This window comes from Telmatherina bonti (assembly GCF_933228915.1).
Source record: "Telmatherina bonti genome assembly, chromosome: 17".
NCBI classification, from domain to species: domain Eukaryota; kingdom Metazoa; phylum Chordata; class Actinopteri; order Atheriniformes; family Telmatherinidae; genus Telmatherina; species Telmatherina bonti.
In genome coordinates, this window is record NC_136615.1 from 35210127 (window position 1) to 35496241 (window position 286115).

The 286115-nt window shown below is 50.2% G+C and overlaps 8 protein-coding genes across 14 annotated transcripts; 4 read left to right on the plus strand and 4 right to left on the minus strand.

The window, feature by feature from the left end:
- Nucleotides 1-2605: 2605 nt before the first annotated feature.
- scai (suppressor of cancer cell invasion) lies at nt 2606-39678 on the plus strand (the record flags this gene model as incomplete). Its single annotated transcript, XM_079257195.1, has 16 exons — nt 2606-2712; nt 17704-17799; nt 17936-18022; nt 18175-18273; nt 19619-19715; nt 20471-20569; nt 20654-20806; nt 21129-21230; nt 32790-32891; nt 33022-33100; nt 35536-35638; nt 35801-35882; nt 35973-36045; nt 38302-38475; nt 38567-38667; nt 39478-39678. The coding sequence occupies 16 exons, from the start codon at nt 2606-2608 to the stop codon at nt 39622-39624; spliced, it is 1701 nt and encodes a 566-aa protein (XP_079113321.1). The 3' UTR covers nt 39625-39678.
- A 1970-nt stretch (nt 39679-41648) lies between these two features.
- Nucleotides 41649-145194, plus strand: odf2a (outer dense fiber of sperm tails 2a; the record flags this gene model as incomplete). The annotated part of the gene is made up of 19 exons (XM_079256408.1): nt 41649-41693; nt 45784-45900; nt 46062-46175; nt 46255-46431; nt 46628-46797; nt 46877-47003; nt 47089-47211; nt 48077-48151; nt 49600-49671; nt 49811-49927; nt 50015-50200; nt 50278-50387; nt 55261-55396; nt 55569-55679; nt 55775-56038; nt 129789-129889; nt 143430-143592; nt 144581-144706; nt 145021-145194. 19 exons carry the CDS (start codon nt 41649-41651, stop codon nt 145192-145194), a joined length of 2508 nt encoding a protein of 835 aa, XP_079112534.1.
- A 3155-nt stretch (nt 145195-148349) lies between these two features.
- On the plus strand, nt 148350-191269 carry sptan1 (spectrin alpha, non-erythrocytic 1). Of its 5 annotated transcripts, XM_079256436.1 has the most exons (57): nt 148371-148444; nt 150733-150780; nt 162552-162791; nt 162871-162996; nt 164718-164858; nt 166190-166470; nt 166782-166926; nt 166995-167149; nt 167228-167363; nt 168367-168468; nt 168547-168684; nt 168771-168881; nt 168959-169036; nt 169118-169273; nt 169367-169571; nt 169670-169851; nt 169962-170205; nt 170318-170440; nt 170518-170735; nt 170836-170928; nt 172173-172307; nt 172756-172904; nt 176001-176199; nt 176418-176522; nt 176607-176639; nt 176728-176763; nt 178135-178182; nt 178549-178640; nt 178791-178935; nt 179007-179188; nt 180203-180302; nt 180373-180570; nt 180640-180786; nt 180855-180958; nt 182143-182305; nt 182440-182454; nt 182918-183049; nt 183845-183982; nt 184066-184170; nt 184381-184589; nt 184656-184776; nt 184850-184971; nt 185082-185214; nt 185290-185388; nt 185459-185618; nt 186631-186707; nt 186801-187010; nt 187098-187394; nt 188328-188440; nt 188579-188596; nt 188735-188797; nt 189202-189256; nt 190046-190242; nt 190341-190394; nt 190484-190630; nt 190704-190851; nt 190923-191269. In XM_079256436.1, the coding sequence occupies exons 2-57, from the start codon at nt 150751-150753 to the stop codon at nt 191046-191048; spliced, it is 7479 nt and encodes a 2492-aa protein (XP_079112562.1). In that variant the 5' UTR covers nt 148371-148444; nt 150733-150750; the 3' UTR covers nt 191049-191269. The 5 variants fall into 5 exon arrangements, with proteins under 5 accessions (XP_079112564.1, XP_079112562.1, XP_079112565.1 ...); XM_079256438.1 differs by lacking the exon at nt 150733-150780 and having other exon boundaries at nt 148350-148444; XM_079256439.1 differs by lacking the exon at nt 188735-188797.
- A 63-nt stretch (nt 191270-191332) lies between these two features.
- Nucleotides 191333-196362, minus strand: dync2i2 (dynein 2 intermediate chain 2; the record flags this gene model as incomplete). 3 transcript variants are annotated; one of them, XM_079257165.1, is made up of 10 exons in its annotated part: nt 196317-196362; nt 196144-196206; nt 195122-195379; nt 194935-195044; nt 194676-194833; nt 194207-194316; nt 193964-194134; nt 191865-192097; nt 191642-191799; nt 191333-191568 (listed from the first exon to the last, which is right to left on the minus strand). In XM_079257165.1, the coding sequence occupies exons 1-10, from the start codon at nt 196317-196319 to the stop codon at nt 191333-191335; spliced, it is 1500 nt and encodes a 499-aa protein (XP_079113291.1). In that variant the 5' UTR covers nt 196320-196362. The 3 variants fall into 3 exon arrangements, with proteins under 3 accessions (XP_079113291.1, XP_079113290.1, XP_079113292.1); XM_079257164.1 differs by having other exon boundaries at nt 196144-196358; XM_079257166.1 differs by lacking the exon at nt 193964-194134 and having other exon boundaries at nt 196144-196358.
- A 2578-nt stretch (nt 196363-198940) lies between these two features.
- Nucleotides 198941-203838, minus strand: LOC306768025 (protein SET-like). The gene is made up of 8 exons (XM_079256228.1): nt 203624-203838; nt 201601-201658; nt 201386-201528; nt 201192-201295; nt 201002-201115; nt 200454-200624; nt 199613-199750; nt 198941-199537 (listed from the first exon to the last, which is right to left on the minus strand). Exons 1-8 carry the CDS (start codon nt 203691-203693, stop codon nt 199523-199525), a joined length of 813 nt encoding a protein of 270 aa, XP_079112354.1. The 5' UTR covers nt 203694-203838; the 3' UTR covers nt 198941-199522.
- Nucleotides 203839-214918: 11080 nt separating this feature from the next.
- pkn3 (protein kinase N3) lies at nt 214919-230756 on the plus strand (the record flags this gene model as incomplete). The annotated part of the gene is made up of 19 exons (XM_079256409.1): nt 214919-215186; nt 217353-217522; nt 217679-217802; nt 220068-220219; nt 220524-220743; nt 220815-220988; nt 221733-221842; nt 222820-222963; nt 223607-223682; nt 224663-224822; nt 225269-225338; nt 225439-225530; nt 225880-226056; nt 226139-226201; nt 226270-226346; nt 226456-226598; nt 226731-226838; nt 226921-227001; nt 230556-230756. The coding sequence occupies exons 1-19, from the start codon at nt 215168-215170 to the stop codon at nt 230754-230756; spliced, it is 2361 nt and encodes a 786-aa protein (XP_079112535.1). The 5' UTR covers nt 214919-215167.
- Nucleotides 230757-232900: 2144 nt separating this feature from the next.
- Nucleotides 232901-237501, minus strand: zdhhc12b (zDHHC palmitoyltransferase 12b; the record flags this gene model as incomplete). Its single annotated transcript, XM_079256134.1, has 5 exons — nt 232901-233351; nt 234620-234786; nt 236623-236715; nt 237192-237331; nt 237405-237501. 5 exons carry the CDS (start codon nt 237499-237501, stop codon nt 233036-233038), a joined length of 813 nt encoding a protein of 270 aa, XP_079112260.1. The 3' UTR covers nt 232901-233035.
- Nucleotides 237502-254468: 16967 nt separating this feature from the next.
- Nucleotides 254469-265216, minus strand: uap1l1 (UDP-N-acetylglucosamine pyrophosphorylase 1 like 1). The gene is made up of 9 exons (XM_079257156.1): nt 264775-265216; nt 262439-262643; nt 261333-261508; nt 261078-261250; nt 258055-258248; nt 256785-256925; nt 256504-256689; nt 255132-255189; nt 254469-254657 (listed from the first exon to the last, which is right to left on the minus strand). Exons 1-9 carry the CDS (start codon nt 265052-265054, stop codon nt 254568-254570), a joined length of 1503 nt encoding a protein of 500 aa, XP_079113282.1. The 5' UTR covers nt 265055-265216; the 3' UTR covers nt 254469-254567.
- Between the last annotated feature and the right edge of the window lie 20899 nt (nt 265217-286115).

Consider the following 286115-nt stretch of genomic DNA (forward strand, 5'->3'; position numbering starts at 1 on the left):
CTGCAGCCATGTAGTGTTCAGATACGTTGGCATCTCATCGTTTCCAGGCTGCTGCAGGTCGTACTTTGGTCTGGTTTCTACTGGGATCCAGTATGGTGACCTGTGCCCTGGTTTCTACTGGGATCCAGTATGGTGACCTGTGCTCTGGTTTCTACTGGGATCCAGTATGGTGACCTGTGCCCTGGTTTCTACTGGGATCCAGTATGGTGACCTGTGCCCTGGTTTCTACTGGGATCCAGTATGGTGACCTGTGCCCTGGTTTCTACTGGGATCCAGTATGGTGACCTGTGCCCTGGTTTCTACTGGGATCCAGTATGGTGACCTGTGCCCTGGTTTCTACTGGGATCCAGTACGGTGACCTGTGCTCTGTCTGGTTTCTACTGGGATCCAGTATGGTGACCTGTGCTCTGGTTTCTACTGGGATCCAGTATGGTGACCTGTGCCCTGGTTTCTACTGGGATCCAGTATGGTGACCTGTGCCCTGGTTTCTACTGGGATCCAGTATGGTGACCTGTGCCCTGGTTTCTACTGGGATCCAGTATGGTGACCTGTGCTCTGGTTTCTACTGGGATCCAGTATGGTGACCTGTGCCCTGGTTTCTACTGGGATCCAGTATGGTGACCTGTGCTCTGTCTGGTTTCTACTGGGATCCAGTATGGTGACCTGTGCTCTGTCTGGTTTCTACTGGGATCCAGTATGGTGACCTGTGCCCTGGTTTCTACTGGGATCCAGTATGGTGACCTGTGCTCTGGTTTCTACTGGGATCCAGTATGGTGACCTGTGCCCTGGTTTCTACTGGGATCCAGTATGGTGACCTGTGCTCTGTCTGGTTTCTACTGGGATCCAGTATGGTGACCTGTGCTCTGTCTGGTTTCTACTGGGATCCAGTATGGTGACCTGTGCCCTGGTTTCTACTGGGATCCAGTATGGTGACCTGTGCTCTGGTTTCTACTGGGATCCAGTATGGTGACCTGTGCTCTGGTTTCTACTGGGATCCAGTACGGTGACCTGTGCTCTGGTTTCTAGTGGGATCCAGTATGGTGACCTGTGCCCTGGTTTCTACTGGGATCCAGTATGGTGACCTGTGCTCTGGTTTCTACTGGGATCCAGTACGGTGACCTGTGCTCTGGTTTCTAGTGGGATCCAGTATGGTGACCTATGCCCTGGTTTCTACTGGGATCCAGTATGGTGACCTGTGCTCTGTCTGGTTTCTACTGGGATCCAGTATGGTGACCTGTGCCCTGGTTTCTACTGGGATCCAGTATGGTGACCTGTGCTCTGTCTGGTTTCTACTGGGATCCAGTATGGTGACCTGTGCCCTGGTTTCTACTGGGATCCAGTATGGTGACCTGTGCCCTGGTTTCTACTGGGATCCAGTATGGTGACCTGTGCTCTGTCTGGTTTCTACTGGGATCCAGTATGGTGACCTGTGCTCTGTCTGGTTTCTACTGGGATCCAGTATGGTGACCTGTGCCCTGGTTTCTACTGGGATCCAGTATGGTGACCTGTGCCCTGGTTTCTACTGGGATCCAGTATGGTGACCTGTGCTCTGTCTGGTTTCTACTGGGATCCAGTATGGTGACCTGTGCTCTGTCTGGTTTCTAGTGGGATCCAGTACGGTGACCTGTGCTCTGTCTGGTTTCTACTGGGATCCAGTATGGTGACCTGTGCTCTGTCTGGTTTCTACTGGGATCCAGTACGGTGACCTGTGCTCTGTCTGGTTTCTACTGGGATCCAGTATGGTGACCTGTGCTCTGTCTGGTTTCTACTGGGATCCAGTACGGTGACCTGTGCTCTGTCTGGTTTCTACTGGGATCCAGTATGGTGACCTGTGCTCTGTCTGGTTTCTAGTGGGATCCAGTACGGTGACCTGTGCTCTGTCTGGTTTCTACTGGGATCCAGTACGGTGACCTGTGCTCTGTCTGGTTTCTACTGGGATCCAGTACGGTGACCTGTGCTCTGTCTGGTTTCTACTGGGATCCAGTATGGTGACCTGTGCTCTGTCTGGTTTCTACTGGGATCCAGTATGGTGACCTGTGCTCTGTCTGGTTTCTACTGGGATCCAGTACGGTGACCTGTGCTCTGTCTGGTTTCTACTGGGATCCAGTACGGTGACCTGTGCTCTGTCTGGTTTCTACTGGGATCCAGTATGGTGACCTGTGCTCTGTCTGGTTTCTACTGGGATCCAGTACGGTGACCTGTGCTCTGTCTGGTTTCTACTGGGATCCAGTACGGTGACCTGTGCTCTGTCTGGTTTCTACTGGGATCCAGTACGGTGACCTGTGCTCTGTCTGGTTTCTACTGGGATCCAGTACGGTGACCTGTGCTCTGTCTGGTTTCTACTGGGATCCAGTACGGTGACCTGTGCTCTGTCTGGTTTCTACTGGGATCCAGTACGGTGACCTGTGCTCTGTCTGGTTTCTACTGGGATCCAGTACGGTGACCTGTGCTCTGTCTGGTTTCTACTGGGATCCAGTACGGTGACCTGTGCTCTGTCTGGTTTCTACTGGGATCCAGTACGGTGACCTGTGCTCTGTCTGGTTTCTACTGGGATCCAGTACGGTGACCTGTGCTCTGTCTGTGAACAGGTGTTAAAGTCAGTGTCATGACTGGCGCTGAGACTGAGGATGACATTCCACTAAGCGAGAGGAAGACGGTCACTGACTTCTGCTACCTGCTGGACAAGTCCAAACAGCTCTTCAATGGGTTGAGGTGAGTCGGAGCGGGCTGACTTGTTCGTGTCGGACAGCTCAGCAACGTGCTGGGAGGAGGCGCGTTGGAATCGCAAACATGATTTTTATTTATCTTACAAAAGCAAACAAACAAACAGGACGTCTTTAGATTATGTTTTTATACGTTGGTATGAAAACCAGGAGCACGTCCACCGTTTAGACTCGCATCACGTCCCGGCTACGTCCCAGCCTCGTCCCAGCCTCGTCCCGGCTACGTCCCAGCCTCGTCCCGGCTACGTCCCAGCTACGTCCCGGCTACGTCCCGGCTACGTCCCAGCTACGTCCCGGCTACGTCCCAGCCTCGTCCCGGCTACGTCCCGGCTACGTCCCAGCCTCGTCCCAGCTACGTCCCGGCTACGTCCCAGCCTCGTCCCGGCTACGTCCCAGCCTCGTCCCAGCCTCGTCCCAGCTACGTCCCGGCTACGTCCCAGCCTCGTCCCGGCTACGTCCCGGCTACGTCCCAGCCTCGTCCCGGCTACGTCCCGGCTACGTCCCAGCTACGTCCCGGCTACGTCCCAGCCTCGTCCCAGCCTCGTCCCGGCTACGTCCCAGCCTCGTCCCGGCTACGTCCCAGCCTCGTCCCGGCTACGTCCCGGCTACGTCCCAGCCTCGTCCCGGCTACGTCCCGGCTACGTCCCAGCCTCGTCCCAGCTACGTCCCGGCTACGTCCCAGCCTCGTCCCGGCTACGTCCCGGCTACGTCCCAGCTACGTCCCAGCTACGTCCCAGCCTCGTCCCAGCTACGTCCCGGCTACGTCCCAGCTACGTCCCGGCTACGTCCCGGCTACGTCCCAGCCTCGTCCCGGCTACGTCCCAGCCTCGTCCCAGCTACGTCCCAGCCTCGTCCCGGCTACGTCCCAGCTACGTCCCGGCTACGTCCCAGCCTCGTCCCAGCCTCGTCCCGGCTACGTCCCAGCCTCGTCCCGGCCTCGTCCTGGTTACGTCCCAGCCTCGTCCTGGCTACGTCCCGGCTACGTCCCAGTCTTCCTCTGTGGTGTCTGTGCTGGTGGAGGAGAACCAGCTTGACGATATGTGCAGACCTCCTCCTCCTACTCCTCCTCTTCCTCCTTCTCCTCCTACTCCTCCCCCTCCTCCTCCTCCCCCTCCTCCTCCTCCTCTTCCCCCTCCTCCTCCTCCTCTTCCTCCTCCTCCTCCTACTCCTCCCCCTCTTCCTCCTCCTCCTCCTCTTCCTCTTCCTCCTACTCCTCCTCCCCCTCCTACTCCTCCTCCTCCTCCTCTTCCTCCTCCTCCTCTTCCTCTTCCTCCTACTCCTCCTCCCCCTCCTCCTCATGCTGCTGATGTTCTGCAGAGATGGCGATGAACAAAAACCCAAATCTGGGTCTGAGGACACAGTTTGCTGCAGGGAGATAAAACGGGAACAGTTGAAGAAGTTGTGGGAAGACTTGGAAAAGTTTGGATGAACTTCCGGAGAGATCTTTAATGTGACACATTTTCACTGAAAACAGGCTGAAACTTGACCGATGAGGAGTGAATTTAGTCATGGAATATTATTCTGTAAGATATTTAACACCTGGAGGGGCTGGAGTGACTAAATGAGACGCTGACGGGACATTGTTTACCTTTCCAACCAGAAAAGCTCTTTACTGGAACATTTATGGGAAGCACGGGGTCCGCTCCTTTTCAGCCAGGCAGACGGCAGCTCAGGGAGAAGTGACGAAGGGGGGGTTGGGAGAAAGGTCTTTGGCCAGTGGAAAGAGACGTTCCCAAAACAAGCATCTTTCAGAGCAAAGTTGATAATAAAACATGTTTAGAAGTTAATAACAAAGTGATCATTTTGACTTCAGGCTGAGCTGATTCACTATTTGATCCATTCATCCCGATGCAACACGCACCGACAGGGAGCTAAATCTGATGCCACACGTTAGGGGGGATGGACCCGTCCACCCTAAAGTAGCGTGCACAAATGTCGCAGAAATGATGTAACAGCGCAGATTGATGCCGTAACCCCACTGTCCCAATTCTGCTGGTTTCCACCACTCGTAACCTGCACACTCAAATGCTTCTGTGCACTTCTACCCGACACTTGAGAAGACAGTAGAATGTCATGTCGGGTGTCGTGTAGGGTGTCGTGTCGGATGTCGAATCGGATGTCGTGTCGGATGTCGTGTCGGATGTCGAGTCGGATGTCGTGTAGGGTGTCGTGTCGGGTGTCGGATGTCGAATCGGATGTCGTGTTGGATGTCGAATCGGATGTCGAGTCGGATGTCGTGTCGGATGTCGAGTCGGATGTCGTGTAGGATGTCGTCTAAGATGTCGAGTCGGGTGTCGTGTCAGATGTCGTGTAGGTTGTCGAGTCGGATGTCGAGTCGGGTGTTGTGTCGGATGTCGGGTGTCGGATGTCGGGTGTCGTGTGTCGTGTCGGATGTCGTGTCGGATGTCGTGTCGGATGTCGTGTAGGTTGTCGACACGGATGTCGAGTCGGGTGTTGTGTCGGATGTCGTGTCGGGTGTCGTGTCGGATGTCGTGTCGGATGTCGTGTCGGGTGTCGTGTCGGATGTCGTGTGGTGTGTCGTGTCGGATGTTGTGTCGGATGTCGGTTAGGTTGTCGAGTCGGATGTCGAGTCGGATGTCGAGTCGGGTGTTATGTCGGGTGTTGTGTCGGATGTCGTGTCGGATGTCGTGTCGGATGTCGAGTCGGATGTCGTGTCGGATGTCGAGTCGGATGTTGTGTCGGATGTCGTGTGGTGTGTCGTGTCGGGTGTCGTGTCGGATGTCGAATGGGATGTCGTGTTGGATGTCGTGTCGGATGTCGAGTCGGATGTCGTGTCGGATGTCGTGTCGGATGTCGTGTCGGATGTCGAGTCGGATGTCGTGTCGGATGTCGTGTTGGATGTCGAATCGGATGTTGTGTTGGATGTCGAATCGGATGTCGAGTCGGATGTCGTGTCAGATGTCGAGTTGGATGTCGTGTCGGATGTCGTGTAGGATGTCGTGTAAGATGTCAAGTCGGGTGTCGTGTCAGATGTCGTGTAGGTTGTCGAGTCGGATGTCGAGTCGGGTGTTGTGTCGGATGTCGGGTGTCGTGTCGGATGTCGTGTTGGATGTCGTGTTGGATGTCGAGTCGGATGTCGTGTCGGATGTCGAGTCGGATGTTGTGTTGGATGTCGAATCGGATGTCGAGTCGATGTCGTGTCAGATGTCGAGTTGGATGTCGTGTCAGATGTCGAGTCGGATGTTGTGTCGGATGTCGTGTGGTGTGTCGTGTCGGGTGTCGAGTCGGGTGTCGTGTCGGATGTCGAATGGGATGTCGTGTTGGATGTCGTGTCGGATGTCGAGTCGGATGTCGTGTCGGATGTCGTGTAGGGTGTCGTGTCGGGTGTCGTGTTGGATGTCGAATCGGATGTTGTGTTGGATGTCGAATCGGATGTCGAGTCGGATGTCGTGTCAGATGTCGAGTTGGATGTCGTGTCGGATGTCGTGTAGGATGTCGTGTAAGATGTCAAGTCGGGTGTCGTGTCGGATGTCGTGTAGGTTGTCGAGTCGGATGTCGTGTAGGTTGTCGAGTCGGATGTCGAGTCGGGTGTCGTGTCGGATGTCGTGTCGGATGTCGTGTTGGATGTCGTGTTGGATGTCGTGTTGGATGTCGAGTCGGATGTCGTGTCGGATGTCGAGTCGGATGTTGTGTTGGATGTCGAATCGGATGTCGAGTCGATGTCGAGTCGATGTCGTGTCAGATGTCGAGTTGGATGTCGTGTCGGATGTCGAGTCGGATGTTGTCGGATGTCGTGTGGTGTGTCGTGTCGGGTGTCGAGTCGGGTGTCGTGTCGGGTGTCGAATGGGATGTCGTGTTGGATGTCGAGTCGGATGTCGTGTCGGATGTCGAGTCGGATGTCGTGTAGGATGTCGAGTCGGGTGTCGAGTCGGGTGTCATGTCGGATGTCGTGTAGGTTGTCGAGTCGGATGTCGAGTCGGATGTCGAGTCGGGTGTCGTGTCGGGTGTTGTGTCGGATGTCGTGTCGGATGTCGTGTCGGATGTCGTGTGGGATGTCGTGTTGGATGTCGAATCGGATGTTGTGTTGGATGTCGAATCGGATGTCGAGTCGGATGTCGTGTTAGATGTCGAGTTGGATGTCGTGTCGGATGTCGTGTAGGATGTCGTGTAAGATGTCAAGTCGGGTGTCGTGTCAGATGTCGTGTAGGTTGTCGAGTCGGGTGTCATGTCGGGTGTCGTGTCGGATGTCGTGTAGTGTGTCGTGTCGGGTGTCGTGTCGGGTGTCGTGTCGGATGTCGTGTCGGGTGTTGTGTCGGATGTCGTGTTGGGTGTCGTGTCGGATGTCGTGTGGTGTGTTGTGTCGGATGTCGTGTTGGGTGTCGTGTCGGATGTTGTGTGGTGTGTTGTGTCGGATGTCGTGTTGGATGTCGTGTTGGATGTCGAGTCGGATGTCGTGTCGGATGTCGAGTCGGATGTTGTGTCGGATGTCGTGTGGTGTGTCGAGTCGGGTGTCGTGTCGGATGTCAAATGGGATGTCGTGTTGGATGTCGGATGTCGAGTCGGATGTCGTGTCGGATGTCGTGTAGGGTGTCGTGTAGGGTGTCGTGTCGGGTGTCGTGTCGGGTGTCGAGTTGGGTGTCGTGTAGGGTGTCGTGTCGGATGTCGTGTTGGATGTCGTGTTGGATGTCGAGTCGGATGTCGTGTTGGATGTCGAGTCGGATGTCGTGTCGGATGTCGTGTCGGATGTCGAGTCGGATGTCGTGTCGGATGTCGTGTAGGGTGTCGTGTAGGGCGTCGTGTAGGGTGTCGTGTAGGGTGTCGTGTCGGATGTCGTGTAGGATGTCGAGTCGGGTGTCGTGTCGGGTGTCGTGTCGGGTGTCGTGTCGGATGTCGTGTCGGATGTCGTGTCTGGTGTCGTGTCGGATGTCGGTTAGGTTGTCGAGTCGGATGTCGAGTCGGGTGTTGTGTCGGATGTCGTGTCGGGTGTCGTGTCGGATGTCGTGTGGTGTGTCGTGTCGGATGTCGTGTGGTGTGTTGTGTCGGATGTCGTGTGGTGTGTCGGATGTCGTGTGGTGTGTCGTGTCGGATGTCGTGTGGTGTGTCGTGTCGGATGTCGTGTGGTGTGTCGTGTCGGATGTCGTGTAGTGTGTCGTGTCGGGTGTCATGTCGGGTGTCGTGTCGGATGTCGTGTAGTGTGTCGTGTCGGGTGTCGAATCGGATGTCGTGTCGGATGTCGTGTCGGATGTCGAATCGGATGTTGTGTTGGATGTCGAATCGGATGTCGAGTCGGATGTCGTGTTAGATGTCGAGTTGGATGTCGTGTCGGATGTCGTGTAGGATGTCGTGTAAGATGTCAAGTCGGGTGTCGTGTCAGATGTCGTGTAGGTTGTCGAGTCGGGTGTCATGTCGGGTGTCGTGTCGGATGTCGTGTAGTGTGTCGTGTCGGGTGTCGTGTCGGGTGTCGTGTCAGATGTCGTGTCGGGTGTTGTGTCGGATGTCGTGTTGGGTGTCGTGTCGGATGTCGTGTGGTGTGTTGTGTCGGATGTCGTGTTGGGTGTCGTGTCGGATGTTGTGTGGTGTGTTGTGTCGGATGTCGTGTTGGATGTCGAGTCGGATGTCGTGTCGGATGTCGAGTCGGATGTTGTGTCGGATGTCGTGTGGTGTGTCGTGTCGGGTGTCGAGTCGGGTGTCGTGTCGGATGTCAAATGGGATGTCGTGTTGGATGTCGGATGTCGAGTCGGATGTCGAGTCGGATGTCGTGTCGGATGTCGTGTCGGATGTCGTGTAGGGTGTCGTGTAGGGTGTCGTGTCGGGTGTCGAGTTGGGTGTCGTGTAGGGTGTCGTGTCGGATGTCGAATCGGATGTCGAGTCGGATGTCGTGTTGGATGTCGTGTTGGATGTCGAGTCGGATGTCGTGTTGGATGTCGAGTCGGATGTCGTGTCGGATGTCGAGTCGGATGTCGTGTAGGATGTCGTGTAGGATGTCGAGTCGGGTGTCATGTCGGATGTCGTGTAGGTTGTCGACACGGATGTCGAGTCGGGTGTTGTGTCGGATGTCGTGTCGGGTGTCGTGTCGGATGTCGTGTCGGGTGTCGTGTCGGATGTCGTGTGGTGTGTCGTGTCGGATGTCGTGTCGGATGTCGGTTAGGTTGTCGAGTCGGATGTCGAGTCGGGTGTTGTGTCGGATGTCGTGTCGGGTGTCGTGTCGGATGTCGTGTGGTGTGTCGTGTCGGATGTCGTGTGGTGTGTTGTGTCGGATGTCGTGTGGTGTGTCGGATGTCGTGTGGTGTGTCGTGTCGGATGTCGTGTGGTGTGTCGTGTCGGATGTCGTGTGGTGTGTCGTGTCGGATGTCGTGTAGTGTGTCGTGTCGGGTGTCATGTCGGGTGTCGTGTCGGATGTCGTGTAGTGTGTCGTGTCGGGTGTCGTGTCGGATGTCGTGTCGGGTGTCGTGTCGGATGTCGTGTGGTGTGTTGTGTCGGATGTCGTGTTGGGTGTCGTGTCGGATGTTGTGTGGTGTGTTGTGTCGGATGTCGTGTGGTGTGTCGTGTCGGATGTCGTGTAGTGTGTCGTGTCGGATGTTGTGTAGTGTGTCGTGTCGGATGTTGTGTAAGGTGTCGTGTAGGATGTCATGTCAGTTGTCATGTAGTGTGTCGTGTAGGATGTCGAGTCGGGTGTCGTATCGATTGTCGTGTAGGATGTCGAGTCGGGTGTTGTGTCGGACTTCGTGTAGTGTGTCGTGTCGGATGTTGTGTAAGGTGTCGTGTAGGATGTCGTGTCAGTTGTCGTGTAGTGTGTCGTGTAGGGTGTCGTGTCGGATGTCGTGTAGGATGTCGAGTCGGGTGTCGTGTCGGATGTCGTGTCAGATGTCGTGTCTGGTGTCATGTTGGATGTCGTGTAGGATGTCGTGTCGATTGTCGTGTTGGGTGTCGTGTCGGGTGTTGTGTAAGGTGTCGTGTAGGATGTCGTGTCAGTTGTCGTGTAGTGTGTCGTGTAGGGTGTCGTGTAGGATGTCGTGTCGGATGTCGTGTAGGATGTCGAGTCGGGTGTCGTGTCGGATGTCGAGTCGGGTGTCGTGTCGGATGTCGTGTAGGGTGTCGTGTAGGATGTCGAGTCTGGTGTCGAGTCGGGTGTCGTGTCGGGTGTCGAGTCGGGTGTCGTGTTGGATGTCGTGTCAGATGTCGTGTCTGGTGTCATGTTGGATGTCGTGTAGGATGTCGTGTCGATTGTCGTGTTGGGTGTCGTGTCGGGTGTTGTGTAAGGTGTCGTGTAGGATGTCGTGTCAGTTGTCGTGTAGTGTGTCGTGTAGGGTGTCGTGTAGGATGTCGTGTCAGATGTCGTGTAGGATGTCGAGTCGGGTGTCGTGTCGGATGTCGAGTCGGGTGTCGTGTCGGATGTCGTGTAGGGTGTCGGTTAGGTTGTCGAGTCGGATGTCGAGTCGGGTGTTGTGTCGGATGTCGTGTCGGGTGTCGTGTCGGATGTCGTGTGGTGTGTCGTGTCGGATGTCGTGTGGTGTGTTGTGTCGGATGTCGTGTGGTGTGTCGGATGTCGTGTGGTGTGTCGTATCGGATGTCGTGTGGTGTGTCGTGTGGTGTGTCGTGTCGGATGTCGTGTAGTGTGTCGTGTCGGGTGTCATGTCGGGTGTCGTGTCGGATGTCGTGTAGTGTGTCGTGTCGGGTGTCGAATCGGATGTCGTGTCGGATGTCGTGTCGGATGTCGTGTTGGATGTCGAATCGGATGTTGTGTTGGATGTCGAATCGGATGTCGAGTCGGATGTCGTGTTGTCGAGTTGGATGTCGTGTCGGATGTCGTGTAGGATGTCGTGTAAGATGTCAAGTCGGGTGTCGTGTCAGATGTCGTGTAGGTTGTCGAGTCGGGTGTCGTGTCGGGTGTCGTGTCGGATGTCGTGTAGTGTGTCGTGTCGGGTGTCGTGTCGGGTGTCGTGTCGGGTGTTGTGTCGGATGTCGTGTTGGGTGTCGTGTCGGATGTCGTGTGGTGTGTTGTGTCGGATGTCGTGTTGGGTGTCGTGTCGGATGTTGTGTGGTGTGTTGTGTCGGATGTCGTGTCGGATGTCGTGTTGGATGTCGAGTCGGATGTCGTGTCGGATGTCGAGTCGGATGTTGTGTCGGATGTCGTGTGGTGTGTCGTGTCGGGTGTCGTGTCGGATGTCAAATGGGATGTCGTGTTGGATGTCGGATGTCGAGTCGGATGTCGTGTCGGATGTCGTGTAGGGTGTCGTGTCGGATGTCGTGTAGGGTGTCGTGTCGGGTGTCGAGTTGGGTGTCGTGTAGGGTGTCGTGTCGGATGTCGTGTTGGATGTCGTGTTGGATGTCGAGTCGGATGTCGTGTCGGATGTCGAGTCGGATGTCGTGTCGGATGTCGAGTCGGATGTCGTGTAGGATGTCGTGTAGGATGTCGAGTCGGGTGTCATGTCGGATGTCGTGTAGGTTGTCGACACGGATGTCGAGTCGGGTGTTGTGTCGGATGTCGTGTCGGGTGTCGTGTCGGATGTCGTGTCGGGTGTCGTGTCGGATGTCGTGTGGTGTGTCGTGTCGGATGTCGTGTCGGATGTCGGTTAGGTTGTCGAGTCGGATGTCGAGTCGGGTGTTGTGTCGGATGTCGTGTCGGGTGTCGTGTCGGATGTCGTGTGGTGTGTCGTGTCGGATGTCGTGTGGTGTGTTGTGTCGGATGTCGTGTGGTGTGTCGGATGTCGTGTGGTGTGTCGTGTCGGATGTCGTGTGGTGTGTCGTGTCGGATGTCGTGTAGTGTGTCGTGTCGGGTGTCATGTCGGGTGTCGTGTCGGATGTCGTGTAGTGTGTCGTGTCGGGTGTCGTGTCGGATGTCGTGTCGGGTGTCGTGTCGGATGTCGTGTGGTGTGTTGTGTCGGATGTCGTGTTGGGTGTCGTGTCGGATGTTGTGTGGTGTGTTGTGTCGGATGTCGTGTGGTGTGTCGTGTCGGATGTCGTGTGGTGTGGTGTGTCGGATGTCGTGTGGTGTGTCGTGTAGGATGTTGTGTAGTGTGTCGTGTCGGATGTTGTGTAGTGTGTCGTGTCGGATGTTGTGTAGTGTGTCGTGTCGGGTGTCGTGTCGGATGTCGTGTCGGGTGTCGTGTCGGATGTCGTGTGGTGTGTTGTGTCGGATGTCGTGTTGGGTGTCGTGTCGGATGTTGTGTGGTGTGTTGTGTCGGATGTCGTGTGGTGTGTCGTGTCGGATGTCGTGTAGTGTGTCGTGTCGGATGTTGTGTAGTGTGTCGTGTCGGATGTTGTGTAAGGTGTCGTGTAGGATGTCATGTCAGTTGTCATGTAGTGTGTCGTGTAGGATGTCGAGTCGGGTGTCGTATCGATTGTCGTGTAGGATGTCGAGTCGGGTGTTGTGTCGGATGTCGTGTAGTGTGTCGTGTCGGATGTTGTGTAAGGTGTCGTGTAGGATGTCGTGTCAGTTGTCGTGTAGTGTGTCGTGTAGGGTGTCGTGTCGGATGTCGTGTAGGATGTCGAGTCGGGTGTCGTGTCGGATGTCGTGTCAGATGTCGTGTCTGGTGTCATGTTGGATGTCGTGTAGGATGTCGTGTCGATTGTCGTGTCGGGTGTTGTGTCGGGTGTTGTGTAAGGTGTCGTGTAGGATGTCGTGTCAGTTGTCGTGTAGTGTGTCGTGTAGGATGTCGTGTCAGTTGTCGTGTAGTGTGTCGTGTAGGGTGTCGTGTCGGATGTCGTGTAGGATGTCGAGTCGGGTGTCGTGTCGGATGTCGTGTCAGATGTCGTGTCTGGTGTCATGTTGGATGTCGTGTAGGATGTCGTGTCGATTGTCGTGTTGGGTGTCGTGTCGGGTGTTGTGTAAGGTGTCGTGTAGGATGTCGTGTCAGTTGTCGTGTAGTGTGTCGTGTAGGGTGTCGTGTAGGATGTCGTGTCGGATGTCGTGTAGGATGTCGAGTCGGGTGTCGTGTCGGATGTCGTGTCGGATGTCGTGTCTGGTGTCGTGTTGGATGTCGTGTAGGATGTCGTGTCGATTGTCGTGTCGGGTGTCGTGTCGGGTGTCGTGTCGATTGTCGTGTCGGGTGTCGTGTCGGATGTCGTGTCGGGTGTCGTGTCGATTGTCGTGTAGGGTGTCGTGTCGGATGTCGTGTAGGATGTCGTGTCGGATGTCGTGTAGTGTGTCGTGTAGGGTGTCGTGTAGGATGTCGTGTCGGATGTCGTGTAGGATGTCGAGTCGGATGTCGAGTCGGGTGTCGTGTCGGATGTCGTGTCTGGTGTCGTGTTGGATGTCGTGTAGGATGTCGTGTCGATTGTCGTGTCGTGTCGGGTGTCGTGTCGATTGTCGTGTCGGGTGTCGTGTCGGATGTCGTGTAGGATGTCGAATCGGATGTCATGTCGGATGTCGTGTCTGGTGTCGTGTCTGGTGTCGTGTCGGGTGTCGTGTAGGGTGTCGTTTCGGATGTCGAGACGGATGTCGAGTCGGATGTCGAGTCGGATGTCGTGTTGGATGTCGATTCGGATGTCGAGTCGGATGTCGAGTCGGATGTCGTGTCGGATGTCGTGTCGGATGTCGTGTAGGATGTCGTGTAAGATGTCGAGTCGGGTGTCGTGTTGGATGTTGAGTCGGATGTCGAGTCGGGTGTTGTGTCGGATGTCGGGTTGGATGTCGTGTTGGATGTCGAGTCGGATGTCGTGTCGGATGTCGAGTCGGATGTCGTGTCGGATGTCGTGTAGGGTGTCGTGTCGGGTGTCGTGTCGGGTGTCGTGTCGGATGTCGGTTAGGTTGTCGAGTCGGATGTCGAGTCGGGTGTTGTGTCGGATGTCGTGTCGGATGTCGTGTGGTGTGTCGTGTCGGATGTCGTGTCGGGTGTCGTGTCGGATGTCGTGTAGTGTGTCGTGTCGGGTGTCGTGTAGGGTGTCGTGTCAGATGTCGTGTAGGGTGTCGTGTCAGATGTTGTGTAAGGTGTCGTTTAGGATGCCGTGTCAGTTGTCGTGTAGGGTGTCGTGTCAGATGTCGTGTAGGGTGTCGTGTCAGATGTCACTTCAGGAATCCTTGTCATGCAGTTTTCTGCTGAACTAGAGTCAAAGCCACACATCTACATCATCTATCAAGGTGGAAAATGTCTGAGTTTGTCTGCAAACTGGCTGTCATCTGTTTGCTCCACCACTGGGTGTACAAGTCTTCCCTGATGGGTCTGAACGTGGCTGAACCCCCCCCCCCACCCGCTGATCATGCACTTTAAATGGAGGGGAAGCTCCACCCACCCGGCCAGCCTCTTAGTCACTCGGGGGGTAAATGGTCAGAAAACCAACCAAACAAGTCGTTCCTCTGACTTCCAAGTCTGGGATCTGCAGCTGCAGATTACAGGCTGTCTGCTTCCTGAGTCCTGATTGGACAGGAGGAGCGTGTTGGCAGGACTCAGAGTGGACATGAAGTCCAGGATGGAGACGGGACGCAGAGCGAGGAACCTGATTGGACAGGAGGAGCGTGTTGGCAGGACTCAGAGTGGACATGAAGTCCAGGATGGAGATGGGACGCAGAGCGAGGAACCTGATTGGACAGGAGGAGCGTGTTGGCAGGACTCAGAGTGGACATGAAGTCCAGGATGGAGACGGGACGCAGAGCGAGGAACCTGATTGGACAGGAGGAGCGTGTTGGCAGGACTCAGAGTGGACATGAAGTCCAGGATGGAGACGGGACGCAGAGCGAGGAACCTGATTGGACAGGAGGAGCGTGTTGGCAGGACTCAGAGTGGACATGAAGTCCAGGATGGAGACGGGACGCAGAGCGAGGAACCTGATTGGACAGGAGGAGCGTGTTGGCAGGACTCAGAGTGGACATGAAGTCCAGGATGGACAAACAGAACCCTGACAAGACGTTGAGCAGCCTCTCACTCGTCACCAAGCTTCAGCTTCTGTGTCTGTTTAGAGACAAGCTGCTGATCAGGAGTTGCTCTGCTGTGATCTGAAGTGTTTCCATCGTCACCATCACAGCGGACATCGGAGAAAACAGACGGAGAAGCAGCAGAGCGAGCAGATGGAGGAGCGGCAGCGTCCCACCGAGCCGCTGACGCTGCCATCTGATGGTCAGCCAACAAGACTGTCCTGTCCTCGCTGAGCCCGGACACACAGTTTCTCCGTTTCTACGCGCCGCTTACCCTGCTTTACATGAATGAGTTTTGCATGTGGGAGGGGTGGACCGCCCCCACGTCCAGATGAACGGATAAGATTTTCATCCTGAGCAGGAAAACCTTAAAGTGGTAAAAATGAAAGGAAATTTCTCATCTGGTCTGAAATGATGGAACATCTCTGAGCCAAAGAAGCTTCAGTTTCATCCACGGGACATCCTGTTGCCACGGCTTTCCTTCCCGCCAGACCTTCCCTGGTCGCCACGGTGATGCTGAACTTCATAAACTCACTGGGAAATGATCCGTTTTTAACCTCTTTTCTGCTGTTTTCCCCCTTAATGCTGGTTTTTCTGTTACATGACATGAATCCATAACAGACACAGAGACTAATAAGGCATTAAAATAAAAAAGACAAAGACTGGAATACTAATAAATATTAAATAAAACGATAACTATAAATGAATAAAAAATCTAACAGAAATTAATTCATAATAAATATATAAAAATAAATGCATAAATAAATTGAATCAAAATAAATAAATAAACAAAAGGCTTTAAAAGTGACTTTTACCAGGAAGTTTCTGAGCCAGCTGGACTGTTTTGGACCTTTGATTCCTGATCGTGTCAGTAAATAAAAACAGAATTAAAACATCATAAATACGTCTAGAAAAGTCCTTAAAGCTCCAGTAGGTCTTCCTCAGAGACATGTTCCTCTGGGTGAAGTGGTTCCTCGTCCTGATAGTAGTCTATACATTCTGTCATCATGAACAATAAGAAATATAGTTAGACCCCTCAGTTTACTGTAAATCTGTAAAAACTCTGACCAATCCAAACGTTCCGACCCAAATGGAGTGGTTCATTTCTTATATTTCGTAAGCTTCTTCTCCCGGCTCCCCTCATCCTCCTCCAGCAGCGCATACCTGATAGCCACACCCTGCATATAAACAGCGTGTTAGGATGAAAATACAAAGTAGTGAAGAAGAAACTTGGAAGGCAAACATGGCTGAGAAAATGCAGGAAGGATTTCCCGACCCGGCTCAGTTTATTTGCCTCCTCCTGCTAAACAGCAAAATTGTTGGAGGAAAAAGCTGCGAATAAAAAAGCCTTGGATCACGCAAGAAGGTTGATTGGCTGGAGAGGAGAGTCCAGATCTCATTGGTGGTGAGCAAGATGGCAGGGTGAGCAGGCAGGTGGATCAGCTGGTGATTGCTCTTGAACTGGTGGAGTGGATCCAGGTGAGGCGAGGCAGTGCTATGTCGCAAGAAGGAGTAAAAAACAGAGGTTCACATTAGTGATGGCAAGATCGAAACAGTGTTCCAGTCTGTACTGAAGCTCCTGTGAAACGTGCGATGCGAAACAGCGTTCCACGATCTGAATCAAGACGTGGAAGTCACGTGACCACATGGCGTTCCATTACGTCACCAATCGTTCTGAAATGCCTCGGTTGTTCCGCGCCGCGTTAGTCAGAGCCACAGGTCAGAACTTAGTAAAACACAAAACTCAGCGATCTTTTCAATCTTGTGTCCACAATAAAACAACTAAATAAATAAAAGAAAGTGAAAATGTTTACTACACTCACAAATACACTACATTTTCATAAAATTAAAATACTGATATTCAAAATGAATTTGTGTCTTTTCTGATTAGCGGCAAATCTCTCCTGAACAGCTGTTTATTTGGAAAGCATTCTTTGAGAATTGTATGAGGATGGAAGGAGGTACAAAGCGTCCCAGGTCAGCTGTCTAGGATCTCAGCTCCTTGAAGAAAAAGGTTAAATGCATTTCATGCAACATTTGTTGTAATACTACAACAATATGGAGACACCTGCGGACCAAACATCCTGATGTCTCCATCAGTCTTAGGAAACCCAGTCCAGTGCTGGTTCTGTTTATGGTACAGGAACTATATTCAGCATCAGAAACTTAATTTAAGAAGTAATTATTAATTAATTTTATTCATCACAAATTAGAGTTTACTCTTTAGTTAAGCCTGCGATTTAGAATGAATGAATTTCACACCTGAGCTAAAAAAGGCACATTTATATATCTACATTCACACATAAAGATTATTTTAATGTTAGCTATAAAATGTTTTTAGCAGTATTCCTCCTCCTCACTTCGTTTTGTTGTTTCCTGACAGGAACACTAAAGGAATTGGACGAGACACTGGTCAACCTGACCTAATAGGACTCAAAACCCTTTTTAATTGTAGACGTTGATGGTTTCAGGAATTTTGTAAAGAAACTTGACTTCAGTTGCATTCTCCCATCCAGAAATACACTGAAATTATGCTGAGGTCCAGACTTCCATACTGACATCTCTAGAAACTAACTAAAGAAGTTGGAACAGACCAAACACATCAGCAAAACCTTCCATTTTATTCAGTTCAGTCATTTGAAATAATACTTTGGCCACTAGGTGCCGCTGTGGCGATGTGTTCTGAACGTTCCAAAAGATCAATTCTTTTATTGGAACAATCGATCCAAACGATTCGATCTCGCTAATGTTCCATTTCTGCCATCACTAGTTAACGTAAATGCTTAGAGAACAGGGAATTCTCAAGGAGCCGGATTTACCACAGGTAATCTGGCGGAGACTGGAGCTCCTGCAGGTGCTTCACTAGCCAGTGCCAGATGAGCTGCAGGTGTGTTCCATCAGCTCTCCAGACTCCACCCTGAGCCTCCAGGAAGCCTGCTCAGCCCCACCTAAAACCCAGGAGAAAAAACGCCACTGCCGGGAGCAAATCCTGACGCATTCGGACACTTTCTGATCGGCTGTCTCAGCTTCTCTGAGACCGCTGCAGCCCCTGTGGTTGTGTTTATTTCCAGTGTGTCGACTTGTTTCGGACAGGAGGCAGAACAACCGGACCCAACAGGAAAATGTGAAGCTGTGTGATGATTCTTCTCTCCCTCTGTGTTTCTGCAGAGACCTTCCTCAGTACGGACACAAGCAGTGGCAGTCCTACTTCGGGAGGACGTTTGACGTCTACACCAAGCTGTGGAAGTTCCAGCAACAACACAGGTTATTTCCCATCATCCTCTGAGAGCCCGGCTGCCGGAGGACCTGTGATTCCTGTCAAAATACGTTTACTGACGCAAAGTCAGGTGGATTCTGCAACTCGGTGATGGAGTGTCTGATTTCCTGTTTCCATTGACAGGCAGGTTCTGGACACCCGGTACGGCCTGAAGAGATGGCAGATCGGAGAAGTAGCATCCAAAATTGGCCAGCTTTATTACCACTACTAGTAAGTCAAACACCTGCAGACCACCTGCAGTAACACACTCCCACACCTCCCAGGTCTCACCCCAGGGATGGGGTGAGACCCACCGAAGTGTTTTTATTAGTTCCTTCCAGGTTTGGTCCGAGGTGATAATGTTTCCTCCTCTTCCTCCTCAGCCTTCGTACCTCAGAAACCAGCTATCTGAACGAGGCCTTCTCCTTCTACTCAGCTATCCGTCAGCGCTCCTACTACTTTCAGGTCAACAAAGAGGACAGGTGAGGCGCTTCAGTTGGGTTTTATCTTCTGCTTTTCTTTTCAGTCCGTTAAAGCTTTACATTTAAACAAACTCCTTCAGATTTTATTGTAGTTCGGAAGCGTCCTCAATAAAACCATCCAACCCATGCTGCACGTTGGGCCCGCTGCACGTCGTTGGACCCGCTGCACGTTAGGCCCGCTGCACGTCGTTGGACCCGCTGCACGTCGTTGGGCCCGCTGCACGTCGTTGGGCCCGCTGCACGTCGTTGGGCCCGCTGCACGTCGTTGGACCCGCTGCACGTTAGGCCCGCTGCACGTCGTTGGGCCCGCTGCACGTCGTTGGGCCCGCTGCACGTTGGGCCCGCTGCACGTTGGGCCCGCTGCACGTCGTTGGGCCCGCTGCACGTCGTTGGGCCCGCTGCACGTTGGGCCCGCTGCACGTTGGGCCCGCTGCACGTCGTTGGGCCCGCTGCACGTCGTTGGGCCCGCTGCACGTCGTTGGGCCCGCTGCACGTCGTTGGGCCCGCTGCACGTCGTTGGGCCCGCTGCACGTCGTTGGACCCGCTGCACGTCGTTGGGCCCGCTGCACGTCGTTGGGCCCGCTGCACGTCGTTGGGCCCGCTGCACGTCGTTGGGCCCGCTGCACGTTGGGCCCGCTGCACGTCGTTGGACCCGCTGCACGTCGTTGGGCCCGCTGCACGTCGTTGGACCCGCTGCACGTCGTTGGGCCCGCTGCACGTCGTTGGGCCCGCTGCACGTCGTTGGGCCCGCTGCACGTCGTTGGGCCCGCTGCACGTCGTTGGGCCCGCTGCACGTCGTTGGGCCCGCTGCACGTTGACGTTTAACTTTAACTTTACATGTGAGCCAGACGGCATCAGGTATCTGTAGTCCTTGTAGCCCCGCCCACAGGGAACAGGAAGTTGTATGTTTTATACTGTAAACTAAAAAAGCACTCGGAGAGCACAAACCTCTTCCAAGCACAGTATTAAAGAATCCTTTTAAAACTTCCTGGATCCAAACGTTGATCCGGATCACCTCTAAAATTAAACCAGTTCTTCCTTTTCACATTTCCAACAAGTCCTGAAAATTTCATGAAAATCCGTCCATAACTTTTATCTTTAACACAAACAGATAAATGGCGGTAAAAACATAATAACGTAATGACAGAAGACAACTCTGACTATAAAACCAGCTCATCTAACTGGTCTTAAGATGGTTGTGACTTCCTGTGGGAGGTGAAACAGGACGTTGCTGTTACTCCGTCCTGCATCAGGCTGCAGGTGTGATGTTTCTCCTCCAGCTGTTCCTGTCGTAGTCGCCAGGTGTGAGACGTGACAGTGATTTATGTCCTGATGTTTTCACCAGGCCTGAGTTGGTGGTGAAGAAGCTTCGATATTACGCTCGCTACATAGTCGTCTGTTTACTGCTTAACAAGATGGACCTGGTCAAAGTGTTGGTGAAGGTATGCTCATGTTGTTATGTGATTTATGAAGAATCATGAAATTAATTAAATCAATTTTTTTCTTGAGTCCAGTCTAAGTAAATACAAAAACCACCTAAGATATTGATGTATTTTGATGGAAACAGTTGTTTATGACTTATTGTTTATAAGTTTATACAGAAGCTTAGAAGTCAGCAATTCTTAAACATGTTTTCTCTTTTTTTTTTTTTTCTTGGATTTTATGTTTTGTGTCATTTGCGGTCCAGTGTTTTAATGCAGGACATCAGAATGAAAAGAAATCTGTAAAAAATCACATGACTTTTGTTTTGAAAAGACTGAAACCACACAAGGAAGGTAAAGTGTTATAAAGGTAAATTATGTAGCTAACAAAATTAGTGAAAGATGGCAAATTGTAGACTAGACCAGGGTCATCTCGGTCCCACCAAGCAGCAGCCTTGCAGGTTTGCAATGTATCCCTGCTCCAACGCACCTGGCCGAAATTCCAACTGCTGATGAATTTTTGCGCCATGATGAACGTGAGTTGGCCTGTTGGTGCAGGGAGGGCTGCCGCCGTCATGAGACCGAGGCCGAGACCCTGGTCTAGACCAGAGGGTCAACACCATGTAGAGCTGCATTGCTGTGTCACACATATGTTTACAAATGTGCAGTGAGACAATTCCTAATGCATAGGTTCATAGAGATGTGCTGGATCTGCCTGGAGGTCCAGCTTCATCGGGGTGGTTTTGGTTTCACTGCCTGTTTTTCTGTCTCACCAGGAGTTATCAGAGGAAATTGAAGACTACACGCAGAGATTCAACACAGAGGACCAGCTGGAGTGGAACCTGGTTCTGCAAGAAGTGGCAGCCTTTGTGGAGGTAGGAAACCGTGGAGCTGTTTGCTTATCGTAACCGGATCGGCTCTTAGAGATTCACCGCTCTCCCTCTGTCGTTCCAAAACAGGCTGATCCGGTGGTCGTCATGAACGACAACAACTCTGTGGTTGTCACTAGCAACAGGCTGCAGGAGGGAAGCGTACCTCCGCTGGAACAAGGCATGGTGGTCGGGCAGCTCGTCCTCGCCGACGCACTAATCATCGGCAACTGTAACAACCAGGTTCTAACCCACTAATGTGCTGCTTGTAATGCATTGTAAAATACTGGCTTGCAGTGTCTAATCTGTTAGTGATCCGTCCACATCTGACTAATAGTGTATGTGTTCAGTCAGAGGCTTCTTCAGCTGCAGCACAGGCGCAGCACATCTTCCACAATGACCAGGAAGAAATGTCTGATTTGTATTTCTAATATTCTAACTAAAGATGTTCCACCATCATGGCAGCTCTCTGGTGATCTACTGTGTCTGAAAAACGCCAGTGATCTCTCCAGACTGGACAGAAATCCCACTTAAGTGACATCACAAATCTTTCCTCTGTTTTTAGGTCAAGTTCAGCGAGTTAACCATCGATATGTTCCGCATGCTTCAAGCTCTGGAGAGGGAACCCGTCAACCTGGCCACGCAGACTTCCAAACAGGGAACGCCGGTGAGTGTCGTGTGAAGCACGCTGATGTGAGGCACCCTATCCTGTCCAGCATCGTAGCAGGCAGAACACTTACATATTAGTTCTGCCAAGGACGGTATGTCTGCATATAGCTGCCCTCGATGCCTACCATGGATAAAGGTGAAGCCGCACGGTAAAGTCGAGTGTAAAGCCGGACGGTATAGTCAGACTGTAACGTGGGTCGGTAACGTAGGACTGTAAAACTGGACGGTACATCCGAGCGGTAAAGTCCGAAGGTAAAGTAGGACGGTAATGTCGGGACGGTAACGTAGGACGGTAACATGGGAATGTAAAACCGGACGGTAATGTCGGGACGGTAACGTAGGACGATAAAGTCGCATGTAACGTAGGACGGTAATGTCGGGACGGTAACGTAGGACGGTAACATGGGACTGTAAAACCGGACGGTAATGTCGGGACGGTAGGACGATAAAGTCGCATGTAGCGTAGGACGGTAATGTCGGGACGGTAACGTTGGACGGTAACATGGGACTGTAAAACCGGACGGTAATGTCGGGACGGTAACGTAGGACGATAAAGTCGCATGTAACGTAGGACGGTAATGTCGGGACGGTAACGTTGGACGGTAACATGGGACTGTAAAACCGGACGGTAATGTCGGGACGGTAACGTAGGACGATAAAGTCGCATGTAACGTAGGACGGTAATGTCGGGACGGTAACGTAGGACGGTAACATGGGAATGTAAAACCGGACGGTAATGTCGGGACGGTAACGTAGGACGATAAAGTCGCATGTAACGTAGGACGGTAATGTCGGGACGGTAACGTTGGACGGTAACATGGGACTGTAAAACCGGACGGTAATGTCGGGACGGTAGGACGATAAAGTCGCATGTAGCGTAGGACGGTAATGTCGGGACGGTAACGTAGGACGGTAACATGGGACTGTAAAACCGGACGGTAATGTCGGGACGGTAGGACGATAAAGTCGCATGTAGCGTAGGACGGTAATGTCGGGACGGTAACGTTGGACGGTAACATGGGACTGTAAAACCGGACGGTAATGTCGGGACGGTAGGACGATAAAGTCGCATGTAACGTAGGACGGTAATGTTGGGACGGTAACGTAGGACGGTAACATGGGACTGTAAAACCGGATGGTAATGTCGGGACGGTAACTTAGGACGGTAATGTCGGGACGGTAATGTAGGATGATAAAGTCGCCTGTAACGTAGGACGGTAATGTCGGGACGGTAACGTAGGATGATAAAGTCGCCTGTAACGTAGGACGGTAATGTCGGGACGGTAACGTAGGACGATAAAGTCGCATGTAACGTAGGACAGTAATGTCAGGACGATAACGTAGGACGGTAACATGGGACTGTAAAACCGGACGGTAATGTTGGATGGCAACGTAGGATGGTAACATAGGACGATAAAGCCGGACTAAAAGCCTAAAAAGCTTCACTGTGCCAAACAACTGCCGTTTTTTGTGACTTTGAAATCCACTGAAATCACACAAACATAATTTCTGTAGCGATGTACTGCTGTGTTTCAGCAGAGCCTGCTATTGTGCTGCCATGGCAGCGAGCAGCAGTGTCTGGCAAAGCCCAGTGAAAACGGTTACCTTTAGGCTCATTAAAGCAAGATAGTTGACTCCTGCTCCTCCTGGTGGAGGAGAAAATTTTAGAATCTTCTTCCATCTGGAGCTGCTTCCAACTGAGGATAGCTCCATGTTGATCCTCTTGGATCCTCCGGTGTGCTGCCTTTTAGGTTCCTTTTGTCTTGGTGATAGTGACACAAACCAAACCTCCAGTCTTATGTCATCTCATAGAGTTTGATGATGTCTGATGGCATGAAGCTGTGTGAAGGTGTTTGATAGAACTGATGGTGTGTAATGTCTTGTAATGATGGTGCCCAATGGTGTGATGTGTGTCATGGTGTGTAATGTGTGTGATGTGTGTGATGTGTGTAATGTGTGTGATGTGTGTGATGTGTGTCATGGTGTGTAATGTGTGTGATGTGTGTCATGGTGTGTAATGTGTGTGATGTGTGTGATGTGTGTCATGGTGTGTAATGTGTGTGATGTGTGTCATGTGTGTCATGGTGTGTAATGTGTGTGATGTGTGTCATGGTGTGTAATGTGTGTGATGTGTGTGATGTGTGTCATGGTGTGTAATGTGTGTGATGTGTGTCATGGTGTGTAATGTGTGTGATGTGTGTCATGGTGTGTAATGTGTGTGATGTGTGTCATGGTGTGTAATGTGTGTGAGGGGGTGTGATGGTGTGTGATGTGTGTGATGTGTGTCATGGTGTGTGATGGTGTGTGATGTGTGTGATGTGTGTCATGGTGTGTAATGTGTGTGATGTGTGTCATGGTGTGTAATGTGTGTGAGGGGGTGTGATGGTGTGTGATGTGTGTGATGTGTGTCATGGTGTGTGATGTGTGTGATGTGTGTGATGTGTGTCATGGTGTGTAATGTGTGTGATGTGTGTCATGGTGTGTAATGTGTGTGAGGGGGTGTGATGGTGTGTGATGTGTGTGATGTGTGTCATGGTGTGTAATGTGTGTGATGTGTGTCATGGTGTGTAATGTGTGTGAGGGGGTGTGATGGTGTGTGATGTGTGTGATGTGTGTCATGGTGTGTAATGTGTGTGATGTGTGTGATGTGTGTCATGGTGTGTAATGTGTGTGATGTGTGTCATGGTGTGTAATGTGTGTGATGTGTGTCATGGTGTGATGTGTGTCATGTGTGTGATGTGTGTCATGGTGTGTAATGTGTGTGATGGTGTGTCATGTGTGTGATGTGTGTGATGGTGTGTGATGGTGTGTGATGTGTGTCATGGTGTGTGATGGTGTGTAATGTGTGTGATGTGTGTGATGTGTGTGATGGTGTGTGATGGTGTGTAATGTGTGTGATGTGTGTGATGGTGTGTGATGTGTGTCATGGTGTGTGATGGTGTGTAATGTGTGTGATGTGTGTGATGGTGTGTGATGTGTGTCATGGTGTGTGATGGTGTGTGATGTGTGTGATGGTGTGTGATGGTGTGTAATGTGTGTGATGTGTGTGATGGTGTGTGATGGTGTGTGATGTGTGTGATGGTGTGTGATGGTGTGTAATGTGTGTGATGTGTGTGATGGTGTGTGATGGTGTGTGATGTGTGTGATGGTGTGTGATGGTGTGTAATGTGTGTGATGTGTGTGATGGTGTGTGATGGTGTGTGATGGTGTGTGATGTGTGTGATGGTGTGTGATGGTGTGTGATGGTGTGTGATGGTGTGTGATGTGTGTGATGGTGTGTGATGGTGTGTGATGTGTGTAATGTGTGTGATGGTGTGTGATGTGTGTGATGGTGTGTGATGTGTGTGATGGTGTGTGATGTGTGTCATGGTGTGTAATGTGTGTGATGTGTGTGATGGTGTGTAATGTGTGTAATGTGTGTGATGGTGTGTGATGTGTGTGATGGTGTGTGATGTGTGTGATGGTGTGTAATGTGTGTGATGTGTGTGATGTGTGTGATGGTGTGTGATGGTGTGTAATGTGTGTAATGTGTGTGATGGTGTGTGATGTGTGTGATGGTGTGTGATGTGTGTGATGGTGTGTGATGGTGTGTGATGTGTGTGATGGTGTGTGATGTGTGTGATGTGTGTGATGTGTGTGATGGTGTGTGATGGTGTGTGATGTGTGTCATGGTGTGTGATGGTGTGTGATGTGTGTGATGTGTGTCATGGTGTGTGATGGTGTGTGATGGTGTGTGATGTGTGTGATGGTGTGTGATGTGTGTGATGGTGTGTGATGTGTGTGATGGTGTGTGATGTGTGTGATGGTGTGTGATGGTGTGTGATGTGTGTGATGGTGTGTGATGTGTGTGATGTGTGTGATGTGTGTCATGGTGTGTGATGGTGTGTGATGTGTGTGATGGTGTGTAATGTGTGTGATGTGTGTGATGTGTGTCATGGTGTGTGATGGTGTGTGATGTGTGTGATGTGTGTCATGGTGTGTGATGGTGTGTGATGGTGTGTGATGTGTGTGATGTGTGTCATGGTGTGTGATGGTGTGTAATGTGTGTGATGTGTGTGATGTGTGTGATGTGTGTGATGGTGTGTGATGTGTGTGATGGTGTGTGATGTGTGTCATGGTGTGTGATGGTGTGTAATGTGTGTCATGGTGTGTGATGTGTGTCATGGTGTGTGATGTGTGTGATGTGTGTCATGGTGTGTGATGTGTGTGATGTGTGTGATGTGTGTGATGGTGTGTGATGGTGTGTGATGGTGTGTGATGTGTGTGATGTGTGTGATGTGTGTCATGGTGTGTGATGGTGTGTAATGTGTGTGATGTGTGTGATGTGTGTCATGGTGTGTGATGTGTGTGATGTGTGTGATGTGTGTGATGGTGTGTGATGTGTGTGATGGTGTGTGATGGTGTGTAATGTGTGTGATGTGTGTCATGGTGTGTGATGGTGTGTAATGTGTGTGATGGTGTGTGATGTGTGTGATGTGTGTCATGGTGTGTGATGTGTGTGATGGTGTGTGATGTGTGTGATGGTGTGTGATGTGTGTGATGTGTGTCATGGTGTGTGATGTGTGTGATGTGTGTGATGGTGTGTGATGTGTGTCATGGTGTGTGATGTGTGTGATGTGTGTCATGGTGTGTGATGTGTGTGATGTGTTTGATGGTGTGTGATGTGTGTCATGGTGTGTGATGTGTGTGATGTGTGTGATGTGTGTGATGTGTGTGATGTGTGTGATGGTGTGTGATGTGTGTAATGTGTGTGATGGTGTGTGATGTGTGTGATGTGTGTGATGGTGTGTGATGTGTGTGATGGTGTGTGATGTGTGTGATGTGTGTGATGGTGTGTGATGGTGTGTGATGTGTGTGATGTGTGTCATGGTGTGTGATGTGTGTGATGTGTGTGATGTGTGTCATGGTGTGTGATGTGTGTGATGTGTGTCATGGTGTGTGATGTGTGTGATGGTGTGTGATGGTGTGTAATGTGTGTAATGTGTGTGATGGTGTGTGATGTGTGTGATGGTGTGTGATGTGTGTGATGGTGTGTGATGTGTGTGATGTGTGTGATGGTGTGTGATGTGTGTGATGGTGTGTGATGTGTGTGATGGTGTGTGATGGTGTGTGATGGTGTGTGATGGTGTGTGATGTGTGTGATGTGTGTCATGGTGTGTGATGTGTGTGATGGTGTGTAATGTGTGTAATGTGTGTGATGGTGTGTGATGTGTGTGATGGTGTGTGATGTGTGTGATGGTGTGTGATGTGTGTGATGTGTGTGATGGTGTGTGATGTGTGTGATGGTGTGTGATGTGTGTGATGGTGTGTGATGGTGTGTGATGTGTGTGATGGTGTGTGATGTGTGTGATGTGTGTGATGGTGTGTGATGTGTGTGATGGTGTGTGATGGTGTGTGATGTGTGTGATGTGTGTGATGTGTGTGATGGTGTGTGATGTGTGTCATGGTGTGTAATGTGTGTGATGGTGTGTGATGTGTGTGATGGTGTGTGATGGTGTGTGATGGTGTGTAATGTGTGTAATGTGTGTGATGGTGTGTGATGTGTGTGATGGTGTGTGATGTGTGTGATGGTGTGTGATGTGTGTGATGGTGTGTGATGTGTGTGATGTGTGTGATGGTGTGTGATGTGTGTGATGGTGTGTGATGGTGTGTGATGTGTGTCATGGTGTGTGATGGTGTGTAATGTGTGTGATGTGTGTCATGGTGTGTGATGGTGTGTAATGTGTGTGATGGTGTGTGATGTGTGTGATGGTGTGTGATGTGTGTGATGGTGTGTAATGTGTGTGATGGTGTGTGATGGTGTGTGATGGTGTGTGATGTGTGTCATGGTGTGTGATGGTGTGTGATGTGTGTCATGGTGTGTGATGGTGTGTGATGTGTGTGATGGTGTGTGATGTGTGTCATGGTGTGTGATGGTGTGTGATGTGTGTGATGGTGTGTGATGGTGTGTAATGTGTGTGATGTGTGTCATGGTGTGTGATGGTGTGTGATGTGTGTGATGGTGTGTGATGGTGTGTGATGGTGTGTGATGTGTGTCATGGTTTGTGATGGTGTGTGATGTGTGTCATGGTGTGTGATGGTGTGTAATGTGTGTGATGTGTGTCATGGTGTGTGATGGTGTGTAATGTGTGTGATGGTGTGTGATGTGTGTGATGTGTGTGATGGTGTGTGATGGTGTGTGATGTGTGTGATGGTGTGTGATGGTGTGTGATGTGTGTCATGGTGTGTGATGGTGTGTGATGTGTGTGATGTGTGTGATGTGTGTCATGGTGTGTGATGGTGTGTGATGTGTGTCATGGTGTGTGATGGTGTGTGATGTGTGTGATGTGTGTGATGGTGTGTGATGGTGTGTGATGTGTGTGATGTGTGTCATGGTGTGTGATGTGTGTGATGGTGTGTGATGTGTGTGATGGTGTGTGATGTGTGTGATGTGTGTCATGGTGTGTGATGTGTGTCATGGTGTGTCATGGTGTGTGATGTGTGTGATGTGTGTGATGGTGTGTCATGTGTGTCATGGTGTGTGATGGTGTGTGATGGTGTGTGATGTGTGTGATGGTGTGTGATGTGTGTGATGTGTGTCATGGTGTGTGATGTGTGTGATGTGTGTGATGTGTGTGATGGTGTGTGATGTGTGTGATGGTGTGTGATGTGTGTGATGGTGTGTGATGTGTGTGATGGTGTGTGATGTGTGTCATGGTGTGTGATGTGTGTGATGTGTGTGATGGTGTGTGATGTGTGTGATGGTGTGTGATGTGTGTGATGTGTGTGATGGTGTGTGATGTGTGTCATGGTGTGTGATGTGTGTGATGTGTGTGATGTGTGTCATGGTGTGTGATGGTGTGTGATGTGTGTGATGTGTGTCATGGTGTGTGATGTGTGTCATGGTGTGTGATGGTGTGTGATGTGTGTGATGGTGTGTGATGGTGTGTGATGTGTGTGATGTGTGTCATGGTGTGTGATGTGTGTCATGGTGTGTGATGTGTGTCATGGTGTGTGATGGTGTGTGATGGTGTGTGATGTGTGTCATGGTGTGTGATGGTGTGTGATGTGTGTCATGGTGTGTGATGTGTGTCATGGTGTGTGATGGTGTGTGATGTGTGTGATGGTGTGTGATGTGTGTGATGGTGTGTGATGGTGTGTGATGGTGTGTGTGATGGTGTGTGATGTGTGTGATGGTGTGTGATGTGTGTGATGTGTGTCATGGTGTGTGATGGTGTGTGATGTGTGTCATGGTGTGTGTGATGTGTGTGATGGTGTGTGATGGTGTGTGATGTGTGTCATGGTGTGTGATGGTGTGTGATGTGTGTCATGGTGTGTGATGTGTGTCATGGTGTGTGATGGTGTGTGATGTGTGTGATGGTGTGTGATGTGTGTGATGTGTGTGATGGTGTGTGATGGTGTGTGTGATGGTGTGTGATGTGTGTGATGGTGTGTGATGTGTGTGATGTGTGTCATGGTGTGTGATGGTGTGTGATGTGTGTGATGGTGTGTGATGTGTGTGATGGTGTGTGATGGTGTGTGATGTGTGTGATGGTGTGTGATGGTGTGTGATGGTGTGTGTGATGGTGTGTGATGTGTGTGATGGTGTGTGATGTGTGTGATGTGTGTCATGGTGTGTGATGGTGTGTGATGTGTGTCATGGTGTGTGTGATGGTGTGTGATGTGTGTGATGGTGTGTGATGGTGTGTGATGTGTGTGATGGTGTGTGATGGTGTGTGATGGTGTGTGATGGTGTGTGTGATGGTGTGTGATGTGTGTGATGTGTGTCATGGTGTGTGATGTGTGTGATGTGTGTCATGGTGTGTGATGGTGTGTGATGTGTGTGATGGTGTGTGATGTGTGTGATGGTGTGTGATGGTGTGTGATGTGTGTGATGGTGTGTGATGGTGTGTGATGGTGTGTGATGGTGTGTGATGGTGTGTGTGATGGTGTGTGATGTGTGTGATGTGTGTCATGGTGTGTGATGTGTGTCATGGTGTGTGATGTGTGTGATGGTGTGTGATGTGTGTCATGGTGTGTGATGTGTGTGATGTGTGTCATGGTGTGTGATGTGTGTGATGGTGTGTGATGTGTGTCATGGTGTGTGATGTGTGTGATGTGTGTCATGGTGTGTGATGTGTGTGATGGTGTGTGATGTGTGTGATGGTGTGTGATGTGTGTGATGTGTGTCATGGTGTGTGATGTGTGTGATGGTGTGTGATGTGTGTGATGGTGTGTGATGTGTGTGATGGTGTGTGATGGTGTGTGATGTGTGTGATGGTGTGTGATGGTGTGTGATGTGTGTCATGGTGTGTGTGATGGTGTGTGATGTGTGTGATGGTGTGTGATGTGTGTCATGGTGTGTGTGATGGTGTGTGATGGTGTGTGATGTGTGTGATGGTGTGTGTGATGGTGTGTGATGTGTGTGATGTGTGTCATGGTGTGTGATGTGTGTGATGTGTGTCATGGTGTGTGATGGTGTGTGATGTGTGTGATGTGTGTCATGGTGTGTGATGGTGTGTGATGTGTGTCATGGTGTGTGTGATGGTGTGTGATGTGTGTGATGGTGTGTGATGGTGTGTGATGTGTGTGATGGTGTGTGATGGTGTGTGATGGTGTGTGATGGTGTGTGTGATGGTGTGTGATGTGTGTGATGTGTGTCATGGTGTGTGATGTGTGTGATGTGTGTCATGGTGTGTGATGGTGTGTGATGTGTGTCATGGTGTGTGTGATGGTGTGTGATGTGTGTGATGGTGTGTGATGTGTGTGATGGTGTGTGATGGTGTGTGATGGTGTGTGTGATGTGTGTCATGGTGTGTGTGATGTGTGTCATGGTGTGTGTGATGGTGTGTGATGTGTGTGATGTGTGTGATGGTGTGTGATGTGTGTGATGGTGTGTGATGTGTGTGATGGTGTGTGATGTGTGTGATGGTGTGTGATGTGTGTGATGGTGTGTGATGTGTGTGATGGTGTGTGATGGTGTGTGATGGTGTGTGATGGTGTGTAATGTGTGTGATGTGTGTGATGGTGTGTGATGTGTGTGATGGTGTGTGATGTGTGTGATGGTGTGTGATGTGTGTGATGGTGTGTGATGGTGTGTGATGTGTGTGATGGTGTGTAATGTGTGTGATGTGTGTGATGGTGTGTCATGGTGTGTCATGGTGTGTGATGTGTGTGATGGTGTGTGATGTGTGTGATGTGTGTGATGGTGTGTGATGTGTGTCATGGTGTGTGATGTGTGTGATGGTGTGTGTGATGTGTGTGATGTGTGTGATGGTGTGTGATGTGTGTGATGGTGTGTGATGGTGTGTAATGTGTGTGATGTGTGTGATGGTGTGTCATGGTGTGTCATGGTGTGTGATGTGTGTGATGGTGTGTGATGTGTGTGATGTGTGTGATGGTGTGTGATGTGTGTCATGGTGTGTGATGTGTGTGATGGTGTGTGTGATGTGTGTGATGTGTGTGATGGTGTGTGATGGTGTGTGATGGTGTGTAATGTGTGTGATGTGTGTGATGGTGTGTCATGGTGTGTCATGGTGTGTGATGTGTGTGATGGTGTGTGATGTGTGTGATGTGTGTGATGGTGTGTGATGTGTGTCATGGTGTGTGATGTGTGTGATGGTGTGTGTGATGTGTGTGATGTGTGTGATGGTGTGTGATGTGTGTGATGGTGTGTGATGTGTGTGATGGTGTGTGTGATGGTGTGTGATGTGTGTGATGTGTGTGAGGGGGTGTGATGGTGTGTAATGTGTGTGATGTGTGTCATGGTGTGTGATGTGTGTGATGTGTGTGATGTGTGTGATGTGTGTGATGGTGTGTGATGGTGTGTGATGTGTGTGATGGTGTGTGTGATGTGTGTGATGGTGTGTGTGATGGTGTGTGATGTGTGTGATGTGTGTGAGGGGGTGTGATGGTGTGTAATGTGTGAAATGTGTGTGATGTGTGTGATGGTGTGTGATGTGTGTGATGGTGTGTGATGTGTGTGTGATGGTGTGTGATGTGTGTGATGGTGTGTGTGATGGTTTGTGATGTGTGTGATGGTGTGTGATGTGTGTGATGGTGTGTGATGTGTGTGATGGTGTGTGATGGTGTGTGATGTGTGTGATGGTGTGTGATGTGTGTGATGGTGTGTGATGTGTGTGATGTGTGTGATGGTGTGTGATGGTGTGTGATGTGTGTGATGTGTGTGATGGTGTGTGATGTGTGTGATGGTGTGTGATGTGTGTGATGGTGTGTGATGTGTGTGATGGTGTGTGATGTGTGTGATGTGTGTGATGGTGTGTGATGTGTGTGATGGTGTGTGATGTGTGTGATGGTGTGTGATGGTGTGTGTGATGTGTGTGATGTGTGTGATGGTGTGTGATGTGTGTGATGGTGTGTGATGGTGTGTGATGTGTGTGATGTGTGTGATGTGTGTGATGGTGTGTGATGTGTGTGATGTGTGTGATGGTGTGTGATGTGTGTGATGGTGTGTGATGTGTGTGATGGTGTGTGATGTGTGTGATGGTGTGTGATGGTGTGTGATGTGTGTGATGTGTGTGATGGTGTGTGATGTGTGTGATGGTGTGTGATGTGTGTGATGGTGTGTGATGGTGTGTGTGATGTGTGTGATGGTGTGTGATGGTGTGTGATGTGTGTGATGGTGTGTGATGGTGTGTGATGTGTGTGATGGTGTGTGATGTGTGTGATGTGTGTGATGGTGTGTGATGGTGTGTGATGTGTGTGATGTGTGTGATGGTGTGTGATGTGTGTGATGGTGTGTGATGTGTGTGATGGTGTGTGATGGTGTGTGATGTGTGTGATGGTGTGTGATGTGTGTGATGGTGTGTGATGGTGTGTGTGATGGTGTGTGATGTGTGTGATGGTGTGTGATGGTGTGTGTGATGGTGTGTGATGGTGTGTGATGGTGTGTGATGTGTGTGATGGTGTGTGATGTGTGTGATGTGTGTGATGGTGTGTGATGGTGTGTGATGGTGTGTGTGATGGTGTGTGATGTGTGTGATGGTGTGTGATGGTGTGTGTGATGGTGTGTGATGTGTGTGATGGTGTGTGATGGTGTGTGATGTGTGTGATGGTGTGTGATGTGTGTGATGTGTGTGATGGTGTGTGATGTGTGTGATGTGTGTGATGGTGTGTGATGGTGTGTGATGTGTGTGTGATGGTGTGTGATGTGTGTGATGTGTGTGATGGTGTGTGTGATGGTGTGTGATGGTGTGTGATGTGTGTGATGGTGTGTGATGGTGTGTGTGATGGTGTGTGATGTGTGTGATGGTGTGTGATGTGTGTGATGTGTGTGATGGTGTGTGATGTGTGTGATGTGTGTGATGGTGTGTGATGTGTGTGATGTGTGTGATGGTGTGTGATGGTGTGTGATGTGTGTGATGTGTGTGATGGTGTGTGATGTGTGTGATGTGTGTCATGGTGTGTGATGTGTGTGATGGTGTGTGATGTGTGTGATGGTGTGTGATGTGTGTGATGGTGTGTGATGTGTGTGATGGTGTGTGATGTGTGTGATGGTGTGTGATGGTGTGTGACCCCTGGTATCGCAGCTGTTCTCATCTCCAGCGTTTCTCTGCAGGAACCGAGTGAGAAACCAGCAAAGAGAGAAAATCCTCACAAATATTTACTGTACAAGCCAACGTTCAGCCAGCTTTTCACTTTCCTCTCCGCCTCTTTTAAGGTCAGTATGATTTAACGAAACAAATGTTTCTGTCAGAGCGAGCGGCTCTCCAGCCGTCACTTTAATCATTATCAGTGATTGATGATTATTTAAGGTTTATACGTGAAGCTCAGAGGGTTCTTTTCTCCAGGAATTACCTGCCAACAGTGTCCTGCTGGTCTACTTATCAGCTACCGGAGTCTTCCCCACCGCACACTCGGATTATGAAGGTAAGATCCAGCAGATCCTCTGTACAAACTTCCCTCTGAATAAACCAAGGAAAGATAATGGTCCTATCCTCAATACATTAAAATCGTATGTTCAGAACGATCAAACTTTATTTAAAGGGGTGCTATGATGGTATGTGGAGTTTTCTGAGCTTTCTACAGTGTTACAGTGTTGAATCCTCATCAGACATGTGAACGGCACTGTTTTTTATCACCTAAACGCATGTTTGAGTTTGTGTTTGAGTTCCACCACTCTATCCGTTCGGTTTCCATGGCAACAAAAAACGTGTGGTTTTAGAGAGTTTTTTTCTACTTGGAAATCCTTGTGACGTCCCGGGGGATAAGGTTGGGTGATTGGTTACCTTCTACTGGTTAACAAGGACATGTACAAATACATCAGGCGGGTGGAAAACGTGGGATAAAGTTATTTCCAACGATGGCTGGTGAGTTTACCAAAGAGAGACATCCTGCTGCATTCGTTGCTGTGGGTTGCTGTTTTCCACTTCGTTTTCAGGCTCTGATTCAGGTTCCAACATGTAGGGCTGGATGCTATGTGTTGACATTGTAGTTTGTTTTTTTATTGAGTTCATATGAGCCTAATCCTTCTGTTTATGAGATGTTACAATGATGGTGAAAGCAGGTGCGGTGCGCGCTCCCGATGTAGTGCAGTGGCGGGAGGCAGGGCTTAATGCGGAAGAGTCTCAATCCACTCGTTTTGCCCGCAGGCTGATCTGACAGCCTACGGAGAGGGTCGGTCTGAAGTAAATAAAGCCATTTGTGACAATAACTCCATCAATCCCAGCCCTTCTGGGCTCAGAAATAAAAATGAATTAGCCTGAAATGAACATAATAGTTCCACTTTAAACATGTTGTAAATCATTTTTACTATAGCAAACAATATTCACCTTCTGGTGTTTTTCCCTTTTAATCTGGTTGATTCATAAAACCTGATCGGTCTTCATAAGAGTTAAAAACCAACAGAAATAATCCAGCAGAAGCATAATTCTCCCATTGGTACATGTACTACATGAACTTCATGTACTACTAGTGATACTCTTACTCCCTCTAGTGGCAGCATGAATAATTTTCTGACATCCAACAATTCAGTTTTCCATGGTGTTGCGTTCGCTGCTGCTGCTGCTGCTGCATGTTCGTGGGAAGGCAGACATGCATGATCTGCAGCTGACCTGGAGCTTCCTGACCTTCAGCTTCACTGAACACTGAATCTCTCCCAGCTTGGTGCTGAAAACCAGCAAAACCAGAGATATGATGGGGAATTTCAGCCGACTGACTGGGACGAAAGCACAGCTTGCTTTGTACACATTTAGATTTACATAAAATAAGTACAAGTGCTGTTTGACGGTTTTATTATAATAATACATTTTTATCCATTCAGATTTTATGATTTGCGACTCAACATGTTAAAAGCAAGTTAAAGTGAAAAAATAATGATCAGGTCATGGAGGTGACGCTGTGTTATTTCAAAACATGGATAATAAAGTTTTCCATTTTTACGTATTCAACCGGCAAAAATATTCTCAGGGTTAGAATGACTTTACTGAGTTTAGTGATAGCTGCTCCCATTCTGCATTAAATGATAAAGGTAAAACTTGGAGAACCTGATCTCTTCTGAGGTGGGACTGATGTAAAACCTGGAGAAACTCTGCGTTTCTAGAAGCTGCTAAATCAGGTTAATAATGTTTATTTTCAAGTTATGCACCAAGTTTTGATCCTAATGTTCCTAAATCCAGATTAAAGTGTGTTTATGTGAATGTTCAGAAGTAATTCAGCTCCTGAATGTGATCAGGGACATCTGTTCACGTATCGTCAGCATGGCGCTAACATCATGCTAACATGGCGTTAACATGGTGCTAACATGATGCTAGCATGGTGCTAACATGGCGCTAGCATGATGCTAGCATGGTGCTAATATGGTGTTAACATGGTGCTAGCATGGTGTTAACATGGTGCTAGCATGGTGCTAACATGGAGCTAACATGATGCTAACATGGTGCTAACATGATGTTAGCATGGTGCTAACATTATGCTAGCATGGTGCTAACATGATGTTAGCATGGTGCTAACATGATGTTAGCATGGTGCTAATATGGTGTTAGCATGGTGCTAACATGATGTTAGCATGGTGCTAACATTATGCTAGCATGGTGCTAACATGATGTTAGCATGGTGCTAGCATGGTGCTAACATGATGTTAGCATGGTGCTAACATGGCGCTATCACCAGGCATGTCTTCCTCTTGTCTGTTGTCATTTACTCAGGCAGAGTAGCAGACAGTGAGGAACCAGGTCCGTAGATTGTCCTGGGTGTTCCTACATGGACGTGATGATTGTGGGACATCCTGTCCTCGCTGTGAGACGGTTGTGTGTAAGGGCTTTCTGAGGAAGCAGGGTGTAATGGGTTTAATGTGTGATTTCCAGCGGGACCGTATGATTTCGGAGGCGTTCTCACAAACACAAACCGTGATGTGGTGAATGGAGAGACGGTGCAGAAGAAGAATCAGGCGCTGAAAGAAATGCATTGGTGAGTTTTCCTCCGTAAGCGATGAAGACATGATGGAAAGGAATGAGTGTGTTGTTCTGGGACCATCATCCCTGGATGTCTGTGACTCCGTCTGACTCTAAACGATGATTTAAAGTTGTTGTTACGGGAACGGATTTCTGATGTTTGTTTGTAATGCTGCAGCCTTCATCCAGGAGACTTGTCCCCCTTCACCAGGAAGCCGCTTTTTATCATTGTAGATTCTTCAAACAGTGCAGCCTACAAGGTGGGTCCTTTCCTCTGGTCAGACGACGTCTCCCTACTTCTGTTGGTGTTTCCTCATCAGATGCTTTCTGTCTTTTGTTTGTCTGGACAGAATTTCACGAATCTGTTTGGCCAGCCTCTGGTGTGCCTGCTGTCTCCTGCAGTTTATCCTAAAAGTGTTCCAGGTTTGTTCCAGCTTCTGTTTCCTCTCTGCTGTCAGAACTCGCTGCTTCTCCACAACACTAACACATAGAGACGCTGCCATCTGCCACATTCACAGAAATCTATTTACACCTTTTCCACCACAATTCCAGGTCCAGTAGTCTGCTCTCTGTGCAAAGCGTGAATTAAACCAGAATTCAATGGTTTACCAGTTTCTTTACCATATTTTCTTCCCAGTAGAAGATAAACAACATGTCAGATGATGAAACTGAGACGTTGAACTGAAAGTGAATCTGATGCAGCAACACGTCTGTAAAAAGTAGTTCCAGGATGATGTTTAGCATCGTTAGCATCTCCTCTTCTTCTAACATCTGTCTGGAAACATCTGTGAGGTGAGGAGAGGAAAGATGTGTGTTTTACATAGACCGTATATGAAATATGGACGGAGCCTCCGGCGGTTAAAAGTGAAGTCTATGCAGAAGTGCATAAACCTGCAGTTCCCCCTTCATCCTCTAGGGGCTCCAAAACAGAGCAAATCCCTGTAGACTCCCATGTTAAAAAGACCAACTTCACAGCAGGAATAAACATGTTTACCGCAGAAATAAACATGTTTACAGCAGGAATAAACATGTTTACAGCAGAAATAAACATGTTTACAGCAGGAATAAACATGTATACAGCAGGAATAAACATGTTTATAGCATGAATAAACATGTTTACAGCAGGAATAAACATGTTTACCGCAGAAATAAACATGTTTACAGCAGGAATAAACATGTTTACAGCAGAAATAAACATGTTTACAGCAGGAATAAACATGTATACAGCAGGAATAAACATGTTTATAGCATGAATAAACATGTTTACAGCCTGGTACAAAAATTTATTTTAGGTTTAACAGGTCAGGTTTACCTTCATGACAACTGTGGGGGGAGTGAATTTTTCTCCAACTCGACCGTTTAAAAGAAATTTAATCTCAAAGTTCGGCACATTTAGGGACGTGTCCTTTTGATTGACAGGTACCTGATCTCCCGCTTCAAGTCAGAAGAACGTAAAACAACTGCGGTTTTTAGCCAGTTAACAACGTGACTTAGCTTTAGTCCGCTTACCTCCGTTAGCTGGTTAGCTCCCGTTATCTTGGTTAGCTTTTAGCTACAGAAAGCTCGGAGTTCGCTCAATGTCAATCATCCACCATGACACTCACAGCCCCCCTCTCAGCTCCACCTCTTTGCCCATATCTGTATTTTCGGGGTGAGACGACACGCATGCCCCTGCCAAGATGGTGATGGTAGGAACCGCCCACCGAGCTTCAATTCAGATCTTCAGAAACCTACGGGTGACGTCACGGAGGCTCCGCCCATCTTTTATATACAGTCTATGGTGTTATATCAAGACACAGAGCTGAGTATAAGTGGAGAAGTTTTGTTGTAATCCACCCACAGGGAAACTGGCCAGAGATCACCAGCATCCTGTTAGATCTTCCGCTCTTTCCCCTGCATACAGAGATTCCTCCTGATTCTCACTATTTCATGCTGAAGAACTTAAAAAAAAATATATTCCACAATGTTCAGACCCAGTTTGTCTCAGACTGGTGAAGCTCTGTCCATCTTTCCATCTAGGAGACTCTGCCTCTCTGAATTGCTCATTTCATACCCAGTCATGTTACTGGTCTGCTGCCAGTTAAACCAGTGGTGTTTTTACCTGCAGCTTTTCTGGCTGCTGTTCCAGCTGTTTGCAGACCTGTTGCTGCATCACATTGACCTGTTTGTCCTCATGTCCTGGTCTGTCCCCTGTGTCCTCATGTCCTGGTCTGTCCCCTGTGTCCTCATGTCCTGGTCTGTCCCCTGTGTCCTCATGTCCTGGTCTGTCCCCTGTGTCTTCATGTCCTGGTCTGTCCCCTGTGTCCTCATGTCCTGGTCTGTCCCCTGTGTCTTCATGTCCTGGTCTGTCCCCTGTGTCTTCATGTCCTGGTCTGTCTTCATGTCCTGGTCTGTCCCCTCTGTCTTCATGTCCTGGTCTGTCTTCATGTCCTGGTCTGTCCCCTGTGTCTTCATGTCCTGGTCTGTCTTCATGTCCTGGTCTGTCCCCTGTGTCTTCATGTCCTGGTCTGTCTTCATGTCCTGGTCTGTCCCCTGTGTCCTCATGTCCTGGTCTGTCCCCTGTGTCTTCATGTCCTGGTCTGTCCCCTGTGTCTTCATGTCCTGGTCTGTCCCCTGTGTCTTCATGTCCTGGTCTGTCCCCTGTGTCTTCATGTCCTGATCTGTCCTCTCCGTCCTCAGACCAGTCCCAGCGTGGGAGTCTCTTCACGCTCTTCCTCTACAGTCCTCTGCTGGCCTTCTCCTCCATCTGTGGCCTGAGCAGCGTGCGGCGAGGACTCTGGGAAAGGGCTCAAGAGTTTCTTCACAAAGTCTTCCGAGACATCGGCCAGATGATAACGCGATCGCGGACAATAGGTAGTCCATCAGAGAGGACTGTGTGTCTCTGTCCTCAGGTGTGAGAATGATGTCTCCATGTGGACACGTCTCCTGTCCTTCCTGTCTGCAGATCAGGCCTTTTTGCAGTTCTTTGGAGACGAGTTTCTGCGCCTGCTGCTGATCCACTTTGTCTTCTGTTCAGCGGCGCTGAGGCTGCACAAACTTTTCCGGGTGAGTTTGTCCCGCTGCTGGACTCCTGTTGTCCAGTTAACGGACCGGTAAGTCGTCCCGGTAGAAGTTGTAAACGTGACCCGGAGCTCGGAGGAAGAGACGGGAAAAACCTGCCCCACTGCTGGAAGGAAAATTCAGTTTTCTTTGTTCGGCTCGTGTGAGAAGTTCTACATGAAGTTCAGGAACTCTAAGAGACTCTGAACAAACTGCTTTTTCTTCTCTACATGATTAAAATGTAAAGAAATAAAGAAGTAATAAAGTCGTAGAAGAAGGCTGAAAATGTCCGGAGGGTTAGGAGCAAAGAGGAAAGCAGTCAGCAGGAACAGATATGAACCCTAAGCCCCCCCGATCCACCACCTTTCTCCAGACCCAGGGAGAAACACGGCAGATAGGATCCGTTCATAATGATGTGTTAACGTGGAAAACATGAGGAAAGAGGTTTTCCAGGTCAGCGTGGAAAAGCTGGGGGGTTGTAAACTGGGACAGAACCTGGGAGACTGACACTGATCTGGTTCCAACTCTGGAAACAAATGTGGAGCCTGTAACCAGGGCCGGATTAAAAGTGAAGCAGCCCCTGGGCCCAGAGTGTTCCAGGGGGCCACACACACGTAGCGCTGCTGTCACTCCGCTGAGTTTAAAATGGAAAAGCTTCATGTTGTCAGGTTTTCACACACACTGAGGAGAGGCAGCTGCTCTCCTGGAGTCAGGAGAACGCGAGGAGAACCTTTGCTCCTCCAGAACCGATCCGGTGGTTTGTTTTTCTTCCGTCCTCACAGGGACTCTGTAGCTGAGCATCTGTTGTCCTTGCAGGAATCCCGGAGCTTCCCGGAGTCGTATCCCGACCTCCCAAAGCAGGACACGGTGGAGAGCAGCCTCCTACAGAAGCACATACTGGAGCTGGCGGCGCTGCTGGACGTGCAGAGCTTATTCTGGGATGACTCTCTGGAAGCCTACTAAGACGCCCGAGCAGGCAAAATGTCCCGTTCCAGACTGTCCTCCATGATGTTTTACATCGTTGCTTCAGCACAAGTTCACGTCCTCTGTTCAACTCATGGAAGTAAGCGTAGATCAGCTGATGTACAGGAGCAGGACAGAACCCACTTTCCCCGTTTTCATGTGTGACGTAGTGAAGAAAGTTTTCAGCTCTTCATTTAAAACTCTTGTTTCATTCAGAGAAGACGTCTTCATGGTTATTTATTTACTTTATTATTGCTTATTGAGGACAGAAAGCTTTCAGGTGGGTCTGTCGCCCCCCCATGGAGGTAAACCTGGGTGGGGGGGGGGGGGGGGGGGGGGGGGGGCGAGCTACAACCTGGAGACGGCAGCACTTTTCATGCAGGAGAGGCTGGAATTAAAAGGAGGTAGTGGTCTTCTCTTCAATACGTCTTGAGTGGATTTTAGTCTCACAGAAATAAAAGTCTGCTGGGGTCCCCCATCCCCCCCCATCCTGTAAAGATAAACCAGCCTTCATGTCATTAACCAGTAGCCCCCGTCTGGTTGCTTTAGAACCAGTACTTCTTTCTGTTCTGGTCACTGTGCTGTGTCTGCATGCAAAGAGGGAAACGTAGGCGTCCATGTTGTGTTTTTCTCCACCAAGAGGCTCGTCGCCGTGTGTCGAAGTCGTCCAGACGACTTCAGGACGTCGGTGTAACAGTGCATGTGTCGCATGGTTCGTACGTTTTAGTTGTCACGACAATCTAGTCAGAGAGAGCAGGGCACACTCATTCCTCACGTTACAGAGGCGTTACCATAGCGTTACAGAGGCGTTACCATGGCGTTACTGAGGCGTTACAGAGGCGTTACCATAGCGTTACAGAGGCGTTACCATGGCGTTACTGAGGCGTTACCATAGCGTTACAGAGGCGTTACCATGGCGTTACTGAGGCGTTACCATAGCGTTACAGAGGCGTTACCATAGCGTTACAGAGGCGTTACCATGGCGTTACTGAGGCGTTACCATAGCGTTACAGAGGCGTTACCATGGCGTTACAGAGGCGTTACCATGGCGTTACCATAGCGTTACAGAGGCGTTACCATGGCGTTACTGAGGCGTTACCATAGCGTTACAGAGGCGTTACCATAGCGTTACAGAGGCGTTACCATGGCGTTACTGAGGCGTTACCATAGCGTTACTGAGGCGTTACCATAGCGTTACAGAGGCGTTACCATAGCGTTACAGAGGCGTTACCATGGCGTTACTGAGGCGTTACCATAGCGTTACTGAGGCGTTACCATAGCGTTACTGAGGCGTTACCATAGCGTTACAGAGGCGTTACCATGGCGTTACTGAGGTGTTACCATGGCGTTACCATAGCACTACCATGACATTACTGTCGCGTAATTAGGATGTTACTGTGGCGTCACATTGACATAACTGGTGTTACCATAAAGTAACCATGGTGTTACAGTGGCGTTACATGGCGTTAATGTGGCGTTACCATGGTGTTAATGTGGCGTAACCATTATGTTACCGCGGCGTCACCATGACATAACTGGCGTAACCATGGTGCTCCATCAGTTTAATGATCCATAACTAAGCAGAACCGGTGAAACCCAGTGAAGCCACATGAGGTGTTTTACAGGATAGATGTTTGACGTGGAAGAGGAGTGGATCTTTGTGGAACCACATAAAACTATTGGAACATCAGCACACCTCACCGTTGGTTCATTTAGTGACGCCAGTGTTACAGATCAGGCTGCCGTTGCCCGAATTACTGTAACGAAAATACCAGTAAGAGAGGCGGGTTAGTTACCCATCCTGGTTAGTTTCCATCATGTCCTGCCAGGCTGAGCCAAATCCAGCTAACTGGCACCATCCCATTCCTCCACATCGCCACTGAACCTCCTGAACTGAGTCCACTCTGACTAAATGAAATGATGGACTATCTGACTGGAATAAACCCAGTATCCCAGTCCGATGGCACCACTACTCCCCCCCCCCCCCCCCCCCCCCCCCCAGTAGAATCAAGGTTGAGCGCTGAATGGAGGACAGGTGCTTCAGCTCCTCCAGCTCCTCAGAGCCCTCAGTGGGTGGAGGTGTGGAACTGTTGCTGCATCTGAAGGTCTGGCTCCTGACCGTTTCTATGGCAACGGCCGATTGGCCAAAGTGGAAGGGATGAAATGTGATTGCACTTGGTACAAACGTTATTATTATTATAATTATTATTATTATTATTATTATTATTATATTGGTCTTCTCCTTGGTTATGGTTGGGTTGTCATGGCAACGCATCACCAGCCTCTTCCTTCAGCAGAAAGCTGAGCTGTAAATGTTTTATGAATAAGTTGCGGTGCTGAACTGATCCTGGACTCGGAAGGCGACTGGAGGCAGGAAAAGTGAGTTGTTCCGGGTCGGGCCGATCCCTCACAACCAAACCAGCTCCATCAAAGCAGCAGTTTGAACTTAATTCAGATTTTCAGTGTTTTCTGTGTTTCTTTCTGGCAGTGTTGAAGTGTAAACATGGTGTTTGGTGACGTTTTGCTGTTGTATGTCGTAGAGGATGAAATGAGAGAGCAGGAGGAAGGAAAGAGGCCAGTTTGTTGGTTTCATGGCGACGCTGCTGCCACTGGAAGAGAAGCCTCCTCTCTCTAACACCGCCCCCCGCCTTTCCTCCAGCCATGATTTGGAACCGTTAGAAATGGTGGTGTTGCACTTTATTTAGTGTTTTCCGACAGTTTACTTGTAGAGGTTTTTAACTGAGAAGGTTCATTCCCACACAGAGAAGACAAAGAACAGATGAAGGGAATGAACTTCTTTATTCTTTTATTACATATCACTGAATGGATCATTCTGTCTGGTGTGGTGATGTTTTCTGTGCTTTATGTTAAAAAAAAAAGAAAAAAGACTGTGAACACAACCATTCATTTCCTATGAAGCAGCAGTGGGACCAAGAGTGTGAGCAGGACGCCTCAGTGCGATAATAACCTCACTTCTTTTTCCACGTTTTAACACTTAAAACATCACAATCACTGTGTGAGTGTGACGTCTGCAGACTTACAGAGTCACTATATTTTCTATGATTCCGAGTTGTGATGAATCCTGTTTGCACATAATCAGCTTTTACAAACATAAACAGGTTGGAATCAGGAGGATGCTAACTTTTAGCACGTTGTTGGAACAAGGAATGAATGACGATATGGTAGGATTACCATGAAACCATAGCAACAAGACTGTCCGCTCGTGTGAACAGGAGTTTTAAAGGTTTCATCTCTTCTCTGAAGAAATTTGCATGTAAATTTTTACACTTCTAGGAGACGAGGAAGCGAGTTAACAGGTAAGCTGGATCAACAGCTGCTTCGCCTGCAGGCTGTCCAGCTTCATTTATGTGTTCTTGACTCAGACGTGGCGGTTCAGGATCGCTTGTGGAGACGTCAGGAAGCCTCTCGGTGTCAGCTTTCCTTCCTGACTGAGCAGGTTTAAGGTCGTCCCAAATGACTTCGATTAGGATTCATTAAGGATTAAATGAGTTGCTGAACAAGCAGTCGTTCCACCCAGCAGGAAATGTTTTCCGTTAAAAAACAGCTCATCGTGTTACAGAGTCATTCTTCTCCTCCTTAAAGCTGCCATTTTGCACTTCTCCACATTCATAATGTGAATCGTATTTAAGAAACAAAGAAGCCAACATTAATTTATAAAAAACTAAATGTATGTGTATGATCTGGTGGTATTAAGTCAGTGTTCGCCCTACATAGCCGAAGATCCACCAGAAGATCCACCAGAGCACAAAGAGCAAGTGGAAAGTCTCCACATGAGGAACGGGAACATATCAGAAACAACTGCCAGGTGAACAGTTCTACACGTTTCCCCAACAAATGCCCCAGTCGGCCCTTTCTAACCATTTTCTACTTTTAAACGTGAAGAAAGGGAGAAAGCCTCCTTTCTAGAAACATGACTATTATTCCGTTACAAACCAATAATGTGTGGAACAATTACTGTAAAACGTAAAAAGAGAAAAAAGCAGCATGTTTAGAATAGAAAGTGCCAAAGACTGATGTGTCCTCGCTTTCCAGACCCAACAATGATTAATGTGTCCCATGTTTTTCTGTGTCTCACCAAATGGAACAAATAAAATGTCTGGCTTCATAAAACCACCATGTCGTGTGTGTTTGTCTGCATGGAGGGAAGCTCCTGAGGAAACAACCGGAAAGCTTCCTCTCCAGTCGGAACCAGTCGCCTCCACCTGCACACACACATCCAGCCGCAGCACAGCGGAGAGGGACGACGCTAATTTCTGACAATATGTGCTGATGTAGGTGTATGGATATAGAGGCATATGTGATGTGTGTGTATGTACAGGTACATGTGTGTGTAGGAGTGTGTATATATATATATGTATGTGAATTGATAATATGCTCAAATTTGTGTATACGTGTATCTATATATCTATATGTATTACATATGTATATGGGTACAGATGTATGTATAGGTACAGTTGTGCTCATATGTCTTCATCCCCTTTCATTAAAGAAAAAGCTGAATTTACAACAGTCACTCAAATAACTGGAGACTTAAAAAAGGAACAATAACTAAAAATTTGCAAAAATATAATTTAGTAATAAAAGACACTGTTTTTTCATTTAATTGAGTTGAAGAAAGAAAACAAACAAATGGGTCCTGGACAAATGAGACTTTTCTGTTGAACAGTGGGACAAAATACCTGTCAACAGGTGCAGAAATCTGACTGAGAGGAACAGAAAACACCTGACTGGAGCGGAAACATTAAAGGATTGTTCAACTAAATATTACTTTATGACTCATGTAATATGTAATAAATTATCTTATTTGTTTGCTTTTTTTTAAAAAATATTTCTATTCAACCAGAATTACAAAATAATTAAATGAGTTTCATAAAATATTTATTTATTATTCCTTGAGTCAATTTCAGCTTATTTTACAGGCAGCTGTTTTTTTCCTTCTTTAATGAAAGGGGATGAATAAATATGAGCACAGCTGTGTATGTTTATGTGTCTGCATGTATGTATGGGCATATATGAGCATGTATATTTATTTGTATGCAGATGTATGTAATATAAGATATACATATATACATATATATATATATATATATATATATATATATATATATATATATATATATATATATATATATATATATATATATATATATATATATATATATATATATATGTATGTATGTATGTATATGTGTGTGTGTGTGTGTGAGATATCGTATAAGATGTCTATGGGTCCATTCTGCACGGAGAGGCTTCCCATTAAGGGACTTCCCTGGACACCTCCAGTCCGGCTGAACACAAACTCCACCATAAGCAACTGAATCTTCTTCTCCTAACGGGATTATTATATTTATTATATTATTTCAAACTGAATTTTCTCCAGTTTGTTTAATGATTGAGTTTTAGTTTAAGCGCTCCGGGCGTCTCAGAAAGTGTTGCTAAGGAACGTGTCTCAGGTCCAATCACCATTAGAGCATCATGTCACGTGCTTTAAACTGGCCAATCACAGCGGAGTTAGCTACAGTTGGAGGAAGTTGTGTTCCAACCGACTAGTCTCTGTTAATCCATCTGTTGGACTCGGAAAAAAACAAGAAGTCTTTATCGCCTTCATTTTATTTTGATGTGCACCTCTCAGTTTATTCCATGGTAAGATCAGGTCTTTTTTCTTCCACTCTTTCTTCCGCTGCTGTTTTGGTTTGGCGCTACCTAAAGTCTGGAAGTCTAATGAATAAATATTAAATCCTCCTGATCATTTTAAATGTCCTCAAGTTTGTTTTAGCTTCATTTCAACAAATTCATTTTCTCTTAGTTAGTACATATATATATATATATATATATATATATATATATATATATATATATATATATATATATATATATATATATATATATATATATATATATATATACATACATTATATATATATATAATGTATGTATATATATATATATATATATATATATATAATGTATGTATGTATGTGTGTGTATGTAAATATATATCATGTATGCAAAGTTGTTAACTTTATTTATATATGTGTGTATATACATATACATATATATATATATATATATATATATACATATATATATATATATATATATATATATATACACAAGATTTTTTTTCCTGTATGACAGAAGAAGGCAGTGAGAACCCGATCAAGTTCACCTCCCATTCACGTACACATCAGTGAAGCCACACCGGTCCACGTCCATGTCGGGGGCCAAAGGATGAGTCCCTTCAGGACCCCTCAGGTCAGATACTTTACTGTCAGGAAGGTTTTTAGTCTCCAGATCTAATCTGTACATATGTACCTATGTCTTGGTCAGTTTCCTTATTTTTTAATGAACATTTTCTTTCACATGCTGCAGGTTTCATGTTACTCAGATGTGTCTTTATATTAACTGTTTTAAAGGGGAAATCAAAGACCACCAGGGTAAGCCTTTGTCCCACAGCAAAGGTGAAAACACGGGTACCTTGGATCCCACCAGGAAAGGCCTCCATGAGGGAAGCTTCGTACATTTGGGAGGTGAGATGCTGCACTCAGACCTGATCCACATCAGACAGCCAGGATGCTGAAACATCAGTTCTGTTACTGTTCCACCAAGGGACCGACTCACTGCCTTGAGATCACTCCACCGCTCACTGAACCACATCCTGAACAACCTGAGCTGCGATTGGCTGATCTCACATCAGAGGAAGAGGAATTCCTACAAGGAAGAATCGACAAGTATGAGAGGAAGATTGACAACCTGCTGACTGAAGTAAAGAACCTAAAGGATGAGGTACTGAACCGAGCTGCTCTCCGTTAGACATGCCTCAGAAACAGCTGGTTTTCAGCTTCTCTGTGTCCCTGCTCAAGATGTTCAACATCAGTGTTGGAAAAAAAAAACATTTTCTGTCAGTGACACCACTGGGATGGATGAATCTGTGCAAAATGAACCCAGAAGTCTGTTGTTCACCCATGTGACCTGTGCTCAGGTGGAGCAGCAAAAAGAGCATCTGTTAGAGGGCCAGTCCGAGCAGCAGGGGACGTCTGAGCAGAGGGAGCAACTGGCTTTGGTCACGAGGGAGCTGGAGGAGACGGAGAAGGACCATTCCCAGTTCCTCCGATCCATGGAGAAGATGCTGGAGGAGACGGATGCAGACAAGTCCATATCATGTTCAGCATATCTAACATAGGAAGTCAGCGTGAGGAAAGTCTTGCAACCATCTGTCTCATGTTTGCAGACCTCGGCAGGATCAGGATGCTCTGCTCAGGAAGCTGATGGAAGCCGAGGCTGACGGAGCTTCAGCGGCTCAGCACGTCTCACGCCTCAGAGAACGTGTCTCCAAGCTGTGCAGCTCTGCTAGAAGTGTGAGTATCACCTGAAAACTGTGTTATCTGTCGTAATCCTCCAGAAGACATGCAACTCTTGCTGCTTTTTCTCCTCACGGCGAAGAAGCTGCCCGACTCTGCATCCACCTTAGCCGATCAGAAGGAGCTTCTGCTGCAGAAACTGGAGACGTTTGAGGCCACAAACCGAACACTGCGGAAACTTCTGAGAGAGCAGCAAAGATCACAGGTACTGTTTCATGGTTGGTGGAGGTGCCAGCCTCTCCTTCACACTTCAAACATCCTTCAGGCTCCAGGAACAGGTCCACCAATCAGACGAGCGCTTGTTTCAAAAAGGAGGAAAACTCGCTGTTTGCTTCACAGCTTCAAATCAAAAATAATCCCCAACCAGGGACATGGACCATGGCTTTGGCACGCTGCTACTAGGTTATTACTGTTTTCTGTTTCTTTTTTCAGTTTTCTTTGGTCAGATGGTCTTTTTTTTCTGTCTTCAGCGGTCTGCAGGGACTTAAACACAACTTTTCCTTTATCAGAGTTAACCTGCTGGATTGGAGCTCGACAAAGGACACAGAAAGTGTTCATAAAACTAACCTTCAAATGAAGAAAATAGATCAAAATAAAAGACAGTAAAGAAATGATCATCCATCCTGCAGCAGAGCTTCCAGTCCTGTAACGAGGTCTGCAGCCCAGGTGTCCAACACGCCGTCCTTGAAGGCTCCCATCGTGCAGGTTTCTGGAGTTTCCCTGCCAACACACCAGACTGAAGTAAATGTGAGGAGGTTTACAGCTGGAAAACAACAAAAACCCGCATGAAAGCTCCCTTCCAGGACTGGTCCTAACGTCTATGGTCCGACACTAAAACAGTTCAGAAAGAAGTGCAGACGACAGCGAAGGACAAACTACAGCAGAAAGAGAACTTTAGCGTTAGCAGCGTGCTCGCTTGACATGGAGAAAGAACAGAAAAGCAGGGCATGATGTGGACAGTGTCCCGTCCCACACTGACCTGCAGAAGGTTTCTGCTTATTTACATCTTAGTTAAAATGGTCCAGAGAAATGCAGATGGAAAGGTAACTAAGTGTCATGTGTGTGTGCAGAAGGACTGCATGCAGCTGTCGGAGCAGAAGACCACTTTACTGAGGCGGCTTGCAGACACAGAGGCAGAAAACGCTGTGAGTTGGACACAAGCTGACCAGATGCTGTTTGCAAACTCATTTACTCACATCACTGATTCCATGTTGTCTTTTACCTGATAAAATATATGAAGTAGCTTCATTAATTCAAGAAAAAAGGCCCCAAAGAAGAAAATATTCCTTTGATACCACATGCATCGTGTTTGACAGTTTCTGAGACATTTTCATGACTTTATGCTAAAAACCTTGTTGAACACAATCTGACATTTGTCTTCTGGCCCCGATGGATGCAGGAATAACACTACAGTCATTTTAACATACCGTACAGCAATAAATATAAATATACAGTTCTTGGTGATTATATTTATTCATTACACAAAGTGTTTTAATCTAAATTCCCAAATGGAGAAACCTGGAGCCATCTTCATGTTGGTTCAGGTTTCTGAGACAGATTCAAACCTTTGTGCTCCTCTTCATCTGACTGAACCTGCCAGGATCTTTGCAAGGATCTTCTTCATGAAGGAAGATGCTCCACCTTTCTAAAGACTCCTGGTGGGTCGTCGTTAACCCTTTCCTGTAGTGGAGACCCGTTTATAAGCCTTTTTCCTGCATATTCACGAATGAGGAGGTATTTTTTGTAAATAAACCACTTCAGTGGATCTCATCCAATATGTTTCCACTCCCTGGAGAATAAATAATTATATCATTGAACATAATGTTACACAGGTTTGCCTTGGTGATAAATAGGAAGAGAAAATGATACAGATATATTTTATAGAAAACTTACAAAATATAGTCATGATTATGTATTATTTTATAAATATTTTATAGAATACATTAAAATAAATCATAAATCATGATAAATTCTAAATATCACAAATAAACAAAAAGGTATGATTGTGTCAGGAGTGGCTGTGGAGGTTGGACCCAAATGCAGGAGAAGGGAGTCAGAGATGCAGAACTTAGAGGTTCTAATCACAGAATAACCTGAAGGCAGAACTAACAAGGGAAACGTGGTCTAACACACACAACGATCCAGCAGCAGAAACCCAGCCGTGTGGAAATACACACACACAGAACGAGACACCTAACTAATGAGACCAGGTGAGCTGATGAACGGGAAACCAGACAGGAAACTAAACGTCAGGGAAGTAAACCAGGAAAACTACAAACTAAAACAGGAAACCAGGAAGTAAAGAGAACAGGAAACATCACATCCTGACACGTTTCATACATCTGTAGACGTAAAACACTCTGTTTAAAAATTCTGCATTGGTTTATATTCATTCATGCATGAAAGGGTTAAAAGACTGGGTAGGGTGGAAATGTGACATCCAGCTGTTCGGGACCACCCTCTGACACTGGGTCCGACCCCTTTTAAAGGTTTTCTGACAGATGGTGGAGGTGTTGCTCCATGTCGACGTGATTCCTCTGATTCTCTGACATCATTTCTCTGGTGTCTTATTTATTCTTGTTTTCTTTGACAGCGTCTCGTGTTGAAACTTGAGGAGAAAGACAAAGAAGTCGATCAGCTCTGCAGACTTCTGGACTCTGAGAAGGTACGAGAAGCTCCTTTCCAGGTTTGGATCGGTCCAAATGAAGCTCTTCTCTCTTAGCAGCTCCTCTCTGAAGGAACTTTTACATCTCTTACACACACATAACATTTACACAATAATGACTGTTTGATCAACGAAACAGGAAGATGCCAAGAGCTCAGCTGATCTGTCCAAGAGTCTGGAATCAACCAGAGCTCATTTACAAGGACAGTTACGGCGGAAAGAAGCAGAGAACAACCGACTCTCCGTGCAGATCAAGGTTGGTTCTGGTTTTATTCCTGCATCTGATGGTCCCAGGTCCTCCTGATGGCTCTGGTCTCTAACCTGGAGCCTGGGTTTCCACCAGAACCTGGAGCGAGCTGCCAGTCAGCAGAAGGTGGAAATGGAGCACCTGACGGAGCAGATGATGAGGCTGAAGCAGGAAGCCGGTGCCAACCAGGAGGCTCTAAAACGAGCCACGCGAGCCCAGAAGCAGCGAGCTGAGCGCAGCGAGGACACCGCTGGTCAGCTGAGCCTCCAGCTGCTCGACATGGTAGCAGGAACTCCTCTTCACACTCACTCTTTACATCCACACTGCAGAAAGACTCAACTTCAGATGTTCTCCACCAGGAGAAGCAGCTGGCAGATGCCCTGTCGGCGGCCGAGGCCTGGCAAGGTCGCCATGCAGAGGAAGAGAAGGAGAGGAGCAGGCTGGAGGTTGAGCGCTCGCTGCTGAACAGGTAAACCCAGCTGCTGACGTCTGATCAGACTTTCCATCCTCATGAGAACAACAGCAGAGGAGGCATCACATCCAGTCTGGCCATTTTCCACAGTTACTGTTAACACCAGTGCTCTGCCGCCAGGCCGACTTCCAGTTTTAATGTTTCCTTTAGAGCATGTAGAGAAAAGAACCGCATGCTTCTGGACCCCCGCATCCCCTGCAGTCTGAGAGGAACAGTCTGCAGATCTGACATCTCTAACATCCAGTGGAGCTTAAAGCTTCACAGTGAGGGGAAGAGTTTCATTTTTTGTTCTGGATGGTTTTCTATGTTTATTCTGCAGCATCGATGCAGAAGAAGAAAAAGACAAGAGAAGAAGAACAAAACAGAAATGTGACGTTGGAAAGGTGTCCGACTCAGTAACACTGATAATACTAGTGAATACATATCAGTAAAAAAAATTCAATAATAACAATGGAAAAAGCAAATAATGGCAATATGAATAATAGTCAAAGTGATATATTAGTGTTTATAATAATATAAAACTTTATAGATCCGTATGGCTATAATATATATATCTATACTAATGACATTATTATTAGCTGTTTCTAACAGCTGGGATGGTCAATAATAATGATAGTAATAATAGTAGAAATGGCTACATTGTTATAAATGTGTGCAAACAGGCAGCGATCCAAACACCTGCATGTTAGGTTAGCATGTCTCTGGTGTGGAAGACAATGCATGTTAGCTTAGCATGTCTGGTATGGAAGACGCTGCATGTTAGCTTAGCATGTCTGGTATGGAAGACGCTCCATGTTAGCTTAGCAGGTCTCTGGTGTGGAAGACGCTGTTTGTTAGGTTAGCAGGTCTCTGGTGTGGAAGACGCTGTATGTTAGGTTAGCATGTCTCTGGTGTGGAAGACGCTGTATGTTAGGTTAGCATGTCTCTGGTGTGGAAGACGCTGTATGTTAGGTTAGCATGGCTCTGGTGTGGAAGACGCTGTATGTTAGGTTAGCAGGTCTCTGGTGTGGAAGACGCTGTATGTTAGGTTAGCATGTCTCTGGTGTGGAAGACGCTGTATGTTAGGTTAGCATGTCTCTGGTGTGGAAGACGCTGTATGTTAGGTTAGCATGTCTCTGGTGTGGAAGACGCTGTATGTTAGGTTAGCATGTCTCTGGTGTGGAAGACGCTGTATGTTAGGTTAGCATGTCTCTGGTGTGGAAGACGCTGTATGTTAGGTTAGCATGGCTCTGGTGTGGAAGACGCTGTATGTTAGGTTAGCATGTCTCTGGTGTGGAAGACGCTGTATGTTAGGTTAGCATGTCTCTGGTGTGGAAGACGCTGTATGTTAGGTTAGCATGTCTCTGGTGTGGAAGACGCTGTATGTTAGGTTAGCATGTCTCTGGTGTGGAAGACGCTGTATGTTAGGTTAGCATGTCTGTGGTGTGGAAGACGCTGTATGTTAGGTTAGCATGTCTCTGGTGTGGAAGACGCTGTATGTTAGGTTAGCAGGTCTCTGGTGTGGAAGACGCTGTATGTTAGGTTAGCATGTCTCTGGTGTGGAAGACGCTGTATGTTAGGTTAGCATGTCTCTGGTGTGGAAGACGCTGTATGTTAGGTTAGCAGGTCTCTGGTATGGAAGACGCTGTATGTTAGGTTAGCAGGTCTCTGGTGTGGAAGACGCTGTATGTTAGGTTAGCATGTCTCTGGTGTGGAAGACGCTGTATGTTAGGTTAGCATGTCTCTGGTGTGGAAGACGCTGGATGTTAGGTTAGCATGTCTGTGGTGTGGAAGACGCTGTATGTTAGGTTAGCATGTCTCTGGTGTGGAAGACGCTGTATGTTAGGTTAGCATGTCTCTGGTGTGGAAGACGCTGTATGTTAGGTTAGCATGTCTCTGGTGTGGAAGACGCTGTATGTTAGGTTAGCATGTCTGTGGTGTGGAAGACGCTGTATGTTAGGTCAGCATGTCTGGTATGGAAGACGCTGTATGTTAGGTTAGCAGGTCTCTGGTGTGGAAGACGCTGTATGTTAGGTTAGCATGTCTGGTATGGAAGACGCTGTATGTTAGGTTAGCATGTCTGGTGTGGAAGATGCTGCATGTTAGGTTAGCAGGTCTCTGGTGTGGAAGACGCTGTATGTTAGGTTAGCATGTCTGGTATGGAAGACGCTGTATGTTAGGTTAGCATGTCTGGTGTGGAAGACGCTGTATGTTAGGTTAGCAGGTCTCTGGTGTGGAAGACGCTGTATGTTAGGTTAGCATGTCTGGTATGGAAGACGCTGTATGTTAGGTTAGCAGGTCTCTGGTGTGGAAGACGCTGTATGTTAGCTTAGCATGTCTGGTATGGAAGACGCTGTATGTTAGGTTAGCATGTCTGTGGTGTGGAAGACGCTGTATGTTAGGTTAGCATGTCTCTGGTGTGGAAGACGCTGTATGTTAGGTTAGCATGTCTCTGGTGTGGAAGACGCTGTATGTTAGGTTAGCATGGCTGTGGTGTGGAAGACGCTGTATGTTAGGTTAGCATGGCTCTGGTGTGGAAGACGCTGTATGTTAGGTTAGCATGTCTCTGGTGTGGAAGACGCTGTATGTTAGGTTAGCATGTCTGGTGTGGAAGATGCTGCATGTTAGGTTTGCATGTCTGGTGTGGAAGATGCTGCATGTTAGGTTAGCATGTCTGGTGTGGAAAATGCTCCATGTTAGGTTAGCATGTCTGGTATGGAAGACGCTCCGTGTTAGGTTAGCATGTCTGGTATGGAAGACGCTGCATGTTAGGTTAGCATGCAGAGTGGAAAACACTGTATGCTGCAGTGGGAACACCTGCATGAGAAAGGGTTTACCAAAAAAAAAGAAGTTACCTAACTGCAAATAGATATCAGCTCTTCCTCATCCTCCATCCCTTTACTTTCTTTTGATAAATAAATAAATAAATATGTATTGACCTCCACCATGGAGGTTTTGTTTTTACCGCCGTTTATCTTTTTGTGTTCAAGATGACTTAAAAAGTTCTGGATGGATTTCCATGAAATTTTCAGGACTTGTTGGAAATGTGAAAAGGAAGAACTGATTTAATTTTGGTGGAGATCTGGAAAACCGTTTGGATCCAGGAACTTTTTTAAGGCCTTGGCGGAGGTTTGTGCTCTCCAAGTGTTTTTCTGGTTATTTATTTAACTGTTCTGGATTTAACAAAGAGCCGATGAAGATAACACTGGAGAAATATGATCTCTGCTGATAATGCTCCTCACAACCCTCGCTGCAGTGTTTCAGGTCAGATGGAGACTTTTCAGAGCATTTCAGGCCTGTCACGGTAACATATTTAGCCATGCGATTAATTGTCTCAGAAATTATCGCAATAAACTATAATATCGCGCTGAGCGATTATTGTTATTTTGAGCCATTTTCAACTAAAATAACAATAAATCCATAATAAAGCAAGTATAACCTTTGATAGATCATCATCCTTTACTTTCTCCAGAACATTTATCTGGATGTGTAGACTAAACTCATCCAGTCTGCTGAAACAGATCAGGGTTTCTCCTGCGGGTTTTGGCAACGTGGTTATCTGGAACATCTGGTCTCTAAACACCATGTAACACCGTTACATAGTCTATGGTCAGCTCATATAAGGGGACACGTGTGGACTGGACCAGAAGTAAAATCTCATTTTTCACTGTAAAGTTGTGGAAATGCCGTTTGTAGCATGAAGGTTCATCCCAGTGATTCATACTGGCTGTGAAATGTTTGCTACATCTTTCAAAATGTCGTCTTTTTAACAACATTAAAGGACAGCATGGCTTCACCAACCAGGCCGTCTGAGTCCACACCATGTCCTGTTGGTGTTTATCTGGTGGTTAAACACTGCAGTGATGGTGGACTGTCGGGAAGCTAACCTGGTTGTTCAGGTCTTTTGTTTTCCAGCTGGGAAAACTACAGTTGATGGTTGTGTTTTTAATGCAGATGGAAACTTGTTGTTTGGCCGTGTTCAGTTAATATTGTCTTAAAACAAACATGGCTCAAGAAATAAAAAGATTATTGAGTCCGCCAAACTTATTGCGAGTATTTTTTCTTATCCTGTGATTAACTGACTTACTGTTTATTGCGACAGGCCTGCTTCAGGGACACAACAACAATCAGGAATCCCAGCGTAATCTGGATATAACAAATCTGTGGACCAGCTGTTCTGCATCTGTCTGACGCAGGGTTCTTCTCAGTTTGGGAGCATTATGTAGGTAGAAAAAGGAGGTCCTAAAAACCTGAAAACCTAACCTAAAAACCGAGTTCCAGAGTGTTGTTGAGGTTTTCAAGTCAAAGACAACAAGCTCAGTCGGATTCAGAAGGAGACACTTCAGTTGCCAAGATCTGTGTGTCTCCAGGACATTTTGTAGTCTGGTTGGCTACACCAGGAGTCATGGAGGAGTAGATCTGAGTGGAAAGAACTGAACATTTCTGTGTTCACATGAGGACGCATGGCCGATGTGGAAAGTATCCAGTATCATACAAAACCAGGAGAACTTGATGAATCACTTCATGTTTCCAGATAGTCCTGTTATGTGACTCTTCCCTGCATCTTTTCTGATCAATCAACATTTTAAATGATGATCGCTGGTCCCTGCTGGTCATTTCTCCTTTGCACCCCCTCGGACTGAGGATGCATTCAGATCTTCACGATACGACATAGCTCTTCCCTCCTTGGCTCAACACTGAGATGGAAATATGAGAAACTGCTTTCATGGCTCAGGGTTCCACATTCCACTGACTGTTTAATTATTTTAGTGAAAATTACTGTTTTATTTTTTATCTTCAGCTGGTAGGTGAAGCCTGGGACCCCAGCAACACCAGATCAGAACATGCAGAACGTTTAGGTGACCTGATGGCTTGTGTTTTGTTCCGGCAGCAGGATAACTGAGCTGACTGAGCAGCTGCAGAGCATGCAGGATAAAGGCAGGACGGAGAGAGAAGCGCTGCTGGACCACCTGCATGGACTGACCTCAGAGAGCACCGCCACCAAGCTGGAGAACCAGTCCCTGAAGGTGGAGCAGATGTCATTAATGTGCATCTTCTGATCAGTTTTTACACCCTTACACACCTGCCGTCTTTCAGCTTCCGGTTTCTTCTAATCTTCTGCCATAGAATGAACTAAATGTCTGGACCTTTATGGTAGTTTCATACGTGACACATGAGCTGATGCTGTATGGATTCCAGGTTACGGCCTCTGCAGTGGAGGAGAAACTGGCCTTGTGTCAGTCTGAGCTTCGGCAGGTCAAAGCTTCCATCAAGCAGTATGAAAGCCTGCTGGAGGGCTATAAGATGCAGGTAGCAACTTTCTCCTTCAGTTCCAACACAAATACAGCATCACGTTGTATCATCGTTAAATCTAATGCTGCTCATGACCTTTTCCCCTAAACCAGCTTGGAAAAACCCGGGCAGAGGCGGATGAATACTGCGCTCGTCTGGCTCGTGCAGAACAAGAAGCCCAGTCGGTTCGAGGACAGCTGGAGCAGGAGATAGGAGAGGCGCGCAGGGAGCTTCTCGGCCGGCTGGCTGAACTGGAGCCCATACCAGAGGCATTACGCTGCACCCAGATCCAGCTGCAGGAGGCTCAGGACAGGGTGGAGAACCAGGAGAGGCACAACAAAGAGCTCAGCACGACCCTGGCAGATCTCCATTTGAAGGTCACAGCCGTCTCTTACGTTACCAAAGTTAGCAGAGACAAGATGTTAGATTAGACCTCATCAGTTTAAAACACTTACCCTGTTGGTAGACCCTGTTGGGGGTACCTGATGGTAGTCCCTGTTGGGGTCCCTGTTGGGGGTACCTGTTGATAGACCCTGTTGGGGGTTCCTGTTGGTGGTCCCTGTTGGTGGTCCCTGTTGGGAGTTCCTGTTGGGGATTCCTGTTGGGGGTACCTGTTGGGGGTACCTTTGGTAGTCCCTGTTGGGGTCCCTGTTGGGGGTACCTGTTGGTAGACCCTGTTGGGGGTTCCTGTTGGGGGTCCCTGTTGTTGGTCCCTGTTGGGAGTTCCTGTTGGGGATTCCTGTTGGGGGTACCTGTTGGGGGGTACCTGTTGGTGGTCCCTGTTGGGGTCCCTGTTGGGGGTACCTATTGGTAGACCCTGTTGGGGGTTCCTGTTGGGGGTACCTGTTGGTAGTCCCTGTTGAGGTCCCTGTTGGGAGTCCCTGTTGGGGGTTCCTGTTGGTAGTCCCTGTTGGGGGTACCTGTTGGTAGTCCCTGTTGAGGTCCCTGTTGGGAGTCCCTATTGGGGGTACCTGTTGGGGGTCCCTGTTGTTAGTCCCTGTTGGGAGTTCCTGTTGGGGATTCCTGTTGGGGGTACCTGTTGGGGGGTACCTGTTGGTAGTCCCTGTTGGGGTACCTGTTGGGGGTACCTGTTGGTAGACCCTGTTGGGGGTTCCTGTTGGGGGTACCTGTTGGTAGTCCCTGTTGAGGTCCCTGTTGGGAGTCCCTGTTGGGGGTTCCTGTTGGGGGTACCTGTTGGTAGTCCCTGTTGGGGGTTCCTGTTGGGGGTACCTGTTGGTAGTCCCTGTTGAGGTCCCTGTTGGGAGTCCCTGTTGAGGGTCCCTGTTGGGAGTCCCTGTTGAGGGTCCCTGTTGGTAGTCCCTGTTGAGGTCCCTGTTGGGAGTCCCTGTTGGGGGTCCCTGTTGGGAGTCCCTGTTGGTGGTCCCTGTTGGGAGTTCCTGTTGGGGATTCCTGTTGGGGGTACCTTTGGTAGTCCCTGTTGGGGTCCCTGTTGGGGGTACCTGTTGGTAGACCCTGTTGGGGGTTCCTGTTGGTAGACCCTGTTGGGGGTTCCTGTTGGGGGTACCTGTTGGTAGACCCTGTTGGGGGTTCCTGTTGGGGGTCCCTGTTGGGGGTTCCTGTTGGTAGTCCACGTTGGGAGTCCATGTTGGGAGTCCATGTTGGCGGTCCCTGTTGGTAGTCCCTGTTGGGAGTCCATGTTGGCGGTCCCTGTTGTGACACTGCATATAATGTATATAAAAATCCTATCAAGCCATGTTTCATGCCCAGTCAACGATAAACAACTTGTCAGATGTTAATCGAACCTCATTTAGAATCTGATGGCAGCTAATCTAAACGACAGGCTGGAGAAGTCATTTGTACAAACTTTATTCATATATCGCCATTTCACGTCGGGACACTTTACAGACACCTCCGTTCCAGCCGTCCTTCCATTTTCATAACCTCTCAGTTCAATGCAAGGTCACAAAGACTGGAGTCTATCCCAGCAATCACTGGGAGAGAGGCAGGTACACCTTGTCACCAGTCCATCACTGGGCCACACAGAGAGACAACCATTCACACACACACACACACACACTCACTTCTAGGGACAGTTAAAAGTAACTAGTTAACCTAATATGCATGTCTTCGGACGGTGGGAGGAAGCTGGAGAACCCGGAGAGAACCTGCAAACTCTACACGGAAAGACCACCGTTTAAACCTCCCAGCTGAGGGGGGAGTGACCAGTGACCTTCTTGCTGTGAGGCCACGATGCTGACCAGTACACCGCTGTCCAGCCCAGTTCCAGCAAGTTCATAGTAAACAACCTTGTTTAGATTAAATCTAAACTTGGATACAGTCCACCATCCTGAGCTGCATGAGGCGACAGAGGAAAGGAAGAACCTCCAGTAGAACCCAGCTCTGGGAGGACAGGTCTGCTTCTCCCAGTCGGGGTGGAGAGGACTGACAGACCAGCATGCACTACAGCTTTTATCCAGGAAGAAAGAGGAGAAACACGTTAACAATGCCGATACTGTCCCATGTTTCTACGTGGAAGATGAGCAGCAGAGAGATGAAGAGGAAGAGCTCCGTGCATCGTGGGACGTCCCTCAGCAGTCTGAGCCTACAGCAGCATATCAGGGATGGCCACACCCCCTAACTACAGGATTTACCACTACCCTGATCTTAAAGGTCAGACTGGGAGATCTGGTTCCATAAGAGGTTCTTCCTCCCATCAGACTCTTCCTCCCATCGTGCTCTTCCTCCCATCGTACTCTTCCTCCCATCAAACTCTTCCTCCCATCGTACTCTTCCTCCCATCGTACTCTTCCTCCCATCAAACTCTTCCTCCCATCGTGCTCTTCCTCCCATCGTACTCTTCCTCCCATCAAACTCTTCCTCCCATCGTGCTCTTCCTCCCATCGTACTCTTCCTCCCATCAAACTCTTCCTCCCATCGTACTCTTCCTCCCATCGTACTCTTCCTCCCATCAAACTCTTCCTCCCATCGTGCTCTTCCTCCCATCGTACTCTTCCTCCCATCAAACTCTTCCTCCCATCGTACTCTTCCTCCCATCGTACTCTTCCTCCCATCAAACTCTTCCTCCCATCAGACTCTTCCTCCCATCGTACTCTTCCTCCCATCAGGCTCTTCCTCCCATCGCACTCTTCCTCCCATCGCACTCTTCCTCCCATCGTACTCTTCCTCCCATCGTGCTCTTCCTCCCATCAGGCTCTTCCTCCCATCGCACTCTTCCTCCCATCGTACTCTTCCTCCCATCGTACTCTTCCTCCCATCAGGCTCTTCCTCCCATCGTAATCTTCCTCCCATCGTACTCTTCCTCCCATCGTACTCTTCCTCCCATCAGGCTCTTCCTCACATCGCACTCTTCCTCCCATCAGGCTCTTCCTCCCATCGCACTCTTCCTCCCATCGTACTCTTCCTCCCATCGTACTCTTCCTCCATCGTACTCTTCCTCCCATCAGGCTCTTCCTCCCATCGCACTCTTCCTCCCATCGTACTCTTCCTCCCATCGTACTCTTCCTCCATCGTAATCTTCCTCCCATCAGGCTCTTCCTCCATCGTACTCTTCCTCCCATCAGGCTCTTCCTCCCATCGCACTCTTCCTCCCATCGTACTCTTCCTCCCATCGTACTCTTCCTCCATCGTAATCTTCCTCCCATCAGGCTCTTCCTCCCATCGTACTCTTCCTCCCATCAGGCTATTCCTCCCATCGCACTCTTCCTCCCATCGTACTCTTCCTCCCATCGTACTCTTCCTCCCATCGCACTCTTCCTCCCATCAGGCTCTTCCTCCCATCGCACTCTTCCTCCCATCAGGCTCTTCCTCCCATCGTAATCTTCCTCCCATCAGACTCTTCCTCCCATCGTACTCTTCCTCCCATCGCACTCTTCCTCCCATCGCACTCTTCCTCCCATCGCACTCTTCCTCCCATCAGGCTCTTCCTCCCATCGTACTCTTCCTCCCATCAGGCTTTTCCTCCCATCGTACTCTTCCTCCCATCAGGCTCTTCCTCCCATCAGGCTCTTCCTCCCATCGCACTCTTCCTCCCATCGCACTCTTCCTCCCATCAGGCTCTTCCTCCCATCGCACTCTTCCTCCCATCGTACTCTTCCTCCCATTGTACTCTTCCTCCCATCGTAATCTTCCTCCCATCAGGCTCTTCCTCCCATCGTACTCTTCCTCCCATCAGGCTCTTCCTCCCATCAGGCTCTTCCTCCCATCGTACTCTTCCTCCCATTGTACTCTTCCTCCCATCGTACTCTTCCTCCCATCAGGCTCTTCCTCCCATCGCACTCTTCCTCCCATCGCACTCTTCCTCCCATCAGGCTCTTCCTCCCATCGCACTCTTCCTCCCATCAGGCTCTTCCTCCCATCGCACTCTTCCTCCCATCAGGCTCTTCCTCCCATCGCACTCTTCCTCCCATCAGGCTCTTCCTCCCATCGCACTCTTCCTAACCCATCGTACTCTTCCTCCCATCGTACTCTTCCTCCATCGTACTCTTCCTCCCATCAGGCTCTTCCTCCCATCGTAATCTTCCTCCCATCGTACTCTTCCTCCCATCGTACTCTTCCTCCCATCAGGCTCTTCCTCCCATCGTACTCTTCCTCCCATCGTACTCTTCCTCCCATTGTACTCTTCCTCCCATCAGGCTCTTCCTCCCATCGTACTCTTCCTCCCATCGCACTCTTCCTCCCATCAGGCTCTTCCTCCCATCGTACTCTTCCTCCCATTGTACTCTTCCTCCCATTGTACTCTTCCTCCCATTGTACTCTTCCTCCCATCGCACTCTTCCTCCCACCGTACTCTTCCTCCCATCAGGCTCTTCCTCCCATCGTACTCTTCCTCCCATCAGGCTCTTCCTCCCATCGCACTCTTCCTCCCATCGCACTCTTCCTCCCATCGCACTCTTCCTCCCATCAGGCTCTACCTCCCATCGCACTCTTCCTAACCCATCGTACTCTTCCTCCCATCAGGCTCTTCCTCCCATCAGGCTCTTCCTCCCATCGCACTCTTCCTAACCCATCGTACTCTTCCTCCCATCGTACTCTTCCTCCATCGTACTCTTCCTCCCATCAGGCTCTTCCTCCCATCAGGCTCTTCCTCCCATCGCACTCTTCCTAACCCATCGTACTCTTCCTCCCATCGTAATCTTCCTCCCATCGTACTCTTCCTCCCATCGTACTCTTCCTCCCATCAGGCTCTTCCTCCCATCGCACTCTTCCTCCCATCAGGCTCTTCCTCCCATCGCACTCTTCCTCCCATCGTACTCTTCCTCCCATCGTACTCTTCCTCCATCGTACTCTTCCTCCCATCAGGCTCTTCCTCCCATCGCACTCTTCCTCCCATCGTACTCTTCCTCCCATCGTACTCTTCCTCCATCGTAATCTTCCTCCCATCAGGCTCTTCCTCCCATCGTACTCTTCCTCCCATCAGGCTATTCCTCCCATCGCACTCTTCCTCCCATCGTACTCTTCCTCCCATCGTACTCTTCCTCCCATCAGGCTCTTCCTCCCATCGCACTCTTCCTCCCATCGCACTCTTCCTCCCATCAGGCTCTTCCTCCCATCGCACTCTTCCTCCCATCGTACTCTTCCTCCCATCGTACTCTTCCTCCCACCGTACTCTTCCTCCCATCGTACTCTTCCTCCCATCGTACTCTTCCTCCCACCGTACTCTTCCTCCCATCAGGCTCTTCCTCCCATTGTACTCTTCCTCCCACCGTACTCTTCCTCCCATCGTATTCTTCCTCCCATCGTACTCTTCCTCCCACCGTACTCTTCCTCCCACCGTACTCTTCCTCCCATCGTACTCTTCCTCCCACCGTACTCTTCCTCCCATCAGGCTCTTCCTCCCATTGTACTCTTCCTCCCATCGTACTCTTCCTCCCATCGTACTCTTCCTCCCATCGTACTCTTCCTCCCATCGTACTCTTCCTCCCATCAGGCTCTTCCTCCCATCGTACTCTTCCTCCCATCGTACTCTTCCTCCCACCGTACTCTTCCTCCCATCGTACTCTTCCTCCCATCGTACTCTTCCTCCCACCGTACTCTTCCTCCCACCGTACTCTTCCTCCCATCGTACTCTTCCTCCCACCGTACTCTTCCTCCCATCAGGCTCTTCCTCCCATTGTACTCTTCCTCCCATCGTACTCTTCCTCCCATCGTACTCTTCCTCCCATCGTACTCTTCCTCCCATCAGGCTCTTCCTCCCATCGCGCTCTTCCTCCCATCAGGCTCTTCCTCCCATCAGGCTCTTCCTCCCATCGCACTCTTCCTCCCATCAGGCTCTTCCTCCCATTGTACTCTTCCTCCCATCAGGCTCTTCCTCCCGTCGTACTCTTCCTCCCATCAGGCTCTTCCTCCCATCGCACTCTTCCTCCCATCAGGCTCTTCCTCCCATCGTACTCTTCCTCCCATCAGGCTCTTCCTCCCATCGTACTCTTCCTCCCATCAGGCTCTTCCTCCCATCGCACTCTTCCTCCCATCAGGCTCTTCCTCCCATCGCACTCTTCCTCCCATCAGGCTCTTCCTCCCATCGTACTCTTCCTCCCATCAGGCTCTTCCTCCCATCGCACTCTTCCTCCCATCAGGCTCTTCCTCCCATCGTACTCTTCCTCCCATTGTACTCTTCCTCCCATCAGGCTCTTCCTCCCATCGTACTCTTCCTCCCATCGCACTCTTCCTCCCATCAGGCTCTTCCTCCCATCGTACTCTTCCTCCCATTGTACTCTTCCTCCCATTGTACTCTTCCTCCCATCGCACTCTTCCTCCCACCGTACTCTTCCTCCCATCAGGCTCTTCCTCCCATCGTACTCTTCCTCCCATCGTACTCTTCCTCCCATCGCACTCTTCCTCCCATCAGGCTCTTCCTCCCATCGCACTCTTCCTCCCATCGTACTCTTCCTCCCATTGTACTCTTCCTCCCATCAGGCTCTTCCTCCCATCGTACTCTTCCTCCCATCGCACTCTTCCTCCCATCAGGCTCTTCCTCCCATCAGGCTCTTCCTCCCATCGTACTCTTCCTCCCATTGTACTCTTCCTCCCATCGTACTCTTCCTCCCATTGTACTCTTCCTCCCATCGCACTCTTCCTCCCACCGTACTCTTCCTCCCATCAGGCTCTTCCTCCCATCGTACTCTTCCTCCCATCAGGCTCTTCCTCCCATCGCACTCTTCCTCCCATCAGGCTCTTCCTCCCATCGCACTCTTCCTCCCATCAGGCTCTTCCTCCCATCGCACTCTTCCTCCCATCAGGCTCTTCCTCCCATCGCACTCTTCCTAACCCATCGTACTCTTCCTCCCATCGTACTCTTCCTCCATCGTACTCTTCCTCCCATCAGGCTCTTCCTCCCATCGTAATCTTCCTCCCATCGTACTCTTCCTCCCATCGTACTCTTCCTCCCATCAGGCTCTTCCTCCCATCGTACTCTTCCTCCCATCGTACTCTTCCTCCCATTGTACTCTTCCTCCCATCAGGCTCTTCCTCCCATCGTACTCTTCCTCCCATCGCACTCTTCCTCCCATCAGGCTCTTCCTCCCATCGTACTCTTCCTCCCATTGTACTCTTCCTCCCATTGTACTCTTCCTCCCATTGTACTCTTCCTCCCATCGCACTCTTCCTCCCACCGTACTCTTCCTCCCATCAGGCTCTTCCTCCCATCGTACTCTTCCTCCCATCAGGCTCTTCCTCCCATCGCACTCTTCCTCCCATCGCACTCTTCCTCCCATCGCACTCTTCCTCCCATCAGGCTCTACCTCCCATCGCACTCTTCCTAACCCATCGTACTCTTCCTCCCATCAGGCTCTTCCTCCCATCAGGCTCTTCCTCCCATCGCACTCTTCCTAACCCATCGTACTCTTCCTCCCATCGTACTCTTCCTCCATCGTACTCTTCCTCCCATCAGGCTCTTCCTCCCATCAGGCTCTTCCTCCCATCGCACTCTTCCTAACCCATCGTACTCTTCCTCCCATCGTAATCTTCCTCCCATCGTACTCTTCCTCCCATCGTACTCTTCCTCCCATCAGGCTCTTCCTCCCATCGCACTCTTCCTCCCATCAGGCTCTTCCTCCCATCGCACTCTTCCTCCCATCGTACTCTTCCTCCCATCGTACTCTTCCTCCATCGTACTCTTCCTCCCATCAGGCTCTTCCTCCCATCGCACTCTTCCTCCCATCGTACTCTTCCTCCCATCGTACTCTTCCTCCATCGTAATCTTCCTCCCATCAGGCTCTTCCTCCCATCGTACTCTTCCTCCCATCAGGCTATTCCTCCCATCGCACTCTTCCTCCCATCGTACTCTTCCTCCCATCGTACTCTTCCTCCCATCAGGCTCTTCCTCCCATCGCACTCTTCCTCCCATCGCACTCTTCCTCCCATCAGGCTCTTCCTCCCATCGCACTCTTCCTCCCATCGTACTCTTCCTCCCATCGTACTCTTCCTCCCACCGTACTCTTCCTCCCATCGTACTCTTCCTCCCATCGTACTCTTCCTCCCACCGTACTCTTCCTCCCATCAGGCTCTTCCTCCCATTGTACTCTTCCTCCCACCGTACTCTTCCTCCCATCGTATTCTTCCTCCCATCGTACTCTTCCTCCCACCGTACTCTTCCTCCCACCGTACTCTTCCTCCCATCGTACTCTTCCTCCCACCGTACTCTTCCTCCCATCAGGCTCTTCCTCCCATTGTACTCTTCCTCCCATCGTACTCTTCCTCCCATCGTACTCTTCCTCCCATCGTACTCTTCCTCCCATCGTACTCTTCCTCCCATCAGGCTCTTCCTCCCATCGTACTCTTCCTCCCATCGTACTCTTCCTCCCACCGTACTCTTCCTCCCATCGTACTCTTCCTCCCATCGTACTCTTCCTCCCACCGTACTCTTCCTCCCACCGTACTCTTCCTCCCATCGTACTCTTCCTCCCACCGTACTCTTCCTCCCATCAGGCTCTTCCTCCCATTGTACTCTTCCTCCCATCGTACTCTTCCTCCCATCGTACTCTTCCTCCCATCGTACTCTTCCTCCCATCAGGCTCTTCCTCCCATCGCGCTCTTCCTCCCATCAGGCTCTTCCTCCCATCAGGCTCTTCCTCCCATCGCACTCTTCCTCCCATCAGGCTCTTCCTCCCATTGTACTCTTCCTCCCATCAGGCTCTTCCTCCCATCGTACTCTTCCTCCCATCAGGCTCTTCCTCCCATCGCACTCTTCCTCCCATCAGGCTCTTCCTCCCATCGTACTCTTCCTCCCATCAGGCTCTTCCTCCCATCGTACTCTTCCTCCCATCAGGCTCTTCCTCCCATCGCACTCTTCCTCCCATCAGGCTCTTCCTCCCATCGCACTCTTCCTCCCATCAGGCTCTTCCTCCCATCGTACTCTTCCTCCCATCAGGCTCTTCCTCCCATCGCACTCTTCCTCCCATCAGGCTCTTCCTCCCATCGTACTCTTCCTCCCATTGTACTCTTCCTCCCATCAGGCTCTTCCTCCCATCGTACTCTTCCTCCCATCGCACTCTTCCTCCCATCAGGCTCTTCCTCCCATCGTACTCTTCCTCCCATTGTACTCTTCCTCCCATTGTACTCTTCCTCCCATCGCACTCTTCCTCCCACCGTACTCTTCCTCCCATCAGGCTCTTCCTCCCATCGTACTCTTCCTCCCATCGTACTCTTCCTCCCATCGCACTCTTCCTCCCATCAGGCTCTTCCTCCCATCGCACTCTTCCTCCCATCGTACTCTTCCTCCCATTGTACTCTTCCTCCCATCAGGCTCTTCCTCCCATCGTACTCTTCCTCCCATCGCACTCTTCCTCCCATCAGGCTCTTCCTCCCATCAGGCTCTTCCTCCCATCGTACTCTTCCTCCCATTGTACTCTTCCTCCCATCGTACTCTTCCTCCCATTGTACTCTTCCTCCCATCGCACTCTTCCTCCCACCGTACTCTTCCTCCCATCAGGCTCTTCCTCCCATCGTACTCTTCCTCCCATCAGGCTCTTCCTCCCATCGCACTCTTCCTCCCATCAGGCTCTTCCTCCCATCGCACTCTTCCTCCCATCAGGCTCTTCCTCCCATCGCACTCTTCCTCCCATCGTACTCTTCCTCCCATCGTACTCTTCCTCCCATCAGGCTCTTCCTCCCATCGTAATCTTCCTCCCATCGTACTCTTCCTCCCATCGTACTCTTCCTCCCATCAGGCTCTTCCTCCCATCGCACTCTTCCTCCCATCAGGCTCTTCCTCCCATCGCACTCTTCCTCCCATCAGGCTCTTCCTCCCATCGCACTCTTCCTCCCATCGCACTCTTCCTCCCATCAGGCTCTTCCTCCCATCGCACTCTTCCTCCCATCAGGCTCTTCCTCCCATCGCACTCTTCCTCCCATCGTACTCTTCCTCCATCGTACTCTTCCTCCCATCAGGCTCTTCCTCCCATCGCACTCTTCCTCCCATCGTACTCTTCCTCCCATCGTACTCTTCCTCCATCGTAATCTTCCTCCCATCAGGCTCTTCCTCCATCGTACTCTTCCTCCCATCAGGCTCTTCCTCCCATCGCACTCTTCCTCCCATCGTACTCTTCCTCCCATCCTACTCTACCTCCATCGTAATCTTCCTCCCATCAGGCTCTTCCTCCCATCGTACTCTTCCTCCCATCAGGCTATTCCTCCCATCGCACTCTTCCTCCCATCGTACTCTTCCTCCCATCGCACTCTTCCTCCCATCAGGCTCTTCCTCCCATCGCACTCTTCCTCCCATCAGGCTCTTCCTCCCATCGTAATCTTCCTCCCATCAGACTCTTCCTCCCATCGTACTCTTCCTCCCATCGTAATCTTCCTCCCATCAGACTCTTCCTCCCATCGTACTCTTCCTCCCATCGCACTCTTCCTCCCATCGTACTCTTCCTCCCATCGCACTCTTCCTCCCATCGCACTCTTCCTCCCATCGCACTCTTCCTCCCATCAGGCTTTTCCTCCCATCGCACTCTTCCTCCCATCAGGCTCTTCCTCCCATCGTAATCTTCCTCCCATCAGGCTCTTCCTCCCATCGTACTCTTCCTCCCATCAGGCTTTTCCTCCCATCGTACTCTTCCTCCCATCAGGCTCTTCCTCCCATCGTACTCTTCCTCCCATCAGGCTCTTCCTCCCATCGCACTCTTCCTCCCATCAGGCTCTTCCTCCCATCGCACTCTTCCTCCCATCGTACTCTTCCTCCCATTGTACTCTTCCTCCCATCAGGCTCTTCCTCCCATCGTACTCTTCCTCCCATCAGGCTCTTCCTCCCATCAGGCTCTTCCTCCCATCGTACTCTTCCTCCCATTGTACTCTTCCTCCCATCGTACTCTTCCTCCCATCAGGCTCTTCCTCCCATCGTACTCTTCCTCCCATCAGGCTCTTCCTCCCATCGTACTCTTCCTCCCATCAGGCTCTTCCTCCCATCGCACTCTTCCTCCCATCGCACTCTTCCTCCCATCGCACTCTTCCTCCCATCAGGCTCTTCCTCCCATCGCACTCTTCCTCCCATCAGGCTCTTCCTCCCATCGCACTCTTCCTCCCATCGTACTCTTCCTCCCATCGTACTCTTCCTCACATCAGGCTCTTCCTCCCATCGTAATCTTCCTCCCATCGTACTCTTCCTCCCATCGTACTCTTCCTCCCATCAGGCTCTTCCTCACATCGCACTCTTCCTCCCATCAGGCTCTTCCTCCCATCGCACTCTTCCTCCCATCGTACTCTTCCTCCGATCGTACTCTTCCTCCATCGCACTCTTCCTCCCATCAGGCTCTTCCTCCCATCGCACTCTTCCTCCCATCGTACTCTTCCTCCCATCGTACTCTTCCTCCATCGTACTCTTCCTCCCATCAGGCTCTTCCTCCCATCGTAATCTTCCTCCCATCGTACTCTTCCTCCCATCGTACTCTTCCTCCCATCAGGCTCTTCCTCCCATCGTACTCTTCCTCCCATCGTACTCTTCCTCCCATTGTACTCTTCCTCCCATCAGGCTCTTCCTCCCATCGTACTCTTCCTCCCATCGCACTCTTCCTCCCATCAGGCTCTTCCTCCCATCGTACTCTTCCTCCCATTGTACTCTTCCTCCCATTGTACTCTTCCTCCCATTGTACTCTTCCTCCCATCGCACTCTTCCTCCCACCGTACTCTTCCTCCCATCAGGCTCTTCCTCCCATCGTACTCTTCCTCCCATCAGGCTCTTCCTCCCATCGCACTCTTCCTCCCATCGCACTCTTCCTCCCATCGCACTCTTCCTCCCATCAGGCTCTACCTCCCATCGCACTCTTCCTAACCCATCGTACTCTTCCTCCCATCAGGCTCTTCCTCCCATCAGGCTCTTCCTCCCATCGCACTCTTCCTAACCCATCGTACTCTTCCTCCCATCGTACTCTTCCTCCATCGTACTCTTCCTCCCATCAGGCTCTTCCTCCCATCAGGCTCTTCCTCCCATCGCACTCTTCCTAACCCATCGTACTCTTCCTCCCATCGTAATCTTCCTCCCATCGTACTCTTCCTCCCATCGTACTCTTCCTCCCATCAGGCTCTTCCTCCCATCGCACTCTTCCTCCCATCAGGCTCTTCCTCCCATCGCACTCTTCCTCCCATCGTACTCTTCCTCCCATCGTACTCTTCCTCCATCGTACTCTTCCTCCCATCAGGCTCTTCCTCCCATCGCACTCTTCCTCCCATCGTACTCTTCCTCCCATCGTACTCTTCCTCCATCGTAATCTTCCTCCCATCAGGCTCTTCCTCCCATCGTACTCTTCCTCCCATCAGGCTATTCCTCCCATCGCACTCTTCCTCCCATCGTACTCTTCCTCCCATCGTACTCTTCCTCCCATCAGGCTCTTCCTCCCATCGCACTCTTCCTCCCATCGCACTCTTCCTCCCATCAGGCTCTTCCTCCCATCGCACTCTTCCTCCCATCGTACTCTTCCTCCCATCGTACTCTTCCTCCCACCGTACTCTTCCTCCCATCGTACTCTTCCTCCCATCGTACTCTTCCTCCCACCGTACTCTTCCTCCCATCAGGCTCTTCCTCCCATTGTACTCTTCCTCCCACCGTACTCTTCCTCCCATCGTATTCTTCCTCCCATCGTACTCTTCCTCCCACCGTACTCTTCCTCCCATCGTACTCTTCCTCCCACCGTACTCTTCCTCCCATCAGGCTCTTCCTCCCATTGTACTCTTCCTCCCATCGTACTCTTCCTCCCATCGTACTCTTCCTCCCATCGTACTCTTCCTCCCATCGTACTCTTCCTCCCATCAGGCTCTTCCTCCCATCGTACTCTTCCTCCCATCGTACTCTTCCTCCCACCGTACTCTTCCTCCCATCGTACTCTTCCTCCCATCGTACTCTTCCTCCCACCGTACTCTTCCTCCCACCGTACTCTTCCTCCCATCGTACTCTTCCTCCCACCGTACTCTTCCTCCCATCAGGCTCTTCCTCCCATTGTACTCTTCCTCCCATCGTACTCTTCCTCCCATCGTACTCTTCCTCCCATCGTACTCTTCCTCCCATCAGGCTCTTCCTCCCATCGCGCTCTTCCTCCCATCAGGCTCTTCCTCCCATCAGGCTCTTCCTCCCATCGCACTCTTCCTCCCATCAGGCTCTTCCTCCCATTGTACTCTTCCTCCCATCAGGCTCTTCCTCCCATCGTACTCTTCCTCCCATCAGGCTCTTCCTCCCATCGCACTCTTCCTCCCATCAGGCTCTTCCTCCCATCGTACTCTTCCTCCCATCAGGCTCTTCCTCCCATCGTACTCTTCCTCCCATCAGGCTCTTCCTCCCATCGTACTCTTCCTCCCATCAGGCTCTTCCTCCCATCGCACTCTTCCTCCCATCAGGCTCTTCCTCCCATCGTACTCTTCCTCCCATCAGGCTCTTCCTCCCATCGCACTCTTCCTCCCATCAGGCTCTTCCTCCCATCGTACTCTTCCTCCCATTGTACTCTTCCTCCCATCAGGCTCTTCCTCCCATCGTACTCTTCCTCCCATCGCACTCTTCCTCCCATCAGGCTCTTCCTCCCATCAGGCTCTTCCTCCCATCGTACTCTTCCTCCCATTGTACTCTTCCTCCCATTGTACTCTTCCTCCCATTGTACTCTTCCTCCCATCGCACTCTTCCTCCCACCGTACTCTTCCTCCCATCAGGCTCTTCCTCCCATCGTACTCTTCCTCCCATCGTACTCTTCCTCCCATCGCACTCTTCCTCCCATCAGGCTCTTCCTCCCATCGCACTCTTCCTCCCATCGTACTCTTCCTCCCATTGTACTCTTCCTCCCATCAGGCTCTTCCTCCCATCGTACTCTTCCTCCCATCGCACTCTTCCTCCCATCAGGCTCTTCCTCCCATCAGGCTCTTCCTCCCATCGTACTCTTCCTCCCATTGTACTCTTCCTCCCATCGTACTCTTCCTCCCATTGTACTCTTCCTCCCATCGCACTCTTCCTCCCACCGTACTCTTCCTCCCATCAGGCTCTTCCTCCCATCGTACTCTTCCTCCCATCAGGCTCTTCCTCCCATCGCACTCTTCCTCCCATCGCACTCTTCCTCCCATCAGGCTCTTCCTCCCATCGCACTCTTCCTCCCATCAGGCTCTTCCTCCCATCGCACTCTTCCTCCCATCGTACTCTTCCTCCCATCGTACTCTTCCTCCCATCAGGCTCTTCCTCCCATCGTAATCTTCCTCCCATCGTACTCTTCCTCCCATCGTACTCTTCCTCCCATCAGGCTCTTCCTCCCATCGCACTCTTCCTCCCATCAGGCTCTTCCTCCCATCGCACTCTTCCTCCCATCAGGCTCTTCCTCCCATCGCACTCTTCCTCCCATCGCACTCTTCCTCCCATCAGGCTCTTCCTCCCATCGCACTCTTCCTCCCATCAGGCTCTTCCTCCCATCGCACTCTTCCTCCCATCGTACTCTTCCTCCATCGTACTCTTCCTCCCATCAGGCTCTTCCTCCCATCGCACTCTTCCTCCCATCGTACTCTTCCTCCCATCGTACTCTTCCTCCATCGTAATCTTCCTCCCATCAGGCTCTTCCTCCATCGTACTCTTCCTCCCATCAGGCTCTTCCTCCCATCGCACTCTTCCTCCCATCGTACTCTTCCTCCCATCCTACTCTACCTCCATCGTAATCTTCCTCCCATCAGGCTCTTCCTCCCATCGTACTCTTCCTCCCATCAGGCTATTCCTCCCATCGCACTCTTCCTCCCATCGTACTCTTCCTCCCATCGCACTCTTCCTCCCATCAGGCTCTTCCTCCCATCGCACTCTTCCTCCCATCAGGCTCTTCCTCCCATCGTAATCTTCCTCCCATCAGACTCTTCCTCCCATCGTACTCTTCCTCCCATCGCACTCTTCCTCCCATCGCACTCTTCCTCCCATCGCACTCTTCCTCCCATCAGGCTCTTCCTCCCATCGTACTCTTCCTCCCATCAGGCTTTTCCTCCCATCGTACTCTTCCTCCCATCAGGCTCTTCCTCCCATCGTACTCTTCCTCCCATCAGGCTCTTCCTCCCATCGCACTCTTCCTCCCATCAGGCTCTTCCTCCCATCGCACTCTTCCTCCCATCGTACTCTTCCTCCCATTGTACTCTTCCTCCCATCAGGCTCTTCCTCCCATCGTACTCTTCCTCCCATCAGGCTCTTCCTCCCATCAGGCTCTTCCTCCCATCGTACTCTTCCTCCCATTGTACTCTTCCTCCCATCGTACTCTTCCTCCCATCAGGCTCTTCCTCCCATCGTACTCTTCCTCCCATCAGGCTCTTCCTCCCATCGTACTCTTCCTCCCATCAGGCTCTTCCTCCCATCGCACTCTTCCTCCCATCGCACTCTTCCTCCCATCGCACTCTTCCTCCCATCAGGCTCTTCCTCCCATCGCACTCTTCCTCCCATCAGGCTCTTCCTCCCATCGCACTCTTCCTCCCATCGTACTCTTCCTCCCATCGTACTCTTCCTCACATCAGGCTCTTCCTCCCATCGTAATCTTCCTCCCATCGTACTCTTCCTCCCATCGTACTCTTCCTCCCATCGTACTCTTCCTCCCATCAGGCTCTTCCTCCCATCAGGCTCTTCCTCCCATCAGGCTCTTCCTCCCACCGCACTCTTCCTCCCATCGTACTCTTCCTCCGATCGTACTCTTCCTCCATCGTACTCTTCCTCCCATCAGGCTCTTCCTCCCATCGCACTCTTCCTCCCATCGTACTCTTCCTCCCATCGTACTCTTCCTCCATCGTACTCTTCCTCCCATCAGGCTTTTCCTCCCATCGTACTCTTCCTCCCATCAGGCTCTTCCTCCCATCGTACTCTTCCTCCCATCAGGCTCTTCCTCCCATCGCACTCTTCCTCCCATCAGGCTCTTCCTCCCATCGCACTCTTCCTCCCATCGTACTCTTCCTCCCATTGTACTCTTCCTCCCATCAGGCTCTTCCTCCCATCGTACTCTTCCTCCCATCAGGCTCTTCCTCCCATCAGGCTCTTCCTCCCATCAGGCTCTTCCTCCCATCGTACTCTTCCTCCCATTGTACTCTTCCTCCCATCGTACTCTTCCTCCCATCAGGCTCTTCCTCCCATCGCACTCTTCCTCCCATCGCACTCTTCCTCCCATCAGGCTCTTCCTCCCATCGCACTCTTCCTCCCATCAGGCTCTTCCTCCCATCGCACTCTTCCTCCCATCAGGCTCTTCCTCCCATCGCACTCTTCCTCCCATCAGGCTCTTCCTCCCATCGCACTCTTCCTCCCATCGTACTCTTCCTCCCATTGTACTCTTCCTCCCATTGTACTCTTCCTCCCATCAGGCTCTTCCTCCCATCGTACTCTTCCTCCCATCGCACTCTTCCTCCCATCAGGCTCTTCCTCCCATCGTACTCTTCCTCCCATCGTACTCTTCCTCCCATCAGGCTCTTCCTCCCATCGTACTCTTCCTCCCATCAGGCTCTTCCTCCCATCGCACTCTTCCTCCCATCGTACTCTTCCTCCCATCGCACTCTTCCTCCCATCAGGCTCTTCCTCCCATCGCACTCTTCCTCCCATCAGGCTCTTCCTCCCATCGTACTCTTCCTCCCGTCAGGCTCTTCCTCCCATCGCACTCTTCCTCCCATCAGGCTCTTCCTCCCATCGTACTCTTCCTCCCATTGTACTCTTCCTCCCATCAGGCTCTTCCTCCCATCGTACTCTTCCTCCCATCGCACTCTTCCTCCCATCGTAATCTTCCTCCCATCAGGCTCTTCCTCCCATCGTACTCTTCCTCCCATTGTACTCTTCCTCCCATTGTACTCTTCCTCCCATTGTACTCTTCCTCCCATCGCACTCTTCCTCCCACCGTACTCTTCCTCCCATCAGGCTCTTCCTCCCATCGTACTCTTCCTCCCATCGTACTCTTCCTCCCATCGCACTCTTCCTCCCATCAGGCTCTTCCTCCCATCGTACTCTTCCTCCCATCGTACTCTTCCTCCCATTGTACTCTTCCTCCCATCAGGCTCTTCCTCCCATCGTACTCTTCCTCCCATCGCACTCTTCCTCCCATCAGGCGCTTCCTCCCATCGTACTCTTCCTCCCATTGTACTCTTCCTCCCATCGTACTCTTCCTCCCATTGTACTCTTCCTCCCATCGCACTCTTCCTCCCACCGTACTCTTCCTCCCATCAGGCTCTTCCTCCCATCGTACTCTTCCTCCCATCAGGCTCTTCCTCCCATCGCACTCTTCCTCCCATCGCACTCTTCCTCCCATCAGGCTCTTCCTCCCATCGCACTCTTCCTCCCATCAGGCTCTTCCTCCCATCGCACTCTTCCTCCCATCGTACTCTTCCTCCCATCGTACTCTTCCTCCCATCAGGCTCTTCCTCCCATCGTAATCTTCCTCCCATCGTACTCTTCCTCCCATCGTACTCTTCCTCCCATCAGGCTCTTCCTCCCATCGCACTCTTCCTCCCATCAGGCTCTTCCTCCCATCGCACTCTTCCTCCCATCAGGCTCTTCCTCCCATCGCACTCTTCCTCCCATCGTACTCTTCCTCCATCGTACTCTTCCTCCCATCAGGCTCTTCCTCCCATCGCACTCTTCCTCCCATCGTACTCTTCCTCCCATCGTACTCTTCCTCCATCGTAATCTTCCTCCCATCAGGCTCTTCCTCCATCGTACTCTTCCTCCCATCAGGCTCTTCCTCCCATCGCACTCTTCCTCCCATCGTACTCTTCCTCCCATCGTACTCTTCCTCCATCGTAATCTTCCTCCCATCAGGCTCTTCCTCCCATCGTACTCTTCCTCCCATCAGGCTATTCCTCCCATCGCACTCTTCCTCCCATCGTACTCTTCCTCCCATCGTAATCTTCCTCCCATCGTACTCTTCCTCCCATCGCACTCTTCCTCCCATCAGGCTCTTCCTCCCATCGCACTCTTCCTCCCATCAGGCTCTTCCTCCCATCGTAATCTTCCTCCCATCAGACTCTTCCTCCCATCGTACTCTTCCTCCCATCGCACTCTTCCTCCCATCGCACTCTTCCTCCCATCGCACTCTTCCTCCCATCAGGCTCTTCCTCCCATCGTACTCTTCCTCCCATCAGGCTTTTCCTCCCATCGTACTCTTCCTCCCATCAGGCTCTTCCTCCCATCGTACTCTTCCTCCCATCAGGCTCTTCCTCCCATCGCACTCTTCCTCCCATCAGGCTCTTCCTCCCATCGCACTCTTCCTCCCATCGTACTCTTCCTCCCATTGTACTCTTCCTCCCATCAGGCTCTTCCTCCCATCGTACTCTTCCTCCCATCAGGCTCTTCCTCCCATCAGGCTCTTCCTCCCATCGTACTCTTCCTCCCATTGTACTCTTCCTCCCATCGTACTCTTCCTCCCATCAGGCTCTTCCTCCCATCGTACTCTTCCTCCCATCAGGCTCTTCCTCCCATCGTACTCTTCCTCCCATCAGGCTCTTCCTCCCATCGCACTCTTCCTCCCATCGCACTCTTCCTCCCATCGCACTCTTCCTCCCATCAGGCTCTTCCTCCCATCGCACTCTTCCTCCCATCAGGCTCTTCCTCCCATCGCACTCTTCCTCCCATCGTACTCTTCCTCCATCGTACTCTTCCTCCCATCAGGCTCTTCCTCCCATCGCACTCTTCCTCCCATCGTACTCTTCCTCCCATCGTACTCTTCCTCCATCGTACTCTTCCTCCCATCAGGCTTTTCCTCCCATCGTACTCTTCCTCCCATCAGGCTCTTCCTCCCATCGTACTCTTCCTCCCATCAGGCTCTTCCTCCCATCGCACTCTTCCTCCCATCAGGCTCTTCCTCCCATCGCACTCTTCCTCCCATCGTACTCTTCCTCCCATTGTACTCTTCCTCCCATCAGGCTCTTCCTCCCATCGTACTCTTCCTCCCATCAGGCTCTTCCTCCCATCGTACTCTTCCTCCCATTGTACTCTTCCTCCCATCGCACTCTTCCTCCCATCAGGCTCTTCCTCCCATCGCACTCTTCCTAACCCATCGTACTCTTCCTCCCATCGTACTCTTCCTCCATCGTACTCTTCCTCCCATCAGGCTCTTCCTCCCATCGTAATCTTCCTCCCATCGTACTCTTCCTCCCATCGTACTCTTCCTCCCATCGTACTCTTCCTCCCATCAGGCTCTTCCTCCCATCGTAATCTTCCTCCCATCGTACTCTTCCTCCCATTGTACTCTTCCTCCCATTGTACTCTTCCTCCCATCAGGCTCTTCCTCCCATCGTACTCTTCCTCCCATCGCACTCTTCCTCCCATCAGGCTCTTCCTCCCATCGTACTCTTCCTCCCATTGTACTCTTCCTCCCATTGTACTCTTCCTCCCATTGTACTCTTCCTCCCATCGCACTCTTCCTCCCACCGTACTCTTCCTCCCATCAGGCTCTTCCTCCCATCGTACTCTTCCTCCCATCAGGCTCTTCCTCCCATCGCACTCTTCCTCCCATCGCACTCTTCCTCCCATCGCACTCTTCCTCCCATCAGGCTCTACCTCCCATCGCACTCTTCCTAACCCATCGTACTCTTCCTCCCATCGTACTCTTCCTCCATCGTACTCTTCCTCCCATCAGGCTCTTCCTCCCATCAGGCTCTTCCTCCCATCAGGCTCTTCCTCCCATCGCACTCTTCCTAACCCATCGTAATCTTCCTCCCATCAGGCTCTTCCTCCCACCGTACTCTTCCTCCCATCAAACTCTTCCTCCCATCAGGCTCTTCCTCCCATTGTACTCTTCCTCCCATCGTACTCTTCCTCCCATCGCACTCTTCCTCCCACCGTACTCTTCCTCCCATCGCACTCTTCCTCCCATCGCACTCTTCCTCCCATCGCACTCTTCCTCCCATCGCACTCTTCCTCCCATCGTAATCTTCCTCCCATCGCACTCTTCCTCCCATCGCACTCTTCCTCCCATCGTAATCTTCCTCCCATCAGGCTCTTCCTCCCATCGCACTCTTCCTCCCACCGTACTCTTCCTCCCATCGTACTCTTCCTCCCATCGTACTCTTCCTCCCATCGCACTCTTCCTCCCATCAGGCTCTTCCTCCCATCGCACTCTTCCTCCCATCAGACTCTTCCTCCCATCGTACTCTTCCTCCCATCGCACTCTTCCTCCCATCGCACTCTTCCTCCCATCGCACTCTTCCTCCCATCAGGCTTTTCCTCCCATCGTAATCTTTCTCCCATCAGGCTCTTCCTCCCATCGCACTCTTCCTCCCATCAGGCTCTTCCTCCCATCGTACTCTTCCTCCCATCGTACTCTTCCTCCCACCGTACTCTTCCTCCCATCAGGCTATTCCTCCCATCGCACTCTTCCTCCCATCGTACTCTTCCTCCCATCAGGCTCTTCCTCCCATCGTACTCTTCCTCCCATCAGGCTCTTCCTCCCATCGTACTCTTCCTCCATCGTAATCTTCCTCCCATCAGGCTCTTCCTCCCATCGCACTCTTCCTCCCATCAGGCTCTTCCTCCCATCGTACTCTTCCTCCCATCAGGCTCTTCCTCCCATCGCACTCTTCCTCCCATCAGGCTCTTCCTCCCACCGTACTCTTCCTCCCATCAGGCTATTCCTCCCATCGCACTCTTCCTCCCATCGTACTCTTCCTCCCATCGTACTCTTCCTCCCATCGCACTCTTCCTCCCATCAGGCTCTTCCTCCCATCAGGCTCTTCCTCCCATCGTACTCTTCCTCCCATCGCACTCTTCCTCCCATCGCACTCTTCCTCCCATCGTAATCTTCCTCCCATCAGGCTCTTCCTCCCATCGTAATCTTCCTCCCATCAGACTCTTCCTCCCATCGTACTCTTCCTCCCATCGCACTCTTCCTCCCATCGCACTCTTCCTCCCATCGTAATCTTCCTCCCATCAGGCTCTTCCTCCCATCGTACTCTTCCTCCCATCGTAATCTTCCTCCCATCGCACTCTTCCTCCCATCGTAATCTTCCTCCCATCGTACTCTTCCTCCCATCAGGCTCTTCCTCCCATCAGGCTCTTCCTCCCATCGCACTCTTCCTCCCATCGTAATCTTCCTCCCATCAGGCTCTTCCTCCCATCGTACTCTTCCTCCCATCGTAATCTTCCTCCCATCGCACTCTTCCTCCCATCGTAATCTTCCTCCCATCGTACTCTTCCTCCCATCAGGCTCTTCCTCCCATCGTAATCTTCCTCCCATCGTACTCTTCCTCCCATCAGGCTCTTCCTCCCATCGTACTCTTCCTCCCATCGTAATCTTCCTCCCATCGCACTCTTCCTCCCATCGTAATCTTCCTCCCACCGTACTCTTCCTCCCATCAGGCTCTTCCTCCCACCGTACTCTTCCTCCCATCAGGCTCTTCCTCCCATCAAACTCTTCCTCCCATCAGGCTCTTCCTCCCATTGTACTCTTCCTCCCATCGTACTCTTCCTCCCATCGCACTCTTCCTCCCACCGTACTCTTCCTCCCATCGCACTCTTCCTCCCATCGCACTCTTCCTCCCATCGCACTCTTCCTCCCATCGTAATCTTCCTCCCATCGCACTCTTCCTCCCATCGCACTCTTCCTCCCATCGTAATCTTCCTCCCATCGCACTCTTCCTCCCATCGCACTCTTCCTCCCATCGTAATCTTCCTCCCATCAGGCTCTTCCTCCCATCGTAATCTTCCTCCCATCAGGCTCTTCCTCCCATCAGGCTCTTCCTCCCATCGTACTCTTCCTCCCATCGCACTCTTCCTCCCATCGTACTCTTCCTCCCATCGCACTCTTCCTCCCATCAGGCTCTTCCTCCCATCGCACTCTTCCTCCCATCAGACTCTTCCTCCCATCGTACTCTTCCTCCCATCGCACTCTTCCTCCCATCGCACTCTTCCTCCCATCGCACTCTTCCTCCCATCAGGCTTTTCCTCCCATCGTACTCTTCCTCCCATCAGGCTTTTCCTCCCATCGCACTCTTCCTCCCATCAGGCTTTTCCTCCCATCGCACTCTTCCTCCCATCCCACTCTTCCTCCCATCGTACTCTTCCTCCCATCCCACTCTTCCTCCCATCGCACTCTTCCTCCCATCAGGCTCTTCCTCCCATTGTACTCTTCCTCCCATCAGGCTCTTCCTCCCATCGTACTCTTCCTCCCATCAGGCTCTTCCTCCCATCGCACTCTTCCTCCCATCAGGCTCTTCCTCCCATCGCACTCTTCCTCCCATCAGGCTCTTCCTCCCATCGTACTCTTCCTCCATCGTACTCTTCCTCCCATCAGGCTCTTCCTCCCATCGTACTCTTCCTCCATCGTAATCTTCCTCCCATCAGGCTCTTCCTCCCATCGCACTCTTCCTCCCATCGTACTCTTCCTCCCATCGTACTCTTCCTCCATCGTAATCTTCCTCCCATCAGGCTCTTCCTCCCATCGCACTCTTCCTCCCATCAGGCTCTTCCTCCCATCGTACTCTTCCTCCCATCAGGCTCTTCCTCCCACCGTACTCTTCCTCCCATCAGGCTATTCCTCCCATCGCACTCTTCCTCCCATCAGGCTCTTCCTCCCATCGTACTCTTCCTCCCATCAGGCTCTTCCTCCCATCGTACTCTTCCTCCCATCAGGCTCTTCCTCCCACCGTACTCTTCCTCCCATCAGGCTATTCCTCCCATCGCACTCTTCCTCCCATCGTACTCTTCCTCCCATCGTACTCTTCCTCCATCGTAATCTTCCTCCCATCGCACTCTTCCTCCCATCAGGCTCTTCCTCCCATCGTACTCTTCCTCCCATCAGGCTCTTCCTCCCATCGTACTCTTCCTCCCATCAGGCTCTTCCTCCCACCGTACTCTTCCTCCCATCAGGCTATTCCTCCCATCGCACTCTTCCTCCCATCGTACTCTTCCTCCCATCGTACTCTTCCTCCCATCAGGCTCTTCATCCCACCGTACTCTTCCTCCCATCAGGCTATTCCTCCCATCGCACTCTTCCTCCCATCGTACTCTTCCTCCCATCGTACTCTTCCTCCATCGTAATCTTCCTCCCATCAGGCTCTTCCTCCCATCGCACTCTTCCTCCCATCAGGCTCTTCCTCCCATCGTACTCTTCCTCCCATCAGGCTCTTCCTCCCATCGTACTCTTCCTCCCATCAGGCTCTTCCTCCCACCGTACTCTTCCTCCCATCAGGCTATTCCTCCCATCGCACTCTTCCTCCCATCGTACTCTTCCTCCCATCGTACTCTTCCTCCATCGTAATCTTCCTCCCATCAGGCTCTTCCTCCCATCGCACTCTTCCTCCCATCAGGCTCTTCCTCCCATCGTACTCTTCCTCCCATCAGGCTATTCCTCCCATCGCACTCTTCCTCCCATCGTACTCTTCCTCCCATCGTACTCTTCCTCCCATCGCACTCTTCCTCCCATCAGGCTCTTCCTCCCATCGCACTCTTCCTCCCATCAGGCTCTTCCTCCCATCGTACTCTTCCTCCCATCGTACTCTTCCTCCCATCGTAATCTTCCTCCCATCAGGCTCTTCCTCCCATCGTACTCTTCCTCCCATCAGGCTATTCCTCCCATCGCACTCTTCCTCCCATCGTACTCTTCCTCCCATCGTAATCTTCCTCCCATCAGGCTCTTCCTCCCATCGTAATCTTCCTCCCATCAGACTCTTCCTCCCATCGTACTCTTCCTCCCATCGCACTCTTCCTCCCATCGCACTCTTCCTCCCATCGTAATCTTCCTCCCATCAGGCTCTTCCTCCCATCGTACTCTTCCTCCCATCAGGCTCTTCCTCCCATCGTACTCTTCCTCCCATCGTAATCTTCCTCCCATCGCACTCTTCCTCCCATCGTAATCTTCCTCCCATCGTACTCTTCCTCCCATCAGGCTCTTCCTCCCATCAGGCTCTTCCTCCCATCGCACTCTTCCTCCCATCGTAATCTTCCTCCCATCAGGCTCTTCCTCCCATCGTACTCTTCCTCCCATCGCACTCTTCCTCCCATCGTACTCTTCCTCCCATCGTACTCTTCCTCCCATCGCACTCTTCCTCCCATCAGGCTCTTCCTCCCATCAGGCTCTTCCTCCCATCGTACTCTTCCTCCCATCGCACTCTTCCTCCCATCGCACTCTTCCTCCCATCGTAATCTTCCTCCCATCAGGCTCTTCCTCCCATCGTAATCTTCCTCCCATCAGACTCTTCCTCCCATCGTACTCTTCCTCCCATCGCACTCTTCCTCCCATCGCACTCTTCCTCCCATCGTAATCTTCCTCCCATCAGGCTCTTCCTCCCATCGTACTCTTCCTCCCATCGTAATCTTCCTCCCATCGCACTCTTCCTCCCATCGTAATCTTCCTCCCATCGTACTCTTCCTCCCATCAGGCTCTTCCTCCCATCGTAATCTTCCTCCCATCGTACTCTTCCTCCCATCAGGCTCTTCCTCCCATCGTACTCTTCCTCCCATCGTAATCTTCCTCCCATCGCACTCTTCCTCCCATCGTAATCTTCCTCCCACCGTACTCTTCCTCCCATCAGGCTCTTCCTCCCACCGTACTCTTCCTCCCATCAGGCTCTTCCTCCCATCAAACTCTTCCTCCCATCAGGCTCTTCCTCCCATTGTACTCTTCCTCCCATCGTACTCTTCCTCCCATCGCACTCTTCCTCCCACCGTACTCTTCCTCCCATCGCACTCTTCCTCCCATCGCACTCTTCCTCCCATCGCACTCTTCCTCCCATCGTAATCTTCCTCCCATCGCACTCTTCCTCCCATCGCACTCTTCCTCCCATCGTAATCTTCCTCCCATCGCACTCTTCCTCCCATCGCACTCTTCCTCCCATCGTAATCTTCCTCCCATCAGGCTCTTCCTCCCATCGTAATCTTCCTCCCATCGCACTCTTCCTCCCATCGCACTCTTCCTCCCACCGTACTCTTCCTCCCATCGTACTCTTCCTCCCATCGTACTCTTCCTCCCATCGCACTCTTCCTCCCATCAGGCTCTTCCTCCCATCGCACTCTTCCTCCCATCAGACTCTTCCTCCCATCAGGCTCTTCCTCCCATCGCACTCTTCCTCCCATCGCACTCTTCCTCCCATCGCACTCTTCCTCCCATCAGGCTTTTCCTCCCATCGCACTCTTCCTCCCATCCCACTCTTCCTCCCATCGTACTCTTCCTCCCATCCCACTCTTCCTCCCATCGCACTCTTCCTCCCATCAGGCTCTTCCTCCCATTGTACTCTTCCTCCCATCAGGCTCTTCCTCCCATCGTACTCTTCCTCCCATCAGGCTCTTCCTCCCATCGCACTCTTCCTCCCATCAGGCTCTTCCTCCCATCGCACTCTTCCTCCCATCAGGCTCTTCCTCCCATCGTACTCTTCCTCCATCGTACTCTTCCTCCCATCAGGCTCTTCCTCCCATCGTACTCTTCCTCCATCGTAATCTTCCTCCCATCAGGCTCTTCCTCCCATCGTACTCTTCCTCCCATCGTACTCTTCCTCCATCGTAATCTTCCTCCCATCAGGCTCTTCCTCCCATCGCACTCTTCCTCCCATCAGGCTCTTCCTCCCATCGTACTCTTCCTCCCATCAGGCTCTTCCTCCCACCGTACTCTTCCTCCCATCAGGCTATTCCTCCCATCGCACTCTTCCTCCCATCAGGCTCTTCCTCCCATCGTACTCTTCCTCCCATCAGGCTCTTCCTCCCATCGTACTCTTCCTCCCATCAGGCTCTTCCTCCCACCGTACTCTTCCTCCCATCAGGCTATTCCTCCCATCGCACTCTTCCTCCCATCGTACTCTTCCTCCCATCGTACTCTTCCTCCATCGTAATCTTCCTCCCATCGTAATCTTCCTCCCATCGCACTCTTCCTCCCATCAGGCTCTTCCTCCCATCGTACTCTTCCTCCCATCAGGCTCTTCCTCCCATCGTACTCTTCCTCCCATCAGGCTCTTCCTCCCACCGTACTCTTCCTCCCATCAGGCTATTCCTCCCATCGCACTCTTCCTCCCATCGTACTCTTCCTCCCATCGCACTCTTCCTCCCATCAGGCTCTTCCTCCCATCGTACTCTTCCTCCCATCAGGCTCTTCCTCCCACCGTACTCTTCCTCCCATCAGGCTATTCCTCCCATCGCACTCTTCCTCCCATCGTACTCTTCCTCCCATCGTACTCTTCCTCCCATCAGGCTCTTCATCCCACCGTACTCTTCCTCCCATCAGGCTATTCCTCCCATCGCACTCTTCCTCCCATCGTACTCTTCCTCCCATCGTACTCTTCCTCCATCGTAATCTTCCTCCCATCAGGCTCTTCCTCCCATCGCACTCTTCCTCCCATCAGGCTCTTCATCCCACCGTACTCTTCCTCCCATCAGGCTATTCCTCCCATCGCACTCTTCCTCCCATCGTACTCTTCCTCCCATCGTACTCTTCCTCCATCGTAATCTTCCTCCCATCAGGCTCTTCCTCCCATCGCACTCTTCCTCCCATCAGGCTCTTCCTCCCATCGTACTCTTCCTCCCATCAGGCTCTTCCTCCCATCGTACTCTTCCTCCCATCAGGCTCTTCCTCCCACCGTACTCTTCCTCCCATCAGGCTATTCCTCCCATCGCACTCTTCCTCCCATCGTACTCTTCCTCCCATCGTACTCTTCCTCCATCGTAATCTTCCTCCCATCAGGCTCTTCCTCCCATCGCACTCTTCCTCCCATCAGGCTCTTCCTCCCATCGTACTCTTCCTCCCATCAGGCTATTCCTCCCATCGCACTCTTCCTCCCATCGTACTCTTCCTCCCATCGTACTCTTCCTCCCATCGCACTCTTCCTCCCATCAGGCTCTTCCTCCCATCGCACTCTTCCTCCCATCAGGCTCTTCCTCCCATCGTACTCTTCCTCCCATCGTACTCTTCCTCCCATCGTAATCTTCCTCCCATCAGGCTCTTCCTCCCATCGTACTCTTCCTCCCATCAGGCTATTCCTCCCATCGCACTCTTCCTCCCATCGTACTCTTCCTCCCATCGTAATCTTCCTCCCATCAGGCTCTTCCTCCCATCGTAATCTTCCTCCCATCAGACTCTTCCTCCCATCGTACTCTTCCTCCCATCGCACTCTTCCTCCCATCGCACTCTTCCTCCCATCGTAATCTTCCTCCCATCAGGCTCTTCCTCCCATCGTACTCTTCCTCCCATCAGGCTCTTCCTCCCATCGTACTCTTCCTCCCATCGTAATCTTCCTCCCATCGCACTCTTCCTCCCATCGTAATCTTCCTCCCATCGTACTCTTCCTCCCATCAGGCTCTTCCTCCCATCAGGCTCTTCCTCCCATCGCACTCTTCCTCCCATCGTAATCTTCCTCCCATCAGGCTCTTCCTCCCATCGTACTCTTCCTCCCATCGCACTCTTCCTCCCATCGTACTCTTCCTCCCATCGTACTCTTCCTCCCATCGCACTCTTCCTCCCATCAGGCTCTTCCTCCCATCAGGCTCTTCCTCCCATCGTACTCTTCCTCCCATCGCACTCTTCCTCCCATCGCACTCTTCCTCCCATCGTAATCTTCCTCCCATCAGGCTCTTCCTCCCATCGTAATCTTCCTCCCATCAGACTCTTCCTCCCATCGTACTCTTCCTCCCATCGCACTCTTCCTCCCATCGCACTCTTCCTCCCATCGTAATCTTCCTCCCATCAGGCTCTTCCTCCCATCGTACTCTTCCTCCCATCGTAATCTTCCTCCCATCGCACTCTTCCTCCCATCGTAATCTTCCTCCCATCGTACTCTTCCTCCCATCAGGCTCTTCCTCCCATCGTAATCTTCCTCCCATCGTACTCTTCCTCCCATCAGGCTCTTCCTCCCATCGTACTCTTCCTCCCATCGTAATCTTCCTCCCATCGCACTCTTCCTCCCATCGTAATCTTCCTCCCACCGTACTCTTCCTCCCATCAGGCTCTTCCTCCCACCGTACTCTTCCTCCCATCAGGCTCTTCCTCCCATCAAACTCTTCCTCCCATCAGGCTCTTCCTCCCATTGTACTCTTCCTCCCATCGTACTCTTCCTCCCATCGCACTCTTCCTCCCACCGTACTCTTCCTCCCATCGCACTCTTCCTCCCATCGCACTCTTCCTCCCATCGCACTCTTCCTCCCATCGTAATCTTCCTCCCATCGCACTCTTCCTCCCATCGCACTCTTCCTCCCATCGTAATCTTCCTCCCATCGCACTCTTCCTCCCATCGCACTCTTCCTCCCATCGTAATCTTCCTCCCATCAGGCTCTTCCTCCCATCGTAATCTTCCTCCCATCGCACTCTTCCTCCCATCGCACTCTTCCTCCCACCGTACTCTTCCTCCCATCGTACTCTTCCTCCCATCGTACTCTTCCTCCCATCGCACTCTTCCTCCCATCAGGCTCTTCCTCCCATCGCACTCTTCCTCCCATCAGACTCTTCCTCCCATCAGGCTCTTCCTCCCATCGCACTCTTCCTCCCATCGCACTCTTCCTCCCATCGCACTCTTCCTCCCATCAGGCTTTTCCTCCCATCGCACTCTTCCTCCCATCAGGCTTTTCCTCCCATCGTACTCTTCCTCCCATCAGGCTTTTCCTCCCATCGCACTCTTCCTCCCATCCCACTCTTCCTCCCATCGTACTCTTCCTCCCATCCCACTCTTCCTCCCATCGCACTCTTCCTCCCATCAGGCTCTTCCTCCCATTGTACTCTTCCTCCCATCAGGCTCTTCCTCCCATCGTACTCTTCCTCCCATCAGGCTCTTCCTCCCATCGCACTCTTCCTCCCATCAGGCTCTTCCTCCCATCGCACTCTTCCTCCCATCAGGCTCTTCCTCCCATCGTACTCTTCCTCCATCGTACTCTTCCTCCCATCAGGCTCTTCCTCCCATCGTACTCTTCCTCCATCGTAATCTTCCTCCCATCAGGCTCTTCCTCCCATCGTACTCTTCCTCCCATCGTACTCTTCCTCCATCGTAATCTTCCTCCCATCAGGCTCTTCCTCCCATCGCACTCTTCCTCCCATCAGGCTCTTCCTCCCATCGTACTCTTCCTCCCATCAGGCTCTTCCTCCCACCGTACTCTTCCTCCCATCAGGCTATTCCTCCCATCGCACTCTTCCTCCCATCAGGCTCTTCCTCCCATCGTACTCTTCCTCCCATCAGGCTCTTCCTCCCATCGTACTCTTCCTCCCATCAGGCTCTTCCTCCCACCGTACTCTTCCTCCCATCAGGCTATTCCTCCCATCGCACTCTTCCTCCCATCGTACTCTTCCTCCCATCGTACTCTTCCTCCATCGTAATCTTCCTCCCATCGTAATCTTCCTCCCATCGCACTCTTCCTCCCATCAGGCTCTTCCTCCCATCGTACTCTTCCTCCCATCAGGCTCTTCCTCCCATCGTACTCTTCCTCCCATCAGGCTCTTCCTCCCACCGTACTCTTCCTCCCATCAGGCTATTCCTCCCATCGCACTCTTCCTCCCATCGTACTCTTCCTCCCATCGTACTCTTCCTCCCATCAGGCTCTTCATCCCACCGTACTCTTCCTCCCATCAGGCTATTCCTCCCATCGCACTCTTCCTCCCATCGTACTCTTCCTCCCATCGTACTCTTCCTCCATCGTAATCTTCCTCCCATCAGGCTCTTCCTCCCATCGCACTCTTCCTCCCATCAGGCTCTTCATCCCACCGTACTCTTCCTCCCATCAGGCTATTCCTCCCATCGCACTCTTCCTCCCATCGTACTCTTCCTCCCATCGTACTCTTCCTCCATCGTAATCTTCCTCCCATCAGGCTCTTCCTCCCATCGCACTCTTCCTCCCATCAGGCTCTTCCTCCCATCGTACTCTTCCTCCCATCAGGCTCTTCCTCCCATCGTACTCTTCCTCCCATCAGGCTCTTCCTCCCACCGTACTCTTCCTCCCATCAGGCTATTCCTCCCATCGCACTCTTCCTCCCATCGTACTCTTCCTCCCATCGTACTCTTCCTCCATCGTAATCTTCCTCCCATCAGGCTCTTCCTCCCATCGCACTCTTCCTCCCATCAGGCTCTTCCTCCCATCGTACTCTTCCTCCCATCAGGCTATTCCTCCCATCGCACTCTTCCTCCCATCGTACTCTTCCTCCCATCGTACTCTTCCTCCCATCGCACTCTTCCTCCCATCAGGCTCTTCCTCCCATCGCACTCTTCCTCCCATCAGGCTCTTCCTCCCATCGTACTCTTCCTCCCATCGTACTCTTCCTCCCATCGTAATCTTCCTCCCATCAGGCTCTTCCTCCCATCGTACTCTTCCTCCCATCAGGCTATTCCTCCCATCGCACTCTTCCTCCCATCGTACTCTTCCTCCCATCGTAATCTTCCTCCCATCAGGCTCTTCCTCCCATCGTAATCTTCCTCCCATCGTACTCTTCCTCCCATCGCACTCTTCCTCCCATCGCACTCTTCCTCCCATCGTAATCTTCCTCCCATCAGGCTCTTCCTCCCATCGTACTCTTCCTCCCATCAGGCTCTTCCTCCCATCGTACTCTTCCTCCCATCGTAATCTTCCTCCCATCGCACTCTTCCTCCCATCGTAATCTTCCTCCCATCGTACTCTTCCTCCCATCAGGCTCTTCCTCCCATCAGGCTCTTCCTCCCATCGCACTCTTCCTCCCATCGTAATCTTCCTCCCATCAGGCTCTTCCTCCCATCGTACTCTTCCTCCCATCGTAATCTTCCTCCCATCGCACTCTTCCTCCCATCGTAATCTTCCTCCCATCGTACTCTTCCTCCCATCAGGCTCTTCCTCCCATCGTAATCTTCCTCCCATCGTACTCTTCCTCCCATCAGGCTCTTCCTCCCATCGTACTCTTCCTCCCATCGTAATCTTCCTCCCATCGCACTCTTCCTCCCATCGTAATCTTCCTCCCATCGTACTCTTCCTCCCATCAGGCTCTTCCTCCCATCGTAATCTTCCTCCCATCGTACTCTTCCTCCCATCAGGCTCTTCCTCCCATCGTACTCTTCCTCCCATCGTAATCTTCCTCCCATCGCACTCTTCCTCCCATCGTAATCTTCCTCCCATCGTACTCTTCCTCCCATCAGGCTCTTCCTCCCATCGTACTCTTCCTCCCATCGTAATCTTCCTCCCATCGCACTCTTCCTCCCATCGTACTCTTCCTCCCATCAGGCTCTTCCTCCCATCGTACTCTTCCTCCCATCGCACTCTTCCTCCCACCGTACTCTTCCTCCCATCGCACTCTTCCTCCCATCGCACTCTTCCTCCCATCGCACTCTTCCTCCCATCGTAATCTTCCTCCCATCAGGCTCTTCCTCCCATCGCACTCTTCCTCCCATCGCACTCTTCCTCCCACCGTACTCTTCCTCCCATCGTACTCTTCCTCCCATCGTACTCTTCCTCCCATCGCACTCTTCCTCCCATCAGGCTCTTCCTCCCATCGCACTCTTCCTCCCATCAGGCTCTTCCTCCCATCGTAATCTTCCTCCCATCAGACTCTTCCTCCCATCGCACTCTTCCTCCCATCAGGCTCTTCCTCCCATCGTACTCTTCCTCCCATCGTACTCTTCCTCCCATCGCACTCTTCCTCCCATCAGGCTCTTCCTCCCATCGCACTCTTCCTCCCATCAGGCTCTTCCTCCCATCGCACTCTTCCTCCCATCGCACTCTTCCTCCCATCGCACTCTTCCTCCCATCGCACTCTTCCTCCCATCAGGCTTTTCCTCCCATCGCACTCTTCCTCCCATCAGGCTTTTCCTCCCATCGCACTCTTCCTCCCATCAGGCTTTTCCTCCCATCGCACTCTTCCTCCCATCCCACTCTTCCTCCCATCGTACTCTTCCTCCCATCAGGCTCTTCTTCCCATCGCACTCTTCCTCCCATCGTACTCTTCCTCCCATTGTACTCTTCCTCCCATCAGGCTCTTCCTCCCATCGTACTCTTCCTCCCATCAGGCTCTTCCTCCCATCGCACTCTTCCTCCCATCAGGCTCTTCCTCCCATCGCACTCTTCCTCCCATCAGGCTCTTCCTCCCATCGTACTCTTCCTCCCATCGTACTCTTCCTCCCATTGTACTCTTCCTCCCATCAGGCTCTTCCTCCCATCGTACTCTTCCTCCCATCAGGCTCTTCCTCCCATCAGGCTCTTCCTCCCATCGTACTCTTCCTCCCATCGCACTCTTCCTCCCATCGCACTCTTCCTCCCATCGTAATCTTCCTCCCATCAGGCTCTTCCTCCCATCGTACTCTTCCTCCCATCGTAATCTTCCTCCCATCGCACTCTTCCTCCCATCGTAATCTTCCTCCCATCGTACTCTTCCTCCCATCAGGCTCTTCCTCCCATCAGGCTCTTCCTCCCATCGTACTCTTCCTCCCATCGTACTCTTCCTCCCATCAGGCTCTTCCTCCCATCGTACTCTTCCTCCCATCGCACTCTTCCTCCCACCGTACTCTTCCTCCCATCGCACTCTTCCTCCCATCGCACTCTTCCTCCCATCGCACTCTTCCTCCCATCGTAATCTTCCTCCCATCAGGCTCTTCCTCCCATCGCACTCTTCCTCCCATCGCACTCTTCCTCCCATCGTACTCTTCCTCCCATCGTACTCTTCCTCCCATCGTACTCTTCCTCCCATCGCACTCTTCCTCCCATCAGGCTCTTCCTCCCATCGCACTCTTCCTCCCATCAGGCTCTTCCTCCCATCGTAATCTTCCTCCCATCAGACTCTTCCTCCCATCGCACTCTTCCTCCCATCAGGCTCTTCCTCCCATCGTACTCTTCCTCCCATCGTACTCTTCCTCCCATCGCACTCTTCCTCCCATCAGGCTCTTCCTCCCATCGCACTCTTCCTCCCATTAGGCTCTTCCTCCCATCGCACTCTTCCTCCCATCGCACTCTTCCTCCCATCGCACTCTTCCTCCCATCGCACTCTTCCTCCCATCAGGCTTTTCCTCCCATCGCACTCTTCCTCCCATCAGGCTTTTCCTCCCATCGCACTCTTCCTCCCATCCCACTCTTCCTCCCATCGTACTCTTCCTCCCATCAGGCTCTTCCTCCCATCGCACTCTTCCTCCCATCGTACTCTTCCTCCCATTGTACTCTTCCTCCCATCAGGCTCTTCCTCCCATCGTACTCTTCCTCCCATCAGGCTCTTCCTCCCATCGCACTCTTCCTCCCATCAGGCTCTTCCTCCCATCGCACTCTTCCTCCCATCGTACTCTTCCTCCCATCGTACTCTTCCTCCCATCGCACTCTTCCTCCCATCAGGCTCTTCCTCCCATCGCACTCTTCCTCCCATCAGGCTCTTCCTCCCATCGTACTCTTCCTCCCATCGTACTCTTCCTCCCATCGTAATCTTCCTCCCATCAGGCTCTTCCTCCCATCGTACTCTTCCTCCCATCAGGCTATTCCTCCCATCGCACTCTTCCTCCCATCGTACTCTTCCTCCCATCGTAATCTTCCTCCCATCAGGCTCTTCCTCCCATCGTAATCTTCCTCCCATCAGACTCTTCCTCCCATCGTACTCTTCCTCCCATCGCACTCTTCCTCCCATCGCACTCTTCCTCCCATCGCACTCTTCCTCCCATCGCACTCTTCCTCCCATCAGGCTTTTCCTCCCATCGCACTCTTCCTCCCATCGCACTCTTCCTCCCATCGCACTCTTCCTCCCATCAGGCTCTTCCTCCCATCGTAATCTTCCTCCCATCAGACTCTTCCTCCCATCGTACTCTTCCTCCCATCGCACTCTTCCTCCCATCGCACTCTTCCTCCCATCGTAATCTTCCTCCCATCAGGCTCTTCCTCCCATCGTACTCTTCCTCCCATCAGGCTCTTCCTCCCATCGTACTCTTCCTCCCATCGTAATCTTCCTCCCATCGCACTCTTCCTCCCATCGTAATCTTCCTCCCATCGTACTCTTCCTCCCATCAGGCTCTTCCTCCCATCAGGCTCTTCCTCCCATCGCACTCTTCCTCCCATCGTAATCTTCCTCCCATCAGGCTCTTCCTCCCATCGTACTCTTCCTCCCATCGTAATCTTCCTCCCATCGCACTCTTCCTCCCATCGTAATCTTCCTCCCATCGTACTCTTCCTCCCATCAGGCTCTTCCTCCCATCGTAATCTTCCTCCCATCGTACTCTTCCTCCCATCAGGCTCTTCCTCCCATCGTACTCTTCCTCCCATCGTAATCTTCCTCCCATCGCACTCTTCCTCCCATCGTAATCTTCCTCCCATCGTACTCTTCCTCCCATCAGGCTCTTCCTCCCATCGTAATCTTCCTCCCATCGTACTCTTCCTCCCATCAGGCTCTTCCTCCCATCGTACTCTTCCTCCCATCGTAATCTTCCTCCCATCGCACTCTTCCTCCCATCGTAATCTTCCTCCCATCGTACTCTTCCTCCCATCAGGCTCTTCCTCCCATCGTACTCTTCCTCCCATCGTAATCTTCCTCCCATCGCACTCTTCCTCCCATCGTACTCTTCCTCCCATCAGGCTCTTCCTCCCATCGTACTCTTCCTCCCATCGCACTCTTCCTCCCACCGTACTCTTCCTCCCATCGCACTCTTCCTCCCATCGCACTCTTCCTCCCATCGCACTCTTCCTCCCATCGTAATCTTCCTCCCATCAGGCTCTTCCTCCCATCGCACTCTTCCTCCCATCGCACTCTTCCTCCCACCGTACTCTTCCTCCCATCGTACTCTTCCTCCCATCGTACTCTTCCTCCCATCGCACTCTTCCTCCCATCAGGCTCTTCCTCCCATCGCACTCTTCCTCCCATCAGGCTCTTCCTCCCATCGTAATCTTCCTCCCATCAGACTCTTCCTCCCATCGCACTCTTCCTCCCATCAGGCTCTTCCTCCCATCGTACTCTTCCTCCCATCGTACTCTTCCTCCCATCGCACTCTTCCTCCCATCAGGCTCTTCCTCCCATCGCACTCTTCCTCCCATCAGGCTCTTCCTCCCATCGCACTCTTCCTCCCATCGCACTCTTCCTCCCATCGCACTCTTCCTCCCATCGCACTCTTCCTCCCATCAGGCTTTTCCTCCCATCGCACTCTTCCTCCCATCAGGCTTTTCCTCCCATCGCACTCTTCCTCCCATCAGGCTTTTCCTCCCATCGCACTCTTCCTCCCATCCCACTCTTCCTCCCATCGTACTCTTCCTCCCATCAGGCTCTTCTTCCCATCGCACTCTTCCTCCCATCGTACTCTTCCTCCCATTGTACTCTTCCTCCCATCAGGCTCTTCCTCCCATCGTACTCTTCCTCCCATCAGGCTCTTCCTCCCATCGCACTCTTCCTCCCATCAGGCTCTTCCTCCCATCGCACTCTTCCTCCCATCAGGCTCTTCCTCCCATCGTACTCTTCCTCCCATCGTACTCTTCCTCCCATTGTACTCTTCCTCCCATCGTACTCTTCCTCCCATTGTACTCTTCCTCCCATCAGGCTCTTCCTCCCATCGCACTCTTCCTCCCATCAGGCTCTTCCTCCCATCGCACTCTTCCTCCCATCAGGCTCTTCCTCCCATCGTAATCTTCCTCCCATCAGACTCTTCCTCCCATCGCACTCTTCCTCCCATCAGGCTCTTCCTCCCATCGTACTCTTCCTCCCATCGCACTCTTCCTCCCATCAGGCTCTTCCTCCCATCGCACTCTTCCTCCCATCAGGCTCTTCCTCCCATCGCACTCTTCCTCCCATCGCACTCTTCCTCCCATCGCACTCTTCCTCCCATCGCACTCTTCCTCCCATCAGGCTTTTCCTCCCATCGCACTCTTCCTCCCATCAGGCTTTTCCTCCCATCGCACTCTTCCTCCCATCAGGCTTTTCCTCCCATCGCACTCTTCCTCCCATCCCACTCTTCCTCCCATCGTACTCTTCCTCCCATCAGGCTCTTCCTCCCATCGCACTCTTCCTCCCATCAGGCTCTTCCTCCCATCGTACTCTTCCTCCCATCAGGCTCTTCCTCCCATCGCACTCTTCCTCCCATCAGGCTCTTCCTCCCATCGCACTCTTCCTCCCATCGTACTCTTCCTCCCATCGTACTCTTCCTCCCATCGCACTCTTCCTCCCATCAGGCTCTTCCTCCCATCGCACTCTTCCTCCCATCAGGCTCTTCCTCCCATCGTACTCTTCCTCCCATCGTACTCTTCCTCCCATCGTAATCTTCCTCCCATCAGGCTCTTCCTCCCATCGTACTCTTCCTCCCATCAGGCTATTCCTCCCATCGCACTCTTCCTCCCATCGTACTCTTCCTCCCATCGTAATCTTCCTCCCATCAGGCTCTTCCTCCCATCGTAATCTTCCTCCCATCAGACTCTTCCTCCCATCGTACTCTTCCTCCCATCGCACTCTTCCTCCCATCGCACTCTTCCTCCCATCGCACTCTTCCTCCCATCGCACTCTTCCTCCCATCAGGCTTTTCCTCCCATCGCACTCTTCCTCCCATCGCACTCTTCCTCCCATCAGGCTCTTCCTCCCATCGTAATCTTCCTCCCATCAGACTCTTCCTCCCATCGTACTCTTCCTCCCATCGCACTCTTCCTCCCATCGCACTCTTCCTCCCATCGTAATCTTCCTCCCATCAGGCTCTTCCTCCCATCGTACTCTTCCTCCCATCAGGCTCTTCCTCCCATCGTACTCTTCCTCCCATCGTAATCTTCCTCCCATCGCACTCTTCCTCCCATCGTAATCTTCCTCCCATCGTACTCTTCCTCCCATCAGGCTCTTCCTCCCATCAGGCTCTTCCTCCCATCGCACTCTTCCTCCCATCGTAATCTTCCTCCCATCAGGCTCTTCCTCCCATCGTACTCTTCCTCCCATCGTAATCTTCCTCCCATCGCACTCTTCCTCCCATCGTAATCTTCCTCCCATCGTACTCTTCCTCCCATCAGGCTCTTCCTCCCATCGTAATCTTCCTCCCATCGTACTCTTCCTCCCATCAGGCTCTTCCTCCCATCGTACTCTTCCTCCCATCGTAATCTTCCTCCCATCGCACTCTTCCTCCCATCGTAATCTTCCTCCCATCGTACTCTTCCTCCCATCAGGCTCTTCCTCCCATCGTAATCTTCCTCCCATCGTACTCTTCCTCCCATCAGGCTCTTCCTCCCATCGTACTCTTCCTCCCATCGTAATCTTCCTCCCATCGCACTCTTCCTCCCATCGTAATCTTCCTCCCATCGTACTCTTCCTCCCATCAGGCTCTTCCTCCCATCGTACTCTTCCTCCCATCGCACTCTTCCTCCCATCAGGCTCTTCCTCCCATCGCACTCTTCCTCCCATCAGGCTCTTCCTCCCATCGTACTCTTCCTCCCATCGTACTCTTCCTCCCATCGTAATCTTCCTCCCATCAGGCTCTTCCTCCCATCGTACTCTTCCTCCCATCAGGCTATTCCTCCCATCGCACTCTTCCTCCCATCGTACTCTTCCTCCCATCGTAATCTTCCTCCCATCAGGCTCTTCCTCCCATCGTAATCTTCCTCCCATCAGACTCTTCCTCCCATCGTACTCTTCCTCCCATCGCACTCTTCCTCCCATCGCACTCTTCCTCCCATCGCACTCTTCCTCCCATCAGGCTTTTCCTCCCATCGCACTCTTCCTCCCATCGCACTCTTCCTCCCATCGCACTCTTCCTCCCATCAGGCTCTTCCTCCCATCGTAATCTTCCTCCCATCAGACTCTTCCTCCCATCGTACTCTTCCTCCCATCGCACTCTTCCTCCCATCGCACTCTTCCTCCCATCGTAATCTTCCTCCCATCAGGCTCTTCCTCCCATCGTACTCTTCCTCCCATCAGGCTCTTCCTCCCATCGTACTCTTCCTCCCATCGTAATCTTCCTCCCATCGCACTCTTCCTCCCATCGTAATCTTCCTCCCATCGTACTCTTCCTCCCATCAGGCTCTTCCTCCCATCGCACTCTTCCTCCCATCGTAATCTTCCTCCCATCAGGCTCTTCCTCCCATCGTACTCTTCCTCCCATCGTAATCTTCCTCCCATCGCACTCTTCCTCCCATCGTAATCTTCCTCCCATCGTACTCTTCCTCCCATCAGGCTCTTCCTCCCATCGTAATCTTCCTCCCATCGTACTCTTCCTCCCATCAGGCTCTTCCTCCCATCGTACTCTTCCTCCCATCGTAATCTTCCTCCCATCGCACTCTTCCTCCCATCGTAATCTTCCTCCCATCGTACTCTTCCTCCCATCAGGCTCTTCCTCCCATCGTAATCTTCCTCCCATCGTACTCTTCCTCCCATCAGGCTCTTCCTCCCATCGTACTCTTCCTCCCATCGTAATCTTCCTCCCATCGCACTCTTCCTCCCATCGTAATCTTCCTCCCATCGTACTCTTCCTCCCATCAGGCTCTTCCTCCCATCGTACTCTTCCTCCCATCGTAATCTTCCTCCCATCGCACTCTTCCTCCCATCGTACTCTTCCTCCCATCAGGCTCTTCCTCCCATCGTACTCTTCCTCCCATCGCACTCTTCCTCCCACCGTACTCTTCCTCCCATCGCACTCTTCCTCCCATCGCACTCTTCCTCCCATCGCACTCTTCCTCCCATCGTAATCTTCCTCCCATCAGGCTCTTCCTCCCATCGCACTCTTCCTCCCATCGCACTCTTCCTCCCACCGTACTCTTCCTCCCATCGTACTCTTCCTCCCATCGTACTCTTCCTCCCATCGCACTCTTCCTCCCATCAGGCTCTTCCTCCCATCGCACTCTTCCTCCCATCAGGCTCTTCCTCCCATCGTAATCTTCCTCCCATCAGACTCTTCCTCCCATCGCACTCTTCCTCCCATCAGGCTCTTCCTCCCATCGTACTCTTCCTCCCATCGTACTCTTCCTCCCATCGCACTCTTCCTCCCATCAGGCTCTTCCTCCCATCGCACTCTTCCTCCCATCAGGCTCTTCCTCCCATCGCACTCTTCCTCCCATCGCACTCTTCCTCCCATCGCACTCTTCCTCCCATCGCACTCTTCCTCCCATCAGGCTTTTCCTCCCATCGCACTCTTCCTCCCATCAGGCTTTTCCTCCCATCGCACTCTTCCTCCCATCAGGCTTTTCCTCCCATCGCACTCTTCCTCCCATCCCACTCTTCCTCCCATCGTACTCTTCCTCCCATCAGGCTCTTCTTCCCATCGCACTCTTCCTCCCATCGTACTCTTCCTCCCATTGTACTCTTCCTCCCATCAGGCTCTTCCTCCCATCGTACTCTTCCTCCCATCAGGCTCTTCCTCCCATCGCACTCTTCCTCCCATCAGGCTCTTCCTCCCATCGCACTCTTCCTCCCATCAGGCTCTTCCTCCCATCGTACTCTTCCTCCCATCGTACTCTTCCTCCCATTGTACTCTTCCTCCCATCGTACTCTTCCTCCCATTGTACTCTTCCTCCCATCAGGCTCTTCCTCCCATCGCACTCTTCCTCCCATCAGGCTCTTCCTCCCATCGCACTCTTCCTCCCATCAGGCTCTTCCTCCCATCGTACTCTTCCTCCCATCGTACTCTTCCTCCCATTGTACTCTTCCTCCCATCAGGCTCTTCCTCCCATCGTACTCTTCCTCCCATCGCACTCTTCCTCCCATCGCACTCTTCCTCCCATCGTAATCTTCCTCCCATCAGGCTCTTCCTCCCATCGTACTCTTCCTCCCATCGTAATCTTCCTCCCATCGCACTCTTCCTCCCATCGTAATCTTCCTCCCATCGTACTCTTCCTCCCATCAGGCTCTTCCTCCCATCAGGCTCTTCCTCCCATCGTACTCTTCCTCCCATCGCACTCTTCCTCCCACCGTACTCTTCCTCCCATCGCACTCTTCCTCCCATCGCACTCTTCCTCCCATCGCACTCTTCCTCCCATCGTAATCTTCCTCCCATCAGGCTCTTCCTCCCATCGCACTCTTCCTCCCATCGCACTCTTCCTCCCACCGTACTCTTCCTCCCATCGTACTCTTCCTCCCATCGTACTCTTCCTCCCATCGCACTCTTCCTCCCATCAGGCTCTTCCTCCCATCGCACTCTTCCTCCCATCAGGCTCTTCCTCCCATCGTAATCTTCCTCCCATCAGACTCTTCCTCCCATCGCACTCTTCCTCCCATCAGGCTCTTCCTCCCATCGTACTCTTCCTCCCATCGTACTCTTCCTCCCATCGCACTCTTCCTCCCATCAGGCTCTTCCTCCCATCGCACTCTTCCTCCCATCAGGCTCTTCCTCCCATCGCACTCTTCCTCCCATCGCACTCTTCCTCCCATCGCACTCTTCCTCCCATCGCACTCTTCCTCCCATCAGGCTTTTCCTCCCATCGCACTCTTCCTCCCATCAGGCTTTTCCTCCCATCGCACTCTTCCTCCCATCCCACTCTTCCTCCCATCGTACTCTTCCTCCCATCAGGCTCTTCCTCCCATCGCACTCTTCCTCCCATCGTACTCTTCCTCCCATTGTACTCTTCCTCCCATCAGGCTCTTCCTCCCATCGTACTCTTCCTCCCATCAGGCTCTTCCTCCCATCGCACTCTTCCTCCCATCAGGCTCTTCCTCCCATCGCACTCTTCCTCCCATCAGGCTCTTCCTCCCATCGTACTCTTCCTCCCATCGTACTCTTCCTCCCATTGTACTCTTCCTCCCATCAGGCTCTTCCTCCCATCGTACTCTTCCTCCCATCAGGCTCTTCCTCCCATCAGGCTCTTCCTCCCATCGTACTCTTCCTCCCATCGCACTCTTCCTCCCATCGCACTCTTCCTCCCATCGTAATCTTCCTCCCATCAGGCTCTTCCTCCCATCGTACTCTTCCTCCCATCGTAATCTTCCTCCCATCGCACTCTTCCTCCCATCGTAATCTTCCTCCCATCGTACTCTTCCTCCCATCAGGCTCTTCCTCCCATCAGGCTCTTCCTCCCATCGTACTCTTCCTCCCATCGCACTCTTCCTCCCATCGCACTCTTCCTCCCATCGTAATCTTCCTCCCATCAGGCTCTTCCTCCCATCGTACTCTTCCTCCCATCGTAATCTTCCTCCCATCGCACTCTTCCTCCCATCGTAATCTTCCTCCCATCGTACTCTTCCTCCCATCAGGCTCTTCCTCCCATCGTACTCTTCCTCCCATCGTAATCTTCTTCCCACCGTACTCTTCCTCCCATCAGGCTCTTCCTCCCACCGTACTCTTCCTCCCATCAGGCTCTTCCTCCCATCAAACTCTTCCTCCCATCAGGCTCTTCCTCCCATTGTACTCTTCCTCCCATCGTACTCTTCCTCCCATCGCACTCTTCCTCCCATTGTACTCTTCCTCCCATCGTACTCTTCCTCCCATCGCACTCTTCCTCCCACCGTACTCTTCCTCCCATCGCACTCTTCCTCCCATCGCACTCTTCCTCCCATCGTACTCTTCCTCCCATCGTAATCTTCCTCCCATCGCACTCTTCCTCCCATCGTAATCTTCCTCCCATCGTACTCTTCCTCCCATCAGGCTCTTCCTCCCATCGTAATCTTCCTCCCATCGTACTCTTCCTCCCATCAGGCTCTTCCTCCCATCGTACTCTTCCTCCCATCGTAATCTTCCTCCCATCGCACTCTTCCTCCCATCGCACTCTTCCTCCCATCAGGCTCTTCCTCCCATCGTAATCTTCCTCCCATCAGACTCTTCCTCCCATCGCACTCTTCCTCCCATCAGGCTCTTCCTCCCATCGTACTCTTCCTCCCATCGTACTCTTCCTCCCATCGCACTCTTCCTCCCATCAGGCTCTTCCTCCCATCGCACTCTTCCTCCCATCAGGCTCTTCCTCCCATCGCACTCTTCCTCCCATCGCACTCTTCCTCCCATCGCACTCTTCCTCCCATCGCACTCTTCCTCCCATCAGGCTTTTCCTCCCATCGCACTCTTCCTCCCATCAGGCTTTTCCTCCCATCGCACTCTTCCTCCCATCCCACTCTTCCTCCCATCGTACTCTTCCTCCCATCAGGCTCTTCCTCCCATCGCACTCTTCCTCCCATCGTACTCTTCCTCCCATTGTACTCTTCCTCCCATCAGGCTCTTCCTCCCATCGTACTCTTCCTCCCATCAGGCTCTTCCTCCCATCGCACTCTTCCTCCCATCAGGCTCTTCCTCCCATCGCACTCTTCCTCCCATCAGGCTCTTCCTCCCATCGTACTCTTCCTCCCATCGTACTCTTCCTCCCATTGTACTCTTCCTCCCATCAGGCTCTTCCTCCCATCGTACTCTTCCTCCCATCAGGCTCTTCCTCCCATCAGGCTCTTCCTCCCATCGTACTCTTCCTCCCATCGCACTCTTCCTCCCATCGCACTCTTCCTCCCATCGTAATCTTCCTCCCATCAGGCTCTTCCTCCCATCGTACTCTTCCTCCCATCGTAATCTTCCTCCCATCGCACTCTTCCTCCCATCGTAATCTTCCTCCCATCGTACTCTTCCTCCCATCAGGCTCTTCCTCCCATCAGGCTCTTCCTCCCATCGTACTCTTCCTCCCATCGCACTCTTCCTCCCATCGCACTCTTCCTCCCATCGTAATCTTCCTCCCATCAGGCTCTTCCTCCCATCGTACTCTTCCTCCCATCGTAATCTTCCTCCCATCGCACTCTTCCTCCCATCGTAATCTTCCTCCCATCGTACTCTTCCTCCCATCAGGCTCTTCCTCCCATCGTACTCTTCCTCCCATCGTAATCTTCTTCCCACCGTACTCTTCCTCCCATCAGGCTCTTCCTCCCACCGTACTCTTCCTCCCATCAGGCTCTTCCTCCCATCAAACTCTTCCTCCCATCAGGCTCTTCCTCCCATTGTACTCTTCCTCCCATCGTACTCTTCCTCCCATCGCACTCTTCCTCCCATTGTACTCTTCCTCCCATCGTACTCTTCCTCCCATCGCACTCTTCCTCCCACCGTACTCTTCCTCCCATCGCACTCTTCCTCCCATCGCACTCTTCCTCCCATCGTACTCTTCCTCCCATCGTAATCTTCCTCCCATCGCACTCTTCCTCCCATCGTAATCTTCCTCCCATCGTACTCTTCCTCCCATCAGGCTCTTCCTCCCATCGTAATCTTCCTCCCATCGTACTCTTCCTCCCATCAGGCTCTTCCTCCCATCGTACTCTTCCTCCCATCGTAATCTTCCTCCCATCGCACTCTTCCTCCCATCGTAATCTTCCTCCCATCGTACTCTTCCTCCCATCAGGCTCTTCCTCCCATCGTAATCTTCCTCCCATCGTACTCTTCCTCCCATCAGGCTCTTCCTCCCATCGTACTCTTCCTCCCATCGTAATCTTCCTCCCATCGCACTCTTCCTCCCATCGTACTCTTCCTCCCATCAGGCTCTTCCTCCCATCGTACTCTTCCTCCCATCGCACTCTTCCTCCCACCGTACTCTTCCTCCCATCGCACTCTTCCTCCCATCGCACTCTTCCTCCCATCGCACTCTTCCTCCCATCGTAATCTTCCTCCCATCAGGCTCTTCCTCCCATCGCACTCTTCCTCCCATCGCACTCTTCCTCCCACCGTACTCTTCCTCCCATCGTACTCTTCCTCCCATCGTACTCTTCCTCCCATCGCACTCTTCCTCCCATCAGGCTCTTCCTCCCATCGCACTCTTCCTCCCATCAGGCTCTTCCTCCCATCGTAATCTTCCTCCCATCAGACTCTTCCTCCCATCGCACTCTTCCTCCCATCAGGCTCTTCCTCCCATCGTACTCTTCCTCCCATCGTACTCTTCCTCCCATCGCACTCTTCCTCCCATCAGGCTCTTCCTCCCATCGCACTCTTCCTCCCATCAGGCTCTTCCTCCCATCGCACTCTTCCTCCCATCGCACTCTTCCTCCCATCGCACTCTTCCTCCCATCGCACTCTTCCTCCCATCAGGCTTTTCCTCCCATCGCACTCTTCCTCCCATCAGGCTTTTCCTCCCATCGCACTCTTCCTCCCATCCCACTCTTCCTCCCATCGTACTCTTCCTCCCATCAGGCTCTTCCTCCCATCGCACTCTTCCTCCCATCGTACTCTTCCTCCCATTGTACTCTTCCTCCCATCAGGCTCTTCCTCCCATCGTACTCTTCCTCCCATCAGGCTCTTCCTCCCATCGCACTCTTCCTCCCATCAGGCTCTTCCTCCCATCGCACTCTTCCTCCCATCAGGCTCTTCCTCCCATCGTACTCTTCCTCCCATCGTACTCTTCCTCCCATTGTACTCTTCCTCCCATCAGGCTCTTCCTCCCATCGTACTCTTCCTCCCATCAGGCTCTTCCTCCCATCGTACTCTTCCTCCCATCGTACTCTTCCTCCCATCAGGCTCTTCCTCCCATCGTACTCTTCCTCCCATCGTACTCTTCCTCCCATTGTACTCTTCCTCCCATCAGGCTCTTCCTCCCATCAGGCTCTTCCTCCCATCGCACTCTTCCTCCCATCGCACTCTTCCTCCCATCGTAATCTTCCTCCCATCAGGCTCTTCCTCCCATCGTACTCTTCCTCCCATCGTAATCTTCCTCCCATCGCACTCTTCCTCCCATCGTAATCTTCCTCCCATCGTACTCTTCCTCCCATCAGGCTCTTCCTCCCATCGTAATCTTCCTCCCATCGTACTCTTCCTCCCATCAGGCTCTTCCTCCCATCGTACTCTTCCTCCCATCGTAATCTTCCTCCCACCGTACTCTTCCTCCCATCAGGCTCTTCCTCCCACCGTACTCTTCCTCCCATCAGGCTCTTCCTCCCATTGTACTCTTCCTCCCATCAGGCTCTTCCTCCCACCGTACTCTTCCTCCCATCAAACTCTTCCTCCCATCAGGCTCTTCCTCCCATTGTACTCTTCCTCCCATCGTACTCTTCCTCCCATCGCACTCTTCCTCCCACCGTACTCTTCCTCCCATCGCACTCTTCCTCCCATCGCACTCTTCCTCCCATCGCACTCTTCCTCCCATCGTAATCTTCCTCCCATCGCACTCTTCCTCCCATCGCACTCTTCCTCCCATCGTAATCTTCCTCCCATCAGGCTCTTCCTCCCATCGCACTCTTCCCCCCATCGCACTCTTCCTCCCACCGTACTCTTCCTCCCATCGTACTCTTCCTCCCATCGCACTCTTCCTCCCATCAGGCTCTTCCTCCCATCGCACTCTTCCTCCCATCAGGCTCTTCCTCCCATCGTAATCTTCCTCCCATCAGACTCTTCCTCCCATCGTACTCTTCCTCCCATCGCACTCTTCCTCCCATCGCACTCTTCCTCCCATCGCACTCTTCCTCCCATCGCACTCTTCCTCCCATCAGGCTTTTCCTCCCATCGCACTCTTCCTCCCATCAGGCTTTTCCTCCCATCGCACTCTTCCTCCCATCAGGCTCTTCCTCCCATCGTAATCTTCCTCCCATCAGACTCTTCCTCCCATCGTAATCTTCCTCCCATCGTAATCTTCCTCCCATCAGACTCTTCCTCCCATCGTACTCTTCCTCCCATCGCACTCTTCCTCCCATCGCACTCTTCCTCCCATCGTAATCTTCCTCCCATCAGGCTCTTCCTCCCATCGTACTCTTCCTCCCATCAGGCTCTTCCTCCCATCGCACTCTTCCTCCCATCGCACTCTTCCTCCCATCAGGCTCTTCCTCCCATCAGGCTCTTCCTCCCATCGCACTCTTCCTCCCATCAGGCTCTTCCTCCCATCGCACTCTTCCTCCCATCAGGCTTTTCCTCCCATCGCACTCTTCCTCCCATCGCACTCTTCCTCCCATCGCACTCTTCCTCCCATCGCACTCTTCCTCCCATCGCACTCTTCCTCCCATCAGGCTTTTCCTCCCATCGTAATCTTCCTCCCATCAGACTCTTCCTCCCATCGTAATCTTCCTCCCATCGTAATCTTCCTCCCATCGTAATCTTCCTCCCATCAGACTCTTCCTCCCATCGTACTCTTCCTCCCATCGCACTCTTCCTCCCATCGCACTCTTCCTCCCATCGTAATCTTCCTCCCATCAGGCTCTTCCTCCCATCGCACTCTTCCTCCCATCGTAATCTTCCTCCCATCGTAATCTTCCTCCCATCGTACTCTTCCTCCCATCGTAATCTTCCTCCCATCGTACTCTTCCTCCCATCAGGCTTTTCCTCCCATCGCACTCTTCCTCCCATCAGGCTCTTCCTCCCATCGTAATCTTCCTCCCATCAGACTCTTCCTCCCATCGTAATCTTCCTCCCATCGTAATCTTTCTCCCATCAGACTCTTCCTCCCATCGTACTCTTCCTCCCATTGTACTCTTCCTCCCATCGTACTCTTCCTCCCATCAGGCTCTTCCTCCCATCAGGCTCTTCCTCCCATCGTACTCTTCCTCCCATTGTACTCTTCCTCCCATTGTACTCTTCCTCCCATCGTACTCTTCCTCCCATCGCACTCTTCCCCCCACCGTACTCTTCCTCCCATCGTACTCTTCCTCCCATCGCACTCTTCCTCCCACCGTACTCTTCCTCCCATCGCACTCTTCCTCCCATCAGGCTCTTCCTCCCATCGCACTCTTCCTCCCATCAGGCTCTTCCTCCCATCGTAATCTTCCTCCCATCAGACTCTTCCTCCCATCGTACTCTTCCTCCCATCGCACTCTTCCTCCCATCGCACTCTTCCTCCCATCGCACTCTTCCTCCCATCGCACTCTTCCTCCCATCAGGCTTTTCCTCCCATCGCACTCTTCCTCCCATCAGGCTTTTCCTCCCATCGTAATCTTCCTCCCATCAGACTCTTCCTCCCATCGCACTCTTCCTCCCATCAGGCTCTTCCTCCCATCGTAATCTTCCTCCCATCAGACTCTTCCTCCCATCGTAATCTTCCTCCCATCGTAATCTTCCTCCCATCAGACTCTTCCTCCCATCGTACTCTTCCTCCCATCGCACTCTTCCTCCCATCGCACTCTTCCTCCCATCGTAATCTTCCTCCCATCAGGCTCTTCCTCCCATCGTACTCTTCCTCCCATCAGGCTCTTCCTCCCATCGCACTCTTCCTCCCATCGCACTCTTCCTCCCATCAGGCTCTTCCTCCCATCAGGCTCTTCCTCCCATCGCACTCTTCCTCCCATCAGGCTCTTCCTCCCATCGCACTCTTCCTCCCATCAGGCTTTTCCTCCCATCGCACTCTTCCTCCCATCGCACTCTTCCTCCCATCGTACTCTTCCTCCCATCAGGCTTTTCCTCCCATCGCACTCTTCCTCCCATCAGGCTTTTCCTCCCATCGTAATCTTCCTCCCATCAGACTCTTCCTCCCATCGTAATCTTCCTCCCATCGTAATCTTCCTCCCATCGTAATCTTCCTCCCATCAGACTCTTCCTCCCATCGTACTCTTCCTCCCATCGCACTCTTCCTCCCATCGCACTCTTCCTCCCATCGTAATCTTCCTCCCATCAGGCTCTTCCTCCCATCGCACTCTTCCTCCCATCGTAATCTTCCTCCCATCGTAATCTCCCTCCCATCGTACTCTTCCTCCCATCGTAATCTTCCTCCCATCGTACTCTTCCTCCCATCAGGCTTTTCCTCCCATCGCACTCTTCCTCCCATCAGGCTCTTCCTCCCATCGTAATCTTCCTCCCATCAGACTCTTCCCCCCATCGTAATCTTCCTCCCATCGTAATCTTTCTCCCATCAGACTCTTCCTCCCATCGTACTCTTCCTCCCATCGCACTCTTCCTCCCATCGCACTCTTCCTCCCATCGCACTCTTCCTCCCATCAGGCTCTTCCTCCCATCGTAATCTTCCTCCCATCAGGCTCTTCCTCCCATCGCACTCTTCCTCCCATCGTAATCTTCCTCCCATCGTACTCTTCCTCCCATCGTAATCTTCCTCCCATCGTAATCTTCCTCCCATCGTACTCTTCCTCCCATCGTAATCTTCCTCCCATCGCACTCTTCCTCCCATCGTAATCTTCCTCCCATCGTACTCTTCCTCCCATCAGGCTCTTCCTCCCATCGTAATCTTCCTCCCATCGTACTCTTCCTCCCATCAGGCTCTTCCTCCCATCGCTCTCTTCCTCCCATCGTACTCTTCCTCCCATCGTACTCTTCCTCCATCGTACTCTTCCTCCCATCAGGCTCTTCCTCCCATCGTAATCTTCCTCCCATCGTACTCTTCCTCCCATCAGGCTCTTCCTCCCATCGTACTCTTCCTCCCATCAGGCTCTTCCTCCCATCAGGCTCTTCCTCCCATCGCACTCTTCCTCCCATCGTACTCTTCCTCCCATCGTACTCTTCCTCCATCGTACTCTTCCTCCCATCAGGCTCTTCCTCCCATCGTACTCTTCCTCCATCGTAATCTTCCTCCCATCAGGCTCTTCCTCCCATCGCACTCTTCCTCCCATCAGGCTCTTCCTCCCATCGTACTCTTCCTCCCATCGTACTCTTCCTCCATCGTAATCTTCCTCCCATCAGGCTCTTCCTCCCATCGTACTCTTCCTCCCATCGTACTCTTCCTCCATCATACTCTTCCTCCCATCGCACTCTTCCTCCCATCAGGCTCTTCCTCCCATCGTACTCTTCCTCCCATCAGGCTATTCCTCCCATCGCACTCTTCCTCCCATCGTACTCTTCCTCCCATCGTACTCTTCCTCCATCGTAATCTTCCTCCCATCAGGCTCTTCCTCCCATCGCACTCTTCCTCCCATCGCACTCTTCCTCCCATCGTACTCTTCCTCCATCGTAATCTTCCTCCCATCAGGCTATTCCTCCCATCGCACTCTTCCTCCCATCGTACTCTTCCTCCCATCGTACTCTTCCTCCCATCAGGCTATTCCTCCCATCGCACTCTTCCTCCCATCGTACTCTTCCTCCCATCGCACTCTTCCTCCCATCAGGCTCTTCCTCCCATCGCACTCTTCCTCCCATCAGGCTCTTCCTCCCATCGTACTCTTCCTCCCATCGTACTCTTCCTCCCATCAGGCTCTTCCTCCCATCGTACTCTTCCTCCCATCAGGCTATTCCTCCCATCGCACTCTTCCTCCCATCGTACTCTTCCTCCCATCGTAATCTTCCTCCCATCAGACTCTTCCTCCCATCGTAATCTTCCTCCCATCAGACTCTTCCTCCCATCGTACTCTTCCTCCCATCGCACTCTTCCTCCCATCGCACTCTTCCTCCCATCGCACTCTTCCTCCCATCGCACTCTTCCTCCCATCAGGCTCTTCCTCCCGTCGCACTCTTCCTCCCATCGTACTCTTCCTCCCATCGTACTCTTCCTCCCATTGTACTCTTCCTCCCATCGTACTCTTCCTCCCATCAGGCTCTTCCTCCCATCAGGCTCTTCCTCCCATCGCACTCTTCCTCCCATCAGGCTCTTCCTCCCATCGCACTCTTCCTCCCATCAGGCTCTTCCTCCCATCGTAATCTTCCTCCCATCAGGCTCTTCCTCCCATCGCACTCTTCCTCCCATCGTAATCTTCCTCCCATCGTAATCTTCCTCCCATCGTACTCTTCCTCCCATCGTAATCTTCCTCCCATCGCACTCTTCCTCCCATCGTAATCTTCCTCCCATCGTACTCTTCCTCCCATCAGGCTCTTCCTCCCATCGTAATCTTCCTCCCATCGTACTCTTCCTCCCATCAGGCTCTTCCTCCCATCGCTCTCTTCCTCCCATCGTACTCTTCCTCCCATCGTACTCTTCCTCCATCGTACTCTTCCTCCCATCAGGCTCTTCCTCCCATCGTAATCTTCCTCCCATCGTACTCTTCCTCCCATCAGGCTCTTCCTCCCATCGTACTCTTCCTCCCATCAGGCTCTTCCTCCCATCAGGCTCTTCCTCCCATCGCACTCTTCCTCCCATCGTACTCTTCCTCCCATCGTACTCTTCCTCCATCGTACTCTTCCTCCCATCAGGCTCTTCCTCCCATCGTACTCTTCCTCCATCGTAATCTTCCTCCCATCAGGCTCTTCCTCCCATCGCACTCTTCCTCCCATCAGGCTCTTCCTCCCATCGTACTCTTCCTCCCATCGTACTCTTCCTCCATCGTAATCTTCCTCCCATCAGGCTCTTCCTCCCATCGTACTCTTCCTCCCATCGTACTCTTCCTCCATCATACTCTTCCTCCCATCGCACTCTTCCTCCCATCAGGCTCTTCCTCCCATCGTACTCTTCCTCCCATCAGGCTATTCCTCCCATCGCACTCTTCCTCCCATCGTACTCTTCCTCCCATCGTACTCTTCCTCCATCGTAATCTTCCTCCCATCAGGCTCTTCCTCCCATCGCACTCTTCCTCCCATCGCACTCTTCCTCCCATCGTACTCTTCCTCCATCGTAATCTTCCTCCCATCAGGCTATTCCTCCCATCGCACTCTTCCTCCCATCGTACTCTTCCTCCCATCGTACTCTTCCTCCCATCAGGCTATTCCTCCCATCGCACTCTTCCTCCCATCGTACTCTTCCTCCCATCGCACTCTTCCTCCCATCAGGCTCTTCCTCCCATCGCACTCTTCCTCCCATCAGGCTCTTCCTCCCATCGTACTCTTCCTCCCATCGTACTCTTCCTCCCATCAGGCTCTTCCTCCCATCGTACTCTTCCTCCCATCAGGCTATTCCTCCCATCGCACTCTTCCTCCCATCGTACTCTTCCTCCCTTCGTAATCTTCCTCCCATCAGACTCTTCCTCCCATCGTAATCTTCCTCCCATCAGACTCTTCCTCCCATCGTACTCTTCCTCCCATCGCACTCTTCCTCCCATCGCACTCTTCCTCCCATCGCACTCTTCCTCCCATCGCACTCTTCCTCCCATCAGGCTCTTCCTCCCGTCGCACTCTTCCTCCCATCGTACTCTTCCTCCCATCGTACTCTTCCTCCCATTGTACTCTTCCTCCCATCGTACTCTTCCTCCCATCAGGCTCTTCCTCCCATCAGGCTCTTCCTCCCATCGTACTCTTCCTCCCATTGTACTCTTCCTCCCATCGTACTCTTCCTCCCATCGCACTCTTCCTCCCATCAGGCTCTTCCTCCCATCGTACTCTTCCTCCCATTGTACTCTTCCTCCCATTGTACTCTTCCTCCCATCGTACTCTTCCTCCCATCGTACTCTTCCTCCCATCGCACTCTTCCTCCCATCAGGCTCTTCCTCCCATCGCACTCTTCCTCCCATCAGGCTCTTCCTCCCATCGCACTCTTCCTCCCATCAGGCTCTTCCTCCCATCGCACTCTTCCTCCCATCAGGCTCTTCCTCCCATCGTAATCTTCCTCCCATCAGACTCTTCCTCCCATCGTAATCTTCCTCCCATCGTAATCTTCCTCCCATCGCACTCTTCCTCCCATCGCACTCTTCCTCCCATCGTACTCTTCCTCCCATCGCACTCTTCCTCCCATCAGGCTCTTCCTCCCATCGCACTCTTCCTCCCATCAGGCTCTTCCTCCCATCGTACTCTTCCTCCCATCAGGCTCTTCCTCCCATCGCACTCTTCCTCCCATCGCACTCTTCCTCCCATCAGGCTCTTCCTCCCATCGCACTCTTCCTCCCATCAGGCTCTTCCTCCCATCGCACTCTTCCTCCCATCAGGCTCTTCCTCCCATCGTAATCTTCCTCCCATCAGACTCTTCCTCCCATCGTAATCTTCCTCCCATCGTAATCTTCCTCCCATCGCACTCTTCCTCCCATCGCACTCTTCCTCCCATCAGGCTTTTCCTCCCATCGCACTCTTCCTCCCATCGTAATCTTCCTCCCATCAGGCTATTCCTCCCATCGCACTCTTCCTCCCATCGTACTCTTCCTCCCATCGTACTCTTCCTCCCATCAGGCTATTCCTCCCATCGCACTCTTCCTCCCATCGTACTCTTCCTCCCATCGCACTCTTCCTCCCATCAGGCTCTTCCTCCCATCGCACTCTTCCTCCCATCAGGCTCTTCCTCCCATCGTACTCTTCCTCCCATCGTACTCTTCCTCCCATCAGGCTCTTCCTCCCATCGTACTCTTCCTCCCATCAGGCTATTCCTCCCATCGCACTCTTCCTCCCATCGTACTCTTCCTCCCATCGTAATCTTCCTCCCATCAGACTCTTCCTCCCATCGTAATCTTCCTCCCATCAGACTCTTCCTCCCATCGTACTCTTCCTCCCATCGTACTCTTCCTCCCATTGTACTCTTCCTCCCATCGTACTCTTCCTCCCATCAGGCTCTTCCTCCCATCAGGCTCTTCCTCCCATCGTACTCTTCCTCCCATTGTACTCTTCCTCCCATCGTACTCTTCCTCCCATCGCACTCTTCCCCCCACCGTACTCTTCCTCCCATCGTACTCTTCCTCCCATCGCACTCTTCCTCCCATCAGGCTCTTCCTCCCATCGCACTCTTCCTCCCATCAGGCTCTTCCTCCCATCGCACTCTTCCTCCCATCAGGCTCTTCCTCCCATCGCACTCTTCCTCCCATCGCACTCTTCCTCCCATCGTACTCTTCCTCCCATCGCACTCTTCCTCCCATCAGGCTCTTCCTCCCATCGCACTCTTCCTCCCATCAGGCTCTTCCTCCCATCGTACTCTTCCTCCCATCAGGCTCTTCCTCCCATCGCACTCTTCCTCCCATCGCACTCTTCCTCCCATCAGGCTCTTCCTCCCATCGCACTCTTCCTCCCATCGCACTCTTCCTCCCATCAGGCTCTTCCTCCCATCGTAATCTTCCTCCCATCAGACTCTTCCTCCCATCGTAATCTTCCTCCCATCGTAATCTTCCTCCCATCGCACTCTTCCTCCCATCGCACTCTTCCTCCCATCAGGCTTTTCCTCCCATCGCACTCTTCCTCCCATCGCACTCTTCCTCCCATCGCACTCTTCCTCCCATCAGGCTTTTCCTCCCATCGCACTCTTCCTCCCATCAGGCTCTTCCTCCCATCGCACTCTTCCTCCCATCGCACTCTTCCTCCCATCAGGCTCTTCCTCCCATCGTAATCTTCCTCCCATCAGACTCTTCCTCCCATCGTAATCTTCCTCCCATCGTAATCTTCCTCCCATCGCACTCTTCCTCCCATCGCACTCTTCCTCCCATCAGGCTCTTCCTCCCATCAGGCTCTTCCTCCCATCGTAATCTTCCTCCCATCAGACTCTTCCTCCCATCGTACTCTTCCTCCCATCGCACTCTTCCTCCCATCGTAATCTTCCTCCCATCAGACTCTTCCTCCCATCGTACTCTTCCTCCCATCGCACTCTTCCTCCCATCGCACTCTTCCTCCCATCGTAATCTTCCTCCCATCAGGCTCTTCCTCCCATCGCACTCTTCCTCCCATCAGGCTCTTCCTCCCATCGCACTCTTCCTCCCATCAGGCTCTTCCTCCCATCGTAATCTTCCTCCCATCAGACTCTTCCTCCCATCGTACTCTTCCTCCCATCGCACTCTTCCTCCCATCGCACTCTTCCTCCCATCGTAATCTTCCTCCCATCAGGCTCTTCCTCCCATCGCACTCTTCCTCCCATCGTACTCTTCCTCCCATCGCACTCTTCCTCCCATCAGGCTCTTCCTCCCATCGCACTCTTCCTCCCATCAGGCTCTTCCTCCCATCGTACTCTTCCTCCCATCAGGCTATTCCTCCCATCGCACTCTTCCTCCCATCGTACTCTTCCTCCCATCGTAATCTTCCTCCCATCAGACTCTTCCTTCCATCGTAATCTTCCTCCCATCAGACTCTTCCTCCCATCGTACTCTTCCTCCCATCGCACTCTTCCTCCCATCGCACTCTTCCTCCCATCGCACTCTTCCTCCCATCGCACTCTTCCTCCCATCAGGCTCTTCCTCCCATCGCACTCTTCCTCCCATCGTACTCTTCCTCCCATCGTACTCTTCCTCCCATTGTACTCTTCCTCCCATCGTACTCTTCCTCCCATCAGGCTCTTCCTCCCATCAGGCTCTTCCTCCCATCGTACTCTTCCTCCCATTGTACTCTTCCTCCCATTGTACTCTTCCTCCCATCGTACTCTTCCTCCCATCGCACTCTTCCCCCCACCGTACTCTTCCTCCCATCGTACTCTTCCTCCCATCGCACTCTTCCTCCCATTGTACTCTTCCTCCCATCGTACTCTTCCTCCCATCAGGCTCTTCCTCCCATCAGGCTCTTCCTCCCATCGTACTCTTCCTCCCATTGTACTCTTCCTCCCATTGTACTCTTCCTCCCATCGTACTCTTCCTCCCATCGCACTCTTCCCCCCACCGTACTCTTCCTCCCATCGTACTCTTCCTCCCATCGCACTCTTCCTCCCATCAGGCTCTTCCTCCCATCGCACTCTTCCTCCCATCGCACTCTTCCTCCCATCGCACTCTTCCTCCCATCAGGCTCTTCCTCCCATCGCACTCTTCCTCCCATCAGGCTCTTCCTCCCATCGCACTCTTCCTCCCATCGCACTCTTCCTCCCATCGTACTCTTCCTCCCATCGCACTCTTCCTCCCATCAGGCTCTTCCTCCCATCGCACTCTTCCTCCCATCAGGCTCTTCCTCCCATCAGGCTCTTCCTCCCATCGCACTCTTCCTCCCATCAGGCTCTTCCTCCCATCGTACTCTTCCTCCCATCAGGCTCTTCCTCCCATCGCACTCTTCCTCCCATCGCACTCTTCCTCCCATCAGGCTCTTCCTCCCATCGCACTCTTCCTCCCATCAGGCTCTTCCTCCCATCGCACTCTTCCTCCCATCAGGCTCTTCCTCCCATCGTACTCTTCCTCCCATCAGACTCTTCCTCCCATCGTAATCTTCCTCCCATCGTAATCTTCCTCCCATCGCACTCTTCCTCCCATCGCACTCTTCCTCCCATCAGGCTTTTCCTCCCATCGCACTCTTCCTCCCATCGCACTCTTCCTCCCATCGCACTCTTCCTCCCATCAGGCTTTTCCTCCCATCGCACTCTTCCTCCCATCAGGCTCTTCCTCCCATCGTAATCTTCCTCCCATCGTAATCTTCCTCCCATCGCACTCTTCCTCCCATCGCACTCTTCCTCCCATCAGGCTCTTCCTCCCATCGCACTCTTCCTCCCATCAGGCTCTTCCTCCCATCGTAATCTTCCTCCCATCAGACTCTTCCTCCCATCGTACTCTTCCTCCCATCGCACTCTTCCTCCCATCGCACTCTTCCTCCCATCGTAATCTTCCTCCCATCAGGCTCTTCCTCCCATCGCACTCTTCCTCCCATCAGGCTCTTCCTCCCATCGCACTCTTCCTCCCATCAGGCTCTTCCTCCCATCGTAATCTTCCTCCCATCAGACTCTTCCTCCCATCGTACTCTTCCTCCCATCGCACTCTTCCTCCCATCGCACTCTTCCTCCCATCGTAATCTTCCTCCCATCAGGCTCTTCCTCCCATCGCACTCTTCCTCCCATCGTAATCTTCCTCCCATCAGACTCTTCCTCCCATCGTACTCTTCCTCCCATCGTAATCTTCCTCCCATCGCACTCTTCCTCCCATCGTAATCTTCCTCCCATCAGGCTCTTCCTCCCATCGTAATCTTCCTCCCATCGTACTCTTCCTCCCATCAGTCTCTTCCTCCCATCGCACTCTTCCTCCCATCGTACTCTTCCTCCCATCGTACTCTTCCTCCATCGTACTCTTCCTCCCATCAGGCTCTTCCTCCCATCGTAATCTTCCTCCCATCGTACTCTTCCTCCCATCAGGCTCTTCCTCCCATCGTACTCTTCCTCCCATCAGGCTCTTCCTCCCATCGCACTCTTCCTCCCATCAGGCTCTTCCTCCCATCGCACTCTTCCTCCCATCGTACTCTTCCTCCCATCGTACTCTTCCTCCATCGTACTCTTCCTCCCATCAGGCTCTTCCTCCCATCGTACTCTTCCTCCATCGTAATCTTCCTCCCATCAGGCTCTTCCTCCCATCGCACTCTTCCTCCCATCAGGCTCTTCCTCCCATCGTACTCTTCCTCCCATCGTACTCTTCCTCCATCGTAATCTTCCTCCCATCAGGCTCTTCCTCCCATCGCACTCTTCCTCCCATCAGGCTCTTCCTCCCATCGTACTCTTCCTCCCATCGTACTCTTCCTCCATCGTACTCTTCCTCCCATCGCACTCTTCCTCCCATCAGGCTCTTCCTCCCATCGTACTCTTCCTCCCATCGTACTCTTCCTCCATCGTACTCTTCCTCCCATCGCACTCTTCCTCCCATCAGGCTCTTCCTCCCATCGTACTCTTCCTCCCATCGTACTCTTCCTCCATCGTACTCTTCCTCCCATCGCACTCTTCCTCCCATCAGGCTCTTCCTCCCATCGTACTCTTCCTCCCATCGTACTCTTCCTCCATCGTACTCTTCCTCCATCGTAATCTTCCTCCCATCAGGCTATTCCTCCCATCGCACTCTTCCTCCCATCAGGCTCTTCCTCCCATCGTACTCTTCCTCCCATCGTACTCTTCCTCCCATCGCACTCTTCCTCCCATCGTAATCTTCCTCCCATCAGGCTCTTCCTCCCATCGTACTCTTCCTCCCATCGTACTCTTCCTCCATCGTACTCTTCCTCCCATCGCACTCTTCCTCCCATCAGGCTCTTCCTCCCATCGTACTCTTCCTCCCATCAGGCTATTCCTCCCATCGCACTCTTCCTCCCATCGTACTCTTCCTCCCATCGTACTCTTCCTCCATCGTAATCTTCCTCCCATCAGGCTCTTCCTCCCATCGCACTCTTCCTCCCATCGCACTCTTCCTCCCATCGTACTCTTCCTCCATCGTAATCTTCCTCCCATCAGGCTATTCCTCCCATCGCACTCTTCCTCCCATCGTACTCTTCCTCCCATCGTACTCTTCCTCCCATCAGGCTATTCCTCCCATCGCACTCTTCCTCCCATCAGGCTATTCCTCCCATCGCACTCTTCCTCCCATCAGGCTCTTCCTCCCATCGCACTCTTCCTCCCATCGTACTCTTCCTCCCATCGTACTCTTCCTCCCATTGTACTCTTCCTCCCATCGTACTCTTCCTCCCATCAGGCTCTTCCTCCCATCAGGCTCTTCCTCCCATCGTACTCTTCCTCCCATTGTACTCTTCCTCCCATCGTACTCTTCCTCCCATCGTACTCTTCCTCCCATCGCACTCTTCCCCCCACCGTACTCTTCCTCCCATCGTACTCTTCCTCCCATCGCACTCTTCCTCCCATCAGGCTCTTCCTCCCATCGCACTCTTCCTCCCATCAGGCTCTTCCTCCCATCGCACTCTTCCTCCCATCAGGCTCTTCCTCCCATCGCACTCTTCCTCCCATCAGGCTCTTCCTCCCATCGCACTCTTCCTCCCATCGCACTCTTCCTCCCATCGTACTCTTCCTCCCATCGCACTCTTCCTCCCATCAGGCTCTTCCTCCCATCGTAATCTTCCTCCCATCAGACTCTTCCTCCCATCGTAATCTTCCTCCCATCGTAATCTTCCTCCCATCGCACTCTTCCTCCCATCGTACTCTTCCTCCCATCGCACTCTTCCTCCCATCGCACTCTTCCTCCCATCAGGCTTTTCCTCCCATCGCACTCTTCCTCCCATCGCACTCTTCCTCCCATCAGGCTTTTCCTCCCATCGCACTCTTCCTCCCATCAGGCTTTTCCTCCCATCGCACTCTTCCTCCCATCAGGCTCTTCCTCCCATCGTAATCTTCCTCCCATCAGACTCTTCCTCCCATCGTAATCTTCCTCCCATCGTAATCTTCCTCCCATCGCACTCTTCCTCCCATCGCACTCTTCCTCCCATCAGGCTCTTCCTCCCATCGCACTCTTCCTCCCATCAGGCTCTTCCTCCCATCGTAATCTTCCTCCCATCAGACTCTTCCTCCCATCGTACTCTTCCTCCCATCGCACTCTTCCTCCCATCGCACTCTTCCTCCCATCGTAATCTTCCTCCCATCAGGCTCTTCCTCCCATCGCACTCTTCCTCCCATCAGGCTCTTCCTCCCATCGCACTCTTCCTCCCATCAGGCTCTTCCTCCCATCGTAATCTTCCTCCCATCAGACTCTTCCTCCCATCGCACTCTTCCTCCCATCGCACTCTTCCTCCCATCAGGCTCTTCCTCCCATCAGGCTCTTCCTCCCATCGTACTCTTCCTCCCATTGTACTCTTCCTCCCATCGTACTCTTCCTCCCATCGCACTCTTCCCCCCACCGTACTCTTCCTCCCATCGTACTCTTCCTCCCATCGCACTCTTCCTCCCATCAGGCTCTTCCTCCCATCGCACTCTTCCTCCCATCAGGCTCTTCCTCCCATCGCACTCTTCCTCCCATCAGGCTCTTCCTCCCATCGCACTCTTCCTCCCATCGCACTCTTCCTCCCATCGTACTCTTCCTCCCATCGCACTCTTCCTCCCATCAGGCTCTTCCTCCCATCGCACTCTTCCTCCCATCAGGCTCTTCCTCCCATCGTACTCTTCCTCCCATCAGGCTCTTCCTCCCATCGCACTCTTCCTCCCATCGCACTCTTCCTCCCATCAGGCTCTTCCTCCCATCGCACTCTTCCTCCCATCAGGCTCTTCCTCCCATCGCACTCTTCCTCCCATCAGGCTCTTCCTCCCATCGTAATCTTCCTCCCATCAGACTCTTCCTCCCATCGTAATCTTCCTCCCATCGTAATCTTCCTCCCATCGCACTCTTCCTCCCATCGCACTCTTCCTCCCATCGCACTCTTCCTCCCATCAGGCTCTTCCTCCCATCGCACTCTTCCTCCCATCAGGCTCTTCCTCCCATCGCACTCTTCCTCCCATCAGGCTCTTCCTCCCATCGTAATCTTCCTCCCATCAGACTCCTCCTCCCATCGTAATCTTCCTCCCATCGTAATCTTCCTCCCATCGCACTCTTCCTCCCATCGTACTCTTCCTCCCATCGCACTCTTCCTCCCATCGCACTCTTCCTCCCATCAGGCTTTTCCTCCCATCGCACTCTTCCTCCCATCGCACTCTTCCTCCCATCAGGCTTTTCCTCCCATCGCACTCTTCCTCCCATCAGGCTTTTCCTCCCATCGCACTCTTCCTCCCATCAGACTCTTCCTCCCATCGTAATCTTCCTCCCATCGCACTCTTCCTCCCATCGCACTCTTCCTCCCATCAGGCTCTTCCTCCCATCGCACTCTTCCTCCCATCAGGCTCTTCCTCCCATCGTAATCTTCCTCCCATCAGACTCTTCCTCCCATCGTACTCTTCCTCCCATCGCACTCTTCCTCCCATCGCACTCTTCCTCCCATCGTAATCTTCCTCCCATCAGGCTCTTCCTCCCATCGCACTCTTCCTCCCATCAGGCTCTTCCTCCCATCGCACTCTTCCTCCCATCAGGCTCTTCCTCCCATCGTAATCTTCCTCCCATCAGGCTCTTCCTCCCATCGCACTCTTCCTCCCATCGTAATCTTCCTCCCATCAGACTCTTCCTCCCATCGTACTCTTCCTCCCATCGTAATCTTCCTCCCATCGCACTCTTCCTCCCATCGTAATCTTCCTCCCATCGTACTCTTCCTCCCATCAGGCTCTTCCTCCCATCGTAATCTTCCTCCCATTGTACTCTTCCTCCCATCAGGCTCTTCCTCCCATCGCACTCTTCCTCCCATCGTACTCTTCCTCCCATCGTACTCTTCCTCCATCGTACTCTTCCTCCCATCAGGCTCTTCCTCCCATCGTACTCTTCCTCCATCGTAATCTTCCTCCCATCAGGCTTTTCCTCCCATCGCACTCTTCCTCCCATCAGACTCTTCCTCCCATCGTAATCTTCCTCCCATCGTAATCTTCCTCCCATCGCACTCTTCCTCCCATCGTACTCTTCCTCCCATCGCACTCTTCCTCCCATCGCACTCTTCCTCCCATCAGGCTTTTCCTCCCATCGCACTCTTCCTCCCATCGCACTCTTCCTCCCATCAGGCTTTTCCTCCCATCGCACTCTTCCTCCCATCAGGCTTTTCCTCCCATCGCACTCTTCCTCCCATCAGGCTCTTCCTCCCATCGTAATCTTCCTCCCATCAGACTCTTCCTCCCATCGTAATCTTCCTCCCATCGTAATCTTCCTCCCATCGCACTCTTCCTCCCATCGTAATCTTCCTCCCATCAGGCTCTTCCTCCCATCGCACTCTTCCTCCCATCAGGCTCTTCCTCCCATCGCACTCTTCCTCCCATCAGGCTCTTCCTCCCATCGTAATCTTCCTCCCATCAGACTCTTCCTCCCATCGTACTCTTCCTCCCATCGCACTCTTCCTCCCATCGCACTCTTCCTCCCATCGTAATCTTCCTCCCATCAGGCTCTTCCTCCCATCGCACTCTTCCTCCCATCAGGCTCTTCCTCCCATCGCACTCTTCCTCCCATCAGGCTCTTCCTCCCATCGTAATCTTCCTCCCATCAGACTCTTCCTCCCATCGCACTCTTCCTCCCATCGCACTCTTCCTCCCATCAGGCTCTTCCTCCCATCAGGCTCTTCCTCCCATCGTACTCTTCCTCCCATTGTACTCTTCCTCCCATCGTACTCTTCCTCCCATCGCACTCTTCCCCCCACCGTACTCTTCCTCCCATCGTACTCTTCCTCCCATCGCACTCTTCCTCCCATCAGGCTCTTCCTCCCATCGCACTCTTCCTCCCATCAGGCTCTTCCTCCCATCGCACTCTTCCTCCCATCAGGCTCTTCCTCCCATCGCACTCTTCCTCCCATCGCACTCTTCCTCCCATCGTACTCTTCCTCCCATCGCACTCTTCCTCCCATCAGGCTCTTCCTCCCATCGCACTCTTCCTCCCATCAGGCTCTTCCTCCCATCGTACTCTTCCTCCCATCAGGCTCTTCCTCCCATCGCACTCTTCCTCCCATCGCACTCTTCCTCCCATCAGGCTCTTCCTCCCATCGCACTCTTCCTCCCATCAGGCTCTTCCTCCCATCGCACTCTTCCTCCCATCAGGCTCTTCCTCCCATCGTAATCTTCCTCCCATCAGACTCTTCCTCCCATCGTAATCTTCCTCCCATCGTAATCTTCCTCCCATCGCACTCTTCCTCCCATCGCACTCTTCCTCCCATCGCACTCTTCCTCCCATCAGGCTCTTCCTCCCATCGCACTCTTCCTCCCATCAGGCTCTTCCTCCCATCGCACTCTTCCTCCCATCAGGCTCTTCCTCCCATCGTAATCTTCCTCCCATCAGACTCTTCCTCCCATCGTAATCTTCCTCCCATCGTAATCTTCCTCCCATCGCACTCTTCCTCCCATCGTACTCTTCCTCCCATCGCACTCTTCCTCCCATCGCACTCTTCCTCCCATCAGGCTTTTCCTCCCATCGCACTCTTCCTCCCATCGCACTCTTCCTCCCATCAGGCTTTTCCTCCCATCGCACTCTTCCTCCCATCAGGCTTTTCCTCCCATCGCACTCTTCCTCCCATCAGACTCTTCCTCCCATCGTAATCTTCCTCCCATCGCACTCTTCCTCCCATCGCACTCTTCCTCCCATCAGGCTCTTCCTCCCATCGCACTCTTCCTCCCATCAGGCTCTTCCTCCCATCGTAATCTTCCTCCCATCAGACTCTTCCTCCCATCGTACTCTTCCTCCCATCGCACTCTTCCTCCCATCGCACTCTTCCTCCCATCGTAATCTTCCTCCCATCAGGCTCTTCCTCCCATCGCACTCTTCCTCCCATCAGGCTCTTCCTCCCATCGCACTCTTCCTCCCATCAGGCTCTTCCTCCCATCGTAATCTTCCTCCCATCAGGCTCTTCCTCCCATCGCACTCTTCCTCCCATCGTAATCTTCCTCCCATCAGACTCTTCCTCCCATCGTACTCTTCCTCCCATCGTAATCTTCCTCCCATCGCACTCTTCCTCCCATCGTAATCTTCCTCCCATCGTACTCTTCCTCCCATCAGGCTCTTCCTCCCATCGTAATCTTCCTCCCATTGTACTCTTCCTCCCATCAGGCTCTTCCTCCCATCGCACTCTTCCTCCCATCGTACTCTTCCTCCCATCGTACTCTTCCTCCATCGTACTCTTCCTCCCATCAGGCTCTTCCTCCCATCGTAATCTTCCTCCCATCGTACTCTTCCTCCCATCAGGCTCTTCCTCCCATCGTACTCTTCCTCCCATCAGGCTCTTCCTCCCATCGCACTCTTCCTCCCATCAGGCTCTTCCTCCCATCGCACTCTTCCTCCCATCGTACTCTTCCTCCCATCGTACTCTTCCTCCATCGTACTCTTCCTCCCATCAGGCTCTTCCTCCCATCGTACTCTTCCTCCATCGTAATCTTCCTCCCATCAGGCTTTTCCTCCCATCGCACTCTTCCTCCCATCAGGCTCTTCCTCCCATCGTACTCTTCCTCCCATCGTACTCTTCCTCCATCGTAATCTTCCTCCCATCAGGCTCTTCCTCCCATCGCACTCTTCCTCCCATCAGGCTCTTCCTCCCATCGTACTCTTCCTCCCATCGTACTCTTCCTCCATCGTACTCTTCCTCCCATCGCACTCTTCCTCCCATCAGGCTCTTCCTCCCATCGTACTCTTCCTCCCATCAGGCTATTCCTCCCATCGCACTCTTCCTCCCATCGTACTCTTCCTCCCATCGTACTCTTCCTCCATCGTAATCTTCCTCCCATCAGGCTATTCCTCCCATCGCACTCTTCCTCCCATCAGGCTCTTCCTCCCATCGCACTCTTCCTCCCATCAGGCTCTTCCTCCCATCGCACTCTTCCTCCCATCGCACTCTTCCTCCCATCGTACTCTTCCTCCATCGTAATCTTCCTCCCATCGTACTCTTCCTCCCATCAGGCTCTTCCTCCCATCGCACTCTTCCTCCCATCGTACTCTTCCTCCATCGTAATCTTCCTCCCATCAGGCTATTCCTCCCATCGCACTCTTCCTCCCATCGTACTCTTCCTCCCATCAGGCTATTCCTCCCATCGCACTCTTCCTCCCATCGTACTCTTCCTCCCATCGCACTCTTCCTCCCATCAGGCTCTTCCTCCCATCGTACTCTTCCTCCCATCGTACTCTTCCTCCCATCAGGCTCTTCCTCCCATCAGGCTATTCCTCCCATCAGGCTATTCCTCCCATCGCACTCTTCCTCCCATCGTACTCTTCCTCCCATCGTAATCTTCCTCCCATCAGACTCTTCCTCCCATCGTACTCTTCCTCCCATCGCACTCTTCCTCCCATCGCACTCTTCCTCCCATCGCACTCTTCCTCCCATCGTACTCTTCCTCCCATCGTACTCTTCCTCCATCGTAATCTTCCTCCCATCAGGCTCTTCCTCCCATCGCACTCTTCCTCCCATCAGGCTCTTCCTCCCATCGTACTCTTCCTCCCATCGTACTCTTCCTCCATCGTACTCTTCCTCCCATCGCACTCTTCCTCCCATCAGGCTCTTCCTCCCATCGTACTCTTCCTCCCATCAGGCTATTCCTCCCATCGCACTCTTCCTCCCATCGTACTCTTCCTCCCATCGTACTCTTCCTCCATCGTAATCTTCCTCCCATCAGGCTATTCCTCCCATCGCACTCTTCCTCCCATCAGGCTCTTCCTCCCATCGCACTCTTCCTCCCATCAGGCTCTTCCTCCCATCGCACTCTTCCTCCCATCGCACTCTTCCTCCCATCGTACTCTTCCTCCATCGTAATCTTCCTCCCATCAGGCTCTTCCTCCCATCGTACTCTTCCTCCCATCAGGCTCTTCCTCCCATCGCACTCTTCCTCCCCTCGTACTCTTCCTCCATCGTAATCTTCCTCCCATCAGGCTATTCCTCCCATCGCACTCTTCCTCCCATCGTACTCTTCCTCCCATCGTACTCTTCCTCCCATCAGGCTATTCCTCCCATCGCACTCTTCCTCCCATCGTACTCTTCCTCCCATCGCACTCTTCCTCCCATCAGGCTCTTCCTCCCATCGCACTCTTCCTCCCATCAGGCTCTTCCTCCCATCGTACTCTTCCTCCCATCGTACTCTTCCTCCCATCAGGCTCTTCCTCCCATCGTACTCTTCCTCCCATCAGGCTATTCCTCCCATCGCACTCTTCCTCCCATCGTACTCTTCCTCCCATCGTAATCTTCCTCCCATCGTACTCTTCCTCCCATCGTACTCTTCCTCCCATCGCACTCTTCCTCCCATCGCACTCTTCCTCCCATCGCACTCTTCCTCCCATCAGGCTCTTCCTCCCATCGCACTCTTCCTCCCATCGCACTCTTCCTCCCATCAGGCTTTTCCTCCCATCGCACTCTTCCTCCCATCAGGCTCTTCCTCCCATCGTACTCTTCCTCCCATCGTACTCTTCCTCCATCGTAATCTTCCTCCCATCAGGCTCTTCCTCCCATCGCACTCTTCCTCCCATCAGACTCTTCCTCCCATCGTACTCTTCCTCCCATCGTACTCTTCCTCCATCGTAATCTTCCTCCCATCAGGCTCTTCCTCCCATCGCACTCTTCCTCCCATCAGGCTCTTCCTCCCATCGCACTCTTCCTCCCATCGTACTCTTCCTCCCATCAGGCTCTTCCTCCCATCGTACTCTTCCTCCCATCAGGCTCTTCCTCCCTTCGCACTCTTCCTCCCATCAGGCTCTTCCTCCCATCGTACTCTTCCTCCCATCCTACTCTTCCTCCCATCAGGCTCTTCCTCCCATCGTACTCTTCCTCCCATCAGGCTCTTCCTCCCATCGCACTCTTCCTCCCATCAGGCTCTTCCTCCCATCGTACTCTTCCTCCCATCGTACTCTTCCTCCATCGTACTCTTCCTCCCATCGCACTCTTCCTCCCATCAGGCTCTTCCTCCCATCGTACTCTTCCTCCCATCAGGCTATTCCTCCCATCGCACTCTTCCTCCCATCGTACTCTTCCTCCCATCGTACTCTTCCTCCATCGTAATCTTCCTCCCATCAGGCTATTCCTCCCATCGCACTCTTCCTCCCATCAGGCTCTTCCTCCCATCGCACTCTTCCTCCCATCAGGCTCTTCCTCCCATCGCACTCTTCCTCCCATCGCACTCTTCCTCCCATCGTACTCTTCCTCCATCGTAATCTTCCTCCCATCAGGCTCTTCCTCCCATCGTACTCTTCCTCCCATCAGGCTCTTCCTCCCATCGCACTCTTCCTCCCATCGTACTCTTCCTCCATCGTAATCTTCCTCCCATCAGGCTATTCCTCCCATCGCACTCTTCCTCCCATCGTACTCTTCCTCCCATCGTACTCTTCCTCCCATCAGGCTATTCCTCCCATCGCACTCTTCCTCCCATCGTACTCTTCCTCCCATCGCACTCTTCCTCCCATCAGGCTCTTCCTCCCATCGCACTCTTCCTCCCATCAGGCTCTTCCTCCCATCGTACTCTTCCTCCCATCGTACTCTTCCTCCCATCAGGCTCTTCCTCCCATCGTACTCTTCCTCCCATCAGGCTATTCCTCCCATCGCACTCTTCCTCCCATCGTACTCTTCCTCCCATCGTAATCTTCCTCCCATCGTACTCTTCCTCCCATCGTACTCTTCCTCCCATCGTACTCTTCCTCCCATCGCACTCTTCCTCCCATCGCACTCTTCCTCCCATCGCACTCTTCCTCCCATCACACTCTTCCTCCCATCGCACTCTTCCTCCCATCAGGCTCTTCCTCCCATCGCACTCTTCCTCCCATCGCACTCTTCCTCCCATCAGGCTTTTCCTCCCATCGCACTCTTCCTCCCATCAGGCTCTTCCTCCCATCGTACTCTTCCTCCCATCGTACTCTTCCTCCATCGTAATCTTCCTCCCATCAGGCTCTTCCTCCTATCGCACTCTTCCTCCCATCAGACTCTTCCTCCCATCGTACTCTTCCTCCCATCGTACTCTTCCTCCATCGTAATCTTCCTCCCATCAGGCTCTTCCTCCCATCGCACTCTTCCTCCCATCAGGCTCTTCCTCCCATCGTACTCTTCCTCCCATCGTACTCTTCCTCCATCGTAATCTTCCTCCCATCAGGCTCTTCCTCCCATCGTACTCTTCCTCCCATCAGGCTCTTCCTCCCTTCGCACTCTTCCTCCCATCAGGCTCTTCCTCCCATCGTACTCTTCCTCCCATCGTACTCTTCCTCCCATCAGGCTCTTCCTCCCATCGTACTCTTCCTCCCATCAGGCTCTTCCTCCCTTCGCACTCTTCCTCCCATCAGGCTCTTCCTCCCATCGTACTCTTCCTCCCATCCTACTCTTCCTCCCATCAGGCTCTTCCTCCCATCGTACTCTTCCTCCCATCAGGCTCTTCCTCCCATCGTACTCTTCCTCCCATCAGGCTCTTCCTCCCATCAGGCTCTTCCTCCCATCGTACTCTTCCTCCCATCGTACTCTTCCTCCCATCGTAATCTTCCTCCCATCAGGCTCTTCCTCCCATCGCACTCTTCCTCCCATCGTACTCTTCCTCCCATCAGGCTCTTCCTCCCATCAGGCTCTTCCTCCCATCGTACTCTTCCTCCCATCGTACTCTTCCTCCCATCGTAATCTTCCTCCCATCAGGCTCTTCCTCCCATCGTAATCTTCCTCCCATCGTACTCTTCCTCCCATCGTAATCTTCCTCCCATCGCACTCTTCCTCCCATCGTACTCTTCCTCCCATCGTACTCTTCCTCCCATCGTAATCTTCCTCCCATCGTACTCTTCCTCCCATCAGGCTATTCCTCCCATCGTACTCTTCCTCCCATCAGGCTATTCCTCCCATCGCACTCTTCCTCCCATCGTACTCTTCCTCCCATCGTAATCTTCCTCCCATCAGACTCTTCCTGCCATCGTAATCTTCCTCCCATCAGACTCTTCCTCCCATCGTACTCTTCCTCCCATCGCACTCTTCCTCCCATCAGACTCTTCCTCCCATCGTACTCTTCCTCCCATCGCACTCTTCCTCCCATCGCACTCTTCCTCCCATCAGGCTCTTCCTCCCATCGCACTCTTCCTCCCATCGCACTCTTCCTCCCATCAGGCTCTTCCTCCCATCGTAATCTTCCTCCCATAGTAATCTTCCTCCCATCAGACTCTTCCTCCCATCGTACTCTTCCTCCCATCGTACTCTTCCTCCATCGTAATCTTCCTCCCATCAGGCTCTTCCTCCCATCGCACTCTTCCTCCCATCAGGCTCTTCCTCCCATCGTACTCTTCCTCCCATCGTACTCTTCCTCCATCGTAATCTTCCTCCCATCAGGCTCTTCCTCCCATCGCACTCTTCCTCCCATCGTACTCTTCCTCCCATCGTACTCTTCCTCCATCGTAATCTTCCTCCCATCAGGCTCTTCCTCCCATCGCACTCTTCCTCCCATCAGGCTCTTCCTCCCATCGTACTCTTCCTCCCATCGTACTCTTCCTCCATCGTACTCTTCCTCCCATCGCACTCTTCCTCCCATCAGGCTCTTCCTCCCATCGTACTCTTCCTCCCATCAGGCTCTTCCTCCCATCGCACTCTTCCTCCCATCAGGCTCTTCCTCCCATCGTACTCTTCCTCCCATCGTACTCTTCCTCCCATCAGGCTCTTCCTCCCATCGTACTCTTCCTCCCATCAGGCTATTCCTCCCATCGCACTCTTCCTCCCATCAGGCTCTTCCTCCCATCGCACTCTTCCTCCCATCAGGCTCTTCCTCCCATCGTACTCTTCCTCCCATCAGGCTATTCCTCCCATCGCACTCTTCCTCCCATCAGGCTCTTCCTCCCATCGCACTCTTCCTCCCATCAGGCTCTTCCTCCCATCGCACTCTTCCTCCCATCAGGCTCTTCCTCCCATCGCACTCTTCCTCCCATCAGGCTTTTCCTCCCATCGCACTCTTCCTCCCATCGTACTCTTCCTCCCATCGTAATCTTCCTCCCATCGTAATCTTCCTCCCATCAGACTCTTCCTCCCATCGTACTCTTCCTCCCATCGCACTCTTCCTCCCATCGTAATCTTCCTCCCATCAGGCTCTTCCTCCCATCGTACTCTTCCTCCCATCGTAATCTTCCTCCCATCGCACTCTTCCTCCCATCGTAATCTTCCTCCCATCGTAATCTTCCTCCCATCAGGCTCTTCCTCCCATCGTAATCTTCCTCCCATCAGGCTCTTCCTCCCATCGTACTCTTCCTCCCATCGTAATCTTCCTCCCATCGCACTCTTCCTCCCATCGTACTCTTCCTCCCATCGTACTCTTCCTCCCATCGTAATCTTCCTCCCATCGTACTCTTCCTCCCATCAGGCTCTTCCTCCCATCGTACTCTTCCTCCCATCGCACTCTTCCTCCCATCGTAATCTTCCTCCCACCGTACCCTTCCTCCCATCAGGCTCTTCCTCCCACCGTACTCTTCCTCCCATCAGGCTCTTCCTCCCATCAAACTCTTCCTCCCATCAGGCTCTTCCTCCCATTGTACTCTTCCTCCCATCGTACTCTTCCTCCCATCGCACTCTTCCTCCCATCGCACTCTTCCTCCCATCGCACTCTTCCTCCCATCGTAATCTTCCTCCCATCAGGCTCTTCCTCCCATCGCACTCTTCCTCCCATCGCACTCTTCCTCCCACCGTACTCTTCCTCCCATCGCACTCTTCCTCCCATCGCACTCTTCCTCCCATCGTACTCTTCCTCCCATCAGGCTCTTCCTCCCATCAAACTCTTCCTCCCATCGTAATCTTCCTCCCATCGTAATCTTCCTCCCACCGTACTCTTCCTCCCATCAGGCTCTTCCTCCCATCGCACTCTTCCTCCCATCGCACTCTCCCTCCCATCGTACTCTTCCTCCCATCAGGCTCTTCCTCCCATCGTACTCTTCCTCCCATCGTACTCTTCCTCCCATCAGGCTCTTCCTCCCATCGTACTCTTCCTCCCATCAGGCTCTTCCTCCCATCGTACTCTTCCTCCCATCAGGCTCTTCCTCCCATCGTAATCTTCCTCCCATCGTACTCTTCCTCCCATCGTACTCTTCCTCCCATCGTACTCTTCCTCCCATCAGGCTCTTCCTCCCATCAGGCTCTTCCTCCCATCGTACTCTTCCTCCCATCAGGCTCTTCCTCCCATCGCACTCTTCCTCCCATCGTACTCTTCCTCCCATCGCACTCTTCCTCCCATCGTACTCTTCCTCCCATCGTACTCTTCCTCCCATCGCACTCTTCCTCCCATCGTACTTTTCCTCCCATCGTAATCTTCCTCCCATCAGGCTCTTCCTCCCATCGTACTCTTCCTCCCATCGTACTCTTCCTCCCATCGTAATCTTCCTCCCATCGTACTCTTCCTCCCATCAGGCTCTTCCTCCCATCGTACTCTTCCTCCCATCGTTCTCTTCCTCCCATCGTACTCTTCCTCCCATCAGGCTCTTCCTCCCATCGTACTCTTCCTCCCATCAGGCTCTTCCTCCCATCGTAATCTTCCTCCCATCGTACTCTTCCTCCCATCGTACTCTTCCTCCCATCGTACTCTTCCTCCCATCAGGCTCTTCCTCCCATCAGGCTCTTCCTCCCATCGTACTCTTCCTCCCATCAGGCTCTTCCTCCCATCGCACTCTTCCTCCCATCGTACTCTTCCTCCCATCGCACTCTTCCTCCCATCGTACTCTTCCTCCCATCGTACTCTTCCTCCCATCGCACTCTTCCTCCCATCGTACTTTTCCTCCCATCGTAATCTTCCTCCCATCAGGCTCTTCCTCCCATCGTACTCTTCCTCCCATCGTACTCTTCCTCCCATCGTAATCTTCCTCCCATCGTAATCTTCCTCCCATCGTACTCTTCCTCCCATCAGGCTCTTCCTCCCATTGTACTCTTCCTCCCATCGTTCTCTTCCTCCCATCGTACTCTTCCTCCCATCAGGCTCTTCCTCCCATCGTACTCTTCCTCCCATCAGGCTCTTCCTCCCATCAGGCTCTTCCTCCCATCGTACTCTTCCTCCCATCAGGCTCTTCCTCCCATCGTACTCTTCCTCCCATCAGGCTCTTCCTCCCATCGTACTCTTCCTCCCATCGTACTCTTCCTCCCATCGTAATCTTCCTCCCATCAGGCTCTTCCTCCCATCGCACTCTTCCTCCCATCGTACTCTTCCTCCCATCAAGCTCTTCCTCCCATCGTAATCTTCCTCCCATCGTACTCTTCCTCCCATCGTAATCTTCCTCCCATCGCACTCTTCCTCCCATCGTACTCTTCCTCCCATCGTACTCTTCCTCCCATCGTAATCTTCCTCCCACCGTACTCTTCCTCCCATCAGGCTCTTCCTCCCATCAGGCTCTTCCTCCCATCAAACTCTTCCTCCCATCAGGCTCTTCCTCCCATCGTACTCTTCCTCCCATCGTACTCTTCCTCCCATCGCACTCTTCCTCCCACCGCACTCTTCCTCCCATCGCACTCTTCCTCCCACCGCACTCTTCCTCCCATCAGGCTCTTCCTCCCATCGCACTCTTCCTCCCATCGTACTCTTCCTCCCATCGTAATCTTCCTCCCATCAGGCTCTTCCTCCCATCAGGCTCTTCCTCCCATCGCACTCTTCCTCCCATCGTACTCTTCCTCCCATCGTACTCTTCCTCCCATCAGGCTCTTCCTCCCATCGTAATCTTCCTCCCATCGTACTCTTCCTCCCATCGCACTCTTCCTCCCATCGTACTCTTCCTCCCATCGTACTCTTCCTCCCATCGTAATCTTCCTCCCACCGTACTCTTCCTCCCATCAGGCTCTTCCTCCCACCGTACTCTTCCTCCCATCAGGCTCTTCCTCCCATCAAACTCTTCCTCCCATCAGGCTCTTCCTCCCATCGTACTCTTCCTCCCATCGTACTCTTCCTCCCATCGCACTCTTCCTCCCACCGCACTCTTCCTCCCATCGCACTCTTCCTCCCACCGCACTCTTCCTCCCATCGCACTCTTCCTCCCATCGCACTCTTCCTCCCATCGCACTCTTCCTCCCATCGTAATCTTCCTCCCATCGCACTCTTCCTCCCATCGCACTCTTCCTCCCATCGTACTCTTCCTCCCATCAGGCTCTTCCTCCCATCGTAATCTTCCTCCCATCGTACTCTTCCTCCCATCGCACTCTTCCTCCCATCGTACTCTTCCTCCCATCAGGCTCTTCCTCCCATCGTAATCTTCCTCCCATCGTACTCTTCCTCCCATCGCACTCTTCCTCCCACCGTACTCTTCCTCCCATCGCACTCTTCCTCCCATCGCACTCTTCCTCCCATCAGGCTCTTCCTCCCATCGTACTCTTCCTCCCATCAGGCTCTTCCTCCCATCAGACTCTTCCTCCCATCGTACTCTTCCTCCCATCAGGCTCTTCCTCCCATCAAACTCTTCCTCCCATCGTAATCTTCCTCCCATCGTACTCGTCCTCCCATCAGGCTCTTCCTCCCACCGTACTCTTCCTCCCATCAGGCTCTTCCTCCCATCGTACTCTTCCCCCCATCGTACTCTTCCTCCCATCAGGCTCTTCCTCCCATCAAACTCTTCCTCCCATCGTACTCTTCCTCCCATCAAACTCTTCCTCCCATCGTAATCTTCCTCCCATCGCACTCTTCCTCCCATCAGGCTCTTCCTCCCATCAAACTCTTCCTCCCATCGTAATCTTCCTCCCATCGTACTCGTCCTCCCATCAGGCTCTTCCTCCCACCGTACTCTTCCTCCCATCAGGCTCTTCCTCCCATTGTACTCTTCCTCCCATCAGGCTCTTCCTCCCATCGCACTCTTCCTCCCATCGTACTCTTCCTCCCATCAGGCTCTTCCTCCCATCAGGCTCTTCCTCCCATCGTACTCTTCCTCCCATCGTACTCTTCCTCCCATCGTACTCTTCCTCCCATCAGGCTCTTCCTCCCATCGTACTCTTCCTCCCATCAGGCTCTTCCTCCCATCGTAATCTTCCTCCCATCAGACTCTTCCTCCCATCGTACTCTTCCTCCCATCAGGCTCTTCCTCCCATCAGGCTCTTCCTCCCATCGCACTCTTCCTCCCATCGTACTCTTCCTCCCATCAGGCTCTTCCTCCCATCGTACTCTTCCTCCCATCAGGCTCTTCCTCCCATCAGGCTCTTCCTCCCATCGTAATCTTCCTCCCATCAGGCTCTTCCTCCCATCGTACTCTTCCTCCCATCGTACTCTTCCTCCCATCAAACTCTTCCTCCCATCGTAATCTTCCTCCCATCGTACTCTTCCTCCCATCAGGCTCTTCCTCCCATCAAACTCTTCCTCCCATCGTAATCTTCCTCCCATCGTACTCGTCCTCCCATCAGGCTCTTCCTCCCACCGTACTCTTCCTCCCATCAGGCTCTTCCTCCCATCAGGCTCTTCCTCCCATCGTACTCTTCCTCCCATCAGGCTCTTCCTCCCATCGTACTCTTCCTCCCATCGTACTCTTCCTCCCATCGTACTCTTCCTCCCATCAGGCTCTTCCTCCCATCGTACTCTTCCTCCCATCAGGCTCTTCCTCCCATCGTACTCTTCCTCCCATCGTACTCTTCCTCCCATTGTACTCTTCCTCCCATCAGGCTCTTCCTCCCATCGCACTCTTCCTCCCATCGTACTCTTCCTCCCATCAGGCTCTTCCTCCCATCAGGCTCTTCCTCCCATCGTACTCTTCCTCCCATCAGGCTCTTCCTCCCATCAGGCTCTTCCTCCCATCGTAATCTTCCTCCCATCAGGCTCTTCCTCCCATCGTACTCTTCCTCCCATCGTACTCTTCCCCCCATCAGGCTCTTCCTCCCATCAGGCTCTTCCTCCCATCGCACTCTTCCTCCCATCGTACTCTTCCTCCCATCGCACTCTTCCTCCCATCGTACTTTTCCTCCCATCGTAATCTTCCTCCCATCGTACTCTTCCTCCCATCAGGCTCTTCCTCCCATCGTACTCTTCCTCCCATCGTACTCTTCCTCCCATCGTACTCTTCCTCCCATCAGGCTCTTCCTCCCATCGCACTCTTCCTCCCATCGTACTCTTCCTCCCATCGTACTCTTCCTCCCATCGTACTCTTCCTCCCATCGTACTCTTCCTCCCATCGTACTCTCAGAGACTGGAACCACAAGTAGACGTGCAGTCTGAGTGGAATATGTGGATCTATGAGACCTTTGTGACACAACGGAGCTTTGCTGCTGGAGAGTTTTATATGTGAGGAGAAGAATTCTAAAGTCCATCCTGGATTTAACGCTAAACCTGGAGAAGTTTAAAACCAACGGCTACTAATGAGTTGAACTGGCAGCAGGCCAGTAGCATGTCCGGATAGGAAAGGAGCATTTCAGAGAGGCAGAGTCTCTCAAGTGGGAAGATGGACAGATGTTCGCCAGTCGGAGACAAACTGGTCCCTCCATCTACAGTTTGTCCTGGACAGCATGGACGGCGTGTCCTGCAGACTAAAGAGGAGAGGGAGCATCCAGCTTGTTATCAGCCTGCATCTCTGATGGGATGGGGTTGCATTAGTGCTGATGGCGTGGGCAGCTTCCACATCTGGGAAGCTCCATCAATGCTGAAACATCTGCTCCCATCCAGACAGTGTCTCTTTCAGGGAAGACCTTGCAGGTTCCACCATGCTGGACCACATCCTGATGGTGGAACAGGAGAACTGGTCCAGCAGGACCACATCCTGATGGTGGAACAGGAGAACTGGTCTGCTGCAGTCCAGATGTTTTAACCAGTACAGAGCATCTGGAGCTTCATGGAAGCAGCTGGAATCCTGCATCAGACCAGAACAGGAAGAACTCCTTGAACTGGTCTCCTCACTCCCCAGATGTTTCCAGACAGATGTGGAGATGCTAACGATGCTTAACATCCTGGAGCGACTTTTTCCAGATGTTTCTACATCAGACACTTTCCACTCTCGTTTTCTAACAAACCATAAAATGTCTCCGTTTAATCGTCTGATATGTTGTTTATGTTCTACTGGGAATAAATAAAATCTCTGATTTCTGGTTTTATTTACATTGGACCCATCCTCATTGTAACTAGACTTGTGGTTTATGATATTTATTATAAATAGCTAATTAAAACTTGCTCTAGGAGGAAAAAGTTGTGTGAAAATATGAATGTGGTTGTTTCAGATGGAGACCCAAAGGAACCAAATGGATCTTCTCAGACAGAGGAACAAAGTTCTGCTGGACGAGAACCGACAGCTTCAGCAGCAAGTGGAGAGTTTGGAAAGGTTAGTCTCTGCTGCTTCACTGGCTGCTAACCTAGTTAACCTAGTTACCAGCTAGTCCTGTTCACCTCCATCTGTCTCTGTCTCCTCATCTGTGCTGTAGCATCTCTTTCACCAGCTTTGTGGTTCGCAGGTTCCTTTATCCTCGTCTGTCTCATCATCTGAAACACAATGTGTATCCTTCTTCTCCGTTAACTGGTCCCAGTGTCTGGTCCTGTTGTCTCTGACTGGTCTTATTGTCTCTGACTGGTCCTGTTGTCTCTGATTGGTCCCGTTGTCTCTGACTGGTCCCGTTGTCTCTGACTGGCCCTGTTGTCTCTGACTGGTCCCGTTGTCTCTGACTGGTCCCGTTGTCTCTGACTGGTCCCGTTGTCTCTGATTGGTCCCGTTGTCTCTGACTGGTCCCGTTGTCTCTGACTGGTCTTATTGTCTCTGACTGGTCCCGTTGTCTCTGACTGGTCCCGTTGTCTCTGATTGGTCCCGTTGTCTCTGACTGGTCTTATTGTCTCTGACTGGTCCTGTTGTCTCTGACTGGTCCTGTTGTCTCTGATTGGTCCTGTTGTCTCTGACTGGTCTTGTTGTCTCTGACTGGTCTTATTGTCTCTGACTGGTCCCGTTGTCTCTGACTGGTCCCGTTGTCTCTGACTGGCCCTGTTGTCTCTGACTGGTCCTGTTGTCTCTGACTGGTCCGTTGTCTCTGACTGGCCCCGTTGTCTCTGACTTGCCCCGTTGTCTCTGACTGGTCCCGTTGTCTCTGACTGGTCTTATTGTCTCTGACTGGTCCCGTTGTCTCTGACTGGTCCCGTTGTCTCTGACTGGTCCCGTTGTCTCTGACTGGTCCCGTTGTCTCTGATTGGTCCCGTTGTCTCTGACTGGTCTTATTGTCTCTGACTGGTCTTATTGTCTCTGATTGGTCCCGTTGTCTCTGACTGGTCTCATTGTCTCTGACTGGTCTTATTGTCTCTGACTGGTCCTGTTGTCTCTGACTGGTCCCGTTTTCTCTGACTGGCCCCGTTGTCTCTGACTGGTCCCGTTGTCTCTGACTGGTCCCGTTGTCTCTGACTGGTCCCGTTGTCTCTGATTGGTCCCGTTGTCTCTGATTGGTCCCGTTGTCTCTGACTGGTCTTATTGTCTCTGACTGTTCCTGTTGTCTCTGACTGGTCCCGTTGTCTCTGACTGGTCCCGTTGTCTCTGACTGGCCCTGTTGTCTCTGACTGGTCCCGTTGTCTCTGACTGGTCCCGTTGTCTCTGACTGGCCCTGTTGTCTCTGACTGGCCCTGTTGTCTCTGATTGATCCCGTTGTCTCTGACTGGTCCCGTTGTCTCTGACTGGTCCTGTTGTCTCTGACTGGTCCCGTTGTCTCTGACTGGCCCTGTTGTCTCTGACTGGTCCTGTTGTCTCTGACTGGTCCGTTGTCTCTGACTGGCCCCGTTGTCTCTGACTTGCCCCGTTGTCTCTGACTGGTCCCGTTGTCTCTGACTGGTCTTATTGTCTCTGACTGGTCCCGTTGTCTCTGACTGGTCCCGTTGTCTCTGACTGGTCCCGTTGTCTCTGACTGGTCCCGTTGTCTCTGATTGGTCCCGTTGTCTCTGACTGGTCTTATTGTCTCTGACTGGTCTTATTGTCTCTGATTGGTCCCGTTGTCTCTGACTGGTCTCATTGTCTCTGACTGGTCTTATTGTCTCTGACTGGTCCTGTTGTCTCTGACTGGTCCCGTTGTCTCTGACTGGTCCCGTTGTCTCTGACTGGCCCTGTTGTCTCTGACTGGCCCTGTTGTCTCTGATTGATCCCGTTGTCTCTGACTGGTCCCGTTGTCTCTGACTGGTCCTGTTGTCTCTGACTGGTCCCGTTGTCTCTGACTGGCCCTGTTGTCTCTGACTGGTCCTGTTGTCTCTGACTGGTCCGTTGTCTCTGACTGGCCCCGTTGTCTCTGACTTGCCCCGTTGTCTCTGACTGGTCCCGTTGTCTCTGACTGGTCTTATTGTCTCTGACTGGTCCCGTTGTCTCTGACTGGTCCCGTTGTCTCTGACTGGTCCCGTTGTCTCTGACTGGTCCCGTTGTCTCTGATTGGTCCCGTTGTCTCTGACTGGTCTTATTGTCTCTGACTGGTCTTATTGTCTCTGATTGGTCCCGTTGTCTCTGACTGGTCTCATTGTCTCTGACTGGTCTTATTGTCTCTGACTGGTCCTGTTGTCTCTGACTGGTCCCGTTTTCTCTGACTGGCCCCGTTGTCTCTGACTGGTCCCGTTGTCTCTGACTGGTCCCGTTGTCTCTGACTGGTCCCGTTGTCTCTGATTGGTCCCGTTGTCTCTGATTGGTCCCGTTGTCTCTGACTGGTCTTATTGTCTCTGACTGTTCCTGTTGTCTCTGACTGGTCCCGTTGTCTCTGACTGGTCCCGTTGTCTCTGACTGGCCCTGTTGTCTCTGACTGGTCCCGTTGTCTCTGACTGGTCCCGTTGTCTCTGACTGGCCCTGTTGTCTCTGACTGGCCCTGTTGTCTCTGATTGATCCCGTTGTCTCTGACTGGTCCCGTTGTCTCTGACTGGTCCTGTTGTCTCTGACTGGTCCCGTTGTCTCTGACTGGTCCCGTTGTCTCTGACTGGTCCTGTTGTCTCTGACTGGCCCTGTTGTCTCTGACTGGCCCTGTTGTCTCTGATTGGTCCCGTTGTCTCTGACTGGTCCCGTTGTCTCTGACTGGTCCCGTTGTCTCTGACTGGTCCCGTTGTCTCTGACTGGCCCTGTTGTCTCTGACTGGTCTTATTGTCTCTGACTGGTCCCGTTGTCTCTGACTGGTCCCGTTGTCTCTGACTGGTCCCGTTGTCTCTGACTGGCCCTGTTGTCTCTGATTGGTCCCGTTGTCTCTGACTGGTCTTATTGTCTCTGACTGGTCTTATTGTCTCTGATTGGTCCCGTTGTCTCTGACTGGTCTTATTGTCTCTGACTGGTCTTATTGTCTCTGACTGGTCCTGTTGTCTCTGACTGGTCCCGTTGTCTCTGACTGGTCCCGTTGTCTCTGACTGGCCCTATTTGTCTATGACTGGTCTTATTGTCTCTGACTGGTCTTATTGTCTCTGACTGGTCCCGTTGTCTCTGACTGGTCCCGTTGTCTCTGACTGGTCTTATTGTCTCTGACTGGTCCTGTTGTCTCTGACTGGTCCCGTTGTCTCTGATTGGTCCCGTTGTCTCTGACTGGTCTTATTGTCTCTGACTGGTCTTATTGTCTCTGATTGGTCCCGTTGTCTCTGACTGGTCTCATTGTCTCTGACTGGTCTTATTGTCTCTGACTGGTCCTGTTGTCTCTGACTGGTCCCGTTTTCTCTGACTGGCCCCGTTGTCTCTGACTGGTCCCGTTGTCTCTGACTGGTCCCGTTGTCTCTGACTGGTCCCGTTGTCTCTGATTGGTCCCGTTGTCTCTGATTGGTCCCGTTGTCTCTGACTGGTCTTATTGTCTCTGACTGTTCCTGTTGTCTCTGACTGGTCCCGTTGTCTCTGACTGGCCCTGTTGTCTCTGACTGGTCCCGTTGTCTCTGACTGGTCCCGTTGTCTCTGACTGGCCCTGTTGTCTCTGACTGGCCCTGTTGTCTCTGATTGATCCCGTTGTCTCTGACTGGTCCCGTTGTCTCTGACTGGTCCCGTTGTCTCTGACTGGTCCTGTTGTCTCTGACTGGCCCTGTTGTCTCTGACTGGCCCTGTTGTCTCTGATTGGTCCCGTTGTCTCTGACTGGTCCCGTTGTCTCTGACTGGTCCCGTTGTCTCTGACTGGTCCCGTTGTCTCTGACTGGCCCTGTTGTCTCTGACTGGTCTTATTGTCTCTGACTGGTCCCGTTGTCTCTGACTGGTCCCGTTGTCTCTGACTGGTCCCGTTGTCTCTGACTGGCCCTGTTGTCTCTGATTGGTCCCGTTGTCTCTGACTGGTCTTATTGTCTCTGACTGGTCTTATTGTCTCTGATTGGTCCCGTTGTCTCTGACTGGTCTTATTGTCTCTGACTGGTCTTATTGTCTCTGACTGGTCCTGTTGTCTCTGACTGGTCCCGTTGTCTCTGACTGGTCCCGTTGTCTCTGACTGGCCCTATTTGTCTATGACTGGTCTTATTGTCTCTGACTGGTCTTATTGTCTCTGACTGGTCCCGTTGTCTCTGACTGGTCCCGTTGTCTCTGACTGGTCCCGTTGTCTCTGACTGGTCTTATTGTCTCTGACTGGTCCTGTTGTCTCTGACTGGTCCCGTTGTCTCTGATTGGTCCCGTTGTCTCTGACTGGTCTTATTGTCTCTGACTGGTCCTGTTGTCTCTGACTGGTCCTGTTGTCTCTCATTGGTCCTGTTGCCTCTGACTGGTCTTGTTGTCTCTGACTGGTCTTATTGTCTCTGACTGGTCCCGTTGTCTGTGACTGGTCCCGTTGTCTCTGACTGGCCCTGTTGTCTCTGACTGGTCCCGTTGTCTCTGACTGGCCCCGTTGTCTCTGACTGGCCCCGTTGTCTCTGACTGGTCCCGTTGTCTCTGACTGGCCCCGTTGTCTCTGACTGGTCCCGTTGTCTCTGACTGGTCCTGTTGTCTCTGACTGGTCCCGTTGTCTATGATTGGTCCCGTTGTCTCTGACTGGTCTTATTGTCTCTGACTGGTCCTGTTGTCTCTGACTGGTCCTGTTGTCTCTGACTGGTCTTATTGTCTCTGACTGGTCCTGTTGTCTCTGACTGGTCTCATTGTCTCTGATTGGTCCTGTTGTCTCTGACTGGTCTTGTTGTCTCTGACTGGTCTTGTTGTCTCTGACTGGTCCCGTTGTCTCTGACTGGTCCCGTTGTCTCTGACTGGCCCTGTTGTCTCTGACTGGTCCTGTTGTCTCTGACTGGTCCCGTTGTCTCTGACTGGTCTTATTGTCTCTGACTGGTCTTATTGTCTCTGATTGGTCCCGTTGTCTCTGACTGGTCTTATTGTCTCTGACTGGTCTTATTGTCTCTGACTGGTCCTGTTGTCTCTGATTGGTCCCGTTGTCTCTGACTGGTCCCGTTGTCTCTGACTGGCCCCGTTGTCTCTGACTGGCCCTGTTGTCTCTGACTGGTCTTATTGTCTCTGACTGGTCTTACTGTCTCTGACTGGTCCCGTTGTCTCTGACTGGTCCCGTTGTCTCTGATTGGTCCCGTTGTCTCTGACTGGTCTTATTGTCTCTGACTGGTCCTGTTGTCTCTGATTGGTCCCGTTGTCTCTGACTGGTCCCGTTGTCTCTGACTGGCCCCGTTGTCTCTGACTGGCCCCGTTGTCTCTGACTGGCCCTGTTGTCTCTGACTGGTCTTATTGTCTCTGACTGGTCCCGTTGTCTCTGACTGGTCCCGTTGTCTCTGACTGGTCCTGTTGTCTCTGACTGGTCTTGTTGTCTCTGACTGGTCCCGTTGTCTCTGACTGGTCCCGTTGTCTCTGACTGGTCTTATTGTCTCTGACTGGTCTTATTGTCTCTGATTGGTCCCGTTGTCTCTGACTGGTCTTATTGTCTCTGACTGGTCCCGTTGTCTCTGACTGGTCCCGTTGTCTCTGACTGGTCCCGTTGTCTCTGACTGGTCTTGTTGTCTCTGACTGGTCTTATTGTCTCTGACTGGTCCCGTTGTCTCTGACTGGTCCCGTTGTCTCTGACTGGCCCTGTTGTCTCTGACTGGTCCCGTTGTCTCTGACTGGCCCCGTTGTCTCTGACTGGCCCCGTTGTCTCTGACTGGTCCCGTTGTCTCTGACTGGCCCCGTTGTCTCTGACTGGTCCCGTTGTCTCTGACTGGTCCCGTTGTCTCTGACTGGCCCTGTTGTCTCTGACTGGTCCCGTTGTCTCTGACTGGCCCCGTTGTCTCTGACTGGTCCCGTTGTCTCTGACTGGCCCTGTTGTCTCTGACTGGTGCCGTTGTCTCTGACTGGTCCCGTTGTCTCTGACTGGCCCCGTTGTCTCTGACTGGTCCCGTTGTCTCTGACTGGTCCTGTTGTCTCTGACTGGTCCCGTTGTCTCTGATTGGTCCCGTTGTCTCTGACTGGTCTTATTGTCTCTGACTGGTCCTGTTGTCTCTGACTGGTCCTGTTGTCTCTGACTGGTCTTATTGTCTCTGACTGGTCCTGTTGTCTCTGACTGGTCCTGTTGTCTCTGATTGGTCCTGTTTTCTCTGACTGGTCTTGTTGTCTCTGACTGGTCCCGTTGTCTCTGACTGGTCCTGTTGTCTCTGACTGGCCCTGTTGTCTCTGACTGGTCCTGTTGTCTCTGACTGGTCCCGTTGTCTCTGACTGGTCTTATTGTCTCTGACTGGTCTTATTGTCTCTGATTGGTCCCGTTGTCTCTGACTGGTCTTATTGTCTCTGACTGGTCCTGTTGTCTCTGATTGGTCCCGTTGTCTCTGACTGGTCCCGTTGTCTCTGACTGGCCCCGTTGTCTCTGACTGGCCCCGTTGTCTCTGACTGGCCCTGTTGTCTCTGACTGGTCTTATTGTCTCTGACTGGTCCCGTTGTCTCTGACTGGTCCCGTTGTCTCTGACTGGTCCTGTTGTCTCTGACTGGTCTTGTTGTCTCTGACTGGTCCCGTTGTCTCTGACTGGTCCCGTTGTCTCTGACTGGTCCCGTTGTCTCTGACTGGTCTTATTGTCTCTGACTGGTCTTATTGTCTCTGATTGGTCCCGTTGTCTCTGACTGGTCTTATTGTCTCTGACTGGTCCCGTTGTCTCTGACTGGTCCCGTTGTCTCTGACTGGTCCCGTTGTCTCTGACTGGTCTTGTTGTCTCTGACTGGTCTTATTGTCTCTGACTGGTCCCGTTGTCTCTGACTGGTCCCGTTGTCTCTGACTGGCCCTGTTGTCTCTGACTGGTCCTGTTGTCTCTGACTGGCCCCGTTGTCTCTGACTGGCCCCGTTGTCTCTGACTGGTCCCGTTGTCTCTGACTGGCCCCGTTGTCTCTGACTGGTCCCGTTGTCTCTGACTGGTCCCGTTGTCTCTGACTGGCCCTGTTGTCTCTGACTGGTCCCGTTGTCTCTGACTGGCCCCGTTGTCTCTGACTGGTCCCGTTGTCTCTGACTGGCCCTGTTGTCTCTGACTGGTGCCGTTGTCTCTGACTGGTCCCGTTGTCTCTGACTGGCCCCGTTGTCTCTGACTGGTCCCGTTGTCTCTGACTGGTCCTGTTGTCTCTGACTGGTCCCGTTGTCTCTGACTGGTCCCGTTGTCTCTGACTGGTCTTATTGTCTCTGACTGGTCCTGTTGTCTCTGACTGGTCCCGTTGTCTCTGATTGGTCCCGTTGTCTCTGACTGGTCTTATTGTCTCTGACTGGTCCTGTTGTCTCTGACTGGTCCTGTTGTCTCTCATTGGTCCTGTTGCCTCTGACTGGTCTTGTTGTCTCTGACTGGTCTTATTGTCTCTGACTGGTCCCGTTGTCTGTGACTGGTCCCGTTGTCTCTGACTGGCCCTGTTGTCTCTGACTGGTCCCGTTGTCTCTGACTGGCCCCGTTGTCTCTGACTGGCCCCGTTGTCTCTGACTGGTCCCGTTGTCTCTGACTGGCCCCGTTGTCTCTGACTGGTCCCGTTGTCTCTGACTGGTCCTGTTGTCTCTGACTGGTCCCGTTGTCTATGATTGGTCCCGTTGTCTCTGACTGGTCTTATTGTCTCTGACTGGTCCTGTTGTCTCTGACTGGTCCTGTTGTCTCTGACTGGTCTTATTGTCTCTGACTGGTCCTGTTGTCTCTGACTGGTCTCATTGTCTCTGATTGGTCCTGTTGTCTCTGACTGGTCTTGTTGTCTCTGACTGGTCTTGTTGTCTCTGACTGGTCCCGTTGTCTCTGACTGGTCCCGTTGTCTCTGACTGGCCCTGTTGTCTCTGACTGGTCCCGTTGTCTCTGACTGGTCTTATTGTCTCTGACTGGTCTTATTGTCTCTGATTGGTCCCGTTGTCTCTGACTGGTCTTATTGTCTCTGACTGGTCTTATTGTCTCTGACTGGTCCTGTTGTCTCTGATTGGTCCCGTTGTCTCTGACTGGTCCCGTTGTCTCTGACTGGTCCCGTTGTCTCTGACTGGTCTTATTGTCTCTGACTGGTCTTATTGTCTCTGATTGGTCCCGTTGTCTCTGACTGGTCTTATTGTCTCTGACTGGTCCCGTTGTCTCTGACTGGTCCCGTTGTCTCTGACTGGTCCCGTTGTCTCTGACTGGTCTTGTTGTCTCTGACTGGTCTTATTGTCTCTGACTGGTCCCGTTGTCTCTGACTGGTCCCGTTGTCTCTGACTGGCCCTGTTGTCTCTGACTGGTCCTGTTGTCTCTGACTGGCCCCGTTGTCTCTGACTGGTCCCGTTGTCTCTGACTGGCCCCGTTGTCTCTGACTGGTCCCGTTGTCTCTGACTGGTCCCGTTGTCTCTGACTGGCCCTGTTGTCTCTGACTGGTCCCGTTGTCTCTGACTGGCCCCGTTGTCTCTGACTGGTCCCGTTGTCTCTGACTGGCCCTGTTGTCTCTGACTGGTGCCGTTGTCTCTGACTGGTCCCGTTGTCTCTGACTGGCCCCGTTGTCTCTGACTGGTCCCGTTGTCTCTGACTGGTCCTGTTGTCTCTGACTGGTCCCGTTGTCTCTGATTGGTCCCGTTGTCTCTGACTGGTCTTATTGTCTCTGACTGGTCCTGTTGTCTCTGATTGGTCCCGTTGTCTCTGACTGGTCTTATTGTCTCTGACTGGTCTTATTGTCTCTGACTGGTCCTGTTGTCTCTGATTGGTCCCGTTGTCTCTGACTGGTCCCGTTGTCTCTGACTGGTCCCGTTGTCTCTGATTGGTCCCGTTGTCCCTGACTGGTCTTATTGTCTCTGACTGGTCCTGTTGTCTCTGACTGGTCCTGTTGTCTCTGACTGGTCTTATTGTCTCTGACTGGTCCTGTTGTCTCTGACTGGTCCTGTTGTCTCTGACTGGTCTTGTTGTCTCTGACTGGTCCCGTTGTCTCTGACTGGTCCCGTTGTCTCTGACTGGCCCTGTTGTCTCTGACTGGTCCTGTTGTCTCTGACTGGTCCCGTTGTCTCTGACTGGTCTTATTGTCTCTGACTGGTCTTGTTGTCTCTGACTGGTCCTGTTGTCTCTGACTGGTCCCGTTGTCTCTGACTGGCCCTGTTGTCTCTGACTGGTCCTGTTGTCTCTGACTGGTCCCGTTGTCTCTGACTGGTCTTATTGTCTCTGACTGGTCTTATTGTCTCTGATTGGTCCCGTTGTCTCTGACTGGTCTTATTGTCTCTGACTGGTCTTATTGTCTCTGACTGGTCCTGTTGTCTCTGATTGGTCCCGTTGTCTCTGACTGGTCCCGTTGTCTCTGACTGGCCCCGTTGTCTCTGACTGGCCCTGTTGTCTCTGACTGGTCTTATTGTCTCTGACTGGTCTTATTGTCTCTGACTGGTCCTGTTGTCTCTGATTGGTCCTGTTGTCTCTGATTGGTCCTGTTGTCTCTGACTGGTCTTGTTGTCTCTGACTGGTCCCGTTGTCTCTGACTGGTCCTGTTGTCTCTGACTGGCCCTGTTGTCTCTGACTGGTCCTGTTGTCTCTGACTGGTCCCGTTGTCTCTGACTGGTCTTATTGTCTCTGACTGGTCTTATTGTCTCTGATTGGTCCCGTTGTCTCTGACTGGTCTTATTGTCTCTGACTGGTCTTATTGTCTCTGACTGGTCCCGTTGTCTCTGACTGGCCCCGTTGTCTCTGACTGGCCCTGTTGTCTCTGACTGGTCTTATTGTCTCTGACTGGTCCCGTTGTCTCTGACTGGTCTTATTGTCTCTGACTGGTCCCGTTGTCTCTGACTGGTCCCGTTGTCTCTGACTGGTCCCGTTGTCTCTGACTGGTCTTGTTGTCTCTGACTGGTCTTATTGTCTCTGACTGGTCCCGTTGTCTCTGACTGGTCCCGTTGTCTCTGACTGGCCCTGTTGTCTCTGACTGGTCCTGTTGTCTCTGACTGGCCCCGTTGTCTCTGACTGGCCCCGGTGTCTCTGACTGGTCCCGTTGTCTCTGACTGGCCCCGTTGTCTCTGACTGGTCCCGTTGTCTCTGACTGGTCCCGTTGTCTCTGACTGGTCCCGTTGTCTCTGACTGGCCCTGTTGTCTCTGACTGGTCCCGTTGTCTCTGACTGGCCCCGTTGTCTCTGACTGGTCTTATTGTCTCTGACTGGTCCTGTTGTCTCTGATTGGTCCCGTTGTCTCTGACTGGTCCCGTTGTCTCTGACTGGCCCCGTTGTCTCTGACTGGCCCTGTTGTCTCTGACTGGTCTTATTGTCTCTGACTGGTCTTATTGTCTCTGACTGGTCCTGTTGTCTCTGACTGGTCCTGTTGTCTCTGATTGGTCCTGTTGTCTCTGATTGGTCCTGTTGTCTCTGACTGGTCTTGTTGTCTCTGACTGGTCCCGTTGTCTCTGACTGGTCCTGTTGTCTCTGACTGGCCCTGTTGTCTCTGACTGGTCCTGTTGTCTCTGACTGGTCCCGTTGTCTCTGACTGGTCTTATTGTCTCTGACTGGTCTTATTGTCTCTGATTGGTCCCGTTGTCTCTGACTGGTCTTATTGTCTCTGACTGGTCTTATTGTCTCTGATTGGTCCCGTTGTCTCTGACTGGTCCCGTTGTCTCTGACTGGCCCCGTTGTCTCTGACTGGCCCTGTTGTCTCTGACTGGTCTTATTGTCTCTGACTGGTCCCGTTGTCTCTGACTGGTCTTATTGTCTCTGACTGGTCCCGTTGTCTCTGACTGGTCCCGTTGTCTCTGACTGGTCTTATTGTCTCTGACTGGTCCCGTTGTCTCTGACTGGTCCCGTTGTCTCTGACTGGCCCTGTTGTCTCTGACTGGTCTTATTGTCTGTGACTGGTCCCGTTGTCTCTGACTGGTCCCGTTGTCTCTGACTGGCCCCGTTGTCTCTGACTGGCCCTGTTGTCTCTGACTGGTCCCGTTGTCTCTGACTGGTCCCGTTGTCTCTGACTGGTCTTATTGTCTCTGACTGGTCCCGTTGTCTCTGACTGGTCCCGTTGTCTCTGACTGGTCTTATTGTCTCTGACTGGTCCCGTTGTCTCTGACTGGTCCCGTTGTCTCTGACTGGCCCTGTTGTCTCTGACTGGTCTTATTGTCTGTGACTGGTCCCGTTGTCTCTGACTGGTCCCGTTGTCTCTGATTGGTCCCGTTGTCTCTGACTGGTCTTATTGTCTCTGACTGGTCCTGTTGTCTCTGACTGGTCCTGTTGTCTCTGACTGGTCTTATTGTCTCTGACTGGTCCTGTTGTCTCTGACTGGTCCTGTTGTCTCTGATTGGTCCTGTTGTCTCTGACTGGTCTTGTTGTCTCTGACTGGTCCCGTTGTCTCTGACTGGTCCCGTTGTCTCTGACTGGTCCCGTTGTCTCTGACTGGTCCTGTTGTCTCTGACTGGCCCTGTTGTCTCTGACTGGTCCTGTTGTCTCTGACTGGTCCCGTTGTCTCTGACTGGTCTTATTGTCTCTGACTGGTCTTATTGTCTCTGATTGGTCCCGTTGTCTCTGACTGGTCTTATTGTCTCTGACTGGTCTTATTGTCTCTGACTGGTCTTATTGTCTCTGATTGGTCCCGTTGTCTCTGACTGGTCCCGTTGTCTCTGACTGGCCCCGTTGTCTCTGACTGGCCCTGTTGTCTCTGACTGGTCTTATTGTCTCTGACTGGTCTTATTGTCTCTGACTGGTCCTGTTGTCTCTGATTGGTCCTGTTGTCTCTGATTGGTCCTGTTGTCTCTGACTGGTCTTGTTGTCTCTGACTGGTCCCGTTGTCTCTGACTGGTCCTGTTGTCTCTGACTGGCCCTGTTGTCTCTGACTGGTCCTGTTGTCTCTGACTGGTCCCGTTGTCTCTGACTGGTCTTATTGTCTCTGACTGGTCTTATTGTCTCTGATTGGTCCCGTTGTCTCTGACTGGTCTTATTGTCTCTGACTGGTCTTATTGTCTCTGATTGGTCCCGTTGTCTCTGACTGGTCCCGTTGTCTCTGACTGGCCCCGTTGTCTCTGACTGGCCCTGTTGTCTCTGACTGGTCTTATTGTCTCTGACTGGTCCCGTTGTCTCTGACTGGTCCCGTTGTCTCTGACTGGTCCCGTTGTCTCTGATTGGTCCCGTTGTCTCTGACTGGTCTTATTGTCTCTGACTGGTCCTGTTGTCTCTGATTGGTCCCGTTGTCTCTGATTGGTCCCGTTGTCTCTGACTGGTCTTATTGTCTCTGACTGGTCTTATTGTCTCTGATTGGTCCCGTTGTCTCTGATTGGTCCCGTTGTCTCTGATTGGTCCCGTTGTCTCTGACTGGTCTTATTGTCTCTGACTGGTCCTGTTGTCTCTGACTGGTCCTGTTGTCTCTGACTGGTCCCGTTGTCTCTGACTGGTCCCGTTGTCTCTGACTGGCCCTGTTGTCTCTGACTGGTCTTATTGTCTCTGACTGGTCCCGTTGTCTCTGACTGGTCCCGTTGTCTCTGATTGGTCCCGTTGTCTCTGACTGGTCTTATTGTCTCTGACTGGTCTTATTGTCTCTGACTGGTCTTATTGTCTCTGATTGGTCCCGTTGTCTCTGATTGGTCCCGTTGTCTCTGACTGGTCTTATTGTCTCTGACTGGTCCTGTTGTCTCTGACTGGTCCCGTTGTCTCTGACTGGTCCCGTTGTCTCTGACTGGCCCTGTTGTCTCTGACTGGTCTTATTGTCTCTGACTGGTCCCGTTGTCTCTGACTGGTCCCGTTGTCTCTGACTGGTCTTATTGTCTCTGACTGGTCCTGTTGTCTCTGACTGGTCCCGTTGTCTCTGATTGGTCCCGTTGTCTCTGACTGGTCCTGTTGTCTCTGACTGGTCCTGTTGTCTCTGATTGGTCCTGTTGTCTCTGACTGGTCTTGTTGTCTCTGACTGGTCCCGTTGTCTCTGACTAGTCCCGTTGTCTCTGACTGGTCCTGTTGTCTCTGACTGGTCCCGTTGTCTCTGACTGGTCTTATTGTCTCTGACTGGTCTTATTGTCTCTGATTGGTCCCGTTGTCTCTGACTGGTCTCATTGTCTCTGACTGGTCTTATTGTCTCTGACTGGTCCTGTTGTCTCTGATTGGTCCCGTTGTCTCTGACTGGCCCTGTTGTCTCTGACTGGCCCTGTTGTCTCTGACTGGTCTTATTGTCTCTGACTGGTCCCGTTGTCTCTGACTGATCCCGTTGTCTCTGATTGGTCCCGTTGTCTCTGACTGGTCTTATTGTCTCTGACTGGTCCCGTTGTCTCTGACTGGTCCCGTTGTCTCTGATTGGTCCCGTTGTCTCTGACTGGTCTTATTGTCTCTGACTGGTCCCGTTGTCTCTGACTGGTCCTGTTGTCTCTGACTGGTCTTATTGTCTCTGACTGGTCTTATTGTCTCTGACTGGTCCCGTTGTCTCTGACTGGTCCCGTTGTCTCTGACTGGTCCTGTTGTCTCTGACTGGTCCCGTTGCCTCTGATTGGTCCCGTTGTCTCTGACTGGTCCCGTTGCCTCTGATTGGTCCCGTTGTCTCTGACTGGTCCTGTTGTCTCTGACTGGTCTTATTGTCTCTGACTGGTCCTGTTGTCCCTGACCTGTGTTGTCGACCAGGAAGCTGGAGGATACTGGCAGTCAGAGCAGAGACCTTCTAGCGGTGGTGTCCAAACTGGAGCAGATCGTCCAGAACAACCAGGTGTCTCTGGAAGAGAAGACAAGAGAGAGCTCTGCGTTGAGCCGGCAGCTGGAGGAGGCTCTGAATGATGCTCATCAGCAGGTGAAAACCTTACATCCAACACTGGTAATCCCTGGAGAGACTGTGGAAATGTCACACGGATCAGCGGAAGCTGCAGGCAAAAAGCAGAGCTGCATCATATAGAGCAGGGGTGCCTAAGTCCAGTCCTGGAGATCTACCATCCTGCAACCTTTAGATGCAACCCCTGTCCAGCACAGCTGAGTCAAACAGCTGAACTCCTCTTTTTACATGTCTTCCAGCTCTGCAGAGGCCTGCTAACGAGACACTTATCTGATTCAGGCGTGTTGGAGAAGGGTTGCACCTAAAAACAGCAGGATGGTAGATCTGGAGGACCGGACTTGAGCACCCCTGGTATAGAGTCTTCACTAAACTTTAGTCTGTCTGACAGTCAGTCTCCAGAAAGTGTGTCTGTCTGGTGAAGCTCTCCAGTCTGATCATCCTTTAGGGGTTGTGTATGATCTCTGCATGGAGTCCTCCTGACAGACTGAAGCCGTCACCATCAACAGCTTATCAGACTGTTTACACCACGATGTTTATGTGTTTGTTCATCCTTCATTCAGACAGGACTGAAGGACAGAGACGAGGTGTCTTTCACTAGACTGAACCCTACGTCCAGTCAGATGGAGGTTATGTCTGGACAGCAGTGGATGAAATGTCCATTCTCTGCACTTACAAGAGTTCTGTGATGGCCATACTCTTATTTTCTGATGGATAAGAAACTTTAACTGCCTAAAGCTGTCATTTATTGCTTCAGTTCTCCACAGCTGCTCTCATAGACTGTGAAAAGCAGATGTGACTAATCATACCTGCTAAGATTTAGAATTCTGTCCCTCTTTATGGTAACTACTTTAATATTTCCGGTTCAGTAGATTTGGACTGTTACTCTCATCTAGACCAGGAAAAGATGAGTTTTTTTACAGGTTGCTTGTAATAATGATTAAATATCACTTGTGTATGATATTCCTCTCAGTGTCTCCGGTTCTTTAAAGCCAGTGATGCTTCTTTCCAGATGTCAGAGACCAGAGAACGTGCTGCCATGAAAGACCGTCTCACTCAGTCCAAGATGCTGGAACTGGAGAGCCAGCTGAGCAGGACTAACGCAGAAATCAGCCAGCTGACACGCAGCAAGGAGGAGGTAAAATCTGATCTGGCTTCCTTTAGATTACCTGGACTGCAGCCTTGTCAGACCAACCTGATGACACTTTAAACACACCTGCGAAGGTGAGTGAGACGACTGCGGTCCAGGGAAGCCCCGCCCACCTGGGCTACAAACCACGGTGCAGTCTTTCATAATCTCATTGCTAAAATGTCTTCAGGATTGGTCTTGTGAGGGCGCAGCCCCATGCCTATTCATTTCCCTCCCCAGGAAACATCGGCTGCATGCACCAGCTCCAGTTCTGTGTGTAGGAAGTCAGTCATGGCTGCATGTTTTGTATTTCTGATACCCAGATAGAGAGAAGGTACCAGAGCCGACTGCAGGACATGAAGGATCGTCTGGAGCAGTCAGACAGCACCAACCGAAGCCTCCAGAACTATGTCCAGTTCCTGAAAGCATCATACACCGATGTGTTTGGGGACGTGGCCCCCGGTGGCTCACTGCGGGCCCTCTCACCCATCTCATAGCACCTGTTCCACTACATGTACCTCCGAATGTTCCCAGAAGAGCTGGAGGATTACCGTGGTCTGGACCAGGAGGTGGACGAGGAACTCCTTTATCTGTGAGCTGCTGCAAGTTGAAATAACTGAGATGATTAAAGATGTACATCCAAACTGAAGTCCTGTTTCCAGAAACTGTACGTAAATGACCGACATCGCTGCCAACAGGGACTCTCGCTAATTCCGAAGACCGACTTGAAGATGGTTCAACATTCCCCTTTAATTCAGTCTGATCGTACAGAAGTTCTTCCCAACATTACAGAATATGAGTCCTAAACATTTTTTACTTTCAAGTTTCAACCCGCGTTTCTGTGACGTAACTTTAGACGATGAATAAAAGTGTTTTATTCTGATGCAGCAGAAAGTCATGAAATGTGTTGAAAAACAAACAAAATGGAGCTTTATTGGCAAAGAAACCAAAAACTTTTACTTTGCTGTGGTTTTTCCAACTTCACTCAGACTCCTAGTAAAACACTGAATGTACACATCACAACCTCTTACACTGCGTACCGCCAGACTGCGTACCGCCAGACTGCGTACCGCCAGACTGGTACCACCAGACTGGTACCACCAGACTGCGTACGGCCAGACTGGTACCACCAGACTGCGTACCGCCAGACTGCGTACCGCCAGACTGCGTACCGCCAGACTGGTACCACCAGACTGGTACCACCAGACTGCGTACCGCCAGACTGCGTACCGCCAGACTGCGTACCGCCAGACTGCGTACCGCCAGACTGGTACCACCAGACTGGTACCACCAGACTGCGTACCGCCAGACTGCGTACCACCAGACTGGTACCACCAGACTGCGTACCGCCAGACTGCGTACCACCAGACTGCGTACCACCAGACTGCGTACGGCCAGACTGGTACCACCAGACTGGTACCACCAGACTGGTACCACCAGACTGGTACCACCAGACTGCGTACCGCCAGACTGCGTACCACCAGACTCGTACCGCCAGACTGGTACCGCCAGACTGCGTACCGCCAGACTGGTACCACCAGACTGGTACCACCAGACTGCGTACGGCCAGACTGGTACCACCAGACTGGTACCACCAGACTGCGTACCGCCAGACTGGTACCACCAGACTGCGTACCGCCAGACTGCGTACCACCAGACTGGTACCACCAGACTGCGTACCGCCAGACTGGTACCACCAGACTGCGTACCGCCAGACTGCGTACCGCCAGACTGCGTACCGCCAGACTGCGTACCGCCAGACTGGTACCGCCAGACTGGTACCGCCAGACTGCGTACCGCCAGACTGGTACCGCCAGACTGCGTACCGCCAGACTGCGTACCGCCAGACTGGTACCGCCAGACTGGGTACCGCCAGACTGCGTACCGCCAGACTGCGTACCGCCAGACTGGGTACCGCCAGACTGGGTACCGCCAGACTGCGTACCGCCAGACTGGTACCGCCAGACTGCGTACCGCCAGACTGGTACCGCCAGACTGCGTACCACCAGACTGCGTACCACCAGACTGCGTACCGCCAGACTGGGTACCGCCAGACTGCGTACCGCCAGACTGGTACCGCCAGACTGCGTACCACCAGACTGCGTACCACCAGACTGCGTACCGCCAGACTGGGTACCACCAGACTGCGTACCGCCAGACTGGTACCACCAGACTGCGTACCGCCAGACTGCGTACCGCCAGACTGGTACCGCCAGACTGGTACCACCAGACTGCGTACCGCCAGACTGGTACCGCCAGACTGCATACCGCCAGACTGGTACCGCCAGACTGCGTACCGCCAGACTGGTACCACCAGACTGCGTACCGCCAGACTGCGTACCGCCAGACTGGTACCACCAGACTGCGTACCGCCAGACTGCGTACCGCCAGACTGGTACCACCAGACTGCGTACCGCCAGACTGCGTACCGCCAGACTGCGTACCGCCAGACTGGTACCACCAAGCTGTTACCTCCAGACTGCATACCGCCAGGCTGCGTACCGCCACCAGACACTTCATATCCAGTCCAGTCCAGTAGTCCCATTCTGTAGTCCACAGTCCCATTCTGTAGTCCACAGTCCCATTCTGTAGTCCACAGTCCCATTCTGTAGTCCAGTAGTCCCATTCTGTAGTCCACAGTCCCATTCTGTAGTCCACAGTCCCATTCTGTAGTCCACAGTCCCATTCTTTAGTCCACAGTCCCATTCTGTAGTCCAGTAGTCCCATTCTATAGTCCACAGTCCCATTCTGTAGTCCAGTAGTCCCATTCTATAGTCCACAGTCCCATTCTGTAGTCCAGTAGTCCCATTCTGTAGTCCAGTAGTCCAGTGAAGAAAGTCTGAATGTGATGAAGTATTTATCTTTGACTGTAATTTTTAAAAATCAGTTTATTTACTGAATTAAAAATTAAACCCTTCTCACTATTTCTGGTGCTCGTTTTTCTTACATAAATATATCTATATTTACCTTTTAAATGAAAAATGTCCAAATGAAAAAATAGAAAAAGCCCTATTTTTTTATATGAGGCTGTGGTGCTTAATCTTTTTGTAACATAGTACCCCTTGTAAAATATTTTTTCAGCCAAGTACCTTAACCACTGCTAAGTATTTTTTGGTCAGAAAAAAACATGAAATACAGCATTTTGCAAGTTGTGTTTGGTTTATAAAACTTTAAGCGTGCACATCTCTACTACGCTTCAACCAGGCCTCCATCATGTGCGTTGTCAGGGCGACAGTGACTAATGGATATGATTTGGCTCGTAACAGGTGGGGTTCAATTCACATCAGAATGTGGGATTTTGGGAGGAATCATATGGTGTAAATCTAAATGTAAATTCAGTTTATGAATATACACTTACATTTATAATATTATATTATTCGATCTAAGGACGGTTTAAAGGAAACAAAAAGATATATGTTTTCTAAAAGTTACTGTACCCCCTGGAATGCGTTGACGTACCCCAACTTGAGAAACAGTGCTGTAAGGGATTCTTCTTCGGGCTTTTCCGGCGCTTTTCGGCTCTTTCCAGGATTCTTCTTCGGGCTTTTCCGGCGCTGTTCGGCTCTTTCCGGGATTCTTCTTCGGGCTTTACCGGCGCTGTTCGGCTCTTTCCGTACATCTGCAGCGCATTACGTCACGTTGGAGTGAAAAACAACGCCTCTGAGCAGCATCCTCCAACAACCATCATCGTCACCGATCCGGCAGGACAGACACCGCTCGTTAGCGCTTTCGCAAAGAAAATCTGAGGTATGTTGTGTTTTAACTGGTTTCAGACCAGTAATACAGACTAATTACAGAATATTTATCAGGTTTTCAGCCACTTCTATTTTCTTTTCATTTTCACTGTGTCCGGGCTGCGGACGCGTCGCTGGCTTGGTGGGGTATGATAACTAGTTCAAGCCATGTTTGCTAAATATTCACAACGGTTTTTTTTTTTTTTTTTTACCAAAAACAAATGCATTTGCTCTCAGCCCGTCTGTTTATTCCAAAGGAGATTTAGGAAAAGGAAAAGATGTTGCTATTAGCATGAGCCGAGGTGCTAATAGCCATGTTAGCTTGGCCTGATCGAGGTTTACAGTCAGATAACACCGAACCATATGTCAACTAAAGCTTTTATCATGTGTTTTTATCCGCTGAATTTCTTTTATATCTTTAAATAATCCACAGAATATGATGTGCTTTCTGTTCGTGGCGGTTAGATGCTGTTTAAAGAGGTCTGGACATTAGCGGCCCGTTTGCAGGATCCATTAACTGGAGATTAACATCTGTCCCACAGACATGATATCGAGGACAGGTTTTCATGTTCTGTGTTTTAAGGTTAATAACATATAAATGCTGTAAAACGGCTCGGTTTGGGAGCTGGGTTGCATGAGTTTGGAAGGGTGACGCCCAGCTGCCCCCCTCCCGGGTTAAACACAGTTTATTTCAGGCTTCTTCACTCTGACAACACGCTGTGGTGGACCATTACTCCCATTTAGTAAACCAGTTAAAGAACTGGTCATCACCAGGCCTATTGGTTTCCATTTGGCTGCAAATCCAGGATATAAAGTCTTTGTGCCGTCTCATGACCCCTGGATGTGACTGCTGAGCCAGCTGGGGTTTGTCAGGGAGGGGCCAGCTTCCACCCCGCAGCTCAGTATAAAACCCAGTAACCAGAACTGGGATTAAAGTCCACACTGTGGACGCGCCAGTCTGATATGCCAGGTCATCATTGTAAATGTTGTTCTCAGCTGATTTTACCTGGTTAAATACATGAAAATATACGAAAGGTAATAAAAATGTGTGTTTATTAAAACTTTCAGTGAGATACAGTTTAATGACGTTGAGTATGATCTTTGGTTTAGTTGTTATAGACCTTGTTGTCACCATCAGTATGAAAATATCTGGATTAAACTGACTAAAATATCACATTTCCACCGGTTTTCCTGCTATCAGATCATTTGCAGGATGACAGTGTTACTGAAGCCATCTTCACTTTGTTAATAAAGACTCTAAAGACATTTTTTTTCTGATTTAGCAATAAATAAAAAAGATTTTTCCCCATTCTTAGACCTGGGCTCTCGACAGGACAACCTGCAAAAAAATGAAAATACAAATTCCATGTGATGTTTGTGCCGTACCTCTGATGATGGGGAGCCAGAGCCGGTGCATTAAACCTAAGTGCTTTCATTTCAGTTGATGACAGGCGAGTATTTTACTTTGCAAATGTTCCAGGCAGCGTTTGTCATGTCTGAAATCCATTATATGTAATGGAGGCTGTTAGGGAGGGTGCAGCCAGCGAATACTCAGCTCTGTCAGTGCTGTTGGAGACAATTTGCAGCATTTAGAAACAGGTGACCTCGCTTTTTCACCATGTCTGCACTGTAACATCTTAATGGCCTACATAGAAAATAGGTCCTTGTCTCCCGGGTTGCCAGGTTTGTTACGGAGCTCTCTGGATAACTGGCTCAGACTTTGCATCGGTCAACCTTCAAGGTCATTTTTCACTCCGTTTCTGACCTTGAATCTGGTCGAGTTTCACCACGTCGGATGATTTTATTCACAAGTTTTTCTTAAAAACATTTGAAGTTCAAATTTTAGTTTTTCTTCAAGTTCAATGTGACACGTGGGACAAATGTATGACCCTTTCAGGACCAAAGCATCCTCCCCAAAAGCTGCCATGAACACATTACAGACCATAAACAATAAACCAAGTTCAGTCCCGATCAGAACGACCCAGTCTGTAATTATTCAGATTAGTTTAACCCATGTAATCAATGCCAACTTTATTACATAATTTCTGGTGTGTTTTTCTTTCCATACTAGCATTTAAAGGGTTAAAATAATTTAGATAATTTCATATTTGGTTGTTCAAACTCAGACTTAAGTTAATTTAGTGATTTGTTCCTAAAACTCTAGATCTCTTACGTGTTTTTTTTATTTCTATAAAACAGTGACGTTGCGTCATTAAACGGGTGTGTGTGGGTGGTGGGGGGTCATCTTAAAGTGACCCACAGGGATTGATGGTTGTGTTTATTGTCATGTTCTTTATCAAGCCGGCACAGATTCCCAGCATGTCGACGTTTATTAAACCCAAACTGAAGGTAAAAACCGCCGAGTGGTGCCAGCTTGTCTCTGACTGTGTGGACTCCTTGTCTGGGACCGCAGGGGGTCGGACTGGGGAGGGTCAGTAAAGCCGGGTCGGTTCTGAGGGAGGGAGGAGGTGCGGAGCAGGGAGGCGCAGCGCCGGGCTGCATCTTCCTCTTCATACAGCTTAGTCACTGCAGGAGCACTGCGTCTGTTAGAGCTGCAGGGTAGATGTCAGGAGGAGACGCGTCTCATCCAGTCCACAGGATCCAGACCTGGTCTAGACTCTGTGGTCCAGGATCCAGACCTGGTCTAGACTCTGTGGTCCAGGATCCAGGAACATGTCTGATGTGTGTAACAGACCAGCTGGTGTTGGTCGGCTGATCTCTGCATGTTTGTCTGCTTTGGTTTCTGCTGACTCTCTGCTCTCATTCACTCTGTGTGTCTATGTGTGTGTCTGTGTGTGTGTGTGAGAGAGATTTTCCTGCATGGTTTTTGTCTCTGAGTGGTCTGTGTGGAAATGAAGTGAATCTTTCTGTATTTATTTTCCGAGTCTTTGCTACGAGTACGACTGAAACAGTCAGTAACCAGTACTACACCACCATAACCAGTACTACACCACCATAACAGTACTACACCACCATAACCAGTAGTAACCAGTACTACACCACCATAACCAGTAGTAACCAGTACTACACCACCATAACCAGTAGTAACCAGTACTACACCACCGTAACCAGTACTACACCACCGTAACCAGTACTACACCACCCTAACCAGTACTACACCACCGTAACCAGTACTACACCACCATAACCAGTAGTAACCAGTACTACACCACCGTAACCAGTACTACACCACCATAACCAGTAGTAACCAGTACTACACCACCCTAACCAGTACTACACCACCGTAACCAGTACTACACCACCGTAACCAGTACTACACCACCCTAACCAGTACTACACCACCGTAACCAGTACTACACCACCATAACCAGTACTACACCACCGTAACCAGTACTACACCACCATAACCAGTAGTAACCAGTACTACACCACCATAACCAGTACTACACCACCATAACCAGTAGTAACCAGTACTACACCACCATAACCAGTACTACACCACCATAACCAGTACTACACCACCGTAACCAGTACTACACCACCATAACCAGTAGTAACCAGTACTACACCACCGTAACCAATACTACACCACCGTAACCAGTACTACACCACCATAACCAGTAGTAACCAGTACTACACCACCATAACCAGTACTACACCACCATAACCAGTAGTAACCAGTACTACACCACCATAACCAGTAGTAACCAGTACTACACCACCATAACCAGTACTACACCACCATAACCAGTAGTAACCAGTACTACACCACCGTAACCAGTACTACACCACTATAACAGTACTACACCACCCTAACCAGTACTACACCACCATAACCAGTACTACACCACCGTAACCAGTACTACACCACCATAACCAGTACTACACCACCGTGTCCAGTACTACACCACCGTGTCCAGTACTACACCACCCTAACCAGTACTACACCACCCTAACCAGTACTACACCACCATAACCAGTACTACACCACCATAACCAGTACTACACCACCATAACCAGTAGTAACCAGTACTACACCACCGTAACCAGTACTACACCACTATAACAGTACTACACCACCCTAACCAGTACTACACCACCATAACCAGTACTACACCACCGTAACCAGTACTACACCACCATAACCAGTACTACACCACCGTGTCCAGTACTACACCACCGTGTCCAGTACTACACCACCGTGTCCAGTACTACACCACCGTAACCAGTACTACACCACCATAACCAGTAGTAACCAGTACTACACCACCATAACCAGTACTACACCACCATAACCAGTAGTAACCAGTACTACACCACCCTAACCAGTACTACACCACCCTAACCAGTACTACACCACCCTAACCAGTACTACACCACCGTAACCAGTACTACACCACCATAACCAGTACTACACCACCGTGTCCAGTACTACACCACCATAACCAGTAGTAACCAGTACTACACCACCGTAACCAGTACTACACCACCGTAACCAGTACTACACCACTATAACAGTACTACACCACTATAACAGTACTACACCACTATAACAGTACTACACCACCGTAACCAGTACTACACCACCATAACCAGTAGTAACCAGTACTACACCACCGTAACCAGTACTACACCACCGTAACCAGTACTACACCACCCTAACCAGTACTACACCACCGTAACCAGTACTACACCACCGTAACCAGTACTACACCACCGTAACCAGTACTACACCACCATAACCAGTAGTAACCAGTACTACACCACCGTAACCAGTACTACACCACTATAACAGTACTACACCACCATAACCAGTACTACACCACCGTGTCCAGTACTACACCACCCTAACCAGTAGTAACCAGTACTACACCACCATAACCAGTACTACACCACCATAACCAGTAGTAACCAGTACTACACCACTATAACAGTACTACACCACCGTAACCAGTACTACACCACCGTAACCAGTACTACACCACCGTGTCCAGTACTACACCACCATAACCAGTACTACACCACCATAACCAGTACTACACCACCGTGTCCAGTACTACACCACCGTAACCAGTACTACACCACCATAACAGTACTACACCACCATAACCAGTAGTAACCAGTACTACACCACCGTAACCAGTACTACACCACCGTAACCAGTACTACACCACCGTGTCCAGTACTACACCACCGTGTCCAGTACTACACCACCGTAACCAGTACTACACCACCGTAACCAGTACTACACCACCGTGTCCAGTACTACACCACCGTAACCAGTACTACACCACCATAACAGTACTACACTACCATAACCATTACTACACCACCATAACCAGTAGTAACCAGTACTACACCACCATAACCATTACTACACCACCATAACCACCGTAACCAGTACTACACCACTATAACAGTACTACACCACCCTAACCAGTACTACACCATTAACCAGTACTACACCACCATAACCAGTAGTAACCAGTACTACACCACCGTAACCAGTACTACACCATAACCAGTACTACACCACAGTAACCAGTACTACACCATAACCAGTACACCACCCTAACCAGTACTACACCACCCTAACCAGTACTACACCACCATAACCAGTAGTAACCAGTACTACACCACCGTAACCAGTAGTAACCAGTACTACACCACCGTAACCAGTACTACACCACCGTAACCAGTAGTAACCAGTACTACACCACCATAACCAGTACTACACCACCGTAACCAGTAGTAACCAGTACTACACCACCGTAACCAGTACTACACCACCGTAACCAGTAGTAACCAGTACTACACCACCATAACCATTACTACACCACCATAACCACCGTAACCAGTACTACACCACTATAACAGTACTACACCACCGTAACCAGTACTACACCACCGTAACCAGTACTACACCATAACCAGTACTACACCACCATAACCAGTAGTAACTAGTACTACACCACCGTAACCAGTACTACACCACCATAACCAGTAGTAACCAGTACTACACCACCGTAACCAGTACTACACCACTATAACAGTACTACACCACCGTAACCAGTACTACACCACCATAACCAGTACTACACCACCGTAACCAGTACTACACCACCATAACCAGTACTACACCACCGTGTCCAGTACTACACCACCATAACCAGTACTACACCACCGTGTCCAGTACTACACCACCGTAACCAGTACTACACCACCCTAACCAGTACTACACCACCCTAACCAGTAGTAACCAGTACTACACCACCATAACCAGTACTACACCACCATAACCAGTACTACACCACTACTACACCACCCTAACCAGTACTACACCACCATAACCAGTACTACACCACCATAACCAGTACTACACCACCGTAACCAGTACTACACCACCGTGTCCAGTACTACACCACCATAACCAGTACTACACCACCATAACCAGTACTACACCACCGTGTCCAGTACTACACCACCATAACCAGTACTACACCACCCTAACCAGTACTACACCACCATAACCAGTACTACACCACCATAACCAGTACTACACCACCATAACCAGTAGTAACCAGTAGTAACCAGTACTACACCACCGTAACCAGTACTACACCACTATAACAGTACTACACCACTATAACAGTACTACACCACCGTAAACAGTACTACACCACCGTAACCAGTACTACACCACCGTAACCAGTAGTAACCAGTACTACACCACCGTAACCAGTACTACACCACTATAACAGTACTACACCACCATAACCAGTACTACACCACCATAACCAGTACTACACCACCATAACCAGTACTACACCACCGTAACCAGTACTACACCACCGTAACCAGTAGTAACCAGTACTACACCACCCTAACCAGTACTACACCACCATAACCAGTAGTAACCAGTACTACACCACCGTAACCAGTACTACACCACCCTAACCAGTACTACACCACCGTGTCCAGTACTACACCACCATAACCAGTACTACACCACCATAACCAGTACTACACCACCATAACCAGTACTACACCACCGTAACCAGTACTACACCACCATAACAGTACTACACCACCATAACCAGTAGTAACCAGTACTACACCACCGTAACCAGTACTACACCACCCTAACCAGTACTACACCACCGTGTCCAGTACTACACCACCATAACCAGTACTACACCACCGTAACCAGTACTACACCACCGTAACCAGTAGTAACCAGTACTACACCACCGTAACCAGTACTACACCACCGTAACCAGTAGTAACCAGTACTACACCACCATAACCATTACTACACCACCATAACCACCGTAACCAGTACTACACCACTATAACAGTACTACACCACCGTAACCAGTACTACACCACTATAACAGTACTACACCACCATAACCAGTACTACACCACCGTAACCAGTACTACACCACCGTAACCAGTACTACACCATAACCAGTACTACACCACCATAACCAGTAGTAACTAGTACTACACCACCGTAACCAGTACTACACCACCATAACCAGTAGTAACCAGTACTACACCACCATAACCAGTACTACACCACCATAACCAGTAGTAACCAGTACTACACCACCGTAACCAGTACTACACCACTATAACAGTACTACACCACCGTAACCAGTACTACACCACCCTAACCAGTACTACACCACCCTAACCAGTACTACACCACCATAACCAGTACTACACCACCGTAACCAGTACTACACCACCCTAACCAGTACTACACCACCATAACCAGTAGTAACCAGTACTACACCACTACTACACCACCCTAACCAGTACTACACCACCATAACCAGTACTACACCACCATAACCAGTACTACACCACCGTAACCAGTACTACACCACCATAACCAGTACTACACCACCGTGTCCAGTACTACACCACCGTGTCCAGTACTACACCACCATAACCAGTACTACACCACCGTGTCCAGTACTACACCACCATAACCAGTACTACACCACCGTAACCAGTACTACACCACCCTAACCAGTACTACACCACCCTAACCAGTACTACACCACCCTAACCAGTAGTAACCAGTACTACACCACCATAACCATTACTACACCACCATAACCACCGTAACCAGTACTACACCACTATAACAGTACTACACCACCGTAACCAGTACTACACCACCGTAACCAGTACTACACCACTATAACAGTACTACACCACCGTAACCAGTACTACACCACCGTAACCAGTACTACACCACCGTAACCAGTACTACACCACCATAACCAGTAGTAACTAGTACTACACCACCGTAACCAGTACTACACCACCATAACCAGTAGTAACCAGTACTGCACCACCATAACCAGTACTACACCACCATAACCAGTAGTAACCAGTACTACACCACCGTAACCAGTACTACACCACTATAACAGTACTACACCACCGTAACCAGTACTACACCACCCTAACCAGTACTACACCACCCTAACCAGTACTACACCACCGTGTCCAGTACTACACCACCGTGTCCAGTACTACACCACCCTAACCAGTACTACACCACCCTAACCAGTACTACACCACCCTAACCAGTAGTAACCAGTACTACACCACCATAACCAGTACTACACCACCATAACCAGTACCACACCACTACTACACCACCCTAACCAGTACTACACCACCCTAACCAGTACTACACCACCGTAACCAGTACTACACCACCGTAACCAGTACTACACCACCGTGTCCAGTACTACACCACCGTAACCAGTACTACACCACCCTAACCAGTAGTAACCAGTACTACACCACCATAACCAGTACTACACCACCATAACCAGTAGTAACCAGTACTACACCACCGTAACCAGTACTACACCACTATAACAGTACTACACCACCATAACCAGTAGTAACCAGTACTACACCACCGTAACCAGTACTACACCACTATAACAGTACTACACCACTATAACAGTACTACACCACTATAACAGTACTACACCACCGTAACCAGTACTACACCACCATAACCAGTACTACACCACCGTAACCAGTACTACACCACCATAACCAGTAGTAACCAGTACTACACCACCATAACCAGTACTACACCACCATAACCAGTACTACACCACCGTGTCCAGTACTACACCACCCTAACCAGTAGTAACCAGTACTACACCACCATAACCAGTACTACACCACCATAACCAGTAGTAACCAGTACTACACCACTATAACAGTACTACACCACCGTAACCAGTACTACACCACCCTAACCAGTACTACACCACCCTAACCAGTACTACACCACCGTAACCAGTACTACACCACCGTGTCCAGTACTACACCACCATAACCAGTACTACACCACCGTGTCCAGTACTACACCACCATAACCAGTACTACACCACCGTAACCAGTACTACACCACCATAACAGTACTACACCACCATAACCAGTAGTAACCAGTACTACACCACCATAACCAGTACTACACCACTGTGTCCAGTACTACACCACCGTAACCAGTACTACACCACCGTAACCAGTAGTAACCAGTACTACACTACCATAACCATTACTACACCACCATAACCAGTAGTAACCAGTACTACACCACCATAACCATTACTACACCACCATAACCACCGTAACCAGTACTACACCACTATAACAGTACTACACCACCCTAACCAGTACTACACCATAACCAGTACTACGCCACCATAACCAGTAGTAACCAGTACTACACCACCGTAACCAGTACTACACCACAGTAACCAGTACTACACCATAACCAGTACTACACCACCCTAACCAGTACTACACCACCCTAACCAGTACTACACCACCCTAACCAGTAGTAACCAGTACTACACCACCATAACCAGTACTACACCACCGTAACCAGTAGTAACCAGTACTACACCACCATAACCAGTACTACACCACCGTAACCAGTAGTAACCAGTACTACACCACCATAACCACCGTAACCAGTACTACACCACCGTAACCAGTACTACACCACCGTAACCAGTACTACACCACCATAACCAGTAGTAACTAGTACTACACCACCGTAACCAGTACTACACCACCATAACCAGTAGTAACCAGTGCTACACCACCATAACAGTACTACACCACCATAACCAGTACTACACCACAGTAACCAGTACTACACCACCATAACCAGTAGTAACCAGTACTACACCACCATAACCAGTACTACACCACCATAACCAGTAGTAACCAGTACTACACCACCGTAACCAGTACAACACCACCGTAACCAGTACAACACCACCGTAACCAGTACAACACCATTTTAACCAGTGCTAACTAGTAAACATGCGTCCAGTCCAGCGGTTGGTGTTGATGGGATCATGGTGATGTGGTTTCGTCGTTCCCAGTTTGGATTTAACTGGTGGAGTGTGTCGGCAGTGTAAATAGTAGAGGTGGGAAAATCGAATCATCAGAAAATCAAAAAATGGGGTTTTTTGTTTCACAATTTTAAATTCAATTAAATAAAATTAATCCACAAACATTTTTTTGTAATTTTTATTGATCCTTTAACGTGTCTTCTCGGCGTTAAAGCAGCAGAATGATGGTCTGGATACTGGGTTCTCTCTTCACTGAAATCAGGAAAAATAACGAGCAAAAATCACAATTGCAATTTAAATAGAATCGGCACCCAAAAAAATCGAATCGAATCGGGACAAAAGTGTATGGTCAGCGTTAGTAAGGCGGGGGTTGTTTCGGCTCTGTGCAGACGGTGGGGGCCGGTGGCGGCCGGCGGCGGCCGACGGCGGCGCTTCCTCTCCATCCTGATGCATTTAGCAGAAATGAAGCCATGTCTTCGTCGTCCCGGGAGCTTCATAGATGCTTTTATGCATTTATAGACGGCCCAGTCCAGCCTGAAACATGTGATCCGTTCCACTTATTGATCTGCGTCACGGAGGAGGATTTCCTCCCTTCCGGCGTCCTCCAACCTGCTGGTAATAAATACGTGGTTTCACATGACGACCAGTCACAATGGTGGTGTTTGTTTCAGCAGCTGGATGGACCGTCTGCGCTGTCGTAGGAGTCTGTCGCTCCACATGCTGTCGATCCTCAGGAAGGAGCTGCTTTCAGCCTTCTGCTTCCACACGGACTAAAATGTTGACGTGAAGTTTGTAAAAGTGGACGATCATCTTGTTCACTGCTGGTGTACAGTAGCCCCTCCCCCACCCGTCCCCCAGCAGCGGTAAATGCAGAGTGTGTGTGTGTTTGCTGCAGAGAGGAAGCGCTCTGGAAGCTCTTATCTCCTGAAACATGATGGTGGACGTGCTTATCAGCCATGGCAGCGTTGTGTTCAGGGCTCGCACTGCCTGATCCGATCATTAGTCTCATCTTTCAGTTGGAGCTGGCAGAGTCTGCTTTACAAGCAGGTGGCTCACGGCATCGCCGTTGGAGCCGGCAGAGTCTGCTTTGCGAGCTGGTGGCTCACGGCATCGCCGTTGGAGCCGGCAGAGTCTGCTTTACGAGCAGGTGGCTCACGGCATCACAGTTGGAGCCGGCAGAGTCTGCTTTACAAGCAGGTGGCTCACGGCATCGCTGTTGGAGCCGGCAGAGTCTGCTTTACGAGCAGGTGGCTCGCTGCGTTGCCGTGGTTTCGGCGAGCAGCGTCCGTCATGTCTGCAGGTTGATCTGCTGCATTCCTGAGACAGATAAGGAACTACGTGGGAGCTGGAAGGGAGGTGTCAGCAGCAGGACTGCAGGGAGTTCCTGCATGTTTCAGTTTGATACGATGCGAGGTGAAGACCGGGGGGGGGGGGGCTTTACAACGTCCCCCTACGTCACACCCCACACCGCTGGAAGTGAAGAATCCAGGAAGTTTCAGAGAGACGTCTGCATGTAAAAGTTATACTTGTGTTGTAGTCCTGACAGCAGGAGGACGGTCTGAACCAGTTCTCCTCCTGCCTGACACATAAAAACCCACATCAGGGACTACCGCTGTCTTCTGGTCCCAGTCCTCCTGTGGGGGCCGGTTTCTGCCCCCATGCCGTATGTTTGACACCAGCGGTGGTTCAGTAAACATGCTTTCAGTAGGAATGAGGACGATAAAGTCGTCTTTCTGTGACCGCTGCAGCTTTCAGCGGTCACAGAACCGCTGAAAGCTGCAGCGGTCACAGAACCGCTGAAAGCTGTTCCCCCATTCAGTCAGGCTGAGCCCGCTAATCCTCCCCATTCAGAGCAGATCTGGACCAGGACCCTGTCCCCCGTCCATGGCTTTGTCTCCTGCTGTCGGTCGGCACCATCAACAGAAAGCCGGATGCTGAGCTCTGTCCTCAGATTCATGTCTCTGCTCCTCTCTGGGCTTTTTATGGGTCTTTCTGGTTTTGGGTTCATGTCGGGTCGGGGGGTGTTGTACGGTCTACCTCTGTGGACCGAACCCGGTCAGGATGTCCAGTTGTACGGTCTACCTCTGTGGACCGAACCCGGTCAGGATGTCCAGTTGTACGGTCTACCTCTGTGGACCGAACCCGGTCAGGATGTCCAGTTGTACGGTCTACCTCTGTGGACCGAACCCGGTCAGGATGTCCAGTTGTACGGTCTACCTCTGTGGACCGAACCCGGTCAGGATGTCCAGTTGTACGGTCTACCTCTGTGGACCGAACCCGGTCAGGATGTCCAGTTGTACGGTCTACCTCTGTGGACCGAACCCGGTCAGGATGTCCAGTTGTACGGTCTACCTCTGTGGACCGAATCCCGTCAGGATGTCCAGTTTATTCAGGGTTTGCTGATGTTTCTGGCCTCAGTCTGACAGAACAGCTCCAGCCTCGGCGGACATAAAGACTGACTGCAGCGCTCTCATTGTCTCCTCCACTCCATGTTGCCATGCATGTGGAATTTCCTCCCCCACCCCCTTCTGGCATTTTTAGTATCTCAGCTGCTGGCTCCTTGGTTGCAGAGCTTCAGACAGGGTGGGGGCTGTACACACTGTCCCAACATCCTGTTACTGTTGCCAAGTTACAGGGAGACGTTGGTCCGTTCTGAGAATAGAACTTATCTGGTCCGACTCCCATGTTAACAAGACCAACTTCACAGCAGGAATAAACATGTTTACAGCATGTAAACATGTAAACAAATAAACATGTTTACAGCCTGGTTCAAAAATCCATTTTAGGTTTAATAGGTCAGGTTTACCTTCATGACCACTGTGGGGGGAGTGGATTTTTTTCTAACTCCCCCTTTAAAAAGTAATTTAATCTTGAAGTTCGCCATATATAGGGGCGTGTCCTTTTGATTGACAGGTACCGATCTCCCGCTTCAAGTCAGAAGAACGTAGAACAACCGCGGTTTTTAGCCGGTTAACAACGTGACTTAGCTTTAGTCCGCTTACCTCCGTTAGCTGGTTAGCTTATCTCCAGGTTAGCTCGGTTAGCGCTTAGCTACAGAAAACTCGGAGTAAAACTCGGAGTTCGCTCGATGTCAATCATCCACCATGACGCTCACAGCCCCCCCTCTCAGCTCCACCTCTTTGCCCATATTTGTATTTTCTGGGAGAGACAACACACATGCCCCTGCCAAGATGGTGATGGTAGGAACCGCCCACCGAGCTTTTATTACAGGGCAAAGGATTACAGTTTAGCATCCCACCACAAGTACCAAAAGCAGCTTTGATAAACAATAAATTACCAAAACAAAAAAAAGGGAAAAATCTTCAAGCTGCATGTAGATAAAACTGAAGTGTTCCAGTCAGACCATGTTGGACACTAAGACCTCCGATACCACAGTCTGGAGATGATTGTACACCTTCAGCGACAGGTCAGACCTCACCGATCCGCGTCGGACCTCACAGATCCGCGTCGGACCTCACAGATCCGCGTCGGACCTCACAGATTCGCGTCGGACCTCACAGATCCGCGTCGGACCTCACAGATCCGCGTCGGACCTCACAGATCCGCGTCGGACCTCACAGATCCGCGTCGGACTCAGTTAGCAGCTTAGATGTTCGGGTTCCTGACAGTCCAACAGACGGAACCAGTCTGGAAAGCTCACAGGAGAAACTGGGAGGCTGGCAGAGCTGCGTCTGAACCGCGGAACATCGTTTTATGTTTAATGTTTTATGAAATCTGTTTTTCCAGAAAATGGACACCGCAGGAGGCAAAGTGCTGGAGACAGCCGAAGACATCCAGGAACGTCGGCAGCAGGTTTTGGACCGCTACCGGCGTTTCAAGGAGCTGTCCATCATGCGCCGGCAGAAGCTGGAAGACTCCTACCGCTTCCAGTTCTTCCGGCGGGATGCTGATGAGCTGGAGAAGTGGATCCAGGAGAAGCTCCAGATCGCGTCTGATGAGAGCTACAAGGACCCGTCCAACCTGCAGGTCTGGAGATGAAGCCTGGAGGAGATGCAGAATTCCTCCTCCGAGCAGAACCGTTACCTCCTGCATGTTCTCTCTGCAGGGCAAGCTGCAGAAACACCAGGCCTTCGAAGCGGAGGTTCAGGCCAACTCTGGGGCCATCGTCAAACTGGACGACACCGGGAACCTGATGATCACCGAGGGCCACTTCGCCTCCGAGACCATCAGAGTAAGTCCCATGGTGGAGAATGGCCATCAGCCGCACGTTACTGGGAGCGTTCCACACCCCCCATCTGGGATATAGTAAAACCAGCTTGTGTTCCAGTACAGTACTGGTTTACTTCCAGAGTCCGTATGTAGTGATGTAGCTTAGGCATGGCGGCGCCCGCGGTCTTAGCATTAGTCATAAAATAGCTGTATTTCTGCATTTATATTATTATTCAGTGTTTTTATTATTATTATTATTATTCAACACCTCATCACCAAAACAAGTTCATCGTCTGTAAAATGTTCAAAGATGATAAAAGTCTTTCTGATTCTAATTCTGATGTTGAAGTTAAGACGCCGCTGAACAGAGTGAGCTTGTTCCATCCTCCACGAGAAGCAAGAACAAGAAAAAACTTCTTGTTCATCAGGTCCATCCGTCCTCCAGGAGAAGCAGGTCTGCAGCGGGGAGGGGTCACTGCGGGGGGCGAAGTCTGCAGCGGGGAGGGGTCACTGCGGGGGGGCGAGGTCTGCAGCGAGGAGGGGTCACTGCGGGGGGCGATGTCTGCAGCGGGGAGGGGTCACTGCGGGGGGCGATGTCTGCAGCGGGGAGGGGTCACTGCGGGGGGCGATGTCTGCAGCGGGGAGGGGTCACTGCGGGGGGCGATGTCTGCAGCGGGGAGGGGTCACTGCGGGGGGCGATGTCTGCAGCGGGGAGGGGTCACTGCGGGGGGCGATGTCTGCAGCGGGGAGGGGTCACTGCGGGGGTGTTAACCACGCCCACCTCACATGTCCAACCAATCACACGATACTTCTCGCAGCCCTGCAAGAAAAAAGTTTTGCAGCCCGATGTGTCGAGAACTGTCTTTAAACACGTCCGGCAGAACAAAATGACGTCATTTTCTTCTGGAGCCTCGAGAACAAGAAGAAAGTTCCGGCTTCTCCTGGAAGATGGACCAAACTTTAGACGTGAATGTTTGATGCTCAGCAGCATCATGTTTCCCTCTCGCTCGCACTGCGACAGCGTTGCGACAGCGTCTGATTGGAAGGCATTGAAAAAGCAGAAGCAACACAGTTTTTGCACATGCTCAGATGTAAAACGTAAATAGATGCAGGCGGGTGTCGAGGTTTTGGGAGAAGTATAGATGAGTTCATTTGATTTCTGATAATCAAATGACTCTGTCTACATGATGAGTAATCTGATTACTGCAGGAGTCGATCAGATTGTCGGTGTGCATGTGAACAGGTCGCCTGCAGGCTGAATGGAATTGAAAAAACTTTATTAACTCAAAAGGAAAAGACAAAAAGTGAAGCTCCTAGAAACCGGGTAGTCCAGACTCCACCCTCGAGATCCGCCGTCCTGCTGGGTTCCAGTGTTTCCCTGCTCTGATCCAGTTCACTGGATCCAACAGCCTATGAAGTCCTGCACCATTCTGGTGTGTTGGAGCGGGGAAACATTGAAAAGCAGCAGGTGAGTGTGAGCTGAGGAGCAGAGCTGGACACTTAGCAGCCAACCAAAGCTGACTTTAACTCCCTGGATGTGGTTCAGTCCTACACGCCTTACCGGACTCAGCAGAGGCCCATAGTCACCAGCGTCAACATGGCTGAGTACATACAAGTGTGTTTCTCCTGGGTGCTTCACTGACCTTTCTCATTGTTGGATTTCATGACTCTGCTTTTCCGTTCTGGATTAAAAGCTTTGAATTCCACCAGACCTGAAGCATTTTCCTCTGTTGCCTGCACCAGACCCGTCTGGAGGAGCTGCACCGCCTGTGGGACCTCCTGCTGCAGAAGACCAAGGAGAAGGGCATGCGCCTGCTGCAGGCCCAGAAACTGGTCCAGTACCTGAGGGAGTGTGAAGACGCTCTGGACTGGATCAGTGACAAGGTTGGTGTGTGGAGCCTGTGAGTGTTTTCACACAGCTCTGTTGCAGGTCTGACGGACGTCTGCTGGTCTTCTCCTGCCTAACTCCTCTCTGGATCTTTCTGGTAGTTTTTTTAGTTGCTATGCCAACCAGACTAGTGATGCTGACAGAGTGTGGTGCATCATCGTGATTAATCACATTGTTACTTGCAAACTTCAACAATGATTCTGAAGTAAAGCGATCCTCCTGGAGATGGTTCCAACGACGGAGCCGGAAGCCTCCATCCTGAGACCTCTGCAGAACCAGCCGGGAAAAGCAAGCCATGTGAAAGCACAATGAATAAAGTGATGACAGTAACAATGATAATGACAATAATGACATAAAAGTAATAATAATACATTTTATTACATGATGACACTAAACAACAAAAACATCATGCATCTGAGGAAACAGCGATCCACTTTTTCACTTCAGATACAAAACCCGAGGTTTAGTATCGGCTGATACCAATCCAGGTGTAAAACGTTTTGTCCTCTCAGTGTAGGGCTGGAAAACGTTCCCATTCTTCATAAATACGAAGGATGAAGCAGATTTCTGTGGATCTGGTTCACTGCTGTGTTGCAGCAACATAATGTCAGATTTTGAGCTTTAATATGGCTTCATTTGCAACTTTGTTAAACAGAATTAAACAAATTAAAAATGTTTAAAACTGAAAAAAGATTCAATTAGAAATAAACAGTAATTATAATTGTGATTACCTCTTAAGGAAGCTGTAATTTGGCCGAGCAAGCAATCCAACTTGCATGAAAATATGAATGTTTAAGTAAACATTACTATAAGTAAAGGTTTTGTATAACAGATCCGGAATAGTCTCTGGCAGCCGTAATGAATGTGAACGATGTACGATACGCGTCTGATAAATAAATAAGATGTACAGTATGGGTCTGATAACTGTTACAACCAGGATCCAACACAAAAACACAATAATTAATCCTTACCTTACATGCCACAGGATCGGGATACAGTATCCCGGACAAGCCCCCAATTATGACAAACGTTCCTTCTATGTGCAAATGGAACAAAAACTGCAAAAAATCCTTTTATTTCCAGTAAACACGCTTCTCTCCATCACGGCGTCACCAGCTGCAGTCATTCATGCCAGCAGTAGCAGAACAGCAGAGAACCATCTTATTCATCACATTACTGGCTAAATGCCCTGTGATTGGCTGTTAGCTGTGTCCTCGCTGGCTGCAGGTGTACATCTGTCTGAAGCTCCTCGCACAGCATCACCACGTCTTGTGAACAGCCGCTAAATAAAGCCCCGCAGCTTACCGCAGTGTTTGTTTCCCTGCAGGAGGCCATGGCCACCTCCGAGGAGCTGGGGCAGGACCTGGAGCACGTGGAGCTTCTGCAGAAGAAGTTTGAGGAGTTCCAGACGGACCTGGCAGCACACGAGGAGCGCGTGAACGAGGTCAACCAGCTGGCGGCAAAACTGATCCAGGAAGCTCATCCCGAGGCGGAGCTCATTGTGCGGAAGCAGGACGAAGTGAACGCAGCCTGGCAGCGGTTGAAGGGTCTGGCCCAGCAGAGGCAGGCCCGGCTGTTCGGAGCTGCTGAAGTCCAGCGCTTCAACAGGTAGAAACCTCTGGAGAACATCTGCAGCGCTTCTAGCAGCTCCTCGCCGCAGACTGGGACCAGTCTGGTCTCTCTTCACACTACGGGCTCTTTTCCAGCCTGTAGGGTGTCAATAAACAGTGAGGCCGTTCCACCAGAAGGAGGAAGTCCAGGAGGCTGAATGTAACCATAACTCTGCTCTGGTGGCTGCCATCCATCCATCCATCCAGCCAGTGAAGACTAAACCAGTCTGAGGTTTCCTGCAGCTCGTAGGACCGTGTCGGGTCTGGCGGCGTTCTTGCTGGTGGTGATGAGTTTGCTTTTGTCTCCAGGGACGTGGACGAGACCATCAGCTGGATCAAGGAGAAGGAGCAGCTGATGGCGTCTGATGACTTTGGCCGTGACCTGGCCAGCGTTCAGGCTCTGCTGCGGAAACACGAGGGTCTGGAGAGAGACCTGGCAGCTCTGAAGGATAAGGTGGGACTCGTTCTGCTCCACACGATGAAGAGCGACCTCCACGTCACTAACCAGGTCTATTTAACCAGGTTAACACTCTGGGAGGCGACGCAGAGCGCCTGCAGCAGACACACCCGCAGAACGCTTCCCAGATCCATCTGAAGAAGGATGAACTGGTCACCAACTGGGAGCAGATCCGGACCCTGGCTGCGGAGCGCCACGCCCGCCTCAACGACTCTTACCAGTAGGCGTCCCGCCATGTTTACCCGAGCGGCGCGGTTGCCACGTGGTCACAGTGATGAAATGCTGTTTCCTGCTCCAGGCTGCAGCGGTTCACAGCAGACTTCAGGGATCTGACCAGCTGGGTGACAGAGATGAAGGCGCTGATCAACGCTGACGAGCTGGCCAATGACGTGGCTGGAGCCGAGGCTCTGTTAGACCGCCACCAGGAGCACAAGGTAGCCCCGCCCCCCACTACTCAGTCCTGCAGCTGAAGCTGGCGGCGATCGCCATGGAACCTTCCTGGTTTTCGTTTCTGTCACACGTTTCCTCACATTTTATGTTTCAATATCCAAACTGGGTTATTTAGTGCTAATTTGCATATATTTCTATGAAGCAGAATCTGATTGGTCGAGTTTTCACAGACGGGATTTTAGGTTAGGGTGACCAGATCTTCTCTCACCAAATGTGGGACAGTGTGAGATTCCACTGTGACATGACAGTTTTTAAAACAAAGTGTGACATCTGGCCACCCTATTAGATGTTTGTTTATCACACTTGCTGTCAGAGACCAGAACACCTCGTTCAGCTTCGTTTGGGGGGTTAAATGTTATAAATCTGGCTCTGGAGGAGATTAACTCTAAACCAGAGAGCAGAAGAGGGAGGTTTGGTGCTGCTGATAGAAACACAGTTTCCTGCTATGAAACACCATTTCCGGCCATCACACCCAGTCCGATTCATAAAACCTTTCCAACACATGAAGCTGATGAATGTATGTTGTTCATATGTTAGTGACGGCCCCTGCAGCGTGTCATGTGACCAGAATGAAGCAGCGGCACGACTGCAGTGTGTGATCCATGTAAACATAGATAGATAGGACTTTTTTCATCCCTAAAAAGGAAATTCAAATTGTCTGGCGACCCAATAAAAACACTCTTCCACCTCTCAAACCATGAAACTTGGGGTGAATTTGGGTGCACATGCAGAGAATCATGAAATAAACCCATTAAATGTTTATCTTGATATTTTCTTGACATGATGAAGAAAAATCCTTGTTTTTTTTTTTACTTTCCACATACTGTGAAGCCTGAAAGCTACACCGCGTAGCAAAATCTGCCCCTCAGAGACAAAGACGGAGTTTCTATTTGGACTGAATCGGGAAAAAAATCAGGTTTTCAAACTAACCAGGTGATTTTTTCCTGCCGTTGCGGCGACTTTAAACGCGGCGTGTCTTCCGGCCAGGGAGAGATCGATGCCCACGAGGACAGTTTCCGAGCCACGGACGAAGCCGGCCAGGCCTTACTCAGCACAGGACACTACGCCTCTGACGAGGTGAAGGAGAAGGTGAGGACTTTCCCACAGCCGGGTTCTGTTCTGTCCGGGTTTTCCGGGTTGACGGCAGTGTGCTGACGTTGTGTCCAGCTGGGAATCCTGGCCGGGGAGAAGGAGTCTCTGCTGGAGCTGTGGGAGCTCCGGCGGCAGCAGTACGAGCAGTGCATGGACCTGCAGCTCTTCTACAGAGACACGGAGCAGGTGGATAACTGGATGAGCAAACAGGAGGTAACCAACGCCAGGAATCAGCTGCTTTGAACTGCTTTGTGCAGAACGCGATGTGCAGGTTGCTAACGGTGTTCCTGTTTTTGTAGGCTTTCCTTCTAAACGAAGACCTCGGCGACTCCCTGGACAGCGTGGAGGCACTGCTGAAGAAACACGAGGACTTTGAGAAGTCTCTCAGTGCTCAGGAGGAGAAAATCACGGTAAGGTCCTCCTCTGCTCCCAGTTTGGCGTTCCCCGCGCCGCCCTGTGGCGTCTGAGCATCCACTCTCTCCTGCAGGCTCTGGATGAATTTGCCAGCAAGCTGATTCAGAACAGTCACTATGCCAAAGAGGACGTGGCGACGCGGAGAGATGCTGTAAGTACCTCTGTCCTCATGCAGAAACCAGCTGAAATGTGTCAGAAACTGTTTAACAACGTTGGCGCTTTGCATTTCCAGCTGCTCAGCCGCCGCAACGCTCTTCATGAGCGCGCTCAGTCTCGCCGTGCCGCCCTGGAGGACTCGTTCCATCTGCAGCAGTTCTTCAGAGACTCGGATGAGCTGAAGAGCTGGATCAACGAGAAGATGAAGACGGCTACTGACGAGTCTTACAAGGTACTGCAGCAGCTCTCTGTTTGGTCTTTTTAATGATGTCCGTCATGTTTTATCTGCCTGATCCACCCGCCTCTGTCTGCTCTCCCACTGCAGGACCCCTCCAACCTCCAGGGCAAGGTGCAGAAGCACCAGGCCTTCGAGGCTGAGCTGTCGGCGAACCAGAGCCGCATCGATGCCCTGCAGAAGTCCGGCCAGGAGCTGCTGGATGGGAAGCACTACGCCTCCACGGAGGTGGCCGGCCGCATGGAGGAGGTCAGCTCCCAGTGGAAGAAGCTGCTGGAAGCCACGGAGCTCAAAGGTTTGCAAACATGAACGCAGATAGCAGTTTAACTTGTAGATGACAGAGCAGAAAGATCAAGCAGACCTCTGATGGATCAGTTTTCCTCTGAACGGCAGGGATCAAGCTGCGCGAGGCCAACCAGCAGCAGCAGTTCAACAGGAACGTGGAGGACATCGAGCTCTGGCTGTATGAGGTGGAAGGCCACCTGGCTTCAGACGATTACGGAAAAGACCTGACGAGCGTCCAGAACTTGCAGAAGAAACATGCCCTGCTAGAGGCTGACGTGGCTGCTCATCAGGTACCTCATAGGGGACACGGCTCGCTCCGAGTCCGTTTCCATGACAGCAAAACGATCCAAATGTCATCGTCAAGAACATTGCTGAATCCTTCCATGACCGTGTCTGGCAGGACCGGATCGACGGCATCACCATCCAGGCTCGGCAGTTCCAGGAAGCCGGACACTTTGATGCTGAGAACATCCGGAAGAAGCAGGAGGCCCTGGTGCTCCGCTACGAGGCTCTGCGGGACCCCATGGCAGCTCGCAAACAGAAACTGTCCGACTCCCTCCGGCTTCAGCAGCTCTTCAGAGATGTTGAGGATGAGGAGACGTGGATCCGTGAAAAGGAACCCATTGCTGCCTCGACCAACAGAGGTATAACGTTTGTCCTGTGGTCCGTTTTCACGACTCGGGTCTGAGCTGGATCCTGGTTCTACATGACTGGTTGGGTCACATGACTGTTGAGGGAAATGGTTTCTCTCCTCAGGAAAAGATCTGATTGGTGTCCAGAACCTGCTGAAGAAGCACCAGGCTCTGCAGGCTGAGATCTCGGGACACGAACCTCGCATTAAGGCCGTCACGCAGAAGGGAGAAGCCATGGTGGAGGAAGGTATGGCCCTAAGCTTTGTCTTCGTCACAAAAGTTTGGACTTCTAAAAACAGGTGAAATGTTCCGATTCGGGATCAGGTCACTTTGCTGCAGAGGACGTTAAGGCGAAGCTGGCTGAGCTGCATGGACGCTGGGACCTGCTGAAGACCAAAGCCTCCCAAAGAAGACAGGACCTGGAGGACTCGCTGCAGGCCCAGCAGTACTTTGCTGATGCCAATGAGGCGGAGTCCTGGATGAGGGAGAAGGAGCCCATCGTTGGGAGCACAGACTACGGAAAAGACGAGGATTCAGCCGAGGTACGAAATGTTTACACCTTCACCTGCTGAATCTTTCACAGCGTAAAGCAGACATGTAGGCTTGTGGTTGTGTAGAAATCACTTATTTACTCCTTTACAGGCTCTGCTGAAGAAACACGAGGCCTTGATGTCTGATCTCAGCGCTTATGGAAGCAGCATCCAGGCCCTGAAGGAGCAGGCCCAGACCTGCAGGGTGAGATCAGAGCTCCACCGGTCAACCTGGTGGTGAACAGTCACCTTCTGCTAACCAGCTAAACTCACTGCAGTTAACCAGCTAAACATTGTGCAGTTAACCCGTTAAACCTCCTGCAGCTAACCAGCTGAACCTACTGCAGCTAACCAGCTGAACCTCCTGCAGCTAACCAGCTGAACCTCCTGCAGCTAATCAGCTAAACCTCCTGCAGCTAACCAGCTGAACCTACTGCAGCTAACCAGCTGAACCTCCTGCAGCTAACTAGCTAAACCTCCTGCAGCTAACCAGCTAAACCTGCTGTAGCTAACCAGCTAAACCTGCTGCAGCTAATCAGCTAAACCTCCTGCAGCTAACCAGCTGAACCTACTGCAGCTAACTAGCTAAACCTAACCAGCTGAACCTCCTGCAGCTAACCAGCTGAACCTACTGCAGCTAACCAGCTAAACCTGCTGCAGCTAACCAGCTAAACCTCCTGCAGCTAATCAGCTAAACCTCCTGCAGCTAACCAGCTGAACCTACTGCAGCTAACTAGCTAAACCTGCTGCAGCTAACCAGCTAAACCTGCTGCAGCTAATCAGCTAAACCTCCTGCAGCTAGCCAGCTGAACCTACTGCAGCTAACTAGCTAAACCTAACCAGCTAAACCTCCTGCAGCTAACCAGCTAAACATCCTGCAGCTAACCAGCTGAACCTACTGCAGCTAACTAGCTAAACCTAACCAGCTAAACCTCCTGCAGCTAACCAGCTAAACCTGCTGCAGCTAACCAGCTAAACCTGCTGCAGCTAATCAGCTAAACCTGCTGCAGCTAACCAGCTGAACCTACTGCAGCTAACTAGCTAAACCTAACCAGCTAAACCTCCTGCAGCTAACCAGCTAAACATCCTGCAGTTAACCAGCTGAATCTCCTGCAGTTAACCAACTGAACCTCCTTAGGTTAACTAGCCTAACCTTCTGCAGTTAACTTGCTAAACTTCCTGAAGTTAACCAGCTAAACAACATGCAGTTAACCAGCTGAATATCATGCAGTTAACTAGCTAAACCTCCCACAGTTAGCCAGCTGAACTTCCTGCATTTAACTAATTTTTCCTCTTGCAGTTAACTAGTGTTCATCCTACAGCTAACTAGCTAAACTTCTTGCAGCTAACTAGCTTAACGTCCTGCAGTTAACCAGCTGTTCATCCTGCAGTTAACTAGCTGTTCATCCTGGGTAACCAGATGAAATGATCAGTATTTTACCTGAACAGCAACAAGTGGCTCCGACGGACGACGAGACGGGGAAGGAGCTGGTCCTGGCGCTCTACGACTACCAGGAGAAGAGTCCCAGAGAGGTGACCATGAAGAAGGGGGACATCCTGACGCTGCTGAACAGCACCAACAAGGTTAGACGTTTACTGGGGGTCACGGCGGCGTGGTGGGCGGGGTCACGCTGGCGATGCAACCTGATCATTTTAGTCACATCTGGAAGTAACTGGACAGGCTCCAGTTTCCCCTGGTGACTGGGAACTGGACAGGCTCCAGTTTCCCCTGGTGACTGGGAACTGGACAGGCTCCAGTTTCCCCTGGTGACTGGGAACTGGACAGGCTCCAGTTTCCCCTGGTGACTGGGAACTGGACAGGCTCCAGTTTCCCCTGGTGACTGGGAACTGGACAGGCTCCAGTTTCCCCTGGTGACTGGGAACTGGACAGGCTCCAGTTTCCCCTGGTGACTGGAACTGGACAGGATACTGGCATGGCTAGTTTTACTGAATATCTCAGGCTTATTGATCGTATTCTAGAAGTCGACCGACGTCGGTAACGCTGCTGTTCGTTCCGTTTTCCGTCCCGTAGGACTGGTGGAAGGTGGAGGTGAATGATCGCCAGGGCTTCGTTCCCGCTGCGTACGTGAAGAAGCTGGATCCGACCCAGTCGTCCTCCAGGGAGAACCTGCTGGATGAACACGGCAGCATCGCCGTGCGCCAGGATCAGATAGAGAATCAGTAAGAAGACGCACACTCTGCGTTTCCACGTCTGGACGGAGACTAACGCTTCAGTCTGTAGATTATCTGTCAGTCCTCTAACTTCCTGTCTCTTCTCTAACTCTAACTCCTAACCCTCCTCCTCGCCTCGGTGCAGGCTTGTCACCAAGGAGGCCTGCAGCGTTTCTGTACGCATGAAGCAGGTGGAAGAGCTGTGAGTAGGAACCAGCGTCCTACCGCTTTCTGTTGTGATGGTGATGATGTCATTAACCATATCCTAACATGACCCCTCCCCTTGGAAAGGTAGCCCCCCCCCCCCTTCTACCTGTAAAAGAACGTCTCTCCCTTCCCAGCTTTCTGCATTGATGTTCCTTTGATCAGCTGTTGCTCAGAGAAACCACATTTTCCTTCATCGGTCGTAGAGACCGCAGTTCAGGCTCCACATCGCAGTTCAGGCTCCGCATCGCAGTTCAGGTTCCTTCAGGTTCCACATCGCAGTTCAGGCTCCGCATCGCAGTTCAGGCTCCGCATCGCAGTTCAGGTTCCACATCGCAGTTCAGGCTCCGCATCGCAGTTCAGGCTCCGCATCGCAGTTCAGGCTCCGCATCGCAGTTCAGGCTCCGCATCGCAGTTCAGGTTCCTTCAGGTTCCACATCGCAGCAGTTCAGGCTCCGCATCGCAGTTCAGGCTCCGCATCGCAGTTCAGGCTCCGCATCGCAGTTCAGGCTCCGCATCGCAGTTCAGGTTCCTTCAGGTTCCACATCGCAGTTCAGGCTCCGCATCGCAGTTCAGGCTCCGCATCGCAGTTCAGGTTCCTTCAGGTTCCACATCGCAGTTCAGGCTCCGCATCGCAGTTCAGGCTCCGCATCGCAGTTCAGGCTCCGCATCGCAGTTCAGGCTCCGCATCGCAGTTCAGGTTCCTTCAGGTTCCACATCGCAGTTCAGGCTCCGCATCGCAGTTCAGGCTCCGCATCGCAGTTCAGGCTCCGCATCGCAGTTCAGGCTCCGCATCGCAGTTCGGGTTCCGCATCGTAGTTCGGGTTCCGCATCGCAGTTCGGGTTCCGCATCTTAGCTCGGGTTCCGCATCTTAGCTCGGGTTCCGCATCGTAGTTCAGGCTCCGCATCGCAGTTCAGGCTCCGCATCGCAGTTCAGGCTCCGCATCGCAGTTCAGGTTCCTTCAGGTTCCACATCGCAGTTCAGGTTCCTTCAGGCTCCGCATCGCAGTTCAGGCTCCGCATCGCAGTTCAGGCTCCGCATCGCAGTTCAGGCTCCGCATCGCAGTTCAGGTTCCTTCAGGTTCCACATCGCAGTTCAGGCTCCGCATCGCAGTTCAGGCTCCGCATCGCAGTTCAGGCTCCGCATCGCAGTTCAGGCTCCGCATCGCAGTTCAGGCTCCGCATCGCAGTTCAGGTTCCTTCAGGTTCCACATCGCAGTTCAGGCTCCGCATCGCAGTTCAGGCTCCGCATCGCAGTTCAGGCTCCGCATCGCAGTTCAGGCTCCGCATCGCAGTTCAGGCTCCGCATCGCAGTTCAGGTTCCTTCAGGTTCCACATCGCAGTTCAGGTTCCTTCAGGCTCCGCATCGCAGTTCAGGCTCCGCATCGCAGTTCAGGCTCCGCATCGCAGTTCAGGCTCCGCATCGCAGTTCAGGTTCCTTCAGGTTCCACATCGCAGTTCAGGCTCCGCATCGCAGTTCAGGCTCCGCATCGCAGTTCAGGCTCCGCATCGCAGTTCAGGCTCCGCATCGCAGTTCAGGCTCCGCATCGCAGTTCAGGTTCCTTCAGGTTCCACATCGCAGTTCAGGCTCCGCATCGCAGTTCAGGCTCCGCATCGCAGTTCAGGCTCCGCATCGCAGTTCAGGCTCCGCATCGCAGTTCGGGTTCCGCATCGCAGTTCGGGTTCCGCATCGCAGTTCGGGTTCCGCATCGCAGTTCGGGTTCCGCATCTTAGCTCGGGTTCCGCATCGTAGTTCGGGTTCCGCATCGTAGTTCGGGTTCCGCATCGTAGTTCGGGTTCCGCATCGTAGCTCGGGTTCCGCATCGCAGCTCGGGTTCCGCATCGCAGTTCGGGTTCCGCATCGCAGCTCGGGTTCCGCATCGCAGTTCGGGTTCCGCATCGCAGTTCGGGTTCCGCATCGCAGTTCGGGTTCCGCATCGCAGTTCGGGTTCCGCATCGCGGCTCGGGTTCCGCATCGCGGCTCAGGTTCCACATCGTAGTTTGGGTTTCCCATCACAGTTCAGGTTCCGCATCGCAGTTCAGACTTCGCATTGCAGCTCGGGTTCCGCATCGCAGTTCAGGTTCCGCATCACAGCTCGGGTTCCGCATCGTAGTTCAGGTTCCGCATCGTAGTTCAGGCTTTGCATCGTAGTTCAGGCTTTGCATCGTAGTTCAGGCTTTGCATCGTAGTTCGGGTTCTGCGTCGTATTTCAGGTTCTGCGTCGCAGTTCAAATAACAGCTGGAAGTAATGAAAACTCAGTTTTCTGTCTTTACTCTTAGGAAGTTTAGATATTTACGTTTATTTACGTGGTTTATTTACTTTATTTTGTCTTTTAAAATTGATATATTTGTGTTTATTTCCCTCTACTGTAAATGACACCGTCCACATCGGATCTATAAAATCCCAGATAGGTGGAAGAAACAAATCGAGTTTTTCACATGATGATCAATAGTTTTAAATGTACATGCGTGTGCATTTCCACACATGGAATAATCCTGATTCCTTGCCCCCTGAACAGACTCACCTGTGTTACTGTGAGCCGGACAGGTGGATCAGGTTGACCCCCCAGCCCTGGAAATGTTTTACGTTTAGACATAAACATTGTGAATTCCAGTTTTACACTTCATATCTTCTGTTGTAAATTCATGCTTTGGGCCAGATTTGGGCCTGTTTGAGGCAGACGCTGTCTGCCACCCTTCATGTAGACAGAGGAAGACTCCTGAACGTCAAGGTGTCTGAAATCATTCACAACATATTCTTGACTGAGACATCGTGTTCATAAGTTCAGTCTCACGTTGCATGTTCGGCGACTCGCCACGCTGCATGTCGGTAGGCCGCTACGTCCAGTAGGTGGGCGTTCTCCTGCTTCCCTGGCTGACGTTTTCTTCTCTGCTGAAGGTACGGCACTCTGCAAGAGCTGGGAGAAAAGCGGAAAGACATGCTGGAGAAGAGCTGCAAGAAGTTCATGTTGTTCCGTGAAGCCAACGAGCTCCAGCAGTGGATCAACGAGAAGGAGAACGCGCTGACCAGCGAGGAGGTGGGCTCCGACCTGGAGCAGGTGGAGGTCCTGCAGAAGAAGTTTGATGACTTCCAGAAGGTAACCTCAGCTTTACTGCTTCTTTACTCCTGACTCTTACATGTTTATAAAAATGACCATGAAACATAACATCATGGATCTTTGAACAGAAAGTAATGAGTTGAACGAAGGTAAACATGTAGATTTAAAGCAGCCAACCAGCTGTTAATGTGGACAACAAGCCGGGATCCTACAGTTCTCCTCGTAGTTAAAGTCTCTGTGTGTTTTGTGAACACAAGGACTTGAAGGCCAACGAGTCTCGTCTGAGGGACATAAACAAGGTGGCATCGGAGCTGGAGTCTGAAGGTCTCATGGCTGAGGAGGCTCCTATGGTCCAGGCTCAGGTAAGCTTCATGTCCACAAATCAAATGTTAGTTTCTCAGAGCTTTCCTGCTTCATCTGGAATGATGCGTCTGCTTTGTTTGTAGCAACAAGAACTGCTCGGCTCTGCTCCTGGAAAGGTTGAAATCTTTTCACTCATCAGTTTAATATTAGAGAATTTAAACCAGAAGAATACATTTAACTGTGGAATTCATTTGTGTTGAACAGGATGAAGGTGATTCAAAGTCTGCCTCACCGTGGAAGGTAAGCTCCAGTCACAAAGAACGTCTAGACCAAATCCATTTGTTTTTTTCCCCCTGAAGACAAATCTCCCAAAGCTTTTGTTGGGAAACCAGGTGGTATGGTACATCTGGTTTAACTTCAGAGGCGTCTCTCGGTGTTGTTTCACAGGAAACATAGTATCTGCTGTCAGGGATCATTTCAACGTTCAGCTCTTCGAAGAAACACAAATCCGACTGAAAATCCCTGTAAATGTTCTGTAAATACTCTGTTTTCATTTGACTCGCTTGTCACACCGCGACCCGTCACACCGCAACCCGTCATACCTGACGGATTATTTTCTAATTCCTCTGGTTAAAAGTAATTTAGGGGCGTGTCTTTTTTATTGGCAGGTACCCGCTCTCCCACTTCAAGTAAGAACGTAGAACAACCGCGGTTTATAGCCGGTTAACAACGTGACTTAGCTTTAGCCCGCTTACCTCCGTTAGCTGGTTAGCTGCTGTTATCTCCGGGTTAGCTTGGTTAGCTCTTAGCTACAGGCAGCTCGGAGTTCGCTCAATGTCAATCATCCACCATGACGCTCACAGCGCCCCTCTCAGCTCCACCTCTTTGCCCATATTTGTATTTTCCGGGTCCGCTCAGTGACAGTGTAGCCTCTGCTGGTGTTGGGGTTGTCATGGCAACGCTCAGTGACAGTGTAGCCTCTGCTGGTGTTGGGGTTGTCATGGCAACGCTCAGTGACAGTGTAGCCTCTGCTGGTGTTGGGGTTGTCATGGCAACGCTCAGTGACAGTGTAGCCTCTGCTGGTGTTGGGGTTGTCATGGCAACGCTCAGTGACAGTGTAGCCTCTGCTGGTGTTGGGGTTGTCATGGCAACGCTCAGTGACAGTGTAGCCTCTGCTGGTGTTGGTGTTGTCATGGCAACGCTGTACGAACTCTGTTCAGGAAAAGCTCCATGACCCTGCAGGACCTTTTGTGGTGGTTTACCGCAGTCTTGCTCAGAAAGTCTTCTTCTGGACATCAGACTTTGATGATGTCACATTACCCATGATGATGTGACATAAACCATGATGTCACTTCAGTCATGATGATGTAAAATAATCAGTGGATCATGATGCAAGAAACTCCATGTTTTAACTTTAAAATCCTCTTAAGATCCCTGGAATCTTAAAGAATTTTCTATTTTCATGTCTCCAATGTGTCTTCCAATGGCCTTGCTTGATTCATGCTAATTCAGTGTTTCCATGGTAACCACGGTCACCATGCTGCCTGATTGGTATAAATGTTTGGTTGTGATGCAACCAAGCCTTGAATCAGGATGTCTCATCACAGTCTGTTTGCTGTTTTCTTCTTTTTTTTCTTTCTTTTACTTTGTTTTCTTCGTTCTGGACTTTAGACCGTTCGCTTGGGTGTTCAAACAACGGCTAACTTTAACACCATCAAGGTAAGTGTGATCCCTCAGACCCAGTCAGTCAGCCCCAGTTCTCCTCTCTGATGAAAACTAACCCGTCTTCCTGACCCGCTCTTTACTCAGTATGTTGTTCAGGCCGGTAGACGTAGACATGATGGTTTAGTTTCCTTGTCCTTGTTCTGTCATGTCCATCTCATCATCTTCACATGTTTGTTTGTTTGTTCCCGGATACACACACATCATTCTCTGCAGGCATTTTAAACTATCCGTTACCACGTTGATCAGTCTGATTAAACGTTTCCTCCTCATGAAATGGACTTGATCTCTGCTGTGACATTTCACCAGTAGAACCAGAGCTGGGTCTGACTGGAAGACAAGTGACTGGTTTGTCTCCTGCAGGAGCTGAACAACCGCTGGAGATCTTTACAGCAGCTGGCTGAAGACAGGAGCAACATGCTGGGCAGCGCCCATGAGGTGCAGCGCTTCCACAGGTGTGCTATAAAACATGAAGCTGCAGGTGATGTTCATGCTTTGAAATGTGGAGCCCAGTTCTGACAACTGGTGCGAGTTAGAAGAACCACCGCATCTCCGGCGAGTTCGATGTGTGGCTCCGACATGAAGCAGTTTCCTGTGTGCTGCAGGGATGCTGATGAAACTAAGGAGTGGATCGAGGAGAAGAACCAGGCCCTGAACACCGACAACTACGGCCATGACTTGGCCAGCGTCCAAGCCTTGCAGCGCAAACACGAAGGCTTCGAGAGAGACCTGGCCGCCCTGGGCGACAAGGTCAGCAGACCCGACTGGAAACCAGACGGTTAACATTGGAGAGGCTGTTTTTACCTCTTGTGGCTCTGCAGGTGAATTCCCTCGGGGAGACGGCGGAGCGTCTGATCCAGTCCCACCCGGAGGCCGTGGACGACATCCAGGAGAAATGCACCGAGCTGAACACCGCCTGGAGCAGCCTGGTGGGGCGAGCTGACCAGCGCAAGGACAAACTGGGAAACTCCCACGACCTGCAGCGCTTCCTGTCAGACTACAGGTGAGCAGAACACCGGAAGTCGGACTCCTCTAAGTTCTGGTTCAGGACCGGAACTGGATCCAGGTTCTAGCTGAGACTGCAGCGCCCAGTCCGACCAGTTTGTTCTCCACTTCAGATGAGATATAGAGTTTAAGCTTGTTCCATCCTCCAGGAGAAGCAGGTCTGCAGTGGGGAGGGGTCACTGCGGGGGGGCGAGGTCTGCAGTGGGGAGGGGTCACTGCGGGGGGGGCGAGGTCTGCAGCGAGGAGGGGTCACTGCGGGGGGCGAGGTCTGCAGCGAGGAGGGGTCACTGCGGGGGGGCGAGGTCTGCAGCGAGGAGGGGTCACTGCGGGGGGGCGAGGTCTGCAGCGAGGAGGGGTCACTGCGGGGGGCGATGTCTGCAGCGGGGAGGGGTCACTGCGGGGGGGCGAGGTCTGCAGCGAGGAGGGGTCACTGCGGGGGGCGAGGTCTGCAGCGAGGAGGGGTCACTGCGGGGGGCGATGTCTGCAGCGGGGAGGGGTCACTGCGGGGGGGCGAGGTCTGCAGCGGGGAGGGGTCACTGCGGGGGGGCGAGGTCTGCAGTGGGGAGGGGTCACTGCGGGGGGGCGAGGTCTGCAGCGAGGAGGGGTCACTGCGGGGGGGCGAGGTCTGCAGCGAGGAGGGGTCACTGCGGCGGGTCCGAGTGTTTTAATGTAAAAATGTTGGTACTTTCTCACCACCTCCATCAGCTGTTTTATTAAAACAATCCATTTTACCTGCAACAGTAAAAACACGGAAGCAGCAACTCCGCTTCCTGCTTTCTCCGTGTTAACCACGCCCACCTCACATGTCCGACCAATCACACGATACTTCTCAGAGCGCCGCAAGAAAAATGTTCTGCAGCCCGATGTGTCGAGAACTGTCTTTAAACACGTCTGCGAGAACAAGATGACGTCATTTTCTTCTCAGAGAACAAGAAGAACGTTCTGGCTTCTCCTGGAGGATGGAACAAGGTTTAGTCATGATGCTCTGATCTGATCCTCTCCTCCTCCACAGAGACCTGATGTCGTGGATCAACGGCATCCGAGGACTGGTGTCCTCAGAGGAGCTGGCCAAAGACGTGACCGGAGCCGAGGCCCTTTTAGAGAGACACCAGGTACCAGGTGTCTCCTGACGTCTCCTCCTTTGTCCTCATACGCAGCTGATGTCTTCGTTCTGCCCTCCAGGAGCACCGGACAGAGATCGATGCCCGAGCTGGGACCTTCCAGGCCTTCGAGCAGTTCGGCCAGCAGCTGCTGGCTCGAGGCCACTATGCCAGTCCTGAGATCCAGCAGAAGCTGCAGAATCTGGATCGGGAGCGCGCCGACCTGGAGAAGGCCTGGGTTCAGCGCCGCATGATGCTGGACCAGTGCCTGGAGCTCCAGGTAACCTCCTCCTGAGACCACGTAGACCCCGCGTGTCCTTCATCACTCCAACCGCGTTGTCTTCCTCAGCTCTTCAACAGGGACTGCGAGCAGGCGGAGAACTGGATGGCGGCTCGGGAGGCCTTCCTGGCCAGTGACGATAAGGGCGACTCTCTGGACAGCGTGGAGGCCCTCATCAAGAAGCACGAAGACTTTGACAAGGCCATCAACGTCCAGGTCTGCTGAACACGCCTACACGCCATGCTCTCTGGTTTCCATGGAGACTAACTGAAGTTTCTGCTCAGGAGGAGAAGATCGCTGCTCTACAGTCCTTCGCTGATCAGCTGATCGGCGCCGATCACTACGCCAAACCCGACATCTTCAACCGCTGCAACCAAGTCCTGGATCGGTGAGAAACGGCGTCCAACATGCGGCACCTACTGGTTCCAGCTGCCTACTGGTTCCAGCTCCCTACTGGTTCCAGCTCCCTACTGGTTGGAGCTGCCTACTGGTTCCAGCTGCCTACTGGTTCCAGCTCCCTACTGGTTGGAGCTGCCTACTGGTTCCAGCTGCCTACTGGTTGGAGCTACAGCTCCCTACTGGTTGGAGCTACAGCTCCCTACTGGTTGGAGCTACAGCTGCCTACTGGTTGGAGCTACAGCTCCCTACTGGTTGGAGCTACAGCTCCCTACTGGTTGGAGCTACAGCTGCCTACTGGTTGGAGCTACAGCTCCCTACTGGTTGGAGCTACAGCTCCCTACTGGTTGGAGCTACAGCTCCCTACTGGTTGGAGCTACAGCTGCCTACTGGTTGGAGCTACAGCTGCCTACTGGTTGGAGCTACAGCTCCCTACTGGTTGGAGCTACAGCTCCCTACTGGTTGGAGCTACAGCTCCCTACTGGTTGGAGCTACAGCTGCCTACTGGTTGGAGCTACAGCTCCCTACTGGTTGGAGCTACAGCTGCCTACTGGTTGGAGCTACAGCTGCCTACTGGTTGGAGCTACAGCTGCCTACTGGTTGGAGCTACAGCTGCCTACTGGTTGGAGCTGCCTACTGGTTCCAGCTGCCTACTGGTTGGAGCTACAGCTCCCTACTGGTTGGAGCTGCCTACTGGTTCCAGCTGCCTACTGGTTGGAGCTACAGCTCCCTACTGGTTGGAGCTACAGCTGCCTACTGGTTGGAGCTACAGCTCCCTACTGGTTGGAGCTACAGCTCCCTACTGGTTGGAGCTACAGCTCCCTACTGGTTGGAGCTACAGCTGCCTACTGGTTGGAGCTACAGCTCCCTACTGGTTGGAGCTACAGCTCCCTACTGGTTGGAGCTACAGCTCCCTACTGGTTGGAGCTACAGCTCCCTACTGGTTGGAGCTACAGCTCCCTACTGGTTGGAGCTACAGCTGCCTACTGGTTGGAGCTACAGCTGCCTACTGGTTGGAGCTACAGCTGCCTACTGGTTGGAGCTACAGCTCCCTACTGGTTGGAGCTACAGCTCCCTACTGGTTCCAGCTGCCTCCTGGCCTGATTTCCGGTCAGATTGAAGATGTGAGACGCAGTAGGAACCTGCAGATCTTCAGCTTAGTCTTCTTGTGTGAAGGTGGCGCCGGCTGAAGGCCCAGATGATCGAGAAGCGCTCCAAACTGGGAGAATCCCAGACCCTACAGCAGTTCAGCCGGGATGTGGACGAAATTGAGGCCTGGATCAGTGAGAAGCTCCAGACCGCCACAGATGAGTCCTACAAGGATCCCACCAACATCCAGGTACATGGTGCGCCGGGCCGACTGGCCCGTCCTTCAGACCAGTACGCTGGTCCTCGTCAGGTAACTGGATGTCCGTCCTCTTGTCTCGTCTCGGCGATACTGAATTCTTCTTCTGCTGTCTCGTTCTTTTCTAGCTGTCCAAGCTGCTGGTAAGTGTGTGGAGTGTGTCAGCTGACTAACAGATGACGTCCACGTGTCTCCGTCTGCTGTTTGTGTAGATAGAAGCCAAACCATCCTCAGTTTGTCCCTCGCCAGCACCGATACACGCCAGCTTCTCCCATTTCCTTTCAGATTTTCAGTTTTTTCTGTTTGAAGGTTTGAATCCAGCCTGAAGAGAAGCGGCAGAAACCTGCTGCTGCTTTTGGGAAGCTGGATCCAAACTGGAAGCAGCTTTCATTGTGCTGGTTTCATAGTGTTGCAGAAGACATTTAGCGTTCTCCACCTGTGTGTTGGTGTGTCGACGTCCTCATTTCCGCTCCGTTTTAGTTCATTCACCCCGTAGAGCTGCTGCAGAGTGGCTCGTTTCTGCTTTCGGCTCAGACTGAGGAGCAAACGTTGCTCATTTCTTCAGTTTCTGCTTCTCACGCTGTGTCTGTGCCCCCCCCATCCCAGAGCAAGCATCAGAAGCACCAGGCGTTTGAAGCTGAGCTGCACGCCAACGCCGACCGGATCCGCGGAGTGATCGACACTGGGAACGCCCTCATCCAGAGAGGAGCCTGTTCCGGCAGCGAGGATGCAGTTAAGGTCAGTTACGCTGCCGATCCACGAGGCTTAAAATGCTGCTGCCGATGGCGAGGAAAGCTTCGCCATAAGCAGCAGGTCAGACGTGATGCCGATGGCGAGGAAAGCTTCGCCATAAGCAGCAGGTCAGACGTGATGCCGATGGCGAGGAAAGCTTCGCCATAAGCAGCAGGTCAGACGTGATGCCGATGGCGAGGAAAGCTTCGCCATAAGCAGCAGGTCAGACGTGATGGCGGTGGCGAGGAAAGCTTCGCCATAAGCAGCAGGTCAGACGTGATGGCGATGGCGAGGAAAGCTTCGCCATAAGCAGCAGGTCAGATGTGATGCCGATGGCGAGGAAAGCTTCGCCATAAGCAGCAGGTCAGACGTGATGCCGATGGCGAGGAAAGCTTCGCCATAAGCAGCAGGTCAGACGTGATGGCGATGGCGAGGAAAGCTTCGCCATAAGCAGCAGGTCAGACGTGATGGCGATGGCGAGGAAAGCTTCGCCATAAGCAGCAGGTCAGACGTGATGGCGAGGAAAGCAGCAGGTCAGACGTTTGAGGGAAAGTTTGGATGATCTGAGCAGCAGATGAAGAGTTTTACCTACAAACTAGACCTGACTGAGAGTAAAACTTGGTCTTATGGACCCAGTTGTAGCGTCTTCTCTGACTGAGACAGGAACATCATTCCAGCTACATTTTAGACTTGATTCATGTCCTTGTTGTTGGAAAACTAACTCCAGTGTGGTTTGGTTCTTGTGTGGGAAGATCCGTAGCGCGGGGCTGATAGTAAACCCAGCTGTGTTCTGGTCCTCAGGCCCGTCTCGGCGCTCTGGACGACCAGTGGCAGTTCCTGGTCAACAAGTCTGCAGAGAAAAGCCAGAAGCTGAAGGAAGCCAACAAGCAGCAGAACTTCAACACCGGCATCAAAGACTTCGACTTCTGGCTGTCTGAGGTCAGATCAACACACACACACACACACACACAATGGCTGGCAGTCTGACCCCGGGGGTCTGAACCTGGTGGTCTACGTTTCAGGTGGAAGCTCTTCTTGCCTCTGAGGACTACGGCAAAGATCTGGCCTCAGTGAACAACCTGCTGAAGAAGCACCAGCTGCTGGAGGCGGATATCTCTGCTCATGAGGTTGGTGGTCCTCATCTGGGGCCTGACGGGACCTGACGGGGCCTGACGGGGCCTGACGGGGCCTGACGCGGCCTGACGGGGCCGGATGGGACCCAACAGATCCTAACATGACCCGGTCCTAACAGGTCTGGGTCCTGTCAGGGACCCTGCAGGACCTGATAATATTCCAGTGTCCCCAGACGTGATGAAGGGTCTGTGATCCGTCCTCAGGACCGTCTGAAGGACCTGAATGGCCAGGCCGACAGTCTGATGGCCAGCAACGCCTTCGACACGTCTCAGGTGAAGGACAAACGCGACGCCGTCAACGGTCGCTTCTCTAAGATCAAGAGCATGGCGGCAGGTCGGCGGACCAAACTCAGCGAGTCCCACCGCCTGCATCAGTTCTTCAGGGACCTGGATGATGAGGAGTCTTGGATCAAGTACGTTGCTATTGGTCGTCGTCTTCTTCTTCTACTGTTTGTGTTGAACCGTGTTTTGTCTCTCAGAGAGAAGAAGTTGTTGGTGGGTTCGGAGGACTACGGACGTGATTTGACAGGAGTTCAGAATCTGAGGAAGAAACACAAGAGGCTGGAGGCGGAGCTGGGAGCTCATGAACCGGCCATCCAGGTAGACTCCCACTGATCCAGGTGTTACGGCGCCGGTCTGAGAAGCTCTGTCTGACCCTGTGCTCTGCTCCCAGTCGGTGCTGGACACGGGGAAGAAGCTGTCGGACGACAACAGCATCGGTCAGGAGGAGATCCAGCAGAGACTGGCTCAGTTTGTGGACCACTGGAAGGAGCTGAAAGATCTGTCTGGAGCCAGGTTGGTGCTGGAGTCCTGGACCGGGCTGGACTGCATGTCGGGACCGGAGATGTGATGGAGGGCCGTGTGTGTGTGTGTGTGTGTGTGTGTGTGTGTGTGTGCGCGCGCAGGGGGAGGAGGCTGGAGGAGTCTCTGGAGTACCAGCAGTTTGTGGCCAACGTGGAGGAGGAAGAAGCCTGGATCAATGAGAAGTTAAACCTGGTGGGAAGCGAGGACTATGGAGACACGCTGGCCGCCGTGCAGGTTGGACTAAAACCCGCTCCAGGTGGAGCTCGGCGCCGCTGAGAAGCGTGTGTTGACGTCCGTTTGCTTTGTCAGGGTTTGCTGAAGAAGCACGAAGCCTTTGAGACGGACTTCACCGTCCACCGGGACCGGGTCAACGACGTGTGTGCCAACGGAGACGAGCTCATCAAGAAGGTAGCAACTGTCCACAGAACATCAGCCTGCTGCGCAGACACGGTTGTCATGACGACTTCTGTTTCAACAGAACAATCATCACGTGGACAACATCAGCGCCAAGATGGCGGCGCTCCGAGGAAAAGTGTCAGAGCTGGAGAGCGCGGCGGCTCAGAGGAAGGCCAAGCTGGATGAAAACTCCGCCTTCCTGCAGTTCAACTGGAAGGCCGACGTGGTGGAGTCCTGGATCGGTACGGAACCTGGACCTAGTTCCTCTGGAGTCTGATGGACCAAGTGTCCCTCCTCTAATGTGGACTCTGTCCTCTGACGTGGTTTCTTTCCTCTGATGTGGTCTCTGTCCTCTGATGTGGACTCTGTCCTCTGACGGGGACTCTGTCCTCTGACGGGGACTCTGTCCTCTGACGTGGTTTCTTTCCTCTGATGTGGTCTCTGTCCTCTGACGGGGTCTCTGTCCTCTGACGTGGTCTCTGTCCTCTGGCCTGGACTCTGTCCTCTGACGTGGTCTCTGTCCTCTGACGTGGTCTCTGTCCTCTGGCCTGGACTCTGTCCTCTGACGTGGTCTCTGTCCTCTGGCGTGGTCTCTGTCCTCTGACGGGGTCTCTGTCCTCTGACGTGGTCTCTGTCCTCTGGCCTGGACTCTGTCCTCTGACGTGGTCTCTGTCCTCTGGCCTGGACTCTGTCCTCTGACGTGGTCTCTGTCCTCTGGCGTGGTCTCTGTCCTCTGACGGGGTCTCTGTCCTCTGACGTGGTCTCTGTCCTCTGGCCTGGACTCTGTCCTCTGACGTGGTCTCTGTCCTCTGGCGTGGTCTCTGTCCTCTGGCGTGGTCTCTGTCCTCTGGCGTGGTCTCTGTCCTCTGACGTGGACTGTGTCCTCTGACGTGGACTCTGTCCTCTGACGTGGTCTCTGTCCTCTGGCGTGGTCTCTGTCCTCTGACGTGGACTGTGTCCTCTGACGTGGACTGTGTCCTCTGACGTGGACTCTGTCCTTTGACGTGGACTCTGTCCTTTGACGTGGTCTCTGTCCTCTGACGTGGTCTCTGTCCTCTGGCCTGGACTCTGTCCTCTGACGTGGTCTCTGTCCTCTGGCCTGGACTCTGTCCTCTGGCCTGGACTCTGTCCTCTGACGTGGTCTCTGTCCTCTGGCGTGGTCTCTGTCCTCTGACGTGGACTGTGTCCTCTGACGTGGACTCTGTCCTTTGACGTGGTCTCTGTCCTCTGACGTGGTCTTTGTCCTCTGTCCAGGTGAGAAGGAGAACAGTCTGAAGACCGATGACTACGGCAGGGATCTGTCCTCTGTCCAGACTCTGCTCACCAAACAGGTTAGTCCTCCTCCATCTTCTTCTGTGGTGGCTGTCCCTCCTACTTGTCGTCCCTGTAGACAACCTGTTGTCTCGTCCCCTGTGCGTCTCTAGGAAACGTTTGACGCTGGTCTCCAGGCCTTCCAGCAGGAGGGCATCACCAACATCACGGCTCTGAAAGACCAGCTTCTGGCAGCCAAACACATCCAGTCCAGGGCCATTGAAGACCGCCACGCCGCCCTGATAAAGCGCTGGAACCAGCTGCTGTCCAACTCTGCTGCTCGCAAGAAGAAGCTTCTGGAAGCTCAGGAACACTTCAGGAAGGTGAAGAAGAACTTCTTCTAGTTTAAGCGGACTTTCTGGAATGTCTAGAGAAACCTGAGCTGATATCTGGTCCTCTTCTGTGCTCAGGTTGAAGACTTGTTCCTGACCTTCGCTAAGAAGGCGTCGGCCTTTAACAGCTGGTTTGAGAATGCAGAGGAGGATCTGACCGACCCGGTGAGGTGCAACTCCCTGGAGGAGATCCGAGCACTGCGGGAAGCCCACGAGGCTTTCCGTTCCTCTCTGAGCTCCGCTCAGGCCGACTTCAACCAGCTGGCCGAGCTGGACCAGCAGATCAAGAGCTACCAGGTGGTGTCCAACCCCTACACCTGGTTCACCATGGAGGCCCTGGAGGAGACCTGGAGGAACCTGCAGAAGATCATCAAGGTCCGTCGATGAAGACATTCAGTGTTTTTATTCGCCTGAATTCAGGTCAATGGAAGGAGACGCAAACGTCTTTCTAGACGTGCGTGGTATCACCAGTATCACCACACCAGTTTGAAGTCCCTTTAAATCAGTTTTCTTAGTTAAGATTTAAAGTATCTCCATGTGTCTGCATGTTTCTAGCAGAGAATTGTCCCTGTGCCGGTTCAGCATGAAGCTAGCAGGGCTAAGCTAGTAATATGCCAGCACTAGCTTAGATAATGCAGGGAAACCGTGGCTTATCTAGTTTCCATGGAGTATTTAGGGACCACACATCAACTCAGGAAATCTAGATTTTTATGCTGAAGCTGAAAATAAACTACAAAAATGCTCAAAGATTAGCTCAGCAGCCACGTTAGCGCTGACAAGGCTAGCGCTACGTGATCCAGTTTCTTTTTAAACAGGAAGTTAGCAAGGCTTTGGTTTTAAAGCTGTGGAGAAACGCATCCTGTAACCAGTCTTATCTTATAGAGGTGTGGCGAGCAGGGGGTGGTGTGGTTCACCGCCACCAGCAGTCAGTCCAACAGTGCCACCTTGGGAGTTGGGAGGAAATATTCATCAAAAAGGGGCTCTAAGGTTCAGTTAACTAGGTAAAAAAGAAGCAGTTCAAAGCTCTGTCGCGCTGGCAGAGTTACCACCGGCAGGTTTGGGGTTTCTGTCTGGTGATGAACTCACAGCAGAGGTGAAGCGTTGTAGTTAGCTGTAGTTTCACCTGGTATTAAAACCTGGATCGTTGCATTCTGCTGAACAAGACCAGTTTAAAAAGGCGCTGAACCGATGCTAACTGGAGAACACTCCTACAGATGTGTGTGTTTAGGTCTGTGCGCAGTCCTTTATCACTGTATGACCCCCCCATGTATGAAAGCGTGGCTGATGTGATGTTTGTGGTGAGAGCAGGAGAGGGAGCTGGAGCTGCAGAAGGAGCAGAGACGACAGGAGGAGAACGACAAGCTTCGGCAGGAGTTCGCTCAGCATGCTAACGCCTTCCACCAGTGGCTGCAGGAGACCAGGTACAGCCCCCAGCAGGGCCGGGGTTGTGGTGACTTCCTGTTATTGATGACTTGTTGTTATTGATGGAACTTGTTTTTTTATTTCCTCCCCGCTGCTCTCCTGACCGCCTCCCTCCTGGTGCTGCGGACCCTCATCAGGACGTACCTTCTGGACGGGTTAATATCACTTCCTGTTCTGTTTCTAGCGATGTGATGATGGCTGTGGGGGTGGAACACCTTGCAGATGTTTTTCTGGAATATTCTTTCCTCTCTCTAACGTGTCGTCTTTCCTCCCTTCGTCCTGTCTCCGACTAGCATAGCATATCGACGGGTTATCAATGTGTATCAGTACCAAGTAGCCGATGATCTCTCTGGAAGGTCAACCTGCTTTCTTCTGCTTCTTCTGACCCGCTCTAAACCCACCACGCTGGGCCCGGTTCTGCTCTACTAACTCCTCCTCCAGCGCTGCTCTAAGCCAGAGGCTGGATCTAATCCGCACCGTTTCATGTGTGAATTCAGCTGTGTTTAGTTTTAGACACGAGTCTTTGGGTCACTGTGGTTTAGCTTTTCTGCATGGAACTGAAACCGGATCCCTTTAATCAGGATTAAAAACCTGCAGCAGCACGGTCGGCCTAACCTGCATGGTCTGGGTTACAGTAGATGTTTGGTGTGGATGCAGAACTCAGGACTTATGCTGTCAACTTTATCTGGATAGAGAACATGTCTGAACATTTAGAGTGACTTCACTTCTCCACACTAACCGGAGTTGTTGTTGGTGTCAGGTCCTGCATGGTGGAGGAGTCCGGTACCCTGGAGTCCCAGCTGGAGGCCACCAAGGTAAACTGGTCAAGTCCAGCTTGTTGGACTCATCATTCAGACTGGTTTAGTTTGAGATAAAAATGTAAATGATGCAACAGCTGGAGAAAAAAGGAGGAAATGTTCATGTGATGTGATGTGGAGCAGCTTCTTCAGGTCGTCCTGGTCCTGGTCCTGGTCCTGCTCACAGGTCCACTTCCTACAAACTGCACTTTCTGCTTCTTTTAAACCGAATCTCGTTCTGAAAGCTGCAAACTTTCCGTCAGACCAGAAAGCAAACATGCATCAGTTTGGGTTGATCGTTGACATTCATGGAAAATGAACATTTTAGCATTATGTGATCAAAAAAATCTGGATAATTAATCAATATGTGATCAAAATAGAAGTTGATTAAAAAAAAGATTTAACCCAAAAAAAAGCAGAAAAACTGAATCTGTAAAGATTTCTGGCAGTTTTTGTCCTGAACGACTTCAGCGGCGGAAAAACTTTTATTGATCTTTAAAAATAAATTCCCAGATTCAACAGGAGACTTTCTTTACAAAAAAGAAACTCTCTTCCACCCCCCCCCCCCCACCACCCCCCATGAGGGTCTTTACTCATTTACATTTTTACAGTTCTGGATTAAAAGATGGTTTCCAGTAGTTCTGCAGGATTTGAAGATGTGAAAGTTTAATCTTTTCTCTTGTTTATTACAGAATATGTAAACATCCTACAACGACCAGCGGTTTGCTGACATATTGATCTGTCTGTGTGTGTGTGTGTGTGTGTGTGTGTGTGTGTGTGTGTGTGTGTGTGTGTGTGCGCGCGCAGCGTAAACACCAGGAGATCCGCGCCATGCGCAGCCAGCTGAAGAAGATCGAGGACTTGGGAGCAGCGATGGAGGAAGCTCTGATTCTGGACAACAAGTACACAGAACACAGTACGGTGGGTCTGGCCCAGCAGTGGGACCAACTGGACCAACTGGGAATGAGGATGCAGCACAACCTGGAGCAGCAGATACAGGCCAGGTACACCCCCCTAAACACACACACATACACACACACACCAAAGCAGGAGGTCAGGCAGGTTTAACGAGCTGTACGTTCATCCTCCTCCTCCTCTCCAGGAACACCACCGGCGTGACAGAGGAGGCTCTGAAGGAGTTCAGCATGATGTTCAAGTAAGCGTCTGCTTCTTCTTCTGGGCTTTGTTCTTCTTCTGGGCTTTATCAGTAAACAGTAAATAATGGTGTTTGCCTGGTAAATGTAGACACTTTGACAAGGAGAAGTCCGGCCGTCTGAACCACCAGGAGTTTAAGTCCTGTCTGCGCTCGCTGGGCTACGACCTTCCCATGGTGGAGGAGGGAGAACCGGATCCGGAGTTCGAAGCCATACTGGACACGGTGGATCCAAACAGGTCTGGCAGGGTTCTTGTCTTAGTCTGGTCTGGTTTGGTGTGTGTTGTAATGGTGGGAGGTGTCTGCCTGCAGGGATGGAAACGTGTCGCTACAGGAGTACATGGCCTTCATGATCAGCCGTGAGACGGAGAACGTCAAGTCCAGCGAGGAGATCGAGAGCGCCTTCCGAGCTCTGAGCACAGAGAACAAACCGTACGTGACTAAAGAGGAGCTCTACCAGGTAGGTGTTGTCTCAGCTGACCTGCTGGTAGAAGGTTTTCTGTGTTTCTGAGCATCTGCTCCTCCTTCCAGAACCTGACCAAGGAGCAGGCCGACTACTGCCTCTCGCACATGAAGCCGTACCTCGACAGCAAGGGCCGCGAGCTCCCGTCGGCCTTCGACTTTGTGGAATTCACCCGCTCGCTGTTTGTCAACTGATCCACCAGTCTGTAACTGGGACGCGTTTCACACACTCCAACATGAACACTGCTAAAACTGCATGATGTTGACACCACAACCCTCACTACTAACTCGCTGTCCTGCCTATTTATGTGTCTGTGGTTCTCCCGTTAGCTTAGTGGCTTTACTGCTCTGAATGTGACTGCTGCTGTTTTAGCTTCAACAACTCCGTGTGCTGAGAATAAACGCTACTGGTTAGAACTGGAAAGCTCTACTGTCTTTATTTCTTTTCCAGTTGAATCTCGACACGTAGAAAAACCACCTCATTCCACCATCTGATTGGCTATCTGCTCCAGCTGCTCGCTCTCTCTGGGACGCTGCTCTATCAAGCTGGCGCTCAGCTGCCAGATCGCCACCGTCCCGTCTGCTTTCCCCACAGCCAGGAGGTGATGGTTGTTCTGGTTGAAGGCCAGACAAGTGGCAGCCTGACCCACCCCTCCCTGGATGGTGGCCGCTGGTCTCAGGGACCTGCAGCCCAGGTCGAATATCTGCACCTCACCTGGAAGGAGATGACGAGTCAGGACTCGGTAAAACGTTGACATATCTGTGTGAAACCAGAATAGTTCCAGTACCTTGTCCAGTGGCTGCAGCGAAAACCAGCGGTCTGGTCGGCGACCACTGCACCTGAAACACGTAGGACTCCGAGACTCTGAGAGACAGCAGCGGGCTGGCCTGCAGTAAGGAGTGGACGTGGGCCAGACCATCCGTCCCTGAACTCACCAACATGTTCCTGTAAACAGGAAGATGTCAGATCAGGTGGGGGCTGTGGGCACCGGCTGACGGGACAAGCATCACCTGTGGAAAGGGGAGCAGTGGATGGAGTACACGGGTCCACCACGACGTCTGAAGGAGAACACAGCTGGAGCTTTCAGCTCCACACTCTTGTTCTCAGAGACCACTGCAGCCGGCGTCTGGGAGGAGAAGGAGCATCTGAGCATCAGGCCGCCCTCAGAGCCAACGATGAAGGTGTCGGCGTCCCACGGAGACAGAGCCAGCGAGGTGACGCCCACCATTTTACTGCCACGGACCTGCAGGTGATGGAAGACTGCATGATGCCAGAGCTACTGGAGCCATGAGATATGTAAACAACGTTTCGCATCACAGGAACAGACTGCCGCCTGTCTGCAGATTATAAAGATCTGATTTGTTTAGGTCACAGGGGTGTCGAACTCCAGTCCTCCAGGGCATTTTCCCTGGAACAAATCCGGCAGATTTTTGTTTCCCTCCACCAACACAGCTGATTCGAATCAAATGCATCCAGCAGCTTCTTGTCAAGCTGTTTTTAAGTTTTGGTCAGGTGTGTTGGAGATGGAGACAACAAAAAACTTCAGGATACCGGCCCTCGAGGACTGGAGTTCGACACCTGTGGTTAAGGAACTGGCAGCAAGGCCTGAACTGATAAATAACGATGAACCAAACCAGAACAGAGTCCGCTAGGCAGCTCATTTCAGCCCTACGTTTATATGTCAACACCATCACATGCATGGACAGTAAAAACAATCCTTTAGCCTTAGAAATATCAGTAGTAGTTAAATATTAAAAACTTAGCAAATCCATCCATTTACTGCCACTTATCCGGGGTCGGGTCGCGGGGGCAGCAGCCTAAGCAGGGAAGCCCAGACTTCCCTCTCCCCAGCCACATTTGCCAACTCTGCGGGGGGATCCCGAGGCGTTCCCAGGCCAGCCGAGAGATATAATCCCTCCAGCGTGTCCTGGGTCTTCCCCGGGGTCTCCTCCCAGAGGGACGTGCCTGGAACACCTCACCAGGGAGGTCCAGGAGGCATCCTGATCAGATGCCCGAGCCACCTCAGCTGGTTCCTCTCGATGCGGAGGAGCAGCGGCTCTACTCTGATCTCCTCCCGGATGACCGAGCTCCTCACCCTATCTCTAAGGGAGAGCCCGGCCACCCTGCGGAGGAAACCCATTTCAGCCGCCTGTATACGAGATCTCGTTCTTTCGGTCACGACCCACAGCTCATGACCATAGGTGAGGGTAGGAACGCAGATCGACTGATAAATCAAGAGCTTCGCCTTCTGGCTCAGCTCCTTCTTCACCACGACAGACCGGCGCAGAGTCCACATTACTGCAGACGCCGCACCGATCCGCAAATTTGTTACGGTTTTTAAATTTTTGTTGTTTTACTTTCCTGGTTGACAGAAGAGCGCCATGCTAACGATGGTTCCTGAACACACCGATCACTCGGGCTGTGAAGATGTGCTTTTGTCCTGATTCGATTAGATTCTGATTTTTTGGGTGCTGATTTGACTTGCAGTTCTCACAATTCTTTGATATTGCTGATTTTTGTAGATCAAAAAGAAATAAAATGCACAAAAGTTTTTTTTTACTTGTCATTTTTCTTGATTTCAATTAGAAAAAAACAACACATCATCATTCTGCTGCTATAATGCCCAAGAAGACAAGGAAAAAGATCAATAAAAATGACAATGGATTATTTTTATTTATTTAAAATAAATGAATAAATAATTTAAAAAAATAATGATTTAAAAAGAAAATCCATTTTAAAATTGTGAAGCAAAAAAAAAAATCACGATATTGAACTTTTCGATTCTCCCACCCCTACCCCACCATCAGCAACTGAACTGTTTCTAAATGTTTGACCTAAAACGCCCTTTCAGTCGGCTTTTGGGAACATGAAGGTCTAAACTGTGAGGCTGTGTTGAACTCCTCATGCTGCTGCCTGTCTGAGCTCTCTGAAGCAGCCAGATGATGATGATTCAAACATCAAGGTGTTTGCTTTGAATCCTTCTTCCAACTAAAGCTGGAAATGTTTCATCTCCTGAATGCGGGACAACAAGGACTTATTTATCACATCAACGGGGAGGTCTGGTTTCGTGTCTGATGTGCTAACATGCACAGTTTGTTAAGAGGATCACCTTGAAACTGGAACTGCTGCTGTGGGGAACCTGCTGCTGAGTTAAGGCATAAGCAGCATTCAGGACCAGCTGGGCCTTGTCTGACACCATCATCCACAGCTGCACACTTCCTTCTGAACTGGCACTCAGCACTCCAAACTCTCCTTTCCTCTGTAGAGGCAACCAGGCAACCTGGAAACACCACCATACACTCTGATCACGTCCCACAGTCCACCATACGCTACCATGTTCAACTTAACTCACCTCGTATACAGGCTCTTTGTGACTGTCTGAGGACATCCCAGTTTGGGCCAGTAGAGGATCCTGAGTCCGACTGGTGTCCCACACCACCACCTCTCCATTGTACAGAGCCCCTGCATCAAACAAACAGAAATGGTTCTTACCAAACAACTTCAACCTGGAAAACTGCATTTTAAGGTGAACACCTGGATACCTGCACTGCTTCACCACCTTGTCTTCTTTACATTAAAGATTTAGTCAATCCCACACTGCCACTTCCTCCTTATCTCCTAATATGGTTCGTTCATAGTGGTCATGAACCGGTCATCAGATTTATTGTCATTGAACCAGCGTCCCGGCACAACCAGATTAGTCCAACCCGTCCAAGAGCAGACAGACAACATGTGTAATATAAACAGAACCACGGAGCGGAACACCTTCTCATGCAGGATGGGGAAGAAAAGATAACACGAGGAAAGGAAGGGGGGGGGACCTGCAATCAGGGCCGGCTGGCTGGGGTGGCAGCTCAGAGCTGTGACTGCAGTCGGAACATCTATGACCAAGTCGGGCTGTTGGTTGGACAGGCTTCTACGATCCAGGTTCCACGTGCAAACACAAGACCTCTCATTGCTCCAGTCTCCATCGTCAGTCCTGTCCAGAAGAAACAGTTTGACCACCATGACCTCAGAAAGCTTCTGGTTCAGAATGACATGAAATATGTTGGATTAGCATCAGAGGAAATGGTGACGTACCGCCCGAAGGAGCAAACGATAACTGAACCTGTGCAGTTCCAGCTCACCCTGGTGACCTGAAGACCTTTTTCCTGAGCGTAGGGGTGTTGAAGGCAGTGGAGGCAGGAAACCTGCAAACATACAACAGAGTAACAGCAGAGCTTTGAATGGACGTGAACAATGCTGATGAAGTTCTAGTCCTGCTGACCTGCTGGCCATGGTCTTCCCAGTTCGCCTGGAACCCATCAAAAGCATGGCTCCTGGAGCTTTTGGCTAGTTCTCCAATGATCAGATCTTCAACTCTTGTCAGGAAGTCGGAGAGGCCGGGTGGCTCTGTGTCATTGCAGGGTTGGTGGAGCTGCTCGGTAGTCCGATCCTGTGGTTCTGTCTGAGTAGAGCTAACTGCAGTAGATACCATCTGGACCTCAGCATCTGCACTGTGCACAGCTGTGGTCTGACAGCTTCTCTGAAACATGACAACTGTTTTACTGAGAGATCACTCATATTATGACTGCAAAGGTTTAAATCATACATTTACATACAGTTACTTCATAGCATGGTAGCCTAAGTCCTGGTTGGCTAAACTGTGAGTCTGGTATAGTACAGTATAACAGTCCTAATACAGACTGAGGGCAGCACTGCCTGTAAAACCATTATATATGACCTGGTCATTATATTATGTGTTGGCTTTGAAGATAAGTTTCAGCTCCAAATAACATTTTATTTAAAATATTTCCCAATTGTTAATAGTTTTCATTTTTTTCGCCAAAATTGATCATTATAATTTATTAAGAAGTTTGAGTTTTGAATGATATGAAATTATAGTAATATGAAAGTGTTGGGTATAACAGTTACGTACTGGTTTTATTTGTTCACATTAATCACAGTATCAGATCTTTGGATTAATGTTTCGAGTATTAATAAAATGATCAGGTGCGTTAAACTGAACTCAGATGTGAGACTATAACATCCTGAGAATATATATATATATATATTTTAAATCGCTTCATCCCTGATCTGTCTGTCCGCCATCTCCTGAGTCCACCTGGCCATTTTACAGTAAAAAAGCAGCTCCTAAGGGTTCATAAGCCTGACTTTTCCCGCAATGTCTGTAAAAGAATAAAGTGACGTCATTACGCAGAGCGTACGGCTGACGCAACACTGACGTCGACGTCAGCCCCGCTTCTTTTTGGCTCCGAGTCCCCCAGGGAAGGAAATATAAAGACGTACCGACTCCTGGAGGGACTGGTGGGACTTCCTCCACAGCGACGGAACTGCCACTCCGTCCACAGCCTCGTCAGTAAACATGAGGGAGAAAAAACAAACAGCGGCGGTCAACGAGCTAAAGGATAAATATTAAACAAAGGACTGGCGCCGCGGCCATTTTAGACAAAGCCAATCACCATGGTGACGGTAAGGCTGCCTCCCGCGAGGAGGCCGGAAGTTCTCTGTTCACTTCTGCTCTCTCTCTCTCTTTTTTTTTTTTTTTAAACAAAACTTTATTGACAACAGAACAAGATGACTGCAGAAGAAAACATGAACAGGGACAATGATGGGAGACCAGAGAGTGGAGTAGAAAGGAATACAGTTGTGCTCATATTTATTTATACCGTTTCATTAAAGAAAAGGCTGACTTTACAACAGTCACTCAAATAACTGGAGACTTAAAAAAAGGAACAATAAATAAAAATGTGCAAAAATAGAATTTAGTAATATAAGACACCATTTTTCATTTAATTGAGTTGAAGAAAGAAAAAAAAAACACAAACAAACAAATGTGTCCTGGACAAATGAGAGACTTTTCTGTTGAACAGTGGGACAAAATACCTGTCAACAGGTGCAGAAGTCTGACTGAGAGGAACAGAAAACACCTGACTGGAGCGGAAACATTAAAGGATTGTTCAACAAAATATTACTTTATGACTGATATAATAAATTCTTATTTGTTTGCTTTAAAAAAAAACAACAACTATTCAACCAGAATTACAAAATAATGTAAGGATTATTGCTATAGATAATTTCAGCTTATTGTCCAGGTAGCTGTTTTTTTTCCTTCTTTAATGAAACGGTATTAATACATATGAGCACAACTGTATATGCTTTTCAATAAATGTTGGATAGCAGACATAAATGTGCATTTTGCCAGAATACAGAGGATAAATCACAGGACCAGAATGTCTTCTTTAGAGTGATCACAAAATGAGCAGGTGACTTCAACATCCTTTCTGTATCTGCACAAAAGTAGTTTACAAGGATGAAAACGAATGATTTTTATTGAGCGTTCCTTGATTTTGTTCACAATAAAATACTTAGAAGGAAAACGGCAGATTTTCCAGTTCAGATTTGGAATCAGGTTTTCCAGTATTCCCACTCTCTCTCCCTGCATACTACATACTATATATATATATAAAAATTTTTTTATAAAAAAGTAAAAGATAAAAGCAAGACATTATAGGTAATAAGGAACACTGTTGTGATCTTGTGGCTCTTAATGCCATTACCAGTTATTACTTGGGAGATTCTGCTCAGCCTTTGACTAGATAGACCAATGTTCTTCAACCACTGTGCCGTGGGAGACCACCGGGTGTGCCGTGGGAGACCAGTGTGCCGTGGGAGACCACCGGGTGTGCCGTGGGAGACCACCGGGTGTGCCGTGGGAGACCAGTGTGCCGTGGGAGACCACCGGGTGTGCCGTGGGAGACCACCGGGTGTGCCGTGGGAGATCACTGGGTGTGCCGTGGGAGATCACTGGGTGTGCCGTGGGAGATCACCGGGTGTGCCGTGGGAGACCAGTGTGCCGTGGGAGATCACCGGGTGTGCCGTGGGAGACCAGTGTGCCGTGGGAGACCAGTGTGCCGTGGGAGATCACCGGGTGTGCCGTGGGAGACCAGTGTGCCGTGGGAGATCACCGGGTGTGCCGTGGGAGACCAGTGTGCCGTGGGAGATCACCGGGTGTGCCGTGGGAGACCAGTGTGCCCTGAGAAATGATCCAGTTTCACCTGATTGGTCTGAAAAGCAGCTCTGGTCATCCAACAGGCCCTGGTCCAGGTGAAAGATCATAAAATTCCTTTTTCTTGTGTCTGATTTATTTTAAGACACTTTGACAAGATGGATTTTATATTGATAAAATAAGGCTTTAGAAAACTGTTGGTGGTATCTTGGCTCAAAAAAAGGTTGAAAAACACTGAGATAGACTAAAGAGCAGGCAGCTGCCATGACCCAGGTAGCAGTAGGGAGGGGTTAAAGGCCTTGCAGCGGTCCGCCTGTTGGCACGCTGGAAATAACTTCCTGAAGTGAATGATCAACATTTTATTTTCTGTTTTTAGTATATTTGTAATTTGTCCTCATAGTTAGAACTGTTTACACCTTTGTCTGTTAATCAGAATTTCCTTTAACATCCCTGAACATAAACAGACATAAATGTTCCAGCTTATCAGGAAACCTGCAACTTTTTTACCCCACTGGATTTTTTAGAAGTTCTATTTATGTTGAGTGGAAGATTATTCCTGTAACAACGGATAAGTTAGTTAGTGTTAAAAGAAATGTTTAAAAGTGATGATGCTTTAAAGATTCCAGACCGAACCGTGTCCTGCTGGAACGTCAACATTTACGCAGGTTTTGGAAATAAGTGATAAATAGATATTCTGAAGTAATCATGTCCTCAGATCAACTTTATACTTCTTTTGTTTCCTTCCCACTGTCGCCAGTGTGCTCAGGATGGGAGTCTGTTGGTTTCCTGATCATGAATTGGCTTCATTAGGTGTTTTTCTCTGTAAAGCGTCTTGAGATGCCGCGATCTGACGCTGTCTGTATAAATAAAGCTGAATTAAAATGAACCCAACATGCAGAAGACTATTCTTAAACGTGTCCTTTATAATGTTAAAACCTGCTGTTTTTACTCTAATTAAATGACTTCAGTTTAGTTTCTTCATGTCTCCGCCTCATCATGGTCCCAGTAAAACCAGTTAGAAAGAAACGAAAAAGCAGACACTTGGAAGATGTATTAAAACTTGGGTCAGCCACAGTGGTTTATTATTAAAACCCACTTCCAGCAAGGTGGGACATATTTAACAACATGGCACTTCTAAACACTAGGCCTGCTAACAAAGTTTACATTAAAAATGTCCAGAAAAGTCGTTTCTACAAACCAGTTTCACGCGTCGCGTCCAGATCCAGGAAGGGCTTGGACCCTGATGAGGGGCGTGTCCGGGGGCCGAAGAGGGGCTAAAGCGTCTACATTTCTCTACATATTCCCAGTAACACGACGACGTCTGTCTATAGGACATAAAAAACTAAGTGCTTTACTGATGTTTGGTTGTTTGGGATAAAAAGAGGAACATCTTGCTGTGAAATGCCAGAACGTGATGAAACTACTCCAGAATCACATATACGTTTTATTGTAACAAAGCAACTGGTACACTTGATGCAAACTGGTTTCCAGTGGAACAAGAGGACACTGCAGAACTCCCAAGAACAGTAGAGAGCACGGAGGGGAGGAAACAGAAAGGAGGAAAAGTAAAAGAAAGGAAAATGGTCAAAGGAAGCCTCCCTCAAAGCAAACGTTTTGTTCCCGAAGACGGCGGTCCGAGGAAGAGCGGGACGGAGCGCGTCAGTCGTCGTCATCCTGCAGAGGAAACACGGCAACGCTGAGAAACCAACACGCTCAACAGCCAATCACCTTCCGCCGCAGCGCTCCTACCTCGCCGTCCTCCCCTTCACCGTCCTCATCTTCACCCTCATCTTCTTCACCCTCGTCGATGTCTTCCAGGCCTTCCTCTTCGTCATCGTCGTCATCGTCGTCATCTCCGTCCCCCTCCTCGTCCTCCATGTCGGGAACCTGAAACGTCCGCAGAAAGGTCCGGTTAAAGCTCGGGAGTCTCACCCCGACCAGAACCAGAACCCAGCGCCGAGGTCCAGGTGTCTCACCCCGACCAGAACCAGAACCCAGCGCCGAGGTCCAGGTGTCTCACCCCGACCAGAACCAGAACCCAGCGCCGAGGTCCGGGAGTCTCACCCCGACCAGAACCAGAACCCAGCGCCGAGGTCCGGGAGTCTCACCCCGACCAGAACCAGAACCCAGCGCCGAGGTCCAGGTGTCTCACCCCGACCAGAACCAGAACCCAGCGCCGAGGTCCGGGAGTCTCACCCCGACCAGAACCAGAACTCTAACTTATGATACCTAACAACCCCCTAACCCTGTAAAGAAGCTCTTCCTTCCATTCAGGCGTTACAGCAGAGTGACGTCTGGAAGGGGGGGGGGGCTGCCTCGCCAGCCACTGTTTCCCTGCTGCAACACACCTGACCCAGTCCGGTGGGTAACTGGCAGACCGGTGCAGAGTCTGGTGAAGCTCTGCATCAGTCTGCCAGCCGATGCGAGTCAGCTTGGCAGAGACCCGGTAAAGACACGTTCATCTGATTCAACTGTGTTGGAGAAGGGAAACATCTAAAGGACACTGATACCATCCTAAATCCAGACTGGGAAGATTTACTAGAGAGCAGGTCGCCGTGGCGCCGCCTTGCTCCGGACCCCGTCATCTTACCAGGTAGTACTGCAGCGGGTTTGGCCAGATGTCGTCTTTAATCACTTCTCCCAGCTCATCGGCGCCGGCATCCGAGTGGTCGGTGAACCAGGTGAAGAAGCTCTCCGGCTCCTCGTGCTGCCTCTTCTTCGCAGCTTTGTTTGGAGTCTGGTTGGCGCGCTTCGTCAGGTCCTGAGGAGTCACATCACCGTTTCCAGGTGAGAAAATAAAACGTTAAGCGAGCAACAACCTGAAAACGCCACGAATCCTCCTTCTGGTCGATGAGAGCAGGACGAAAGATCTAACAAGCTCTCTGAAAACAAACTAAGCTGTTTCTTTATTTGCTCTTTAACAACCTAAAACATGTAAATATCATCAGTTAAACAGTTTAAAACATCATTTAACCTTCTGACAAACACAAGAGACAACTTTAGAACTAGCTTATGGTAACTAACAAACCCCAAAGTGTCAGGAGACGCAGGGAACGATGCGTTCAGGGACACTGAGCAGACAGACTCCACGCTGCAGAAGCAACTCACCAAAACACAGAACAATAAAACATTTCAAACCTTTCCAGCTTTCCATTTGATTTCTGTGGACTTGGAAACGGGGTCTCCACACTCGTTTACGTTAAACTCTTTGGAGAGGACTTTGTTCTCGAAGTATGGATTCTCATCAAAACACTGCAAGCAGAGACGGAGAAGAGAGTGTCAGAAGACCGTCGCCATGTTCAGAGCCAACCTGAGCGCAGACACCCACAAAATCTATTCTGTATCCAGACTTTATGTCTTCAAACTCCGTGACCTCCACCCGCGACAGGTAGTGCAGCGCCTCCTCATCCTCCTCCCCCAGAAGAGCTGAAACTACAGCAGATGTAGAGTCAGCTTGATGAAGTAAAAACCACCATTTATTCTGGAGAAACGATCAATCAGACGTAATCATCAATACTTTACCTTGTGGATGGTTGACGAATGTTGTGACCCAGAAGTTGGGGATTTTGGCTATAAGTTCTGATCGCTTCTGAAAGAATGGCTGGCGTAATTTGTTGTACTTCTGCTCTACTTTTAAAATTTCTTCACTAGCCTGTTCGTTAAGTCTGATGGGGAGAAAATAAAAGGTCAGAGGTCAATGTCAAGCAGACAGTTCACACACAGCGAGTCAATCTCACCTGTCAATTTCATTCTGTACTTCATCAATGTGTTCGATTGCTTCTTGCTGCTCTTTTTCTGGAGAGACAAAATTATTCAGTAAAGACTTTTAAAACCATAAAGTGAAAAACGGCAAAAGATGAAACAAAGAGGCCGTCCCGTAGGCGCCACCGTCCTGCATCGTTGTCAATTAGGGGTGGGAAAATTAAAGATTTTTTTGCTTCACAATTATAGAAAAAAAATTTTGAGGAAAAAACAACACAGTAGCCAAAGTAAAAAGATCCATAAAACAATAAAAATGACAAAAAATTTCCACCCCTACAAACTAGTTAGCATTCTTAAAAAAAAAAAATCCTGATAATTTAAGTGTGATAAATCAAGTAATGATAAGTGTGTTTTAAAGCAGGTTTTCCAGCTGCAGGTGTGTTTTAAGGCAGTTTTCCAGCTGCAGGTGTGTTTTAAAGCAGGTTTTGCAGCTGCAGGTGTGTTTTAAAGCAGGTTTTCCAGCTGCAGGTGTGTTTTAAAGCAGGTTTTCCAGCTGCAGGTGTGTTTTAAGGCAGTTTTCCAGCTTTAGGTGTGTTTTAAAGCAGGTTTTCCAGCTGTAGGTGTGTTTTAAAGCAGGTTTTCCAGCTGCAGGTGTGTTTTAAAGCAGGTTTTCCAGCTGCAGGTGTGTTTTAAAGCAGGTTTTCCAGCTGCAGGTGTGTTTTAAAGCAGGTTTTCCAGCTGCAGGTGTGTTTTAAAGCAGGTTTTCCAGCTGCAGGTGTGTTTTAAAGCAGGTTTTCCAGCTGCAGGTGTGTTTTAAAGCAGGTTTTCCAGCTGCAGGTGTGTTTTAAAGCAGGTTTTCCAGCTGCAGGTGTGTTTTAAAGCAGGTTTTCCAGCTGCAGGTGTGTTTTAAAGCAGGTTTTCCAGCTGCAGGTGTGTTTTAAAGCCGGTTTTCCAGCTGCAGGTGTGTTTTAAAGCCGGTTTTCCAGCTGCAGGTGTGTTTTAAAGCCGGTTTTCCAGCTGCAGGTGTGTTTTAAAGCCGGTTTTCCAGCTGCAGGTGTGTTTTAAAGCCGGTTTTCCAGCTGCAGGTGTGTTTTAAAGCCGGTTTTCCAGCTGCAGGTGTGTTTTAAAGCCGGTTTTCCAGCTGTAGGTGTGTTTTAAAGCCGGTTTTCCAGCTGTAGGTGTGTTTTAAAGCCGGTTTTCCAGCTGCAGGTGTGTTTTAAAGCAGGTTTTCCAGCTGTAGGTGTGTTTTAAAGCAGGTTTTCCAGCTGTAGGTGTGTTATAAAGCAGGTTTTCCAGCTGTAGGTGTGTTTTAAAGCAGGTTTTCCAGCTGTAGGTGTGTTTTAAAGCAGGTTTTCCAGCTGTAGGTGTGTTTTAAAGCAGGTTTTCCAGCTGCAGGGGAGGCTGAGCTCCGCCATCTGCAGCTTCCTGTTGGAGCTAAAGGCGCCCTGGTTTGAATTACACCTCCACATTGAAACCAGCCATCTTAGCATCACTAAACCAACCCTTTACTAAAAGCCTCGTTGCTCTGGTTAGCAGCATGTTAGCAGTTATTCCTTACAAACCAGCAACATTTCCGCTAAATCGGTCATTAAACGTGTTTGTTTACATTTTAGCGCAGAATTAAACCTGAAAATGCGGCTAACGCTAACAGCTAACGTCAACACGAGCATTTTATTTTACATTTTTTCTTTAGATCCAACTGAATCTATATCCGTGTGGTGGTAAATATTTAGCAGACTTCACCATAGCCGCCGGCATCCCCCTAGAAGCCGAACATCAGCGCCTTTATAGCGGACTGGAAGCCCCCGCCGGCCTGCTTCACGATGCTAACCCGCGGCTAACGCGTGCTAGCTCCCCACACGCTGCGGCGCCGAAGCCCCGCTACTTTACAGAAAAATTACCTCTACATATGAAGGGAAAAATAAATCTATCTATCCATCCTGCACAGTCTTACGTTGGACCGTAAAAGCGATAATAAAGAAAGCCCCCCTGCGGATAAAATGAGGGTAAACAAATGAAAATGGCGATGCGAGGATCTCCGCCATTCCTGAACATTACCGGAGGTCTCCTCCGCTCCGTCGTGGTTGGAATTCTCCTTCCTACTGACTTTCGCCGATGAGGCCGACATGGTTACTCTTCAGACCAGAAGTACGTCCCAGCAGATTAAATCTCTTCTCTGTAGGACTAAACTGACTCCTTCTAACAAGCAACACGAGTCCGACAACAAACAATAAGAAAAAGCGCAGCTTGGCACGCTTGTTTATCCTCCGCGGTCAACGCAGCCTCTGCCGCGCCCTCTACCGCCTCCTGGCTGGTCGGAGGGCGGTACTGCAGCCAGGGGTAAATTTTCAATCCCCCCTAAATATAAAGAGATTAATTTCAAAACTATAAAAGTAATATAACCCTCTAATGAATTCATCAGGTCCAAATTTAAATTTTAAGTAGATGATTGTTATTTATGTAATAACAGAATCCAGAATTCTGCTGCTTGACTTTTAACTGGGACAAGTGATGAAGACATCACGCCGATTTTAGCTTCTCTCCACTGGCTGCCTGTACGTTTTAGAATTGATTTTAAGATCTTATTGTTTGTTTTTAAAGCTTGAAATGGACTGGCCCCTCAATACATTATCAAATGCCTCCAAATTTACACCCCAGCTCGCACCTTGAGGTCTCAGGGCCAGTCCCAGCTTGTGGTGCCTAAGACGAGACTTAAGCCTAGAGGGGACAGAGCATTCTCCATAGTCGGTCCTAGACTCTGCCCCTCCATGTCTAAGCTCCCCCACAGTGGAGGGCTTTAAGTGTCGTCTAAAGGCCCACAGGCTGTTCAGCGTGTACCCTGCCTTTCGCTCTAAAACAGCTGGGATAGGCTCCAGCTTCCCTGCAACCCTGAATTGGATTAAGCGGTTAGGAATGAATGTTTTTGCTTTAAGCTGATAAAAAAAAACAAAAAAAACAACTGCTTTTCATGGGAATAATAAAAATCTAGGGCTGTGTTTAACCCTTTATGGGGAAGTGACTATTTTTTATCACTTTGTTTCTTTTAATATTCAGCATGAAACTTTTTTTTTTGTTAATGTAACAACAGAATGAAGGTAATGGTTCATACCAGAAGGACCTTACTCCGAGTTTCTGACCGAATTCTCTGATCTCTTGTCTGAGTTAGTGCTGACTACTGATAAGGTCATTGTACTAGGTGATTTTAATATTCATGTTGACGATGAAAATGATAGTTTAAACATTTCCTTTAGCTCTATTCTAAACTCAATTGGGTTTTCACAAAATGTCAATGGAGCCACTCACTCTCATGGCCATACTCTTGATCTTGTTCTAACATATGGTATTGAGACTGATAAGCTCAAAGTATTTCCTCAAAACCCTGTCTTGTCCGATCACCTCTTATTAACCTTTGAATTCACTTTATTTGATTACTCACTGACCAAAAATAAATTCTACTATAGTAGATGTTTATCAGACAATAATATTACAAAATTTAAACAATCAATTGAATCAATTTTTTCACATCTACCATGTGTTAGCATGACCGAGAGTCCCCCTTTAAGCCTTACTCCTGCTCAGATTGATCAACATGCTGATACTATAACAGCTTCAATGCGTACAACCTTGGATAATGTTGCTCCCCTAAAGAAGAAGAAATTAGGTAAAATTATGAAGGCTCCCTGGTTTAATTCCCAGCTTCGAGCTCTAAAACAGGCATCAAGGCGTTTGGAAAACAGATGGCGTTCATCAGGACTAGAGGAGTCTCACTTAACCTGGAAAGAAAGTTTAATTGTATACAAAAAAGCCTTACATACAGCAAGAACAGCTTATTATTCATCATTGATAGAGGAAAACAAAAACAACCCTCGGTTTCTTTTCAGCACTGTAGCTAGGCTTACTAGGAGCCGGAGCGCTGTGGAGCCATGTATTCCTTTCTCACTTAGCTGTGATGATTTCATGTATTTTTTCAGGAATAAAATTGACACTATTAGAGATCAAATTCACAATATTCTTCCTTCTACCTATAATGTTGAGCCTGTTGTGGTCTCTGAAGCATCCTTAGAACCAGGATCTGACTTGTGTCTAAATAGTTTCTGTCCTGTCCAACCCTCTGAATTAACTAAAATAATAGCTTCATCTAAACCATCCACCTGTATCTTAGACCCTCTCCCAACGAGCCTCTTTAAGGACATTTTCCCTTTAATTGATACATCACTACTAAATCTTATCAATATGTCTTTAGTGACAGGATATGTACCACAGTCATTTAAAACTGCTGTAATCAAGCCTTTACTTAAAAAGCAATCTCTGGATCCAGAGGTGATAACAAATTATAGACCTATATCTAACCTCCCGTTTATGTCCAAAATTCTGGAGAAAATAGTTTCCGCTCAGCTACATGCCCACCTGAGCAGAAATAATTTATGCGAGGAGTTTCAGTCAGGATTTAGAGCTCATCATAGCACTGAGACGGCATTGGTGAAAGTTACTAATGACCTTCTTATGGCCTCAGACAAAGGACTTCTGTCCGTACTTATCTTGCTTGATCTTAGTGCTGCATTTGATACAGTCGGTCATAACATTCTGTTACAGAGACTAGAACAGGTGATTGGAATTACAGGTACAGCGTTAAGCTGGTTTAAATCATATTTATCTGATAGACTTCAGTTCGTTCATGTAAATGACAAGTCCTCCTCCCAAACTACAGTAAGTCATGGAGTTCCTCAAGGTTCTGTACTTGGACCAGTACTCTTCACGCTATATATGCTCCCTTTAGGCAAAATTATTAGACAGCATGGAATAAACTTTCATTGTTATGCAGATGATATTCAGATATACTTATCCTTTAAACCAGATTAAACAAATCAGCCCAATAGGCTACAAAATTGTCTCATAGACATAAAGACTTGGATGTCTAGAAATTTTCTCCTCTTAAACCCCACACAGCAGAGGCAGATGGCTGCCTGTCCTTGAGCCGGGTTCTGCCGGAGGTTTCATTATGTTTTCCCCTCTGTCTGTAAAGCGTCTTGAGATGGCATTGCCGTGATTGCCGTGATTTGACGCTATATAAATAAAGTTGAATTGAAAGTTGAAAGTTGAATTGAATTGAAAGGACAATTTTAGGTTAAAATGTCTAATTTAAAGGTATTTCATTGAGTGCCCTATGAAGGGTTAAATCACAGTGCATACATCAAACTTATTTTAATATAAATGGTTTATCAGTTTATATTTCTGCTATATTTTATAACAATCTTTGAAAAAAAGTATTTATTATTTTTATTGAAGGTTTAAGGATTTTCTTATATAGTTTGTACATCTTTTTGGGCCCCTATCAAGTCACGGGGCCCTTCGATCTTCCTAACTTTTCCCCCGTATGGCTCCTCTGCCTGCAGCTGTAGTCTGAAGGATTTACCACGGGATCTGACGTTTCTGGTGAAGTACAAGGTTAACAGGAGGAAGCAGGCTCAGCCAATGCACCACAACACAAAAGACCAGTTGGCTTTTCACTGTATAACACGACAGCCCCACCTGAACAGGTGCGCTGGATGTGATTGGTTCCCACAGTGTTTGTTTCATGATGGCCAGCCAATCACCGCCCGCTGACGTCATCCTGCCTCCAGTCTTGACCTGAACTTCATTCAAACTTCAGGTCTGGTAAAGTGAACACCCAGTGGCACAGGATCAGCTGAAGCTGAACTGGTTGCGTGATTCCTCCCGCAGCGGCGCGTTGTCTCGACCCGACCCGGAGCGGCTCGGTTCTGGCCCCCACAGCGACGTGATGTCCGGTTCGACCCAGCAGGTAAACCAGAAAAAGCCCATCAGTTTGTGGGATCTCAGATGGCACGTCTAAGGCCAGACATCTGGAAGTCCCAGAGCCGGACTGGATGTTCCAGTTTATCTGGTCTGCTCTCCTCCAGACATCGCTTCTTACTCTCTCCTTCTAATTATTAGTTAAAGCTATTAGTTACTCTTAACTTAATTGTTAACTTATTTTTATATCCTTTTTAAACCCATTCAGTGTTATTTACTGGGTTTTGTCTGCTGGCTGGTTCTTTATTAGTTGGATTTGTCCTGTTGTTCTGAAGTTGGTTTAGGTTTGGAGGTTATTGTTATTGCTGTTATTTGTTTAGATGGTTGGCTTGGATGGATGATTTAGGTCAGAGGGGGCCAGCTCTGGTTTTCCTGCTCCTGCACACCTGACTCAAATGAATGAGTCATTGTACAGAATTTCATAGGCTGTTGGATGCATTCACTTTAAGTCTTGTGTGTTGAAGTAGGGGAACATTGAAAACCAGTGGCCCTTGAGGACTGACTTTGGACGCCATTGGTTTAGATGAGTGGTTGTTTAGGTCAATGTTTTGGTTGGTTGAGCAAAAATCCAAACCTCTGGATGGATCATGTAACTTTTTTTCTCTTAATCATTGAGTTTCACGATAATCTCTGTGGTCTAAAAAAAAAAAAGAAAAGTTTTTTCATTCAGTTTGTTTAAAGTTTTTGGTTTGGATAGTTATTGACCTCTTTGTGAAATGAGTAAAATCTTCTGAGAGGTGATGAAGTCATGCTTGTGTGTGTTTTTAAAAAGGTACCTTACATTTTTTGTGTAACTTTAATAAAATGGCTAACACAGCATCCATCTTCATCCCGTCTCTTCTCTGAGATCTCCCGAGACCATGGGTGTCAAACTGTGGCCCGTGGGCTAATTTCTGCCCATAGTATGTTTGGCCCAAGAGGCAAAACCAAATGCTACCAGAGCTGGCGGTGGTGGTTTGGTGAGTCAGGCAGGACAGGACTCTCTCCTCCGTTGACGGTAGTCATAGCAACTTCAAGCTACCGCAGCAGAGATGGCAAAGTAATGAAGGAGTGTTTGTGAAAAGGTGCTTTATGAAAGTTTATGCTCAGAGAAAAAACAAGCATGTTCAAACGAGAGCCTGAGCAGAAACACGGTATCTGATCGCACAGGAGATTTTACCACCAATCTGAGGTTCATCGTTATAAATAAATGTTGGCTCACGAGTTTGTCCAGTTTAAAGTTTTGTCCCCCTGTGGGTTTGAGTTTGACACGCCTGCCCTAGACAGTAAAATCCAGTCAGATGTTCACCCTGTCTTCCTTTCTTCCTCTGATAATGACTCAGCCATGACAATGTCCAAACCATAGATTGTACGTAGAGATGGGCGGAGCCTCTGTGACGCCCGTAGGTTTCTGAAGAGCTGAATTGAAGCTCGGTGGGCGGTTCCTACCATCACCATCTTGGCAGGGACATGCGCGTCGTCTCGCTCGGAGAATACAAATATGGGCAAAGAGGTGGAGCTGAGAGGGGGGCTGTGAGCGTCATGGTGGATGATTGACACCGAGCGAACTCCGAGCTTTCTGTAGCTAAAAGCTAATCGAGCTAACCCGGAGATAACAGGAGCTAACCAGCTAACGGAGGTAAGGGGCTAAAGCTAAGTCACGTTGTTAACCGGCTAAAAACCGCGGTTGTTCTACGTTCTTCTTACTTGAAGCGGGAGATCAGGTACATGTCAATCAAAAGGACACGCCCCTAAATATGCTAAATTTCCAGATTAAATTACTTTTAAACAGGCGAGTTAGAAAAAAATTCACTCCCCCCACAGTTGTCATGAAGGTAAACCTGACCTATTAAACCTAAAATGGATTTTTGAACCAGGCTGTAAACATGTTTTTTTCTGCTGTAAACATGTTTATTTCTGCTGTAAACATGTTTATTTCTGTTGTAAACATGTTTATTCCTGCTGTAAACATGTTTATTTCTGCTGTGAAGTTGGTCTTTTTAACATGGGAGTCTATGGAGATTTGCAGCCCCTAGTGGATGAAGGGGGAACTGCAGTTTAATACATTTCCGCATTGGGTTCACTTTTAACTGCTGGAGGTTGCTGCTTGGTCAAAACCCAGCGAGTTTATTTCCAGTTGCTGGCGTTGGACAGAGACCGTGTTGTGAAGTAAAATTATGTCACCAGCTTCAGTCCTCCGAGTCTACCATCCTGCAAGGTTTACCTTCATACCACACATCTGATTCAAATGAAACCGTTCTAGAGCAACACCAGCTGTTTTTTGTGCCACTAAATCTTTGTCAGGTGTGTCACAGCAGGAAAACCCTAAAACTTGCAGGATTGTAGATGTCGAGGACCGTAGTGGTATCTCAGTCTCTGGATGCCGCAGACAGCTCCAGAAATGTATGTAAATAAAAATAGGTCTGGCCTCTGAGTTTTAAGGGTCAGCAAGTTACATAGTGCTACTTTATCCCCGATATTACGCAAAATGAACTTTGTAACTTTGTAGGTTCTAACAGTCATATGTCTCTACATCGTGTGTATCAGGACCAAACGCGACAAATTCTGCCTCCTCTCTCACTTGTTGCTCTGTTTTTTCAAGTGAACGTCAGCTCAGACAGGGGAGATCTTTCCCTTTGCGACCTCAAGAAGGGAAACAGCCTCCAGTGGTGGATGCTGCCATGTACCCGCCCCCGGCTACCTGAGCCTGCCCTCCTAAACCAAAGATCTGGCGCCAGCAAATCGCCACATCATCATTACCGCTCCGTGTGGGACCGCTCTGTGTCGGACCGCTCTGTGTCGGACCGCTCCGTGTCGGACCGCTCCGTGTCTGTGGCTCAGTGTGGGACCGCTCTGTGTCGGACCGCTCTGTGTCGGACCGCTCCGTGTCGGACCGCTCCGTGTCGGACCGCTCTGTGTCGGACCGCTCCGTGTGGGACCGCTCCGTGTCGGACCGCTCCATGTGGGACCGCTCCATGTGGGACCGCTCCGTGTGGGACCGCTCCGTGTGGGACCGCTCCGTGTGGGACCGCTCCATGTGGCACCGCTCTGTGCGGGACCGCTCTGTGTCTGTGGCTCTGTGTCGGACCGCTCTGTGTGGCACCGCTCTGTGTGGCACCGCTCCGTGTGGCACCGCTCCGTGTGGCACCGCTCCGTGTGGCACCGCTCCGTGTGGCACCGCTCTGTGCGGGACCGCTCTGTGTCTGTGGCTCTGTGTCGGACCGCTCTGTGTCGGACCGCTCATTCGGACCGCTCTGTTTTGGTGCTCTATGTCGGACCGCTTCGTGTCTGTGGCTCCGTGTGGGACCGCTCCGTGTGGGACCGCTCCGTGTCGGACCGCTTCGTGTGGCACCGCTCTGTGTCTGTGGCTCCGTGTGGGACCGCTCCGTGTGGGACCGCTCTGTGTGGGACCGCTCCGTGTGGGACCGCTCCGTGTGGGACCGCTCCGTGTGGGACCGCTCCGTGTCGGACCGCTTCGTGTGGCACCGCTCTGTGTCTGTGGCTTCGTGTGGGACCGCTCTGTGTCTGTGGCTTCGTGTGGCACCGCTCTGTGTCTGTGGCTTCGTGTGGGACCGCTCTGTGTGGGACCGCTCTGTGTGGGACCGCTCCGTGTGGGACCGCTCTGTGTGGGACCGCTCCGTGTGGGACCGCTCCGTGTGGGACCGCTCCGTGTGGCACCGCTCTGTGTCTGTGGCTCTGTGTCGGACCGCTCTGTCGGACCGCTCTGTTTTGGTGCTCTATGTCGGACCGCTCTGTTTTGGTGCTCTATGTCGGACCGCTTCGTGTCTGTGGCTCCGTGTGGGACCGCTCCGTGTGGGACCGCTCCGTGTGGGACCGCTCTGTCGGACCGCTCTGTTTTGGTGCTCTATGTCGGACCGCTTCGTGTCTGTGGCTCCGTGTGGGACCGCTCCGTGTGGGACCGCTCCGTGTGGGACCGCTCCGTGTCGGACCGCTCTGTTTTGGTGCTCTATGTCGGACCACTTCGTGTCTGTGGCTCCGTGTGGGACCGCTCTGTGTCGAACCGCTCCGTGTGGGACCGCTCCGTGTCGAACCGCTCCGTGTGGGACCGCTCCGTGTGGGACCGCTCTGTCGGACCGCTCTGTTTTGGTGCTCTATGTCGGACCGCTTCGTGTCTGTGGCTCCGTGTGGGACCGCTCCGTGTGGGACCGCTCCGTGTGGGACCGCTCCGTGTCGGACCGCTCTGTTTTGGTGCTCTATGTCGGACCACTTCGTGTCTGTGGCTCCGTGTGGGACCGCTCTGTGTCGAACCGCTCCGTGTGGGACCGCTCCGTGTCGAACCGCTCCGTGTGGGACCGCTCCGTGTGGGACCGCTCCGTGTCGGACCGCTCTGTTTTGGTGCTCTATGTCGGACCACTTCGTGTCTGTGGCTCCGTGTGGGACCGCTCCGTGTGGGACCGCTCCGTGTGGGACCGCTCCGTGTGGGACCGCTCCGTGTGGGACCGCTCCGTGTTGGCCTGCTCTGTGTCGGACCGCTCTGTCGGACCGCTCTGTCGGACCGCTCTGTTTTGGTGCTCTATGTCGGACCGCTTCGTGTCTGTGGCTCCGTGTGGCACCACTCTGTGTGGCACCGCTCTGTGTGGCACCGCTCTGTGTGGCACCGCTCCGTGTGGCACCGCTCCGTGTGGGACCGCTCTGTGCGGGACCGCTCTGTGTCTGTGGCTCTGTGTCGGACCGCTCTGTGTCGGACCGCTCATTCGGACCGCTCTGTTTTGGTGCTCTATGTCGGACCGCTTCGTGTCTGTGGCTCCGTGTGGGACCGCTCCGTGTGGGACCGCTCCGTGTCGGACCGCTCCGTGTCGGACCGCTCCGTGTCGGACCGCTTCGTGTGGCACCGCTCTGTGTCTGTGGCTCCGTGTGGGACCGCTCCGTGTCGGACCGCTTCGTGTGGCACCGCTCTGTGTCTGTGGCTTCGTGTGGGACCGCTCTGTGTGGGACCGCTCCGTGTCGGACCGCTTCGTGTGGCACCGCTCTGTGTCTGTGGCTTCGTGTGGGACCGCTCTGTGTGGGACCGCTCTGTGTCGGACCGCTCTGTCGGACCGCTCTGTTTTGGTGCTCTATGTCGGACCGCTCTGTTTTGGTGCTCTATGTCGGACCGCTTCGTGTCTGTGGCTCCGTGTGGGACCGCTCCGTGTGGGACCGCTCCGTGTGGGACCGCTCCGTGTCGGACCGCTTCGTGTGGCACCGCTCTGTGTCTGTGGCTCCGTGTGGGACCGCTCCGTGTGGGACCGCTCCGTGTCGGACCGCTTCGTGTGGCACCGCTCTGTGTCTGTGGCTTCGTGTGGCACCGCTCTGTGTCTGTGGCTTCGTGTGGGACCGCTCCGTGTCGGACCGCTCTGTGTCGGACCGCTCTGTGTCGGACCGCTCTGTGTCGGACCGCTCCGTGTGGCACCGCTCCGTGTGGCACCGCTCCGTGTGGGACCGCTCCGTGTGGGACCGCTTCGTGTGGCACCGCTCTGTCTGTGGCTCTGTGTGGGACCGCTCCGTGTGGGACCGCTCCGTGTGGGACCGCTCCGTGTGGGACCGCTCCGTGTGGGACCGCTCCGTGTGGGACCGCTCCGTGTGGGACCGCTCTGTGTCTGTGGCTCCGTGTCGGACCGCTCCGTGTGGGGCCGCTCCGTGTCTGTGGCTCCGTGTGGGACCGCTCCGTGTCGGACCGCTCTGTGTCTGTGGCTCCGTGTCGGACCGCTCCGTGTCGGACCGCTCCGTGTGGGGCCGCTCCGTGTCTGTGGCTCCGTGTGGGACCGCTCCGTGTCGGACCGCTCTGTGTCTGTGGCTCTGTGTGGGACCGCTCTGTGTCTGTGGCTCCGTGTGGGACCGCTCCGTGTGGCACCGCTCCGTGTGGGACCGCTCCGTGTGGGGCCGCTCCGTGTCTGTGGCTCCGTGTCGGACCGCTCCGTGTCGGACCGCTCCGTGTCGGACCGCTCCGTGTCGGACCGCTCTGTGTCGGACCGCTCTGTGTCGGACCGCTCTGTGTCGGACCGCTCCGTGTGGCACCGCTTCGTGTGGGACCGCTTCGTGTGGGACCGCTCCGTGTGGGACCGCTTCGTGTGGCACCGCTCTGTGTCTGTGGCTCTGTGTGGGACCGCTTCGTGTGGGACCGCTTCGTGTGGCACCGCTCTGTGTCTGTGGCTCCGTGTGGGACCGCTCCGTGTGGGACCGCTCCGTGTGGGACCGCTCCGTGTGGCACCGCTCCGTGTGGCACCGCTCCGTGTGGGACCGCTTCGTGTGGGACCGCTCCGTGTGGGACCGCTCCGTGTGGCACCGCTCTGTCTGTGGCTCTGTGTGGGACCGCTCTGTGTGGGACCGCTCCGTGTGGGACCGCTCCGTGTGGGACCGCTCCGTGTGGCACCGCTCTGTCTGTGGCTCTGTGTGGGACCGCTCCGTGTGGGACCGCTCCGTGTGGGACCGCTCCGTGTGGGACCGCTCCGTGTGGGACCGCTCTGTGTCTGTGGCTCCGTGTCGGACCGCTCCGTGTGGGACCGCTCCGTGTGGGACCGCTCCGTGTGGGACCGCTCCGTGTGGGGCCGCTCCGTGTCTGTGGCTCCGTGTGGGACCGCTCCGTGTCGGACCGCTCTGTGTCTGTGGCTCCGTGTCGGACCGCTCTGTGTCTGTGGCTCCGTGTCGGACCGCTCCGTGTCGGACCGCTCCGTGTCGGACCGCTCCGTGTGGGACCGCTCTGTGTGGGACCGCTCTGTGTGGGACCGCTCCGTGTGGGACCGCTCCGTGTGGGACCGCTCCGTGTGGGACCGCTCTGTGCGGGACCGCTCTGTGTCTGTGGCTCCGTGTCGGACCGCTCCGTGTCGGACCGCTCCGTGTCGGACCGCTCTGTGTCTGTGGCTCCGTGTGGGGCCGCTCTGTGTCTGTGGCTCCGTGTGGGACCGCTCCGTGTCGGACCGCTCTGTGTCTGTGGCTCTGTGTGGGACCGCTCTGTGTCTGTGGCTCCGTGTGGGACCGCTCCGTGTGGGACCGCTCCGTGTGGGACCGCTCCGTGTGGGACCGCTCTGTGTTGGACCGCTCTGTGTCTGTGGCTCCGTGTCGGGCCGCTCCGTGTCGGACCGCTCTGTGTTGGACCGCTCTGTGTCTGTGGCTCCGTGTCGGACCGCTCCGTGTCGGACCGCTCTGTGCGGGACCGCTCTGTGTCTGTGGCTCCGTGTCGGGCCGCTCCGTGTCGGACCGCTCTGTGTTGGACCGCTCTGTGTCTGTGGCTCCGTGTCGGACCGCTCCGTGTCGGACCGCTCTGTGCGGGACCGCTCTGTGTCTGTGGCTCCGTGTTGGACCGCTCCGTGTCGCTGGCTCTGATCACTGAAGAGGAAAATGCAGCACGTATTCAGATGTCTAAGAAACTCTGCATCTTAAATTTAGCATTTTTAAAATAGCTTTTTCTCACAGTGCTGTTTATGATATACTCTCCTAGTATTGTTTTAATTATAACTAATCAGGTCTGGGACATGGTTAAGATAGTCATATTGGTGTGATTTAAAGAAAAAAAACTCCATCATATTGTAAAATGTGAAGGATATAAGCTGCTGTTGTCGCCTGCAGAGTGGGAACCTGCAGCCTCTGGATGAATGGGATATTCTGGACCCAGAGTTCCAGCAGCGATTGGAGGATGCCCGTACCTCGGTCCGACAGGAGATCCAGCGTGAGCTGAAGATCAAGGAGGCGGCTGAGAGGCTGAAGAGGGCTGTTACCAGCCGTAAGAGTGCAGCTGATGTTGAGGGCCAACTGAAGGCATCAAGCCGGAAGCTGGAGCAGCTGCACTGGGAGCTGCAGGAGCTGAATGCCAGAGCTATGGCTACAGAGACAGATGGTACCATACACCTCACACCCCCCATCCCCAGCACCCACTTTAGGGAGTGTATAGGAAAATTGTTATGAGTTTGGTTTGTATTAAGTATTAGACATATATGCATTGATTTGCTGGGATCCTGCTTTGTTTTTTGTCTATGCACAAAACTTTCATATGATCATATGATCCTTGTCTGGAATATGCAGACAAAGTCTGAGACAGGAAGAGTTTCCTGCAGGGCATCTGTTTTTGTCAGCTGCTTGGTTGACCAGTTGTCTAAAGGTTAAAGGTAATAAAGTAATATAGTGAGTGATTGATGCTTAGTGAGCTCAGTTTACCTTTGGAGGAGAGAATGATTGTTTTCTGTGATCTGCCCAGCAACTAGGAGAAGTTAAGCATGGTTTATAATCGAGTGTTACTTCAGCATCTGGAGAGAGAGTTCTCTCTCCAAGCTCCAGCGTGTGCTTGTATTAGTTTATAATAAAATGTTCATTGTAAGAAGACAGTTGACTCTTAGATGTATTACAACTTCTCAAGACCAGAGTATTTTGCACCACAGGAGTTTTTACAATGAAAAGACATTAATATGAAGAAAATAAAACAGAATCAGATGGATTTTCTGGTTTTAACCAACTTGACTGGAGCAGTCTTTGTTTAGCCAGTTAGATCATCTGCTGATGACTGTCTGAGAACAATAAAAAGGTAAATAACCCAGAACATGAGGAAATAGTGACATTACAGGCAAAATCCCACAACCTGATTGTGTTACTTTCAGGAGAATGTTCCTATAGAAACCTTTCTGCTCTGAGACGCCGTCTCTCTGGGTCGGAGATCTTTCCCAACAGCATTCTGGTGTTTGTTACTATTTTGCTTCAGATCCTTTTCACACCTCAGTTGCTGCTAATTAATTAAAGGCTGGAACACAAAAATAAAAATATTTAGTCATTTGTGGAGCAGACAGATGAAAAGTGGTTTCAACCGGCCCGTTCTCAATGATTGGAGGGTTGCAGGGATGTGATAATTCAATTCTGATTTTTTTTGGGTGCCGATTCTATTTAAATTGCGATTCCACAATTCTTCTATATTGCTGATTTTTGTAGATCAAAAACAAAAAAAATGTCTACAACTTTTTTTTGCTAGTCATTTTTCTTGATTTCAATCAGGAAAAGACAACCCAGTAGCCAGACCATCATTCTGCTGCAAGAAGACCAGTAAAAAGATCAATAAAAGCAATAAAAAGACCAAAATCTTATACTGATTTTATTTTTATTTATTTGAAAAAAATGAACAAAAATTGGTTTTAAAATTGTGAAGCAAAAAATCCTAATTTTTAAAATTGTTTTTAAATTTGATTTTCCCACCCCTATACCTATCAAACCCAAATGGAATTGGTCCCATCCCCCCAACCCGTATGGAACAACCATGTTTCTGTGTTTTGGAGCATCTGGGGGAGTCTTAAGAAAATGGTTTGACTAAATCATGTATTCTTAAAATGTAGCTTGTTGGAACGGTTTTTTTCAGGACCTCCATCCTGCTTTCGCTATAAAAATGTTGCTGGGAAAACAGATCTCCGTCAACGTCCATCTGAATCTCCGTCTCTGTCAACCAGCTTGGGCCAGATGGAAAACCTTCAGCCTCGTCTTCTTCTGACCTGGGTTTTATTTATCTGACCTTTGAGTTGATTTGATTTGATAGTGATTAAAATGTTTTGGATTTAATCGATTTCTGAGCCAGAAGGTTTGAACTGGAAACCAGTAAACCGTTAGAGCAAGCAGGACACTTGTCTGTTTTGAAAATGAAAATCTGATCGTGTTGATCGGGTCGTCGGGGTGGTATTAGTGGATAGTCTGCTAGCAGGTGCTAGTAAATGGTGTCTACTATCAGTTATTTCCCATGAATGAGGAATTCCCAGTAAGCACTGGTCATATATTCACACTAAGACCCTGGCCTTTCCACACACCGGCCATTATTACTGGCAGTTGCATGGTTCAGCAAGCTAACCCATCTTCCTTGCAGATGGCCGGTTAGCGGATACTACAGGATACCAGCTAACTGATCTTTGACACACCTCCGTTTTTCCTCTACTTCATCTCAGTAAACAGAAACACTGCAGCTGGTTGCATTTCCACCAGTTTCAGCCTGAAAAGATGACAAAACAATCAGTTTTTTGTCCTGGTTTTTCTTTAGGCTGCTTAAAGGACGATGCTAACCGGTTCGCAGCATCTTGTCACTGGGAGGAGGTTACGTCCCCGCTAGCCAGTCGAGTCAAAACCCTGAAAAAACAACTTGCTATGGAGACAAAAGTCAAGCAAGGCGCTGAGAACATGATTCAGACGTACACTAACAGCTCCTACAAGGTACACAAAACATCCGTCTCCATCCCTGGACTAACACTGCTGGATTAGCTCTGTTTGTTCTGTATTTTATATCTGAAGACATGCGGTAGGATCCAGTTTTTCATTAGACTTTTCATTAATAAGAAGTGAGTTATGGTCTTCCATGTTGTTTTCCAGGACAGGAAGATGCTTTCCACCGCTCAGCAGATGCTACAGGACAGCCGCACCAAGATTGAGCTGCTGCGCATGCAGATAGTTAAAGTTAGCCAAGCCAGAGATGGGCAGCGAGAAGGAAAACCTGGTAAGTCCCACAGAAACATCAAACATTTGTCTTTCCTCCATCAGAAACATTTAAGCATAGTCACTTAGAAAACTGATGATTAGTTTTGCTGTTACGGATGAAACACACAGCATCTTCCTTTTGTATAATACCATTCAAGCATTAATTCTGTGTTTTAATTAACTCAGTTTCTGCAGTTACAATAATTAACTACAGAGATTCTGGCTGTAAAGTTTTAATATGGTCAGTTTATCACCGTGGGAACCTTGTTTATATGAAAGACCTTCATGTTGCTCCTTCCCGTCTAAAGCTACTCTATCAGCGCCTCATTCAGCCAACTGACTTGTTTCATGCACACGTTCTCTGTTCCATCCATCCATCCATCATATGTGAATCCAACTTCCTTCCATCCATCCAATCATCCATCCATCCATCAAATGTGAATCCAACTTCCTTCCTTCCTTCCATCCATCCAATCATCCATCCATCCATCATATGTGAATCCAACTTCCTTCCATCCATCCATCCATCCAATCATCCATCCATCCATCATATGTGAATCCAACTTCCTTCCATCCATCCAATCATCCATCCATCTATCAAATGTGAATCCAACTTCCTTCCATCCATCCATCCAATCATCCATCCATCTATCCATCAAATGTGAATCCAACTTCCTTCCATCCATCCATCCATCCAATCATCCATCCATCCATCAAATGTGAATCCAACTTCCTTCCATCCATCCATCCATCCATCCAATCATCCATCCATCCATCAAATGTGAATCCAACTTCCTTCCATCCATCCATCCATCCAATCATCATCCATCCATCAAATGTGAATCCAACTTCCTTCCATCCATCCATCCATCCATCCATCCATCCATCCATCCATCAAATGTGAATCCAACTTCCTTCCTTCCTTTCATCCATCCATCTATCCATCATATGTGAATCCAACTTCCTTCCATCCATCCATCCATCCATCCATCCAATCATCCATCCATCCATCAAATGTGAATCCAACTTCCTTCCTTCCATCATCTGTTAATCCAACTTCCTTCCTTCCATCCACCCATTCATCTATCCATCCATCCATCATATGTGAATCCACCTTAATTCCTTCCATTCATCCATCCATCCATCCATCCAATCATCTATGAATCCAACTTCCTTCCGTCCATCATCTGTTAATCCAACTTCCTTCCTTCCATCCACCCTTTCATCTATCCATCCATCCATCCATGTGTGAATCCACCTTCCATCCATCCATCCACCCATCCATTCATCCATCATCTATGAATCCAACTTCCTTCCATCCATCATCTGTTAATCCAACTTCCTTCCTTCCATCCACCCATTCATCTATCCATCCATCCATCATATGTGAATCCACCTTAATTCCTTCCATCCATCCATCCATCCATCCATCCAATCATCTATGAATCCAACTTCCTTCCGTCCATTCACCCATTCATCTATCCATCCATCCATTATCAATGAATCCAACATCTATCCATCAATCATCTGAGTCCAACTTCCATCCATACATCCATCCATCCAGAGGTGTTCCCACAGCAACTTAGAGACTTACTTCCTCCATTGAGTCCTGGTTCTTCTTCGGAGTATCCTCCTGGTGGGATGTCCCTGGATCACCTCATCAGGGAGGCATCTTCAGCCCGAGTAGCCTCATCTGGCTCCTCTGCTTGTGGGGGATCAGTGGTTTTACTCGGATCTCCTCATAGATGGCCGAGCTTCTTGCCCTTTGTCTACGGTAGGGAACAGATATCCTGCGGAGGAAACTCATTTCAGTCACTTGGACTCGTTCTTTCCGTCATTATCTACAGCTGGTGACCATGAGTGATAATAGGAATGTAGATAAGCCAGTAAATCTCGAGCTGCTTCTCTCAGTTCGGCTTCTCTTCCCCACAGCAGACAGATGCAGTCTGGATCATTGCAGACGCTCCACTGATCCGCTTCTCCCGCTTCATCCTTCTCTTACTGAACAAGAACCTAAGAAACTTGAACTCCTTCACTTTGGCCAGCATCTCATTCCCAACACAGAGACCACACTCTATACAGGACCACAATCTCAGATTTGGAAGTGGTGAAAGTCCTAACAGACTCACACCTGGCTTCCAGTCGCTCCAGTGAGAGTTGGAGATCATGGCCTGGTGAAGCCTACAGAACCAAACTGGGAACCAAACCATATGTAAAGGCTTTGGTTCAAATCTCTGCAGGGATCCGTTTTCCCTGGTTTCCCCAGTATGCGCTCTTTCCTCAGGTCACCCCGTGGAGATCATCAGTCCACTTGAGCTTCGTGTAGCTGAACTTCTGCACCACATGAAGATTGAATCGGCAGTAGCAGAAGGAGCCAGAAACGTGGTGAAGCAGCTGAGTGAGAGTCGGATCCAGGACCGCTATGTTCTGACTGAGGTGGGTGTTAGCGCTGATAGAACGTGGTTAGGATGCTAAACGCTGCAGCATGAACTGGGAACGGGAAGTTGTGCTCTACCAATTCTTGAATTTAGATATTTATCTTGTACTTCCATTGTTCCACCGACACTTTAATGTCCCTTTAAACAAGCTTATCTTCACTCAGTTAGAGCTGCCCATAAAACAGCCGGTCAGAGGGCTTCTCATCCTTCTGCAGATGGAAGAAAACTGGTTTATTGATGACGGTGTTGGCATTTGATTTGCAGCAGGTGTGTATTCCTGAAGCGTTGTATTTTTCCGTCAGGCCCAGGACAGCATGCAGGAGTCGTCTCACAAGGTCGATTTGTTGCGACTGTCTCTGGAGAGACGTCTGCGTGAGCTTCCTCAGGACCATCCTTCACAAAATATAGTTAAAGACATGCTGGTGACGGGAAACACACCCCACTGTGGCACTCCAAAGAAACAATCCAGCACTCTGTCGTCTTCCTCATCGTCCTCCTTCTTCAGACCAGCCAGTCTCACAGGTTGCTCATTTGATTTTTGATAGCTGTTTCATTTAGATGATCTCAGGTTTTAATGTGTAACTCCTTGCCAGGTCGGCTGGAGGTGTGTCTGATGGGCTGCCAGGATCTGCTGGAGACCGTTCCAGGTCGCGGTCGTGTGACCGGTGTCTCCACTACCACGGGGAACTTCTCTGATGGGAAGTCCCTGAAAGTGAGAGCTGGAGGACGAAGCACCAGCAGCAAGATGAAGTCGGATGATCTGTCCTGTGAGTTCAGCTTCATAATTGTTTATTTGCAGAAAATAACACAAAGATAAAATAAGACAACGATTCTCTGATAAATCACAAGCGGCTGCAGGTCTCAGAGAGTCCCCATTCATCCTGTCACACTGGATCAGACACTCGATCGATGCAGACACCATACCGATCTGTCTGATTGCTGTATCCTTCCCTCACTCATGACACCACATGATACATGAAGTCCTGCATTAGAGGCAGGTTGTCTGTATTGAAACGGAAAGGACAGTCCAGCCTTTTTGGGCTGAGGACAGTAGTCTCAGATTAGGAGATGCTGATTCTCATCCCAGTTGCTTCAGGCTCGACTGAGTCGCTCCTGTGAGAGTTGGAGATTGCGGCCGATGAAGCCAGCAGAATCACATAAAGTAGGACCCAAGCCTGATCCCACAAAACCAGTTCAATGACCAGGACGAAACCACACTGCTCCTCCTCAATGGGAGGTTCTACTATCCGATGGACCCTCCTCTCAAGGACCCCTGAATAGGCCTCGCTAGAGAGGCCGGAGAGTGTGAATTCTCCTTATAGTTGAAGCACAGCCCAGTCTACCTATGCAGAAGCCCTGTCCCGATGTTCCAGAGGGACATCCACCAAGAGGGCGCTACAAGATCCAGAGCCTTGAGGAACTCTAGGAGAAGCTTGTCAACCCCTTCACACACCGGCTCAGGTTTTTTCCAAGATATTCCCGACTAATAGCTTCTGTCTTCTGTGTTTCAGCGGAGATAAGTGCTGTGCTGAAGGTGGACAACAAGATTGTGGGACGCACTCACTGGAGGCAGCAGGGTAAAGACGCCTGGGGTCAGAACTTCAGCATCGAACTGGAACGGGTCAGTGATTAGCAAATGTCACAGCTGGTCTCAGATACCAACTCGGTTTCTGTTTTCAGCTGTGAATGTATCCCAGTCTGTTCTATCCCAGTCTGTTCTATCCCAGTCGGATCTATCCCAGTCGGATCTATCCCAGTCGGATCTATCCCAGTCGGATCTATCCCAGTCGGATCTATCCCAGTCGGATCTACCCCAGTCCGATCAGTCCCAGTCCGATCAGTCCCAGTCCGATCAGTCCCAGTCCGATCAGTCCCAGTCTCTTCTATCCCAGTCTCTTCTATCCCAGTCTGATCTACCCCAGTCTGATCTACCCCAGTCTGATCTACCCCAGTCCGATCTACCCCAGTCCGATCTACCCCAGTCCGATCTACCCCAGTCCGATCTACCCCAGTCCGATCTACCCCAGTCCGTTCTATCCCAGTCCGATCTACCCCAGTCCGATCTACCCCAGTCTGATCTACCCCAGTCTGATCTACCCCAGTCTGATCTACCCCAGTCTGATCTACCCGTCTGATCTACCCCAGTCCGATCTACCCCAGTCCGATCTACCCCAGTCCGATCTACCCCAGTCCGATCTACCCCAGTCCGATCTACCCCAGTCCGATCTACCCCAGTCCGATCTACCCCAGTCCGATCTACCCCAGTCCGATCTACCCCAGTCCGATCTACCCCAGTCCGATCTACCCCAGTCTGATCTACCCCAGTCCGATCTACCCCAGTCTGATCTACCCCAGTCTGATCTACCCCAGTCCGATCTACCCCAGTCCGATCTACCCCAGTCTGTTCTATCCCAGTCCGATCTACCCCAGTCCGATCTACCCCAGTCCGATCTACCCCAGTCCGATCCGTCCCAGTCCGATCCGTCCCAGTCCGATCAGCCCCAGTCATTTTCATGTCCGGATTCTAAGTGAAAATAGGAATCTACCTCCTGTGACCTTGTTGAAAGGTGAATGTTTCTAACCTGTGTAATCATCCAGTCCAGGGAACTGGAAGTTGCTGTCTACTGGAGAGACTGGAGAGCACTCGGTGGGGTGAAGTTCCTACGGCTGGAGGACTTTCTGGACAACCGCCGACATGGGATGTGTCTCCAGTTGGAGCCTCAAGGAATCCTCTTCATTGAGGTTTCACATGGTTTTTACTTCATCACACAGTTTGAATTCCTAAAAAACACTAAAGATGGATGGATGTGTGGGTGAATGGATGGATTGATGGATGGTTAGTCGGTTGAGTTGGTTGGTAAGTAGATGGATGGATGAGTAGATTGAATGGATGTATTGATGGATGGTTGGGTGGGTGGGTTGGTAGGTAGATGGATGGATGAGTAGATTGAATGGATGTATTGATGGATGGTTGGGTGGGTGGGTTGGTAGGTAGATGGATGGATGGGTAGATGGGTGAATGGATGGACTGATGGACGGTTGGTTGGGTCGGTGGATGGATTGATTGATGGATGGGTGGGTAGGTAGGTGAGTGGATGATTGGGTGGATAGGCAGATGGATGGATGGTTAGGTGGGTGGATGGATGGATGGATGGATAGATGGATGAATGTGTAGGTGGATGAGGGGATGGGTGGGTAGGTGGATGTGTGGCTGGAAATTTTAAGCATAGGAACATTTATGATCCTGACATGTGTGAATTGAATTTTTTATCATAAACGAGGAAACCACATAAAAGCTTCTGTTCAGTCAGAAACTAAAACTAGTTCTGCTACATAATAAACGTGTTTTATGTACAAGTCATGACGCTGCTCCGGCCTTTCCTAGGTGACGTTTATCAATCCAGTCATTGAACACCGCTCCAAACTCCAGAGGCAGAGGAGGATTTTCCCCAAAGAGAAAGGTATTAATATTTATCCTCCTTTTTTAATTAGTTCTGCTTGTAATGGAAAGAAGGTAAAACATAATTTTAGTTTTACTTTTATCAATAATTGTTGACTGAAGATAATTCATCAGTCTTGTGTATGTTCATTTGAATCTTTTATTTTAATTTTAAATCTGAAATTTATTGATTTGTTCAAATGTTTAAAAACAAGCTGCATTGTACAAGTTTAAATGGATGACCACTGAGGTAAGGACAAGACCAACCAGGTGTCCACTCTGTCCGTCAAGACATGTGAACTGACGGAAATCTCCAGTCTGTCTTTAACTCCATCAAGATCTTTTCACACTGAACATGTTAAAAAGCAGAATCTATTCTTCAGCTTTATCATTCATGCATTCATTGAAACCAACGAACCAACCAATGTGGAGTTCTTTTATTATTAAGCAACAGTCTTCATCTTAGAAAAGAGGTTCTTGGTATTTTCCAAGTTCCTCTGGTAGATATTGCTCATATTTCCTGCCGTCCCCTGGTCTGACAGACTAATTAGCTGATTGGCTGGCGGGCTGATTGGTTAACTGGCTGATTGGCTGATTGGTTAACTGGCTGATTGGCTGACAGACTAATTGGCTGATTGGTTAACTGGCTGATTGGCTGACGGTCTGGTGGAAGGCAGCTGTATTGTCCTGACTGGATGCCGTTGCCACTTTTGTGTTGTTCTTGTGCTAAAAGCATTCAGTGTGTAAACTCAGCAGGACACCTGCTCCTCTATTCCAGCTCACATGACGGACATCACATTAGAAACGCAGGAACATTTCTTGCTCATTCATACCTGAATAATGTCTTCACAAAACAACAGTTTTGTTAACTGTCTGAAAATATTTTTGGCTGAATTTCACTAGATTTTTTTCTTGCAGACACTTGAAGCTTTGTTCAGATTTTCTTTTTCCATCTTCTTCTTTTTAACCCCTCTCCATCTTTTCCATGATTTCTCCTCACAGGAAAGAACTTTCTTCGAGCCTCCCAGATGAACATGAACTTTGCCACTTGGGGACGTTTGATGATGAGCATCTTACCTCCCTGCAGCTCTCTGGAGCCCATGAGCCCCCCGTTAATGGGTCCCATCCCTGGCCCGTCACCGCCAACGACCGCTACAGGACGGTATGGTTACTCTGACACAGTCTCCTTATTAGCGTATTAAAGATGTGAAAGAAGAGGTGAAAAGGGAGCTTTTCTGGGTGGTACTGTGTGTTTCAGAGACTCTGCCGTGGTGAGGTTGAACTACGCTGAAGAATCACCCGTCAGATCCCCACATCCAACCAGAACAGCCAGGAGACAGTCCCCCCCGGTAAGACCTTTGTCAGTGAAAATGATTGTATGATGGTGAGGGATGTTTGTTTATTTTTCATCTGTTTGTGTGAATGGAAAAACAAAAGTCTTCTGCGGAACAAAGCAGTCTGAAGTCCAGGCGACAGCCTTTGGTCAGCCCCCCACCTCAGTAAGTCCTGCTCAGTCTTCATGGTTTTCTTCATTTCCGGTTGTTGAGACGTATTCTGGGAGGAATGTGACTCTGGAATGACTTCAGTAACATCTGAATTCCCATGTAGGAAGAGTGAAGGACTTCAGATGGAAGACTTCCGTTGCATTTCAGTCCTTGGGCGAGGTCACTTTGGAAAGGTAGCGATGAAGAAGAGGATTCTGACCAGAAACAGAAGATCTGTGATGTTTCAGACATCGCTCAACATTCCCACTTCCTGTTCTTTGTTTCCGCTTCGAGGTGCTGCTGGCTGAGTATAAGAAGTCAGGAAAACTGTACGCCATCAAGGCTCTGAAGAAAGGCGACATTGTGACGCGTGATGAAGTTGACAGGTGAGGAAACGCTCGAGCTGCACCCTCATCCGGACTCAGTCAGGAAGGATGCTGGGATGCTGCAAACTGAAGTCTGCTGCATCAGATGGAGGAAAACCTAAAATTTATCCTGTTTTAGACGCACCATGGAACAATGTGTTCAGGAGATGCACTTTTAGACAAATTTGATCAAATACACTGATTTGTGAGTCAAATATCCTCATTGATGAGTTTCTGCTGTGAACGTCGCCTTGGCGTGTCGCATCGACGTATCACGGCAACCGCTGAAGGATTCTCTGTTACACGCTTTAATTTTCGCTGTGTAAACGGTAATGATGGTTTAGCTTGTTGGATGTTTGCTTGTTTTCAGCCTCATGTGTGAAAGACGGATATTTGAAGTCATTAATGCATCTGGACATCCTTTCCTGGTGAACCTGTACGGCTGCTTTCAGACTTCAGACCACGTCTGCTTCGTGATGGCGTACTCTCCAGGAGGAGACCTCATGAAACACATCCACACCAGCATCTTCAGTGAGAAGCAGACCTGGTGAGCAGGCATCTTGATGCGTGTAGTCCCGCAGCAGCGCGACCCTTCAGGCTGATGCTTCTCTCTTCTCCTGGGTTTCCAGGTTTTATTCGTCGTGCGTGCTGCTGGGTCTGGAGTTCCTCCACCAGAACAAAATAGTCTACAGGTGAGTTATTCTCCAAGTGTTGCTCTCCTGCTGCGACATGACGGATGATGAAACCTTTCTGTTTGCAGGGATCTGAAGCTGGATAACTTGTTGATGGATGCAGACGGATTTGTTAAAATAGCCGATTTCGGTTTATGTAAAGAAGGTTGGAAACTTCCCCTTTCAGCAGCTTAAAAACAAGGCTTTCCTATTCGTTTAGTTTTTATTCTCTTGGAATCCCAGAATTCGTGTCATTTCATTGTAAACCTGTGTAGGAATGGGACACGGGGATCGCACCTCCACCTTCTGTGGCACACCGGAGTTTTTGGCTCCAGAGGTGCTGACGGACAACAACTACACCCGCAGTGTGGACTGGTGGGGACTGGGAGTCCTCATCTACGAGATGATGGTGGGGGAGGTCAGTAGATGACAGCTGAGACCGCAGCGGTTCTGTCCGCTACCAGTAGAAACATTCAAGTTGTCTGAATTTTCCCGAACAAACGGAAGATAAATCTGTTGAAGGACATGTTTGCTCTCTGCTGTTCGTTAGTCTCCTTTCCCAGGCGATGATGAAGAGGAGGTGTTTGACAGCATCGTTAACGATGAAGTGCGCTACCCTCGCTTCCTCTCTCCAGAGTCTGCGTCCCTCATTCATAAGGTTTTTCTCAGTTACATGAAAGTTTTCATCTCACTGCATCTGAGTGTCAGAAAATCAGATCACTGATTTTATCACGTCTCAGCTGCTGCAGAAAAATCCTGATCTGAGGCTGGGATCAGGAGAGGAGGACGCCTCTGAGGTCAAAAGTCACAAATTCTTTCAGGTAAAGTTAAAAACAGCAGACACAAGCCATGTCAGTTATACTGTTTGTCATCCAGGGAGTTTCAGATTCATGATTAGAAACATCTTTAGGAAGTTCTATTAAATTCAATCCAGCCTTATTTATAAAGCGCCACTTCACAACATCATCATCTCAGCATGACACATCTGTTCCAGCCAATTCATCATAACCAGCCTCTCAAAGGATTTTATAATCCCAATATCCACTGTCATCCTTCCAGAACCAGAGGTGGGATGGAATCGATACGGCATAATACACAGCCTCCAGCTTACTGTACTACCTTACCGTTACTGTACATCACCGTTGCTGTACTACCTTACCGTTACTGTACATCACCGTTGCTGTACTACCTTACCGTTACTGTACATCACCGTTGCTGTACTACCTTACCGTTACTGTACATCACTGTTGCTGTACTACCTTACCGTTACTGTACATCACTGTTGCTGTACTACCTTACCGTTACTGTACATCACCGTTGCTGTACTACCTTACCGTTACTGTACATCACCGTTGCTGTACTACCTTACCGTTACTGTACATCACTGTTGCTGTACTACCTTACCGTTACTGTACATCACCGTTGCTGTACTACCTTACCGTTACTGTACATCACCGTTGCTGTACTACCTTACCGTTACTGTACATCACCGTTGCTGTACTACCTTACCGTTACTGTACATCACCGTTGCTGTACTACCTTACCGTTACTGTACATCACCGTTGCTGTACTACCTTACCGTTACTGTACATCACCGTTGCTGTACTACCTTACCGTTACTGTACATCACCGTTGCTGTACTACCTTACCGTTACTGTACATCACTGTTGCTGTACTACCTTACCGTTACTGTACATCACTGTTGCTGTACTACCTTACCGTTACTGTACATCACTGTTGCTGTACTACCTTACCGTTACTGTACATCACTGTTACTGTACTACCTTACCGTTACTGTACATCACCGTTGCTGTACCACCTTACCGTTACTGTACATCACTGTTGCTGTACTACCTTACCGTTACTGTACATCACTGTTGCTGTACTACCTTACCGTTACTGTACATCACCGTTGCTGTACTACCTTACCGTTACTGTACATCACTGTTGCTGTACTACCTTACCGTTACTGTACATCACCGTTGCTGTACCACCTTACCGTTACTGTACATCACTGTTGCTGTACTACCTTACCGTTACTGTACATCACCGTTGCTGTACTACCTTACCGTTACTGTACATCACTGTTACTGTACTACCTTACCGTTACTGTACATCACTGTTGCTGTACTACCTTACCGTTACTGTACATCACTGTTACTGTACTACCTTACCGTTACTGTACATCACCGTTGCTGTACCACCTTACCGTTACTGTACATCACTGTTGCTGTACCACCTTACCGTTACTGTACATCACTGTTGCTGTACTACCTTACCGTTACTGTACATCACTGTTGCTGTACTACCTTACCGTTACTGTACATCACTGTTGCTGTACTACCTTACCGTTACTGTACATCACTGTTGCTGTACTACCTTACCGTTACTGTACATCACTGTTGCTGTACTACCTTACCGTTACTGTACATCACTGTTACTGTACTACCTTACCGTTACTGTACATCACTGTTGCTGTACTACCTTACCGTTACTGTACATCACCGTTGCTGTACTACCTTACCGTTACTGTACATCACCGTTACTGTACTACCTTACCGTTACTGTACATCACTGTTGCTGTACTACCTTACCGTTACTGTACATCACTGTTACTGTACTACCTTACCGTTACTGTACATCACTGTTGCTGTACTACCTTACCGTTACTGTACATCACTGTTGCTGTACCACCTTACCGTTACTGTACATCACTGTTACTGTACTACCTTACCGTTACTGTACATCACTGTTGCTGTACCACCTTACCGTTACTGTACATCACTGTTGCTGTACTACCTTACCGTTACTGTACATCACTGTTACTGTACTACCTTACCGTTACTGTACATCACTGTTGCTGTACTACCTTACCGTTACTGTACATCACTGTTGCTGTACCACCTTACCGTTACTGTACATCACTGTTACTGTACTACCTTACCGTTACTGTACATCACCGTTGCTGTACCACCTTACCGTTACTGTACATCACTGTTGCTGTACCACCTTACCGTTACTGTACATCACTGTTGCTGTACTACCTTACCGTTACTGTACATCACTGTTGCTGTACTACCTTACCGTTACTGTACATCACTGTTGCTGTACTACCTTACCGTTACTGTACATCACTGTTACTGTACTACCTTACCGTTACTGTACATCACTGTTGCTGTACCACCTTACCGTTACTGTACATCACTGTTGCTGTACCACCTTACCGTTACTGTACATCACCGTTGCTGTACTACCTTACCGTTACTGTACATCACTGTTGCTGTACCACCTTACCGTTACTGTACATCACCGTTGCTGTACCACCTTACCGTTACTGTACATCACTGTTGCTGTACCACCTTACCGTTACTGTACATCACTGTTGCTGTACTACCTTACCGTTACTGTACATCACTGTTGCTGTACTACCTTACCGTTACTGTACATCACCGTTGCTGTACTACCTTACCGTTACTGTACATCACCGTTGCTGTACCACCTTACCGTTACTGTACATCACCGTTGCTGTACCACCTTACCGTTACTGTACATCACCGTTGCTGTACTACCTTACCGTTACTGTACATCACCGTTGCTGTACTACCTTACCGTTACTGTACATCACCGTTGCTGTACCACCTTACCGTTACTGTACATCACCGTTGCTGTACCACCTTACCGTTACTGCACATCACCGTTGCTGTACCACCTTACCGTTACTGTACATCACCGTTGCTGTACTACCTTACCGTTACTGTACATCACCGTTGCTGTACTACCTTACCGTTACTGTACATCACCGTTGCTGTACTACCTTACCGTTACTGTACATCACCGTTGCTGTACTACCTTACCGTTACTGTACATCACCGTTGCTGTACTACCTTACCGTTACTGTACATCACCGTTGCTGTACCACCTTACCGTTACTGTACATCACCGTTGCTGTACCACCTTACCGTTACTGCACATCACCGTTGCTGTACTACCTTACCGTTACTGTACATCACCGTTGCTGTACTACCTTACCGTTACTGTACATCACCGTTGCTGTACCACCTTACCGTTACTGTACATCACCGTTGCTGTACCACCTTACCGTTACTGTACATCACTGTTGCTGTACTACCTTACCGTTACTGTACATCACTGTTGCTGTACCACCTTACCGTTACTGTACATCACTGTTGCTGTACTTCCTTAGTCTTGTTACTGGACTATTATTTCCTTACTGTACTTTGTACCTGTCCACTGTGACTGCTTGGTTACTGTGTGTTGGACTGTTTCAGATGGACTTTTTTCAGTTTTAGCCAGAAGACAGGAAGAGGTTAGGGTGATCTCAGTTTTAATGACAGCTGTCTCATTGTCTCTCCAGGGTATGAACTGGGGGGCTCTCTTGGCCAAGAAGATAAAGCCCCCCCTCCTACCAGTCATCAGAACTCCTCAGGACGTCAGTAACTTTGATGAGGAGTTCACGCGTCTCAAACCCGTCCTCACCCTCCCCAGAACTCCCTACACCCTCACCCCCCAGCAGCAAGACATCTTCGCTGACTTCGATTTCTCCTCCATCAGCTGACCAGGTGACCCCCAGCAACCGGCCCTGGTCCAGCAACCGGCCCTGGTCCAGCAACCGGCCCTGGTCCAGCAACCGGCTCTGGTCCAGCAACCGGCCCTGGTCCAGCAACCGGCCCTGGTCCAGCAACCGGTCCTGGTCCAGCAACCGGCCCTGGTCCAGCAACCGGCTCTGGTCCAGCAACCGGCCCTGGTCCAGCAACCGGCTCTGGTCCAGCAACCGGCCCTGGTCCAGCAACCGGCTCTGGTCCAGCAACCGGCCCTGGTCCAGCAACCGGCCCTGGTCCAGCAACCGGCCCCGGTGCAGGAACCGGCCCCGGTGCAGGAACTGGTCCTACAGGTCTGTGGCAGTAGGATGTTTACGTCTGCCGGGTGTGTCAGGATGTCAACCGTTTTACGCCACATTTGCAGGATGTTTGTGTTTTTATGAACATCATGTCCTCTCCGTTCAGTAAACAAACATGTAAATAATCAAATCTTTGAGAGGAATTCACCTGAAGACCAAAAAGTGAGTGTAACTTTAAATAATTTGGTTTCTGTTGTTGAAAAGTTTAAGTGTTTCTATGAATACAATTCTTCAATATTTGGATTATTTTTATAAATATGCAAACGATGGTTTTACTCTGAAAAGTAACCAATGTGTATGAAGTAAATATTAATAGATGAGTCAACTGGGAAAATTCTCATTTATTTATTTCTATGCACTACAAAACAATGGATTTTGCATAAAGTTTCAAAGTAAACAACATGAACTGGTTTGTAGGAACCAGAACAGTCAGAACATCAGAACCACTTCAGAACATTTATTGCTGCTTTACAAGCGTAATCTTGCTCCTGAACACTATATATTGTGATATAGTGTTGGACTCAAAACTCCAATTAAAGTCAAAAACCTTTCAATTTACTCTGGTTAAAAACAAAACTTTATTTACACTTTACAAAAAGCTTGACACCGTGCGCACCGAGGGTGTAAACATGAACGGAACGTCAGCTGGACCAACGGAAACCAGGCTGACATGACACTTCATCAGACCAGGGACAGGAACTTCAGTTACCTGGATTTCTACAAGGATGCACGTTTAACCTGAAACAACTGGATCAGGCAGTGAAAATGACGAGAACCATGTCTGGTGGTGGAAGACCTGGATGATGAGACGTTCTGTGGTCCCTCTACCGGCGTCTCATCGCCTCCACACCAGGACAGAAACTGGTCTCAGACCTCTCATGCATGTAGGTTCCTCTGCAGACTGCAGAACCTGGACTTCATCATGTTTGCTTCTTCAGTTCTGCTGTTTTTGGTTCTGGATAAACCAGAACACAGATCATGGATAACGTCTCAGTTTGATCAGCAGCTCCCGTCCCCCCCCATCAGACACGCCGAGTCCCCCCCCCGAGTCCCCCCCCATCAGACACGCCGAGTCCCCCCCCATCAGACACGCCGAGTCCCCCCATCAGACACGCCGAGTCCCCCCCCCATCAGACACGCCGAGTCCCCCCCCATCAGACACGCCGAGTCCCCCCCCCATCAGACACGCCGAGTCCCCCCCCATCAGACACGCCGAGTCCCCCCCCCATCAGACACGCCGAGTCCCCCCCCCATCAGACACGCCGAGTCCCCCCCCATCAGACACGCAGAGTCCCCCCCCATCAGACACGCCGAGTCCCCCCCCATCAGACACGCCGAGTCCCCCCCCATCAGACACGCCGAGTCCCCCCCCATCAGACACGGCGAGTCCCCCCCCATCAGACACGGCGAGTCCCCCCCCATCAGACACGCCGAGTCCCCCCCCATCAGACACGGCGAGTCCCCCCCCCCCCCATCAGACACGGCGAGTCCCCCCCCCCCCCCATCAGACACGGCGAGTCCCGTCCCCCCCAATCAGACACGGCGAGTCCCCCCCCATCAGACACAGCGAGTCCCGTCCCCTCCCCATCAGACACGCCGAGCCCCCCCTCCCATCAGACACGCCGGGTCCTGCAGAGACCACCATAAGCGTCCTACTAACGGGAGTAAAAACCGTTCAGACTTGCGCCACTATCAGACCCAGTTCTGTTCTAGTCCTAAACATCTGGTCAGTCCTGGTTAGGACAGACAGAGATGCAAGTTAACAGGTTAGCAGTGGAAAGGCATTAACCAGCGTTGTCCGACGACTTACACCAACTGTAAATAAAAGTTGTCCCTGCAGAGGAGAACCAGGTGTGGACCTGGAGGAAATGCATGCTCCTCTGCGTGCCTCACACACACATGTCCGTTGATAAGCAGTGCAGGGTGAAGTGTGTGTCCTAGACGAGGTCGCTGCCCTCCCTGAAGTACACCTGCTCCCAGACCACCGTCCCCCACACACAGAAGAAGCTCCACAGGTTGTGGACGGTCCCGCGGTCGAAGGGGTTTTCGTCGGCGCCGCAGTGTTTCAGGTAGGAGATGCGGTGGCGCGACATGAACTCCCAGGTGGTGGTGTTCAGAGAGACCAGGTAGAGGTGGGACCCCAGCAGCAGCAGCACGATGAGGGACAGCAGCGCCACCAGCAGGGCTGCCACCAGCAGCACGCCGTTGGTCCGCAGCCATAGCTGCCAGGTGGGAACCGGACTCAGGCCAGTCCTGCAGAAACAGAAGCAGCACAGAGGGATTAGCACTGGTCTACAGGGGCTGGTGGGGTTCATGGAGGTCTACAGGGGTTTGTCTGTGTCATAGACTGTATAAAAGATGGGCGGAGCCTCCGTGACGTCGCCCGTAGGTTTCTGAAGAGCTGAATTGAAGCTCGGTGGGCGGTTCCTACCATCACCATCTTGGCAGGGGCATGCGTGTCGTCTCGCCCGGAATATACAAATATGGGCAAAGAGGTGGAGCTGAGAGGGGGGCTGTGAGCGTCATGGTGGATGATTGACATCGAGCGAACTCCGAGCTTTCTGTAGCTAAGAGCTAACTGAGCTAACCTGGAGATAACAGGAGCTAACCAGCTAATGGAGGTAAGCGGGCTAAAGCTAAGTCACATTGTTAACCGGCTAAAAACCGCGGTTGTTCTACGTTCTTCTGACTTGAAGCGGGAGATCAGGTACCTGTCAATCAAAAGGACACGCCCCTAAATATGCCGAATTTCGAGATTAAATTACTTTTAAACGGGCGAATTAGAAAAAAATCCACTCCCCCCACAGTTGTCATGAAGATAAACCTGACCTGTTAAACCTAAAATGGATTTTTGAACCAGGCTGTAAACATGTTTATTTCTGCTGTAAACATGTTTATTCCTGCTGTAAACATGTTTACTTCTGCTGTAAACATGTTTATTCCTGCTGTAAACATGTTTATTCCTGCTGTAAACATGTTTATTCCTGCTGTAAACATGTTTATTCCTGCTGTAAACATGTTTATTCCTGCTGTAAACATGTTTATTCCTGCTGTAAACATGTTTATTCCTGCTGTAAACATGTTTATTTCTGCTGTAAACATGTTTATTCCTGCTGTAAACATGTTTATTTCTGCTGTAAACATGTTTATTCCTGCTGTAAACATGTTTATTTCTGCTGTAAACATGTTTATTCCAGTTGTAAACATGTTTATTTCTGCTGTAAACATGTTTATTCCAGTTGTAAACATGTTTATTCCTGCTGTGAAGTTGGTCTTTTTAACATGGGAGTCTGTGGGGATTTGCTCTGTTTTGCAGCCCCTAGTGGATGAAGGAGGGAACTGCAGTTTTATGGACTTCTGTGCTTTACTTTTAACCACCGGAGGCTCCGTCCATCTTTCATATACAGTCTATGGTCTGTTTAAAAGGGTCTACAGCAGTTAACCGGGTCTACAGCAGTTAACCGGGTTAACTAGGCGGATCAGACTGTGTTATAGATGACGGGTGCTGGAGTGAAACCCACCAGGCGATGTGCAGAGCCCACACCAGCACCAGCAGTTGGACGGCCAGGTAAAACACAAACCAGCGGTGGTTCCTCTCTCCGACGCAGTTTTCTATCCAGGGACAGTGGTGGTCGTAGCGGCGGACACAGTGCCGGCACGTCTGGCAGTGCTTCGATCTCATTGGCTGCTGCTCAGAACGAAACACAGATTAAAGACGGAGAAATATCAGGTCTTCATCAGCATCACAGAACATCCTCCTGGTTTCTCCTCTGCAGAGATCAACCTGTCTGGGATGGAAGTGGAACGTCCCAAAGGGATAAATGACTCCTGGTGACAGACTCCTTGTTCAGAGCTGACCAACCCAGAGGACAGGACTGGTCTGCTTTCACCCTGTTAAACTGGGAACTCTGGGCGTTTCTATACGAGACGGTGAGCGGAGAAACCCGATCCGCTCTCAGACCGGCTCCTGTTTGACCTGAAGCAAACAGGACACCGTCCTGTCACATCACCTGCAGCAGCTGATTGGCTCCTGGGGGACGGCGCCTTGTTTCCACCCAAACCAACGCTACCAGCTGTCGGTGAAGCATCATGGGATGTCTGCTACGTCTGTGCTGACTGAAGCGGGGTCCTTTCATTCACTCTGGGGAAGTAAACGGCGCTGACTGGAGACACGAGGACAATCCGTCCTGACCGCGTCACCGGTAGACCACCTCTCTGACGGGTCCACCCACACGGCAGCAGCTTTACCGCCTCAGGTTATCGGGTGTCTCCCTGACAGCAAGACGAACCTCTGGTGTCAGCTTCCCGACCACGTGACCAGCATGCCGCAGGAAGGACGACTCGTTTAAAGACTTGGGGGGGGAAAGAACTTGTTCTGGAAAGTCTGAAGACCAACCAGTTTCTAAAAGACCCGGATCAGGACCTGGTCCCAAGATTCTGTTAAGTCCTTCCAGGTCTGCTGTCAGACTAAAGACATCAGGAGGACAAAAGTGAGAAAAGTAAAGAATGTGTGATGAAAGCGACGTTCCAGTGACTCGGTAAGATGAAGAAATGCTTTTCACTGGTTTCTGCGGCTCCCACCACAGCATCTCAGGCAGACCCAGGTCTGGACTTGGACTGGACCACAGTGAGACCTCCTCTGCCTCCTCCTCCAGCCTGGAGCTCTGGACTTTGATTGGACCATGTCAACACTTTGGTGCTTTTTATTTAACCTGACAAGACAGATCAGGGACGTATTCCTATTTACCGGGCTGAGGACTACGTCAGGTCTTTAGGTCTTTAAAGGGTTTAAAGGGTTATGAAACAATAATTATCATCAACAGTAACAATAAGGCTCCGGTTTCCCCCAGGGATCAGATGGTCCTGTTCTGGACCAGGATAACTGGACCAGACAGAACATTTTAGAGGATTTAAAGAACTTTATCGAAGCTTAAGGAACTCAGAACCAGTCCCGGTTCCAGGGACTGGAAACTGGGTGAACCTCTCCAACCACTGGATCCGTGTTTCTTAACCCTGCATGTTTTAGTTCCTACCAACTCCACCTGAAGCAGGTTAACTCACCGGTAACTGCATGAAAACCTGATGAGTCGGGTAAAGTCTGGTTACCTCAGACACGTGCAGGGCAGGGGGACCCCAGGACCAGGATTAAGAAACACAGGTCTAGACCACAACCAGAGCAGTCGGGTTCAACATGGAACACTTCTATCACCAACGCTTCTGTCCGGCCGGACCACCTCTCTGGTTCTAAGAACTGCAGCTTTTCCTGAACGGCTCGGGCAGCGGTGTCGACCCAAGGCCCGGTTCTCTGATTTTACTGTTGTTCACCTCACACAGACTGTCTGCAGTCAGACTGGATGGGATCAGGCTGAAAAACTGGTTTGAGCCGGACAGTTTGCCCCGCCAGACTGGCCCTGCAGCTGACGGGGTTCTGGGAGTTTTTCCAGCAGCAGGATGGAAACGGACCAGAAGACGCTGGTTTCTTATCTCACATGAACACAAGCCTGATGTTGCAACATCTGGGTACCTGCAGCAGACAACGGCCACAGCGACGCTGCCTCAGAGACTTGCTGCTGGGTGGGATCATGTCCTGGTGCTCCTCCGTCACTCCCAGCATGAACTGGTGCAAGACAGGAGAGATACCAGTCAGAAAACGTCTTTTCATTATCTACATTATTCCCAGTCTACAGTCTAAATTATACTTTTTTTTTTTTTTTTTTTTTTAAAGGAATGATTCATCTGCTGTTTGTGTGTTAATAAACATTTATACTCTGTGTGTTAATAAACATTTTTAGACACTGTGTACTAATAAATAAACATTTTTTAAATGTTATTTTGTCAAGCAAAGGCTCTTTGTTCACTAAAGTCAAGTTTTTTGCTCTGAAGTGCAGCGTAGTCCATAAAAGCAGCAGAAATGTGAAGCTGTCAGGCCTCTGATGAAAACAGGATACGACTTGGATCTGTTCATGTTTTAATCAATATGCAGGATGTTTTACTCTCTCACAATAATTTATTGTCATTAACTGAAAACTATCCCAGACTCGTCATGTCAGAACCAACTGGTCCTCAGTATCCGTCCTGAGACTGACGGATCACCTGTAAGCTGCCGTCATCAGACAGGATGAAACCTGGGTCCATCAGAGAGACGGCAAAGTACAGCAGAACCGACACCAGAACCAGCAGGACAAAGAGGACGGGCTGGACGAGCTGGCCCGTCTCTTCCTGCTTCCTCAGCTCTGTGAAAGAAAAGAAAAACAAATCCTGAATACTGACTTCATAAGGCAGAGTCCCGCATGCTTCAGAACTCACCTGTGTCATGGAGGAAGAGGATCAACGTTATGACCCAGGTTAAAATCACATGAGCTGTTCTCACCACAAACCCTGAACCAAAAACATTTTTAAACATGGTCCTGGAATATCAGGAGGTCCTGGAATATGAGGTAGTCCTACAACATCAGGAGGTCCTAGAACATCAGGAGGTCCTGGAATATCAGGAGGTCCTAGAACATCAGGAGGTCCTGGAATATCAGGAGGTCCTGGAACATCAGGAGGTCCTGGAATATCAGGTAGTCCTAGAACATCAGGAGGTCCTGGAATATCAGGAGGTCCTGGAATATCAGGTAGTCCTAGAACATCAGGAGGTCCTGGAATATCAGGAGGTCCTGGAATATCAGGTAGTCCTAGAACATCAGGAGGTCCTGGAATATCAGGTAGTCCTAGAACATCAGGAGGTCCTGGAATATCAGGAGGTCCTAGAACATCAGGAGGTCCTGGAATATCAGGTAGTCCTAGAACATCAGGAGGTCCTGGAATATCAGGAGGTCCTGGAATATCAGGAGGTCCTAGAAAATCAGGAGGTCCTGGAACATCAGGTGGTCCTGGAACATCAGGTAGTCCTGGAATATCAGGTGGTCCTGGAATATCAGATGATCCATTAATGCAGGACCAAGATCCCCAGAAACACTAGCAGGACATGTTAGCCCCGTGAGCTGCGTTAGAAGAATAATGTAAACAATAACAAAAATCCCGAAACGGAATCAATATTCATAACGTCACATGTCTGCGACGTCTGTGATTGGTTTCTTCTGACTGAATCACACAGATCAATAAGAGTTCATCTGTATGGAGAGGAACTTGACAGATCAATAATTATTATTCCTTAGCGGGATCCAAACTGTCCGCTCCGGTCCACTGGAACCTGGTACCGAGCCACCAGGAAATGGCTCTGATTGGCCAGCGTCAGTCAGCACGCGCCAGCCGCCATAGACATAAATACATAGACACCGTATTGAGCGCTGGAGACTGACCCAGCGGCGCCGCCATATTGGATGGGTCTCCCCTTTCCATTCTTGCTGCAGAGTCAACGTAGTTTCCCCACATAACTGTTTTCTGTGGAACAACGCGTATATATTACACACAAACAAAACACTTTTCTACATAACTGGTTAATAAATAATGTTAACACAGTGAATAATCTACTAAATGCAAATGATAATTTTTTACTCCTATGAGGTGTTTAAGAGTGAGGGATAAAGAGAGAGAGAGAAGCTCAGTGTATCAGGAAATGTCCCTCAGCAGTCTAAACCTATAGCAGCACAAACGTAAGGGATGCTAACCATCCCTAACTATAGGACTTAAAATAAAATTATTTTAACATAGAAGCACGTTGTTTTTTTTTTTTTAAATGTTTTACAGTTTTAAAACATGTTTTACATCTGTATCATCTGCCTTTTGTAACAAACCAAAATGAGAAAAATCAGGTAAAAATTGGTGAAATTATTGTGGTTGGACCTACACCTTACAAATAAATGCATTGGAGGCGCATGGGTGACCCATCCAAGATGGCGGCGATGAGCCGTCAGCTCGATACGGGGTCTATGTTTAAACTATGTCTTTGCCAGCAACTTGTTAAGCTCGCTCCAAATGGCGGAGGGGGCGTGTCTTAGAGCGTCGTAGCTGAGCGTTACGTAACCCCTCCCCCCTCTCCCTGGCTACAACATGGAGCTCATTCAGCATAGTATACACACTACATGAAGGCATGTTTATTTGTTCACCTTTCATGTACAAGACGATCAAAGTACTTCACATAAAACATTGAAATCCTCACATGTGTGAAGAAGCATAGAAGACAACAACTGTAGCAAAAATCACAATAAAATAATAAATTAGAAAAATTAAACGTATCACATGTATTCTGGATCTAACCCGTTCTGGATTCTGTAAACCATCAGCAGGGTTTTAAAAACTATCATGTGACTGACTGGAAACCAGTTTAAACTGGGAATCAGAGTAAAGATATTAAACTGGTGTGAAATGTTTAGATTTCCTGTTTAAAGCTGTAGCAACAGCATCTGGATGAGCTGCAGATATTTAAGGCTCAGTTTAGGAATTCCTGTTTACAGATCATTCAAGTAATCCAGTCAACTGGTTTCACTGGGAAGTCCTGTTGAAAAACCATTCCAGTTATCCAGTCTACTGGAGAAGAATGATGGGGGAGTATTCTGCTCTTTCTGAGAGACTAAACTTTTCATACTGTGGATGTTTCTGATGGTTAAAAGTTTCTTAGGGAAACTTTTGTGTAGCTGCTGAAAGTCGCATCTGAGTCTATCACCAAGTATCCATGTTCTAGACCTGGTCGGCAACTCTCCATGTTCTAGACCTGGTCACCTAGTCTCCATGTTCTAGATCTGGTCGCCAAGTCTCCATGTTCTAGACCTGGTCGCCAAGTCTCCATGTTCTAGACCTGGTTGCCAAGTCTCCATGTTCTAGACCTGGTTGCCAAGTCTCCATGTTCCAGACCTGGTTGCCAAGTCTCCATGTTCTAGACCTGGTTGCCAAGTCTCCATGTTCCAGACCTGGTTGCCAAGTCTCCATATTCTAGACCTGGTCGCCAAGTCTCCATGTTCTAGACCTAGTCGCCAAGTCTCCATGTTCCAGACCTGGTCGCCAAGTCTCCATGTTCCAGACCTGGTTGCCAAGTCTCCATGTTCCAGACCTGGTTGCCAAGTCTCCATGTTCTAGACCTGGTCGCCAAGTCTCCATGTTCCAGACCTGGTTGCCAAGTCTCCATGTTCCAGACCTGGTCGCCAAGTCTCCATGTTCTAGACCTGGTCACCTAGTCTCCATGTTCTAGACCTGGTCACCAACTCTCCATGTTCCAGACCTGGTCACCTAGTCTCCATGTTCTACACCTGGTCGCCAAGTCTCCATGTTCTAGACCTGGTCGCCAAGTCTCCATGTTCCAGACCTGGTTGCCAAGTCTCCATGTTCTAGACCTGGTCGCCAAGTCTCCATGTTCCAGACCTGGTTGCCAAGTCTCCATGTTCCAGACCTGGTTGCCAAGTCTCCATGTTCCAGACCTGGTTGCCAAGTCTCCATATTCTAGACCTGGTCGCCAAGTCTCCATGTTCTAGACCTAGTCGCCAAGTCTCCATGTTCCAGACCTGGTCGCCAAGTCTCCATGTTCCAGACCTGGTTGCCAAGTCTCCATGTTCCAGACCTGGTTGCCAAGTCTCCATGTTCTAGACCTGGTTGCCAAGTCTCCATGTTCCAGACCTGGTTGCCAAGTCTCCATATTCTAGACCTGGTCGCCAAGTCTCCATGTTTTAGACCTAGTCGCCAAGTCTCCATGTTCCAGACCTGGTCGCCAAGTCTCCATGTTCCAGACCTGGTTGCCAAGTCTCCATGTTCCAGACCTGGTTGCCAAGTCTCCATGTTCTAGACCTGGTCGCCAAGTCTCCATGTTCCAGACCTGGTTGCCAAGTCTCCATGTTCCAGACCTGGTCGCCAAGTCTCCATGTTCTAGACCTGGTCACCTAGTCTCCATGTTCTAGACCTGGTCACCAACTCTCCATGTTCTAGACCTGGTCACCTAGTCTCCATGTTCTACACCTGGTCGCCAAGTCTCCATGTTCCAGACCTGGTCGCCAAGTCTCCATGTTCCAGACCTGGTTGCCAAGTCTCCATGTTCTAGACCTGGTCGCCAAGTCTCCATGTTCCAGACCTGGTTGCCAAGTCTCCATGTTCCAGACCTGGTTGCCAAGTCTCCATGTTCCAGACCTGGTTGCCAAGTCTCCATATTCTAGACCTGGTCGCCAAGTCTCCATGTTCTAGACCTAGTCGCCAAGTCTCCATGTTCCAGACCTGGTCGCCAAGTCTCCATGTTCCAGACCTGGTTGCCAAGTCTCCATGTTCCAGACCTGGTTGCCAAGTCTCCATGTTCTAGACCTGGTCGCCAAGTCTCCATGTTCCAGACCTGGTTGCCAAGTCTCCATGTTCTAGACCTGGTCGCCAAGTCTCCATGTTCTAGACCTGGTCACCTAGTCTCCATGTTCCAGACCTGGTCACCAACTCTCCATGTTCTAGACCTGGTCACCTAGTCTCCATGTTCTACACCTGGTCACCAAGTCTCCATGTTCTAGACCTGGTCACCTAGTCTCCATGTTCTAGACCTGGTCACCAAGTCTTCATGTTCTAGACCTGGTCGACAACTCTCCATGTTCTAGACCTGGTCACCTAGTCTCCATGTTCTAGACCTGGTCACCAAGTCTCCATATTCTAGACCTGGTAGTCAAGTCCTCATGTTCTAGACCTGGTTGCCAAGTCTCCATGTTCTAGACCTGGTCACCTAGTCTCCATGTTCTAGACCTGGTCACCAAGTCTCCATATTCTAGACCTGGTAGTCAAGTCCTCATGTTCTAGACCTGGTTGCCAAGTCTCCATGTTCCAGACCTGGTTGCCAAGTCTCCTTGTTTTAGACCTGGTTGGCAACTCTCCATGTTCTAGTCCTGGTCGCCTAGTCTCCATGTTCCAGACCTGGTTGCCAAGTCTCCATGTTCCAGACCTGGTTGCCAAGTCTCCATGTTCTAGACCTGGTCGCCAAGTCTCCATGTTCCAGACCTGGTTGCCAAGTCTCCATGTTCTAGACCTGGTCGCCAAGTCTCCATGTTCTAGACCTGGTCACCTAGTCTCCATGTTCTAGACCTGGTCACCAACTCTCCATGTTCTAGACCTGGTCACCTAGTCTCCATGTTCCAGACCTGGTCACCAAGTCTCCATGTTCTAGACCTGGTCACCTAGTCTCCATGTTCTAGACCTGGTCACCAAGTCTCCATGTTCTAGACCTGGTCGACAACTCTCCATGTTCTAGACCTGGTCACCTAGTCTCCATGTTCTAGACCTGGTCACCAAGTCTCCATATTCTAGACCTGGTAGTCAAGTCCTCATGTTCTAGACCTGGTTGCCAAGTCTCCATGTTCCAGACCTGGTTGCCAAGTCTCCTTGTTTTAGACCTGGTTGGCAACTCTCCATGTTCTAGTCCTGGTCGCCTAGTCTCCATGTTCTAGACCTGGTCACCAAGTCTCCATATTCTAGACCTGGTCACCAAGTCTCCATGTTCTAGACCTGGTCGCCAAGTCTCCAGGTTCCAGACCTGGTTGCCTAGTCTCCATGTTCTAGACCTGGTCGCCATGTCTCCATGTTCTAGACCTGGTCGGCAACTCTCCATGTTCTAGACCTGGTCACCAAGTCTCCATGTTCTAGACCTGGTCACCAAGTCTCCATGTTCTAGACCTGGTCGGCAACTCTCCATGTTCTAGACCTGGTCACCTAGTCTCCATATTCTAGACCTGGTCGCCAAGTCTCCATGTTCTAGACCTGGTCGCTAAGTCTCCAGGTTCCAGACCTGGTTGCCAAGTCTCCATGTTCCAGACCTGGTCACCAAGTCTCCATGTTCTAGACCTGGTCGGCGAGTCTCTAGGTTCCAGACCGAGACGCCAAGTCTCCAGATTCCAGACCTGGTCACCAAGTCTGCAGGTTTCAGAGCTGGTTGCCAAGTCTCCATGTTACAGACCTGGTCGCCCAGTCTCCAGGTTCCAGACCTGGTCACCCAGTCTCTAGGGTCCAGACCTGGTCGGCGAGTCTCCAGGTTCCAGACCTGGTTGCCAAGCCTGCAGGTTCCAGACCTGGTCGCCAAGTCTCAAAGTTCCAGACCTGGTCCCCCAGTCTCCAAGTTCAAGACCTGGTCGACGAGTCTCCAGGTTTCAGACCTGGTCGGCGAGTCTACATAATGGCGTAATTTGCCCCCCAAAAAATAACTTAACGATTCTATCGGCGCCGATAGAAAATGACACCCGCTATTCAAACTAGCGTAACTCCGCAACCATTTACGTTATCAACGTAGTTCCATTGGATTCTGAAAGCTGAGAAACGTAGCTTTCTGTTGATGTATGTTGATACATGTTACGGTTTTCGCGGGAGTACGCTCGAGAGGGCGGGGTAAAGTGAGCAACCGCGGGAAGCAGCAGTGGAGACTGAGTGAACATCTGTAGCATCGTATCAGTGATTTAGCGAATATTAGCGGGTTCTTTGCGGTGTTTTTATCCAAATACTAACCAAAGTTAGTTTCTTGCTAACTTTCATCTTTTTGCCACTTTTCATGTTTTTATACAGATCTGATCATTAGTAATCACATTATTCACATTATTTTGTAAATAATTTTGTAAATAATGGAGATAATCTGAGGAGATTGAAAGAGAGAGGAAAGTCCCGGTGAGATTTCTGGAGGATGGACAGGAGGAGTCTGGTGCAGCATCTCTACCACAGGAAGTAATACAGATAGTATGCACTGAAGATTCCCAGGTTCATGACATTTTCATTTTCAAGTCCATGTTTTTATTGGAAGTTTTTGATTTTTTTTTTTCATTAATAGTTGACACAAGGACAAAATCAGCTGAGTGGAAGCTGCCATGGCCTTGCTAGCTAGTGGCTAATTACAGCAGGACGTACCAGTCATTACTTTGTCATTGTGACATAAATGGTCAAGTACACAGCTGCAATATTGTCAAGTAAATCACAGTAAAAGTACCACAATGCATTTCTTATACAGACCCACCAAATTACCTGGACTGGTTTTGCAAATGTGAATAATTAAACCAGTGAAAAAAACCCCCCAATGGCAAACCCAAAGTTACGCCCTTGCGTCTACATGTTCCAGACCTGGTCGCCAAGTTTCCAGGTTCTAGACCTGGTCGGCGAGTCTCCAGAATAATCTCAGTTTTTTTCTTTATGTAACTGTAGAAAATTCTCTCACCCTAGTGTTTATTCGCTCCAAACATTGACACTGTGAGTCTGTTGGACTGCAGTCCTCTGGTGACAAAGACATACAGTTGTGTATCGTCTGCATAACTAATAATCAGTGTTAGTTCTGTAGTATATGACCCAAAGGGAGTCTAAAATAACTAGCTTTCTAAATAGGGTCTAAACCAGTTAAAGACAGCTTTGGGAAGTCCAACCCAGTTTTCCAGCCTGTGCAATGGCATTCTGTGATCTACAGCATCAAATGCAACACTGAGATCCACCAGAACCAGGACTGATGCTAATACAGGTCTGAAGCCCAACTGAAACGTACCAAGATTTCCACTTTCATTTAAAAAGTCGTTCAGATGGTTAAATACAACTTTCTCAATTATCTTGGATGAAAGATGTTAAAAACAAGTCTGCGGCTGGTTCAAAGCCGGTCTGTACCTGATTAAAAACAGGTCTATGGCTGGTTAAAAACAGGCCTGTAGCTGGTTAAAAACAGGTCTGTAGCTGGATAAAAACAGGTCTGTAACTGGTTAAAAACAGGCTTATAGCTGGTTAAAACCAGGCCTGTAGCTAGTTAAAAACAGGTCTGTAACTGGTTAAAAACCCCGCTACACTGTGGGACAACGTTACACTGTGGGACTACGTTACACTGTGGGACCACGTTACACTGTGGGACCACGTTACGCTGTGGGACCACATTACACTGTGAGACCACGTTACGCTGTGGGACCACGTTACACTGTGAGACCACGTTACACTGTGAGACCAGTTACGCTGTGGGATCACGTTACAGTGTGAGATCAGTTACGCTGTGGGACCATGTTACACTGTGGGACCACGTTACGCTGTGGGACCACGTTACACTGTGGGACCAGTTATGCTGTGGGACCACGTTACGCTGTGGGATCATGTTACAGTGTGAGACCAGTTATGCTGTGGGACCACGTTACACTGTGAGACCAGTTACGCTGTGGGACCACGTTACGCTGTGGGACCACGTTACGCTGTGGGACCACGTTACGCTGTGGGACCACGGTACGCTGTGAGACCACGTTACGCTGTGAGACCACGTTACGCTGTGAGACCACGTTACGCTGTGGGACCATGTTACGCTGTGGGACCACGTTACGCTGTGGGACCACGTTACGCTGTGGGACCACGGTACGCTGTGAGACCACGTTACGCTGTGAGACCACGTTACGCTGTGAGACCACGTTACGCTGTGGGACCATGTTACGCTGTGGGACCACGTTACACTGTGAAGGCTGTCTGAATGAAGCAGATGCAGCTTTGGCAGCAGGGCTGCTTGTATGTTCCTAGTTGGCCAGTAGATGGCAGCATTGATCTGTAATCACCACCATAACACAGTCACTGATTATTTTATTATATTTTCAGTTAGCTTCTTCGGAATTTAATTTAAAATTAAATTTTAAAAAATTCTCTGTATATTTATCTCCCTCGTTACACTGTGGGACCACGTTACGCTGTGGGACCAGTTACGCTGTGGGACCAGTTACACTGTGGGACCACATTACACTGTGACACCACGTTACACTGTGGGACCACGTTACGCTGTGGGACCACGTTACGCTGTGGGACCACGTTACGCTGTGGGACCAGTTACGCTGTGGGACCACGTTACGCTGTGGGACCACGTTACGCTGTGGGACCACGTTACGCTGTGGGACCAGTTACGCTGTGGGACCAGTTACACTGTGGGACCACATTACACTGTGACACCACGTTACACTGTGGGACCAGTTACGCTGTGGGACCACGTTACGCTGTGGGACCAGTTACGCTGTGGGACCACGTTACGCTGTGGGACCACGTTACGCTGTGGAACCACGTTACGCTGTGGGACCACGTTACGCTGTGGGACCACGTTACACTGTGAGACCAGTTACGCTGTGGGACCACGTTACGCTGTGGGACCAGTTACGCTGTGGGACCACGTTACGCTGTGGGACCACGTTACGCTGTGGGACCACATTACACTGTGAGACCACGTTACGCTGTGGGACCACGTTACACTGTGAGACCACGTTACACTGTGAGACCAGTTACGCTGTGGGATCACGTTACAGTGTGAGATCAGTTACGCTGTGGGACCATGTTACACTGTGGGACCACGTTACGCTGTGGGACCACGTTACACTGTGGGACCAGTTATGCTGTGGGACCACGTTACGCTGTGGGATCATGTTACAGTGTGAGACCAGTTATGCTGTGGGACCACGTTACACTGTGAGACCAGTTACGCTGTGGGACCACGTTACGCTGTGGGACCACGTTACGCTGTGGGACCACGTTACGCTGTGGGACCACGGTACGCTGTGAGACCACGTTACGCTGTGAGACCACGTTACGCTGTGAGACCACGTTACGCTGTGGGACCATGTTACGCTGTGGGACCACGTTACGCTGTGGGACCACGTTACGCTGTGGGACCACGGTACGCTGTGAGACCACGTTACGCTGTGAGACCACGTTACGCTGTGAGACCACGTTACGCTGTGGGACCATGTTACGCTGTGGGACCACGTTACACTGTGAAGGCTGTCTGAATGAAGCAGATGCAGCTTTGGCAGCAGGGCTGCTTGTATGTTCCTAGTTGGCCAGTAGATGGCAGCATTGATCTGTAATCACCACCATAACACAGTCACTGATTATTTTATTATATTTTCAGTTAGCTTCTTCGGAATTTAATTTAAAATTAAATTTTAAAAAATTCTCTGTATATTTATCTCCCTCGTTACACTGTGGGACCACGTTACGCTGTGGGACCAGTTACGCTGTGGGACCAGTTACACTGTGGGACCACATTACACTGTGACACCACGTTACACTGTGGGACCACGTTACGCTGTGGGACCAGTTACGCTGTGGGACCACGTTACGCTGTGGGACCAGTTACGCTGTGGGACCACGTTACGCTGTGGGACCACGTTACGCTGTGGGACCACGTTACGCTGTGGGACCAGTTACGCTGTGGGACCAGTTACACTGTGGGACCACATTACACTGTGACACCACGTTACACTGTGGGACCAGTTACGCTGTGGGACCACGTTACGCTGTGGGACCAGTTACGCTGTGGGACCACGTTACGCTGTGGGACCACGTTACGCTGTGGAACCACGTTACGCTGTGGGACCACGTTACGCTGTGGGACCACGTTACACTGTGAGACCAGTTACGCTGTGGGACCACGTTACACTGTGAGACCAGTTACGCTGTGGGACCATGTTGCACTGTGGGACCACGTTACACTGTGAGACCACGTTACGCTGTGGGACCACGTTACACTGTGAGACCACGTTACGCTGTGGGACCACGTTACACTGTGGGACCACGTTACAGTGTGAGACCACGTTACACTGTGGGACCACGTTACAGTGTGAGACCATGTTACGCTGTGGGACCACGTTACACTGTGAGACCAGTTACGCTGTGGGACCACGTTACACTGTGGGACCACGTTACACTGTGGGATCACGTTACAGTGTGAGACCAGTTATGCTGTGGGACCACGTTACACTGTGGGACCACGTTACACTGTGAGACCAGTTACGCTGTGGGACCTCGTTACACTGTGGGACCACGTTACACTGTGGGACCAGTTACACTGTGGGACCACGTTACGCTGTGGGACCACATTACACTGTGGGACCACGTTACAGTGTGAGACCACATTACACTGTGGGACCACGTTACACTGTGAGACCACGTTACAGTGTAAGACCACGTTACGCTGTGGGACCACGTTACACTGTGAGACCAGTTACGCTGTGGGACCACGTTACACTGTGAGACCAGTTACGCTGTGGGACCATGTTACACTGTGGGACCACGTTACACTGTGAGACCAGTTACGCTGTGGGACCACGTTACACTGTGAGACCAGTTACGCTGTGGGACCACGTTACACTGTGGGACCACGTTACAGTGTGAGACCACGTTACACTGTGGGACCACGTTACAGTGTGAGACCACGTTACGCTGTGGGACCACGTTACACTGTGAGACCAGTTACGCTGTGGGACCACGTTACACTGTGGGACCACGTTACACTGTGGGACCACGTTACGCTGTGGGATCACGTTACAGTGTGAGACCAGTTATGCTGTGGGACCACGTTACACTGTGGGACCACGTTACACTGTGAGACCAGTTACGCTGTGGGACCTCGTTACACTGTGGGACCACGTTACACTGTGGGACCAGTTACACTGTGGGACCACGTTACGCTGTGGGACCACATTACGCTGTGGGACCACGTTACACTGTGAGACCACGCTACGCTGTGGGACCACGTTACACTGTGGGACCATGTTACACTGTGGGACCACGTTACGCTGTGGGACCACGTTACGCTGTGGGACCACGTTAAACTGTGAGACCACGTTACGCTGTGGGACCACGTTACGCTGTGGGACCACGTTACGCTGTGGGACCACGTTAAACTGTGAGACCACGTTACACTGTGGGACCATGTTACAGTGTGAGACCACGTTACGCTGTGGGACCACGTTACGCTGTGAGACCACGTTACGCTGTGGGACCACGTTACGCTGTGAGACCACGTTACACTGTGGGACCACGTTACGCTGTGGGACCACGTTACGCTGTGGGACCACGTTACGCTGTGGGACCACATTACACTGTGACACCACGTTACACTGTGGGACCAGTTACGCTGTGGGACCACGTTACGCTGTGGGACCAGTTACGCTGTGGGACCACGTTACGCTGTGGGACCACGTTACGCTGTGGAACCACGTTACAGTGTGAGACCACGTTACGCTGTGGGACCACGTTACACTGTGAGACCAGTTACGCTGTGGGACCACGTTACACTGTGAGACCAGTTATGCTGTGGGACCACGTTACACTGTGGGACCACGTTACACTGTGAGACCAGTTACGCTGTGGGACCTCGTTACACTGTGGGACCACGTTACACTGTGGGACCAGTTACACTGTGGGACCACGTTACGCTGTGGGACCACATTACACTGTGGGACCACGTTACACTGTGAGACCACGCTACGCTGTGGGACCATGTTACACTGTGGGACCACGTTACGCTGTGGGACCACGTTACGCTGTGGGACCACGTTACGCTGTGGGACCACGTTAAACTGTGAGACCACGTTACGCTGTGGGACCACGTTACGCTGTGGGACCACGTTAAACTGTGAGACCACGTTACACTGTGGGACCATGTTACAGTGTGAGACCACGTTACGCTGTGGGACCACGTTACGCTGTGAGACCACGTTACACTGTGGGACCACGTTACGCTGTGGGACCACGTTACGCTGTGGGACCACGTTACACTGTGGGACCACGTTAAACTGTGAGACCACGTTACGCTGTGGGACCACGTTACGCTGTGGGACCACGTTACGCTGTGGGACCACGTTAAACTGTGAGACCACGTTACACTGTGGGACCATGTTACAGTGTGAGACCACGTTACGCTGTGGGACCACGTTACGCTGTGAGACCACGTTACACTGTGGGACCACGTTACGCTGTGGGACCACGTTACGCTGTGGGACCACGTTACGCTGTGGGACCACGTTACGCTGTGGGACCACGTTACGCTGTGGGACCACGTTACACTGTGAAGGCTGTCTGAATGAAGCAGATGCAGCTTTGGCAGCAGGGCTGCTTGTATGTTCCTAGTTGGCCAGTAGATGGCAGCATTGATCTGTAATCACCACCATAACACAGTCACTGATTATTTTACTATATTTTCAGTTAGCTTCTTCGGAATTTAATTTAAAATTAAATTTTAAAAAATTCTCTGTATATTTATCTCCCTCGTTACACTGTGGGACCACGTTACGCTGTGGGACCAGTTACGCTGTGGGACCAGTTACACTGTGGGACCACATTACACTGTGACACCACGTTACACTGTGGGACCAGTTACGCTGTGGGACCACGTTACGCTGTGGGACCAGTTACGCTGTGGGACCACGTTACGCTGTGGGACCACGTTACGCTGTGGGACCACGTTACACTGTGGAACCACGTTACAGTGTGAGACCACGTTACGCTGTGGGACCACGTTACACTGTGAGACCAGTTACGCTGTGGGACCATGTTACACTGTGGGACCACGTTACACTGTGAGACCAGTTACGCTGTGGGACCACGTTACACTGTGAGACCAGTTACGCTGTGGGACCACGTTACACTGTGGGACCACGTTACAGTGTGAGACCACGTTACGCTGTGGGACCACGTTACACTGTGAGACCAGTTACGCTGTGGGACCACGTTACACTGTGGGACCACGTTACGCTGTGGGATCACGTTACAGTGTGAGACCAGTTATGCTGTGGGACCACGTTACACTGTGGGACCACGTTACACTGTGAGACCAGTTACGCTGTGGGACCTCGTTACACTGTGGGACCACGTTACACTGTGGGACCACGTTACGCTGTGGGACCACGTTAAACTGTGAGACCACGTTACGCTGTGGGACCACGTTACGCTGTGGGACCACGTTAAACTGTGAGACCACGTTACACTGTGGGACCATGTTACAGTGTGAGACCACGTTACACTGTGGGACCACGTTACGCTGTGGGACCACGTTACACTGTGAGACCAGTTACGCTGTGGGACCATGTTACACTGTGGGACCACGTTACACTGTGAGACCAGTTACGCTGTGGGACCACGTTACACTGTGAGACCAGTTACGCTGTGGGACCACGTTACACTGTGGGACCACGTTACAGTGTGAGACCACGTTACACTGTGGGACCACGTTACAGTGTGAGACCACGTTACGCTGTGGGACCACGTTACGCTGTGAGACCACGTTACGCTGTGGGACCACGTTACGCTGTGGGACCACGTTACACTGTGGGACCACGTTACGCTGTGAGACCACGTTACGCTGTGGGACCACGTTACGCTGTGGGACCACGTTACGCTGTGGGACCATGTTACGCTGTGGGACCACGTTACAGTGTGAGACCACGTTACGCTGTGGGACCACGTTACGCTGTGGGACCACGTTACGCTGTGAGACCACGTTACGCTGTGGGACCACGTTACGCTGTGGGACCACGTTACGCTGTGGGACCATGTTACGCTGTGGGACCACGTTACACTGTGAAGGCTGTCTGAATGAAGCAGATGCAGCTTTGGCAGCAGGGCTGCTTGTATGTTCCTAGTTGGCCAGTAGATGGCAGCATTGATCTGTAATCACCACCATAACACAGTCACTGATTATTTTACTATATTTTCAGTTAGCTTCTTCGGAATTTAATTTAAAATTAAATTTTAAAAAATTCTCTGTATATTTATCTCCCTCGTTACACTGTGGGACCACGTTACGCTGTGGGACCAGTTACGCTGTGGGACCAGTTACACTGTGGGACCACATTACACTGTGACACCACGTTACACTGTGGGACCAGTTACGCTGTGGGACCACGTTACGCTGTGGGACCAGTTACGCTGTGGGACCACGTTACGCTGTGGGACCACGTTACGCTGTGGAACCACGTTACGCTGTGGGACCACGTTACGCTGTGGGACCACGTTACGCTGTGGGACCACGTTACACTGTGAGACCAGTTACATTGTGAGACCACGTTAAACTGTGGTTAATTTAAAATTAAATTTTAAAAAATTCTCTGCATATTTATCTCCCTATCTTTTCATGCAGGTAGATATCATTGCCGTAACATAGCCGTGGTTAGATTTGTTCATTTTTAATCATTAACTGTCCTTCTGCAGGGTTTATGCTACATATTCAGTTTTTAATTAATCATAAGTAACGTACTGCAGGAGCATTTATGATGAAAAATGGCAGATTGCACTGTAGTGATGCTGAGAGGACTGCAGTCAGGCTGTAAACACAAGGTCTGTTCTAAATGATAACATTATCCATTATCCTCGATATGTAATATGCTGAAAGTTTATGAGAGGAACTATTAAAGCTGTTATTCAGATGTGTTTTAAAGTGCTTCTGTTTGCTCATTGATTATAATAATAAATAAATGAATTTGTTTACTGCAGATCTGATCATATGGACTGAAATATTATCTTTAAACTGCAGTGATTTTCTGCCGGAATAAAATTTATCTTCCTGAGACAACAACTTTCTGTTGTCACCATCTGATCATTACACCTAAAGGCTTCTATCAATAAATCCTCTGAAGACACATTGCAGAATGAATTGCAGGATTAATAACTCCTAAACAATCAGCATAATTTCTGTTGACCAGTCTGGTCCAGTATGGAAGGTGTTAACTTACCGTTCTCTGGGTTTTATCCAAATTCTTTTGACAGTATTTTTCTAATGTCCTGCTTTCTGTCCACCAGGAATCTGAGAATCGACAACATTCCCAGGGGGGCAAGGTATTCAGTTGCTAGGGTAATTATTATTGTTTATTTATATACTATTTTTAACTTGTTTATATTTCATTTATTTATGCAATTTTTATGTGCATGCTACTTTTCCTCCTGTTGCTGAGGGAGTCATCCCACAGGTTAAGCTCCCTGAGGGAGTCATCCCACAGGTATGAATAGCCTAAAGTTAGGTCCAAGTCTAATATGGAGATTGTTGTTGGAAAAAATGAGCATAAACATCTGGGTGGGTGGGGAAGCAGATGAGGGTTCAGTAGAATAAGAAAAGACAATAAAGAAGTGAATAAAAGAAGAAAGCAGGTCACAGATGCAGCAGTTCAGAGGACCATATCTGACAGAGTTCTGAGATACAACCTTCTTTTAGAAACACATCAGTGTTGACAGTAAATCTGTTTTCTGTCATCTGACACAGACCATCTCTAGACCTTTCCTTGCCTTCATAAACAATACATCTCATCATGTTCGATGCTTTACGTCAGGATGGATCCGTAGATAAACCAGACTAGTTGTCCTGAGCTGATCTGCTAACCCTGGGAATGACGACGGAGTGAAGCCTTTTATATGAACATGAATACATAATGTCCATATAAATACTGTATAACATGAAATTTCCACCAGTGATGAGTAGGAGGGAGGCTGACCACAGCTGGCGACCAACCATCAGAACCATCACAGCCTGGATCAGTCTGGAACATCTGATCCTTCAAACTCATCGCCTTCCTGAAGAGTCTCAAGTCAGTCATGAGAGTTCTTAAATACTGATCCATGGTCACTTTTCTGCTGCGCTTTCCTTTCAGCATCTGCTGACCTTCTGCTCATGAGACAAGTGTCCAGTCCAGTAACCCAGTAAGGTCGCTGGTAAACCCAGTGAGACATCCTTCCTCTCAGGATTCATCTAAATCCACTCGGCTGCTGTTGTCTTCTATCTGATCATACTAGAAGTTCTGGTGTTGTTGCTGGAAAAGTACTTCAGCCCAGTAGTGCTGACTCTGCAGCTCCATCTGCACCAGTCACTCCAGTTTCCTGCAGCTGATGCTGATTTGTTTGAGCAGTGAGGACCTGGACCTGCTGATGAGGAATCTTCCTTTTCGTTTCACATCCAGGTCAAATCAGATTTATGACACAAAGCAAGCAGGACTAAGATGCTGCTACGAGCCGCCGTGTTGGACCAGTCTGGCTCAGGCCCAGTGGAAATGGTGACCATCTCTCCAACACGACTAGAAGCTGAAAAATACACCTTCATCATTCAATGTCACACAGAAATGAACTAAAGCAATTTAAAAACACAAAAATCAGCAGGAAAGAAATATGAAAAAATAGAACTCATACAAAATGAGAAATGCAGAAGTAAAAACACAGAAGTTGTTAAAGTTAGAGATAATTTTCTTCACAGTATAAGCAGTGACTGAAAAACTAAAGCTAGTGGGAAAAAGAATAAAATAAAAAGCAATAGTTCAGCATTTTACTTCTGGTTATTCTCTCATTCATCTTCGTTCTATTTGTCATTTTATAACTATAAAATGATTTATTCTCTTTTTGACACACTGGCAGAGCTAAACAAACAGAATAATCTGCTCATGTGGAACAGGGATCCTCAGTCCAGGTCCTCCAGGTCCGGCGTCCTGCAGGGTGTCCAGGTGTCCCTGCTGCAACACACCTGACTCATATCAATGTGTATTTAGCAGACGAGCATGTCTGGTGTGTTCCAGCAGGGACACTAGGAAAACCTGCAGGACCATGAGGACCCCGGATTTAGAATGATTAAAAACTTGATGACATTTTTATTCTACTTTTTATTCATTGGAAAGAGAATTTGAAATGAATCCCATCATCCCCTCTGTGGATTAAAGCATTTTTTATTGCTCAACTCTTCTCTGTTTGTTTGTGTTCAGCTCATGACGTAAAACAAGTGAGACATGATGAGGAATATTTCAGTCGGACGTCCGTCTGAACACGGGACTCAGCAGGTTGCTGGTTTTCTTAATGCTGCTGAGTTCGGAGGCTTTCAGCCGTATTTTCATCCAGGATGAAGGGAGTCACCAACCTTCTTCCTTTCAGGAACTCCAGACCCTGAAAATGAAACGGGAGTTTATTCCTGCGAGTCATGATGTGTCTTTTATATCTTCAGTCTGATTTCCTGTAGTTGGATTAAGCGGTTAGGAAAATGAATGAATGTTGTAGTTTTTCCTGTTTCGTCTCGTGTCTGTTCGTTAGTTCTTCCAGTTCAGCTGCGTCTCGGTTGTGGTTCTTCGTATTTATACCCCTCACATGTGGTTTTACTTTGCTGATCCACTGTGTTTAGTAGTACTAGCTGTTCATGTTTGAGTTTAGTCCCCTCATTTGTTAAATAAACCAGATTCCCAGAACCTTCTCAGCATTCTGCCTCCGTTCTGCGTATCTTGTGTCCACAGCTCCACCTCACCGTGACAAACTCAAAATATGATCAGAAACAGTTGTATGAAATAAAAAATCCAGAAGTCATCCGGAACGGTTTTAACTTTCTCTGGAAGTTTTCATTATTTAGAAAGTTGTTTCTGTTCTTACCTCCCCAAAATATGAGAGCAGCGGAGAAATCTCACATTGTGCTGGAGGACAGTCGTCACTGCGGGGGGGTGTAAAAATATGTCAGATTTACTGGGTAACGTTACCTTTCTTTAAAAAAGTTGTCCAGGTTCTTAATCATCAGATGATGCTCCGCTCAGTGTTTTGGTTCCTATCAAATCTCATTTGATATAAAAGTTCATGTGACAGGAAAAAAGCCGATAGTGCTGCAGCTCCAGCAGCTTTTAGTGTTTTATATCCCCACAAAGACGTCTGGAGGGAGGGGCAGATAGGCAGAGAAAAGGCAGAAAAAAGAGGGGAAGAAGCTGAGAAAGAGAAGAGAAGGAGGAAAAGGTGTGGAAACAGTGGGGAAAAGTCAGAAACAAGTTAATAACAGGTGTATTACAGGTAGAAAAGCTGCAGAGAAAAGGAGAGGAAGAAGTGGAGAAAAGGCAGGGAGGAGGTGAAGAAAAAAGGAAGAGGAAGCTGAGAAAGTGTGGAGAATGGGTGAAGAAAAAGAGGAAAAGGTGGAGAAAATGTTTGGGAGAGGAGGAGAAGAGGAGGAAGAAGTTGAGAAAATATGCAGAAAATTAGTTCTATTTTTAGACTTTTCTTTTAATATTGTCATTTATTTATTTGGCGTGTGCCAATGTGGATCCCTAAGATTTGTTTGATGAGTGTTTGATATGTTTTATCTACGTGAGTGTGTGTGAAAAGTGAGTATATGTGTAATACTTTGAATAAATTCTGTATTTTTATGTGTGAAAGCAGGTTTTTTAACTTGTTTTAGTCTTGCTTTTTTATTTTGTATGAAAAATGCTCTATAAACAAACTTTGATTGATTGAAAAGTAAAAAGTGGGACAACGATGTGATTCCAAAGATTCAAGAAGGATGCAAAACACCACAAACAGCTTTCTGGGGTTTTTACCAAAACCTGCGATCCGCTTCCCGCTCCTCTTTAAATGCTCAGAGAAAATGAGGATAAAAGGTGGAGGAAATGAGGGGAAGAACAAAGGAAGTGTGGTAAAGAGGCAGAAAAAGGTGGAGAAGAGAGAAAAGCAATGGAAGATGTGGAGATAATGTGAGGAAAAAGGTGAAATGCTAAAGAAAGGAAGGAGAAGAGGTGGAGAAATGCAAGGAAGAAGCAGGGAAAGTGTGGAGAAAAGATGGAGAAAAGGTGGAGTCAATGAAGTGGAGGTGAAGAGGCGGAGAACTGGCAGAGAAAAGGAAGGGAAGAGATTGAGAACAAGCAGAGAGGAGACATGAGGCAGAGGAGGAAAGAGGTGAAGAGGTGGAGGAAAGCATGACTGAAACATTCTGTCCCGTGTCCAGACTACTTCCTGGAGGCTGTAAATACGGACATGATCCTCTGACCTGGCAGAAGGAGGGATTTGGTTGCCATGGTGATCCAGCAGCATGGCTCCAGCAGATGTGGCCCAGCGGCCATGTTGAGCAAACAGAGAGTTTCTGGCGGTGGTTGGACTGTCGGTGGACGCTCCATCTGCGTTCTTCAGAGGGGAAAACTCATCTTCCCTTACGGCTTCAAACATAACAAAGTTCCTTCCAAACACAGGAAGTAAAGCGTTGGTGTCAGTTCAACACAACCTTCTATCTTCTTAGAGGTCACGAGTTAACATGGAATCCATAATCCATACCTGGAGAACGGGAAGACATCAAATACAAACTTCTCCATCTTTATGCCATTGGGCTGACTGGGTCTCACTTCGTTGCCGTGTGCGTCCACAAACGGCACCTTCTTGATGGCGATGTGTTGTTTCAGTTGGTCCTGAAACTTCCTGGAAGATTGAAAGAATTAAAGCGTTTTAGTTGCAGAAACACAAAAGTAAGAATGATTACACAGAGGGGAGGTTCTGTAAGATCAGTGTCTGCTGAGTTTCCATCCTCAGTCTTTTTTGAGAATCAGCACCTCCAAATCTGAGACCATGGTCCTCAGCCGGAATAGGGTGGATTGTCCTCTCCAGGTCGGGAGTCAGGTCCTGCCTCAAGTGAGGGAAGGATGGAGCGTGAGATGGACAGACGGATCGGTGTGGCGTCTGCATTACTGCGCCGGTCTGTCGTGGTGAAGAAGGAGCTGAGCCAGAAGGCGAAGCTCTCGATTTACCAGTTGATCTACGTTCCTACCCTCACCTATGGTCATGAGCTGTGGGTCGTGACCGAAAGAACGAGATCTCGTATACAGGCGGCTGAAATGAGTTTCCTCCGCAGGGTGGCCGGGCTCTCCCTTAGAGATAGGGTGAGGAGCTCGGTCATCCGGGAGGAGATCAGAGTAGAGCCGCTGCTTCTCCACATCAAGAGGAACCAGTTGAGGTGGCTCGGGCATCTGGTCAGGATGCCTCCTGGACCTCCCTGGTGAGGTGTTCCAGGCACGTCCCTCTGGGAGGAGACCCCGGGGAAGACCCAGGACACGCTGGAGGGATTATATCCCTCGGCTGGCCTGGGAACGCCTCGGGATCCCCCCCGCAGAGTTGGCAGATGTGGCTGGGGAGAGGGAAGTCTGGGCTTCCCTGCTTAGGCTGCTGCCCCCGCGACCCGACCCCGGATAAGTGGCAGAAAAATGGATGGATCGATAAATAATCTTCACATATATAACCCAGTATCCTTCCGTTTGCCCAGTGAGTGCTGGGATAGGTTCCAGCTTCTTGTGACCCTGAATTGGACTGAGCAGTTAAGAAAATGGATGGATGGACATAACATTCCCAAAAAATGGTCACATGTACAGAACATTTAGTTTTCTTTTGTCTGTCACACAGTAACAATCAAGCTGCTGCAAAAAGCTAATGAAGCTGACAATTTACTCCTTTTAAATAAGCATTTTAAAAACCTCTTTTATTTAAAATATAATGTTTTGTTATGAATTTCAGGAGCCGACGAGGTGTGGAGAAGTAATGTCACGTTTTTTCTTACTCTGACACATCCTGGAGGAAAGTTCTGGTGAAGAAGTGGTTGCAGATGTTTCCAGCACTGTAGACCAACTCCCCTCCAGGTCCGCGGAGTTCAGCCATCTCCAGTGGGATCTCGCTGTACTCCACCACCTGGGGGACCCCCTGAACTCTGCACACCACCCCTACCGGCTCTGCAGGATGGGACTTCTCTACCACCTAGTGGGCGACATGTTTACAGTTGAAATGTGGACTGTGAGGTATCATTTCACTCTGCATTTAGGGCTATTTTAATGGCAAATTCAGAGTAAAATCCCTCTTTCAGGTTAAGCAGCATAACAAGGAAGACAAGTACATGACCAGGGTTTCATAAAGACTTGAACTGAGATCAACTAACATTACAGGATAAAAATTACAGCCAGAATCCAGGGTTTCCATACTTATTATTATTACCAGGAAAGCACCAGCAAGTAACAGCACTGAATGATCTTATTTGATCATTCTTATTGAAATTTCTTTCAATATCATCGTTTGGTTTGTATGTGTCCACGTTTCCCTTCTGCCACGGTTGCGTTTCCTTCAGGCTAAATTACACAAGAAGGATATTTGCCTTAAAGCTGGTGTAGGTAATGTTGCTCAGAGACATGTTACTCTGAGTGAAATGGTTCCTTGTCTTGATAGTAGTCTATACAATTTGTAATCATGAACAATAAAAAATATAGTTAGACCCGTCGGTAGGTCGGTGTGGTGGTAAAGTGATGGGTCAGTAAGTTGGTATTGTGGTAGGGTGATGGGTTGGTAGGTCGGTATGGTGGTAGGGTGATGGGTTGGTAGGTTGGTGTGGTGGTAGGGTGATGGGTTGGTAGGTAGGTATGGTGGTAGGGTGATGGGTTGGTAGGTAGGTATGGTGGTAGGGTGATGGGTTGGTAGGTTGGTGTGGTGGTAGGGTGATGGGTTGGTAGGTTGGTGTGGTGGTAGGGTGATGGGTTGGTAGGTAGGTATGGTGGTAGGGTGATGGGTTGGTAGGTAGGTATGGTGGTAGGGTGATGGGTTGGTAGGTAGGTATGGTGGTAGGGTGATGGGTTGGTAGGTTGGTGTGGTGGTAGGGTGATGGGTTGGTAGGTTGGTGTGGTGGTAGGGTGATGGGTTGGTAGGTAGGTATGGTGGTAGGGTGATGGGTTGGTAGGTAGGTATGGTGGTAGGGTGATGGGTTGGTAGGTCGGTATGGTGGTAGGGTGATGGGTTGGTAGGTTGGTGTGGTGGTAGGGTGATGGGTTGGTAGGTAGGTATGGTGGTAGGGTGATGGGTTGGTAGGTAGGTATGGTGGTAGGGTGATGGGTTGGTAGGTCTGTATGGTGGTAGGGTGATGGGTTGGTAGGTAGGTATGGTGGTAGGATGATGGGTTGGTAGGTCTGTATGGTGGTAGGGTGATGGGTTGGTAGGTCTGTATGGTGGTAGGATGATGGGTTGGTAGGTTGGTGTGGTGGTAGCGTGTTGGGTTGGTAAGTTGGTATGGTGGTAGGGTGATGGGTTGGTAGGTCTGTATGGTGGTAGGGTGATGGGTTGGTAGGTCTGTATGGTGGTAGGGTGATGGGTTGGTAGGTCTGTATGGTGGTAGGATGATGGGTTGGTAGGTTGGTGTGGTGGTAGCGTGTTGGGTTGGTAAGTTGGTATGGTGGTAGGGTGATGGGTTGGTAGGTCTGTATGGTGGTAGGGTGATGGGTTGGTAGGTCTGTATGGTGGTAGGATGATGGGTTGGTAGGTCGGTATGGTGGTAGGATGATGGGTTGGTAGGTCTGTATGGTGGTAGGATGATGGGTTGGTAGGTCTGTATGGTGGTAGGGTGATGGGTTGGTAGGTCTGTATGGTGGTAGGGTGATGGGTTGGTAGGTCGGTATGGTGGTAGGATGATGGGTTGGTAGGTCGGTATGGTGGTAGGATGATGGGTTGGTAGGTCTGTATGGTGGTAGGATGATGGGTTGGTAGGTCTGTATGGTGGTAGGGTGATGGGTTGGTAGGTTGGTGTGGTGGTAGGGTGATGGGTTGGTAGGTAGGTATGGTGGTAGGGTGATGGGTTGGTAGGTAGGTATGGTGGTAGGGTGATGGGTTGGTAGGTCTGTATGGTGGTAGGGTGATGGGTTGGTAGGTAGGTATGGTGGTAGGATGATGGGTTGGTAGGTCTGTATGGTGGTAGGGTGATGGGTTGGTAGGTCTGTATGGTGGTAGGGTGATGGGTTGGTAGGTTGGTGTGGTGGTAGGGTGATGGGTTGGTAGGTAGGTATGGTGGTAGGATGATGGGTTGGTAGGTCTGTATGGTGGTAGGGTGATGGGTTGGTAGGTCTGTATGGTGGTAGGATGATGGGTTGGTAGGTTGGTGTGGTGGTAGCGTGTTGGGTTGGTAAGTTGGTATGGTGGTAGGGTGATGGGTTGGTAGGTCTGTATGGTGGTAGGGTGATGGGTTGGTAGGTCTGTATGGTGGTAGGGTGATGGGTTGGTAGGTAGGTATGGTGGTAGGATGATGGGTTGGTAGGTCTGTATGGTGGTAGGGTGATGGGTTGGTAGGTAGGTATGGTGGTAGGATGATGGGTTGGTAGGTCTGTATGGTGGTAGGGTGATGGGTTGGTAGGTCTGTATGGTGGTAGGTTGATGGGTTGGTAGGTTGGTGTGGTGGTAGCGTGTTGGGTTGGTAAGTTGGTATGGTGGTAGGGTGATGGGTTGGTAGGTCTGTATGGTGGTAGGGTGATGGGTTGGTAAGTTGGTATGGTGGTAGGGTGATGGGTTGGTAGGTCTGTATGGTGGTAGCGTGTTGGGTTGGTAAGTTGGTATGGTGGTAGGTTGATGGGTTGGTAGGTTGGTGTGGTGGTAGCGTGTTGGGTTGGTAAGTTGGTATGGTGAGTCTACAGACAATGATGCTGAACATTTTAAATAACAGTTTTATAAAAGACATACTCCCGTTACAGGAAGCATCCTCACTGTCAGTAAAAACATTTGTGTGTAAATTAGCTCAATCTCTAAACAGATTAACATCTTCATATGGCATTACAGCACCTTGGCTCCGCAGTCAGCCCCTTTGGTCACACAGAAACCTATAAAGACTGGGTCGGCCATTTTGACCAAGATGTTGTCCACACAGTACACATGTAGGTACTCCACTCCCCTGTTCTTCATGTCCACTAACACGTTATTATCCAGCAGAGCCTGGTACAGACCTCCATTACCATCTGAAAGGGAGAACAACTTTATCATCACATTCATTAGTCCTGAAACCCTTCAGAGATGATAAGTGGCCTCATATGAACCTACCAGGAGCCATGGCTATCTTTCCTTTACCCTGCAGGATGACCTTCCCATCGAAGGACACTGCTGGGATCATCCTCTGCTCAAACATGATGACATCTGACGATTCTAGGCCGAAGTAGTTGTTCTCCTCAAAGAACTTACCTGTAGGAGCGAGCGTGAACTCACTGGTCATGATGTACCTGGAGAGGGAATCACACAGACAACAGCTTTAAGTTTGCTTCACTGTCCGATGTTGACCCACAAAGGTCAACCTAACCCCTTAGAGTCTGCCCAGAGAAAAACTGGCAGAAAATTCAGATTAGTTTTAATCTGAAGTTTATATTTCACCCTGTGAGAAAACAGAGCAAAAAATAAACAAAATCATTTTCATATACATTACTAGTCAAAAGTTTAGACACACCTTCCCATTGAATTTCACCCTTTAGTGGGAAAATGGCAATATTTGAACATTTCACTGGACATACAAAATGCCAATTCATGAATTCATAGAACGACATGGAGTTCAACCTGCACCAGTCATAAAAGATCAGGATACATCCATCTGCTTCTCTGAGATCAGCCTTCAGCATCAAAACTGACCACTTATGCCTGTGTCTTCATGTCCTGTTCTGTCCTCTGTGTCTTCATGTCCTGGTTTGGTATGGTGGAAACTAGAAGCTATATAAGTTTTTTAAGACCTGTACTATCATAACTCTCTTTTCCATGGCTGAATATTCAAATCTCCATATTTCTATTAGTTCCCTATTAAGGATTTTTGGGACAGTCTTTTTGTACATTTTTACCATTGATCTGGAAGAAAAACTTAAATTTTATGTAAGTTTTACCTAACATCATCCTATAAGCAAACATAACGAGGATGGAAACCAGAAACTGAGAGAAAAATTATCTGAAAGGACAAAAAAAAGCTCTTAATGACCTACAAGGTCAAAAACAGGGAAAACCTGGTTCTTTTTATCCAAACAGGGCAGTGAAGACCATGTTTCATAGAATTACATGATAAAACTTGTAGACATACACAGACAGATAAACGCTAGATGTGATGCAACAAACTGTTCCACCTGGTCTTTGTTCAGACTGGAGCAGATCAGGCATGTCTGATAAACCTTTACCATGGAATGGTGCATTTAGAGCCATGCTTGCTGTCTGCCAGCTCCTGGACTTTGCAAAGGCGCTCTGCTTGGATCTGGTATAAGGTCTTTCCACTCGGAAGGCCGACTTTATACATCCCTTTGGGATACTGAACACCCAGACGGGTTCCCTGACCACCAGCCAGGAGAAGGGTTCCGACACGATTCTTGGAGATTTGTAAAAAGCCTGTGAGGACAGAGTGACAGCATCAGCAGCAGTAGGATGATGGAAGTGGACTTTGCTGGATCCTGACAGAAGGTACAGGTGAAAACACACGCCATCCTCTGCTGCCATGTTCTGCAGCGCTACATTTACTATGAAATCTAAGCTGAATTTATTAAACAAGCGTTTTTCAGGGCTTTTTAACCTGTTTTGGTTCAACAAAACTCCTAATGCAGCCATTCACAGCCTTTTCCCTCCACAATGAGGCATCAAGAAGCATTAAGGAACAATGTGGGATTCAGATTCCGGCCTGTGGACGCTTGGACATGCTGAGGGACTGGGTCCCAGACCATGGATACCCCTGCAGACATATTCTCTCCAGGCCACTCGGCTCCTCAGTGAGTTGTCAGCTCATTTATCTAACAGCAGCCCACATTTATAGAAATGTTCATGATGTCCATCAACCAACACCCATTAAAAAAAAAAAAAACTAGATTCAGAATCTACATGTCCCTGTTAGGCTGGACATGCCAGTTCCTGCAAAGCAGTGGTATGTTTGGAACTTTCTCTCTATAATACTTTCCATACAGTTAAAGTCAATAATTTATTCCCAACATAGAGACAAGCTCGGCTTTGGGACTGACTATTTCATTTAGAGGTGCTATGAGAAGGATACGCAGGAAAAACATGGAAAAAATGTGTTTACTGCTGTTAAACCTTCGTCCAATAAAGAGGAGAAACATTCTTATAATATGCAATAATCAGCAACCTGTTGGGGCAGCAGAACCAGAACTAGCAGAACCAAAGACATAAAGAACCTGACTAAACTGATCCACAAGTTCTGGTTCTGTGACATTGTCTATATATAAACATATACATAAATAAACACACACACACATATATATATATATATATATATATATATATATATATATATATATATATATATATATATATATATATACATATATATATATATATATATATACATATATATATATATATATATATATACATATATATATATGTGTGTGTGTGTATATATATATATATATATATATATATATATATACATATATATATATATATATATATATATACATATATATATATATATATATATACATATATATATATATATATATATATACATATATATATATGTGTGTGTGTGTATATATATATATATATATATATATATATATATATATATACACATGTATATATATACATATATGTGTATATATATACATATATATATATATGTGTGTGTGTGTGTATATATATATATATATATATATATATATATATATATATACACATGTATATATATACATATATGTGTATATATATATATATATATATATATATATATATATACACATATATATATATACACACATGTATATATATATATATATATATATATATATATATATACACATATATGTATATATATATACACATGTATATATATATATATATGTATATATATATATACACACATGTATATATATATATATATATATATATATATATATATATATACACATGTATGTATATATATACACATGTATATATATACACATGTATGTATATATATACACATGTATATATATACACATGTATATATACACACATGTATATATACACACATGTATATATACACACATGTATATATATACACACATGTATATATATACACACATGTATATATATACATGTGTATATATATATACATGTGTATATATATACACATGTATATATATATACACATGTATATATATATACACATATATGTATATATATACACATATATGTATATATATACACATATATATATATATAGATATATATATATATATAGATATATATATATATATAGATATATATATATATATATATAGAGAGAGAGAGAGAGAGAGAGAGAGAGAGAGAGAGAGAGAGAGACATATATACACATTTATTATTAAATGTGAGCTAAGAGTGAACTGAAGACCAGAAGTTTGCAGTAAGTATGAAAGCTGCATCCTCTTAGCAGGTCATGTTGAGGTTTCCCATCAGAAACAAGCAGGATGTTTACAGCACACACTAACCTGCTTCCACAGGGAAGAAACAGTTATGATGAAGATCTTTATTTTCCTCTGATGATTACCTTCATCCTCCCACGCTGTCAGAGACTTTGTGTCACTCTTCCTGACGCTGCCCATGAACTCCGGAGGGACTGGATCCATGTCCAGATCCAGGATGCTGGACTTGGAGGCTGCAGCCTTCGCGGCTCCTTCACAGTGATCCTTCAGCCCCTTCAGGTCCAGTTTAACCAGTTCCTGCAGAAAAACGTCCCTGTCCTCCTCACTGAGTTCCAGCCAGAACTGCAGGACATGATCCTGTCCCGCACCCTCCAAGCTTTGCTTAACGAGCTGGAAGGAGGACATTTCAGCTGCTGGACACACGACAAGCAGCGGAGCAGGAAGCTAGTCCTCCCAACAAGAAGCCAGTCCTCTCAACAAGAAGCCAGTCCTCCCAGCAAGAAGCTAGCCCTCCCAGCAGAAAGCCAGTTCCCCCAGCAGGAAACCAGCCTTCACGCGCCACATCCTTATTTCTATGGAACGTCAGTAGTGTGAAAATCACGGGATCTCTCACGTGACTTTCGCATGTTTACATCCTGTCTGATCTGCTGACTGCGCGAGCCTCCTCACTTCTCATTGGCTGGTCAGATTTAGGGTTGAACTACTTCAACAAGTAGAGGGGTGACCATAGACCGTATATGAAAGATGGACGGAGCCTTCGGCGGTAAGAAGTGAAACTGCAGTTCCTCGTTCATCCACTAGGGGCTCCAAAACAGAGCAAATTCCCATAGACTCCCATGTTAAAAAGATTAACATGGAAGATTCCAAGGGGCCATGACTTATAGGGGCCCGAGAAGATGTGCAGCTATATAAGAACATTATTAAACCTTCATTAAAAATAATATATATATATTCAAAAACTATAGAAAATATAGCAGTAAAATAAACTAATGAACACATAAAAGAACGTTGCTGATATTGATCAAACACCCTTGTGAAAGTAAGCTTCATTAAATGGTTTGGTCCTGTACCTGCAGGTGACAAAAATACAACTTGGCAAAAAGGAAATCTGCTTTTTTAAAGGACAAAAGAATTAAGAAAGATGGTAAAGAGATAAATATGGGGTAACTTTAGTCCAATCTGTGATCTAGTTTTTCTCCAGGAAAGGTTTCCTGCCTCTTAAGTTTGGGTTTGGTTGAAATGAACCTGTTGCTCAGTGAAGTAATCTGGTTTCTACAGGCTACAGTATCCTTCCCCGCCCCAGTGTTTCTTGCCTGTCCAAGTATCCATTCCTGTCCTGGTATCCCTCCCTTTTCCAGTATCCCTCTCTGTCCCAGTATCCCTCCCTGTCCAAGTGTTTCTTTCCTGTCCCAGTATGCCATCTAGTCCCAGTTTCCCTCCCTTTCCCAGTATCCCTCCCTGTCCCAGTATCCATTACTGTCCAAATATCCCTTCCTGTTCCACTATCCCTCTCTGTGCCAGTATTCCTCCATGTCCCAGTATCCATTCCTGTCCCAGTATCCCTCCCTCTCCCACTATCCCTTCCTGTCCCAGTAACCCTCCCTATCCCAGTATTCCTCCATGTCCCAGTATCCATTCCTGTCCCAGTATCCATTCCCAGCCTCAGTATCCCTTCTTGTCCCAGTATCCTTCCCTGTCCCGGTATGCCTTCCTGTCACAGTGTTTCTTACCTGTACCAATATGCCTTCGTGTCCCAGTATCCCTCCCTGTCACACTGTGTCTTTCCTGTCCCAGTGTGCCTTCTTGTCCCAGTATTCTTTTCTGTCCCAGTAACCCTCCCTGTCCCAGCATCCCTCCTTCTCCCATTATCCATTCCTATCCTAGTATCCTTCATAGTCCCAGTATTCCTTCCTGTCACAGTATCCCTTTCTGTCCCAGTAACCCTCACTGTCCCACTGTTTCTTTCCTGTCCCAGTATCCCTCCCTGTCTCAGTATCCCTTCCTGTACCAGTATCCCTCCCTGTCCCAGTGTTCCTTCCCCTGTCTCGGTATGCCTTGCTTTCCCAGTGTTTCTTTGTTGTCCCAGTATGCCTTCTTTTCCCAGTATCTATCCCTGTCCCAGTATCTCTTCCTGTCCCAGTATCCCTTCCTGTCCCAGTATCCCTCCCTGTCCCAGTGTTCCTTCCCCTGTCCCAGTATGCCTTCCTGTCCCAGTATCTCTCCGGGTCCCAGTATCCTTCCCTGTCCCAGAATGATTTCCTGTCCCAGTGTTTCTTTTCTGTCCCAGTATGCCTTCCTGTGCCAGTATCCCTTCCTGTCCCAGTATTCTTCCCTGTCCCAGTATTCCTTCCTGTCCCAGTGTCTCTTTCCTGTCCCAGTATGCCTTCCTGTCCCAGTAATCTTCCCAGTCCCAGTATTCCCTCCTGTCCCAGTGTTTCTTTCCTGTCCCAGTATGCGTTCTTGTCCCAGTATCCCTTCCTGTACCAGTATCCCTCCCTGTCCCCGTGTTCCTTCCCCTGTCCCGGTATGCCTTGCTTTCCCAGTGTTTCTTTTTTGTCCCAGTATGCCTTCTTGTCCCAGTATCCCTTCCTGTACCAGTATCCCTCCCTGTCCCAGTGTTCCTTCCCCTGTCCTGGTATGCCTTGCTTTCCAGTGTTTCTTTTTTGTCCCAGTATGCCTTCTTGTCCCAGTATCTATCCCTGTCCCAGTATCCCTCCTTCTCCCAGTATCCATTCCTGTCCCAGTATCCCTCCCTCTCCCAGTATGCCTTCCTGTCCCAGTGTTTCTTTTCTGTCCCAGTGTTTCTTTCCTGTCCTAGTATGCCTTTTTGTCCTAGTATCCTTCCCTGTCCCAGTATTCCTTCCTGTCTCAGTACCCTTCATTGTCCCAGTAAACCTTCCTGTCCCAGTATCTCTCCCTGTCCCAGTATCCCTCTTCGTCCCAGTGAATAAGGTGAGGAGCATTGTGTTCAGGTCAGTTGGCATCATGATACTGGGAATTTATTTATCTCTCAAAATGAAATCATATAAAATGAAACATATTTTTAAAGTAATTGAAAAACATTTTTATTACATAATAATCAGTATGAAATAACAAATAGACTGTACTGGTTTTACTGGATACTGGACAGTTGATTGGAAACACTGAGTATCTACAGCTACAGCAGTATCAATGTGACCATCATGTTCAAATAGCCTGTAGATGTATACATTGTGATTCTAGATTAACGTATTAATCTAGAATGATATTCTAGATTGCGACGTCTGATGGCAGCAAATTGTAGTAGCTCTGACTTGCTATCTTGATTTTTTTTAAAAGTACAAACTCTTCTAACATAAATATTAGCACAAATGAGGTATTTTTTCTGGTCTTTTTTTCTGAGGATTCCATGCCGGTTCGGAGGGTGTGCTGTAAGGGAGATTTTTCAGTATATTTTTGGTTCTCTCAAGACTTATTATGATGAGTCTCAATGGCAATGAAAGACTTGCTTACAATAAGAATCAACTAATTAAAGTCTCCCAAATCAAGATTATCACCGAAACAACACATCGAATCCTGATGGAGTTGAAAAGAAAGAGAAGAGGATGCAGAGTGGGAGAGAGACAGGAGAAGGCGACGGAGATTTCAACAGTATCTACCGACTGTCGTCATGGGCAACATGAGATTTAATGATGATGATTTAAACAGTCTGTAGATGTATACGATGTGATTTAAATAGCCTGTAGATGTATACATCGTAATTTAAATAGCCTGTAGATGTATACATTGTGATTTAAATAGCCTGTAGATGTATATGTTGTGATTTAAGTAGCCAATAGATGTATACGTTTGGATTTAAATAGCCTGGAGATGTATACGTTGTGATTTAAATAGCCTGTAGATGTATACGTTGTGATTTAAATAGCCTGTAGATGTATACGTTTGGATTTAAATAGCCTGTAGATGTATACGTTGTGATTTAAATAGCCTGTAGATGTATACAATGTGATTTAAATAGCCTGGAGATGTATACGTTGTGATTTAAATAGCCTGGAGATGTATACGTTGTGATTTAAATAGCCAGTAGATGTATACGTTGTGATTTAAATAGCCTGTAGATGTATACAATGTGATTTAAATAGCCTGTAGATGTATTCGTTGTGATTTAAATAGCCTGGAGATGTATACGTTGTGATTTAAATAGCCAGTAGATGTATACGTTGTGATTTAAATAGCCAGTAGATGTATACGTTGTGATTTAAATAGCCTGTAGATGTATACGTTGTGATTTAAATAGCCTGTAGATGTATACAATGTGATTTAAATAGCCTGTAGATGTATACGTTGTGATTTAAATAGCCAGTAGATGTATACGTTGTGATTTAAATAGCCTGTAGATGTATACGTTGTGATTTAAATAGCCTGTAGATGTATACAATGTGATTTAAATAGCCTGTAGATGTATACGTTGTGATTTAAATAGCCTGGAGATGTATACGTTGTGATTTAAATAGCCAGTAGATGTATACGTTGTGATTTAAATAGCCTGTAGATGTATACGTTGTGATTTAAATAGCCAGTAGATGTATACGTTTGGATTTAAATAGCCTGTAGATGTATACGTTGGGATTTAAATAGCCTGTAGATGTATACGTTGTGATTTAAATAGCCTGTAGGTGTATACGTTGGGATTTAAATAGCCTGTAGATGTATACGTTGTGATTTAAATAGCCTGTAGATGTACACAATGTGATTTAAATAGCCTGTAGATGTACACAATGTGATTTAAATAGCCTGTAGATGTACACAATGTGATTTAAATAGCCTGTAGATGTATACAATGTGATTTAAATAGCCTGTAGATGTACACAATGTGATTTAAATAGCCTGTAGATGTACACAATGTGATTTAAATAGCCTGTAGATGTACACAATGTGATTTAAATACCCTGTAGATTTTGCCCCAGACCTTCATTATTTCCACTAAAAGCTATTTATTTGATCAGCTTCAAGCAAAAACAGAAATCTAAAATTTGCAATAAATTGATGGGGTCTTCATGGGGATCAAAATCCCAGGTCCTACCAGTCTCATTTCAGATTCTAATCTCCTTCATTTTTCATACCTGCCCAGTGAAAACTGGTTTTATACCAGTATAACGTTCAAGATTCTGCCAGTCCTTCATCTAAACATACAAATGTTTCCTTTCACTCATTTTCTTGTTGTTGTAGCCAAATATCCAAGAACCATTTACTGCCCCAGGTTCAATATGTCTGTAATTCATTCATTCATTCATTCATTCATTTACTGCTTAGCCCAGTTAAAGGTCACAGGGAAGCTGCAGTCTGTCCCAGCAGTATTCAGGCCAGAGGCAGGAACACCTGGACAGGTAGTCCATCACAGAACCAAGACACGAAACAAACCGTTCATGCTGGTGCTCATGTTGCAACCACACACGCCTGTGGAGAACACGTAAACTCTGCACAGAAAGGAATCCAGAAATTCACCAGTAATATGCTGCATCTGGGTGGTAAACCGATTTATCGATCGGATTAATTGACCACGATGTGTGAGCTGAGTATATGTCTGTTCTATTGATCCGGCTTTCAGGTCTGAGACTGGCTTTCAGCTGCTTCACTGTGTTGATCTAATCAATAAGGCGCCTTAACCAACCAGATTCTACATGAACATGCCACATCAATACCACCGCTGAGTAAAACACAGAATTTGCTCTGGTGCACGTGCACGTGCACGTCCCCCCAGGCCGTACTTTCAGCCTCCTGTCTCGTGTCAGGCTGGACATTTACCTGATGATGAATTACTATTTTAGCTCCAGAACCCTTCAGCTGTCATTTCTGGTGAAGGCAGGGAGTGTCTGTGTGTGTTTATGTGTGTGTGTGTGTGTGTGTGTGTTTACATGTGTGTGTTTGTGTGTTTGCGTGTGCGTGTGTGTGTGTTTGCTTGTGTGTGTGTGTGTGTGTGTGTTTGCTTGTGTGTGTGTGTGTTTGCTTGTGTGTGTGTGTGTTTGCTTGTGTGTGTGTGTGTGTGTGTGCTGACAAGGATGGCAACAGCAACCAACATAAATGAGAGCGTAATCCAGTGGACAGATGGGCCTCTGTGCTGCAGCAACCTGCATGTAAATGGACTTTCCCCCACCAACACGGTACAGCTGGTTATCTGTGCTGATGGGAGAGCAGGATGTGTGGAACGGCAGACCTGGTGAATCTTACATCTCCTCTTTACACATTTATAAACTCAGTAATGGTGCTTCACTTTGCTCTTTCCATACTCTGAATGAGAATGAAGTTCTAAAACTTCTACAAAACTCTGAACCCACTACCGGTCCCTACCGACATCCTGCAGAGCATTTCTCCATCAGTCAAAGCTGCAGGGACCCATATTATCATCTCCTCTCTTGAATCTGGGGTCTTTCCCTCTGTCTTCCAGCAAGCTCGGGTCACAACTGCTGAAGAAACCCACACTCGACCCAGTCCAGGTTGAAAACCGGTCTCACTCGTGCCGTTCTTATCTAAACTACTAGAGCGTGCAGTCTTCAGCCAAGTCTCCCAGTTCCTCCATGATGAAAACCTTTTTGATCCACATCAGTCTGGCTTTAGGCAAGACCATTCCACTGAAACTGCTGTCCAGTCTGGTACCGATTCCCCCTGGCTTGCCAGATCCACGGAACAGTCCTCAGTCCCGATCCTGTTGGACCAGATCCAGGGAACAGTCCTCAGTCCCGATCCTGCTGGACCAGATCCACTGGTCAGTCCTCAGTCCCGATCCTGCTGGACCAGATCCACTGGTCAGTCCTTAGCAGTCCCCTGCTGGACCAGATCCACTGGTCAGTCCTTAGCAGTCCCCTGCTGGACCAGATCCACTGGTCAGTCCTTAGCAGTCCCCTGCTGGACCAGATCCACTGGTCAGTCCTCAGTCCTGAGGACTGGATCTGTCTGCTGCTTTTGACACAGTGAACCATCAGATTCTCCTCTCACGGCTTCTCCTGTCACTGTTTCGCTGATGACACTCAGCTTTTCCTCTCCTTTCCTCCGGATGACACAACTGTCTCAATGAGAATATCAGCTTGCCTTGCCATACTCTGCATGGATGAAGGATCGCCACCTTCAGCTCAATCTGTCCAAGACAGGGCTCCTTGTCTGTCCAGCCGATCCTTCCTTACATCCGCAATTAAGTGTGAAGCTTGACTCTGTCACACTTGTTCCTACGCCTGCTGCCTGTAATCTGGGTGTCATTGTGGATGACCAGTTGACCTTTAAGGTCCATGTTGCCTCGGTTGCCCGTACCTGCCGATATGCTCTCTTCAACATCAAGAGAATCAGACGTACCTGACAGAACACACGACTCAGCTGTTGGTTCAGGCTCTGGTCATCTCACGCATCGACTACTGCAGTTCCCTACTGGCAGGTCTGCCTGCATGCTGGTTAAACCTCTGCAGATGATCCAGAACACCGCAGTGTGTCTGGTTTTCTACCAACCCAAATGAGCTCATGTCACTCCGCTGCTAATCGCTCTTCACTGGCTTCCAGTCACAGCATGCATCATATCTAAAGCTCTGCTTCTGGTTTACAAAACTCCTGTCTACCTTCACTCCCTAATCCAGACCTACACTCCCTCTCCACAGCTACGTTCCACCAGTAAAAGACGCTTCATGTTACCACCACACCGTGGGACTAAATCACCAGCCAGACTCTTTTCCTCTGTTGTTCCACGATGGTGGAATGATCTCCCAAACTCTGTCCGCTCTGCAGAGTCCCTGTCTGCTTTTAAGAGCAAGCTGAAGACTCAGCTCTTCAAGGAGAACTTCAACACTTAGCATAGCTGTATTTGTTGGAAAAGTCGGAAAACTTTGCCCAGTTCTTTGCAACAAACATTCTGGTATTAATTCTTTGTATTTTAACAATGGTAATATTGTGGGATGGGAAGGGAGAAAACAAACAACAAAAAAAGCCAGTAGCACTTCATGTAAGGACCTGCGTCCAACTGGATAGTCTACTACCTTCCTACCATGTCCTCTACTGTTTGATTTCCTGTTTGTGTTGTTCCAACTCATATGTAAGTTGCTTTGGATATTTGCTAAATGACTGTAGAATAGAATAGAATAGAATAGAATAGAATAGAATTCTGACGCTCTAATCAGCACATGGAAGCACGAACATATCACTCCTGTCCTGTCTGCACTGGCTCCCGGTTCAGTTCAGGATACTTGCTGTTTGATTTTAAAGTGCTAAAGGGCTTCGACCTCCTTACTTATCAGAACTTCTGATAATCCACCGGCCCAGAACGACTTACCACCTGCTGGTCGAAATAAGTTGGAGGTGCCTCGGTCCAGGTGCAAGCAATGGGGGGATTGGTTCTTTCCAGTGGCAGGATCTGGGAGGGTCTTCCCCACAATGATCTGCCTTGTTTTCTTTACTTGTTTTAATCTGTTCTGTGCCTTCACCACTCTCCATCTTCCTGCCTTTATTTTAATGTGCTTTGCAATTTACTTGTTATCATGTTAAGCACTTTGATCAGAAACAAACTTTGCTTGGTATGGACAGGAGTCGGATTTTAGCATCCGAGCAGCACGGTATAGTCTCTGTTAGAACCACATCAGGACAACAGAAACAGCCACTAATACGTGTGGACAAAAAGTGGACACGAGGAGAGAGTTTATGAAAATACGTGTTACAGAATCACACAGCGTTCCATGTGGGTTGGATGTAGGAGTGACTGGATCACGATAAACTGTTGAACATCTGTGTTCTGTGTGAAATGGCATCCATGGTAGCTGGATCATAGAAGTTTGCATTTTTTTAATTGTGGAAGCAAATAATTATTTTCAACCATATTCTATTCCTTATCTGTGCAGATATGGGCAGATAATACAGAATTATTAAACTAGAATTGGTCCTCTTATGAATTTAAAGTTCACTTTGTCTACAGCGTGTTGCTGTAACCTGGATCAGGGACTGGGAGCGTAGAACTGGGAACGTCACTGGGTGCTGTTTCATGGTGTAGATTGGAGTTCAGAAAGGGAAACAGACACAGAGTGGACGTAAAATACTGCAGAGTTGATTTAACCTCCTATGGACTTGATCCCACTGTAAAGGAGGCAGCTCAGATCTGTACCATGCAGAACATGTTTACACCAGGAAGCAGCCATGCTAACATGTAGCATAGCAGAACCATGAGGAGAAACTCAGGTAAAAACTTCTACCAAGGATGGGAATCCAAACCAAACACAGTTCACGATCCCAGCAGAAAACATGAGAACACCAGTGTCCACTTCAGAGCTTCATAAACTATCTTCCTGGATTCCAGGCGTTTCTGAGGTGAATGTGGGGGTCAATCCCTGGATTCTCCTCACTGTGAATATTGCCAGAGGTGTCTATCATCAGCACTGGCCGACGGCTTCCTGTATTCTGCCTCTTTATTAAAACACCTGGAAGACTTCTACTGGAGCACAGTTCCTCATCATACGCTCCCAGTTCTACTTTTCCCATTACCAGGACTGCTAGTTCTGGTTGCACTGGAGTTTTCCACTGTGTTCCTGCTCAGTTGACTCTGACACAGCATCATTCTGAAGGATCTCACATGTCTGAGCTTTCTGAGATGTACAGCCTCGTATTTGAGGGGATTTGATTCATTTGGGTTTATCATTTCAGACAGGAGGCACAAACTGGGGGTAAAACTGCATATCTCATGATAATTAAGTGTTTTACAGCTTTCTGAATGTTGACATCACATTATTGCTTGAAACCTTTCTCACTTGTCCATGTTGCTTTGTTTCTGTTTCACATTTTGGAGTGTGGAGACAGGAGCAGTCACACGGCTCCGAGAAGACTCCCTCTCTTTACTTTTTCATTTGTTTCCCCTCCAACAGAAATTCAGCTCTAGCCAGCAACGGCTGTATGTGGCTGATGGCATACGATGTGCAGGGCTGCACACACAAAAGGGGTCCTGTCACTCACTGGAGGTGACCATATGCATGCCTGCATGAGTTCTGTGCCAGCTGTGGGTTGCTTCTGCCAGAAGACATTAGGGAAGCAGCAGGGTGTCATTAAGGCGACACCATGATTGATTAACTGTAAATTTTGAGCATGAGACCCAGTAGACCCACACACACCCTCACAAACCTCCCCAACAACACACACATGCACAAAAACAGCATCATGCTGATATGGAAATGGAAACGGAGAGGTACCCCTGCAGATGTGCGGGTGTAATTGCATTATCTGCCCAGTAGGAAGAGGAAGAACCGGGTTGTTCTGAGACTCGTCGAGCCATTTAGAGCGGCTGCTTCTCTTCTTAAGAGGATTTCAGATGCAGAATTTCTTCAGCCACTAAAAGAGCTGTGGGGAGTTAATAGCAGCTCCCTGTTGGGTGCTTGGTCGGCACTGTTAGACGGTTAGCGCCATTTCCTGAAAGACTAGCCTGAGCCTCGGCTGGGCCAGGACTGTGTGAGAAGTTTGCATGTGGATGTTTCTATGGACACCCTGGCTTCTTCCCACTGTCCAAAACCAGTTTGATTAACTGGTCTAAGCTCACCGTAGGAGTTACTGAGAGTGTTGTCTCTGCTGGCAGGTGCACAGTGAGCATCCAACATCTAGATAACACCAGACTCAGAATGAGATTAGAATCCAGATGATCCATCTTTGCACCTTCACATATAACGTTTCTGTGGAAAATATGTTTTGCCACATGTACATGTCAGCTGATCTGTCCACATGTGATCTGATTGTCAAATTTAACACTCCATATGCTCATAATGCAAGAATGTCAACGTTTGTGTGGGTTGCAATGCGTTCATGTGTTCCAGCTGCTTGATTTCACCAACTCTGTTGAAAATCACATAATTCAGGATAAATTCATGTGAAGGTAGGATAATGAGAGGCAGGGTTCACCCGTCTTTAACCTGTAGGCATCACTTTGTCAAAAGTCATGAACAAAATGACAAGGTTTGCAGCTCCTAAAGGAGCATGCAGATGTTTGTGAGGAGCAAATTTTGTTTATTTGTACTAAAACAAGCTGTATGAATTTCATGGAGAAGAATTGAGGAAAATCCTGACTATACTGGTCTAATGCCGGACATCAGCAACCTGAAACATCTCAACGGCCTTGATCTTTGTGTGTTCATAGTTAATGACTTTCCTCATGCAGAGGCAACAAATGAAACTTCCCCAATTTGTATTGAGCAAAACCTTCATAGTCTAGGTTTATACTGTCCACAAAAACAGTAGAAAATAGAATCTTTGCATGTCAGGTTTGAAGCAGAGTGTCCCATCTTGGGCAGTAATTTCTATTTAAACATAAATTTATGTTGGAAGTCATTTATTTTATCTACTGTTGAGAATTTGGGATATATGTCATTCTATAATATTTATTTATAGTGAATAAAAGTGCAGCCTAACCCTAACCCTAAAGAACCAGCGCTGGTCCACAGGTCCACAAAGAACCAGCGCTGGTCCACAGGTCCACAAAGAACCAGCGCTGGTCCACAGGTCCACAAAGAACCAGCGCTGGTCCACAGGTCCACAAAGAACCAGCGCTGGTCCACAGTGACACAAAGAACCAGCGCTGGTCCACAGTGACACAAAGAACCAGCGCTGGTCCACAGTGACACAAAGAACCAGCGCTGGTCCACAGTTACAAAGAGCCAGTGCTGGTCCACAGGTCCACAAAGAACCAGCGCTGGTCCACAGGTCCACAAAGAACCAACGCTGGTCCACAGTGACACAAAGAACCAGCGCTGGTCCACAGTGACACAAAGAACCAGTGCTGGTCCACAGTTACAAAGAGCCAGCGCTGGTCCACAGGTCCACAAAGAACCAGCGCTGGTCCACAGGTCCACAAAGAACCAGCGCTGGTCCACAGGTCCACAAAGAACCAGCGCTGGTCCACAGTGACACAAAGAGCCAGCGCTGGTCCACAGTGACACAAAGAACCAGCGCTGGTCCACAGTGACACAAAGAACCAGCGCTGGTCCACAGTTACAAAGAGCCAGCGCTGGTCCACAGTTACAAAGAGCCAGCGCTGGTCCACAGGTCCACAAAGAACCAGCGCTGGTCCACAGGTCCACAAAGAACCAGCGCTGGTCCACAGGTCCACAAAGAACCAACGCTGGTCCACAGTGACACAAAGAACCAGCGCTGGTCCACAGTGACACAAAGAACCAGTGCTGGTCCACAGTTACAAAGAGCCAGCGCTGGTCCACAGGTCCACAAAGAACCAGCGCTGGTCCACAGTTACAAAGAACCAGCGCTGGTCCACAGTTACAAAGAACCAGCGCTGGTCCACAGGTCCACAAAGAACCAGCGCTGGTCCACAGTTACAAAGAACCAGCGCTGGTCCACAGGTCCACAAAGAACCAGCGCTGGTCCACAGTTACAAAGAATCAGCGCTGGTCCACAGGTCCACAGGTCCACAGCTTGATCCCCACTGCAGATGATGGTTGAAAGACTTTTGTTTTCTTTGTGCTTCACTGACTGCAAAAAGATAAAATGACAGTTTAACTAAACTTCTAGACATCTCATGTTGTCCTGTGAGTAAAACGAACAGCCTCTGTATGATGACTTCTCATTCCTCCCTCCATCTTGGTCTGTCCTGGAGTCATGTGACTCCACTGGAAGATGAGTGATGAAAACAGCAGCGAGGGAGCTAGCAGGAGGACTTCTCCTAATGTTTTGTTTGCCATTAACATGCACAACACACTTTAACACCCGCTGATCTGGATAAGAAAACATTTGAAATAAGTGGCATCAATCAAGGAGCACACACACAGGAGCTGTCAGAGTCCTGGAGAGCTCTGCGTGTGCTGCATTGCTCCAAGGAGCCAGCGTTATTAGGGAAAAATGTCTTTCAAAACCACAGCTTTAATGATCCATCTGAATCTATTTTTTCATCTTTGGATTATCCAAAGAGTGGGTACAGGCCCAGGGGCCCGCCTCAGGCCCGCCTGGGGCGGTAAGGGAAACATCCTCTGATCCGAGGCCCTGCTTGCCAATAGGCATGCAGGCAAATGCTTGGACCCCCCCCAGCCAGAAGGAGGCTGACCAACCATGAATCACTGCAGCACCGTGACAATGTGGAGAGTTTGCAACAGCAGTGGTCGACCAGTAGGAACTCTATAAGGGGGCCCCACTTACAGTTCTCAGCGTTGCTTCAACTAGCCAAACTGGTGAGAGGGGATTTATCAAAATGACAAGACGTTGTTTATGTGTCAATAAGAGGCAGTTGGAGCATGACAAGCCCCCAGACAGACCTGTGACAGTGTCTCATGTCCACTAGCGGGTGAAGCAGTTTCTCTAAAAGCTCATGAAAATCCACACTGGACGAGTCATCCTGTTCAGGTGCAACAATGAGATCCTAAGCTACATGTGAAGCCAGAACCGCCCTGGGGCAAACCAACGAAACGTGGCAGCCAATCGACACCAACGCTTTTCTGACCAAAGTCACACACATTCATACACCAGCGATGCAAAGATGGAGGCAAGGACAGTGAGGTGTCTCGCCAGACACAGCGTCCAACTGACTGGGCAGCAGGACTTAAACCACAAACATTCTGGTCATCGGAGTGCATCCCAGTTCAGCTAAACTTACCCCCCACCGTATTTTATATACTGGTAAATACCTCCTGAAATGGTAAAAAGTAGCGTAATCCTGGTTTCACCAGTTCAGATTATTGGATGAACATGAAACAAAGTTCTGCATGCAGATGTCGCTGTGACATAAAAATATCTGAGCAAAATACATTTGAAAAAAAATTAGGCAGAAACATTTCACTTGTTTTTTAAAGGATAAATTGTTCTTCAGTGTTGTAACTCAGGCCCTGCGATGGACTGGCAAGATGTCCAGGGTGTCCCCTGCCTTTCGCCGGAAGACTGCTGGGATAGGCTCCAGCTTCCCTGCGATCCTTCACCGGACTAAGCGGTTTGGAGAATGGATGAATGGATAAATGCATCTCAGGAACATTGGACAGATATGAGCAACACGCCTGCAGCAGTGTGTGTGTTGCTTTTGGTTAACACGTACCAGCAGTTATGCCTATAAAATGCTAAAGGCTAAATGCTGTGCTAGGACTGGGACAGCAAGACGTATCCTGTCTGGTTTGTCCTCCAGCTGCATCATCAGGCTGTCCTACGAACTACAACGTAATCCCGTTCAGACTTTTCTCTGATCTGCAGCAGTTTCCTCATTCAAAGAGGAATACGGTTTATATTCAAGGTTTACACAACAAAACGAATCACGTTATCATGAAATAAGTTCTACATTTTCACCATAAAGCTTATTAATGTTATAAGGTCCTGCTGTAATGGAGGTTGTGGATCCAAATGCAGCACAATGAGGCAGGAATAAAGGAAGAACAAGCTTTAACTTCTCCAGGTGGGGTCAGGTGGCTCAGTTGGGAACTGCTGAGGGCACCAGTTGGAATCAAACCCCCATCTCCTGCTTGTAAGCAGCTTCTCTTTTAGGCCGACTGGACTGACTGAGAAATGACAGAAGTCTGGGATGTGACAACAGGATGAGGCGAGTGTGTTCAAAACAGGTGAGACTCATTGCGTTTGCTTGTCCTTCCAGAGATGGTTCAGGTTGATCCAGAGATGGAACAGGGCTGAGACAAAAACGGTCAGAAACAGGCAGGGTCGGAACCAGGAAATCAGAGACAGCTTCAGAGAGATCCCGGCCTGCTGGACACACAAAGTGACACAACATTCAGAATGTAAGCAATGCTTTAAAGCCTGAGTCCTGCCTAGTTAAACTGAAGTGAACAACTATGAATGGACGTGATGTTACACTAAAAAGCAGAAGAGTCTCGGGGCTTCACATGCAAGGTTACCGCTCCTCCTTCCACATCGACCTTCCTCCTGCCTACAACAAGGATTGCACACTGGTGAACCATACCTATATTCCAACAAGTGAAAAGACAAGAAAATGGAATTATCTCTCCAAAATTGTTGACAAGATACATAATTTGTGTGTATACATTGGGTGTGTGTGTCTTTGTGTGTACAATGCTCTTAGAGTTAGCTAACAAGCTAATGCTATCCATCCATCCATCCATCCATCCATCTGCCGCTTATCCGGGGTCGGGTCGCGGGGGCAGCAGCCTAAGCAGGGAAGCCCAGACTTCCCTCTCCCCAGCCACATTTGCCAACTCTGCGGAGGGGATCCCGAGGCGTTCCCAGGCCAGCCGAGAGATATAATCCCTCCAGCGTGTCCTGGGTCTTCCCCGGGGTCTCCTCCCAGAGGGACGTGCCTGGAACACCTCACCAGGGAGGTCCAGGAGGCATCCTGACCAGATGCCCGAGCCACCTCAACTGGTTCCTCTCGATGCGAAGGAGCAGCAGCTCTACTCTGAGCCCCTCCCAGATGACCGAGCTCCTCACCCTATCTCTAAGGGAGAGCCCGGCCACCCTGCGGAGGAAACTCATTTCAGCCGCCTGTATACGAGATCTCGTTCTTTCGGTCACGACCCACAGCTCATGACCATAGGTGAGGGTAGGAACGTAGATTGACTGATAAATCAAGAGCTTCGCCTTCTGGCTCAGCTCCTTCTTCACCACGACAGACCGGCGCAGAGCCTGCATTACTGCAGAAGCCGCACCGATCCGTCTGTCCATCTCACGCTCCATCCTTCCCTCACTCGTGAACAAGACCCCGAGATATTTAAACTCCTCCACTTGAGGCAGGACCTGACTCCCGACCCGGAGAGGACAATCCACCCTATTCCGGCTGAGGACCATGGTCTCAGATTTTGAGGTGCTGATTCTCATCCCAGCCGCTTCACACTCGGCCGCGAATCGCTCAAGCGAGAGCTGGAGATCACGACCAGTCATCCGCAAAAAGCAGGGACCCAATCCTGAGGCCACCAAGTCGGATCCCCTCAACCCCTCGGCTGCGCCTAGAAATTCTGTCCATATAAGTTATGAACAGAATCTGTGATAAAGGGCAGCCTTGGCGGAGTCCAACCCTCACCGGAAACGAATCCGACTTACTACTGGCAATGCGGACCAAGCTCTGACACCTGTCGTACAGGGACCGGACAGCTCGTACAAGGGGGTCCGGTACCCCATACTCCCGGAGTACCCCCCACAGGAGCCCCCGGGGACACGGTCGAATGCCTTCTCCAGGTCCACAAAGCACATGTAGACTGGTTGGGCAAACTCCCATGCCCCCTCCAGGACCCCAGAGAGGGTATAGAGCTGGTCCACTGTTCCGCGACCAGGACGAAAACCACACTGCCCCTCCTCAATCCGGGATTCGACTATCCGGCGGACCCTCCTCTCCAGGACCCCTGAATAGACCTTACCAGGGAGGCTGAGGAGTGTGATTCCCCTGTAATTGGAACACACCCTCCGGTCCCCCTTCTTAAAAAGGGGGACCACCACCCCAGTCTGCCAATCCAGCGGTACTGCCCCCGATGTCCACGCGATGCTGCAGAGGCGTGTCAGCCAGGACAGCCCCACAGCATCCAGAGCCTTAAGGAACTCCGGGCGGATCTCATCCACCCCCGGGGCCTTGCCGCCAAGGAGCTTTTTGACCACCTCAGCGACTTCAGCCCCAGAGATAGGAGAGTCCACCCCTGAGTCCCCCAGCTCTGCTCCCTCATGGGAAGATGTGTTGGTAGGATTGAGGAGGTCTTTGAAGTATTCCCTCCACCGACCCACAACGTCCCGAGTTGAGGTCAGCAGCTCCCCACCTCCACTGTACACAGTATTGATGGAGCACTGCTTCCCCCTCCTGAGCCGCCGGATGGTGGACCAGAATCTCCTCGAAGCCGTCCGGAAGTCTTTCTCCATGGCCTCGCCAAACTCCTCCCATGCCCGAGTTTTTGCCTCGGCAACAGCCGAAGCCGCATGCCGCTTAGCCCGTCGGTACCCATCAGCTGCCTCCAGAGTCCCACAGGCCAAGAAGGCCCGATAGGACTCCTTCTTCAGCTTGACGGTATCCCTCACTGCTGGTGTCCACCAACGAGTCCTGGGATTACCGCCACGACAGACACCAACGACCTTGCAGCCACAGCTCCGGCTGGCCGCCTCAGCAATAGAGGCACGGAACACAGCCCATTCGGACTCAATGTCCCCCGCCTCACTCGGGACATGTTCGAAGCTCTGCTGAAGGTGGGAGTTGAAGCTCGCTTTGACGGGGGACTCAGCCAGACGTTCCCAGCAGACCCTCACAACACGTTTGGGCCTGCCAGCTCTGACCGGCTTTCTCCCCCACCATCTGAGCCAACTCACCACCAGGTGGTGATCAGTTGACAGCTAATGTCAACTGCTAATGCTAATAGGTGCTAAAGGTGAAATGTGGTCGCATGTGAAGTGAATGATTTTCATGCTTTTTATACTGATGTTTCACTTAAAGCTCTAGTAGGTAATGTTCCTCAGAGACATGTTCCTCTGGGTGAAGTGGTTCCTCGTCCTGATAGTAGTCTATACATTCTGTAATCATGAACAATAAGAAATATAGTTAGACCCCTCAGTTTACTGTAAATCTGTAAAAACTCTGACCAATCCAAACGTTCCGACCCAAATGGAGTTGTTCATTTCTTATATTTCGTAGCTTCTTCTCCCGGCTCCCCTCCTCCCCCTCCAGCAGCGCATACCTGATAGCCACACCCTGCATATAAACAGCGTGTTAGGATGAAAATACAAAGTAGTGAAGAAGAAACTTGGAAAGCAAACATGGCTGAGAAAATGCAGGAAGGATTTCCCGACCCGGCTCGGTTTGTTTTCCCCCTCCTGCTAAACAGCAGAGAAAGAGAAAATCGTTGGTGGAAAAAGCTCCGAATAAAAAAGCCTCGGATCACACAAGGAGCAGAACCAGAGGGGGAGGAGCCAAGACAGGGGAAGGAGCCAAGACAGGGCCACTTTCACGTCTAGTTCGCTCCCCAACATCACCTACCCCAGCTTCAATGTTAATGTAAACTAGAAGCTGAAGTTTATGTTTGTACGAAGAGGGGTTGGGTTGTATATGATACACTGTGTGTGTGTGTGTGTGTGTGTGTGTGATGAAGCGAGTGTGAGAGCGTGTTAGTGAACTTTGTTTTTGAGCGCTAATGTGAGTGTGTTTATATATTTTCAAAACGTATTTTTATTAAGTAAATCACTTTGCAGTACTGTGGTTGTAAATTGCTTTATAAATAAAGTTTAATTTTGATTTAATTCCATGAGTGTAATGCGTAGAGAAAGCAACTGTTACTACCCCACCCCACAAATTAAAAGCTCCAAAAATTGTTTCAGCCTCTGGAAAAAAGTGAATAACATGCTATTTATTACTGCATTCTTAATCCCTCATAAAATTTACAAACTTCAAGAATAATACAATGATCCCTCAGAAAAGAAAACTAAGAGAGCAAAGTTCCATCTCAGTATTTACTAGTCTTATTATTGTCCACCCTGCTGATGGATAAAGACCTGAGGGACTGAAAACTCTGGAGAATGTGATCCATATTCCTGAGCTGCAGACTCATCTGGTCACCCAGCTGCTTTCCCTCATAACGCCTCAACGGCTTTTATGCTCACAAGCAATTTCCTACAGATGACTATCACATTACATCAAATTAAACTGCATTACCGCACACCCACTGAAGAGCTTTATTTACCCAACAGATGGCAGCCTTATCTGAGAGTAATTTGAAACATGCCTCGGTGGATTCGGCGGGTTTTCTTGGTTCTAATAGCTTTATTTGTGAATCAGCCCGTAAATGACTGAATCCAACGCTGGGTATAAAGTAATTACTGAGGCTGTCATGATTACATAGCGTGACGGTTTCTGAGGAGTTATTGGTTTATTAAGCTCATACCTATTGATGAGTTATGTGAGTAAAACAACAACTATGTGGTCTAAAACATCAGCTGGGATGAAAACATACTCCTTTTTGCATGTTTCCTGTTACTCGTGGGCTTTTCGTGTCCTTTGCTCAGCTGGTATGAACATGTGTCCTGAGCTGAGACCTGGACTCTGGAAGACAGGCTGTAGACCCTGAAGCAGAAAAAGATGGAGGTGGTCAGTGCCAAAGAAAAGAGTGGATATAACGACTTCTGAATTGCAGAGGTCTGTCTGAATGTTCTTTAACCTTGTTGTTTGTAAGAGATAAATGGAGAAGCAGATCTTTGCAGTCATGTGACAGCTGTTTGGACCTCCACAATAAACTAGATCTGAAGGCAGAATACGTATACTGTATGGTGATACTACTGGGTTGGGCTATCACTATATCCTAGTATGGACAGACAAGTTTGTGTATATAGGAGGTTAAGAAGAACTAGCAACCAGATGCAACTCCTGCTTATCAAATGGCTGTAAAGCTGTTAAAACATTCCCTAAAATGCTTTTGGCTTCATATTTGTATCTATTCAGGAGTCCTGCTTCAGCTTCAAGCTGAGCTTGTGTGTCAATTTCTGAGGCAATTACAGATATTAGTGATGCTGAATCTGAACTATCAGGACTTTTAAAGGGAACTGGTTTATTGCCGGTCGTGGAGCTGTGAAAGGACAGAGGTATGGAGATACAGACTTGTTTCTCTGTACATTTCTTGTTTCTGAAAAATTTGTACATCATGGATCTGATCGGCTGGTCTCTCAATGCTATCGATCAAATTTTCTAATCCCAGAGATCGGGCAGAGGGGAGCCCGCATGACCTGAGGGGACGCTTCTGGGTGAATACGTTCAGGACTCATTGGGCATGTGGAGACCGATGTGACTGGCAGTTTTGTCCACTGAGAATGTGGCGGATCTTTACATTTTTGGATTATTGGTGATTGGGATTCTGCTGATTGGCGCTGGTGGAGTCCTGATTTACCAGAAGACCTGTGAGATTCTGGCAGCAACTGGCAGGCTGCCTGAATTCTGTGACGAAATGTGCCGAGCAAGCAGTGCACAGACTCTTGCGTTGACCGAACTTGACCGTAAGCAGGATGCCAGTCTGGCCCGAACTGGCAGGCTGGCCTCAGTCCCGGAGCTGGTATGCAGAATTAATTCCAGCATGAAGCGGATGTCTGTTAGGATCGGTGGAAATTGACCCCCCCCCCATTCCGCTGTTTGGAGCTGCCAGTGAGGCCAGTCATGGACTCAAGGCTGAGGGCAAAATATTTTCCTTGCCAGAAACCCAAACAACAATCATATCTGGATTCGGTTTCCCAGCAGCCTTGGGCTGGTGCAACCCCCCCCCCCCCCCCCCCCCCCCCCCCCCCCCCTCTCCAGAATATTGTTCCTGTTCTGAATGGTATTAACTAGAACGTCGTTCCTGTTCTGAATGGTAGTATCCAGAACGTCGTTCCTGTTCTGAATGGTAGTATCCAGAATGTTGTTCCTGTTCTGAATTGTAGTATCCAGAACATTTTACCTGTTATGAATGGTAGTATCAAGAACGTTGTTCCTGTTATGGATGGTAGTATCCAGAACGTTGTACCTGTTATGGATGGTAGTATCCAGAATGTTGTTCCTGTTCTGAATGGTAGTATCCAGAACGTTGTACCTGTTATGGATGGTAGTATCCAGAATGTTGTTCCTGTTATGGATGGTAGTATCCAGAATGTTGTTCCTGTTCTGAATGGTAGTATCCAGAACGTTGTTCCTGTTATGGATGGTAGTATCCAGAACATTGTTCCTGTTATGGATGGTAGTATCCAGAACGTTGTTCCTGTTCTGAATGGTAGTATCCAGAACGTTGTTCCTGTTCTGAATGGTAGTATCCAGAACATTGTTCCTGTTCTGAATGGTAGTATCCAGACTGTTGTTCCTGTTCTGAATGGTAGTATCCAGAATGTTGTTCCTGTTCTGAATGGTAGTATCCAGAACGTTGTTCCTGTTCAGAATGGAAGTATCCAGAATGTTGTTCCTGTTCTGGATGGTAGTATCCAGAATGTCACCAGGTTCCACATCTATCTTTGATATCTTGGAAAACATGAATTTCTTCTGGATTTTCTCACCTTTTATTGTGGAAATATGTGCAGATATACTGAAAATGGTCCTATCTCACAATGAAACAGAATGTTGCTCCTCACCTTGCTTGAATATCTGAAGGTGTCCGAGAGGGACGCTTGAGTTCCTGTATCTGAGGAGGTCAATCGTCCTCTGTCTCCAGTGGTTCCTGTCTCCAAAGACATTGCTTTTCCTCTGTCTCCAGTGGTTCCTGTCTCCAAAGACATTGCTTTTCCTTTGTCTCCAGTGGTCCCTGCCTCCTACTCTGCCCCTAGTTCCTGTTACTGAGGGGGTCCCAGAATGGGACGCTCTGTCTCTCAAGGTCAATTTCTCCAAAGAGGTCACTTCTCTTCCATCTCTGGTTCCTCTACCCAAGGAGGGTAAAGTATCTTTAATGGCAAGGCCCATCTTTGGGCAGATCCTGCTGGACCCTCCAGAGGTGCAGCTCTTGCCATTGCAGCCTCCACCTCCTGTCTTTGTTTTGTTCTGGTTTCATTTAGCTGATTCATCCCACCTGTGTCTTGTTGGTGTTCTCATACCAGTTGGTTTCACTTCACTTTTGCC

Bases quoted from the DNA above. Each gene is read 5' to 3' on its own strand.
- sptan1 (XM_079256436.1), top strand. From the start codon at position 150,751: ATGTCGACGTTTATTAAACCCAAACTGAAG. The intron at 170,206-170,317 runs GTATAACGTTTG...TTCTCTCCTCAG, and splicing joins TGCTGCCTCGACCAACAGAG to GAAAAGATCTGATTGGTGTC. The intron at 176,523-176,606 runs GTAAGCTTCATG...CTTTGTTTGTAG, and splicing joins CTCCTATGGTCCAGGCTCAG to CAACAAGAACTGCTCGGCTC.
- uap1l1 (XM_079257156.1), bottom strand. From the start codon at position 265,054: ATGTCCTCCTTCCAGCTCGTTAAGCAAAGCTTGGAGGGTGCGGGACAG. The intron at 262,644-264,774 runs GTAATCATCAGA...CTGTCCTCACAG, and splicing joins GACAGCGTGGGAGGATGAAG to GCTTTTTACAAATCTCCAAG. The intron at 256,690-256,784 runs GTATGGATTATG...TGTGTTTGGAAG, and splicing joins GATGTCTTCCCGTTCTCCAG to GAACTTTGTTATGTTTGAAG.
- LOC306768025 (XM_079256228.1), bottom strand. From the start codon at position 203,693: ATGTCGGCCTCATCGGCGAAAGTCAGTAGGAAGGAGAATTCCAACCAC. The intron at 201,529-201,600 runs GTGAGATTGACT...TCTCCCCATCAG, and splicing joins GTACAGAATGAAATTGACAG to ACTTAACGAACAGGCTAGTG. The intron at 200,625-201,001 runs GTTTGAAATGTT...GTGACTCCTCAG, and splicing joins TCAAATGGAAAGCTGGAAAG to GACCTGACGAAGCGCGCCAA.